General features: G+C 43.7%; 1 protein-coding gene across 1 annotated transcript; it reads right to left on the reverse strand.

Annotated features, from left to right (window-relative positions):
• Positions 1-13,821: 13,821 nt before the first annotated feature.
• Positions 13,822-243,153, reverse strand: LOC126452254 (uncharacterized). Its single transcript, XM_050091045.1, has 5 exons — positions 242,977-243,153; positions 160,580-160,775; positions 137,399-137,617; positions 78,694-78,903; positions 13,822-14,152 (listed from the first exon to the last, which is right to left on the reverse strand). Exons 1-5 carry the CDS (start codon positions 243,061-243,063, stop codon positions 14,079-14,081), a joined length of 786 nt encoding a protein of 261 aa, XP_049947002.1. The 5' UTR covers positions 243,064-243,153; the 3' UTR covers positions 13,822-14,078.
• Positions 243,154-288,358: the final 45,205 nt, after the last annotated feature.

Below are 288,358 nucleotides of genomic sequence, written 5' to 3' on the forward strand. Positions count from 1 at the left end.
AGTGTAACCGAAGCTTAACAGATTCCTTTTTGCTTTCATATGGATGACCTCACACTTTTCATTATTTAGCTTCAATAGCCCATTTTCGCACCCTACAGATATCTTTCCTAAATCGTTTTCCAATTGGTTTTGACCTTCTGATGATTTTATTAGTCGATAAACGACAGCGTCATCTGCAAACAACGTAAGTCGGCTGCTCAGATTGTCTTCTGAATCGTTTATGTAGATAAGGAACAACAGAATGCCTATTAACAGTACGATGGGGAACGCCAGAAATCACTTTTGTTTTACTCGATCAATTTCCGTCGATTACTACGAACTGTGATCTCTCCGACAGGAAATTAGGAATCCTGTCACATAACTGAGACGATATTCCATAAGCACGTCATTTGATTGCAAAACCGCTTATAAGGTACAGTGTCAAAAGCCTTCTGGAAATCTATAAATACGGAATCAATTTTAAATCCTTTGTTAATAGCATTCAACACTTCGTTTGAGTAATGAGCTAGTTGTGTTTCACAAGAACGATTGTTTCTAAATCCGTGTTGACTTTGTGTCGACAGACCGTTCTCTTCGAGTTAATTCATAATGTTGTAACACAATGTATGTTCCAAAATCCTGCTGCATATCGACGTTCACGATATGGACCTGTAATTTAGTGGATTACTCCTATTGCTTTTCTTGAATATTGGAGTGATCTGTCCAACTTCCCAGTCTTTGGGTACGGGTCTTTCGTGGAAAATGTTCAAATGTGTGTCAATTCCTAAGGGACCAAACTGCTGATGTCATCGGTCCCTAGACTTACACACTACTTAAACCACCTTAAACTAACTTATGATACGAAAAACACATACACCCATGGCCGAGGGAGGATTCGAACCTCCGGCGGGAGGGGCCGCGCAATCCGTTACAGGGTGTCTCAAACTGGACGGCTTCTCCGCGCGGCGATCTTTCGTCGAGCGAGCGTTTGCATATGATTGCTAAGTACGGACCTATTGCAACAGAATACTCTGAAAGGAACCTACCTGGTATACAGTCTGGAGCGGAAGGCTTGTTTTTATTAAGTGATTTAAGTTGCTTCGCTACTCCGAGGAGATCTGCTTCTGAGTTACTCATATTGGCAGCTGTTCTTCATTTGAATTGTGGAATATTTACTTCGTCTTCTTTGGTGAAGGCATTTCGGAAGGCTGTATTTAGTAACTCTGCCTTGGATGCACTGTACTCGATAGTATCTGCATTCCTATCGCCCAGAGAAGGCATTGATTGTGTCTTGTCGCAAGCATACTTCACATACGACCAGAATCTCTTTGAATTTTCTGCCAGGTTTCAAGACAAAGTTTGGTTGTGGAAACTGTTATAAGCATCTCCCATTGAAGTCCGCGCTAAATTTCGGCCATCTGTAAACATCGCCAGTCTTAGGAGTTTTGCGTTCGTTTAAAGATGACGTGTTTTTATCGTTGTTTCTGCAACAGTGTTCTTACCTGTTTTGTGGACCATGGGACATAATCTCCGTCGTCTGTTAATTTATTTGGTATAAATCTCTCAGTTGCTGTCGATACTATTTATTTGAATTTAAGCCACATATGGTCTACACTTACACTGATAATTTGGAAGATGTAGAGGTTGTCTTTCTGGAAGGTGTCAAGCGAACCTCCCTTATGCCTGCCTGAAAATTATGGTCAGATGATTGTCATCTTCCTCGAAACCACGATCGAATGCCGGTCGCCCTCACTGTGCCACGTGATCGACTACGAGGGGTACTAATCAGGATCTAGACGTAATCTCAAAAACACGAAATTCCGTAATTCATTTATTTTGTTTAAAATTTCCTGGTAGAGTAAAACTGTGTGCCAAGATGGGGTTCGAACCTCTCACCTTTTCCTTCCGCAGGCAAGTGCGTGTAGTATCAGTGAGCGTGCTGTCCGTGTGTAGAATGGGGAAGACGCGCGATCTGTCTGAGTTTGACAGAGGGCAGATTGCGACGGCCCGGAGGCTCGGCACGAACATTCTGGAAACTTCACGACTTGTCGGGTGTTCGATGAGTGCTGTGGTGTCTTCAACAGGTTGTGAAAGAAAGGTGAAACCACGTCCAGATGTCACGGGGTTTGGGCGGCCTACCCCTCATTACAAATGTCGGATGTCGTAGGTTGGGCAGACTGGTAAAACAGGATATGGTGTAAACTGGCGGAAATAACATCGGACTTAAACGCTGGGCAGAGTAAAAATGTGTCTGGACGTGCAGTGCACCAAACACCACTATCGGTGAGCCTCCGTAGCCGATGACCCATACATATGTTAATGTCAACACCACGACATCGGCAACTCCGACTGAAATGGGCACGTACGTTGGCGCAATCGCAGAGCGCTGCATGGTCTGATGAATCCCGATACCTTCTTCATCATGCCGATGGGAGGGCGCGAATCCTTCATCTGCCAGGGGAACAGCTCCTTGACGCCTGCACTGTAGAATGGAGATAAGCTGGCGGCGGCTCCATTATGCTCTGGGGAACGTTCAAGTAAGCATCCATGGGTCCAGTGGAGCTCGTTAAGGCACCATGACGGCCAAGGAGTATCGTACACTGGTTGCAGATCACGTACACCCGTTCATGATGAAAACATTTCCCGATGAGAGTGGTATTTTTCAACAAGATAATACGCCATATCAGAAGGCCAGGAGTGTGATGGAGTGGTTCGAGGAACACAGTGGCGAGTTCCAGTTGAAGTGCTGTCCCACCAGCTAGCCGGATCTGAAACCGTTCGAACACATAGGGGAATGTGGCGTCACATCTCATCGCTTCACTCCCCGGAGTTTACGGGAATCAGGTGACTTGTGTGTGCAGATGCGGTGCCGATCCTCTCCAGCGGCCTACAAAGGCCTCATTGCTTCCATGCCAGGACGTGTCACCACTTTTATCCACGTCAAAGATGGACATACGGGCTATTAGGTATGTTCTGGCTTATCAGTGTATTTCGGAACAAGGCATAACACGCAGTTCCACATCGTATTGTTTAAACCAGTAACGCAAATGCTTTTGTTTCTTTTTCTTCGTGCATACAATGCATCTCCTTACAGGTCCTCGATGTTCTGCTGACAATTCAACGGTGTTTGGAAAGTGCCCTTCTCGAAGCTGCAATGGATTTTCCTCGTCTGATCGACGACCTCTTCGTCCTTTCCATTCTTGCCGGTATGATTGGTTGGTTGGTTTAAAGGTTAAAGGGACCAAACTGCAGAGGTCATCGGTCCCTTGGTTCATAAACACACAGAGCACAGTGAAACCACCCATTAGTCATTCGAAGCACAAAAGAAATGTTCCAGGGGAAGAAAAGCCCCAAGGTCAATAATAAAGCAACATGGAAAACGGAGCACAGCAACAAAAACAACATAGAGAAGAAAGGCAGAAAGAATTAAAACTGTACAGCACCTCTAAAATGTCACGAACTAGGCTGAGAAGAAATTCGACTACTGGAGTGTTTTTTGCGGTATGAACTTTGTGTAAGGCCGATCAAAAAGTTCCCTTCGAAGGCCGTACGGTCCTGAATCGGCATACCAATTAGACAAAATCGCTGTTAGCATTGAGGCAATTATCCCACCAGACTGAAGACACCCGTTTGGTAAAACACGATGTCCTGCCGCTACGTGAAGAAGGCCGTAAGTGCCTGCTGCACATTCTCTTCCGATAGGCGTGATAATTGCATGGGTACCGTTCTCCAGTGTTACAGACACCATGTTCCTAGAAATGACTAAGCTGTAGTCCGCGATAATCAAAGAACAGGGAGAGGATCACCTCTCCAACAGATAGTCGGCTCTTGAACTCCTTAGGACAACGAGACGATGGATGCCGACACTGCCCAAAACATGTTCTTCATTCTCAGATGGTTGTCTGCCGGTGTACTTCCTTCGACAGCCAAGAAAAGAGTAACAGCGCTCTGGTCCTGTTAGGACGCTTCTGATAGTAACGTCGCCGAAGTTCATATTTCCACTTTTACCGCACGACCGTCGTAATGTCACGAATGATTTCAGTGTTTGGCGAACACATTACGTTGGCCACTGTACTCACACAATCGTTGTGATCCAACACTACATTTTGGTTTAAATTTTTCGGTCTTATTCTGGCAGCCCCCGTTTTCACACCTGATTTCATTTCTGCTGTATGGCATGTCGTCAACATACACTCCTGGAAATTGAAATAAGAACACCGTGAATTCATTGTCCCAGGAAGGGGAAACTTTATTGACACATTCCTGGGGTCAGATACATCATATGATCACACCGACAGAACCTCAGGCACATAGACACAGGCAACAGAGCATGCACAATGTCGGCACTAGTACAGTGTATATCCACCTTTCGAAGCAATGCAGGCTGCTATTCTCCAATGGAGACGATCGTAGAGATGCTGGATGTAGTCCTGTGGAATGGCTTGCCATGCCATTTCCACCTGGCGCCTCAGTTGGACCAGCGTTCGTGCTGGACGTGCAGACCGCGTGAGACGACGCTTCATCCAGTCCCAAACATGCTCAATGGGGGACAGATCCGGAGATCTTGCTGGCCAGGGCAGTTGACTTACACCTTCTAGAGCACGTTGGGTGGCACGGGATACATGCGGACGTGCATTGTCCTGTTGGAACAGCAAGTTCCCTTGCCGGTCTAGGAATGGTAGAACGATGGGTTCGATGACGGTTTGGATGTACCGTGCACTATTCAGTGTCCCCTCGACGATCACCAGTGGTGTACGGCCAGTGTAGGAGATCGCTCCCCACACCATGATGCCGGGTGTTGGCCCTGTGTGCATCGGTCGTATGCAGTCCTGATTGTGGCGCTCACCTGCACGGCGCCAAACACGCATACGACCATCATTGGCACCAAGGCAGAAGCGACTCTCATCGCTGAAGACGACACGTCTCCATTCGTCCCTCCATTCACGCCTGTCGCGACACCACTGGGGGCAGGCTGCACGATGTTGGGGCGTGAGCGGAAGACGGCCTAACGGTGTGCGGGACCGTAGCCCAGCTTCATGGAGACGGTTGCGAATGGTCCTCGCCGATACCCCAGGAGCAACAGTGTCCCTAATTTGCTGGGAAGTGGCGGTGCGGTCCCCTACGGCACTGCGTAGGATCCTACGGTCTTGGCGTGCATCCGTGCGTCGCTGCGGTCCGGTCACAGGTCGACGGGCACGTGCACCTTCCGCCGACCACTGGCGACAACATCGATGTACTGTGGAGACCTCACGCCCCACGTGTTGAGCAATTCGGCGGTACGTCCACCCGGCCTCCCGCATGCCCACTATACGCCCTCGCTCAAAGTCCGTCAACTGCACATACGGTTCACGTCCACGCTGTCGCGGCATGCTACCAGTGTTAAAGACTGCGATGGAGCTCCGTATGCCACGGCAAACTGGCTGACACTGACGGCGGCGGTGCACAAATGCTGCGCAGCTAGCGCCATTCGACGGCCAACACCGCGGTTCCTGGTGTGTCCGCTGTGCCGTGCGTGTGATCATTGCTTGTACAGCCCTCTCGCAGTGTCCGGAGCAAGTATGGTGGGTCTGACACACCGGTGTCAATGTGTTCTTTTTTCCATTTCCAGGAGTGTACATACGTCTCTTCTGTCATGCTACTTCAAGGTCATCATAGCGACTATTGACATAAATTCCGTCCCATCTCTTTGTAGCTACGCTTCAAGTTTCACCTCGACGCCTAGCTGTACCTACTGCTCTTGTTGTTCTTTGATGCAAGCGGTGGAAGAGAGACGGACTTGTGCGCTCATTGTCCACATACAGCCTCTGTTTTATAGGGGGCATTTACTAAGGAAACTACGAAACGTATATATCCGACATTACCACTCTTGGGGTGCTCATCATCAGTAGCAATATACACTATGTGATCAAAAGTATCCGGACATCTAGCTGAAAACGACTTTCAAATTCATGGCGCCCTCTATCGGTAATGCTGGAATTCAGTATGCTCTTGACCAATCTATAACCTTTATTACAGCTTCCACTCTCGCAGGCATATGATCAATCAGGTGCTGGAAGGTGTCTTGGGGAATGGCAGCCCATTCTTCACGGAGTGCTACACTGAGGAGAGGTAGCGATGTCGGTCGGTGAGGCCTGCCGTGAAATCGACGTTCCAAAACATACCAAAGGTGTTCTATAGGATTCAGGTCTGTACTCTGTGCAGGCCGGTCCATTACAAGCATGTTATTGTCGTGTAACCACTCCGTCACAGGCCGTGCGTTATGAACAGGTGCACGATCGTGTTGAAAGATGAAATCTCCATCCCCTAATTGCTCTTCAACAGTGGAAAGAAAGGAGGTGCTTAAAACATCAGGCCTGTGTTGTGATAGTGCCACGCAGAACAACAAGGGGTGCAAGCCCCCTCCATGAAAAACACGGCCACAGCATAACAGCACCGCCTCCGAATTCTACTGTTTGCACTACACACACTGGCAGATGACGTTCACCGGGCATTCGCCATACCCACACCCTGCTATCGGATCGCTACATTGTGTACCATGATTCGTCACTCAACACAATGTTTTTCCACTCTTCAATCGTCCAATATTTACGCTCCTTACACCAAGGAAGGAGTCGTTTGGCATTTACCGGCGTGATGTGTGGCTTGTGAGCATCCGCTGGACCATGAAATGCTAGTTTTTTCACCTCCCGCCTAACTGTCATAGTATTTGCAGTGGATCCTGATGCAGTTTGGAATTCCTGTGTGATGGGCTGGATAGATGTCTACCTATTACACATTACGACCCTCTTCAACTGTCGGCGGGCTCTGTCAGTCAACAGGCAAGGTCGGCCTGTAGGCTTTTGTGCTGTACGTGTCCCTTCACGTTTCACTTCACTATCACATCGGTAACAGTGGACCTAGGGATGTTTAAGAATGTGGAAATCTCGCGTACAGACGTATGACACAAGTGAAACCCAATCACCTGACCACATTCGAAGTCCGTGAGTTCCGCAGAGCGCCCCATTCTGCTCTCTCACGATGTGTAATTACTATTGAGGTCGCTGATGTAGAGTACCTGGCAGCAGGTGGCAGCACAATACACGTAATATGAAAAATTTATGTTTTTGGGGGTGTCCGGATACTTTTGATCACATAGTGTACATTGTTAGCACTGGAAGCACAACGATTGTGCACGGACATTTACGCCAAATTTTGAGACAAAGAGCATGACTGATATTCTGAACAATAGGCCCGGAAACATCTGTGGGCTTGATGTGGCCATTTAAAAAAAGAAATAAAAGAAAAAAAATCGAAATATTTGTATTAGGTTTTTGAATGGAGCTTTATACGCTACAGAGTCAGTGCCCGAAACTTGATTTTACTATTCGCTAATGCTTTAGAATAGATTTTCGCCTTCGAACGTTAATTCCTTTCTAATTGTATCCATAGACGACATTTTACTCGTGCGTGAAATCCAATTTTGTATGCAACAATTGCGTTTTCAGTTCTCTTTACTCAGTTCTGATATGAGAATTTGCATTACTGTATTAACACCTTCCCGAATCATTGCTAACACCATACTAAAATTGTGCAACTGCGTTCAATGCGTGTGTTAACCGTAGCTGCCTCATGATATCACTGCAGAATACCACAAAATGTGGCATGACCTCAATTTACTTGCGGACTCGGCGTTAGCACCGCTTGTGTCTCATCTCCTACCTTTCAAACTTTACAGAACTTCTCCTACTTACCGTGCGTGACCAACACTTCTGGAAGAAAGTTCAAAATGGGTCTAAGCACTGTGGGACTTAACATCTGAGGTCATCTGTCCCCTAGAACGTAGAACTACTTAAACCTAACTAACCTAAGGACATCAGACGCATCCATGCCCGAGGCAGGATTCGGACCTGCGACCGTAGCAACAGCGCGGTTCCGGACTGAAGCGCCTAGAACCGCTCAGCCACCACGGTCGGCCGTTCGGTAAGTCACTGCAGTGTTCTGGTAATGGGTTGACTGTTCGCTGGATAGTGACTGAGTTTGCTCTGTAAACATGGTCACTTCGCTGATAAGAACTCTAATAAAAACTATCAGTTAAAAAAGAAAATGTAGAATGTTCCAAAAATAGTGACATAACTTTGGACGAGTTAATTACGAAGTATGGGACGTGGTGGTGATGAAAAGTGTGTTGTCTGAATGGGTGTGGCATAGAGTTTCAGAAAATCGCCGTCAGATGCCAGTCGATGCTTCTTCTCAGTTTACAGTCTGTCAGAAGTAAGATGCCGTCCGCTCAACGGTAGGCGTTTTGTGTGCTCCGGTTCGCAACGAGTGATTCAGTAATTTCGGTCCAGAGTGCCTTTCGTCGGTGTTTGGCGTGGATCCGTCTGCATCCATAAACATTCGTCGTTTGTAACGTCAATTTGAAGAGACAGGATGCTTGTGCAAAAGTTAGAGTCCAGGTCGACCTCGAACTTCTGACGACTCGGTGGAAGGAATTCGCCAAATGTTTGAGTGGTGTCCACTCGCCGCGCTAGCTGGGAACTCGCAATGCCTCATACGACTGTCTGGCGAGTGTTTAGGCGTCATTTGGTCTATAAACCATACAGATCACAATTGGTGCAAGCTCTTCGGGTTGGTGATAAAAGGAATTGTGTTGACTTAAGCAATGCTGTGCTGGAGTACATACGAGCTGTTACATTCTTACCACTGTTAATTTTCAGTGATGAAGCAACATTTCATGTTGGTGGTAAAGTAAACCGACATAACTTGCGCATATGGGGACTCCAGAAGCCTCGTGACATTACTGAATACGAAAGAGACTCAACGAAACTGAGCGTTTTTTTTTGTGCCATTTCTAGTGAAAAAGCGTACAGTCCCTTCTTTTCTGAGGAAAACATATTGGCTGTAATGAGATTTCTTCAAATGCTCCAGAGCTGGCTTTTTGCACAACTTCAGGAGGACTCCACTGACTTCAATTTCCAACACATGGACCTCCACCAGACTGGAACGACAACGTACGTCAGGTTCTCAATGATATTCTGCCTCAACGCTGGATAGGGTGCACATGACACCTAGACATTGTCGTGCATTGTTGGCCTCCAGGATCACCACACATGACCCCACGAAATTTTGTCTTATGGGGATACGTGAAGGAAAGCGTGTTCCCTTCCCGTCGTCGCATAGAAGGAGGAAGAACAGAAAAACAGCCGCCATAACTTCCGCAAAAGCAGATACATCGTGTAAAGTTTATGAGGAATTTAGCTATCGTCTAGCTGCTGTTCGTACTGTTGCTGGTGGACACATAGAACATTAGTAATAGCGTAGCTAAAACTTTAAGATTTTATGAGTATTTTGCAATTCATCCCATGCTGGTAGTATGTTTTCAGCAATAAATACGGAGGTTTGAAATCCCGTCATCCTTTATGAAACACTCTGTATGTGTTCGCGTTGATTGATTTACCCAGTGCAACAAATATTTCATCTGTGCTAATGAGATACTTTAAAATTAACAGTTGGGAGAAAAACGTACTAGTTTCCGCTTTTTTATAATAATTAAATTCACTTATAAAATTTTATATAATCTGCCGTGTACTGAACAGCAATTTTAGACAAGAAATGAAACCACCATTGTTTTAAGGACGTTAATCGAGATAATAAAGTTTTATAATGGCTGTGTTTGTATATGTTATGGGGGGGGGGGGATAGATGGATGATGGGTAACAGTGTGGACAAGACTGCATGAGTAGGTGAGCTCTACGTTTTTAAGTGCAAGTCCTATTCCACAGAACTGGCGATTTAAATCGAAGTAACGTCAGTATCATTACTTAAATATATGCGTGATAACCGCCGTCGTTACTTAAGAGAAGCATGTCATACATCCTTGAACACAGTTTTCCTTGTCCTATCCTAGACTTTTCGAAACATTCTGGTACGCAATCAAAATTTCCTGTGTATTGATTCCTTTCAGCAATATCGCTGCGACTGCTTCAGTAGCCAACAACTAGAAACTGTAGGCCTGTTAACTCGTAGCATTAACCTTAAAGCTCTGCAGAAACGTTTAATTTCGATTCACAAGTTCCAACACCGGCTGCCCATATTACAGTCTCGCATAATAATTTTACGATCGGTATTTCCCTTACGTAGTCTGTATTTATTCCACAGTTGGCAATCATATTTTAGAACTGCACGTTCGGATACATTTAATCCGTTAAGATCCATTCGGTAGCTTTATGTGGATTCTCGAAATCCCATTGGTTTACTAATATTTTTAATGGGTGCATAATTTCCTCATCAGTAGATGCACAGATAGGTATCTTAAAGTATCTTCATAAAATAATGTCTTCCGCTGCATTATTTCTGTTTAACACTACTTAAATGCAATACGAATTGATTTATCAAACAAATAAACTTGTTCGTTGAATTAAATCAGGCGTATCTTGTTGGTGGACCCTTAATCACTTTGGAATACTTAAAATGAATTACCGTAAATTTATCGTTATATGGATATTCTTATCTACTGCCTACTATAACTCTATAGGAACAGCGTCACTAAACACGGCTTTCACACATAAAATAGTGACCACACAGTTGGATGACTGTTTAGTAACCAGTCCTGAGACAAAAAATATTTGACAAATAATGCGTGTGTATAAGACACATAAATGTGTTTCTTCTTGAAAACTTCTAATGTGCTCTCTATGATTTCCTGAGTAGAGTAAATAATTGTATAAATGTAAATAACTAAAGTGTAACCATGCATAAGGTCTACTACATAATGTGAACGACCATAGTGTCTCATAAACCTCAAGATAGTGTGACAAGGATTTCATCATCTGTTAGCACATAAAAGGCTAGTATTTTGCAAACTTGCCGGTATTTCAAACTTTTTGTCCATGAAAATATCAAAGCAACTATGTTTCCATAGGAGGGATTTAATTATTTAAATTCATTAAATACCTCTTCATAGAAGGTGTGTACAACAGCATATCGCATGTTAACATTTATATATTCCCTAGAATAACTTAACAGTATGTCGTTGTAGCTCTTGTTTCATTAAGTGACATTGCAAGACATTCAAAAAACATTACTGTAAAGAAAACATAACACATTCAGTGTATCAACATGTAAAAACGATGTAATACAAAAATGTCATAACAAAATACTCGTCATATGGAATTTTATTTGAGTTAGAATTCTCATTGGATGTTTTGGACGAGAACATGTTCGCCATTGGCTGCGTATATTTATTGTACATCTCGCGCTATCAAGTGGTTTAGTTGCAACTAAAAATTTTTTTGAAAGAAAGACTGGTCAAATATTTTGTGAAATCAATTTCTTTATATGATCATTCGAAACCATGCACAGGAAATGAGGTGCATCAAATGTTTCTCCAATTTTATTTCTTACTTTATGACAAATAGTTTCACAAAATATTTGGCCGTTTTTTTTTTCAAAAACGTTTTTATTGACGTTTAAATATCACACCAATGTAACTTATTAGTCTTTCCCGGCATAATTAGTCTTGAAAGACTCTTCGGGTTTGCTGACGGATCCTAAAATCAACTCGATTCAGTATTTTGGCGATCCAACTGCTCGCCATCTTTGGAGAATGCAGCTTCTGCTGATGAGTCCCACTGATTTCGTTCTTGAAGAGGTGAACTTATTCATACTTCATTTACGTAGGTAGCAGGAGCTGTTCGTGAAATATTTCATTTTTCCATCAAGTGACTAATGAATTTTTCCTTAATTACCCTGAGTACTTTCAAGTAAATAAACTCCAGTTTTAAAAACTAGAGTTCATGCTGGTCAATTTGATACCCCATTTGTCTATTTCCCACACTTCATCTGGTTACGAAAATTCGGACAGAAACGGATTGTGTAATTTATAGGGAGATTTGTGTTTGCAATGGCCTGACAAACAAGAACTAACCGATGAAATTGTCAATAATGTCTTTCAGAAAATTACTAAGTGGTTCCTTGTAAGCGGACTCTCATTGAATTTTGATAAGACACAGTACATACAGTTCCGTACAGTAAATGGTATGACGCCATTAATAAATATAGACCTTAATCAGAAGCATATTGCTAATGTAGAATATTCAAAATTTTTAGGTGTGTCCATTGATGAGACTATTAAATTGGAAGAAACACATTGATGATCTGCTGAAACGTTTGAGTTCAGCTACTTATGCAATAAGGATCATTGCAAATTTTGGTGATAAACATTTTAGTAAATTAGCTTACTACACCTATTTTCACTCATTGCTCGCATATGGCATCATATTTTGAGGTAATTCATCACTGAGGAATAACCTATTTATTGCACAAAAGCGTGTAATCAGAATAATAGCTGGAGTACACCCAAGATCATCCTGCAGACATATATTTAAGGATGTAGGGATATTCACAGTATTCAAAAGTAATTCAAATTCAAAAGTAATAGCAGTGTGCATAACTACAATACTAGGAGAAAGGATGATCTTCACTATTCAAGATTAAATCTAACTTTGGCACAGAAAGGGGTGAATTATACTGCCACTAAAGTCTTTGGTCACTTACCAAATAGTATCAAAAGTCTGACAGATAACCAACAAGTATTTAAGAAGAAATTAAAAGAATTTCTGAATGACAACTCCTTCTACTCCATACAGGAATTTTTAGATATAAATTAAGAAGAAAAAAAAGTTGTTATATTAACTTAATTATGTTATTAAATTAACTTAATTATGTCATGTATTGGAAAATTTAACTCGTTCCACATCATTACGAAATATCGTATTCATGATCCATGGAACTAGTATTAATCTGATCTAATCTAATCTAATGCTCAAATATTTGATCACTAACAAATATGAAGATAGACATTCTCCAGGAAACATTATACAGGGCTTACATAAAACAATCAGAACCGATAACTGACAAAAATTGCTCAGTTGGTCAGTTAGTCCTATAGATCATTTGAACGAAATCTTTTATCGAAATGATGCGGAACGAGTTAGTTTACACGATATGTACACAAGATTAGTGTTAATATTAATGAACACATTGTTTTTCACTCCTACTTATGCAACTACACTTTTGTTCCCCACAACAACTGTCAACATGGCTAAAAGAAATGAAACAGACGTGAGCTTTTGTGGCTCTTGGCAGGGGTTATTCTTTATTTTCCCTTAAAGGAAGAGCGTGCTATTCGAGGAACGATCTAGCCTAGCGTAGCGTCAGAGTGTCAAGGACTTTTCAACCAAGCACCATGCGGGCTAATTATGGGACATGGACAGTCCTTCAGTTATTCATACCATCTGTATACAGGATCAAAATACGACACCTTATTGCGACAACATTTCATATAACTGGCAGGTAACAGGACACCTTACTAAGTTTACTGGTAAGTAACAGGTGAAAATGATTCTTCAGAAACTGGCTTCGTGGTGAGTCTACACATAATAATATCGTGCACCATTCTGTTCAAAAACAGGAGGCAGCATCGGATTGTTTACAGCAAGGTCAAAGAGTATACAGGAGCCGCACGCAGTCGCCATGCGACAAAAACCTTTTATAGCTTAAACAAATGTATGTACTCTTTTGAGTGAAGCTAGAAGTTACGGGGAAAATGGGGTCAATGACGAAAATGTTGTCGTACATAATGCTTAAACTTTCAGAAGTGTTTTTAACTAAAAACAACGTCTGTAAATTTTACTGAAGTATAACGGTTGCACTTATCATAGATTTTGTCTAACAAGGTTTATTATATTGATAAGCTATGGGGTCTGTAACTAACTAACCAGGTCATAAACAGTATACATAAATACAATGAAACATATAATTACACGGTAAAAGTATTTTAAATCCAAATACAACAAACTTCAATCAGAGAACTACAACCTGAATTTTTTTTTGTCTCATCCAGGCTGTCAAAACAAAGTACAGTATTGCATTAATGTAGACATGTATAAAATTTTTACATTTTAGGACAATGCTTTTTTGGTACCGTTCATTAGTGTACAGGCCAAGTAAATGTGTGTCATTCCCAAGCAGTTGGAAATGAATTAATGACTCTCCACATGAACGTGTCCCGGCTGGCTTGCGTCTTCCTGCTGGTGGTTTCCCACCTGGAGAAGTCGCCCTCAGCTGGCGCCACTCTGGGAGTACACTGGGGACGACACACCGCTGGAGACGTCCTCTGGGTGTCTGGCAACACCTGCGGCAACAGTTGGGCTCACACAGGGTTTGCGTTACTATGTGCTCTTACAAGCTAAAACAGTACTCATTGACTGAACGTGTTGTGTTTCTTATGTAATTGCAATTTTTTACAAGGTGACAATTAGTGAAATAAAATCATCGTAACTTCTGAACCAGGGTGTATACATGGACAAGGAAAAAGAATTCCCGCATTTTCCCAGATTTCCCAGTTGAAAATACTCTTTCTCCCGGGTGAAAAAAACTCTTTCCGTGTTAAGTGACAGTATACTTTTCCTCGGCGCAGTAAAACTTACCAATCCTTAGAATGTCTATGGTTTTCTACACAGACGTAGTATTTGTCGGCACTTTAGAAAACGAAACCCAGGGGAGGGGAGGGGGGGGGGGGGAAACACGTTTTGGAAAGATCTTTGATGTGCAACAACATGTACGCTGCATTTTTTCGTGTTACGGAGGTATAAATTCGAATTCCGCCAAACACTGCATGTTACTTTCCGAAACAATGAAATCGAGATTGCGACGGGGTTTTGTAAGCCAGTCATAGCTCATGTCACGTGATCTCGCCAGCATAGGACACGTGATGTAGTCAACCAATAGCAAGATCACTCTTAAGTAGTGCCAACACACAAAAAAGAAAAGTTAATGGTTTGAATTAATATATATAGTGTTGCTACAAGAAAAACAAAGCTTTCACAAATAATATTGGTCTCGAAGATTAATAAGTTGCAAAAGAAGCTAAGCTTCCACATATAATGCTAATCTTCTTGCACGTGTTACACTTTAAGATACATCACACAAATGTGCCAGTAAAATTTTTAATAACGACGTAAATGTCTGATCTTCTGGGCTCTAAATTCTTCTAGATGGTCGTCCTCAAAGAGTTGATTTTTAAATGAGAGTCAAACGCTCTGTGATTTAAGAAATTCATCGTAAATTCTCGCACATAGTTCGTCTTGCGTAAAAGGAAATTTACTTTGAAAGTAACACTTTTCAAATCACCATTCGCAATATTTTCCCGCGACCTGTTAGAAAGAGGTTCGATTCAGCAGTTGCCAGAGAGCGCCAGATAACAGGCGTCACTGCGCCTGCGCAGCTACGATGATGCAGGAAGCCCGCATACTCGTACGTGCAAAACATTAAAAGATCTTGCATTACGTCATAAAAGAAACGAGACATCAAAGGCTACTTCAAGAACATCGGAATTTCGTGAACAATGCTAAAATGCTTAATTCGGCTTAAAGTGCACATTCGTATGTCCAGATTCGGATGTAAATTTTCTTGAGTACCAGTACTGCATTATCTCATATTTGGTTCTTTATTATGGCATAATGCCATACGAGCTAGAAGATGGAAAACGTGCATTTGAAATGCAGCGAACAGTTGAAACCAGCCAACAATGTGAAATTAAACACTTCGTTTCAAATAAATTGACTGCCCCAGTGCAAAAGATTAATAAAAGCCAAATCTCTTTAGCAAACCGACAAAAATAACTTCATTGTTCTGCCAGGCGATTAATGCTTGACTGTCAGAAAGTTGGAAGTAAAACCTGAAACTAACAACATATTTTAGCCTTCCGTAAATATGCGAACGTATTTTAATTCATTTGGTAGCTCCCAGCCACAGAAATCTGTTTTGTTTTCATTTAATGTGAGAGCAATAAACGAAGAGGAAACAGCAAAATCACTAAACGTAAACACAAGTCACGTGGAGACTACCCACCTCCCCACTACAACTCAGACTGCTCTGTGCATCAGCCCCGGATCTACGATATTTCCGAACCGCAGCAATTAAGATACTGGCGCCCAGCCACTCATCTGTAGCCAGAAGCGGGAGAAGGTGCTACTCATACGCGACAACTGCGCATGCGCAAGAGCCCACCCGCAACTGCTCCAATGAATCTAATGTAAACAGCTACACGTCACGCTCATCGGAGGCAATTTGTTGTTAGGAAGCACTGCATGTTCTTCCTAAAGCCTTTGACACACTTTTGTTGGCAGACGCTTGTATGAGCACTGTGTTTTGTTGTTGTATATGACGCTACTTAAGTTTTATTTCGTTTTTTTTCCCTCTCGTTCATGTTTTGTTGGTGCAGTATTATTCTGCAGAAGCGGGATGCAGTAATATCCTTCGTTAGAGTATTGGTTCTTACCAGTCAAAATCACAAAAATTTAACTGGTAACTAAAACAATGAAAAATTCCCGGAATTCTAAAAAATTCTCGGGTTTCTCCCGGTTTTCTCCCGGACGAAAAAATTCCCGGGTTTTTTCCGGATCTCCCGGATGTCCCGGGTCGTATACACCCTGTGAACGGTTTGCGTTAGGACGTTCAAACTGCACTGTTGGCCTCTGGGCGTGATGGGAATTAGTATACGCGCTATGGTTTGGTTTAGCGAAGAAGCCCACTTTAATTTCAATGGGTTCGTCAATAAGCAAAATTGCCGCATGTGGGGGACCGAGAATCCGCATTTCTCGATCGAGGAGTCTCTTCATCCTCAAAGGGTGACTGTGTGGTGTGCAATATACACTTACGGAATAATCGGTACGATATTCCTTGATGGCAGGTGACTACTCAACAGTACCTGAAGGTTTTGGAAGGTGATTTCATCCCCATTATCTAAGGGAACTCAGATTGTACCAAGTTGTGGTTCATGCAATATGGAGCTTGACCTCATCCAAGCAGGAGACTGTTTGATGCGCTGGAGGAGCGCTTTGAGGACTGCATTATGGCTCTGGGGTATCCAGAGTCCACTGGCATGGGCTTCGATTGGCCGCCATATTATCCGGATCTGAACACATGCGAATCCTTTTTGTTGGGCTATATCAAAGACAAGATGTACAGCAACAACCCCAAAACCATTTCTGAGCTGCAAACAGTCATTCAGGAGGTCATTGACAGCGTCGATGTTCCGACACTTCAGCGGATCATGCTGAATTTCGCTATCCGTCTGCGCCACATCATCGTCAATGATGGGAGGCATATCGAACATGTCATAACATAAATCCAAATACCTATAGTGACGTTTACATGTTGAATAAAGTGTGTGGACGCCGCAGTTTGTAACTATTCTTTTTTCATATAGTTCAATAATTGTCACCCTGTATATTATACACGTGCAAGTGCATTGTTAAAACAATCAATGACTTGAGATGCAAAGCAGCTCAATTTCTGTTGAAACCGTTTTGAGACAAATCACTTTATCACCACTTTTTTTTGTAAAAAGTTCATGAAGACCTAATTTTTAAACCATGGGTAGCGATTACTAACTGGGCATGGGTGTTAAAATATCAGCTAACGCAGCCGAAAATTTATTGTATACTCAAATGTAATGAATGCGGACTTATGCTGTTTTGTAACTGATTTCATGCGGGGTGAGCTTGTTGAAGAATATATACCCTTCACCTTTTCTGTACTTATTCCCATCCCTATTGGTCGTAACATGTGGACTTTAGATTCTACGGAGAAAGGTGAGCAGCGGAGAGCTCCAGTGGCACTTTAATAGGGAAATGTTGTCTACTCCGTAGTACTAGGACGATGCTTATCGATATTTGAGTTAACTAACGCAATTCTTTATCCTAACACTACTTACTGATGGTAGAGCGCTTTTTTCAATCCACGTCTTGTTTCAATTAATTAATGTGAATCTCAAGGTGAATGCGATGTGTGTGTGTGTTGTGACGTCCCCTGGCTTGACGTTCACAAAATCGTTGTAATACATGTGTAAAAGAGATACATTTATCTTGTAACGTACCCTCTCTGTTATTGTTTTTGTTTTTTGTTATTGTTTTTTGTTATTGTAGTTGTAGAGATATGAAATTATTGTAGCGGTTTGCTTAGCCTGCCGTACTTCGGAATTGTTTTCACATTAAATGGAGCCTGAAACTTGCGTAATAAATACTTCGCGTGAAGTGCGATTTGCGGCATAAACAAAAATTAATTGCGGAGACGCAATCCACAGAATATTAACAGAAAAGCATTAGAACAACGCGCACGACTGACTAGACACATTCAGAGGGCACGTACACTCTTTGACATAAAACTCGACCGGCGGCCGGCCGCTGCAGAGGCTAAGTCCGCGCCGATCGCGAAATGGGACAAATAGACTGACCAACTCGCTAATTCTTCAAGTCCCGCTATCTGCACAATCTGGCAACACTGTAGACTGTGGCACTTCCTGGACGTAGTCTTGTCCCATGTTAGATAAAAGCTAGTCTGTATACGCCCGTGGTCTAGCGGTAGCGTGCATTGTGTTTGTCTACGTCTGTGGATCGAGACCGGCTGGCGCAAAAAATTTTTGTAGCCTCTTCTCTCTGAATGCTGAAGACGTGAATGTAATGGTAGCGCAGATTCAATCTGTTTCACTTTCTGACACACCGATAAAAAATTTTTATGCAGTAACCATTTTGCGGCATATTTCTTGCAGAGTGTCCTCCTCTGGACGCCGAATGCGGTAAAGCTCCGGGATCCATTTGCTGGCTACCGGCAGCGGCCGTGGCGACAGCAGCGGCGCTGCACTCCCCCGTTCTGTATCGAAAGCGCCTGCTGCCGCTCGTCGCTTTTGATAATTTAAAACGCTTTATTATTATTAAATGTTGCTCCACAGGAAATTTCTACGATTTCCATTCTCGCTCGAAGGCAACGGAGACAGACGCCCTGATTAGTAGGTGGGTACTGAATTACACTAACCGGCAAAAGCTCAGTATGGCCCGAAATTAATTTTATAGACTGGGACGAAATCAAACCATCTCAACTACATTCGATGAATTTATAAATGCTTCATACCTCGTTTCTTTTCCTTTCAAAGTCAATTATTTGTGCAAATTTTGGCGAATATTCGGATGCTTTCGTCAAGTCTGAGTGAGCGTCTGTGGTGTAAATTGTATTACTGTTTCTGTTTCATTCCTTATGGTAAGTTTATGCGACAAACTGTGTGACTACCTTGCAATGCATGCTCTGTAGCAATGCAGGAACAGTGAACATGTATTTAACGTTGATCGGAAGTGACAGTTAAGGTCATCAGAATTAACCAGAAAAATTTATCGTTTTTGAGGTTTCACAGAACGGAAAGGAATTGCTAACGCCGGTGTCATAAAACGTCTACAGTTAAATGCTATTGCAAAAATTTAGAAGAGAGGAACTATATTAATCAACATGTTCACTTCATAAACAACCTCCTGACATGTTAGACCTATATGACTAACAAAGCTCAAATTCGTATCGTTGACAGTCGGTTTGAATCTTTTCAAAAAATATTTTACAGTGAAGCACCTTGGCATTTGCAAAGCAGACATCCATGATATTAACATAATTCGAATTTGCACGAAGATTTATGTGTAAAGGCATTCTTCACATTTCGTATAAGGAATTTTTACTAGCAGTTTGCAGCTCCATTAATTAAAATGGAAAGTAAAAGGTCGTGTTCAGCGACTTCCACCGAGGTTGGAACTGCTATCTAATATGGCACTAGCACCGCAACACGTAAGAGAACCCCTGCGCTAACGACGCACTGGCGACAACAAGCGGACTACAGTCATTGCGATATTGCTTGAGCCTCAAAACGCAACATTAAACACACAAACAGGTGTTACTTATGTGAAGAACGCCGTTCTTAGAGTCCAGAAATTAAATATGCTTTCTAAGTGTCTCATCTTACAGTGGATTATATCGTATGAGTCTTCGATGTGAAATACGAACGCCAAGTGAATTTAGCGAGGCAATACCGGACTACACCCGGAAGTAAATGCACCATCACTGTGTTGACAAATACTTGCTACGACGCTGCCAATTCTCAGCTCTCTTACGAGGCAGCTCTTTAGCGAAATGCTTGACGTGATTGTCCGCTACGGTTCTCCAGAGGGGAGACGCGCGCGCACGTTTGGTTCCTTTGCGGCGTTCTCCCCTGATAGTTTCTGACGTCGCCTTGTGGGCTATGTATGCATCTGAGGCATTCAATTATCATTAATCCAAAAAGATACATGTTTCAGCGTCTGGCGTGGAAGAAGGCTGTGACGCCGACATTATATCATTTCAACGTAGGGAAGCAAAACGGATGATTCAGTGTTTCTCATTCAGCTATAAAGCACGAGAGATAATTTTCCGTAACGTTCATAATCATCTCAAAATACAAAGGAAGTAAAAATACATCTAAAGCTTATTCGATTTGAATATAATGTAAGATATCAAACGCTTTGCACATCGATGTCGAATGTGTCCACGTACAATCTTTTGCAGCATACATATAGAATGTCATGATTACCACGAGAATGAAGAAATATGTTGGTAGGGATGGAAGCAAGAAGAGATGCAATCAACAAATGTTCGATTTGAGATTTAAGAAGAGGTAAAGCTGGATATTACTTTCGTTAACACGAAAGATGTTGCGCACATATGGATAATGAGGAAGTCTGCGTCTTCATACGTTTCCTCCTTGAAATCTGTGTGCTCTATTACATACTAAGTAGCCTGATTATTGTTCCTGTAATGTTACCCTCTTGTTTGGCCCCTTAAACGATCAAAAGATTCCAAATGATGTCTCTGCATGAAAGTAGTTGTTCGAACCCTTCCTTCGTTGTTTTTTGTGTTTTTTTCTTGGAATTCATGAAGCAGACCGCTGTGCCTCCCTCCCCCCCCCCCCCCCCCCCCACGAGGGTTAGGTCTCAAAACTAAACCGTTTTTCATCCACTGGCATAATTAATTCAGTCAGCATCAGCACAAGACTATCAAACAAAGTCTTCCATTTTCAGTTGCAACACACTAACCAGAAGCTGATCCAAGGGTAATCCACGATCATGGTCCGAAATTAGCAGCTCTCTGCTACTGTGGCAAAGCCCGTACTACACTTTCGATTCCGGAACACCAGTTTATCTGGTAACACTGTGTTAAATCAACAGGAGTAGTTGCAGAGTTGTGCCACCATATCTGTCGTCCCATTGTAAACTTTATATATCTCACTTCTCCTGTAGCGCTGATCACGAGGTGCCGAAGTAAATGACTGTATTCTGCATGACGCAACATTCAGTATTCTCTTCTTTCATACTCTTCATGTGCCTCAATACCTAATAGGGATGTGAAAACTCTTGCGAGTGAGAGAATGGCAATAATAATTGTAACGAGAACAAGCAAATAATGAATGAAGTTTATTGCAATGCAGAACGAGAATGGCTGTGAAAATAAAAACCTATAAAAATAGGTTGATCGTTGAGTTGGCACAATGCAGATATCTTCTTAGCATTTTGCTACTGAATTTAGTTCTGAAAGTTTGCAGAGAAAAAGGAAAATTCGGTACTTCTCGCTAGAGCAATATAATGTGAACCAGAAACTACTCTTTCCTTAGACCACGACTCAGGCAGGTCCCCAAGTAGCTACCAAGGCACTGCTGCATTCTGTTCCCTGACATTGCTCTGATGACGGTTAATGCAGATAGTTCCGATTATGAAACACAAAACGTATTGCAGGGTAGCTCCTAGGACCGTAATATTAAATTTGCGGTGTAGATGGCACATGAGCGTGACGACTATCCAGATTACTCGTCAATATAAAAAGATGATGTTATGGAAATTGAGCATGGTCCCCCGGCACCAATACTGAAAGAGAGTGAATGACCACAGGTGTGCAAAACACTTTCAAAACTTCTGCCAAGAACCAAAAACAGAAGCAATATGAAGAAAGCATTGGACAGATCAGAAAGGCCTCACTGCTATCCACAGCCTGTCAGCCCTAGTGGAGCGGCGGAGCTGCGCTGCCAGACGCCAACCCGAAAGCACATTACACCACTGAAATCTACGAATGAATTGTGTACTTGTACTGATGAGCTTCGGTGAAATTTGTTATACATGAGCCCGCATCTCGTGGTCGTGCGGTAGCGTTCTCGCTTCCCACGCCCGGGTTCCCGGGTTCGATTCCCGGCGGGGTCAGGGATTTTCTCTGCCTCGTGATGGCTGGGTGTTGTGTGATGTCCTTAGGTTAGCTAGGTTTAAGTAGTTCTAAGTTCTAGGGGACTGATGACCATAGATGTTAAGTCCCATAGTGCTCAGAGCCATTTGAACCATTTTGTTATACAAGACTAGAATATCAGGTGTTATTATGGATAATAGTGCAACACTTCGAACTCATACGGTAGATTCACAAAGAAAAATGTAATGTGAGACTGCTGAAGAAGAAAGGAAACAATGGGAAAATGCGCTATTGTGCATTTTCATACGTTTTTATCTTCATAGCTGCCATAATTAATACATCAATAATAACCTCGTTTATTGCTTCAGTAACTGTTACCGTCTTGTTTCACACCTAGATGATGTAAACAATACAAATTCGTGTCGCTGGCAGTTAATTCTAGTCTCTTGAGGCACTTAGTTTTGTTTTGTTGTTCATGTAAATTGGTATTCGGGAAGAATACTACTACCGAAAATCCTGAGAGGTTTCAGAACACACATGATACGGAGGGCTATGAATAGTCTCTTACTTGCCGCGTGGGGTGGCCGCACGGTCTGGGGCTCCGAGTCACAAATTTCGCGGCCGCTTCCGTCGGAGGTTCTAGTCCTCCCCCGGGCATGGATGTGTGTGTTTTCCTTAGAATAAAAAAGAAAAATGGTTCAAATGGCTCTGAGCACTATGCGACTCAACTTCTGAGGTCATCAGTCGCGTAGAACTTAGAACTAATTTAACCTAACTAACCTAAGGACATGACACACATCCATGCCCGAGGCAGGATTCGAACCTGCGAGCGTAGCGGTCGCTCGGTCCCAGACTGTAGCGCCTGGAACCGCACGGCCACTCATGCCGGTCCTTCGAATAAGTTAGTTTAAGTTAGTGTAAGTAGTTTCTACGTCTAGGAACTCATGACCCTAACAATTTGGTCCCTTAGGCATTAGAACTTAAAAAAGAGCAGTAGCGCAATGAATTGATAAGATAAAGCTTTTGCGGAAAAACTGGAACTAATGAAAAAAACATCTGTAGTTATTTAAATTGAGCACTTTACTGCAGCAGTGCCTTGCTCGCACAGCAGTAAATACTGCAAATATTGGTAGCAGCCGGCCGTTGTGGCCGAGCGGTTCTAGACGCTTCAGTTGGGAGCCGCGCTGCTGTTACGGTCGCAGGTTCGATTCCTGCCTCGGGCATGGATGTGTGTGCTGTCCTTACGTTAGTTAGGCTTAAGTAGTTCTAAGTCCAGGGGACTGATGACCTCAGATCTTAAGTCCCATAGTGCTCAGAGCCATAATCGTAGCTGACGTATACAGCTCACAACGTGAAACACGAGAGTATGGCCACCTTTTGCGTGAAGCGACCATTTTGAACTGAAATACGTTTCCTAACTCAAAACCACTCCTCCTGTGGTGTTTACTCTCAATATGTGATCGAGATGACAAGAAAATATTAAATGGCTGTAGGTCTGTATCACCTAATCCCAGGTCGTTCGCGCTCGATTCTGCCAGCCACTTTGACATGGGAAGTGCGTGATGACGGGGTTAGGAATCAGAGAATGAACGTATTGGTGATGTAGTTTGAGGTTCACCCTGGTGTGCTTTCTGTCAGGAAATATCGTCCTCGAAAAGTGGACAGGATGGTTTTCTTATCCTTTGAAATTGTGAGATAGTCGCATCAGCACGTTTCCAGGATAGTACACAGTTGTTCATGGGTTCGAGATTTGTTTCTCGTATATCTTTTTCTTTATTCCTCCCTTACATTCAAGGGAGACGAAAATTTAATAGTCATGGGTGATTGGAATTCGAGATTAGGAAAAGGGAGAGAAGGAAACATAGTAGGTGAATATGGATTGGGGCTAAGAAATGAAAGAGGAAGCCGCCTTGTAGAATTTTGCGCAGAGCATAACTTAATCATAGCTAACACTTGGTTCAAGAATCATGAAAGAAGGTTGTATACATGAAAGAACCCTGGAGATACTAGAAGATATCAGATAGATTATATAATGGTAAGACAGAGATTTAGAAACCAGGTTTTAAATTGTAAGACATTTCCAGGGGCAGATGTGGACTCTGACCACAATCTATTGGTTATGAACTGTAGATTAAAACTGAAGAAACTGCAAAAAGTTGGGAATTTGAGGAGATGGGACCTGGATAAACTGAAAGAACCAGAGGTTGTAGAGAGTTTCAGGAAGAGCATAAAGGAACAATTTACAAGAATGGGGGAAAGAAATACAGTAGAAGAAGAATGGATAGCTTTGAGGGATGAAGTGGTGAAGGCAGCAGGGGATCAAGTAGGTAAAAAGACGAGGGCTAGCAGAAATACTTCGGTGACAGAAGAAATACTGAATTTAATTGATGAAAGGAGAAAATATAAAAATGCAGTAAATGAAGAAGGCAAAAAGGAATACAAACGTCTCAAAAATGAGATTGACAGGAAGTGCAAAATGGCTAAGCAGGCATGGTTAGAGGGCAAATGTAAGGATGTAGAGGCTTACCTCACTAGGGGTAAGATAGATACTGCCTACAGGAAAATTAAAGAGACCTTTGGAGAAAAGAGAACCACTTGTATGAATATCAAGGGCTCAGATGGAAACCCAGTTCTAAGCAAAGAAGGGAAAGCAGAAAGGTGGAAGGAGTATATAGAGGGACTATACAAGGGCGATGTTCTTGAGGACAATATTATGAAAATGGAAGAGGATGTAGATGAAGATGAAATGGGAGATATGATACTGCTTGAAGAATTTGATAGAGCACTGAAGGACCTAAGTCGAAACAAGGCCCCAGGAGCTTAGATTAAGAAAAGGCAAACCTACGTTTCAAGAATTTGTAGACTTGGCGAAAGCTTTTGACAATGTTGACTGGAATAATCTCTTTCAAATTCTGAAGGTGGCAGGGGTAAAATACAGGGAGCGAAAGGCTATTTACAATTTGTACAGAAACCAGATGGCAGTTATAAGAGTCGAGGGACATGAAAGGGAAGCAGCGGTTGGGAAGGGAGTGAGACAGGGTTGTAGCCTGTCCCCGATGTTATTCAATCTGTATATTGAGCAAGCAGTAAAGGAAACAAAAGAAAAATTCGGAGTAGCTATTAAAATCCATGGAGAAGAAATAAAAACTTTGAGGTTCGCCGATGACATTGTAATTCTGTCAGAGACAGCAAAGGACTTGGAAGAGCAGTTGAACGGAATGGACAGTGTCTTGAAGGGAGGATATAAGATGAACATCAACAAAAGCAAAACGACGATAATGGAATGTAGTCGAATTAAGTCGGGCGATGCTGAGGGAATTAGATTAGGAAATAAGACACTTAAAGTAGAAAATGAGTTTTGCTATTTGGGGAGCAAAGTAACTGATGATGGTCAAAGTAGAGAGGATATAAAGTGTAGACTGGCAGCGGCAAGGAAAGCGTTTCTGAAGAAGAGAAATTTGTTAACATCGAGTATAGATTTAAATGTCAGGAAGTCGTTTCTGAAAGTATTTGTATGGAGTGTAGCCATGTATGGAAGTGAAACATGGACGATAAATAGTTTGGACAAGAAGAGAATAGAAGCCTTTGAAATGTGGTGCTACAGAAGAATGCTGAAGATTAGATGGGTACATCACGTAACTAATGAGGAAGTATTGAATAGGATTGGGGAGAAGAGGAGTTTGTGGCACAACTTGACAAGAAGAAGGGATCGGTTGGTAGGACATGTTCTGAGGCATCAAAGGATCACAAACTTAGTATTGGAGGGCAGCGTGGAGGGTAAAAATCGTAGAGGGAGACCAAGAGATGAATACACTAAGCAGATTCAGAAGGATGTAGGCTGCAGTACGTATTGGGAGATGAAGAAGCTTGCACATGATAGAGTAGCATGGAGAGCTGCATGAAACCAGTCTCAGGACTAAAGACCACAACAACAACAACATTCAATTTTGGTATCAGCTGTCAACTGCTCGCATTGCCTTGATTAAAAATTATATGACAAAGAAACAAATTGTTTTCATGTTTAATATTTCGTAGGCGCATGCAAATATATGAATTGGGTTACGATTTACAGATTTTATGATCTTAGTCATAACAGCAAGTTGCATGCACGAATTGTTCTTGATAAATGAGTATTACATAAAGATACGTACTCGTAGTGGTATTTAGTTCTCACTAATATGAAGGGATGACCTATTTCATTAACATTCCTGAAATCAGCTATTTATCTCAACTGTAGGCGTTTACTCCGAGCGCGGGGCCGCGTAGACACGAGGTGTGAACAGGCGACGTCAGCGGCTGCGGTCGCCTTCGGTAAATGCAACACATTGAGTGAACGAGCACGTATAAAGTCCGTAGAGAACAGATTTATTTCTTCTGTCAGTGGAAAGATAGAAAAAAGAATTGTATAGTGAAAGCTAGTTTCGCGTTTTTGTCGTAAATATATACTCTTTTCTATTTATTTTGGTTTTGTTTTTGTTATTGCTCGCGTAATAACGCATATACGAAAAGAGCCGCGAAATACCTTTTAGTAATGCTGTGCCAAGAATTTCTTTAAAATCATTAATTTTCAACAAAACAGAATATATTGGGTTCTTATTGTTCTGTATCTGGCTTTCTATTAAAGGAACATTTTTGGTTACTGTAACTCACTATAAAAAATCAACATATCTTCCCTACTTTATAGTTATTGAAAATGAAAATTACTTTGTTATGAAATACTGATGTTACAGTTCGCAAAGATTGTTCAACATTTTGCAGTGGATTTTTGTTAAGCGTAAAACACCAATAATTACCACGACTAGCACAAGAACATGAGACTATTGTCGGAGAAAAATACGTTTTCACTATAAGGTTTGCCAGACCAGAACTAAGCACAACAAAATTCCTATTATGTTACGAAGGTAAATTATCTCTTTTGTACTGTTAGCAATATATTATCAGCAGCCCGCGTCAACCTGCAAAACACATCATAAAACCTGCTGCTCTGCTCTGCAAGTCCGGAAGCTGAAAGAGATGATTTTATTTCACTATTACCTTCCCGCTTCTTTGCGGTATGATCGATTTCTTTTAATGCAGTTTGAATGCGCCGTGGCAGCGGCTTGTTCGTTCGTAGCGCAGCTCTGCACCACGGATAATATTTAAATAACTGAAAATGTCTTAAAAGGATGGGATAATAATTTAAGCAAGCTACTACAAATAATAATGCAAGGTTTCATTAAATAACTCTATTCAAAACATTCAAATATGTTAACTTATCTACAATACACACCTTTTTTAAAAATGAGTACGTAATGGCGTACATCTATTAACCATGACAAAAGAAGACTACGTTAGCATGTACAACTGCGACACAGGCTATCTTACTCCCGTAACTCCAAGAGGAAGACAAAGAAATTAATGTTCGTTATGTATTATTTATACTATTGATATTTTTCATCTTTGAATGATATTTATCGTCTGTGCGGTTTCAGTACTCGCCGACACAGATATTATCTAAAATAAATAATAAAAAAAATACATAATTCCATACAATAACAGAATACGATGCACAATATTTTCTCTTTACTACAAAATATGTCTTTTGCTAAGGGACGTTACACTAGCAATCGTTTTGAATCAGCGAAGCAGATTAACTTTACAACCATGCAACAGAGTCTAACAGTTCAACAGACTGCTGCACTGTATTGAACAACTTACACCCCACCTCATCATTACCAAGGCATAGGAGGACGGTATATTCTGAAAGAAGGCCTACCTGCGTGTTATAACTGGCACCTTAAACTATATTACCATTCACTCTGTACTCTGAACTCCGTCTGAGCACCCTTCCCTTGTCAATGTAGGTTTTTGTCAACAGCTATCAGCAAAGTATTTTGGAATGTGGAATCCTGCGAATAATTTGTAAACCTGTAGCTTAGACTACACAGCCACTGCAGTTGTCGAATTTTTTCACAGTATGGAAATTAAGTATTCATAGTATCAGTCAGAAGTATTTAATTTCCGTGTTAATGGATGATCATTTTTTTACAGAACCTTAGCCCGATTCACAATAGCAGAGCAATCCAGAACTGGTTCCAAGGTCAGCAGAGAATAAATCTTCTTCCTTTCGTGCCAAAGTCACCAGACCTCAACCCCATTGAAAATATGTGGGCGGAGGTTACGAGGTTGTTACCACCTGGGTCAAGGAATTCAGAAACTCTGTGCAAAAATATAGAGAATACATGGTGGGAGATAAACGATCATCACAATCAGCAATTTAGCCTTATCACTTCCCCGACGCCTTCGAGCAATTGTAAAAAAAAAATAAAGTAAAAGTGTGTGAAATCTTATGGGACTTAACTGGTAAGGTCATCAGTCCCTAAGCTTACACACTACTTAACCTAAATTATCCTAAGGACACACACACACACACCCATGCCCGAGGGAGGACTCGAACCTCCGCCGGGACCAGCCGCACAGTCCATGACTGTAGTGCCTGAGACCGCTCGGCTAATCCCGCGCGGCTCGAGCAATTATAGAAAACGAGGGAGGATGGGTAGGGTACTAACAGAAAAATAAAGGCCAAACAAGCTGCGAGGTCCTAAAGTGTTCCGGAAACCTACTAAAGCTAAATGGTCTCTGTGTATTCTCTCGTTAAATGTGCCACTGCGCGGTAGTTACACATAGCAACTACTAATTAAATTCTTTACTCAAAGAAATAAATAAACAAATGTATGCCCAACGGATAAATATTTGATTTTGAAATGTTAACCCCAAATTTGGTACACTGTTAATCACTCGACTGTGTTTAAAGAAAATGCGTAAGTAACCGGAATTGTAACTGGGCCTGCATGATAACTTCTCCTCCGTTCTGTAAGCTATTTCTTTTCATTATGTCTTACTTTCATCTCTCAAAAAAAATGGCTCTGAGCACTATGGGACTTAACATCTTACGTCATCAGTCCCCAAGAACTTAGAACTACTTAAACCTAACTAACCTAACGACATCACACACATCCATGCCCGAGGCAGGATTCGAACCTGCGACCGTAGCAGTCCCGCGGTTCCGGACTGCAGCGCCTAGAACCGCACGGCCACAGCGGCCGGCTTTCATCTCTCAAAACATAATAACGGTATTACCAGTAACATACAGGATAAAATTGCCTAACCGCTGATCTTGTAACAGCACATATAAAGATATTTCTACTTCCTATGGTCTCTTACGAAGATAACCTTTTTCTCACCCACGGGAAGGAATGAAGGATAGCCCACAATACTTGATTATAACGTCACAGCGACACACAACCACTCTTATTACCATTGGGCAAAGCAATGATGGTATCTCCACGCTGACCAGAACTAGAAAAATTCTAAAACTTCTTCCATCACTGTCTGATCCCAAAAACGTCTCTCATTTATTGACGTGCCTCGACGTTAACTAACTCTCGCTTGGTTGGAAAGTTCGCGCGGTCGCGATTCCGAAATTTACGTTCCCCTCATATTCGTGCACGGTACGTTATTGCAACTGAAAAAAAACCCTCCACAAGTTACCTAGACTGATTTCCTAATTATACCTCGGCACCATCAAATAATATACCATCTAAAACCTCTCCTCCAAAAGATACTTAAATACACACACAGAATTTTTCACAATACTTACAGTTCGTGTATAGCGTGCATAGCATGGCTACACGAATTACTATTATGCTGTTTCCCCTTTATTTAATTCAGGAAAGCGATCTCACTGTATCTTTCAAATCCCTTTGTTCTAAGAATCAGAATCATACGTAAATTTCTACTGACTCATTTCACAAAAGGTGACTTCTGATTTATTCATACTAAATTAGCAACCTTGCCTTAATCCATGAATTTCAGAAACTCGTCAAATAACAAACTGAAACAGACGCAAGCTACAAATGGCTTCTTTGGAAACTAATTCTTTCAGATCAAAATTAAGAGCATTACTTTCTACCATGAATTTCTGTTAGCAGCTCGATTACTTACAGCCACGAGGTAATATTTTCCTGCACTTCCAGATCAGATTTTGAAACAAACTAATCAAAATCATGAATTTAAATTTACCATTACTAAAAATTATTATGGTAAATCAACACATTCCTACTTATAAAATAATGGTTCCTAGCACTCAGTCATCCACCCTTCATCATTTTCGTTTCTTTAAGCAATAGTAGTTCGTCACATGAATCCTATTTGTGTCGTACCTGCTTTACAACTGAATTCTAACGCTTCACTGTTCACCGAATCACTCAAACGAAATATCAAATTCTGTTAACTTTGAAGTTACTTTTCGCGGTCGCAACATAGTATTTTCACATTCGCCTATCATCTAATGTAGTGAGGTGATTTGATTTCGTCCCAGTCTATAAAATTAATTTTGGGCCATACAGATTTCAAGGAGGAAACGTATGAAGACTTCCTCATTATACATATGTGCGGCATATTTTGCCGATTAATGTAATACAGTACCCATCTACTAATCAGGGTGTCTGTCTCCGTTGGCTTCGAGCGAGAACGGAAATCGTAGAAATTTCCTGTGGAGGAGCATTTAATAATAATAAAGCGTTTTAAATTATCAAAAGCGACGAGCGGTAGCAGGCGCTTTCGATAAAGAACGGGGGAGTGCAGCGCCGCTGCTGTCGCCACGGCCGCTGCCAAATGGATCCCGGAGCTTTGCCGCATACGGCGTCCAGAGGAGGACAGTTTGCAAGAAATATGCCGCAAAATGGTTACTGCATAAAATTTTGTTATCGGTGTGTCAGAAAGTGAAACAGATTGGGTCGCGACCCGAGGCCTGGCCACGATGTCTCCTCCCTCCCATCCTGGGGATGTGATGTGGTACAAAGGATGCAGTTGGTGTATTATTGTGATTTTTTAAAATTTTATTTATTCATTTATTTATTTTTAATTTTTTAATTTTTTTAACAGTAAGGAACTGAAAACTAGTAAGTGCACAAGTTGCGTCGAGTTGGGGACGCACATAACTAAAGCCATGATAATAGTTGTAGAAAAAGGCATAAAGAAAGAGAGCAAAGTGCGGGCCGAAGGAAACCATGAAACAAAACTGAAGGGTGGAATCCATACCACCATTAACCAGTGCTACATCTTGCACCGCATGGGAAACAAAAACTGCGAAGAACTTTTCGCACCGGGGACAAAAAGAGGAAATGGGGCAAATACTGCTACAGAGTGTGAGGGTTCACAACGAAACTCTCCATCTGCTGTATCATCCAGGTATGACTTCTCGTAATGATGAATGTAGATCCCACGTTGTACTGTGTAGTGTTCTATCATCGTCTTGTAATTTTAGCTTCTCTTACCCGTGATGTTCCAGCTACGTGGAGGGTCGTGGAACGCACTCCACAAAAAATTGGAAAAATATTGTCGATACTTTGGGTTACGGAGGATCTTGCAATGTCGTTCCTGCAAATAGTTCCAAAAGTCGAAAGTGTCCTTAGTGCCGTCTTGAAACAAATAATGCACTGCATGTCCACGAAGCCACGTCATTGCAGTAGTTTTAGTGCGGTAATGCGTCTCATCCGGGAATAAGATAGTCTTGGGGTCGATATGATTCGGCGTTACCCGAAGGAAGTATGCTGACATTTGCCTCACTAAGTGCCACACAGCCGTAGACTCGCCACAGCTAAGACGGTGTTCATCGTTATCGTGCACGTGGGTGAGTCTACCATGTGGATCGCATGTAGCCTTGATCTGGTCACCTGCTTACCGTTGACAGTGGTATACCACATCGCCGTGACGTCAGTGTCCAGTGTTAGGTGGTGAATTGTCCTCCACACTACTCGCCAGTTGACGTTCGGGTGCTTCCTCTCCACGACGTTATCGGGTCGTCCACGTTGCAGGACCCGATAAACCATCTTTGCCGTCGCCAGTTGAGTCGCTGGTAAGGCAAGTCGAACGTAACTTAGTTCGAGGTAAAAGACACCGATGTAGAAGAGCGAGGAGGGGACGTGGTGTATCGGCACAGGCGGCAACAGGGAGGGCGGTGCTAGTTCTTCTATTAACAAACTGGTCAGACTGTCCGGACGGCGGTGCCATAGTTTGACTAATGTGCTCACAAATAGGGCGACCGCTCTGTCATGAACGTGATAAGGGCCAAGCCCTCCCCGATCCGGAGGAAGGGTGAGAGTCTCATATTTGATCTTGAAAAGCATTCCTGAACTCACGAAGGACCCAAAAGCAGCAAGTATACGGCGAGCTAACATCACCGGTATAGGTAATATCTGGGCGATGTGCGGAATGCGTGACGCTAAATGTGTGTTAACATACTGGGTCCTTTGGACGATGTCCAGGGCTCGTAGGCGGTTGTTGGCAATTCCAGTCCGAACATTTCGTAAAAGCCGTCGAAAGTTGTGAGCAGCGGTCCGTCGTATATCGTCTGTAAAATCAGTGCTAAGACATTTCAAACTATCTCTGAGCTATAAGGGGGTGACACTGTTCTCAGACAATCCGACCCCGATGTTCATCGCCACCGATTTTGCGACGTTGATACGACTACCAGTGACCATGCCATATTTCGCTATCCAATTCAGTGCGCTAGCGGTGTCGTCACCGTTGCGGATGACAATCACCAGGTCGTCAGCGTACGCTTTACATCGGAAAGTGTGGCCTCGTAACGTCATACCCGTTAGTCGTTGGCGCAGGCCACAGAGGAGTGGTTCCATGGCCACAGCGTAAAGTAAAGTGGACAGAGGGCAGTCTTGGCGTATCGATCGAGAAATGGTGAGGGGCTGCGTAGGTCGGCCGTTGACGATCACCTTGGACGTCGCGCCACGGAGTAGTCGCATGACGACAGTGACGAATGGCTGTGGGTACCGCATATGTTGGAGGACCGCTTCCAAATAGTCGTAGTCCATTCGGTCGAAAGCTTGACTTAAATCGATTGCCGCCAGTGCACCCTTCAGACGACATGCCCTCGCCAGTGAGATCAAGTCACGATATTCACTGAGTGCTGTTTGAATATTATTGTCGCCTCCTAATGACGTTTGATCGGGTGAGATGACGTGTCGTAAGGTCAGGCGTATCCGCGCCGCCAACAGTCGAGAAAAGATCTTAAACTCGCAGTTCAATAGCGTTAACGGGCGGTAGTCCTGCATTCGTGAGCCACCGGACGGTTTGTGAATAGGAATAATCATCCCTTCCATAAGGGCCGCAGGGAGCGGCACGTCCGGGGATAATAGTTCGCGACAGATGTCCGTCCATCGGGAGGCTAATAAATATTGAAAAGTCCGGTAAAATTCCAAGGGAGGCCATCAGGACCCGGAGACTTGTTGACAGCTCCTTTTCTAATGGCGTCGGTCACTTCTTCTTCTGTAATTTCGTCCATCAACGCCGCTTCCATTGCCGGGGTGACGGTGCCGTAAATGGTCTGAAAGACGTCCTCCAGTGCTGTCGGATCAGGGGTCTGAGCGGAATAGAGTTGGGAATAATGATTGTAGAACGCTGTGTTTATGTCTTGTTGCGTGGTGAGGCGACGACTGTCCTCCGTGTCGATGAAGCGTATCAGCGCTCGTTGGCGTCGTTTACGTTCACGAAGGACGTGGAACATTGACGGACGTTCGTTCGGTATCCGATCCTGCGTCCTCGAGCGGATGACTACCCCCTCTAGGTGGCGTCGCATATGAGCGAGGTGCACGGTGGACCGCCGCTTGTCGTTCCGGAGACGGCGCCATAGCATCGCAGTCGCGCAGGACCCGGAAGTAAAAGTCGAGTGTATGTCTTCTCCAAGTAGCGTGGTCGCGACCGTAGGTTATCAACGTTCGCCTCAGTGCCGGTTTGGCGCAGTCCAACCACCAGCGGATCGTTGTGGGATATGCACGGAGGCGATTTTCACACGAATACCACGTATCCTCAACGGCTTGGCGGCAATCCGGGTACGACAGGTGAGCGATGTTTAATTTCCACGAGCTGTGGCTTCTCCACGCTTGTTGCCGCCGCAGGGTGACGGCACAAATGTAAGCTGAGTGGTCCGAGAAGGCTGCAGACCACAGTTCCGCATCCTGTGTTCTAGCGGCGAGAGAGCGTGAGAGATAAATCCGATCGATACGACTCGAAGAGTGACTGGTGAAGTGCGTGAATACCGGTCGGTGGCCGTGGAGATGTTCCCAAGTGTCCACCGTCTGCAGGTCTCGAATTAGCGTCTCGAGTTCCGGGCACGGATTATGTCGTGGGAGTTGGTCTCTGGGCGCCAGTACGCAATTGTAGTTACCTCCAAACACCAGATGGTCGTGGCGACCTTGGAAGAGCGGGGCGACGTCTTCCGCAAAGAATCGTGAACGTTCGCGACGTTTGTCCGTCCCGGAAGGTGCGTAGATACTGATAAGGCGGACACCCAGTACTGTGAGTGCCATTCCTCTTGCCCCAGGCAGAAACAGGATATCGTCCGCCACTATCCCTTCCCGTAGAAGTACAGCGACACCGCTGCCTGTAGGGGAAGCTGGAGAGACGCAAGCATCGTAACCGTACATGCCTGGGAAGTCGTCGAAGTACACTTCCTGGAGAAGGGCTATATCGATGGAAGCAGAGTTCAACATATCCTGAAGCAAGGATAACTTAGCGCGCGTCCGTATAGTGTTGATGTTTATAGTTGCAACGCGATAAGTTTGAGGTCTATCCATAGCACCCGTGTTGGCCATCAATACCCTTTTAAGGCTGTCTCGTCACTGTATCTGATGGCGGGAAAGGATCAACATTGGTGGGGTAAATTTCCCCCTGTGTCGTCCGACACGATGGGCAAGGAGTTTTCCTCACAGTCGTCCGCCCAGTCGCCATGAAATACCATCGGCTGTTGGTGGCTGTTAGTGGCTGCTGCGGCACTCGGCGCAGACTCCATCGGCTCTGCTGGCTGGGAATCGGCAGCGGCTGTCTGCTTGTGACCCTGCTGTTCTGTGGGGTCGGAGGGGCTGAAGCCGTCACCACGGCGATCTGTTGAGTTTGAAGTTACAGCGGCCTCTGTACCGCCGGTACCGTCGTCGGAATTTCCACAGTCCATGTCAGATGATCGCTGCAAACACACGTCCGATGGAGCACGCCGCCGCCTCTTGTGTTTTCGCGGGGAACGCTGTTTACGGACGTGTGTTTCAGTATCTGAATGTGGGTGGATTTCTTCAGCTGCTCCGGTGTCTGGAAGAAAAGCCGCTGTCAGCACAACCCGTGGGTCAATGTCCATCCTGGCATCCACGCCTTCTTGCAAGGTCGGTCGATGATTATCTTCAGGTGGGGGCGCCGTTGTAGAGGCCGGATCCTGTACTGCAGAATCCCTCATGGTCTCGCTATCGGGGGCGGCTATCGGACTAATGTGGTCAGCATCAGAAAGGGTTGCTGCAGCATCGGAAAGGGTTGCTGGCCGTGTAACTTCGGTGTAAGTGAGAGGAAGGGTCGTCACCGTAGAAGGAGTCATAGATTCACCTGTCGGGATTTGAGTAAGCCGTCGTCGGAGACAATCCGTCCGGACGTGCCCTTCTTGGCCACAACCAGAGCAAGTGCGTGGCTGACCGTCATACATAATGATCGCCCTACATCCGTCGATGACAAGATATGACGGAACATGTTTGGTCCGTTCAATTTTAATCTGTCGTACCCCGTTAAGAACGGGGTACGCTGTAAAGGTGGTCCATTTTTCGGCCATATGGCTGATCACTCTGCCGTAGGGCTGGAAAGCCGCGGTGACTGCGTCCGGTGGTACTTCCAAAGGGAGTTCGAAGACGCGTATCGTACGGTGGCCAAGCCCCGCGTGATCGATAGAGACCGCCCCAATATGACCATCAGAATATTTTAATTTAAGATCGTTTGCATGTGCGCGCACGATTCTGTTGCACACCTCGTCACTTACTAGCTTGACGTAGACATCACTGCTCGTGACAGAGAGATGGATACAAATTGTCTCGCGGTTTAATTTTAACGTCGTCACGTAGAAAACGTTCCACTTCAAAAGCTCCCGGTCGTGCATGATCGGGTTGAAAACTGATCTTGATGGTGGTTTGTCTGTATGAATGTGCCATGTTGCGTCGGTAGTGATAGACTCTAAACTAGCGACAACGCAGTAGTAAACAACTACGTGCACTCGCGACCGCGCGGACGGGACGTAAACAAGACGTCCTCGCCGCAGCACTGCGGAAAGCAGACTGTCGCTAGACCACGGGCGTATACAGACTAGCTTTTGTCTAACATGGGACAAGACTTCCTCCAGGAAGTGCCACAGTCTACAGTGTTGCCAGATTGTGCAGATAGCGGGACTTAGAGAATTAGCGAGTTGGTCAGTTTATTCGTCCCATGTCGCGATCGGCGCGGACTTAGCCTCTGCAGCGACCGGCCGCCGGTCGAGTTTAATGTCAAAGAGTGTACATTCGCGTACGAGTGGTTGCGATCTGATGAGAAAGATCTATCTTCATTTTTTTTGTGTAAAATGATTACGTCGTAAAACACTTGGAGATTGCGAACGTATAATCAGAGTAGAGGCACGTACTTTCTATCATTCCCTGTGGCCTGGGTAAAAGAATTGCAGTTATTTAAATTTAAGAATATTTCTTTTTTAATCGGACTCCTATTTTTATACGAAAAGGAAGATTGCAGGTTCTGAATGTCTCGGCAAAAACACATCGAAATTAATCTTAGCGGCCACCGAAGGAAAGTAGTGAGCACGATCACGTACCTCTATTGTTGAGCAGCGCCGTCGTAAAGATCGTCGCCTCCATCTAAAATTCGCCTTCTCGAATTAACAGAATAATTTGTACTCCATTGGTATGGGATTTAGGCTCGATCTTGACAGAAATTATAAAACACATGTTTCATCATTTAACACCTTCATTCAACACACACATAGACATGAAACTATGCAGTACGTCTTTACGCCAGCAAATCAGAACAAAAAGGTAGTTAATACTAGCAGTAATAAAAGAATCTCGAAATCAGTCCTTTGTCACTCAATGATAAAAAAGTTTTTTAGAGTATTCCTCTAGTATGACAGTCGAACAAATTTTCTTCTGGTATCTTTGAGATTAAATTACATTTTTTAGTTCTTTTTCAATCTGTATTATAATTATTATTATTATTTCATTTCTGTATGAACGGTTGTCGATTATGTAGACTCTGCAAAAAAAGAAATAATCTTCTATCATTTTTATGTTTGTACAATAATTATGTATCTATATTGTGCAAATAACTTCTGTGGTCGGTGAGTATAGAAATCAAAGCAGACAATGATAATTAAAAAAGATAACAAAGATGCATATTAAATTGTCTATAAATAGTAGAGGTTAAAACAATACTCTCTCTGTCTTCTTGTAGCCGTTAAAGTTGTAACGCTCGATTGAATGCTTGGTTAGCTTTCTTTTGTTCTTGTTCGAGAAAGACGCCATTGGAGGCTGATTAATGAAAAAGGTGTGTACTTTAAATTTATGTTGATTTTTGAATATAGAAATTGTTAAAAATACTTGTAATAATTTATTGCTAGCTTGCTCAGTATTTCATTCCACATTTTTAGCCGTTTTCAGCATATTTAGAATTTTTCATGACGCAGAGCTGTGGCACAGATCGCGGGAGCCGCTTCCGCGGCAAATTCAAATTAAATTGAATGAAAGCCGCTTGCCGGAGACCTCAGAGGTGAATGGTGGATTTTATTATGTCATTTTCAGGTGGACATTGGCAGCTGTTATTACAACATCAGTGCCGTAAACAATTTAAGTAAATCAGAGCAATAAAATTTTACTATCAAAGACTGCTGTGATGAAACCTGTTCTGGCTAATAATACAAAAACCAAATTTAATTTTTGGTTTCATGCTTTCGTGTTAGTCGTGGCAATCAATAGTGTTCATATCTTAAAAAAAAAAAAAAAAAAAAAAAACACTGGAGCTTTTACGTTTAGCGAACGTATCATACTGTAACTTCGGTACGTATAGTAATACTAATTTTCAGTGCATTTCAGATATGAAAGTAGAAAAGGACATGTTGAATTTTATAAATAGTTACAGTAATGATACCGTGTTCCAGATCAGGGTTATATAAAAATAGCTTGCAAATTAAAGATCATACGTGCACAGCATGAAATCTTTTAGGGTTGTGCGAATTCCCACGTAATAGATCAAGATGCACAAAGTTAAAATGTTTTCAACTGCAGAAACAGTGAAAATCGCATTTTATCTGTTGTGGTCACAACAATAAGCAATATACAGGGTGATCAAAAAGTCAGTATAAAACTGAAAAAACCACGGAATAATGTAGATAGAGTGGTAAAAATTGACACACGTGCTTGGAATGACACGGGGGTTTTATTAGAACCAAAAAAAAGTTCACGAAATGTCACAGGTGGCGCGTGAAAGATCTCTTGCGCGCGTCGTTTGGTGATGATCGTGTGCTCAGCCGCCACTTTCGTCATGCTTGGCCTCCCAGGTCTCCTGACCTCAGTCCGTGCGATTATTGGCTATGGGGTTACCTGAAGTCGCAAGTGTATCGTGATCGACCGATATCTCTAAGGATGCTGAATGACAACATCCGACGCCAATGCCTCACCATAACTCAGGACATGCTTTACAGTGCTGTTCACAACATTATTCCTCGACTACAGCTATTGTTGAGGAATGATGATGGACGTATTGAACATTTTCTGTAAAGAACATCATCTTTGCTTTGTCTTACTTTGTTATGCTAACTATTGCTATTCTGATCAGATGAAGCGCCATCTGTCGGACATTTTTTGAACTTTTGTATTTTTTTTTGTTCTAATAAAAGCCCATGTCATTCCAAGAAAATGTGTAAAATTTGTACCTCTATATCTACATTATTCCATGATTTATTCAGTTATCAAATTTATACTGACTTTTTGATCACCCGGTACATTTAATTAAAATATTATGCCATATAAACCGCATGTTAAGTCAAAAGCGCGGTGGGGATTACGCGACAATTGGCGCCCAGAAGCGCGGGACCTGAATGAGTAGTGACCACGAAAATGTACTAACAATTCTGTGTTTTTTCTTTCAGAATAGTTAGTGCATATATGGTTACTGATAAGTGTACATATGGTTTTTGTAACAAATGCTCTTTAATAATGCACGTAAAATTCTTTCATGAAAACTGCACCACTGCGTGCAAATCGATCGAGTAAAACCCGATTCTACAGAGAAACTTTAACAACAACATAGCCCTGGAGCAGCCGATCTCAGAACCATACAAATTAAAAGTAAGACTATAGTGTAGTTGTCCTGTCAGTAGAGTATGAATTTCAATGGAGTCATCTCATGTCACTAGTAGTGTGTGTGTAGTTTAGGGATAGTTGTTCGAGACAGGACAGAGTTAACTGTAGATAGAATTTTTTATTGTGTGGTGTATTGTGTACAGGTTCATATATTTTGTGTGCAACGAGTAAGTCGATAGATATTGTATCTAAGTTCGTAAAACATAAATATGGCGAAACTGCGTAGGCAACGCACAGGCAACATGGACACTGAGGAACATCAACCAACCTGTGCAGTAAACGTAGAGACGAGTGCTTTAGACAGCACAAGCAATCTGTTTGAAAAAATTCCTTGTGAAACTGTGGGGGCAGGGGCATAGGAAGTGGTGCCACCGTCCATCAGTGTCCAAGCAGACGTAGAAAAAGAAGTAGCACAACCACCAGCAGAGCAGGAACCAGATACTGGTACTGGTGGATATTCGATTCAAGCTATGTTAGAGCGCATGCTAAATTATCAGGCGAAGTTAGCGCAACAGCAAGCGGAAAACGACAACCAACTGGAAGCCTTTTTCTGTCAGCAAGCTGAGCGGGACCGCCAGCAGTCGCAAAAGGATGAAAAACAGGTAGTACAGTCCTTAGAATCCGTGCAAATATGAAACAACCCTTTGAGTCAATACCTAATGCAGTACAGGAGTTGACTGCACAGGTAAATAATCCGCAGTTAGCTAATACTACTATTGTAGATGAAATGGGCATTTTAGCTAACCGAATAGAAAAATTAGAACTAGATTCTATACAGCTTGTCCAAAACAAACTGAACGAACAAGGTACTAAAAACGAGACTGAATTCTTAGTTAGAACTGAAAGACAGTGAAGTAGAGAAAAAGATTGATTCAAAGGTGAAAGCAGCTATCGACGATAAGGACTCTGAATCTTTTAGCGCTGTAATAGACAGCCAAGTACAGAGTGATGTTCAGACTATGAAACATATACTAAGTGATGATATTCCACATTAGCAGATGAATATAGCTAAGCGGATATCAGACTTGGAAAAAGCTTTAGCCGATACTAGCAAACGTATAGAAATTGAAAGTGTGTCGCCAGTAACCAATGTTTTTGGTAATGCACAGACGTATGCTCGACGAAATAATGAGGAGTCTTCTTGCGATAGTGGGAAAAGCTGCAGCTCGAGCTCAGAGCAGGCAAACTACACACCAGGCGTGAATGCGTACAATTCCAAAATACACTACTGGCCATTAAAACTGCTACACCACGAAGATGACGTGCTACAGACTCGAAATTTAATCAACAGGAAGAAGATGCTGTGATATGCAAATGATTAGCTTTTCAGAGCATTCACACAAAGTTGGCGCCGGTGCGGACACCCACAACTTGCTGACATGAGGAAAGTTTCCAACCGATTTCTCATGCACAATCAGCAGTTGACAGGCGTTTCCTGCTGAGACGTTGTTGTGATTCCTCGTGTAAGGAGGAGAAACGCGTACCATCACGTTTCCGACTTTGATAGTCGGATTGTAGCCTATAACAGTTGCGGTTTATCGTATCGCGACATTGCTGCTCGCATTGGTCGAGATCCAATGACTGTTAGCAGAATATGGAATCGGCCGCACTGGATCCCAACGGCCTTGTATCACTAGCAGCTTATCCGCATGGCTGTAACGGATCGTGCAGCCACGTCTCGATCCCTGAGTCAACAGATGGGGACGTTTGCAAGACAACGACCATCTGCTCGAACAGTTCGACGACGTTTGCAGCAGCATGGACTATCAGCTCGGAGACCGTGGCTGCCGTTACCCTTGACGCTGCATCACAGACAGGAGGGGCTGGGATGGTGTACTCAACGACGAACATGGGTGCACGAATGGCAAAACGTCATTTTTTCGGATGAATGCAGGTTCTGTTTACAGCATCATGATGGTCGCATCCGTGTTTGGCGACATCGCGGTGAACGCACATTGCAAGGGTGTATTCGTCATCGCCATACTGGTGTATCACCCGGCATGATGGTATTGGGTGCCATTGGTTACACGTCTCGGTCACTTCTTGTTCGCATCCCTTTGAACAGTGGATGTTACATTTCAGATGTGTTACGACCCGTGGCTCTACCCTTCATTCGATCCCTGCGAAACCCTACATTTCAGCAGGATAATGCACGACCGCATGTTTCAGGTCCTGTACGGACCTTTCTGGATACAGAAAATGTTCTGGCCAGCACATTCTCCAGATCTCTCACCAATTGAAAACGTCTGGTCAAAGGTGACCGAGCAACTGGCTCGCCACAATAAGCCAGTCACTACTCTTGATGCAAATGGAAATGTCGTGTGGCTAGGGCCTCCCATCGGGTAGACCGTTCGCCTGGTGCAGGTCTTTCGATTTGACGCCACTTCGGCGACCTGCGCGTCGATGGGGATGAAATGATGATGATTAGGACAACACAACACCCAGTCCCTGAGCGGAGAAATTTTCCGACTCAGCTGGGAATCGAACCCGGGCCCTTAGGATTGACAGTCTGTCACGCTGACCACTCAGCTACCGGGGCGGACACTACTCTTGATGAACTGTAGTATCGTGTTGAAGCTGCATGGGCAGCTGTACCTGTACACATCATCCAAGCTCTGTCTGATTCAATGCCCAAGCATATCGAGACCGTTATTACGGCCAGAGGTGGTTGTTCTGGATACTGATTTCTCAGGATCTATGCACCCAAATTGCGTGAAAATAAAATCACATGTCAGTTCTAGTATAATATATTTGTCCAATGAATACCCGTGTATCACCTTCATTTCTTCTTGATGTAGCAATTTTAATGGCCAGTAGTGTATTAGTCGAGGAAAGTTTAATTAAGAATAGACAATTCCACACTTTCACTACCGAACGAAGTATATCCAGTGGTGTTTATTAAAAGTTTCAGAAACATCTTGCCAAGCGCATGGAATGAAGCGCAGAAAATACAGTATGTCATGTCCTATATTCAGGGTGACGCAGCATTATGGGCTACTGAAGAAGCGGACAGCTACATGACATACGCGCAGTTTGAGAGGGCATTTTTAGCAAAATACTGGTCGCTTTGCATCCAAGAGTGGCTTAGGAAGGAGGTCTATAATCCTGAACCATATTCGGCTCGTCTTGGAAACCTAAGACGATATTTTGAAAAATACATTAACAAGACGCTCTATTGGGACGAGCCTATATCGACAAGAGTCATTATTAGGCTACTTAAATCTCATTTGCCTACCCACATTAAGGAAAAGCTGATACATGTTCCCGAAAATGACATGGAACGTTTCCTGTCATTACTACATTCGACTGACCTAATCCAGGAAGACGTGAAGTCAGCGTATTAACACACAAGAAACAATGGCTCAGGATGCACAAACGGTAGAAATAGTAATGCACCGAACCAAAACCACGGAGAGGGGGGGGGGGGGCGGGGGGGGGGGGGTTTGTAAACGGCATGAATATCAGCCGAGTAGTAGCAACAACCGCAATCAAAACGGTTATGGTCATCCATCAAATAATAAAAAACATAGATTTGACGATCAATATGATTCCGGACCAGCCGGGGCCAAGCACTGGAAAAATGCAAGAGTTCAATGGCACGATAATTGGTTCAAATGGCTCTGAGCACTATGGGACTTAACTTCTGAGGTCGTCAGTCCCCTAGAACTTAGTACTACTTAAACCTAACTAACCTAAGGACATCACACACATCCATGCCCGAGGCAGGATTCGAACCTGCGACCGTAGCGGCCGCGCGGTTCCAGACTGTAGCGCCTAGAAGCGCTCGGCCACCCCGGCCGGTGGCACGATTATTACAATGAAAACAACAGTAACTGGAATCATAATCACCGACCGAACCAAGACCGGCAAAATAATGAGAGGTATGATAACAGGAGACCACCGCAGCAAATCGCGCACCCGTGGCGGCCTGCAAATCAAAATATGCATATTATAGAGGTTACGGACAACAACCGTCCAAACACCTCACACGAAAATAGTTCGACAAACTAGAATCGGCCACGATATGCTCTCCGTCGATGGCCATGGGGTGGAGTGAGGACACCACAAATGATAGTACACCTGGAATCAACATGCTGCGTTACAATGACGGAATCAGTATGGAGCATTTTCCTTGACTTCCGGAAGGCGTTCGACATAGTTCCGCACTGTCGTCTGATAAACAAAGTAAGAGCCTACGGAATATCAGACCAGCTGTGTGGCCGGCCGGAGTGGCCAAGCGGTTCTAGATGCTACAGTCTGGAACCACGCGACCGCTACGGTCGCAGTTTCGAATCCTGCCTCGGGCATGGATGTGTGTGATGTCCTTAGGTTAGTTATGTTTAAGTAGTTCTAAGTTCTCTGGGACTGATGACCTCAGAAGTCAAGTCCCATAGTGCTCAGAGCCATTTGAACCATTTTTTTGGACCAGCTGTGCGGCTGGATTGAAGAGTATTTAGCAAACAGAACACAGCATGTTGTTCTCAATGGAGACGCGTCTACAGACGTTAAAGTAACCTCTGGCGTGCCACCGGGGAGTGTTATGGGACCATTGCTTTTCACAATACTTATAAATGACCTAGCAGATAGTGTCGGAAGTTCCATGTGGCTTTTCGCGGATGATGCTGTAGTATACAGAGAAGTTGCAGCATTATAATATTGCAGCGAAATGCAGGAAGATCTGCAGCGGATAGGCACTTGGTGCAAGGAGTGGCAACTGACCCTTAACATAGACAAATGTAATGTATTGCGAATACATACAAAGAAGGATCCTTTATTGTATGATTATATGATAGCGGAACAAACACTGGTAGCAGTTACTTCTGTAAAATATCTGGGAGTATGCGTACGGAACGATTTGAAGTGGAATGATCATATAAAATTAATTGTTGGTAAGGCGGGTGCCAGGTTGAGATTCATTGGGAGAGTCCTTAGTAAATGTAGTCCATCAACAAAGGAGGTGGCTTACAAAACACTCGTTCGACCTATACTTGGGTATTGTTCATCAGTGTGGGATCCGTACCAGGTCGGGTTGACGTAGGAGATAGAGAAGATCCAAAGAAGAGCGGCGCGTTTCGTCACAGGGTTATTTGGTAACCGTGATAGCGTTACGGAGATGTTTAGCAAACTCAAGTGGCAGACTCTGCAAGAGAGGCGCTCTGCGCTGTGTAGCTTGCTGTCCAGGTTTCGAGAGGGTGCGTTTCTGGATGAGGTATCGAATATGTTGCTTCCGTAGATGTAGAGCATGAACTCCTAACAGAACCGCACGAATGTGCAAAGAATAATAATGAAGGCATACAAGTAATCCTAGAAGCAAAAATCTATGATATTACTGTAAATATAATCATTGACACAGGTGTCTCGGCCGGTGTTATGAGTGCAGAACTGTTTAAAGCACTTGGGAAGAGACGAAGTATACCGATATTCCCAGTGAACAACTGCAGGGCGTCTGGAGAAATAAGTGCACAGAGCCAGTTAATTAAGCACCAGGTGCAGGTAGAAATTTGTAAAGAGGGCGAAGCCATATTGAGCACGTTCCTCGTCGTTAAGGGGTTAAGGGTAGCCTGCATTCAGGGAGTAGATTTTCTCCGTGAGAGGGACGCAGTGATCGACTTCTCCGCAGGAAAGCTAAGCATAATTAATAAAGGCAGAAGAGTTGAGCTGTCAATGATGAGATCGAAAGAGGTACTTGTGCCATGTTGTAACAGGATAAGTATCAGGTGTCAGGTGTAGGAAACCGTGTGTACTGCACTTAGATAATAATTCACCAACAACGGATCTTTACTATCCCCACAAGGAAAGTAATGATTTTGAAATAAATGTAGATGCATTCCGCAATAAAGTTCAGGAATCCGAAACTTTAAGTCTATACAAAAACAACAGCTAACGCAGCTGTTGTCAGAATATACAATGGTATTTTCGAACGAAGGTTACAACTATCATATAGAGATGACGAATCACAAAACTTATTGTCGAGCGTCTTACCCCATTCCATGGTCGAGAAGGGAGGCAGAGGCGAAAGAACGTGAAACTATTTGTACAATACTTTGTAAATAGTAGCCGTAAGGAAATTTCATATTTGTGTCTTAGAATGTAAGTGTGTTTAGTTTTAAGTATGAATTTGTGTATATTCAGTTTTGAAAGTCAAGATAGTTAAGGAATACTTATGGTGTGAGCAAAGACTCAATAGAAAGTGTAATAATGTGCTAAATGAAGATTTGCTTAGAGACAGATTAGTGTCAGTAAAAAATATTTCATGCTCATCAAGCAGTGAACAATTTCTTGTTTAGTAAGTATGAAACAATTTCGTGAGCCATTTTTAATTACTGTGTGTGTAGATAACTGATGATTAATTTGCATATAATACTATAATCGATTTAATTGTGTTGGGTTAAAGTAAGACATGAGAGGGTATTTTTGTAAATGAAAGTAACTTTGAGTCATTGGATGATTATGTACACCAGTGCTACCACCAGCAGTGATATGAGAGCAACACTTGAATAAATTCAATCTGAACCGAACGCATTTTATATGGCGTACGCTTTGTATGTACCAATGCTTCAGTTGAAGCCAGTGTATTTCGTACACGTCTTTGAACACTGACTGCGCGTTATGCGAATTAATTCATTCTACGCGGAAACTACACTGTAGTCTCGTAGGACAGATTATTCATGCAAATTTCTGTCAGCAAATAAAGTATTTATTGAGCAATATGCTCAAATCCAGCTATGTCTATAATGATCAATTACGAGGCAAAGTCATAACACTACTTTGAATTATTTAATGAACAAAATTGTACTTTCCCTAAAAAATAAACTTGAACATTTCCACTGGTGTGGAATTTCATAATCGTACATTGTCGAAAAGGACCAAATTTTAACATTTTTGACAGATAACTCTCGTGTTTTATGCTTCAATTGTGAACACTTGACAAGTGTCGATCTTCGTTCGTGAACCTAGAGATGACCATGACACCGGCGCAGTTTTCCCAGGTTTCCTGAACTCACATAGCCCGAATGGGGGGAGCCAAAAACTGCAATGATCCTGGGACTAGGCATACGGTCAGCTCGCAAAGTGGAGGAGCGACATACACTACACGAGAAAGCACTGAATAGTGTAAACAAACAACCGTGTGACGTAGTGAACAAAATGAGCTTTATGTTCAAAACACAAAGTGATATACTGTGACTGTGTTGACGTCAAGGACAACATATTGACAAACATTTGATAATGTTAGTCATAAGCTGCCAGGGGGCATTGTGACGTCCCCTGGCAAGACATTCACAAAATCGTTGTAATATATGTGAAAAAAAGAAACATTTATCTGTATTATTATTATTATTTAATTTCTGTATGAATGGTTGTCGATTATGTAGACTTTGTAAAAAAAAAAAAAGAAATAATCTTTTTTCACTTTTATGTTTGTGCAATAATTACTTATCTACATTTTGCAAATAACGTCTGTGGTCGGTGAGTGTAGAAATCAAAGCACACAATGATACTTAAAAAAGATAACAAATATGTATATTAAATTGTCTATAAATAGTGGAGATTGAAACATTACTCTCTCTGTATTTAACGGCTGTTAAAGTTGTAAGAGCCTGTAACGCTCGATTGAATGCTTGGTTAGCTTTCTTTTGTTCCTAGTTGGAGAAAGACGACATTGGAGGCTGATGTACTTTCAATTTGTGTTGATTTTTTAATACAGAAATTGTTAAAAGTACTTGTAATAATTTATTGCTAGCTTGTCCAGTATTTCAGTCCACATTTTTAGCCGTTTTCAGCATATTTAGAATTTCTCATGACGCAGAGCTGTGCAGTGATAGCGGGAGCCGCTACCGCGGCAAATTCAAATTAAATTGAATGTGTTGTGTCTAGACAAGACAGCCTAGACACAATGAGAGGAAGCCGAAAGGCACGCGCTAAGTTAAAGCAGGAGGGCGTGAGGTCTGAAACAGGATACGTAATGAATGCTATAAAGAAAAGTACGTAGCTTCTGGAATACTTAACTTTAATCCATCCTTTTGGTACATCTGGAGATTGTGGCGATACAAGTGAAATTCCATAGATACATGCAATGTTACTAATGGCGCCTTGCTAGGTCGTAGCCATTGACTTAGCTGAAGGCTATTCTAACTATTGGCTCGGCTAATGAGCAATGCTTCGTCCATGTAGTCGCTAGCAAAGTCGTCCGTACAACTGGGGCGAGTGCTAGTCCGTATCTCAAGACCTGCCTTGTGGTGGCGCTCGGTCTGCGATCACACAGTGGCGACACGCGGGTCCGACATGTACTAATGGACCGCGGCCGATTTAAAACTACCACCTAGCAAGTGTGGTGTCTGCCGGTGACACCACAGAATGAAAGCAATTTTCCCGCTTCCCACAGACCTCAGAGGTGAATTGTGGATTTTATTATGTCATTTTCAGGTGGACATGGGCAACTGTTATTACAATATCAGTGACATAAACAATTTAAGTAAATCAGAGCAATAAAATTTTACTTGTGTGATATCAAAGACTGCTGTGATGAAACCTGTTCTGGCTGATAATACAAAAACCAAGTTTCATTTGGGGAATGTCTTCGCTTCGTGGCATTCCCTGTGGCACCTCTCCATTCTGGAAGGCACAATGGATCAACACAAGTGTTCATCTATCCTTGGGGACCATTTCGACCACTACATACTGTTTGTTTTTCCAGAGCACGGTGGCATCTACCAACAGGATAACGCAACGTGTCACACAGCTCACAGTTTATTTGCGTGGTTCCAAGGGAATCAGCATATCTCTATCTACTTCCCTGTCCACTAAGCTCCTCCGATTTAAAGCCAATCGAGAATCTGTGGGTCCGCTTGGATCGGACTGTTCTCGCCATGGATCCCCAGCCGAGAAATGGAGAGTAGCTGGCCACGGCACTGGGGTGGACAAGACTGCACATCCCTGTCGGTACCTACCAGAACCTCACTGACTGTCTTTTTGCACGTCCCTTAGCAGTCTACAGTTCAAAAGACGGTTTTCACGCTTCGGCAGGTGGTCACAATGTGACTGGTCATATACGTATAAAACTCCGCCCGAACAGGCCATGAAGACGCAACGGTACCGATCGGCCGCCATGTCATCCTCGCCCACTGGCGGATATGGAGGGGCGTGAGGTCAACACACTGCTCTCCCAACCATTGTCAGTTTGGGTGACTGATCTGCTACCTCTCAATCAAGTAGCTGCTCAGTCTGCCTCACAAGATCTGATAGCACACCGCTTGCCAACAGCACTCAGCAGGCTGGATGGACACCCATCTATGCGCTAGCCTAGCCCAACAGCGCTTAACTTCACTGATCTGACGGGATGGGAAACGGTGTTACCACTGTGACAAGGCTGTTGGTATAAATACTGTGTGATCAAAAGTATCTAGCACCCCGAAAAACATACGTTCCTTATATTAGGTGCATTCTGCTGCCATCAGCTGCCAGCTACGCCATATCAGCAACCTCAATAGTCATTAGACATCGTGAGAGAGCAGAATGGGGCGCTCCACAGAACTCATCGACTTGCAACGTGGTCAGATGATTGGGTGTCACTTGCATCATACACTACTGGCCATAAAAATTGCTACACCACGAAGATGACGTTCTACAGACGAGAAATTTAATTGACAGGAAGAAGATGCTGTGATACGCAAATGATCAGCTTTTCAGAGCATTCACACAAGGTTGGCCCTGGTGGCGACACCTACAACGTGCTGACTTGAGGAAAGTTTCCAACCGATTTCTCATACACAAACAGCAGTTGACCAGCGTTGCCTGGTGAAACGTTGTGTGATGCCTCGTGTGAGGAGGAGAAATGCGTACCATCAAGTTTCCGACTTTGATAAAGGTCGGATTGTAGCCTATCGCGATTGCGGTTTATCGTATCGCGACATTGCTGCTCGCGTTGGTCTAGGTCCAATGACTGTCAGCAGAATATGGAATCAGTGGGTTCAGGAGGGTAATATGGAACGCCTTGCTGGATCCCAACGGCCTCGTAACACTAGCAGTCGAGATGACAGGCATCTTATCCGCATGGCTGTAACGGATCGTGCAGCCACGTCTCGATCCCTGAGTCAACAGATGGGGACGTTAGCAAGACAACAACCATCTGCACGAACAGTTCGACGACGTTTGCAGCAGCATGGCTTATCAGCTAGGAGACTATGACTGCAGTTACCCTTGACGCTGCATCACAGACAGGAGCGCCTGCGACGAACCTGGGTACACAAATGGCAAATGGCCATTTTTTCGGATGTATGCAGGTTCTGCTTACAGCATCATGATGGTCGCATCCGTGTTTGGCCACGCACATTGGAAGCGTGTATTCGTCATCGCCATATTGTCGTATCTCCCGGCGCGATGCTATGGGGTGCTATTGGTTACACGTCGCGGTCACCTCTTGTTCACATTCACGGCACTTTGAACAGTGGACGTTACATTTCAGATGTGTTACGATCCGTGGCTCTACCCTTCATTCGATCCCTGCGAAACCCTACATTTCAGCAGGATAATGTACGACCGCATGTTGCAGATCCTGCACGGGCTTTTCTAGATACAGAAAATGTTCGACTGCTGCCCTGGCCAGCACATTCTCCAGATCTCTCACCAACTGAAAACGTCTGGTCAATGGTAGCCGAGCAACTGGCTCGTCACAATACGCCAGTCACTACTCTTGATGAACTGTGGTATCGTGTTGAAGCTGCGTGGGCAGCTGTACCTGTATACGCCATCCTAGCTCTGTTTGACTCAATGCCCAGGCGTATCAAGGCCGTTATTACGGCCAGAGGTGGTTGTTCTGGGTAGTGATTTCTCAGGATCTATGCACCCAAATTGCATTAAAATGTAATCACATGTCAGTTCTAGTATAATATATTTGTCCAATGAATACCCGTTTATCATCTGCATTTCTTCTTGGTGTAGCAATTTTAATGGCCAGTAGTGTACGTCTGTACATGAGATTTCCACACTCCTAAACATCCCTTGGTCCACTGTTTCCGGTGTGATAGTGAAGAGCAAACGTGAAGGAACACGTACAGCACAAAAGCGTACAGGCCGATCTCGTCCGGTGACTGACAGAGAACGCCGATAGTTGAAGAGTGTCATAATGTGTAATAGGTAGACATCTATCCAGACCATCATACAGGAATCCCTAACTGCATCTGCTTCCACTGCAAGTACTATGACAGTTAGGCGGGAGGGGAGAAAACTTAGATTTCTTGGTCGATTGATTGCTCATAAGTCACCCATCGCGCCAGTATATGGCAAACGTCGCCTCACTTGTTGTAAGGACATTGGACAATTGAACAGTGGAAAAACGTTGTGTAGAGTGACTAATCACGGAACACAATGTGGCGATCCGATGCCTGGGTGTGGTTATTGTGAATGCCTGGCGAACGTCATCTTTCAACACGTGTTGTGCCAACAATAAAATTCGGAGGCGGTGATGTAATGGTGTGGTCGTGTTTTTCATGGAGGGGGCTCGCACCCCTTTTTGTTTTGCGTGGCACTATCACAGCACAGGTCTACATTGATGTTTTAAGCACGTTTATACTTCCCACTGTTGAACAGCAATTTGGGGATGGCGATTTCATCTTTCAACACCATCGAGCACCTGTTCATAATGCACGGCCTGTGGCGGAGTGGTTACATGCCAATAACATCCCTGTAATGGACCGGCCTGCACAGAGTCCTGACCTGAATCCTATAGCACACCTTTGGGATGTTTTGGGACGTCGACTTCGTGCCAGGCCTCACCGACCGACTTCGATACCTCTCTTCGGTGCAGCACTCCGTGGAGAATGGATTGCAATTCCGCAAGAAATCTTCCAGCACCTAATTCAACGTATGCTTGCGAGAGCGGAAGCTGTCATCAAGGCTAAGGATGGGCTAACACCATATTGAATTTCAGCATTACCGATGGAGGCGCCACGAATTTGTAAGTCATTTTCAGCCAGATGTTTGCATACTTTTGATCACATACTGTATATTGCGACAGAAGACGAGCGCCGAAAGAGAGCTAACATCGGATATATACGTTTCGTGGTTTCCTTAGTAAATGCCCCCTATAAAACAGAGGCCGTATGTTGACAATGTGTGCACAAGTCTGTCCCTCTTCCACTGCTTGCATCAAAGAACAACAAATGCAGTAGGTACAGTTAGGCGTCAAGGTGAAACTTGAAGCGCAACTACAAAGAGATGGGACGGAATTTATGTCAACAGATGCTATGATAGCCTTGAGGTAGCATGACAAAAGAGACGTATGTATGTTGGCGACATGCCATACAGCAGGAATGAAATCAGGTGTGAAAAAGGACTACCAAAATAAGACCGAAAAATTTAAACCAAAATGTGGTGTTGGATCACAACGAGTGTATGGGTACAGTGGCCAACGTAATGTGTTCGCTAAACACTGTAATCGTACCAAAAAAACTCTTTTTTCGCTCCTCAGACACGTGCGTCCAAAATGCCCACGTCATTTATAAGAGGCGATCTTAAAGTTTCCATTTGAGAGCATTCCTGCTGCATATGTGTAACATAGGGCGACTCCGATGCAGGTATATAAGCACGGACATGTAGGTATTAGAGTGGCATTCGTGACTTTACGACGTGCGGGCGGTAAACGTGGAAACATGAACTACGGCGACGTTACCACCAGAAGCGTCCAAACAGGTCCAGCGTGCTGTTATCTTCTCTTGGCTGCCAAAGGAATTACACCGGTAGACAACCATCTGAGAACGAAGAACATGGTTTGGGCAGTGTCGGCATCCATCGTCCCGTTGTCCCAAGGAGCTCTGTTGGAGAGGTGATCCTCTCCCTGTTCTTTGATTATCGCGGACCACAGCTTTGTCATTTCTAGAAACATGGCGTCTCTAACACTGGAGAACGGTACCCATGCAATTATGACGCCTGTCGGAAGAGGATGTGCAGCAGCCACTTACGGCCTTCTTCACGTAGCGGCAGGACATCGTGTTTTAGCAAACGGGTGTCTTCAGTCTGGTGGGATAATTGCCTCAATGCTCACAGCGGTTTTGTCTAATTCGTATGCTGATTCAGGACTGTACGGCCTTCGAACGAATCTTTTTGATCGGCCTTACACAAGATTCATACCGCAAAAAACACTCCAGTCGCCGAATTTCTTCTCAGCCTCATTCGTGACATTTTAGAGACACACCGCAAGAATGGAGAGGACGAAGAGGTCGTCGATCAGACCAGGAAAATCCATTGCAGCTTCGAGAAGGGCACTTTCCAAACAGCTTTGAATTGTCACCAGAACATCGAGGATCTGTAAGGAGATGCAATGTATGCACGAAGAAAAAAAACAACAGCATTTGCGTTACTGGTTTAAACAATACGATGTCGAACTGCGTGTTACGCCTTATTTCGAAATACACTGATAAGCCAGAACATTATAACCACCTATCTAATAGCCTGTATGTCCATCTTTTACGTGGATAAAAGTGGCATGGAAGCAATGAGGCCATTGTAGATCGCTGGACGGGGTTGGTGCCGCATCTACACACACAAGTCACCTGATTCCCGTAAACTCCGGGGAGGGAAGCGATGAGATGTGACGCCACATTCGCCGATGTGTTCGAACGGTTTCAGATCCGGCTAGCTGGTGGGACAGCACTTCAACTGGAACTCGCCACTGTGTTCCTCGAACCACTCCATCACACTCCTGGCCTTCTGATATGGCGTATTATCTTGTTGAAAAATGCCACTCTCATCGGGAAATGTTATCATCATGAACGGGTGTACGTGATCTGCAACCAATGTACGGTACTCCTTGGCCGTCATGGTGCCTTACACGAGCTCCACTGGACCCATGGATGCTTACTTGAACGTTCCCCAGAGCATAATGGAGCCGCCGCCAGCTTATCTCCATTCTACAGTGCAGGTGTCAAGCAGCTGTTCCCCTGGCAGATGAAGGATTCGCGCCCTCCCATCGGCATGATGAAGAAGGTATCGGGATTCATCAGACCATGCAGCGCTCTGCGATTGCGCCAACGTACGTGCCCATTTCAGTCGTAGTTGCCGATGTCGTGGTGTTGACATTGGCATATGCATGGGTCATCTTCTGCGGAGGCCCACCGATAGCGGCGTTCGGTGCAGTGCGTGTTCAGACACATTTGTACTCTGCCCAGCGTTAAAGTCCGATGTTAGTTCCGCCAGTTTACCCCTTGTCCTCTTTTACCAGTCTGCCCAACCTACAGCATCCGACATTTGTAATGAGGGGGTGGCCATCCAAATCCCATGACATCTAGACGTGTTTTCACCTCCCTTTCGCAACCTGTTGAAGACATCACAGCACTCTTCGAACACCCGACAAGTCGTGAAGTTTCCAGAATGATCGTGCCGAACCTCCGGGCCGTTACGGTCTGCCCTGCATCAAACTCGGACAGATCGCGCGTCTTCCCCATTCTACACTCGGACAACACGCTCACTGATACTTCATGCACCGCGCGTGTGTCTGACCAGCAGTCACTCCTCGCCAGATGACGCTGCTATCGCCTGGACGGGTTTATACCGATTACAAGTCGGTGATTATAATGTTCTGGATGATCTGTGTATATCACACAAAACGTTTTTCCACCGCTTATTGTTCTGAATGGCACTATCACAGCATAGGCCTACATTGACGTTTTAAGCACCTTCTTCCATCCCACTGTTGATGAGCGATTCGGGGATGGCGACTGCATCTTTCAACATGATCAAGCACCTGTTCATAATGCACGCCCTGTGGCGGAGTGGTTACACGACAATAACATCCCTGTAGTGGACTGACCTGCACAGAATCCCGACCTGAATCCTATAGAACACCTTTGAGATGTTTTGGAGCGTCGACTTCGTGCTAGGCCTCACCGACCGACATCGATACCTCTCCTCAGTGCAGCACTCCGTGAAGAATGGGCTTCCATTCTGCAAGAAACCTTCCAGCACGTGATTGAACGTATACCTGCGAGAGTGGAAGTTGTTATGACGGCTAACGGTGTTCCAACACCATACTGAATTCCAGTATTACCGACGGAGCGCGCCACGAACTTGTACGTACTTTTCAGCCATATCTTCGCATACTTTTGATCACATAGTGTATATAATAGAAAAATTGTTATGCATCTCCTCGGTTCCGAGAGTTCCGGAACCTGTACAGAAAATAAGAATAGAGATCAACATAAGCATCATTTCCGCTCGTTTTATTTCTCATGAAAACCACACATTGCGTGCTGTACTACCATACATCGAGACCTTTAGAGGTGGTCGTCGAGACTGCTGTACACACCGGTAACTCTAATACCCAGCAGCGCGTCCTCTTGCATTGATTCATGCCTGTATTCGTCTTGGCATACTATCAGCAACCTCATCAAAGCACTGTTGGTCCAGACTGCCCCACTCCTCAGCCGGCCGGAGTGGTCGAGCGGTTCTAGGAGCTACAGTCTGGAACCGCGCGACCGCTACGGTCGCAGGTTCGAATCCTGTCTCGGGCATTGATGTTTGTGATGTCTTTATGTTAGTTAGGTCTAAGTAGTTCTAAGTTCTACGGGAGTGATGACCTCAGAGGTTAACTCCCATAGTGTTCAGAGCCATTTTTGAACCACTCCTCAATGGCGATTCGACGTAGATCCCTAAGAGTTGTTAGTGGGTCACATCGTCCATAAACAGCCCTTTTCAATCTATCCCAGGTATGTTCGATAGTGTTCATGTCTGGAGAACATGCTGCCCACTCTAGTCGAGCGATGTCGTTATCCTGAAGGATGTCATTCACAATATGTGCACGATGTGGGCTCGAATTGTCGTCCATGAAGAATGCCTCGCCAATATGCTACCGATAAGGTTGCACTATCGGTCGGAGAATGGCATTCACGCATCGTACAGCCGTTACGGCGGCTTCCATGACCACTAGCGGCGTACGTCGGCCACACATAGTGCCACCCCTGAATAGCAGGGAACCTTCACCTTGTTGCACTCGCTCGACAGTGTGTCTAAGGCGTTCAGCCTGACTGGGTTGCCTCAAAACACGTCTCCGACGATTGTCTGGATGAAGGCATATGCGACACTCATCGTTGAAGAGAACGCTGTGCTAATCCTGAGCAGTCCATTCGGCATGTTGTTGGGCCCATCCGTACCGCGCTGCATGGTGTCGTGGTTGCAAAGGTGGACGTCGCCACGGGCGTCGGGAGTGAAGTTGCGCATCATGCAGCCTATTGCGCATAGTTTGAGTCGTAACACGTCCTCCTGTGCCTGCACGAAAAGCATAATTTCAACATGGTGGCGTCGTTGTCAGGGTTCCTCCGAGCCATAATCCGTAGATAGCGGTCATCGACTGCAGTAGTAGCCCTTGGACGACCTGAGCGAGACATGTCACAGTTCCTGTCTCTCTGTATCTCCTCCATGTCCGAACATCATCGCTTTGGTTCAATCCGAGACGCCTGGACACTTCTCTTTTTGAGAGCCCTTCCTAGCACAAAGTAACAATGCGGACGCGATCGAAACGCGGTATTGACGTCTAGGCATGGCTGAACTACAGACAACACGAGCCGTGTACCTCCTTCCTGGTGGAACGACTGGAACTGATTGGCTGTCGAACCCCCTCCGTGAGATGGGCGCTGCTCATGCATGATTGTTTACATCTTTGGGCGGGTTTAGTGACACTTCTGAGCAGTCAAAGGAACTGTGTTTGTGATACAATATCCACAGCCAACGTCTATCTTCAGGAGTTCAGGAACTGGGGTGATGCAAAATCTTTTTTGATGTGTGTATATCGCGACTTTGGTTCGCTCTAAACGCAAAATATTAGAAAATATATTCTGTTGTATACATCGTACATCGTCTGCTCGAAGTTTATATTTATAATAATATTTATCATTTATTAACTGTCTGTGCAGCACAGTCCGCTATCGCTTTCAAAACTGAACCATGAAATATTTCGATGTACGTCAACTGTATTCGTATTCTCCTTTTCAGTAAGTATGCTTGGTATGTATTTGGTTATATATCTTAACTATCGGACTTCCAATAACATTTCACTACGACGGACCTTACACGGCCGATACTTAGGGGAGTTCGCTGCTTCTCAAGCGGAATGAAGTACGGCAGACACTTTGCTGCTGGCTCCTGTTGATGCTGTCACTTGTGGGTTCCTTTACCTTACACGATATTGCGGTCCATTTTTGCTTTTTCTCCTGGCTGCAACCTACAATCCGCCGGAGGTCCATCATTTTGCTGTGTCGTGTAATCCCCAACCTTGTGCTGATTTAGATCGATGACTGTAGTTTTCTCAGAATTACCAGATTTAAGTGCCTCAGTCTATTATTCTGCACTGCAGACTGTGACCCGTTACGTTTTCCGTCATGGCAAGTGGCCGAACTGTCTATTACCTGACGACTCAAGCTTCAAAATCACTGGTTAGCTGAACAACCTCGACTCTTGCTATTTCACAATTACTACCATTTTGTTTGTTCGATTACACCGACTTTATAACGGAACACTGTGTTCTCTTATACCTTATTTGGTGTAACACTATTAGATGAGCTCGACGCCAGTCTGATTTAGCCAAAAAAAAAAAAAAAAAAATTGTAGTTTTGCCTCTCGGGGTTTCAGTTTTATCTTTACAAGCAAACTGATACCGTAACTTGCTTTTCAACATAGTTTCTACCAATATTAAGACACTTCTCACAGTGAGCGGCAAATTACTGAATCCCGTTCTCAGAATGGGTTGCCAGACATTGTTATCGAGCCCTTTTGACGCCATTGTCTAATACGAAGCACCCACGTTTCGTCTCTAGTGACGATTTGGCATAAATTTTTAAACTGTCGGTAATTCATCGCTCAAGGACTTCCAAAACACTGACCACTCGAATGGTTTTGTGGTCCCCAGTCAGCGTTTTCGCCACCTACTTACTGTGGCCACTACCGCCGTCATTTTAAGTGTTCATAAAGACGGCTTCTTGAAACACGAGGAAACTTATTAGATATGGACGAAACTGTAAAGCGTCTGTTTTCTTGACCTACGTCAACTGCCTGCATCTAACCCTCAGTGACGACAAATGATCCCCCACTTCTCAGTTCATAATGAACACTGGTATTGTTATCATACTAACATTCCGTAGCTGATTGTGTTTTCTCCATAAACTTCACTTACGGACCAATTTTACGTCTTTTGCACACAAGAAATGAATGATGAATCACTGGACGTATTTCACATTAGTAGGGATTTTAAATTTACTGATGTGCTTTAGACAAGAACAAAGAAAAATAATGCGGACAAACGTTTCCGTTATGGCGCGTATGGATGGGAAAGAGGTGCAGATACTCGGCACGCATGCGCAGATTAGTTACTGTATGAAGACTATATTTTTGTACAGAAACCTGGCGGCAGAAGTCGAGGGGCATGAAAGGGAAACAGTGGTTGAGAAGGGAGTGAGACAGGATTGTAGGATATCCCAGATGTTACTGAGTCTGTACATTGAGCAAGCAGTAAGGGAACACAGAGAAAATTGTGGAGTCGGAATTAAAGTTCACGGATAAGAAATAAAAACTTTGAGGTTTGCTGATGACATAGTAATTCTGTCAGATCGTTTGCAGCTGAACGGAATGGACATTGTCTTGAAAGGAGGATATAGGGCGAACATCAATAAAAGTAAACCAAAGATACTGGAATGTAGTCGAATTAAATCAGGTGGTGCTTGATTACGAAACGAGACACTTACAGTAATAGACGAGTATCGTTATTTGAGAAGGAAAATAACTGATGATGGCCAAAGTAGAGAGGATATAAAATTTAGACGTAATGGCAATAAAAACGTTTCTGAAGGAGAGAAATTTAGTGTAGAATATAAATTTAAGTATTATGTAGTCTTTTCTGTTTGTCTGTACAGTAGAATGATGAAGATTGTATGGGTAGATACTGGATGGAGTTTGGGAGCCAGAAATTTGTGGCAGAACTTGACTAGAAGGAGGGATCAGTTGATATGACACATTCTGAGACACCATGGGATCATGAATTCAGTACTGGAGGGAAGTGTGGGGGGTAAAAACCTTTGAGAGAGACAAAGAGATGAATACAGTAAACATGTTCAGAAGGATGGGGTTGCAGTAGTTATTCGGAGATGAAGAGGCTTGCACAGCAGTAGTATGCAGGTGAAGTAACCACTGACCGCTATTGGCCCCGCGTTGCTGCCATTTCTTCGACAGGAAGATGATGTGAATTTTCAGCACGACAATGCACGTACACATGGTAGCTGCGACGCAACGTTCTCTTCGTGGTGTACCTCAACTGCCATAGCCAGCAAGATTGCATATCTCTCGTCAGTTAAACACATGTGGGACATGATGAAGCAAGAACCTCCTCGTTCTCCAGAGTCTGCACGAATCTCTACCATATTGCAAATAAAGGCGCAAGATGCTTGGAACAATTTATCACAGGGCGCCATTTGGCACCTTTATGATCATTTGCATGCAAATTCAAATTTACACGCCTGTCTTGTCGTCAGAGGGACAGACATTGTTTGCCGATGAGGCTGTTTGGTCACCCTTTACCGTTAGATGTGCGTTTAGTTTAGTCTGAATTTCTTATCATATACTCCTAACCGATTGACTACCTATTATATCACTTGTGAATAAAATGAAATTGTCCTTGAGGATGTTGCATTTTTTTGGGGGGCAGTGTAAGTTGCCCAACTCTTCTTCGAACGTACGCTCTTGGAATTTCGACGGTAAAGATGTCTGTGATACGCAACGCCTCTGTTATAGCGTCTGGAACTGGAGTTTGTCGATCGTCTGAGTAACACACTTGCGCATATTGAACAGGGCCGGAAACTCTGGATCTTGACTCTTCTTCTATTGATCCAACCTGATAAGGGTCCCAGACAGATGAGAAATACTCAGAAATCGGTCTTACAAGAGTGCTGTACGCCACTTCTTTCGCGAATGAATTACATTTCTTCAGGATAGGTTTCCAACGAATCTCAGTTCGGAATCTGTTGCTCCCACAACTAATTTTATTTGCTCATTCCACTTCGGATTGCTCCGGGGACGATTGCTCCTAGGCATTTTACGGTCGTTACAGTTTCCAGTGATTTTTCGCATAATTAAATACTAGACATTTTTTTTCCTATTCATGCGCAATGTGTTACATTTATTTACTTTCGGGTTCAACTGCCAGTAATTGCAAAAATGATTCAAATGGCGCTAAGCACTATGGGACTGAACATCTGCCGCGCGGGATTAGCCGAGCGGTCTTGGGCGCTGCAGTCATGGACTGTGCGGCTGATACCGGCGGAGGTTCGAGACATGGGTGTGTGTATTTGTCCTTAGGATAATTTAGGTTTAGTAGTGTGTAAGCTTAGGGACAGATGACCTTAGCAGTTAAGTCCCATAAGATTACTTAAAAAAAAAAAAAAAAGAAACTAAACATCTGAGGTCATCGGTCCCCTAGACTTAGAACTACTTAAACCTAAATAACATAAGGACATCACACACATCCATGCCCGAGGCAGGATTTGAACTTGTGACCGTAGCAGACGCGTGGTTCTGGACTGAAACGCCTAGAACCGCTCAGCCACCGCGGCCGGCCGGTAATTGCAACAGTGGTCAATGTTCTGCACGTCTTCCTGCATCTCGCTGAAGTCTTGTGGCGTTGAAACCTTCCTATAGAAAATGGCATCGTCCGCAAAAAGCTCTTACGGCTTCGAACTTTAGGTCCTGTGTGGGTTGTAATTATCGTGTGGCTGCGGAACGTGCTAGGTATACTACTGCGTTAATGCAGAACCGATTTAAGTTGGGAAAAAAATTAGTTCAACCTGTGGCCACCCCACGCAAATTTGGCGCTGTACACTGTTTGAATCACGGTATCATATCCACGCTCTCATTTGACAAGGCGTAACGTGAGGGATAGTATGGCTATCGAGCTATCGAGAAGAGAGACCGAGCGCTGTTAGTGAAATTTTTGTATGTCTAAGCTTTGGACTGGAGGTCTTGGGGACCAGGGCTGTTCACTATTTTAAGAAAATGAGACGCCCACAGCCGTCCTTATGGTCATACTTGCTATGTAGCTACCAGTTCCAGGTAGTCTGCGTAAACAAATTATGTTGGCTACTGATGCAGCGTATATGTGCAACGAGATAACTCTTTCGGCATCAGCCAAGGCCCGAAGCTGATAGCTACACAAGAAATAAGATCATAAGGACGGCTGTAAGCGTTTCATTTTCTTACAAGACGTTAGTGAAGTTGTTTTATGTGAACGGCAGCAGTTACAGTGTTGGATTGAGAGAGTATCGCCAGCTGAAATATCTGACGTCATTGAATGGTCTGAAGAAGATGACAATGAAATTCGAAAACTCAGGTGAGCTTGGTGTGGCAGCTGGAAGAGGGAGGCCTTCTATTCCGGTGGGAGTTACTGACGAAGTTGTTGTTGCTGGAACTGACAATGCAGCAAGTGCCCCGTGTGGTGCTAGTGTTCGTGCAGTGCCAAGAGAATTGTCCCTCCCGTGGTCGACAGTACGGGACGTTTTGCGGCCAGTGTTACATTGGTACTAGAAAAAGAGCCAGACGGTGCAGCAACAAACCTCATGATCCGCAGAAACGTTCTGAACTCCCTGCTCGGTTTCTGGCACGGATGAAATGTGGCTGGGCAGTATTCTGTGGAGTGACGAAGCACAGTTTACACTACAGAGTGCAGTGACTGCAAAGAACTGCCGAATTTGGGGTACTGTTAAACCGCGTGTTGTGCAGAGGGAGCCACTGCACTCGCCGTATGTGACTGTGTTTGGTGTGGATTCAGAAACAGCTTTATTCACGGTCCCAGAGGGCTTGTGAAGTGTAGCCTGACGTTTGTACGTTGGCGGATCCTCCTTGTACAGCATGTAATTCCTGCCCACAGTACGGAAGTTGTGCGGTCTATTTTATACAGGCTCCAGTATCGGTGTCTTTGTGGAAACCACCGTCTTCGCGCAAGGTGGGGCAACACCTTAGGTCTCTCGCCCACTGAAAGATCTGCTAAAAGTAACCTTCTACGAACGTGTTATTTCCAGAGGTTTTCCAGATCCGTGGCTAGCAAGATCACTTGATCTGTAGCCATGTGACTTTAGGGATATCTTCTGAACGAGTTTACCAGGGTCACGTCCAGTCTCTACCTGTTCAGAAGGCCAGGGTACAGAAATACGCTGCTCGCATTCTAACGAAATTACCGCGAGCAACTGTTGATCACGTCGTTTTACGGATGCCGCACCTCGCCGACGTCTCAGGTGCTCGTACTGAACAAATTGCGAAATTGGGTAAGCGGCAGTTAATAATAAAATAAGCATCATGCCTTTTTCATTTGTGTCAGCTTTTCCGCCTGTGCACCGTTTCTTTTCCATTACACATGGAAACATTTCTATACGTCTTTCTTTCATCCACCACGCCAGATTCGCACCTGGTCGCCAAAATCGGAACTTCTTTTTTTTCCATCGTGTAAATCGGTTCCGCATTAGTGCATTGGCACATGTCTATCCGATGACATATGCGGTTGGATAGAAAGTTTTCTAAAATACACAGAGCAGTATGTCGTCCTGAATGCGGTGACTTCAACAGAAACAAGCGTAACTTCAGGTGTGCTCCAGGGCAGCGTAATAGGTCCGCCGCTTTTTACGATTTACATAAACGATCTGGTTGATGGTATTCACAGCGGCATTACACCGTTCGCCTATGATTCTATAGTCTATAGGAAAGTAGTATCACACGAAAGTTGTGAACAAATCAATGAGGATTTGTAGAAAATTAATCTCTCAATATTAGTAAGTGTAACCTACTGCGTATAACAAGGTGAAAATCCCCATTAATGTACGAGTACAAAATAAATGCCCAGTCTTTGGATGCAGTAACGTCCATCAAGTATCTGGGTGTGACTATTGGAAATCATATCAAATGGAATGATCAGATTACACAAGTAACGGGCAAGGCGAACTCTAGATTGCGGTTAATTGGTAGAATCCTGAAGCGATGCAGTCCTTCAGCAAAGGAAATTGCTTACAATACGTTAGTTCGTCCAGTTATAGAGCATTGTTCGTCTGTATGGGACCCTTACCAGTTGGGTCTCATTCAAGAGATTGAGAAGGTTCGAAGAAGAGGAGCAAGATTCGTGACTGGTACATTTAGCTATCGCGAGAGCGTTACAGATTTCATAGAAAGTTTGAAGTGGGATACAGTTGCAGATAGGCTACGCGCTAAACGGAAGGGGCTGCTCACTAAATTCCGAAATCCGATCTTCGCCGAGGATGTAGAGCATATATTATTACCACCAACTTTCAAATCCCGCAATGACCACCATTCAAAAGTAATGGAAATTAGAGCTCGTATTGAGGCGTTCAGACAGTCGTTTTTCCCTCGTGCGATCCGCGAGTGGAAGAGAAGTGGGGAAATACGACTTCGGCGCGAATTGTGCCCTCCACCACACACCGCTTGGTGGCTAGCGGAGTATACATGTAGACGTAGATGTACCAACATACGCTAATTAGAGATGACTCTATAACCACCCGGTATATTTGTAAAACGGGTGTTCTCCCAAGAGCTGCCAGGCGAATCTCCTCTGATTTTCGGCAGACATTTGCAGTTTCATTTTCCGCACTGTGTAGCCAGAGTCCCCCTCAAACTATACTACTCATCACGTGTTCCATGCGACTCACAGTGTCGACGAACAGCGTTGGTCTATACCCCATTACAAAACTTTTAAAAGCAGGACTCTATGTGCCCATTCGATAGAGCGGTTCCAAATTACTCTAGTGCGCTATTTGTTTTATCGATGTGTGTTAGTAGGGACAGTAGAACACGAAGAATAACCAGTACTCCAGTAGTGACTGAGTAGCGCTGCTGCATGGGGGTAGCTGTCACTGTTGGCATAATGGTTACTCTTCGTGTTCTACTGTCCCTGCTAACACATATCGATAAAACAAATATCGCGCTAGACTAATTTGGGACAGCCCTGTAGGATGGGAACTTAAAGTTCCGCATTAAAAATTAATTTTCTTGTAACGGTATATATAAGAAATTTACTTTCCGTCGACACTGGTCGTCGCAAGGAAGACGTGTTGAGCTGTAACTGTTTGTGCTGACTCCGGCTACACACTGCAAAAAATGAAACTGCAAATACCTGCCGAAACGCCAGAGGAAATGCACCTGGAGACTCTTAGGGGGGACACTCCGTATACTGTAAACAGTAATGGACTTGTAACAGTATGCTGTGGTATTCTCGAAATTACCTACACAGTTGTCAACTTCGGCCCATTAAGAATGACGTGTTGCAATCTATCTGCTAAGGAATACTCAATCCAATCACAAATCTAGTCCAGTAAACACATGAGTAACCTCGTATTTTGCCTACTGGCGCATCACAGCTGTACTTGAAACGAGTTAACAGCTCGGTTTGATATGCAGCTCAGCCCTATAACTACATCTTCCTTTCTTTGTTTTTAGTAGGATGCTGTTTAGAGAGCACTTACTTCTCAGAAAACATGAGGCATCATTTCATGATGCAGTTATTATGTAGACATATATTTCTTGATTTCCGAAAACCATTTGACTCTGCACTTACATTTACTGTCAAAAGTACAATCATACGGGCTGTCAAGCGAAATTTGTCACTGGATTGAAAACTTTTTGGTAGGGAGTATGCAGCATGTTATCTTGGGTGGAGAGTCATCGTCACATGTAGAAGCAATATGGGGTATTCCCCAGGGAAGTGCGTTGGCACCCTTGCTGTTCATGTTGTATATTGATGACCTTGCAGGCAATATTAATAGTAACATTAGGCTTTTTACAGATGCTGCAGGTATCTACACTCCTGGAAATTGAAATAAGAACACCGTGAATTCATTGTCCCAAGAAGGGGAAACTTTATTGACACATTCCTGGGGTCAGATACATCACATGATCACACTGACAGAACCACAGGCACATAGACACAGGCAACAGAGCATGCACAATGTCGGCACTAGTACAGTGTATATCCACCTTTCACAGCAATGCAGGCTGCTATTCTCTCATGGAGACGATCGTAGAGATGCTGGATGTAGTCCTGTGGAACAGCTTGCCATGCCATTTCCACCTGGCGCCTCAGTTGGACTAGCGTTCGTGCTGGACGTGGAGACCGCGTGAGACGACGCTTCATCCAGTCCCAAACATGCTCAATGGGGGACAGATCCGGAGATCTTGCTGGCCAGGGTAGTTGTACACCTTCTAGAGCACGTTGGGTGGCACGGGATACATGCGGACGTGCATTGTCCTGTTGGAACAGCAAGTTCCCTTGCCGGTCTAGGAATGGTAGAACGATGGGTTCGATGACGGTTTGGATGTACCGTGCACTATTCAGTGTCCCCTCGACGATCACCAGTGGTGTACGGCCAGTGTAGGAGATCGCTCCCCACACCATGATGCCGGGTGTTGGCCCTGTGTGCCTCGGTCGTATGCAGTCCTGATTGTGGCGCTCACCTGCACGGCGCCAAACACGCATACGACCATCATTGGCACCAAGGCAGAAGCGACTCTCATCGCTGAAGACGACACGTCTTCATTCGTCCCTCCATTCACACCTGTCGCGACACCACTGGAGGCGGGCTGCACGATGTTGGGGCGTGAGCGGAAGACGGCCTAACGGTGTGCGGGACCGTAGCCCAGCTTCATGGAGACGGTTGCGAATGGTCCTCGCCGATACCCCAGGAGCAACAGTGTCCCTAATTTGCTGGGAAGTGGCGGTGCGGTCCCCTACGGCACTGCGTAGGATCCTACGGTCTTGGCGTGCATCCGTGCGTCGCTGCGGTCCGGTCCTAGGTCGACGGGCACGTGCAGCTTCCGCCGACCACTGGCGACAACATCGATGTACTGTGGAGACCTCACGCCCCACGTGTTGAGCAATTCGTCGGTACGTCCACCCGGCCTCCCGCATGCCCACTATACGCCCTCGCTCAAAGTCCGTCAACTGCACATACGGTTCACGTCCACGCTGTCGCGGCATGCTACCAGTGTTAAAGACTGCGATGGAGCTCCGTATGCCACGGCAAACTGGCTGACACTGACGGCGGCGGTGCACAAATGCTGCGCAGCTAGCGCCATTCGACGGCCAACACCGCGGTTCCTGGTGTGTCCGCTGTGCGTGCGTGTGATCATTGCTTGTACAGCCCTCTCGCAGTGTCCGGAGCAAGTATGGTGGGTCTGACACACCGGTGTCAATGTGTTCTTTTTTCCATTTCCAGGAGTGTATAATGAAAAAGATGCATAAATATTGTCATATATTGATAAGATTTCCAAGTTGTGCAAAGATTGACAACTTGCTCTAAATGTTCAGAAATCTAAAATTGTGCACTTCACAAAGCGAAAGAAACGTAGTATCCGATGACTACAATATCAATGAGTCACTGTTGGAATCGGCCAACTTATACAAATACCTGGGTGAAACACTTCATAGGGATATGAGATGGAACGACCACATAGAGCAAATTGTGGGTAAAGCAGGTGGTAGACTTCGTTTTATTACTGGGGAAGTGCAATCATTCTACAAAGGAGATTGCTTAGAAATCACTTGTGCGATCCATTCTACAATATTGCTCAAGTGTGTGGGACCCACACAGGGGATACTAAACGTATACAGAGAAGGGCTGCGCGAATGGTCACAGGCTTGTTTGATCCGTGGGAAACTGTTACAGAGATGCTGAAGAAACTGAACTGGCAGACTCTTGAACCTAGAGACAAATTATCCCAAGAACGTCTACTAATAAAGTTTCAAGAACCAGGTTTAAGCTGTGGCCGAGCGGTTCTAGGCGCGTCAGTCTGGAACCGCGCTGCTGCTGCGGTCGCAGGTTCGAATCCTGGGTCGGGTATGGATGTGTGTGATGTGCTTAGGTTGGTTAGGTTTCAGCAGTTCTAAGTCTAGGGGACTAATGACCTCAGAAGTTAAGTCCCATAGTGCTCAGAGCCATTTGAACCTTTTGAACCGGGTTTAAGTGATGACTCTACGAATACTCTACAGCCCCCTACGTATCGCTAACACAGGGATCCCGAGCACATGCTTAGAATAATTGCAGTATGCTCAGAGGCATTGGAAGAATCGTTCTTGTCTTGCTCCATACGTGAATGGAACGGGAAGACACCCTCATAACTGGTACAACGGGACGTACCCTCTGCTATGCAATTCACAGTCGTTTGCAATGTGTAGATGTACTCGTAGATGTAGATGTAATGACATACCCTCTCAAGAGGATATATGGTGAGCATTATAATGGTCGTTCAGGAAACGAAAATGGTCTGCACACTCATCAAACTTGACACTTCTGTATTTTTATCTGTGGCGAAAAGTAAGAGAAGAGGTCTGTTAGGAGATACCGACGATCTCCGAAGGATTGAATTTCCTTATGACCCGGGTCTGTGCTGCCGTTAACTCCAGATGAAATTCAACGTGCATCATTTTTGCTACAGATAATAAACACACGATCCGTACAAGAGTTACGTGCTTTGCTTACATTTGGCACATTAGGGCAAACGTATGTGGAACTTCTTCTCCTGGCAGCCGGGCGGCGCTGTTATCTTGACACTATTTTATCAAGTTCCACACATATGTTGATGAAGTTTTCTTAGAAGCTTCTTTCAAATACCACAGAAAAAAATATATAGTTCCATTAAAGAAACAACAACAACCAAAGTCGATGTCATAAAAAGTTACTGTGAACGTCAGGAAATTTGTCATATTCCCAGCTCAAATTTCGTAAAAACACGACATCGATATATTTATGTATGGGGTGGTGCGTCTTTGTTACCACACACTGTATAACGGTAAGAAAGAGTTTTAGAAACCACATTTTAAACTTTAGGATATTTACAGGTCAGATGTGATCTCTCATCACTATTTATTATTTATTAACTGTAGACTGAAACGGAGAAACTGCATAAAGATAGGAAATAAAAATGTCATTATCCACAGTTGGGCTGAAATGGGGGAAAGGAGTACAGCAGAACACGTACAGGTAGCTTTGACAGATGAAAGAGTGAAGGCAGTAGAGGATCACATTGGTAAAAACGCAGACCTAATATAAATCCTCAGGATATCATATAAAATACTGAAATTAATTGATGAAAGACGAAAATATAAAAATGCAGCAAATGAAACACGCAAAAAGTAACGCAGACGTCAAAAAGATAAATGTGATAGAAAATGCAAAATAGCTAAGGAAAAAAGGTTACATGGCAAATGAAAAGCTGCAGAAACATGCGTAACTAGAAGAAAGATAAATGGCACCTATGTTGTTGTTCCTGTCTTCAGTGCAAAGGCTGGTTTTGCAGCTCTCCATGCTACTCTATCCTCTGCGATCCTCTTCATCTCCGAGTAACTACTGCAACCTACATCCACCTGAATCTCCTTATTGTACTAATCTCTTGGTCTCCATCTTCTGTTTTTAGCTCCGGACTTCCCTCCACACTAAACTGGTGATTTCATGATGTCTCAGAATGTGTCCTATCAACAGAGCCCTTCTTATAGTCAAGTCGTACCACAAATTTGTTTTCTCCCCAAATTCTGTTCAGTACTTCCTCATTAGTTACGTGATATACCCATCTAATCTTCAGCATTTTCTGTAGCACCACCATGGCGCCTGTAGGTAAATTACGAGGCTTTTGGAGAACATAGATGCAGCTGTATGAATATCAAGAGCTCAGGTGGCAAGCCAGTACTAAGAAAAGAAGAGGAAGGTGTAACGAAGATATAGAGGGTGTATATAAGGGAAACAAACTTTAGGACAGTTTTATAGAAAGAGAAGAGAGAGTAGGCGAAGAAGAGATGGGAGAGATTATACTGCGAGAAGAATTTGACAGAGCAGTGAAAAACCTAACTCGAAACAAGGTGCCTGGCGTACATCCGAAGTGGGCGACATTCTCTCGGAATTATTGAGATCCTCGTGGAAATCAGTCACGACGGAACTGTTACACCTGGTATGCTGCAAAATGCATGAGACAGGCGAAATACCCTCCGACTTCAAGACGAATGTACGAATTCGAATTTCAAAGAAGTGAGGTACCTACAGGCGTGAATACTACTGAACCATCGGTTTCGTAAGTGGTGGTTGCAAAATACTGACAATAATAATTCACAGAAGAATAGAAAATTTGGTAAAGTTCAGCAACATGCGTGGCAATACTAACGCCACGACTTATTTTAGACTACGTGCTGAAGGAAGGCAACCCTATGTTTACAGCATTTGTAAATTTAGGAAAAAACTTTTGACACTGTTGAGTGGAATAAGATCTTAGAAATTCTGAAGGTAGTAAAAGATTATTTGAAACTTGTACAGAAACCAGACTGCAGTTATAAGAGTAAAAGGACACGAAACGAAAGCAGTAGTTGAGAAGGAAGTGAGACAAGATTGTAGCATATTCTCACTGTTATTCAGTCTGTACATTAAGCAAGCGATAACGGAAACAAAAGAAAATTTTGAAGTAAGAATTAAAGTTCAGGAATAAGAAATAAAAGTATTGATGTTTACCGCTGACATTGTAGTTCTGTCAGAGACAGCAAAGAACTAGGAAAGGCAGTTGAACGGAATGGGCAGTGTCTTGAAAAGAGTATATAAGATGAACATCAACAAACGCAAAACAAGAATAATGAAATGTATTCGAATTAAATCAGGTGATGCTGAGGGAATTAAATTAGGGAATGAGACCCTGAAAGTAGTAGATGAATTTTGCTATCTGGGCAGCAAAATAGCTGATGGTGGCTGAAGTAGAGAGGATATACAGTGGAGAGAGGCTATAGCAAGAAAAGCACTTGCGAAGTAGAAGAATTTGTTAACAGCTTAAGCCACTTTACTTTAAGTGTTGGAAATTCTTTTCTAAAGGTATTTATCTGGAGTTTAGCCTTCCGTGGAAGTGAAACATGTGGATACTCTTTCAGACAAGAAGAGAATATAGATAGATCGATATTCAGCGATCACAGGCCCTGCAGACCACGCGCTGCTTCGACAAACTGCCTCCATTCCTTCCCGTTTTGTGCCCGGTTCTTCCAGGTGTCTTCAGTTCCCAGGGCTGCTAGGTCCTTCGCCAGGTCGTCCATCCAGCGCTACCTTGGTAGTCCAATGGGGCGTTTGGTGTTTGGTTTCCCCGCTAGTGCCATCTTCGCCTGTCTTCCATCTGGCATACGGGCTACATGGCCCACCCATTGTATTCTTTTGCTCTTTATCTTCTGTAGGATAGTTGGTTGTCGCATCAGAAGGTAGATTTCCTCGTTTTTCCTCCTCCTCCATTCTCCGTTATCTAAAACTGGTCCCCTTATCTTCCTCATTACTCTTCTTTCAAATATTAATAATTTTTCCCTTTCTCGCTTAGTCATGCACCGTGTTTCTGAACCGTACATTACTGCTGGGCGTATCATTGTGTTGTAGATTTTCATCTTAGTGTTCACTCCGATCGATTTGGAGCCAAGCGTCTCTCTGAGGGAATGCATGCGTTTCGTTCCCACTTCTATTCTTTCCTTGATGTCCATTTTTATGTTGTTGTCCGTAGTAAACCAAGATCCCAAGTATTTGAACTGGTCTACTCTCTTGAACCTCTTGCCATCTATCTCAAGAAATTCTACCTGATCTTGTCCTCTTCCTAATTGCATGAACTCTGTTTTGTCTCGATTCACTTTGACTCCTACCTTCTGTGCATTATCGTCCATTTTCTGGTACATTTCTTTCAACTCGTGCTTTGATTCACTTAATAGCACTATGTCATCTGCATATACGAGACAATTGAAGTTACCGTCCATCTCTACTCCAGTCCACTCCTGTTGCCTACACTCTTTTATTATTTAAGGACAAGGATTTACAAAACTAACGTAATCGTGAGTGACGCAGCTCAGTCGGAATTAAGGTAGGAAAGCGCAAACGCATGCAGTGGCTGCACCTTGGCTTAGCTCCACTTAAAGCAGAACCTTTTCCTGTCCATATTAAAATCCTGGTAGTGTTTGTGGCAACACACAATTACACTTTGATAATTACTTTTTTATGTTCAACAATCGCAGAATTAGAAGACGTAGTGCGCCATCTTGTAAATTTCCGACGCGCAACAAATAAAAATCGCGAGATATTTTTGTTAATTCAACTGCGAGAGAATTTAAAGATTTAGATTAACAGTAAAGTACAGATAAAAATAATATCTTCACAATGGAATCGAAGAACTTTAACTTGACAAATGTTCATGGACACGTCACCGATTCTGACAATAGTGACGTAAATGATGACGCAATTAGTTTTTCAGCACAACATAATGTAGAAGTAAATACAATTCAATTGCACTCCACAGGGATTAACAATAACGAACCACTTGCAAATGAAACCTTGTGCACAGTCGATGAAGCATCGATTACCAGATCAGATGAAAATATTTCGCGTGAAGTCAGTGAACCTAGCCCGGTTTCGATTCAATCAGACCGTGGCAGAGAAACAATGGCAACAAATAATGGCATAAATACAAACACACAAGCTTCGTCAGTTACGCTTGAGGCATTATATAGTCTGATGTCAAATGTGAGCGAGAAACTGGCGAATCTAGAAATAATGACAAACACAAAATTGTCAAACATGGAAATTGGGTTCCAACAGCAGTTTTCAAGTGTAAACACGCAATTTGAAAACATACACAGACATTTCGATCAACGCTTAAATAAACTCACCAATGAAATCGATCAAAAGATCGAAGACAAAGTCATCAAAACCGTCAATAGTGTATACAATGTATTGGCAAATGACTTAGAAAAGAAATTGTCAGATCTTACAACCAAACAGGAACAAGAACTGTCAGAAATAGTAGAAACACACAATCAAACACAAACCGTACAAAAAGAAATACATGAAACCGTACAGGCTATTCAATTAAATTTAACAAGAGTACAGTCCGCATGTGAAGAAATACCTGACCAAGTTAATAAAGTTAACGAAGAAGTCGGTTTTCTGAAACAGGAGACTCGACGTATCAACGCGGACATTATCAAAATAAATGAAACTTTAGAAAACGGTAATGTAAATGAATCAATAACTGACCGGGAAACAAAACTTTTTGAAAAATTAGGTAATGAAATCAAAGTAGCCGAGGACAGAATACGTAAGGAAATTGCTGGTAGACTAAACGTTTCAAATGACTTGCCTACGTCAAGCAACAAGCAGCGCGACACTGATTCGCCCGTGCCAGATTACGATGTCAATAACGCAGAACATCACGCGCCCTGTCCGGCGTATGTGCACGCACCGGCACAGGCAAACAATGGCTATTCGCCAAACGCGGTGCTGCCACAGGCAGTAGGTGTGTCGCCTTGCATCTCGACGATTCTAGTCGATGAGAGCCTGTTGAAACATAGACAGTTTCCAGTTTTCTCCACAGAATCCAGAAAAACTCATCCAGTCGTATTTGTAAGAGCATTTAAAAATGTCTTAACAAGAAACTGGACTGAGGCACAGAAGATTAGATATGTAGTAGGCTTCACACAAGGCGACGCACTTTTGTGGGCCACAGACATGGCTGAACAGTGCGTCACCTACGAACAATTTGAACGGGCTTTCTTGGAGAAATATTGGTCTGCTGGGGTCCAAGAAAGACTGCGCCGTGAAGTATTCAACCCACAACCGTTCAACCTCAAAAACGGCGGGTTGAGAAAGTATTTCGAAAAGTACTTGAATAAGACGCGCTATTGGAACAATCCAATACCGCACGTAGACGTTCTCAAAATTCTGAAAAACAGACTACCCGCGAATTTACGCGAAAAATTGGTAACCATACCGGAAAACGACCTTGACTACTTTCTTTCCGTGCTTGACTCTATTGATCTAATATACGAAGAGCCGAGCACAACTAATCGGAATGAATATTCCGGAACCAATCAAAACAACGGTAACGGATATCATTTTAATGGCAGTGGACAAAACCCACACAGTTGGCATCCGTATGCGACAAGGCCAAATAATGGAACCTGGAATTACGGGAATCGGAGGAATTCGGCGCCACAGAGACGTGAAGACCGAAGGTATAGTACAGATTACGGTCCACGCCGGTATGGAAATGATAGAAATCACGTGAATGATTGGTCAGGCCCGCGTGATGAAAGGCGGCACACAAATGAAAATTACAATAGTTACAGTAATAGGAATGACAGACCAAGGAGGAATAGCGACGGCCGGTCGCAAGAAAACGTTGCACGCAGCGGTCCGGAAACTAATTGGTGACAGAATAACCACTCAGTACACTTTGTAGAGGTAACGGACAGTACTGAAGCAACGCCGTTGTCTCCCCCGGTAAACAACAATCGGTCGTAATGAGCCCCCACCGGCCGACCGATTTGACAACAGGGGGCACAAACAAGCACACATTACATCTTAGACAATTATTTTTAAGATATGATCAGGATGCGACCGTAGAAGATGATCTATGTGAAGAAGAGATGAAAGCACCGGACAAGGTAAGTGACCTCGTGCAGGCTGTAATAACAACAAAAAGATAGGAAACGTTACAGAATTTAACATTGGACAGGAAGTACTATTACGTACCCACCCAAAATCCTCTAAAATTAAGGCATTAAACAAAAAGTGGCAGTTGTTGTATGATGGCCCTTTCATTATAATAGACAAACCTCACCCAGGATGTTATCTGTTAGGTAACACACGAACGGGCAAGGTGAAAGGGTTATACCCCCACAAGGACATCAAGGAATTTTTTCATTAAAGGTTATATGTTATTTTAGTAAAATTGAAATTGTACAACCTTGGATCACATAGTAAAATTGCTGTCATTAACCCAAGAAACTTGCGAACAACTGGGGGCATATGCCAGCTGAACAACGCATAGTTAACCAAACCTAATGAAACATGTGTTACTGTGAGTCTTAACACTATAAAATAAACCATACGGTACTTTTGTAGTCTAACTCAGTTATTTAAGAGAGGGAACAAAGACAAATTAGCGCGAAGGTCAGAGTTTGTTCGCTTGAGACGAGCAACAAGCCACACGTCGAAGTTGCAATCCAACGCTCAGCTCATGAGCACGCGATAGCTGCATGTCAAGACGAGGTCATTGGCCGCGCTGTAGGCAGCGAGCCGGGGAGAAATCTTGCCCCTTCCCTGTCTGATCAGCTGAGCGTATACAAAGCGCGAAGGCGCATGCGCGGTCGAGTCCAGGTGTCACGTGACTATTACACGATGGTGGCTATCACGAATAATGTTCACCAACAATGCAGAGTTTTCCCCGCACCTACAGTCCAGTCGTGGTACGTAAGCGCGCATGCGCGGAAAGTTTAAAAGTTTTGAGACCACTCTTACTATGAGACACAGAGACGAAAGTCATTCAAAAACAAGAAAGGAAAGGGTACACAAGTCTTGTAAATAGTAACTTAGAAAATTTAATTATAAGCTGGTATTACGTAATAAAAGTGAACATACAAGTACATACTGGTCATGGACGGTATTGTAATATTATATTATACTGAGTAAAATCTTAGCTTGTACGGAAGGAGAAAGAAAATAGAAAAATAAATAAATAAATAAATAATGCAGATATATAACCGGAAGAAAGGCTATGTACACGAGAACAGCACACAATTACATTTAGGGAAAAAGCAGCAAAGAGGAAATCAAAGAGATAACGCATACATTTACATTACACAGTAGCTAGCGATTTTCAGAATGAACAACAAGGTAAAAGCGGGAATTTTTGTGACTAAGGAAAAGAGTGACACAAGCTTTAAAATAGGGTAATAATAAACAGACCTATGCAGCGTGAGTAATGAACTGAATCGCTCTCAAAACAAATACCTAGGGTTTATAGAGGGAGAAACACATTAACGTTAGGAAACACCTGAAGCACTCAGCAAACAGCTTTGTAGAATATATAAGCTATACACGAGGGTACATGTACGAAAGCTAAAGTGTAAAGGAGGAAAATAGGGAATGTTGCACATTAATGGACTGTAAGGCAGTTATGTATGTAAGAAGAAATATTTAGTTGTAAGTATTATTAGTATAAGGGACGATGCTCAGCACACCCTGAATTATTTTGGAATATTGAAGGAATGGTGCAGGGTACCGAAAAAGGGCCCCACCAGCAATTGTATATTATAGTGGTAGATATTTTTTTGTGTATAAACGTATGTATGAATGAGTGAAAGGCGAAAGAAGCCCTGTACATGTACGGAACTTAAACAACGTAGAAGTGTATAAGGAAAATTAAACTCTAAGAGAACCTCGTATAAAGAGGTATACCTAACGTCAAGAAACAACTTAATTAAAACTGTAAGACTCTACGAGTGTACGAGAAAAGGTGAAAAACCTGACACAAAGTGCAATATTAGCAATGCTTCACTCATGTATGCAAAAGGAAGGTATGAATTACTTTACCCACTTGAAACATGAAAGGAAAAAATCATGTCAAAATTATATGTTTCACACATATTACAATTTACAGTCACAAAGAATGAAAATGATCTCGCCGCTATACGAGAAACAGGTAAGTAGTGTGATCGACGACCTGTAAGCAAAGGAATCGCCTATAAAATAAACTATGAAAAAAAAAAGTCATAAAGAATTTCATGCTGCACTGAAGCTATGAAAGTCTGATTGTTCGTGTACATAGATTTTTATGACAACCGATGCATTAAAATGTCTGTCTTTTTTCTCCCATGATAACACAAGACGCCTATAAGCGCACTTTAATTGAAAATGATACACGCACACAAGGGCGCGCCGCTATTGTGAAACACTGTACATATTAATAGTAGCTACACCCTGAACTTCAAAATTTTATGTTTATATGTCCATGTTAAGGTAGGAAGTTTTATTAGGGTTAATGATTTACAAGCACACCAGAATGTGCTTACGCCCAAAACACTGTACATATTAGGGTTATGCTGCATATAAATGATTATTTCGTGCATTTTCAGATTTTATACGCGAAAAACCGTAGCATACACGTAGTCGTTGCCACTACCCTAAGTAGAAGGTAGAAAATTCACTTCCCAAGCTTCAGTGGAGCGGCTACAGCTGTATTCTCTGCATGCTGATGCATGTCGTTGCGTGTGAAGAATACGTAATGGAGGTAAACCTTAACTTATACTCGAGTTCAAGAAGGAAAACAAAGGACTTGTTCCTTCTAACAGATTAATGGAAAAAGGCGAGTGTGTGTGTGTCAGTAAAATCCAAGACGAAGAAGCCACTATGAGTGGTCAAAAATTTTTTCAATTTTAGTGGATAGTTTTTTCCTGCAGTTAATGTAAACAATGTATTGTATGTATTATATGTTATTCCATTGTATGTGATGTATTTTGTATTTCATGCCAAGTCCCGTGACTTACAAATTATGTGCATTGACCAGAAGTATTGAGGGGAATGAATCTCAGTACAATAGGTAAAAGGGGTTAATGCGAAGAAAAAAAAGTGTAGTGAAAAGGAAGTTTCGATCGCAATACTCGCGGTTAAAGTGGTGTGTGTAGAAATTAAAATTGTGCAAAGTAGTGCTACGTTGCAAATGTCAGCGACCCTAAACAAGTGACATCGAAAATTGAAGCTTGTATCGTCAAACGACCCATGGCGTCACAGTAGGAAAGGACAATGCCAAACAAGTTTGACATGGTACGCTTCTTACCAGGAGCTGCATCGACGGGATCGTCCTCCGCCTCGCACATAGTGTGGTGTGTTCTTCGGGGCACATATTCCAATGTACCTCGTCGTATCCAGTCTAAGTACTGGAAGGAACTACAAAAAGCACACGCATACTGAGGTTCGGAAGTCTCGACGGTACCCGCACGTCGGTGTATATTCAGTGCACTGTCGCGCGCATTCAACCAACGTCGCCCGCTAACGGACGACCAAACAATCAGGCGCGCGTATCACCCGCCCATATTCAACACGGGCTAGCGAACAAAGCTCGTCGCCCCAGAATAAATACAGAAGGCAATACAAGGACTTAATTTTCACCTCTGATGAGGAAGGAAACATTTGTATGTAACGTTGTATTCATTGTATATTTTATTGTACAAACTTTACTACATGATGTCATTTTCTCAGTATTAACCAGAACTTTGTATATTAGGATTAAGGTTTGTAAATATTAGCATAAGTATACCAAAAAACTGACACACACTCAGAAATACCAAAGAATTCACAGTGCCATGAAAATGAGACAATAAAAATGAAGTTTGTAAATAAAAGACCCCCAAACCTATCAATTGCAAGGTCGACTACTGTATCCTGTCAATCAAATAAAATTTTCTAGTGACAGTATACAGTAGGGGGGCAGTTGTAATGACACATCCCTATGCAGAGACATACGATATCTTAAAAGCTGCGCCAAAGATAAATTGAGAGGCATGTATATTATAATCTTTGTAAAGTTCTCATTGGATTCTCTTTTGTTTGATACTCCAAGGAGCTAAGGGACACTTTCGATTGTTGCCTTGTGGAGGATGGACGTGATTTTTGGACTGTGCGGAAAGGCAGCCATATGGTTGGTAATTATGGTTTGTGCGACGAGCACAGCAAGTCTTATTGTGTTGTGAATAAAAAAAATAGTGAAAAGTATCGAAGTGTTACGAAAATTATTTATAGCGACGTAGCATAGTATTCCTTGGTTTCCACCGTCTTCGTGAAGTGAACCGATGCCGACTCATGATGGTACACACGGTCAACAAAGAGAAGAACATCGATGGCGACTAATGAATTAATATTGTGGCAGAAGGACTAATTCTACGTCTAAGGTGAGAACTCTGATTAAATCAACAATGACGTGGAATTTAAAATATAAAATGTTTTTTATTTATTTCGCCACACCGTCCATCTCTACTCCAGTCCACTCCTGTTGCCTACACTCTTTTATTATTTTCTCTAAGGTGACATTCAACAGAACACGTGAGAGAACATCCCCTTGTCTGAGGCTGTCTCAATCTCGAATGTTTCAGATGTGGCTCCGCAGAAACGTACTGCTGCCTTTGACCCTGCCATACAAGCTTGCACCATTCTCACTAGATTCTCATGGATTCTGAAGTCCCGCATTGCATTGTATAGGCTATTCCTATGGATGCTGTCGTATGTACGTTGAAGATTGACGAACACGCTGTAGATATCTTTATCATATTCCCAATGTTTTTCAAATAATTGTCTTAGTGTGAAAATTTGATCTATTGTCGAAGGGTTTGGTCGAAAGCCAGCTTGGTACTCCTGTATATTGTTCTCTATGAATGGTTGCAATTTTCTGAGGATAATGATGGATAGCACCTTATACGTTCCATTCAACAAGCTGATTCCTCTGTAGTTACGGCATTCTATTTTGCTTCCCTTCTTGTATATTGGGCATATTATAGCTATTTTCCATTCTTCTGGCAGTGTCTCCTTCTCCCATATCAACTGGATCAGTTTATATATCTCTGAGTGTAAGCTCTCACCTCCCTCGTTGATTAATTCTGATGTTATTCCGTCCTCCCCTGGGGCTTTGTTGTTTCTGAGTCCTTTGATTGCGATTTTCACGTCTTCTTCACTAACTTCCCATTCTTCTTCATCTTTCCTTCCCTCCGTAGTGTTTGCAGGTAATATCCCATCTTGGTCTGGGCGATTCAACAGTTTTGAGAAGTATCCTTTCCATCTTTCCACAATTCCTTCCTTGTCATTTATCAAGTTGCCGTTCTTATCTCTAATGAAAAAAGTTGGGCCCTGATATCCACGTTTCTGATTTTTTATGTACTGGAAGAATTGCCTTGAGTTCTTGTTTTGGCTCTGTGCCTCAACTTGTTCTAGCAAACTGGTTAGATATATTCTCTTCTCTGTTCTTAGGATTCGCTTTGTCTTCCTTCTGATGTTGATAAAATGTTCCTTTTTCTGCTCATTCTCCCTGTCAGATAGCCACTTCTCTCTCATCTCCCTTCTCTTTTCTGTAGCCGAAGAGAATATAAACTTTTGAAATAATTTGCTACAGTAGAATCGCGTAGGGGAAAAAAGGAATTATTGCATAAGTTGACTAAAAGAATAGAATCGTTGGTAGGATTCTTGCTGAAGTAACAAGGTATTATCAATTTTTAATGGAAGGAGAGGTGGGGACTAAAAAGTGTAGAGGTGGACAAATGCTTGACTGTAGAAGGCAAGTTGAAATAGAAGGGGCTTCATTCATTATGCAAAGATGAAGAGGTTTGGAAAGTATAGACTATTATGGAGAACTGCGATCAAACCAGTCTTCGGACTGAAGACCACAACAATACATAACCGTTTGACATAGCTAGCAGCATAAGGAGTTTTTAGAAAGTCATATCGCAGCGAGAGCGTCCTTTGTATGGAGTCAGACTGTTGTTGTGGCGTGCTAGGGTTCAGTGGTGGATATGTTGGTTTAGTGTCCTGTGAAGTTTCTGACAATAGCCTCCAATTATAAAATTCCGACCTTGGCAGCTCAGTCCAGATCGTCAGCTACTTACCTTCTTCGAGGCGCGTCGATCTCGCTTCGCGTCCGCTGTCGCTCGAGTCGACGTCGTCATCGTAGTCGCCGCTGCCGCCAGCAGGGGAGGAGAAGAGTCCCGGGACCTGCAGCTTCACCTCCACCTGGCCAGTCGCCGGGTTGCGCCGTACCAGCACCCAGTTGAAGACGCGCACCGACCAGTTCTTGCCCCCCTGCACGTCTATGTCACCTGCGCGAGGAGGATGCAAGCGTGTACACTAGAGGCACCGGCTGTCTTATTTTGGGAAGCTGGTGGCTTCTACGTGAATAGGTCAGTAGCTTGAAAGCAGAGCTATTATTGAGTTACACTTCACCCTAAGAGAAATGGAGTTTCTACACTGAAGCGCCAAAGTAACTCGGATAGGCATGCATATCCAAATACAGAGATATGTAAACAGGTAGAATACGGAGCTGAGGTCGCCAACGCCTGTATAAAAAAACAAGTGTCTGGTGCGGTTGTTACATCGGTTACTGTTGATTCAATGGCAGGCTATCAAGATCTAACTGAGTTTGAACGTGGTATTATAGTCGGTGCACGAGCGATGGGACACAGCATCTCCAAGGTTGCGATGAAGTGGGGGTTTCCCATACGACCACGAGTGCACCGTGAATATCAAGAGTCTGGTAAAAGATCAAATCTCCGGTATTGCTGCGGCTTGTAACGGAACTGAAATGATGGTGGGCTGACAGTAATTTGGAGCCCGCACGTCGGAAACGGGCGCGCTGGTGTGAGACTGCCAGGGAGTGCACCCTGATGCCATCTATTGGCGAAACTGGGAATTAGCGCTGGCTCTCAGGCAATGCACTACGCTCTCGGAGTCAAATGTATTCTTTTTCTTGGTAATTATAAGTTATTACTGTATGATTTAATGTTATAAGGTGCTAGCAGTAAATTATTATGACTGGTATGAACTCCAGGGTAATAAATATAAATATTCTTAAATACTAAATGATTTCGGTGAAAAGGTGGTAGGGGAACGCCCCCACTCTTGGTGATACGAGCGTAGCTAGAGGTAGCTGGAGACACAGGGACGGAACAATGGAATGGCCTGGGGAGTGTTGACGTGAGCGGACGTGCATAACTGTGCTCACGCAAAAGTGACTGTGCAACAGCGAAAAGGAGAATATCGTCGCCGTTTGTGGAGTGGAACGCGACGAATGGTTGTCGAAGCCGTCTCTATGCCACTGGGGCTGATTGTAAGAGTTCCTGCGCCCAGATTTTATGGCGGACGTACAGTCGCTTATACGAGTGCTACAGCTCGTAGTTCCAGCCGCCATTAAGGGCATGAGGCGTGAAGAGCTGCGTTAGCCACCTGCATCTCACCACCAGCACCGACACGTCTACCCAAGGCAAGACTGCTTGCAATTGTTAAGTCGAACTTTGTATACATGTAAAAGGAGAATACCAGTTATCTTTTATTCAAGTGCAGAGGACAGAATATAGTAATGAGTAAAATTACGAGGCGTGTTGTTCATTGTAAAGTGTAGTAACCTGAAACATAGTGTAGTGAAATCAGACTGAGGCCACCATCGCCTCTTTCATTTACAATTCTTTTGGTTGTAGAATAATTTAGCGTATAAGAATGTTGAAAAGAGCAATGGCCACACCAGAATGAGTCGCCTATTTTTAGTTACTTAAATCTTTCTGAGTAACCTTTCAAGTAAAGTCACTTAACTTAATATCCAAAATCATTAAATAAGTTGAAGGATAGAATTTTGTTAACCTAAGTTGCATAAATTGTCTTGGTGGTAATTACCAAACCAACTCACAGAAATTGAGAGAGTATTTGCTTTGTAGAATCACCTAGAATGATCAGAAATAGTAATATTCAGAATTAAGTTTAAATTCAACTCAAACCGTTTCACTTTGAAACGAGCCAAAAAATTGATTTATTCTTTTGCTCCTTCAGAGCTGGCGACCGTAGTTATAAGTATTCTCAGGAGGATTCGACGGTAAGTCTGCTGCTCTCGTCGTGCTGATAGGATTATCCACAGCTGCTAGCAGTGGTGATTGGATACACAAGCTCACTACCAAGTTAAGTGGGTCAGGTAGGCAGTGTTACCGTGTGAACTGTAGGGCACTGTAGGCCGTGGATCGAACCCGTTCAATCATCACAGCTCTTTGAGAAATAGTCCGGTTAGGAGTGTACTAATCCAATAGGTAAATACTGGCGAGTAACGGTCAAAAATGTATACGCAAGTGAATTTAGCAAGGTCTATGTAGCACCTAGTTAATGTGGTGTAATGGCGAGGGTAGGAGTGGAGTAAAAGTGAGCTGAGCTTGTGGCAGCTGTGCTGTCTTCAAAGATTAATAACGCCAGAATTCACTACTAACTCTTACCATTAGGGCTGAGCTATATACGGTTAAAATACGTAGCAGTAAGCGCAAAGGCGTGACAGCTACAAGTCCGTATTGACTTTATACATACGGAAGTAGGAAGCGGGTCATTCTGTCAGTGGAGGGGTTAAAATAACGGAGTCACTTGAGAACATACCCCATTTACTGATGGAAAGATTCGGCGGTTCGGTCGCATGTGGCGACCGTGACAGGACTTACCATGTTTGTAGAATAATGGCTGCAATAAAAGTGTTTTATATAAACTGGTAGTTTCAAGAAAATTTTAAATTTAAAATTCTGTTGTAGACATATATACCACAATTGGTAAGTTCAAGACGACAACCTGCAAAGCAGCAAAAGAAAGTCCAATAGTAGGATTTAAACAAGTAATACTTGGTTTAATAAACATTTCTATTAGGCACGAAATACAGCAGCATAAGATGGAGTCGAATAGCAACAAGCAAGACGAAAACATTACAAGGTCAGACCCAGAATTAGGGACCATAGATACTGTTGTAGGGTTGGAAAATCCTATAGATGAATCCACACCCACAAAACAGGAGGAACGGGAAGTAAAACCAAAGGTAGTGAAAAGTGAACCCAATGTATCCGTGGATGCAAGTCACAAGGGAGAGGATATGGAATTAACAAGTTTGTTAAATAGTATGATGGCGCAAATTCGAGAAGGGAATGCTAGTTTGAAAGCAGAAATGGCTAGTCACATATCCCAACTGGATGAAAACCTATCTGGTAAAATAAAAGCCAATTTAGATATTTTGAATACGCAAAGCCAACGTATCACAGAGGTAAACAAATCAGTAAATAGCATTAGGGCTGAAATAACAAATGTTCAGAGAAAAGTCACAGAAATAGAGAAAAGATTTGATACCGAAATTCAGAGGATAGAGAAATCAGTGGAACCTTTGGTTAGTGAAAAATTAGAACCGATAATTGAAAGTAAATTACAGGTGATAGTACCAGTTGTAAAGAAAGAGATTGTTAAAGAAACGGCAGCTGATATTGAAACACTGCGCAATACCATGTTGAGTTTTGATGCATGTGTGCAGGAACAGGAAAATACACTGCGTAATGAGATAAAATTGTTAAGTCAGCAAGTTCAGAATCAGACGTTTCTTAACTGTAGTGGTATCCCATTGGTAATGCAAAAATCGGAAATACTGAGTAGGGAGGAAAAATACGATCCTCAAAAGAAACAAGGTGGATGGCATCCAATGGATTTTATAAAAAATTGTGAACGTGTCTTACCAACAGACATGTCGGATAAAGAAAAAATTAATTTAGTAATAGACGCTTTAGCAGGTCATGCTAAACGTTGGGGATTGAATTTGGATATCGACAATTTGAAGTTTACAGACTTCAAAGAAAAGTTCCTTGAGGAATTCTGGGGCACACAACAGAGGGATAGGTTGTGGAGAGAATTCGTTGTCGCCAGAATGCCAGAACATGGGCGTGGGCTCATGAAAGAATACTGTGAAGGATGGTTCAAGCGTTTGGAGTATCTTAAAGATCGTAGATCAGAATCGGAGATAGTGTGGGAGTTGTGGAAAAAGCTACCTGACGATTCAAAGCGTTATGTAGGAGGCACTCATCGAACATTCGATGAATTTTTAGAAAAAAATCGAGAATGAAGATAGGTGGCGTGAAACTAGAGAGTTTCGAGGTTTCAGAAATCAGAATGGAATAGTAAAAGGTGGTAGGAATGAACCGCAAATTAACATGATGAGAGGAAGAGGTCGAGGAGGTAACTCTCAGCGAGGGAGAGGACACTATCAGGGAAACGGGATGCATTATCAAAATCAGGAAAACTAAATACCGCGCAGGTCAAGGGCCTAACGCGCGCGGAAAGAAAGAAATGGCCCACATATAGGGAAGATCGGAGTATTCAGTACTATAGCAGGATAGTGCGTCGTTCGCCTGAAGAGCAGTTACATAAACGAAACTTTGCGAAGTATAATGCAGGGATACAAACAGAGGAGAGAGAGCAGGGAGGAATTATTAAGGGAAATGAAGTAGGAAAAGAATATCGGTCGGATGTGAAGGCTCACGTGAATGAAATAAGTACAATTCGAGGTCAGAGTGACGAATTGATGAAGGAAGAGTCAGAGAAGGCGTTGGTTGTCGGTAGGGATGGCAACTGTGCAGAGAGGCAGGGGCAAGGTAGGAGTGATGTGACTTATGGTAAAAGGTTCGTACGAATAGTCGACGAATCGCATCGAGAAGTAACTAAAGAGGAAAGGGTGGATAAGAAAAAGGGGCATAGTGCAGAGACGCATGCCGATTCAGAAATTACCTCGTATGCAGAATATGTACATCAACTCAAAAGCCAGCCAGCACAATTAGAGAGATCTTCCACTCAAGTGATTAGTTTGGACCCGAATATGACGGTGTCAGAGAGCCATACCGATTATGATGTGTACCTAGTGACAGCAAGAGTACATGACTGTGATGAAGATTCTTTTAGAGAAATTAGAGAAAGTGTATCTAACCAAGAGAAAGAGTGTTGTGATCCCTGTAGAACTGAATCAAATGAGTTGAGTGAGACTGGAATTCCATTAGTAGGGGAAAATAATGAAAGTAAGAGTGGCGAATGCACTATCCAACAAAGGGAAAGTAGAGAAATGGATTATAATTTGCAAGAATTATTTGAATCCGAAGAAAGTCATATTTCTAAGGAGGAGGAATTATCGTCACAATCATCAGAAAGCATCCAGGGAGAAAAAGAAGTAGAGGAAGTTTCCGATTCTGCAACCGAGAGTTCAGGCATGACAGATTCGAATGAGAACGAGATGGCATTAAAGAGCCTAGACGAAGGACTATTGGAAAAAGTGGTGAAAGAATTTAGGATGAAAAGGAGAAAGAAACCTCCAGATGGAATGGTCAGTATAAAAACCGGAAAAATAATATGGCAAGACTTGGCGGTGGAAAAGGATTTATTATGGGAAGATAAAGAAAGTATGAAAGAGGACAATAGGATGCAAACAATCCTACCCATTAATATATGTGGATACGATTTATATGTATTGTTGGATACGGGTGCTCAAATAAGTGCTATTTCGCACGCATTTTTTGAGATGATCAAAGAGCAACGAGGAGTAGTCATGATGCCAGTAACAGGTGTTAAAGTGATAGGGGCGACAGGGAAATGTAGTAAACCTGTTAAACATCAAGTGATGATGGAATTTAAGATAAAAAACAAGCTATTTTCGAATGCATTTTTAGTAGTTCCAGAGCTCAGTGCCGAGATCATTTTAGGCATTGACTGGTTAATAAAACAGAAAGTAATTATAGATTGTGACAAAGGGATAATAGTTTGTAAAGTTGATAGTGCGATCTTAGAAATACCATTTGAATCATCTAGAGTAATGGAAGAGAACCAGCTGAGATGGGTAGAATTTAGAGATGATCATGATTCAGGAATAGGTCAAAAATTCGATTGGTGTCTGGTGAGGCAGATAGTTGAAGATGGAAATAAGGAGACACTCCTTCGAAATGTAGTGGATAAAACGGAAGGACTATCTGATGCACAAAGGGAGGATCTATGGCAAATTCTGAAAGAAAATCAGGAGGTATTTTCAGACAAACCGGGACGAGTGATAAATTATGAGTACTGCATGGAGGTAGAGGAGCATGAACCTTTCTTTAAACCACCATATAATGTACCCTTGTCTAAGAAAGAAGCAGTTCAAAAAGAAAGAGATAAAATGGTTTCATGTGGGGTCATTGAACGGAGTTCTAGCCCATATAATAACCCACTAGTGATAGTAGGTAAGAAGGATGGAAGTGTACGAATAGTGATAGATGCTCGTACTCTGAATAAGGTAGTGAAGAGGGAGTTGGATCGTCCAGAGAACATAGATAATTTATTGCAGAAGTTTAATGGTGTAAAGTACATGACTAGTTTAGACCTAACTGCAGGATACTGGCAAATCCCATTAAGTGAGGAGTCTAGGAAGTACACGGCATTTTTATTCAACGGCAAATGCTACCATTTCACAGTGGTACCATTTGGCCTAAATACTTCCGTTTCAGTGTTCATTCGGGCTTTAGACAAAATTTTAGGGAGTGAACTTAGTTCGCTAATCACGGTTTATGTAGATGATCTGTTAATTGCTACAAGGACATGGGCAGAGCACATAGAGTTATGTGACAGGGTGTTCAAAGCTTTAATTAAAGGAGGAATGATCCTGAACCTGAAAAAATGCGAGTTTGTGAAGAAAGAAATAAAGTTTTTAGGTCACATAGTAACACCAGAGGGAATTGAAAAGGATCCCGATAAAGTCAAAGCAATAAGAAATTGTCCGGCTCCCAAGAATAAAAAACAACTAAAGTCATTTATAGGACTTTGTTCCTTTTATCGTAAGTATGTGGATGATCAGGTGTTCAATAGCCCACATCTGAACAACCTACTTAAGAAGAACAGTGTGTATATGTGGACTGAGGAATGTGAAACAGCATTCAACCGGCTAAAAGACAATTTGGCTAAAAACATAAAGTTATGGCACCCTGACCTGTGTGAACCATTCCACATGGCAACAGATAGTTCAGATTATGGATTGGGGGTATCCATATTTCAGGAGGTAATGATAGATGGGGAAAAAACTCATAGACAAATAGCATTTGCGAGTAGAACAATGTCTAAGTACGAAAGAAACTATACGGTTTCAGAGAAGGAGGCTTTAGCTATAGTATGGGGTTTTAGGAAATTTCAACTTTTCTTATGGGGGCATAAGACTGTGGTCCATACAGACCACAAAGCTTTAATATTTTTGAAGGACTGCAGATTGTTACATAACAGGTTGACCAGATGGGCGCTGTTTTTACAACAATTTGATATAGAGATCAAGTATGTTAAAGGGAAAGAACATGCGGTACCGGATGCTTTGTCGAGATTACCAGAAGGATGTGAGACACTAGAAAGTGTAAAGAATAGTGAAGATGTTTTTGAGGTGAATTACTTCAAAAAAGCGGAAGGAAGAGAAAAAATTAGGGAAATATGTCGGAATATGCGAAGATATCAAAGTGATGATGATGCACTCAAGTCGGTAAAGGTCAAGTTTGACAATCCGGACGCAACTAACATAAGGGCTTCATATAAAATACATAAAGGTGTACTGTATCTTCAAAGATTAAATAATCCAGGGAAGTGGAGAGTATGTTGGCCGGAACAACACACTGAAGTGCTGATAGATTATGTTCACTTGGCATATGGCCATTGTGGTGCACGGAAGTGTACCGATAAGTTAGATGAATGCATTACCTTTAACAACATGGCACGAAGGGTAGCACAGAGGATAAGATCTTGTGACCTATGCCAAAAGGCGAAAGTAACAAATGCAACTAATCAAGGGCCCATGCAATCAATAAAACCTGATGAAGTATTAGAAATAGTAGCAGTAGATATCTTTGGACCATTACCGAAAACCTTGGGGGGTTTTGTGTCCATATTTGTAGCAGTTGAACTTTTCTCAAAGTATATAAAGCTATATCCCTTGAGAAAAGCTACTGCCAGAGCTGTGTATGATAAAATGGTGTGTGATTATTTTGTGAAAGTAGGGAAGCCAAAAAGAATACTATCAGATAATGGTGTTCAGTTTTGCTCAAAAATGTGGAAGGATGGGATAACTGAGAAACATGTAGAGGTGGTACATATCTCAGCTTATCACCCATCAAGCAATCCGGCAGAAAGATATATGCGTGAGATAGGTCGGTTATTTAGGACGTACTGCCATAGTAACCACAAGAAGTGGGGCGTGTATGTGAGTGAATTCGAAGAAATCATGAATTCATTAACAAACGAGAGCACTGGATTTACTCCAGAAGAAATCCTGAAAAAGACGAGAAGTAAAAGTCTAGTAGAAGACCTACTAGAATTTCCAGATAGAGTTGAATTAGATTATGATAGTAAAAAGAACTTAGTAAAAGACAAGATGAGAAAGCAAGCAGATGCGAGAACTCGTCGTCATGACGAAAAAGTAAGGAATCCTAAATTCTAAATAGGTGATCTCGTTCTTGTAAAAACACATGAAAAGTCAAGTGAAATTAATAACGAGATCAGCAAATTTAAATATATATATAATGGACCATTTAAAATAGTGTCCATACCCAATGTGAACGCTTATTATTTAGAGTACCCATTAACAGGCCAACACCTGGGAGTAAGAAACATAGTGGATCTCAAAAAGTATGAACCACGAATTCTACCAGATTGAAAATAAATATATAAATAAATATTAAAGTAAACCAATATGTAAGTAGTTTTGTTTCTTTTGTTCTATGTGAAAGGTAAATGTTCACTAAAATATGTTGCAGTATTCTAATGAAACTTCTAGTTTAAGTAGAGACTAAACAGACTGGGAAAGACTGAGCTTCTAAGAAAGCCTTAATAGATGTGTAAATAAGTGTTGTGGAAGAGGTAGAAAAGTGAGGAGGTAAAGTGAAAAGGACGGGCTATAAAGTAATAGGCGCTTAACGTGTGTTTTACTTGCCTGAGATAAAAGAAGTGTATTTAAAAATTTTGTAAAAAAGATGTTTAAAGTGTACTGTGTTTAGATGTAAGAAAATTGTAAAGAATATATGTAAATCATTTATGTAATGTTTAGCAGGAAAGATAGAAAGAATTGGTGTTTAATTTTAAATAAGTAATATAAGTACCGAGGTGTATCAGTAAGAAAGGGAAAACCCTTGGTAAAAAGCTTAACGAAAATTTCAGATTCATTATAGGAGAGACTTCTTATTGAATTATCACTGTTAGATACTTCAATAAGAAGTGGGGCATGTGTAACGGAACTGAAATGATGGTGGGCTGACAGTAATTTGGAGCCCGCGCGTCGGAAACGGGCGCGCTGGTGTGAGACTGCCAGGGAGTGCACCCTGATGCCATCTATTGGCGAAACTGGGAATTAGCGCTGGCTCTCAGGCAATGCACTACGCTCTCGGAGTCAAATGTATTCTTTTTCTTGGTAATTATAAGTTATTACTGTATGATTTAATGTTATAAGGTGCTAGCAGTAAATTATTATGACTGGTATGAACTCCAGGGTAATAAATATAAATATTCTTAAATACTAAATGATTTCGGTGAAAAGGTGGTAGGGGAACGCCCCCACTCTTGGTGATACGAGCGTAGCTAGAGGTAGCTGGAGACACAGGGACGGAACAATGGAATGGCCTGGGGAGTGTTGACGTGAGCGGACGTGCATAACTGTGCTCACGCAAAAGTGACTGTGCAACAGCGAAAAGGAGAATATCGTCGCCGTTTGTGGAGTGGAACGCGACGAATGGTTGTCGAAGCCGTCTCTATGCCACTGGGGCTGATTGTAAGAGTTCCTGCGCCCAGATTTTATGGCGGACGTACAGTAGCTTATACGAGTGCTACAGCTCGTAGTTCCAGCCGCCATTAAGGGCATGAGGCGTGAAGAGCTGCGTTAGCCACCTGCATCTCACCACCAGCACCGACACATCTACCCAAGGCAAGACTGCTTGCAATTGTTAAGTCGAACTTTGTATACATGTAAAAGGAGAATACCAGTTATCTTTTATTCAAGTGCAGAGGACAGAATATAGTAATGAGTAAAATTACGAGGCGTGTTGTTCATTGTAAAGTGTAGTAACCTGAAACAAAGTGTAGTGAAATCAGACTGAGGCCACCATCGCCTCTTTCATTTACAATTCTTTTGGTTGTAGAATAATTTAGCGTATAAGAATGTTGAAAAGAGCAATGGCCACACCAGAATGAGTCGCCTATTTTTAGTTACTTAAATCTTTCTGAGTAACCTTTCAAGTAAAGTCACTTAACTTAATATCCAAAATCATTAAATAAGTTGAAGGATAGAATTTTGTTAACCTAAGTTGCATAAATTGTCTTGGTGGTAATTACCAAACCAACTCACAGAAATTGAGAGAGTATTTGCTTTGTAGAATCACCTAGAATGATCAGAAATAGTAATATTCAGAATTAAGTTTAAATTCAACTCAAACCGTTTCACTTTGAAACGAGCCAAAAAATTGATTTATTCTTTTGCTCCTTCAGAGCTGGCGACCGTAGTTATAAGTATTCTCAGGAGGATTCGACGGTAAGTCTGCTGCTCTCGTCGTGCTGATAGGATTATCCACAGCTGCTAGCAGTGGTGATTGGATACACAAGCTCACTACCAAGTTAAGTGGGTCAGGTAGGCAGTGTTACCGTGTGAACTGTAGGGCACTGTAGGCCGTGGATCGAACCCGTTCAATCATCACAGCTCTTTGAGAAATAGTCCGGTTAGGAGTGTACTAATCCAATAGGTAAATACTGGCGAGTAACGGTCAAAAATGTATACGCAAGTGAATTTAGCAAGGTCTATGTAGCACCTAGTTAATGTGGTGTAATGGCGAGGGTAGGAGTGGAGTAAAAGTGAGCTGAGCTTGTGGCAGCTGTGCTGTCTTCAAAGATTAATAACACCAGAATTCACTACTAACTCTTACCATTAGGGCTGAGCTATATACGGTTAAAATACGTAGCAGTAAGCGCAAAGGCGTGACAGCTACAAGTCCGTATTGACTTTATACATACGGAAGTAGGAAGCGGGTCATTCTGTCAGTGGAGGGGTTAAAATAACGGAGTCACTTGAGAACATACCCCATTTACTGATGGAAAGATTCGGCGGTTCGGTCGCAGGCTGGAAAAAGATCCTGCAAGAACGGGACCAACGACTACTGAATAGAATCGTTCAACATGACAGAAATGCAACCATTCCGCAAATTACCGCAAATTTCAATACTGGGGCTGAAGAATACTCAGTATTGTAGAACACTCAGTATTATGTCGTTTATTGAAACCGCAATACACTTCTCGAACAATCACTATATACACAAAAACAAATAACTTGTAGACAACCATTCATCAAGAGCGTTGGTGAGGTCTGTCAGAGCTGGTCCTAGCTCGGTGATGAACTGGCTGTACTGCTGCTGCACCTGCCTTATAAAGCCGGCGGAAGCCGGCGGAGTACTCCAATTTTCCCTGTATCTGTGAGGCGACCTCTGCAGAAAAAGGTTCGCATTAGTCTCTAGCAAGTTCTGTTTGTTTTGAAGAATTGTTTTCCTCTTAGTTCCGCCTGCAAGTGCTTGTGTATGTTATATTGTACACAGGGGTGTCTTGAGTGTAATCTGCCTGGCAGGGGCCGTCTGTGGCAGACGTAACAGGGGCACAAAAATGTGTCAGCGTGCGAACCATTCAATGAAACATCATCGATACGGGCTTTCAGATGTTTCAAATGACTCTAAGCACTATGGGACTTAACATCTGAGGTCATTAGTCCCCTAGACTTAGAACTACTTAAACGTAACTAACCTAAAGACATCACACACATCCATGCCCGAGGCACGAGTCGAACCTGCGGCCATATCAGCAGTGCGGCTCTGGACTGAAGCGCCCAGATCCGCTGGGCCACAGCGGTCGACTGGGCTTTCAGAGCCGAAGGCTCACTCGTGTAACCTTGATGTACGACACAAAGCTTTATGCGTCGCCTGGGCCTGTCAGCAGGCCTGGATTGCCTCACTCTTTCGGACGCTCCAGGTTGCAGCCAGTTGGCAGCACAGACATTGGACTGTTGTTGACCGGAAACATGTTGCCTGGACGAATGAGTCTCGTTTCAAATTGTATCAAACTGATGCACTTGCAAGGGGATGGAGACAACTTCATTAATCCATGGACCCTGTATGTCAGCAGGCTTCTGTTCAAGCTGGTGGAGGCTTTATAATTATCTGGGGCGTGTGAAGTTGGAGCTATATGGGACCCCTGATGCATCTGAATATGACTCTGACAGGTGACACGTATGTAAGCATCATGTCTGATCACCTGCATCTATTCATTTCCATTGTGCATTCCAATGGACATGGGCAATTTCCATCAGGACAATGCGACCCTCCCCCCCCCCTCCCCCCTCGTCCAGAATTGGTACAGCGTGGCTTCAGGAACACTCTTATGCGTTTAAATACTTCCACTGGCCACCAAACTCCCTAAACATGAACATTATTGAGAATATCTGGAATGGCTTGCAATGCGCCGTTCAGAAGAGATCTCTACCCCATCGTAATCTTACGGATTTATGGACAGCCCCGCAGGATTCAGTGTGTCAGTTCCCTGCAGCACTACTTCCGACATTAGTCAAGTCCATGCCACGTCGTGTTGCGGCAATTCTGCGAGCTCGCGGGTGCCCTACACGATATTAGGCAGTTGTCCAGTTTCTTTGGCTCTTCAATGTACATTATATATTACATAGTATTAGTTTCTTCTAAGTTACAAGAGATCGTCGAAGTGAGTCGCAATGCAAGCATTCACAAGTCGCATCGTGCATTGCCTCATTCTTTTGGACGCTCTAGGTTGCAGCCAGTTAGCAGCACAGACAACAATAAAGACACACAGTTCTAGTACTTTAGAAAATAAACAATTTTTTTCAGCCTTCAGTTGCAAGGTAATTTTTTACTCGTTTACCTAGGTTTCGATTCCATTAATGGAATCTTCTTCAGAACAAAAATTAAATTATTTTAAGAGCCAAACACTGGCCATGTCACAGATTAAAAATTAAAACAATAAAGACGCATAATCAAAAGATTATGTCTGTCAAGATTAAAACCATTAAGGCGAACGTAGACGGAGCACATGTGGTCCTTAATTCTGGCCAGCGTAGTTCCGTCTACGTTCGCCTTAATGGTTTTAATCTTGACAGACATAATCTTATGATTATGCGTCTTTATTGTTTTAATTTTTAATCTGTGACATGGCCAGTGTTTGGCTCTTAAAATAATTTAATTTTTGTTCTGAAGAAGATTCCATTAACGGAATCGAAACCTAGGTAAACGAGTAAAAAATTACCTTGCAACTGAAGGCTGAAAAAAATTGTTTATTTTCTATACATATACGGTTGCTGACGCGCTGCATGATGTTAAAGATTTCTAGTACTTTCACATCAGAACTGGTTCAGCACACACAACACTGTTCGCATCCCTCACATGTAAAATTCGAGGGGGTGTACGTCCAGTGACCGAGGGGTTATGAACAAGGAACTCTTCCTGGGGAAGATGTTGATGAGGGGTTGATGAAGGATGTTCCGAAGTGGGCTTGTGGTCTATCGTGCATCATCAATGTTACCTGTGAATTTCTAAAGGTACATTCTCCACCAAAGGAGGCAGAGTGTTCAGGTGGAATACCATATACACCTGCCCTTTATGCCTGCGTGTCATTGTGACCATTGATCATGTGCTAATGTGCTACAGCACACTGTAAATATAGCACTAAAATTATGCCATTTATCTCCGAATGCGAGCTCGAAACTGCACTGTAATTACGCTATTTTTCTTTGAATGCATGCTGGTATGCAAACAAACTGGACGAAAGCATGTTTTCTAGCGCTCTCTCCACTATAACTGGAAACTGCTGTGTCGAGAGTTGAAATGATTTTAGCCACACTATGGTCCACAATCTGTATATTGAGCAAGCAGTAAAGGAAACAAAAGAAAAATTCGGAGTAAGTATTAAAGTCCATGGAGAAGAAATAAAAACTTTGAGGTTCGCCGATGACATTGCAATTCTGCCAGAGACAGCAAAGGACTTGGAAGAGCAGTTGAACGCAATGGCAGTTGAACGCAATTGACAGTGTCTTGAAAGGAGGATATAAGATGAACATCAACAAAAGCAAAACTAGGATAATGGAATGTAGTCGACTTAACTTCGGTGATGCTGAGGGAATTAGATTAGGAAATGAGACATTATAGTAGTAAAGGAGTTGTGCTATTTGGGGAGCAAAATAACTGATGATGGTCGAAGTAGAGAGGATATAAAATGTAGACTGGCAATGGCAAGGAAAGCGTTTCTGAAGAAGAGAAATTTGTTAATATCGAGTATGGATTTAAGTGTCAGGAAGTCGTTTCTGAAAGTATTTGTATGGAGTGTAGCCATGTATGGAAGTGAAACATGGACGATAAATATTTTGGAGAAGAAGAGAATAGAAGCTTTCAAAATGTGGTGCTACAGAAGAATGCTGAACATTAGATGGATAATTCTTGAGTTTCTCCCGGCGTATTTGATAGTCAAATTATCCACGGGTGTGCTGCCGGTCTACAGTGTCCAACGGGCACAATATTTCGGCGATCATACATGTCGCCATCATCAGGTGAACTGACGGACTGAGCTCCTGTGAACGTGCCGGCACGGAGACCCGTACGCTATGGCTGCTCAGAGGGAACTGGGTTCGGTCGCGGCGGCGGCCGATTTAAATACCCTCCGCCCGCGGCGCGCTCCCTCCGCCGTCCGCGCCCCGCGCCATGGTCGCGCGGTGAAACAGATTGCGACGGCGTCTGAGATGACGTAGGAGTGATGGCTCTGTCCGCCGTGGTCGTCACAACTATACGTTTGCTCGATTTACTCTTGATTAACCCGATCGCTGGTTCCCAAGCCTTGCTAAGATTATAGCCACAGTCACGGTTTATGAGGTCGTCATTGGTGCGAATTTCGATGGCCTCTCTAACAACGCTGTCCCAGTATCTCGACGTCTGTACCAGAATCCTCGTGCGGTCATATTCCATGGCGTGATTTTCCAACAAACAATGTTCAGCGACCGCCGACTTCCTCGGATACATCAGACGAGTGTGCCTCTGGTGTTCACGGCATTGATCCTCGACGGTACGCATCGTCTGACCAATATACTACTTGCCACATTGACACGGAATCTGGTACACGCCGGCCTTCCTCAAACCGAGGTCATCTTTGGCGCTCCCCACTAGTGCACGAGTTTTATTTGGAGGACAAAACACAGTTCCGACCCGGTGTTTCTTCAGAATGCGAGCGATTTTCCCCGAGAGTGCGCCTGTGTATGGAATAAATGCAGTGCCTACCTCCTCCCTCGTGACTTCATCCATCTCAAGGGGTTGTGCTGCAGTGGTTGGGCGGAGAGCACGTTGAATCTGCCACTCTGAGTACCCATTTTTTTGAAATACAGTTCTCAGATGTTCCAATTCCTGGGGTAGACTCTCTGCGTCAGAGATAGTGCGCGCCCTATGTACTAGAGTTTTAAGTACCCCATTCCTCTGTGAAGGGTGGTGGCAGCTGTCTGCATGCAAATACAGATCAGTGTGCGTAGTCTTCCGATACACCCCATGACCTAGGGTGCCGTCAGCCCTTCTCTTGACCAAGACGTCAAGGAAAGGTAATTTACCCTCCGTTTCAGTCTCCATAGTGAATTTGATGTTGGGGTGTATGGAGTTTAGATGTGTAAGGAAGTCACGGAGTTTATCCATACCATGTGGCCAGATGACGAACGTGTCGTCCACGTAACGGAAAAAGCAAGTAGGTTTCCATACGGATGACGACAGGGCTTCCTCCTCGAAGTTCTCCATGTACAAATTCGCTACCACCGGTGAGAGTGGGCTACCCATGGCGACTCCCTCCGTTTGTTCATAGTATTCTCCATTAAAAAGAAAATACGTGGAAGTCAAGACATGCCTAAAAAGTTCAGTGGTCTTCTCGTCAAACTTCTGACTAATCAATTCCAGTGACTCTCGCAGGGGTACCCTCGTAAACAAGGAAACGACGTCAAAACTCACCATGATATCTGACTCATCCAACCTGAAGCTGTCAAGGCGTTTAACAAAATCCACGGAATTCCGGATGTGGTGAGAGCATTTACCCACATAAGGACTTAATATTCCCGTCAGGTATTTGGCCAACAAATATGTAGGTGCCCTGATGTTGCTGACAATGGGGCGTAATGGTATCCCCTCTTTGTGAACCCTCGGGAGTCCATATAGTCTCGGCGGTACCGGACCTTGGGGTAACAATTTCTTAGCGTCACCCTCCGGTAAATCTGCGTCCTTGAGAAGCGCCCTCGTCTTGTTCTCTACCTTCTTAGTAGGGTCAACGCTGATCTTCCGGTAGGAATCGTCATTTAGCAGGCTCTGCATCTTATCAGTGTAGTCCTTATGGGAGACAACAACTGTAGCATTGCCTTTGTCAGCCGGTAAGACAACAATTTCAGAGCGCTCCCTCAGATCACGAATGGCCGCCCTCTCTTTACTGCTGATATTTGACTTCATCGGCTTGGATTTCGTCAACGCACGACAAGTTTCACGACGTATTTCCTCGGCTGATTCTGGCGGAAGTCGAGCTGCAAGGGAGGAGGTAGGCACTGCATTTATTCCATACACAGGCGCACTCTCGGGGAAAGTCGCTCGCATTCTGAAGAAACACCGGGTCGGAACTGTGTTTTGTCCTCCAAATAAAACTCGTGCACTAGTGGGGAGCGCCAAAGATGACCTCGGTTTGAGGAAGGCCGGCGTGTACCAGATTCCGTGTCAATGTGGCAAGTCGTATATTGGTCAGACGATGCGTACCGTCGAGGATCGATGCCGTGAACACCAGAGGCACACTCGTCTGATGTATCCGAGGAAGTCGGCGGTCGCTGAACATTGTTTGTTGGAAAATCACGCCATGGAATATGACCGCACGAGGATTCTGGTACAGACGTCGAGATATTGGGACAGCGTTGTTAGAGAGGCCATCGAAATTCGCACCAATGACGACCTCATAAACCGTGACTGTGGCTATAATCTTAGCAAGGCTTGGGAACCAGCGATCGGGTTAATCAAGAGTAAATCGAGCAAACGTATAGTTGTGACGACCACGGCGGACAGAGCCATCACTCCTACGTCATCTCAGACGCCGTCGCAATCTGTTTCACCGCGCGACCATGGCGCGGGGCGCGGACGGCGGAGGGAGCGCGCCGCGGGCGGAGGGTATTTAAATCGGCCGCCGCCGCCACCGAACCCAGTTCCCTCCGAGCAGCCATAGCGTACGGGTCTCCGTTCCGGCACGTTCACGGGAGCTCAGTCCGTCAGTTCACCTGATGATGGCGACATGTATGATCGCCGAAATATTGTGCCCGTTAGACACTGTAGACCGGCAGCACACCCGTGGATATTTTGACTATTAGATGGGTAGATCACATAACTAATGAGGAAGTGTGAATAGGATTGGGGAGAAGAGAAGTTTCTGGCACAACTTGACTAGAAGAAGGGATCGGTTGGTAGGACATGTTCTGAGGCATCAGGGGATCACCAATTTAGTACTGGAGGGTAGCGTGGAGGGTAAAAATCGTAGAGGGAGACCAAGAGATTAATACACTAAGCAGATTCAGAAGGATGTTGGCTGCAGTACATACTTTAAGATGAAGCTGCTTGCACAGAATAGAGTAGCATGGAGAGCTGCATCAAACCATTCTCAGGACTGAAGACCACAACAACAACAACATGGTCCACTCAAGGAAGAGTAGCTGCCTGTGTGCAACTGTTCATGCATTGAAGTGACATCATTTCTGCAGGCAGTAACTGTGCTATAATCCTCGCAGCAGCACAAAAATAACTTGAAGTCTAGCAATATCCCAACCATACCGTCCGAGCTCCTACCAAGCGAACAATGGAAAGTCAGAACTGAAAGGCCAATCGGAAAGCGCCGTATCCGACCCATGTGCATATTTATATTACGAATGCCGTTTTTGGCGCATTGAAGACTTATCGCAAACACGTCTTCTTTGGAACCATTTCCTAGGATAAATGTCGGTTAATGATGCGTCATCAGTAGAAACCTTCAGGATCTCCAAACATAAATAATAATATATTCAGATGTGTGTTTTCGGCACAGCCATGTCGTTAGAGATGTCGACTTACGGGATTGAAGTAAGTATTTGAATCTTTTTGTACGCAAATATTTTTTTCCTTCTTCACGTTTGTATTAAATTCCATGATCAAGAATGACTTTCGTATTTTTCCTTGTCACAAATATTTCATCGTTCTATCGAAATCGTGAATTCCGAGTGTGGTTAAGCATGAGAACTGAGAAGAATCTGCTAACCAACGTTGATCATTTCAACTCCAAAGTTATAAATAAATTATGCTGTAGAAAACCGCTACATATTGACCCTTTTTCATCGTTGGGTGAGACTTACTTAATATATTTTTTGTGAATTTTTTCTGTTGATTTTTGCAATATTGTAGCACATTAGCAACGAGCCGCCACTGCATTGTGACAAAAAGAAAAAAAAGAAACAAATGGTCCAGTCCAAGTAGGTGGTCACCAACGATTCCCATCAAACGCTGTTGCCGCAACGTTGCTGACACGACGATTCAACCATTTTCTGTACTTCATAAATAACGATTATGTAAGTTTATGACGACGCCATTACCAAAGATCGTTCCACCAGTGAAAATTATTAACGACACAAATCCCATATTGCAGGTGTTCTGTGCAAGAAACTCCGCTGCCAGTAATCGCTGTAAACGTTGTAGGCCATAGAAATAGCATCAGTCTCCATGCAGAACACACGACACTTATTTTTCGGCCTACTCTGTACTAGAGAGCCATGTGCTTTGAGTTTATGATGACATTGGTGTCAGTGCAGTGTAGAAACGGGAGTGGATAACGGATCACTGTGCTTTGGCTTGGTTGAAACCACATCACCTGTAAATTTTGTAGATTTCTGTAAGAGCTTATAGGACCAAACTGCTTAGGTCATCGGTCCCTAAGCTTACACACTATTTAATCTAACTTAAACTAACTTACGCTATAGTCAACACACACACACACACACACACACCCGCAGACCTCGCAGACTTCGAACGAGGTCATGTGATTGGGTGTCACTGGTGTCATACGTCAGTACGCGAGATTTCCACACTCCTAAACATCTCTAGATCCACTGTTTCAGATGTGATAGTGAAGTGGAAACGTGAAGGGACACGTACAGCACAAAAGCGTACAAGTCGACCTCGTCTGTTGACTGACAGAGACCACCGACAGTTGGAGAGGGTCGTAATGTGTAATAGGCAGACATCTATCCAGTCCATCACACAGGAATTCCAAACTGCACCAGGATCCACTGCAAATACTATGACATTTAGGCGGGAGGTGAAAAAACTAGGATTTCATGATCCAGCGGATGCTCACAAGCCACACATCACGCCGGTAAATGCCAAACGACGCCTTCCTTGGTGTAAGGAGCGTAAATATTGGACGATTGAAGAGTGGAAAAACATTGTGTTGAGTGACGAATCATGGTACACAACGTAGCGATCCGATAGCAGGGTGTGTGTATGGCGAATGCCCGGTGAACGTCATTGCCAGCGTGTATGTGTAATGCCAACAGTAAAATTCTGAGGCGGTGGTGTTATAGTGTGGTCGTGTTTTTTATGGAGGGGGCTTGCACTCCTTGTAGCTTTGCGTGGCACTATCACAGCACAGGTCTACATTGACGTTTTAAGCACGTTCTTGCTTGCCGCTGTTGAAGAGCAATTCGGGGATGGCGATTGCATCTTTCAGCACGATCGAGCACCTGTTCATAATGCACGGCGTGTGATGGAGTGGTTACACGTCGCCGGTCGGGGTGGCTGAGCGGTTCTAGGCGCTACAGTCTGGAACCGCGCGACCGCTACGGTCGCAGGTTCGAATCCTACCTAGGGCGTAGATGTGTGTGATGTCCTTAGGTTAGTTAGGTTTAAAGTAGTTCTAAGTTCTAGGGGACTGATGACCTCAGAAGTTAAGTCGCATAGTGCTCAGAGCCATATTTTTGGTTACGCGTCAATAATATCTCTGTAATGGATTGGCCTGAACAGAGCCCTGACCTGTGATCCTATAGAACACCTTTGGGCTGTTTTGGAACGCCGACTTCGTGCCAGACCTCACCGGCCGACATCTATACCTGTCCTCAGTGCAACACTCCGTGAAGAATGGGCTGCCGTTCCCCAAAAAACCTTCCAGCACCTGATGGAACTTATGCCTGCGGGAGTGGAAGCTGTCATCAAGCATAAGGATGGGTCAAATGGTTCAAATGGCTCTGAGCACTATGGGACTTAACATCTGTGGTCATCATTCCCCTAGAACTTAGAACTACTTAAACCTAACTAACCTAAGGACATCACACACATCCATGCCCGAGGCAGGATTCGAAACTGCGACCGTAGCAGTCGCGCGGTTCCGGACTGAGCGCCTAGAACCGCGAGACCACCCCGGCCGGCTACCGATGGAAGAAGCAACGAATTGGTAAGTCATTTTCATCTAGGTGTCCGGATACTTTTGATTACATAGTGTACATGCAAAAACCAGGTTGTCTGGAAAGTTTACGAAGAGCGCCATTTGTATAGTTTAAACATGTACGAATCTGTTCAAGCTTTTCACTCAGGTAGGTAAACGGATAAAGTAAAAACAAGATTTTTATCGAATGCTCTTTATCCGTTCTCGAGATAGGATGGTTTATAGTCGAGCTAAATGCAGCATGTAAACTTCATTTTTACGTGAACTGAAAGCGCGAAAATGTTTGAAAGTGATTCAAACAAATAAAAAATGTATTCTTACGAAAAAATTGAAAGTTTACTTTAAAAATTTACCTTCATTCGGATTTTACATGCAAAATACATGTTTTTTGTGACTGATTTTGCGCTCGCCACTTCATCGTTTTGAACTTGTGGGAATCTGTTCAAATTTTGTAAGAAGGTAGACAAACACGTCTAATTTATCGTCGTCCTGCTGTTTTATGGAAGCTTTATCAATTGCCACGACATAAGCAACATGGTTCGAAAGACAATGAAAAATCTATCCCGGATTAGCCGTCGCCCGAATCAACAAAAATTTAAATCGGTTGCCAGGGTATGGCGGTCGAATGTCGAAATTACGGTACAGTTAGAGTTCGGAACCAGAAGGAAAAATACTCCTTTCATTGCACAAAAAAGGCGAATGTGTCTTGGGCAGAGTTAGGGATGTGAAAGAAGGGGACTAGCTTTTCGACTTATATGGCAGCTTCAAAAATATTCAAACCAAAACCATCTTGACATACTCGCAATTTTTTGCGCGTTAACCCAACAGGTCCAGCACAGTGAGCTCTCTTAGCTGTAAGATGTTGGCACACTTGCAAGTTGAAGTTTGTAGTCTAAGTCCCTCATACTGTGTCCAGAATCCAGAAGATTCGCCAGCCATAGTAAACAATATATAATATCTAATGCCTGAAGAACACACATGTAAGAGCTTAAAAAGTTTTTCTGGGGGTGGGGGGGGGGGGGGGGCGAGGGGGAGAGGGGAAATTCCTGGGAGTGAATTTTGGTGAAGTGCAAAGTGCTTTTACGACCTTATTTGTGAAAATATGTGTTATATTTACGTGTGCATCGCAACACCTAATCATGGTGCTGAGAATAAAAGGGCTTACCACACGAAAACACAAGTAAAAATAAATATAGACGCGAAATATCGCGACAAATTAAATTACGTTTATATGATAGGTTAACTCCCAACAAAATTTCTTATCAATATCGTTTGGTCGCAGATGACAAGCTACCTGTCATAAATAATACACAAGTGGTCCTGAAAAATCATACTCACCAAGTGTAAAGGTATTAACAAAAAGAAACGAATTATTGTTTAAACTAAATATCCACATAATTTTGTAATCATTAGTAAAAATTTTCACATTGCAGATTGAATAAAGCGGAAACCCACTGATGATAGCACAGTGGTGCTAAAACATGTTTGGGAACTTAAAAAAAACGGCGTTTTGAGTAACTGGAGGAATTAGATCCTACAATATTAACTGCAAACACGGTAAACACAAGGAGCAGCAAATCCAAATGAGATGAGTTCTGCTGTTTGAGAAGCAAAATAACTGATTATGGTAGAAGCGGGGAGGATATAAAATGTAGACTGGCAATGGCAAGAAAAGCATTTCCGAAGAAGAGAAATTTGTTAACATCGAGTACAGATTTAATTGTCAGGAAGTCCCTTCTGAAAGTATTTGTATCGAGTATAGACGTGTATGGGAGTGATACATGGACGATAAACAGTCTAGACAAGAAGAGAACAGAAGCTTTTGAAATGTGGTGCTACAGAAGAATGCTGAAGATTAGATGGGTAGATGACGTAACTAATGAGGAGGTACTGAACAGAACTGGGAAGAAGAGAAGTTTGTGGTACAACCTGACTAGAAGAAGGGATCGGTTGGTAGGACATGTTCTGAGGCATCAGGGTATCACCAATTCAGTACTGGACGGAAGCATGGAGCGTAAAAATCGCAGGGGGAGACCAAGAGATGAGTACACTAAGCAGATTCAGAGGAATGTAGGTTGCAGTAGTTACTCGGAGATGGAGATGCTTGCACAGGATAGAGTAGCATGGAGAGCTGCATCAAACCAGTCTTTGGACTGAAGACCACAACAATAACAAAAAGAAAACTTTTTAGGATTCTCCGTCAAGTCGGTGAGCAGTATTTTACTTTCGTGCGTCGGCCCCTGGAGGCAGCGCCTGTATCCCGCGCCTGCTGGATGGTTTTCTTCGCCGGCCCGTCTCTCAAGGCCAATCACTGTGGCGGGCGAAGTGCGTGCGTGACTGAAGCCAGCCAGGCGTGAGGCGTTTGGCGCTCGCGTTATCTCTGCCGGCTGCCGCGACCCTGACAGATGTATCTACAAGCGTATCAGCATCTGGAAGTTTCCAGTCTCACGTAAACCATCACACTCCGATCCGCGTATTTTACACAAAAGTGAGACCTGGCGAATTTCTGAACTGGTGCCTTTACTGCACCGGGTAACGCAGCGGAATCGATTCTACACATTACATCTACACGTACACTCCGCAAGAAAGCTTATGGTGTGTAGTGGAGGGTACTTGCCGTCACACTATTGACACATTCGCAAATTGCTGTTCCAGTCGCGAGACGTGCGGCGGGAAGAATGACTGACAGTAATCTTTCGTGTTCGCTCTACTTCCTCTAAATTTTCTCGTTGTGGTTATTTCCCGAGACGTATGTGAGAGTAAATGATACCTACTTTCTCGTCAGTAAACATCTACAAGATGAACAATGCCTCACTGTCAGCATATGCCACTGGAGACTGATGAGCGTCTCGGCAATCGTTTCTCGCAGTTAGTAAGGACCCGCAATGAGTCTTAGCTATCTCCTCCATTACCCCTTTCATCGTTAGGATGAAAAGTATTTAAACCGACAAACTCTCGGAGGTTGTAGAGGACATCAAAACAAATATTTTTCCGTAATGTCATTTTTTCCTATGAGGATTATTTAAACCGGTGGAGCCCGTATTACGATCTTAAGTTGTTAGAGGGCGTATTTCGCTCTTCAGTTGTAGGCAACTGCTGCCCACCAGTGTAGTAGTGCATTGTCTCTGTTTACTAATGAAGCGATACACCTGGAGTGAGTACACTGATATGGTTGGTGCGTAATACGTAGTGCACCACAACGGACGAGCTGACAGCACGTTTATCAACAACAATATCCTAATCGCCGTATCTCGCATCATACTACCTTTGCTGCTGTGTACCAACGTCTGCGTGAGACCGGGTCATTAAGCAGATTACCTGGACAGGGACGCCGTCGCACGGTAAGAACGCTGCAATTTCAGGAAGCTGTCTTACAGCAAGTGGAGCGGGATCCTTCATTCAGTACTCGTGCAATTGCACGTAACATGGAGACGAATCAGTCGAATGTAAGAACAGTCATTCGTGAGCAATTGTTATGTCCATTTAACTTACAGCGTGTCCACAACCTGGAACCAATTGATTATCCACCCAGAGCACAGTTTTCACAGTCACACTTCCATCCTCTGTGTTGTTTACCGATGAAACAACGTTCGGGCGTGATCGAGTCTTCAACATGCACAATTCTCATGTTTGGAGTGAGGATAACCCACATGCCACAGTTACTAGCTCTCATCAAGTGCGGTTCTTCGTTAATGTGTGGGTCGGTGTTGTTGGGAACTGTTTGATTGAGCCGTATCTGCTACCTAGGCCATTAAATGGCAGGCACTATTACAATTTTCTCGCCCGAGCATTGCCAGAATTGCTGGAAGACGTCCCGCTCCCTACAAGACGAAGAATGTGGTTCCAACGTGACGGGGCGCCGGCACATTTCAGTCGTCGTGTGCGCCGATTCCTGGACCGACGGTTCCCAGAAACATGGATTGGCAGAGGTGGTCCTGTACCATGGCCTGCTCGATCCCCAGATATGTCCCCTCTGGACATTTTTGTGTGGGGAGAGATGCGCAACCTTGTTTACGCAACCCCTCTTGCATCATAAGAGGATCTGGTTGCCCGGGTAGTAGCAGCATCAGGAACAATTCAGGATACTCCTGGGGTTTTTGCTCGTGTCAGACAGAACATGATCCGACGGTGTAATCTTTGTTTACGTGTCAATGGAGGCATTTTTGAAACTCTACTGTAATTGAAGTTGGGTTGTGTTAAGGTGTTGTCTCTTGGTCATAAAAAAATGGAAAAGTGTTTGTTGGCTTAATTAATTTGCCGCCAGAGAACTCTTCCTCTACCGGTTTAAATATTCCTCATAGGAAAAAATGACATTAGAGAAAATATTTGTTTTGATGTCCCCTACAACCTCCCAGAGTTTGTCGGTTTGAATACTTTTCACCCTGTATATCCGGGCACGGTCGTCGTACTTCCAGTGACAACAGGGACGGTGGCATGGGGGGGGGGCTATAGCTCCCCCCCCCCCACCCCACTCCGCAGTGGAGTGTCATATTACACTCGATAAAATTACTTCAGAAATGGGAGCATGTATTACTTCAACAGATTCAATCAGTTCTTTGTAATTATGTAGCAATATAATTGCAATGTATTTCAAACACATTTAACCAAAAGAATAAGAGCGACAAATACACTCATACTCATAAATTAAGGATAATTGCAGAATGTGGTGCCACAGAACGTGGCACTACACAAAACTGGCGCTAATAGCATAGGCACATAGGGAACACACACGACACAGATCTGTATGTCCACGGTATTGGTGATAAGTTGAGAAAACAAATGTGCTAAAAAACGCCACTGTTTCCTGTGCATGTACCCCGACATCAATATGGGATATACAAGTACACAGGCCGTACAACCGTGTTGACATATTCTGGATCAGGTGGTCGAGCAGCTGCTGCGGTATAACCTCCCATTCTTGCACCAGTGCTTGTCGGAGCTCCTGAAGTCTCGTAGAGGTTTGAAGACGTGCAGCGATACGTCGACCGGGAGCATCCCAGACGTGCTCGATCGGACTTAGGTCTGGAGAACAGCCACGCCACTCCATTCGACTGATATCTTCTGTTTTAAGTTACTCCTTCACGATGGCAGCTCGGTGGGGCCGTGCGTTATCATCCATCAGGAGAAAGGTGGGACCCACTGCACCCCTGAAAACGCGAACATACTGGTGCAAAATGACGTCCCGATACACCTGACCTGGTGCAGTTCCTCTGTCAAAGGCATGCAGGGGTGTACGTGCACCAATCATAATCCCACCCCACACCATCAAACCACGACCTCCATACACGTCCCTTTAAAGGACATTAAAGGGTTGGTATCTGGTTCCTACCGAGAATCACTGTTCAGACTATACCTGGACTTGTCCGTGACCACTGTTCCAATGACAGTGTACTGTGTTCTTGACTCCAGGCTTTACGGGCTCTCCTGTGACCAGGGGACAGTGAAATGCACATTGGAGGTCTCCGGGCGAATAAACCATGTCTGTTCAGTCGTCTGTAGACTGTGTGTCTGGAGACAACTGTTCCAGTGGTTGTGGTAAGGTCCCGAGCAAGGCTACCTGCAGTACTCCGAGGTCGTCTGCGGGCACTGATGGTGAGAAATAGGTCTTATTGTGGTGTCGTACACTGTGGACATCCCGTACTGTAGCGCCTGGGCACGTTTCCTGTCTGCTGGAATCGTTGCCATAACCTTGAGATCACACTTTGTGGCACAGGGAGGGCCCGTGCTACGACCTGCTGTGTTCGACCAGCCTCCGGTCGCCTTCGCCCTAGTATTCTACCCCTCATAACGTCATCAATGTGTGTTCTTTGAGCGATTTTCAACACACAGTCACCATTAGCACGTCTAAAACCGTCTGCATACTTACTCTCTGCACCGTACTCTGACATGCACCAACACACATTTGTGTACGTGGACTGCTGCCAGCGCCATCGTGCGACAACCGCTAGTCAAATGCACCACATGGTCATACCCCTAGGTGATTTAAACCCGCAAACCGCACAACAGAGCGTTGTTTCTCCATGTATCAGCATTATCCTTAATTTATGAGCATAAGTGCAGCTTGCTATCTAAACCAATAAATATAATTTAACTTAAAATGGGCGTCTTATTATTTTTAATATAAATTGGATGTCCATTAATGTACCGTTCACAGAGTCAAAGAAAACAAAGTTGATGATAATATGTCCAACAAGATGGTTGGAAAGACACGATACCCTTATTACGTTCAAGGAGCTATTTGTCCGAGTCGTGACGTTGCTTGACGAATTTTCAAGTAGTCGTGAAACCAATGCAGAAACAGCTAGTAAACCTTGTATGTTTAGTTCTGATATCCAAAGAGGAGACTTCGCAGTAGCTTTAGCAACTACAGCATATTACTTCTCTTTAATAGTAAGCGAACAGATCCAAAGTCCTAAAATGGGTTTAACAACTGCCTTAAATCATGTCAATGATCTGCTTGAGGTGATCAACAATCTAAGGAGGGATACGGAAATAGAATACGGAAGTATTTTTGAAGACGCTATTAAACTGGCAGGAGATATTGGAAGTGTAATAGCAATGCTAAGAACTATTCCAACACAAACCAAGACAGACAACGTTCCTGCTTCAAACGCCGAAAAATACTTCATACAAACAGTATTTTTACCTGTTGTGAACAGTTTCATTGCCGATCTAGAAGCAAGATTCCCCAAGATTTTCGCCCCATATTATCACTTGAAGGTCGTATTCATGCATACTGTTTAAAATACAGTGAGGATGAAGTGATCCAGGCATCCGAGAAATAGGAGCAGCTTTTAATGAAAGTAGAATTGCAACTATGGAAAAAAGTGGGTTGATGAAAGTAAGAGACTTGAAACAGCAACTGAAACTTTAAAGAACTGTGAGAAGCAGTTTTTTTCCAAATGTATAAGTTTTACTTCAAATATTTGGGACTATTCCTGTCACTACAAGCACCCCTGAATGAAGCTTCTCTACTTTGAGACGAATAAAGACTTATTTGCGTAATATAATGGGATAGGTGAGACTAAATAAATTGGCTCTTGCAAATATCCATAAAGAAAAAGATAGCGACATTGAAAATATCATTGACATATTCAGAAAAAAAACAGAGACGAATGAGCATGACAGACTGGTCAGAAGACGGAAATACCCAGCGAATTTTGTTTCAGATTTTTTTTATATTCATGTGAAGTTCCAGTTTTTACATTCATGTCATCTGCTGTACCCAGAAAATTAATTAATTAATTTATTTATTTATTGTTCCGTGGGACCAAATTAAGGAGAAGTCTCCATGGTCATGGAATGAGTCAATACATGAAATTATAACACGATACTAGAAACAGATAAAATGAAATATAAGAAAAACATAATCAGGTGACAAGTCGTAAGTTTAAATGAAGAAAATCAACAATGTAACACTGGAATTTGCTTAATTTTTTAGCTCTTCCAGGAGCTCCTCGACAGAATAGAAGGAGTGAGCCATGAGGAAACTCTTCAGTTTAGACTTAAAAGAGTTTGGGCTACTGCTAAGATTTTTGAGTTCTTGTGGTAGCTTATTGAAAATGGATGCAGCAGAATACTGCACTCCTTTCTGCACAAGAGTCAAGGAAGTGCATTCTACATGCATATTTGATTTCTGCCTAGTATTAACTGAGTGAGAGCTGCTAACTCTTGGGAATAGGCTAATATTGCTAACAACAAACGACATTAAAGAAAATATATACTGTGAGGGCAATGTCAGAATTCCCAGATTTTTGAATAAGGGTCGACAAGAGGTTCTCGAACTTACACCAAATATAGCTCGAACAGCCCGTTTTTGAGCCAAAAATACCCTTTTTGAATCAGAAGAATTACCCCAAAAAATAATACCATACGTCATAAGCGTATGAAAATATGCGAAGTAGACTACTTTTCGTCTTGATGTGTCACTTATTTCAGATACTGTTCTAATGGTAAATAAAGCAGCATTTAGCTTCTGAACGAGATCCTGTACATGGGCTTTCCACAACAGCTTACTATCTATCCGAACGCCTAGGAACTTGAACTGTTCTGTCTCGCTTATAATATGAATATTCTGTCTGAACAAAATATCGGTTCTTGTTGAATTGTGAGTTAGAAACTGTAAAAACTGAGTCTTACTGTGATTTAGCATCAAATTATTTTCCACAAGCTACGAACTCATTTCATGAACTACATTATTTGTTACTGTTTCAATATTACACACAAGATCCTTCACTATCAAGCTGGTGTCATCAGCAAACAGAAATATCTTTGAATCACCTGTAATACTAGAAGGCATATCATTTATATAAATAAGAAACAGCAGTGGCCCCAGCACCAACCCTTGGGGAACGCCCCACTTAACAGTGCCCCATTGGGACTGAACATCACTACCACTCTCAATATTGCGGAGAATTACCCTCTGCTTTCTGTTCTTAAAGTAAGAGGCGAACCAATTGAAAGCTACTCCCCTTACTCCATAATGGTCCAACTTCTGCAGTAATATTTTGTGGTCAACACAGTCAAAAGCCTTCGTTAAATCAAAGAAAACACCTAGCGTTCGCAGCCTTTTATTTAATTCGTCCAAAACCTCACAGAGAAAAGAGAATATAGCATTTTCAGTTGTTAAACCATTTCTAAAACCAAACTGAATATTTGACAGCAAATTATGTGAATTTAAATGCCCCAGTAACCTTGTATATACATCCTTCTCGATAACTTTAGCAAACACCGATGGCATAGATATGGGTCTAAAATTATCAACATTATCAGTGTCTTCCTTTTTATAAAGTGGCTTCACTACCGAGTACTTTAATCGGTCAGGAAACCGACCACTCCTAAAGGAAAAGTTACAGATATGGCTGAGAACTGGGCTAACATACATAGAACAATACTTCAGTATTCTGCTAGATACCCCGTCATATCCATGAGAGTTCTTGGTCTTCAGTGATTTAATTATTAACTCAATCTCCCTCTTGTCAGTATCATGGAGGAGTATTTCAGGTAACAGTCTCGGAACACTTTTTTCTAAGAGCGCTATATGATTCCCTGTTGGGACTAGGTTTCTATTTAGTTCACCTGCTATATTCAGAAAGTGATTAAATACTGTACATATATGCGACTTATCAGTAACACGGACATTACCACTACGCACTGATTCTATATCCTCGACCTGACTCTGCAGACCAGCAACTTCCTTTACGACTGACCATATGGTTTTAATTTTATCCTGAGACTTAGCTATTCTACCTGCATACCACATACTTTTTGCCTTCCTAATAACATTTTTAAGCACCTTACAATACTGTTTATAATGGGCTGCTGCATATAGATTTTGACTGTTTCTAACGTTTTGATATAATTGCCACTTTGTTCTACAAGATATTCTTATCCCTCTAGTCAGCCACACAGGCTGCCTGTTTATGCTAGTACCCTGTTTTAAACGTTCTAACGGAAAGCAACTTTCAAAGAGCATGAGAAAAGTCTTGAGAAAAACATTATATTTATCGTCTACTGTATCAGCGCTATAAACCTCTTGCCACTCTTGTTCCTTTATAAGGTTTACAAAGGTCTCTACAGCAACTGGATCAGCTTTCCTGAACAGCTGATGACTATATTTAACACATGTTGCAGCACAAAAATCTTTTAAAGTTAAAATTTGTGCATCATGATCTGAAAGGCCATTCACCTTTTTGCTAACAGAATGCCCTTCTAGTAATGAGGAATGAACAAAAATGTTGTCTATGGTTGTTCTACTGTTCCCTCGCACTCTCGTTGGAAAGAATACGGTTTGCATAAGATTATATGAATTAAAGAGGTCTACCAGCATCCTCTTCCTTGCACAATCACTTATACAATTAATATTGAAGTCACCACATATTACTAACTTTTTGTATTTCCTATAAAGTGAACCAAGAACCTCCTCTAGCTTTAGCAAAAATGTTGTGAAATCGGAGTCTGGGGATCAATAAATAACAACAGTTAGAAGTTTAGCTCCGTTAAATTTAACCACACATGCACAACATTCAAACACATTTTCAGTGCAGTACTTCGAAACATCAATTGACTCAAATGGGATGCCGTTTTTCACATACATGGCTACTCCCCCACACCGCAAAGAGCTCCTCGAAAAGCTGCCAGCCAACCTGTATCCTGGTAAAGGAAGCCTCTGAATTATCTCCTTATTTAAGAAGTGTTCAGATATACTAATAATTTCAGAGTCAACATCTATAAGCAGTTCACTAACTTTATCTCTAATACCTTGTATATTTTGATGAAATATACTAATTCCCTTATTACTCGGATACCTAAGCTTTGTCAAAAGTGATTCCCTTGTTAGAGAGACTTCCCTTAAGCAGGAATACCTATCAGCTGACTTCAATCTAAAAAAGGTGCAGCTCTAACACCCACTACTGCAGGAATTTTCCCATGAGTGATCCCACCAACTCCACCTATGCTGTCACCTATAAGCTTTGCCAACCTCCCCTTCCCGTACCTGTTGAGGTGCAGCCCATGTCTAGTGAAACCCGTCCTGCTGATAGACTCCGCCGACACCACTGAAATGTGACCCATGCTTTCTGTCATCAGCGCACCCCCAAGTCTCATGTTATTACGCCTGACGGCTGTATTAAGATGAGGCCGATCGTGACGCTGAAACAGTTCCACGAAATGCATATTCGTGTTGCCAGTCTGAGTGGCTATCTTTTCCAGGTCCCCCCTATGTTATACTCCCCATCCCTATCAATACTATTACCAGCCCCACCCACAATCGCTACCTGATCCTCTTTAGTAAAATCCCTACATAACCCCCCTATGTTAACAGTCACCTGAGCCAACCCTGCATTAGGCTTCACAATGAAAACTTATTTCTTGTAAATTGACCTTTTTTGTGGTTTATGTAATTTATAAAATCTCCAATGTTAAAATAAGTTTCTTTTTTTTACCTTGAACTCCAAAACAGTTACCAAAAGCTACTTTAAGCAACACCAAATTTTACCAATTCGTCGGTGGAGGAGCCCAACTCTTCTTTTGCTATGCGATATTCCGTTCCCCCAAAACCCGTCCCCCCTCGATTAGCTCCCCCCCCCCCCCTCTTGACAGACTTCTAGAATCGCCCCTGAGTGACAACGACGCATATGTGCGACTGGATCTGAGCGTCCCAAGTGTGCTAACGTCGGATATACGCAGACGGTGGACAAAAATTTGGAGACGCCGCGACAAATGCATGCAAGTTAGATGCAGACGCTAGCCAAGCGTGCAGGTTGCCCTGTTGTATTCGACCACGAGCGGCACTTGTGCAATAATGCCCTCAGTAAGTTGAGTCAGCTGTGGTCAGTACAGTGCTCCGCGTAGTTGGAAGAAAATTATGTCGGAATGGAACTGAAACATTATAATTTTCTCTTTGTCACGAGGTTTCTATTTGATTCACTATGCGTTTCGAAATCCTTGGGTAACAGAAGAAATACTGAATTTAATTGATGAAAGGAGAAAATATAAAAATGCAGTAAATGAAGCAGGCAAAAAGGAATACAAACATCTCAAAGATGAGATCGACAGGAAGTGCAAAATGGCTAGGCAGGGATGGCTAGAGGACAAATGTAAGGATGTAGAGGCTTATCTCACTAGGGGTAAGACAGATACTGCCTACAGGAAAATTAAAGAGATCTTTGGAGAAAGAAGAACCACTTGCATGAATATCAAGAGCTCAGATGGAAACCCAGTTCTAAGCAAAGAAGGGAAAGCAGAAAGGTGGAAGGAGTACACAGAGGGTTTATACAAGTGCGATGTACTTGAGGACAATATTATGGAAATGGAAGAGGATGTAGATGAAGATGAAATGGGAGATATGATACTGCGTGAAGAGTTTGACAGAGCACTGAAAGACCTGAGTCGAAACAAAGCTCCGGGAGTAGACAAAATTCCATTAGAACTACTGACAGCCTTGGGAGAGCCAGTCCTGACAAAACTCTACCATCTGGTGAGCAAGATATATGAGACAGGAGAAGTAGCCTCAGACTTCAAGAAGAACATAATAATTCCAATCCCAAAGAAAGCAGGTGTTGACAGATGTGAAAATTACCGAACTATCAGTTTAATAAGTCACGGCTGCAAAATACTAACGCGAATTCTTTACAGACGAATGGAAAAACCAGTAGAAGGCGACCTCGGGGAAGATCAGTTTGGATTCCGTAGAAATATTGGAACACGTGAGGCAATACTGACCCTACGACTTATCTTAGAAAACAGATTAAGGAAAGGCAAACCTACTTTTCTAGCATTTGTAGACTTAGAGAAAGCTTTTGACAATGTTGACTGGAATACTCTCTTTCAAATTCTGAAGGTGGCGGGGTTAAAATACAGGAAGCGAAAAGCTATTTTCAATTTGTACAGAAACCAGATGGCAGTTGTAAGAGTCGAGGGACATCAAAGGGAAGCAGTGGTTGCGAAGGGAGTGAGACAGGGTTGTAGCCTTTCCCCGATGTTATTCAATCTCTATATTGAGCAAGTAATAAAGGAAATAAAAGAAAAATTCGGAGTAGGTATTAAAATCCATGGAGAAGAAGTAAAAACTTTGAGGTTCGCCGATGAAATTGTAATTCTGTCAGAGACAGCAAAGGACTTGGAAGAGCAGTTGAACGGAATGGATAGTGTCTTGAAAGGAGGATATAAGATGAACATCAACAAATGCAAAACGAGGATAATGGAATGTAGTCGAATTAAGTCGGGTGATGCTGAGGGAATTAGATTAGGAAATGAGACACTTAAAGTAGAAAAGGTGTTTTGCTATTTGGGGAGCAAAGTAACTGATGATGTTCGAAGTAGAGAGGATGTAAAATGTAGACTGGCAATGGGAAGGAAAGCATTTCTGAAGAAGCGAAATTTGTTAACATCGGGTGTAGTTTTAAGTGTCAGGAAGTCGTTTCTGAAAGTATTTGTATGGAGTGTAGTCATGTATGGAAGTGAAACATGGACGATAAACAGTTTGGACAAGAAGAGAATAGAAGCTTTTGAAATGTGGTGCTACAGAAGAATGCTGAAGATTAGATGATCACATAACTAATGAGGAGGTATTGAATAGAATTGGGGAGAAGTTTGTGGCACAACTTGACAAGAAGAACGGACCGGTTGGTAGGACACGTTCTGAGGCATCAAGGGATCATCAGTTTAGTATTGGAGGTCAGCGTGGAGGGTAAAAATCGTAGAGGGAGACCAAGAGATGAATACACTAAGCAGATGCAGAAGGATGTAGGTTGCAGCAGGTACTGGGAGATGAAGAAGCTTGCACAGGATGGAATAGCGTGGAGAGCTGCATCAAACCAGTCTCAGGACTGAAGACCACAATAACAACATGCGTTTCGATGGATAAAACATTATTATCAGTTGAACGTGTGAAACTTGCTAATGCGGCCGCGGTGGTCTCGCGGTTCTAGGCGCGCAGTCCGGAACCGTGCGACCGCTACGGTCGCAGGTTCGAATCCTGCCTCGGGCACGGATGTGTGTGATGTCCTTAGGTTAGTTAGGTTTAAGTAGTTCTAAGTTCTAGGGGACTGATGACCACAGCAGTTGAGTCCCATAGTGCTAAGAGCCATTTGAACCAAACTTGCTAATGCATCTTAAATAAGCATTATTTTGGAAAAACTGATAACAGAATGTAAGGATGGAGGGTCTTTATTATGGGTCGTTTCATAATGTCTTAGTCAAGTTACCTTTATTTTCCGAATCATTAGCACCAAATGCATTCGGTGCATTTACTAAATGTATGGTGCAAAAATTGGCAATTGACCGTAAATAACGAAAAGTGTGAGGTCATCCTCATGAGTGCTAACAGGAATCGGTTAAACTTCGGTTACACGATAAATTAGTCAAATCTAAAGGCCATAAATTCAACTAAATACCAAGGAATTGAAATTACTAAGAGCTTAAATGGAAGGAACACATAGAAAATATTATGGGGAAGGCTAGCCAAAAACTGTGCTTTATTGGCAAGACACTTAGAAAATGTAACGGACCTACTAACATTAAGGAGACTGCCTACACTACGCTTGTCCATCCTGTTTTGGACTACTGCTGTGCGGTGTGGGATCCTTACCATATAGGATTGACGGTGTACATCGAGATAGTTCAAAGAAGGGAAGCACGTTTTTTGTTATCGCGAACTAGGGAAGAGAGTCTCACTGAAATGATACAGGATTTGGGGTGGACATAATTAAAACAAAGGCGTTTTTCGTTATTTGTGAATCTTCTCACGAAACTTCAATCACCGACTTTGTCCTCCGAATGCAAAAATATTTTGTTGACGCCGACCTGCACAGGGAGAAATGACCATCACAATAAAATAAGGGAAATCAGAGCTCGCACGGTAAGATATAGGTGTTCGTTCTTTCCCCGCGCTGTACGAGATTGGAATAATACAGAATTATTGTGAAGATGGTTCGATAAACCTTCTGCCAGACAGTGGTTTGCAGAGTATCCATGTAGATGTAGATTTCGGGGCAAAGAATGAGCAGCTGGTTGTGTCCTTATCAGCCACAGTTTAACACATTTTCTGCAACTGTATTTCGTAGCTGGTTTGCACGCACAGGGTGGTTATGATTAAACTTTCGCTACTTGAGATGGATCCAATGAAAAACAAATGATTGTAGGTCAATGAATCTTTGTGAAAATATTTGTCAGAATAAACCATTGAAAGAAACTCATTTTTATTTCGACATGAAACGGTGCCGTTTGTTAATTGCGTAGCATGTTTAAGTTCCGGGTTACAAACGTAACTTGGTATGACGTCTGTCTGCATCCACGACAGCCTGGAAGCGCGCTAGAGATAATATTACGCAACTGTTCGCAGCATTTTTTGAACGGTGGACCGTGTAATGTTCTGCTGTCTAGTCGTGAGGCGTTCACCTGAAGATGCAAGATTCCGTCCAGCATTCTCAGCCATGGCAACAGCAACTTCTTCAACAATTTATGGCGCAGTTGGCCAGGAGAAGTTCCCAAATCGATGGCTAATTCGAACTTCCGAATCATGTTCTTCAACGCAGATGCGGAAAGAGGACCTCTCCGTATTCCTATAATGTATCGATACCCGCGAAGAGCAGCAGCAACATTGCTGTTGTTTTCACAAAACAGTTGTACCAGTGAAGCGCTGCTCGCCTTGTCCAGAGCCATGTTGACTGTCGCTTGGATGCCGTACCACTACCGCTGTCTATCGGCAAGTCATGACACTAACACTACTAGCAACGTAAATCCTGCAGCGCACAGACTGAACATCATTCCTATGAAGTTGGATACCCGAACGGTACACAGTTTCCCTCTACATTGGCTCAAGTAGCCACGGGGTGTATCACAAAGAATCATCCGATTTAAAAGAACTCATAACTATTATGTGAACTGAGATATGTGCGTGAACAACGTACTGTCGGAAATAGCAAACTCTCGAATTTTACACGGTTCTCGCTAGGTGGCAACAGTGTGTGCTCACTCCAGTTCTATTACAAATGGTGTCGGGACAACAGAAAGAGTTTTGTGTTCTACATTTTGCGCAGTGCGGGTCAATAATAACTGTTTAGCGTAACTTTCGTGCTAGGTGTGGTGTGGATCCTCCTACGAGTATCGAGCATTAGACAATGGCGTGAACAATTCCGAGAAACAGGTGGTTTGTGTAAAGGCAAATCTCTGGGCTGTCCCCGAGTGTCTGACACAGATGTCGAATGCATCCGCCATAGTTTCACAAGGGATCCGCAGAAATCCGTTCGCCGCGCAGCTCGTCAGCTCAACATGCCCCCGATCTCCGTCTGGCGTGTGTTGTGTCGACGTTTACACAGGAAACCATACAAAATTCAACTACTGCAAGCTCTCCGTGAACGTGACAAACAACAACGTGTGAAATTCTGTAACTTCGCTCTTGGAAAGACAGAGGATGACAGTTTTCTTCCACACTTAGTGTTTAGTGACGAGGCAACGTTCTATTTAAATGGAAAGGTGAACCGTCATGATGTCAGAATATGGGGTGTGGAACAACCACATGAAGTTCTACAACATGAGAGGGAATCTCCAAAATTTAATATGCTTTGTGCAGTTTCATGGGAAAAGGTGTATGGTCCGTTTTTCTTTGCCAAGAACACCGTTACAGGAAGCACATATCTCGATATGCCTGAGAACTTTCTTCTCCCACAGTTCGAGACTGATTCCAACGACTGCATTTATCAGCACACTGGCGCTTGGAAGTGCGGAAACTTTTAAATCGAAGGATTACTGAACTTTGGATCGGTCGCACTGGACAAAATGATTCACCCTTACATTACTGGACCCGACTGTATGTGATTATTTCTTGTGGGGTTTATAAAAGACTCTGTTTATGTGCCTCCGTTACCAACAACAATGAATGAACTGAGACATCGCGTAACAGCAGCTGTGGAAACCGTAACTCAAGACATGCTTGCTGCAGTGTGGGAACAATTTGAATACTGCATTGACATATGCTGTGCACCTCAAGGCGGTCATATTGAAGACCTATCAAAAGGTATGAAAAAACTTTTTTAAGTTTTCTGTTCATCAAATAGTAAAATTCGTTGTATTCGTTTATTAGTTTCAGAAATATGGGCGTGCCAAATCGGATAATTCTTTTTGATACACCATGTATACTAAGTGCCAGTGTTTCCTCTGTGGAAAAGAAAGTTGAGGGTCTGCTAGATAAGGACCAATTCGGCTTCAGGAAAGGTAAAGACGCCATAGAGACAGCTATGACGTTGCGGTTGATAATGGAAGCAAGACTAAAGAAAAATCAAACGTTTAAAGGATTTGTCGACCTAGCGTTACACAATGTCAAATGATGCCAGATGTTCGAAATTTTGAGAAAAATAGGAGTAAGCATTACAGAAAAAAATTGTAAATTTGTGGTAAGATCTGCTTAGGTCATCGGTCCCTAAGCTTACACACTACTTAATCTAACTTAAACTAACTTATGCTATGGACAACACACACACACAGACACCCATGCCCGAGGGAGGAGTCGAACCTCCGACAGGGGGAACCGCGCAGACCATGACAAGACGTTCAAGACCGCGTGGCTACCCCGCGCGGCAAGCTATAGCGAAATACAGGTAATATACAATATAGACTATGTCATCAAAAGTATCTAGACACCTGGCTGAAAATGACTTACAAGTTCGTGGCGCCCTCCATCCATAATGCTGGAATTCAATATGGTGTTGGCCCACCCTTAGCCTCGATGACAGCTTCCACTCTCGCAGGCATACGTTCAATCAGGTGCTGGAAGGTTTCTTGGGCAATGGCAGCCCATTCTTCACGGAGTGCTGCACTGAGGAGAGGTATCGATATCGGTAGGTGAGGCCTGGCACAAAGTCGGCGTTCCAAGACATCCTAAAGGTGTTCCATACGATTCAGGTCAGGTCTCTGTGCAGAACAGTCGATTACAGTGATGTTATCATCGTGTAATCGCTCCACCACAGGCCATGTATTAAGAACAGGTGCTCGATCGTGTTGAAAGATGCGAACGCCATCCCCGAATTTCTCTTCAACAGTGGGAAGCGATAAGGTGCTTAAAACATCAATGTAGGCCTGTGCTGTGATAGTGCCACGCAAAACAACATGGGTTGCAAGCTCCCTATACGAAAAACACTACCACGCCATAACACCACCGTCTCTGAATTTTACTGTTGGCACAACACACGCTGGCAGATAACGTTCACCGGGCATTCGTCATACCCACACCCTGCTATCAGATCGCCACATTGTGTACCGTGAATCATCACTCCACACAAAGTTTTTCCACTGTTCAATTGTCCTATGTTTACGCTCCTTTCACCAAGCGAGGCGTCTTTTGGCATTTACCGGTGTTATGTGTGGCTTATGAGCAGCTGCTCGACCATGAAATCCAAGTTTTCTCACCTCCCGCCTAACTGTCATAGTGCTTGCAGTGCATCCTGATGCAGTTTGGAATTCCTGTGTCATAGTCTAGATAGATGTCTGCCTATTACACATTACGACCCTCTTCAATTGTCGGCGGTCTCTGTCAGTCAACAGACGAGGTCGGTCTGTACGCTTTTGTGCTGTACGTGTCCCTTCACGCTTCCACTTCACTATCACATCGGAAGCAGTGGACCTAGGGATCTTTAGGAGCGTAGAAATCTCGTTTACAGACGTATGATACAAGTGACACCCACTCACCTGACCACGTTCGAGGTCCGTGAGTTCCGCGGGGCGCCCCATTCTGTTCTCTCACGATGTCTAATGACTACTGAGGTCACTGATATGGAGTACCTGGCAGTAGATGGCAGCACAATGCACCTAATACGAAAAACGTATGTTTTTTTGGGGTGTCCGGATACTTTTGGTCACATATTGTATTCAAGATCAGAGAGGGAAAAAGAAGACCAAGAACGATGTGCTCAGATTAAAAAGGGTGTAAGACAGGGATGTGGTCTTCCGCCCCTACTGTTCAGTCTATTCACCGAAGAAGCAATATGGGAAATAAAAGGAAGTTTCAAAAAAATTGTTCAAATGGCTCTGAGCACTATGGGACTCAACTGCTGAGGTCATTAGTCCACTAGAACTTAGAACTAGTTAAACCTAACTAACCTAAGGACATCACAAACATCCACGCCCGAGGCAGGATTCGAACCTGCGACCGTAGTGATCTTGCGGTTCCAGACTGCAGCGCCTTTAACCGCACGGCCACTTCGGCCTGCCGGAAGTTTCAAAAGGGGAATAAAACTTCATGGTGAAAGGATATCTATGTGAAGAATAGCTCATGATATTGCTTTCCTCAGTGAAGGTGAAGAAGAATAACACGAAATGTTGAATGGAATATACTGTCTGATGAGTACAGGAATGGATTGAGAGTAAATCGAAGAAAGCCGAAAATAGTGAGAAGTAGCAAAACTGAGAACAGCGAGAAAGTTATCACATTTCGTGATCAGGAAGTAGAAGACATTAAAGTATTCTTCTATCCAGGCAGCGAAATAGCTGATGAGGGACGGAGCAAGGAGGACATAAAAAGCAGATTAGCGCAGGCAAAGAAGACATTCCTGGCTGAGAGAAGTCCACTAGCATCAAACATATACTTTAATTTGAGGAAGAAATTTCTGAGAATGACTGTTTGGAGCACAGCATTGTATGGTAGTGAGACATGGACTGTGGGAAAACCAGAGCAGAAGTGAATAGAAGAATTTCAGATGTGGTGCTACTGAAGTATGTTGAGAATTTAAGTGCACTGATAAGGTAGGGATTGAGGAGGTTCTCGACAGAACTGGTGAGGAAAGAAATATAGGGAAAACACGGAGAAGAAGAAGGGACAGGATGATAGGACATGTATTACGACATCGGGGAAGAATGTCGATGGCATTACAGGGAGCTGTAGAGAGTAAAAACTGTAGGGGAAGACAGAAATTGGATTACTCCCAGCAAATGGTGAGGGGACATAGCGTACAAGCGCCATTCTGAGAAGAAAATATTGGCACAGGAGAGGAATTCGCGGCGAGCCGCATGAAACGGGTCAGAAGACTGGGAACTCAAAAATAAATAAATAAACATAAAATAAAATATATAAAAATTGCATTCCATAGGTGGATCAGCACTCTATTAAACAGGTGGACGTAATGTTATGGCTCCTCTATAAATAAACAAAGGCAAAATACAGACCTATTACACATCACTTTGCGTCACCGCAACTGAATACAAAGAACTCCCTTTTTCTATATTTCAGGAGAACGTTTTCTTTTCCATGTTAATTGATTTTTCCGTCTTCTTTTGGTACAACATTTTCATTTTTAGCATGAGAAGCAGTTTTTTTTCCTTGTCATTTGAGATTCCTTGCATCCTAGGAGCACAAAAATGTATATAACGTAATTTCGTTCACGGCATATTTTCGTTAAAAAAACGACTTAAAAGGCAATTTGACAATTCTGTAAGAACGTCTGCGGCAGTTACCTTTATTCAGATTATATCTGAATGTAGATTCAATGTATCAGGTGAAATATTGTCAAACAAACGTTAAAATAATTTGACTCTGCTAGGCTTACAGTTGACGGCAGCCTACCAAAGATAAATCTCGATAGTCTGGATTCAGTCGTGAAGGACAGGAACAGCTAATGCAAGAGTATTGGTGACTGCAACGTGATGTAAGGGAAAAGTGTAAACGCTTAAAGGCGAAATACTTCGTTGAAAGTGGAATTATAACACAATTTCTATGTTAGTACTGAATATTTCCATGTATTTTGTACAAAATCAGTTAACATTTACGTACAATGGTTGGGAAGTCAGATATTTCATACAAACTGGAAGTGCCAAATAATAAAATTACGCTTATAACTAGAATGGAATCTTCGACTTTTATTATTTTAATTCAACACTTTATGCTCTTTACTCACTGGTTAGCAAAAAAATGGTTCGAATGGCTCTGAGCACTATGGGACTTAACTTCTGAAGCCATCAGTCCCTAGAACTTAGAACTACTTAAACCTAACTAACCTAAGGACATCACACACATCCATACCCGAGGCAAGATTCGAACCTGCGACCGTAGTGGATGCGCGGTTCCAGACTGTAGCGCCTAGAACCGCTCGGCCACCCCGGCCGGCTCCCTGATCAGCACTGTTACAACGTCTAGAATGATGATACTTGCATAAATGTTATTACAGTGTTCCCAGATAGCCAGCGACGTTCATGTTCTGCCGAAATTATGCACTGGGAGGAATTTTGTTAGAGAGGGGGAGGGGGATATTAGTGTTTAACGTCCCGTCGACAACGAGGTCATTAGAGACGGAGCGCAAGCTCGTGTTAGGGAAGGATGGGGAAGGAAATCGGCCGTGCCCTTTCAAAGGAACCATCCCGGCATTTGCCTGAAGCGATTTAGGGAAATCACGGAAAACCTAAATCAGGATGGCCGGAGACGGGATTGAACCGTCGTCCTCCCGAATGCGAGTCCAGTGTGCTAACCACTGCGCCACCTCGCTCGGTTGTTAGAGACATTTTACTGTTGTCGGCATGCTTTAAAGTCCGAGTGCGCCAAGTTTTCTTGATCCTATGGATGGAAAGAAACCGCTGATGACTTTTCTTCTATAAAACTTCGCATATGATTTGTCCAACACGAGTTGTAGTTTAAACAAGTGTACGCTCCGACACAGCGCGTATCCTTAAGCTCTAACGACAGCAGAACTAGCGTCGAACTAATGTATCAGCTGTTTTATTGTTATGATTCACTGAGACACACCAAAACATTTTGCTAACTGAATGTTCAATCCGTGTCGTTCACGTTTCAAATCTCATTACATAGTCGCTCTCTATGCCACCCCAGTCCTGTCCATGTTGTTTGTATGCACTGTGAAAACTTGCGAACTTGCTTCGTGTTCTGCGGTGAAACACACGCGCGGAAAACCGATAAGATACATTGGTGACAAAAATACTGCGTCTTACTTTTCCTAGAAGTTTTGAGATAAAAACGCGTCGCTATCGTTTTACGAATCTCTTGTACGTTGGAATTATACGGTCCATTGTTCAGCTGTTAGGCTAAGTTCGTATAGCCTGTATAATCCTCACATGATATTTGGCCCCTTTATAGCCACCGGAGTGAAATACATCGACGCTGCGGGTATAACGCGATGCTGAGACGGCGTGTGAACCGCTAAGCTATTGCACAGATACAACCTAATAATCGTACCGGCCTTTACTCCACAGGGCGTGGTTTATGCTCCGCGGATAAGAGACTGAGGTGGCGACAAACGCGGAAGAGTAAATAGCGCAGTGATGAATTCTTCTCGAGAAATCAGCCGAGTAATATGTTCGTTTCGCGGCAACGTTTCGACAGCTTTCTTATTTGTCATTCTCTGGCAAAGTGTTTCAGTCCTGTCAGACATTGCGCCAGAGATGACGGGTAACTGACTTGTCGGAACGTCACTCCGAAGCAGACGAATTGCTCGACTGACTTCCCGAGAAGAATTCGATAGTGAAGTCCTATGATGAACATCATACAACGTAAAATTATTCAATGAAAAAGTAAAATGGTTTTGTTGCATCACTGAAGAATAAACAGCGTCATGCTTCTTTCTTCAGGCCGAACGGCGAGTCTGATTAGCGCCGAAGAGTTTCTGTTGGACCAGTGCAACTAAATTGATGTTTACAAATTTTGAAAATATGTACCTGTCTTTCCAGTAATTCTTCGGGAGTGCAGACAACAAGACAGCTGCACTAATATTTCACAGAGGTGCTGATGATAATGAGACAGAGAAATGACATTAGCAGTGAACGCGAGAAGGCGCGTGCAGTGTTTTTCCCTGTCAGATATAAGGCTGCTTCACGACTTGCCGATGTTAACGTTGTTGATATTTCTTCTGAAGGCCTTATCTTCTGTCAATCTCGGACGTCACTTTCCGATAATCACTGTCACCTTAAAGTCACGGAGGCCTGCGAAAATGCAAGAAGGCCATTTCTCGCTAACAGCTGCTCGATTTCGCAAGAGAAACAGTTTGTTTTCTGCGTTTGTAGCACTGTTGACTGCCGAAGATATTCGTCCTCTGCCCTAGCCCATTACCATCGATCGCTGTCGTCATGTGAGTTTAAATCGTCACCTACTGCACCGCCGTAATAACACACATAATCATCAAAGATACTATCTCTGTACTTCTTAGTAACCACAGTCTTAAGTACAACACAGTAAAAAAATACCGAGCTGTCTGAGTACCAACTGAAGACACACTGCCCTATAACGGTGCTTGCTTGTACAAAGACATCCTTTTCACGGATGTTTGGTGACTGACGACATTGCGAGTTTACTTTTTGTATCTTCTAGTTGTTCGGGGGCTCATTGTGTAACTAACAGGCAACAAAACCTAAGGTAATGTTAATACATAAAACTGCAACCAGTCCTTTTTTCAGTATTTATTATTCGATGAGCCGGTTTTCGAGCCTTTTCAGGTTCTTCTTCAGACAGATGGAAGCAGACACATGGGACACTAACGAGAAAAGCCGCGCATACTGTCGCAAGCCAGCACCCAGCATAATGCTAGGAATAATGATGTAACATCCAGAATACCATCTGAAGATGAACCTGAAAAGGTTCGAAACCGGGTTCATGCAATAATAAATAATATTCAGAAAAGTGACTGGTTGCAGTTTTATGTATTTACATTCAATTAACAGTCACGGGTTCTAAAATGTCCATAATGATTGAAGCCCAACTTGGTTTGGGATTTTTTTCTGTCACCTGTAAATTCTTTTAGCTCTGGCAATTAGTTACATGTATTAGAAATTGCAACCTATACCATGGTCCGTAGCTCATGTTCAAAAAGTTCATTTAGTGAGGCTTTAATCCAAAAATAGGCTCAGTACAAGGCAGTCTTTGCATAATTGGGAAATGCCGGAACCCTACTACCTTAGGCGCAAGCAGAATATCACTGGATAATGGTCTCCAACGAAAGAATGGTGTGATGTCGTCAGTCATACGACCGCACCGCCGCCTGAGAAATCGATCCGCCGGACGCGATTCCCTCGATAAACGGAACAGAAGAACGGCTGTGTTAGCCAAAGGTACACTGCCAGTCGCAGTACTTATGCTCGCCGCGAGGCGCCGCTGGGCCCTTTCATGTGCAGCCGGAGAGTAGTGCAGTTGAGCCAGTCTACAGGTCGTAGCCGCGCTCAGTGGTCAGCCAGCGCCGATGATAGTCATCGTCTGCAGCTAAGTCATTGCTACCGTCAAGTCTTTGCAGTCATTACCAAGTTAGTCTTCAAATTCACCGGATTCGACATTCAAGATTACGAAAGATTCAGTCGTCACTGCAAGGTTGTGACTTGTAAATTATGTCATTCTACAGACGCTTAGTCTAGTCGCGTCAACCAACTGATCATGGACTACAGCAAAGTTAAGTAATAAATACACTACTGGCCATTAAAATTGCTACACCACGAAGATGGCGTGCTGCAGACGCGAAATTTAAGCGGCAGGAATAAGATGCTGAGATATGCAAATGATTAGCTTTTCACAGCATTCACACAAGATTGGCACCGGTGGCGACACCTACAACGTGTTGACATGAGGAAAGTTTCCAACCGATTTCTCATACACAAACAGCAGTTGACCGGCGTTGCCTGGTGAAACGATGTTGTGATGCCTCGTATAAGGAGGAGAAATGCGTACCATCACGTTTCCGACTCTGATAAAGGTCGGATTGTAGCCTATCACGATTGCGGTTTATCGTATCGCGACATTGCTGCTCGCGTTGGTCGAGATCCAATGACTGTTAGCAGAATATGAAATCGGTGGGTTCAGGAGGGTAATACGGAACGCCGTGTGTAGTGTAACGACGTAAGTTTTGTATAAATGATTTTTTTTGGACATATGACCAAGTGCAGACTTCGTCACCTACGTCAGTTACAACTCACTTCAAAATTATTTAAATTCTTTTTAAAATTGTCTCTTAATGGTTCTTGATCGAAACTGTAATTAAAACATCATCATTTGATAGTATGCGCAGAATTACGTCACTCAGTCCAATTGGTTTGCGCAAACTGTTTTCAATTTGTTTCTTCTCGGAAATTATATTAATGCAAGTTATCTGCTTTAATAAATATTAGAACCACATTGAATAAACTTTCAGAACTCAGACTCGCGATGAACGTTGTCAAAATTAATAATCTTGTCAAATAAATTTAATTCATTAACATAATTCTTCATAAATAAATTCTCGGAACACGTAGTTAAACTTTAGTAGCATCCACTAGTTTATTATCTTCGTACATATAGACGTGAACCTGAGCCTTGACGAGATAGGACTGAACATTTACAACATGATTAAACTCTCTATGACGTCATTGTTGTAGAAACATTACAAATTCTTATTTTTTCAGTTTTTAGAAGCACGACGCAACAACTCGGTTTCAGGATCTTCTGTTACTCTTTGGCTGTCGACCCGCGACGTATAGTGGCCAGCAATTTTCTCTCTGGTCCCGGCAGTGAAGATGCTGTCTCCGTTCGTTGCGCCGCCCTCCCCGTACATGAAACATAAAAATAAATACAAAACTTTAGATATTTCACAACAATTACAAATATTATAAAATACATAAACAAAACACTAAATTAAACTTATATTCACCTGCAAACTGGGCTGAACTGGTGGATGGGTGACGCTTCAATTTCGCGTCCCACTACAGTGCTGGATCCCAACGGCCTCGTATCACTAACACTCGAGATGACAGGCATCTTATCTGCATGGCTGCAACGGATCGTGCAGCCACGTCTCGATCCCTGAGTCAACAGATGGGGACGTTTGCAAGACAACAACCAGCTATACGAACAGTTCGACGACGTTTGCAGCAGCATGGAGTATCAGCTCGGTGACCGTGGCTGCGGTTACCCTTGACGTTGCATCACAGACAGGAGCGCCTGCGATGGTGTACTCAACGACGAACCTGGGTGCACGAATGGCAAAACTTCATTTGTTCGGATGAATCCAGGTTCTGTTTACAGCATCGTGATGGTCGCATCCGTGTTTGGCGACATCGCGGTGGACGCACATTGGAAGCGTGTATTCGTCATCGCAATAGTGGCGTATCACCCGGCGTGATGGTATGGGGTGCCATTGGTTACACGTCTCGGTCACCTCTTGTTCGCATTGACGGCACTTTGAACAGTGGACGTTACATTTCAGATGTGTTACGACCCATGGCTCTACCCTTCCTTCGATGCCTGCGAAACCCTACATTTCAGCAGGATAATGCACGACCGCATGTTTCAGGTCCTTTTTGGATACAGAAAATGTTCGACTGCTGCCCTGGCCAGCACATTCTCCAGATCTCTCACCAACTGAAAACGTCTGGTCAATGGTGGCCGAGCAACTGGCTCGTCACAATACACCAGTCACTACTCTTGATGAACTGTGGTATCGTGTTGAAGCTGCATGGGTAGCAGTACCTGTACACGCCATCCAGGCTCTGTTTGACACAATGCCCAGGCGTATCAAGGCCGTTATTACAGCCAGATGTGGTTGTCCGGGGTGCTGATTTCTCAGGATCTATGCAACCAAATTGCGTGGAAATGTAATCACATGTCAGTTCCACTATAATATATTTGTCGAATGAATACCCGTTTTTCATCTGCGTTTGTTCTTGGTGTAGCTATTTTAATGGCCAATAGTGTACTTTCTTATTTTGTACTCCTGCTAATTAGTTGTGTTTTCCTGTTGTAGCTACCAAGCAATCTTGGCATAGTAGAACCCATGTTTCACCTCCTTGGCTACCTCATATTTGCCACCTCATGTTGATAGACTTGATAATGGTGGAAGATCGAGAGCCATCAAATGGGGATTGAACCTCATCACTGGGAAGCCAGAAGGCAGGTTAACCGACGAGCAGGAAGCAAAGCAATATTTTTTTGTGGAAGCAGCTTGGTGTTATTGAAGATTCCAATCCACCATATTATTCCCCACCCTTGTGGCTATTTTTCAAAATAATCTGCGTTCAACGTGATGACTTTACGCCATCTTACTGGGAGGGCCTGGTTGCCCACATGATACCACTCTACTGGTCGACGTCGGAGCCAACGTGTTGATGTATCAATAACCTCCCCATCATCCACTGCTTCCGGCCGAGTTCATCCTTCATTGGGAGAAACAGGCGGAAGCCAGAAGATGAGAGAGCTGGGCTGTAGGGTGGAAAGGAAGAACAGTCCAGGGCAGTTTAGTGAGCACCTCTCGGGTGTGCAGACCTGTCTAAGGACGTGCGTTGTTATGGAGAAGGAGAAGAGTGTGTGTGTGTGTGTGTGTGTGTGTGTGTGTTGTGAGAATTCCTAAGGAACCAAACTGCTGAGGTCATCGGTCCCTATACTTACACACTACTTAAACTGACTTATGCTAAGAACAACACACACACCCATGCCCAAGGGAGGACTCGAACCTCCAGAGGTAGGGGCCATGCAATCCGTGGCATGGCGCCCCAGACCGCGCGGCCACTCCACGCGGCGAAGTGTGTTTGATTGCGATCCGTAGATCACCTACAATGAGACTGCCCAGCTGTGTGTGTCTAGCCAGCAGATGGGAAATCAGGCAGGTTTGCGCGATGCCAGAAGCCTCGCCCAACGACTCACCGTGCTTTTGTTCACTGCCAGGTCTACGTAGACATTCTGCAAGTATGTACAGCACCTCCGTTACAGACGCCATTTTGAAGAGTATGTGTAGTGTAGCCCCATCACCTATCGGAACTTCATGAAACTATAGGGTCTGAAGTGAGAGTATTCCACGATATCCCACAATAAATTCCGCCTTTTTCGACCGGAACAAAAAAATGGTTCAAATGGCTCTGAGCACTATGGGACTTAACTTCTGAGGTCATCAGTCCCCTAGAACTTAGAACTACTTAAACCTAATTAAACTAAGGACATCACACACGTCCATCCCCGAGGCAGGATTCGAACCTGCGACCGTAGCGGTCGCGCGGTTCCAGACTGTAGCGCCTAGAACCGCTCGGCCACCTCGGCCGGATCGATCGGAACAGCCGGAGAAAAAAAAGGGAAGCACTCCCTATTTACGCCCCTCGCACTTGCTCAGATATAAGAGGCTGCGTAATGCCGGACACAACAAAGTTAGCCGGATCATTATGTGCTACAAAGTCTATGAGACGTCTGGAGTTGTTTATGGAACCATAAAGGCTTCGTGAACTCTAAGGCTACTTCCAAGCACCGAATGGATATGGATCAGTAGCTACAAAGTGTTACATTCCTATTAAAGCGAATATTTATCGTTTTCAGACCACAGATAAACCGGAAAATTCACCTGGAAAAGTGCAAGGAAAAGTGGCCGGATGGAAGGGAGCCGAGTGAACAACGCTACTCGTCCCTATGGATGTGTATGAGACAATCAGTCAAGAGGTTGACAAGATCAAGAGAGTGTGTTGTGGTACAGGAGGTGGAAAGGAACAGAGTCAGACGGGGTTAGGTTGGTGCTGGCTGCCCGATGGTGGTCTGCTGAGTGACGAGTAGGACGAGAGATACTGAGGCATCACTGGGTAGGGGAAACCTGGGCTAGCTGTTACTATTTTTTCAATACTGTTTGTACAGCAATGTTTTAGAGCTATGTTAATGCAAAATACCTCTTAATGTAGCAACACGATTATAGATTCACTGCATTTTTTTCCCTTACCTATTAGGAATATCAGTGACTTGACATTATTTCTGGTCATGCGCAATATACCATGTTGTTACTATGGCTGCAGTAAGTCGTTACAAAACTATACCATTAATAAAAATGGTATAGTTTTGTATTATGCATTGTTGTTTTTCTCTTGCATGTAATTTGTTGTCAATATTATGGAAAACCCTGTATTCTTTTTACAATGACTGTTAATCTGCCAGTACCGCTTTTGCCACTTTGCTGTATGTTTCTTCGGGCGTTGTGCCTCCGTTTCCCTTCTTTTTGTAATTTTCCATGTTGTGTTTACAAGGAAAATAGATCATTAGAAACTGCAACCGACACGGAGCAGGTTGTTACACCGTAACATCCAGCCCCAACGAAATTGTGCTGCGCGGGATAACCGCTCGGTCTGAGGCCTCTTGTCACGGTCCGCGCGGCTTCCCCTGTCGGAGGTTCGAGTCCCTCATCGGGCATGAGTGTGTGTGTCGTCCTTAGCGTAAGTTAGTTTAAGTTAGATTAAACAGCGTGTAAGCTTAGGAAACGAAGATCTCATCGGTTTTGTCTCATAAGCCCTTACCACAAATTTTTCCAACGAAATTGTGACGAATTGCCCCGTGCACTGCCGCTTCATATTCCGTTACAGATAAGCATCAATTTTCAATTGAACAGAAATTTTAAACGTTTTTTCACTCACCTTAAATTAAGACTTCCACGTGATACAGGACTTGCACTCATTTACAGAAAGGCTGTTTTACTACTAAATAAGAACTCTGAGAAGATGAAAATCAGAAACAGACTGAGAAACAATGTTTCACCTCATGGGCTCTCTGTTACTGACAGTCCACCCGGGAATGATTGGCAGACCTCTGCACCAGGTGCCACCGTCTACTGGAAGGAAGGTGCGCTGCTACCAGCAGTGCATTCAAAATTCGCATGTAGCATGCTTCCCTACGTAACAACTAGTTCTGGTCACATCTACGCTACACGATGGAAGAGGCTGGAAGTTCTACCTGGAGTGGTGGAAAGGGGAGAGATGCAATCCGCATCACTCAAGGCGCGTGTTGAGCCGGATTCGTTGTAGTTAGTTTCCGAGTGGGTGGAAGCAACTCTGTTCAGTAGATGAGAAGAGGATCAGAACTTTTCTCTTACTATAATTAGTTTCCAGGAGAATATATGCGTTACTAAGGCTATTACTGAGACTGTGAAGTTTTAGCGGACTACTTAAATTAAGATACGAAGGCAGGAATTTCTGGGCATTAAAGTAACAGTGTAACTTTCATTTTAAATTTAATATATATATATATATATATATATATATATATATATATATATATATATATATATATTGACGTATCATTGTAAGTATCTAGTTTTCCTTTCTTTAAAGTATTTCAGGTATTTAAGATAATTCCCGTTTACTGTTCCATCTCAGCTGCATATTTTTAATTTACATATGTGTTTCGATAACTCTGTATCATCTTCAGATCTATATAGTTGCGACAGTAACCCGTCTTGCCTACTAAGAACCATATATCTGTACTCTGATATGTGATTCTGAGTAGACAAGATGGGTTGCTGACGCAACTACTCAGATCTGAAGATGACCCAGAGTGATCGAAACATGTAATCTCATTAAAAATATGCAACTGAGGAGGAAAAATAAATAGTATTTGAGTTACTTCATGTTGTCACCGTATTCCAGTGTTCTCTGTAATATTTGTGTGTGCCAGATATAAGTGAACGGAAAAGTGTTCATTTGATTTGATTTACTCTTGTGCATTTTCCGGCGTTGATATCCCTATCGTTCACCTATCCCTTGAACGGTTGCTGGCTCTTCGGGAAACGGGCAGTCAGCGAGGCCTGATGAGTCGCAGATAGTGAATTACCCTTGTCTCACCGCCGGCCGAAGTCGCCGCGCGGTTCTAGGCGCTGCAGTCTGGAACCGCGAGACCGCTACGGTCGCAGGTTCGAATCCTGCCTTGGGCATGGATGTGTGTGATGTCCTTAGGTTAGTTAGGTTTAACTAGTTCTAAGTTCTAGGGGACTAACGACCTCAGAAGTTGAGTCCCATAGTGCTCAGAGCCATTTGAACCATTTGAACCTTGTCTCAACGGCTCAACAATTTGTTTACAGTTATCGGTGTTGGTAGGGTTGGTATCGAAGGCAGCTGAAAGCGATCAATTTTATTTAAGTAGCTAAGTAAAGGGGTGATGTGTCACAACGATAAGCTGTAGACTCCACTATAACTCGGTGTATGCGTCAGTTCAGATATTGTACATCGATAAGGGAATACCGCCATATATAGGACCGTGCCTAATACAGCATCATCGTATAGCGCTGCTTAGTGCATCCAGTGAACAGTGAACTTCCGATAGAACCGTAATTGGATTCCGGTCGGATCGAATGGAAGACACAGTCATTTGTCAAGGGCACAAGAAGTTGGCGGAACTGGTTAACTTGCGAGTAAAACGGAAATTCCTACAATGCTGTCATAGGAGGCGATGAAGGAATTGGATGAGGGAGTCAGTTGAGAAATGGTGGAGGACGTGTATTGACATTGCGTTTTGTAATATACACTATCTGATCAACAGTATCTGGACGCCCCTATATATTTGCAGAGCTGACCACTAAACGCCATGAGACACCATTATAAAAGCAGAAGGAGAGTATTGCGTTCTTAGTACAGAAGCCTAAATCGCCTAGGGGACCAGCACGATACGTCAACATGTTCGGCCAAAGACCTGGCTGCTCTCTGTACTAAAAAATGAAAAAAAATGAATGAAAGAATCAACGATTAGCTTGAACAGGTGTCAAATGACGTCCGTCAAAAACAAATGCAACGAATAAAATAGGAAAAAAGAGGATAGCTTCTTTGATTAGTAACCGAAACGACCTCGGTCCTGCTTTCGAATCCCACCACCGCCTAAATTTTGAATCAAACTTATCAGCAATGGCGGCCGAAAACATCCGGCATAAGAAGTCACCCTCGCTCTGCCAACGAACTTGTCGAAGAGGGCAGGGGTGCGGACGGCGGTTCAGGGCACTCTCTCGTCCTTGTGGTTGGAAACTAGCCCTACAAGACGGAATAATCAGCAATGATCAACGGGGGTGAAGATGCAGAAGTCAGCGGAAACCACTGCATTAAAGACACATAAAGTGTATCCACAGGACATGTGGTCTGTCATTGAAAAAGTGTCATGATGATCTCTCCATTGGCAAAAGGTTCCGGACTAGTCCCCGGATCTCCAGGAGTAGATGGGCACACGGGAGGTGACTATGAGAAAGAAAAATAGAATAACCAACGAAAGGATAATGTTCTACGAGCCGGGGCGTGGAATGTAAGAAGTTTGAACATGGTAGGGAAGCTAAAAAATTGTGAAAAGGTAAGTGCTGAGGCTCAGTCTAGATATAGTGGGGGTCAGTGAAGTGAAATCGAAAGAAGACAAGGATTTCTGGTCAGTAATATCAACAGCAGCAGAAAATGGTATAAAGGGAGTAGGATTCGTTATGAATAGGAAGGTAGTGTACAGAGCGTGTTACTGTGAACAGTTCAGTGATAGGCTTGTTCTTATCAGAATCGACAGTAAACCAACACCGACAACGATAGTTCAGGTATACAAGCCGACTTCGCAAGCAGAAGATGAAAAACTAGAAAAGGTATATGAGGATATAGAACGGGTAATTCATTACGCAAAGGGAGACGAAAATCTAGCATTCATGGGGAATTGGAATGCGGTTGTTGGAGAAGGAGTACAAAAAGGTTATGGTAGAATATAGGTTTCGTACTAGGAATGAGAGAGGAGAAAGACTAATTGAGTTCTGCAATAAATTTCAGGTGGTAATAGCGTTACTTCGTTCAAGAATCACAAGAGGAGTTATACCTGGAAAAGGCCGGGAGGTTCAGCAAGATTTCAGTTAGATTACATCATGGTCAGGCAGAGATTCCGAAGAATAACTCCTAACGACGATGGCGGGGATGGTCATCGAAAGCTCGAGGATTTGATTCGAATTGACGCGGCTTGAAAACCGAAAACGTTTTATTCATGTTCGCCATCGCGAAAGACTCCGAGGACACACAGATTCAGAAATAAGATGTTGGATTATAAGGCGTGCCCAGGGCACATATAGACTCAGATCACAATTTGCTAATGATGGCCAGCCGGTGTGGCCGAGCGGTTCTAGGCGCTTCTGTCTGGAACCGCGTGTCCGCTACGGTCGCAGGTTCGAATGCTGCCTCGGGCATGGATGTGTGTGATGTCCTTCGGTTAGTTAGGTTTAAGTAGTTCTAAGTTCTAGGGGACTGATGACCACAGATGTTAAGTCCCATAGTGCTCAGAGCCATTTGAACCATTTTTTTGTGCTAATGATGAAGATTAGGCTGAAGTCTAACAGACTAGTCAGGAAGAATCAACGCAAAGAAAGTGCGATACGGAAGTATTAAGGAATGGAGAGATACTCTTGAAGTTCTCTGAGCCTATGGATACTGCGATATTAAATAATTCAGTAGCAAATTCAGTTGAAGAGGAATGAACTTTTTTAAAAAGGGCAATCACGGAAGTTGAAGAGAAAAACGCAGGTACAACAAAGGTAACTGCGGAGAAACCATGGGTAAGACAAGAAATACTTCAGTTGGTCGACTAAAGAAGGAAATACTAGAATATACGAAGATAGTAACTGTTCTCGAAAGAACAGATACCATTGTTGACCGTGCAGCTACTCTAGAAGTAAATTAATTGAAATTCTCAGCTGCCGACAGGTGTTGTTGATATACCTCGATGGGGACAGCTGAAAATGTGTGCCTCGACCGGAACTCGAACCCAGGATCTCCTGCTTACATGGCAGACGCTCTATCCATCTGAGCCACCGAGGACACAGATGAATAGCGTGACTTCAGGGACTTATCCCTTGCACGCTTCTCGTGCGACCCACATTCCCAACTGTCCACAATCTACATAGGTAATGTTCCTAATAGATATTTGCCCATCGACTCATTACTCGCGCGGTCAACAATGATATCTGTTCTTTCGAGAACAGTTACTATCTTCATATATAGTTAAAAGTGGTTCAAATGGCTCTGAGCACTATGGGACTTAACGTCTAAGGTCATTAGCCCCCTAGAACTTAGAACTACTTAAACCTAACTAACCTAAAGACATCACACACATCCATGCCCGAGGCAGGATTCGAACCTGCGACCGTAGCAGTCGCGCGGTTCCAGACTGAAGCACCTAGAACCGTTCGGCCACCGCGGCCGGCTATATAGTTAAAGACCTTCGTCTGTGCGAATTCGCACAGGTTGCGCAAACTCTTGCGGGATTCATACCTCAGTGCGCGCGAGTAATGAGTGGATGGGCAAACATCTATTAGGAACATTACGTATGTAGATTGTGGACAGTTGGGAATGTGGGACAATAAGTTGGGAATGTGGGTCTCACGAGAGGCGTGCCAGAGATAAGTCCCTGCAGACGCGCTGTTCATCTGTGTCCACGGTGGCTCGGATGGATAGAGCGTCTGCCATGTAAGCAGGAGATCCTGGGTTCGAGTCCCAGTGGGGGCACACATTTTCAGCTGTCCCCATCGAGGTATTTCAGCAACACCTGTCGGCAGCTGAGAGTTTCAATTAATTATCATTTAAATTCTAGAATGTTCAGGGCAATTCAGGAATATAGAAATATATATCACTCAGGAACGACATAAATACGAAGTGCAGGGCGAAACGGCTACATAAAAAAGTGGAAGAAATCGAAAAAGAAAGACTTGTCGGAAGGACAGTCTCAGCATATAGATAAGTAAAAACAAACTTTGGTGAAATTAAAAGCAAGGTCGGTAAAATTAAGAGTATAATGGGAATTCCACTCTTATATACAGAGAAGAGAGCACCCGCCACGTTAGCCGAGAGCGCCAATGCGCTGCTTCGTGGACTCGGGTAGGCGCGCTGGCCCCAGATCGAATCCTCCCGGCGGCTTAACGATGGCGGCTGGTGTGCCGGACAGCCTGGATGTGGTTTTTAGGCGGTTTTCCACATCCCACTAGGTGAATACTGGGCTGGTCCCCAGGTCCCACCTCAGTTACATGGCTCGCAGACGTCTGACCACATTCGCACTATTCCATGGATTACACTAGACACAGACAGTTGGGGTACACTCATTCTGTCCCAGGGGGGGGGGGGGGGGTACAGAGTAGCGGCAGGAAGGGCATCTGGTCACCCCTTCAATTAACCTTGTCAAATCCGGTTAACCATGCCAACACTGCGTCGTTGTGGGAAAAAGCACAAGCAAAAAAAAGAAAAGAAAGAAAGATGCAGCGAAGAGAGCGGACAGCTGGAAAGAGTACACTGAAGGCCATTGTGCGGCAAATGACTTGCATGATGACGTTACAGAAGATGAAACAGGAATGGACAGGGAGGTTGAGAAGGGATCCAATATTAGAATCAGAGTTTAGAAGAGCTTTGGAGGACTTAGAGAGGAAATAAGGCAGAAGGGATCGATAACATTCCATCGGAATATCTAAAATCGTTGGGGATGTGGTAACAAAAGGATAATTCACGCTGCTGTGTAAACTGTATGAAACTAGCGATATACCCTGAGACTTCATCATCCACACAATTCCGTATACTGCAAGGGCAGACAAATGCGAGAATTATCCCACAATCAGTTTAACAGCCCATACACTGAAGTTGCTGACAAGAATAATATGCAGAAGAATGAAAAAAAAAACTGAGGATATGTTGGATGACGATCAGTTTGGCTTTAGGAAAGGGAAAGGAAGTTCTGACATTGTGATTGGCACAGGAGGCAAGAGTCAAAAAATCAAGAAACGTTCATAGGAATTGTCTATCTGGTGTAAGTGTTCTACAATGTAATATGGTGCAAGAAGTTCGAAATCCTGAGAAAAATAGGGGTAAGCTATAAGGGAGAGAATGGTAATATACAGTACTTTACTTATTTCCACTTTAAAAGAAGACGTTCTCGCTTACACTTGATGCTGCAGTTTTACTGCATGAGCAGTGGAAAAGTAGTACGTAATAAAATTTTTGCCTTTCGTCAATTTGTGGGGTATCAGCGAGAAAAAGTTTCGTAAAGGTTTGAAATTGTGCATAAAGTTTGTTGGAAACTGCTCTCATTCTCAGATACTGGATGAATATAGCCTGGGTATCTGCACCCCAGAACACAGCTGTACAGTAGATACCCGCAATACCTGTCTCAGTGTGTTAAGCCTCCAACATAAGATTATGTCATTTAATGAGTACACAATGACCGCATCATAACTTTTAACCTAAGATCACATTACTTAACGAGTAGGCTACGACTGCATCTTAAGTTTTTAATTTCGGTCAATAATAGTTACATTAGATATTGAAAACCAAGTTTTTGTTGCCATTGGAAGCTGTTAGTCAAGCTGCAACTGGGACTGAGTGAACGGGTGATTGTTTTAGCCGTTCAGTATATAGAGTCCAATTTCGTGAGGAAACCTTAAAGTCATTCTTTCGTCTCCCTGAACTTTAATCACCTTTTCAAATTTTTGCTTACTCAACGCACAAGTTCAATAACTTTCACACTCTCTTTTCAATTACTGCCTCCCTTTAATGTCCTTAGACTCATAAAACAGCAGTCTGATATAGTATCACAGAAGAACAGCTTGTGGTTGAAATCACTAGCAAAGTGATCGTTTTGAATGTGAAAGATTTAAATGTGTGATTAGGGCAATAACACACCACCTTTAGTCAAAATTTCCACGGGTGTGCTGCCGGTCTATAGTGTCCAACGGGCACAATATTTCGGCGATCATACATGTCGCCATCATCAGGTGAACTAACGGACTGAGCTCCTGTGAACGTGCCGGCACGGAGATCCGTACGCTATGGCTGCTCAGAGGGAACTGGGTTCGGTTGCAGCGGCGGCCGATTTAAATACCCTCCGCCCGTGGCGCGCTCCCTCCGCCGTCCGCGTCCCGCGCCACGGTCGCGCGGTGGAACAGATTGCGACGGCGTCTGAGATGACGTCGGAGTGATGGCTCTGTCCGCCGTGATCGTCACAACTATACGTTTGCTCGATTTACTCTTGATTAACCCGATCGCTGGTTCCCAAGCCTTGCTAAGATTATAGCCACAGTCACAGTTTATGAGGTCGTCATTGGTGCGAATTTCGATGGCCTCTCTAACAACGCTGTCCCAGTATCTCGACGTCTGTACCAGAATCCTCGTGCGGTCATATTCCATGGCGTGATTTTGTCGGAAAATCACGGCGGACAGAGCCATCACTCCGACGTCATCTCAGACGCCGTCGCAATCTGTTCCACCGCGCGACCGTGGCGCGGGGCGCGGACGGCGGAGGGAGCGCGCCGCGGCGGAGGGTATTTAAATCGGCCGCCGCCGCGACCGAACCCAGTTCCCTCTGAGCAGCCATAGCGTACGGATCTCCGTGCCGGCACGTTCACAGGAGCTCAGTCCGTCAGTTCACCTGATGATGGCGACATGTATGACCGCCGAAATATTGTGCCCGTTGGACACTATAGACCGGCAGCACACCCGTGGATATTTTGACTATCAAATACGCCGGGAGAAACTCAAGAATCACACCACCTTTGGTTAGATACCCTTCGCTGAGTGATGCACTGGGAGACACAGAAGGCGAATCCAGGGTGGGGGGGGGGGGGGTAGAGGGGGGTTGGGACCGCAGGCTTCCCTCTCCCAGAACTACACCAGATAATTAAGAAAAAACTTCGTTTACTCTGGAGAGTTTGGAGACGGCACAGTGACACAATATTTCTGTGAGCTCAGACGCCCCCCACCTTTTCCCCGATACTAAACTCCTGGATTCGACTCTCGGCAGGCATACAGCATGAAATGATGAGAAAATCTACAGGGTGTGCGCCTCGACCCTGTCATCGCCGATCGCCGACCGGCTGAAAAGTTACAGGCACTGTCGACGTCCCCTTCTGAACAAACCAATGAACTCGCCCAGCGTTTTGGACGTAAATTGGTCAGTGCACATCGGCCACCGTATCCTGTGCAGGCTACATAACGAGAACTCTTGCGCTACACTCGTTTCAATCTTGTCGACTCGTCCTCTCTTACTGGAGCACCCAGGGGTGTAAGGCTAATCGTGATTTGTTATTAGTGTGCAAGATGGACACGCGATCTTGCTGCCGTAATTTAGCACTGGCAAGGCGAAATGGCCGACTGTTGGGATCAGATGGCTTTTAACGAAGGTGTGTTTTGTAAGACGAAAATTCATTGATGCAAGGTACAGAACCCCAAATGTGTTCCATTAAAGGAAGAGTAATATGTCGCACAACTTTCACACTACAGTCGACGCTTCAGATGGAAAGCTTAAAGTTTTCATCAATGCAAACAAAACGGTTGTATTCTTGTTTATTCCACCTCCAGTAATGGGAAACCTATGTGCTGCGTCAAATAAAAACTTGGGACAGAGAAACGTCACTGTTATATCCCTGCGATAAAAAAGCGCACTATTTTGTATTCATTTGGCCATGGCGACTTGCGTTTATGGGCTAACAGCTAGTCGTGTATCTTATCATTCATTTCTGTAATTTATTTTAATATTTGATCGCCATTTAGATACTGCACTTCTTCCTAGTGTCATGTTGTCTGGTGCTATAGTAACAGACTCAGTGAAGGCTCGAAAGTGTGTGTATTTTGACATAATTGTTAGACACTCTCTGAATAGATGGTAGCGTCTAAAGATCGTGGCAAATTATCGCTACCACAGATGTTAGCGATGTATCGCTCCAATCCGCAACGAGAAGTGGGCGAGGCTGACGAAGACACACACATACACACACACACACACACTCTCTCTCTCTCTCTCTCTCTCTCTCTCTCTCAGCACAGCAATGCCATCGTACAGGGGTCTATATAGAGCCGAACATGGACGTACTCTACCCCAGTTCTTGACCTCAGTTGACGCAGGCAACATAATCGATTAGAACGAAAGAGTTATTCATGTAAGAAATGGAAATGTACTTTAGTAAATGTTGAACATTGTACTTCAAGAGAAGAGTCTGCAATTGTATGCAGCAAGGGATGCTTTAATAATCAGTGACAATCGTAAATACTGAATCACTTCTATGGCAAACGTGGTCTGAGGGGGAGGGGGGGGGGGGTGATTGTCTAGCTACGCACCTAGACTCCAACTGGGCGTGGCCCTCCTGTGGCGAGCCAGGGTTCGGTTGGCCACCTCACCAGTCCCCAGGGAGTTGTTGACCACCTCGCCATTTCCCAGGGGTTTGCTGCCCGCCTCGCCAGGTAGGTTGTGCTCTCGCCTGGCTGCCTCCTCGCTGCTGGAGTCGTCAAGGAAGCCCAGGCCCAGGTCCATCCAGGAGTAGTAGTCCTCGTCAGAGCCTGCAACACACACCGTGGGCAGGTGTCACGACAGTTCGTGGGGAAGTGGTTGCTAGTGGGGCAGCCATCACTGCTGGCATTGTGTGAATCCACATCCTATAATAAAATGAAACAGTCATCTCCCATCACTCCTTACAGCAACAATAAAACGCCTATCCAGTAAGAGAGCTACGCAGTCACTTCCAGTTTTGATTACAAAAAGATCTCTCCGCAGAAGATGTTGTTTTCATATCACAATGCAGAATGGTCAAAATAAACCTGGCAATGATAATATTGACCCTCGCCAATGAACATCACAGAAGATGTTGGAACTGGCCTCTGTTGGCATACATGCAGCGCTGTGCTCGATTTTTCAAACCGTGAGACGCGTGTACCAGCTCTGCCTGCGGCATCGCAGCAACAGCGTTTCCAGTGTTCTGTTCTGGGCATTACATTGTGTGAGGATTATTTGGGTATGCCTGACCCTTCAATTTACCCCACAGGTCAAAATCAAAGAGAGAGAGATCAGGCGATTCAGACAGCTAGGAGATTGCACTGCCTCTGTTGATGGTCTTCTCCTCACTGGATGCTTCACGCTCTTGTGACAAGGTTACCAAGTCTGCGCATATGCTGATGCTCCATCTTGCTGAAAATACTCTTACAGTCGTTCATCTACTGGGAGCTGATCCATATACTGATCATAAACATTTTCTGAACATGTCCGTGAGCATTAACAGTTTGGCGCAAGAATCGCGTTATAATGCCAACACACATTGCATACCAAACACCAATATGACTGTAACTGTTCTTCGAAGTAGTGATGGAGGTCTTCTGATGCAGTGGCGCATCTTCTGTGAGTTCACATACACTGCCAGGTTGAACTAGGCCTCATCACAAGAAATGGAAAACTGAGGATCCGAAAGTCTTCATTGCACTTCACTCGGAAACTATTAGCACGAAAGTTTGTCTGCACGCTTTAACTCGTGCACATCAGTAAATTCTTAAGGATACAGATCCAGGTTGTTTTTGTTAATGTTTCGAAAAAATGTTTGAAATGCCTCTAAGCACTATGGGACTTAACATCTGAGGTCATCAGTCCCCTAGAACTTAGAACTACTTAAACCTAACTAACCTAAGAACATCACACACATCCATGCTCGAGGCAGGATTCGAACCTGCGACCGTAGCGGGCGCGCGGTTCCAGACTGAAGCGCCTAGAACCGCTCGGCCACACCGGCGGGCAATGTTTCGACATGACGATCTTTTAACTCAAACTAGCGTAGATAAACGGCGTAGAGATTTCGTCTGACTCTATGTTCCAGAATTTCCTTCACTCGAACATTCTGATGTTCAAACTCTTTTCGGACAGTTAGTGTTTTTATTCGCTGCACAGCCTGTTTATCGCTATTCTGCTGCCAAGTTTTGCATTGCAGACTTTGCTGAAAGTTTGACCACACTTCCAGGCTGAAATTTTTGCGTGAACAGTTTCACGCAGGTTCTCTACGAATTGTGCTTAATGTAAAACTCGACGATGAACACTCGCCGCTTTATCGTCAACACCATTTTATGTTGAATTCAGTTGGTCACTGAACGCGTCTGCTATCACGAACTCAAGCGTAATGACACAGTGAATTACTGTCCGCCCCCGGTAGCTGAGTAGTCAGCGCGACAGAATGTCAATCCTAAGGGTCCGGGTTCGTTTCCCTGCTGGGTCGGAGATTTTCTCCGCTCAGTAACTGGGTGTTGTGTTGTCCTAGTCATCATCATCATTTCATCCCCATCGACGCGCAAGTTGCCGAATTGGCGTCAGATCGAAAGACTTGCACCCTGCGAACGGTATACCCGACGAGAGGCCCCCCTCACACGACATTGATTTAGTAAATTACTCGGAACTCAGCATGCAGCGGACCCGCATGCGCAGACAAGTGACACCAACCGAATAGTGCATAATAGTGCATCTAAATCATGGTTCACAGCGTTTTATGCGCTGTGCAGTTTTCTACATGAGTTTTCCACATAAGTCTCAGAAATATTTTGCAGACCAGTTTCATTTCTATACCCTGAATAAAATGTCAATAACGAAATATTTCCATGGTGGTATGTTCAGTCTTTGCAACTAGATGAAAGGCACTTTGTTTTTTGTCAAACGTGTTTCGATTATTTTATTTATGAAGCATCTTCAGTGGCTTGTAATACATGTTGGTTTTATAGATACACTGAAGAGCCGAAGAAACTGGTACACCTGCCTAATATCGTGTCGGGCCCCCACGAGTATACAGAAGCGCCGCAACACGACGTGCCATGGACTCGACTAATGTCTGAAATAATGCTGGAGCGAACTGACACCATGCTGCATACTGCAGGACCGTCCACAAATCCGCAACAGTACGAGGAGTGGAGATCTCTTCTCAACAGCAGGTTGCAAGGCATCCCAAGTATGCTCAATAATGTTCATGCCTGGGGAGTTTGGTGGCCAGCAGAAGTGTTTAAACGGAAGGGTTGCACTTCTGTCACATTGAACGATTCCCTTCTGCTTCGTTGGTCCCGTTCTTGCAGGATCCTTTTCCAGTCGCAGCGATGTCGGAGATTTGATATTTTATCGGATTCCTGAGATTCACGTGAAATGGTCTTATGGGAAAATCCCCACTTCATCGTTACCTCGGAGATGCTGTGTCCCACTGCTCGTCCGCCGACTATAACACTACGTACACTACGTTCAAAGCCACTTAAATCTCGATAACTTGCCATTGTAGCGGCAGTAACTGATCTAACTACTGCGCCGGACACTTGCCCTGTTTAGATGTGCCAGCAGGAGTGGCCGTGCAGTTCTAGGCGCTTCAGTCTGGAACCGCACGACCGCTACGGTCGCAGGTTCGAATCCTGCCTCGGGCATGGATGTGTGTGATGTCCTTAGGTTAGTTAGGTTTAAGTAGTTCTAAGTTCTAGGGGACTGATGACCTCAGAAGTTAAGTCGCATAGTGCTCAGAGCCATTTGAACCATTTGAACCTATTTAGGTGTTGCCGACCGCAGCGCCGTATTCTGCCTGTTTACATATCTCTGTATTTGATTACGCATTCCTATAACAGATTCTTTCGCGCTTCAGTGTATATAATCAAGGTAGTAGTTACAATTATGTACTATGTTACGTTTTCTCATGTTGTTCTCGTTTTCTTCAACTTAGAAACAACTGCTACAGCACAAGTTTCGCTCGGTTAAATCATCACTCGGTGTTACATAGGATATCCATTGTTGTTAATATATGTGTGTGATCTGGAGATGCGTTTACTCACTCCCCATACAACAGATGGCCGATTTCCGGCGTTTTTCCACCCATATTTATTACAACATTTTGCTTTGACCTTTCACTGTGTGTTGAATGTGTGGGATGTTTGCAGTTTGTAATGTTGCCAAGTGTCACTGTGTGTTTATCTTACGGGTTTTGCTTGTGTTGTGTGCGTGGTTTGATATTTTGATATTTGTTTTGTGTGTGTGTGTGTGTGTGTGTGTGTGTGTGTGTGTGTGTGTGTGTGTGTGTGTGGGTGGGTGGGTGGGTGTGTGTGTGCGTGCGTGCGTTTATGTATGAGTGAGTAAGAGAGGGAGAGAGAGAGAGAGAGAGAGAGAGATAGAGAGAGAGAGAGAGAGAGAGAGAGAGAGAGAGAGAGATCTTAACTAGCTTTGATTCCATTGGGAACCGTTGTGCACAGCGACCATAGACTATAAGGAAGCAGAGGCAATCAGTCGCAATTCCAACAGGTTTTATTATTCTTACAAACCTAGATTTCGGCTATAAACAGCCATCTTCAGTGCATTTTCGTTCTATTTCAACAGACTGGCGGCAGTTCATGTCACCATCTGTTCTTACAGGTTTATAGGCAGAACGAAATTGCCTTCTGCCTATACACCATCTGTTCTTACAGGTTTATAGGCAGAACGAAATTGCCTTCTGCCTATACACCTGTAAGAACAGATGGTGTGTTGATGACTGAATATCTCACCTCTTCGTGTGCCACACTAAGACAGAGGGAAGATAATATAAGTCACTTCTCCTTTCAGTATTATATTTATAAATGTTACTGTTGTTTGAATCTACAGTTGATTGTTGACAACAACAGTCTTCACAAGGAAGTTAATTTAGCGTCAGCCTGTTGTCAGTTTGCTTATATATTTAAAGAGCGATCTACAAGAAGTTTTACAGTGGACACCAAATATTTTTATCACGAACTGTTGTGCAATATTTGCTTTCTGAATGAAATTCTGCCCCTTAGTATAATTTCATAAGACATTATTATAACATAGGTAAAGTAAGTAAACTTTTATGTCTAATATGAAAGTTGCTGAGCTTACACATTTATAAAGATCTATAGTATGTGATCTACAGTTTACTTTCTTATCATAATTAACTCTAAGAATTTAATAGATACTGTTCCATTTGTTGATCACACGTCTTGTATTATTTTTAATGGTGTGGTCAGTACAGAATTGCTTCATTGTGTTTTAGCGAAGTTCGATATCAGTGCAATCGTACAGAAACAGTTAACAATTTTCTAGGGAATTTTATTTACATTTTCAAATGTTGAAGAGTCTCCACTGAGCTTGGTTACAGTGGTTGCATTACCCTCGAACAGAACTAGTTCAGCTTCTCAGATATACAGTGGCAAATTATTCACATGCAACAAGGGCGAACCCTGTATCGACTCCTGTGGTACACGTGTAATAAAATATTTCCCAGTCTGAGGATGATGTTGCGTTATGCACATTCGCAGGTTTCTTGATGTGACATTCCTATAGACAGACTTGATGCAAGCCTGTTATTAGCAACAGCTCTGATACCATAATATTTGAACTTCTCTAGGAGAATAATGTGAATTGTATGTTCAATGCTTTCAGAATATATTAGATAGTATAGAGAGCGACTAAAAAAATAAACGTAGCTTATAACTAGAGTAAAATACAATCATTTAAATGGGCAGCACTTTGCTATATGTTTACATTAGAAAGTATTATTTCCGACAGAATGACAGTTTGCTGTGGGAGAATGTGACTGACTTAATTGTTAATCCTCTTTCATCTTACCGACCACATGATAACCGCATTGTGCAAAGCCTGGACTGTATGGAGGATGTTGCCATACCTCCCACTTTGTTGGGCCGACTGCGGTGTTGCGTTATCGTGCAACAAAATCACATCGGCGATCAGATTTCCCCGCCGCTTTTTCTGAATTGCCATACGCTACCGGTGCAACGTTTGCCAATATGAAGCAGAATTGATTGTCGTGTCTTTCAGCATAAATTCCAAGTGCACCACATCCTCCATGTCAAAGAACACTGTCATCACCACTTTTCCTGCTCAACGTTGGACCTTCTTTCCTTGTGGTGATGTGGTGTTCACCCATTCCATCGATGTTCTCTTTGTTTCAGGGGTGAAATGGTAGACCCACGTTTCATTCCCTGTGCTGAAACTCTTTGTCCTCCACAGAATACCGTTCCAAAAATGCCAGTGACGAATAGAAACGTTGTCTCTTGTGAACATTGGTGAGCATTTGTGGGACCCATCTGGCACGCAGTTTATGGTATCTGGGGTGCTTGTGAACAATAGAGAACACTCTGCCATACCAAATGTTCAGCGTGCTGGCAACTTCCTGTGGTGTTATGCTGCGATCCTCACTAATGATCACATCCACATGGTCAACATTTGCAACGGTACTGGACGTTGCGGACTTTCCATGGCGACATTCGTGAGTGAGTCTCTCGTCTGCCGTCTGCCATCTGCCGTCTAATTTCCTACACCACTTTACAATACCTGAGCGAGATACTGCATCCTCATCATATACAGCACTGATATCACAGTGAATAACAGTGCACTTGAGTCGTTTAGCCCACAGAAATCTGATCGTTGCATGCTGATGTGTCGCTCACATCGACACAGGGAAAACAGTGATCTAAGTTTATAACACTTTATTGAGCAAGGAAAGAAACGTCTGCTTCGACGATAATAACAAAGTCACAATTACAGTGTCTCACAGGTTATGAAGACTTGACAGTATGGTGATTCCAGAGTCTGACAAAGTAACACTATTAGGATCTTCATAGGCAAGTACCCATTCTGAGTCCGATGAAGCCATCCTGAATAAAACCAGCATAGGAACAAAAAAGTCTGTTGTGGATACAGTCTGACTGCATAAAGGGAAATGAATGCTGAATACAGCGGCATCAGTCCCTACGCTAGATATTGAGAGCATCTGAAGACAGTGGGGTGAGTAGCAACTGCCCGGAGTCTAAGAGAGGCTCTTGAAGCCAGAAGAACTGACATGTGCAGTTCTGGACCCTTCCTTTATAGCGGCCAGCGGCGGAATACTGACGGCACTATTTTCCGGTCACGTGTGTGGCGGACGCGAATGGGTCCCTTGGAAATGGCGGCCTCTGCCAGCGTCAGTACCTCCGCCTGGAGCCCTATTCTGTATCTTTCGGCCGCTCTGCCGATCGGATCGGTAGGCGAGCGCACCGAGCGGCATTATTTTCGAAGGAGAGCCCCTGCGTTATTCTGTAATCATTTCAGAAGCGATGTCACACGGTTCTAGCAAACCGAGGCGCTGTTGTCAGTTCTCCTCGCACCAACCAATCAAAAGCAAGTAGCCACAGATACGCGCATGTGCACTTCAATGCACATAGCGGCGCGAACGCGAAGCAGCTAGCACCTGACACAGCCATGCTATTATTCGCACTACCGAAAAGTGTGCTTAGAGTACGTAGTAGTGCTCAAATTTTGCTGACCACGTGTTTCCATGCACACTTAAGAACGATAGGGTACTAGACTGTGTTCTGTAAATTGTCACGCCATATGTCATTTTATTCTCATTCACATTGACATCTTTTTTCGATTTATATGTTTCAGAATATGAGTTATGAGTGGTGCGTAGTACCACATTCTGCAAACAAAAAAAATGGTTTAAATGGCTCTGAGAACTATGCGACTTAACTTCTGAGGTCATCAGTCGCCTAGAACTTAGAACCAATTAAACCTAACTAACCTAAGGACATCACACACATCCATGCCCGAGGCAGGATTCGAACCTGAGACCGTAGCAGTCGCTCGGCTCCAGACTGTAGCGCGTAGAAGCGCACGGCCACTCTGGCCGGCTTCTGCAAACACACCCAAAAAATTATTTAAGGGAGTGTCAAAGAATAAGAATATATATAGAACGTGGTTGTAACTCGCTCCTAGAGATCCAAATAATGGAAGTAGCCTGCTTCATAATACGTAATAAATTGCAATACATCAACAACTTGCATCTTAAAATCAAAATTTAAAAATCGCCTTTTCGAGAGCGAGTGGAGAGTTCGTCGTAGTTCAAAACATGTTCGGAATAAAGTTCCTGAATTTACTGCCCTCCAGGAAGCGTGTGGCGCGCAAATTATTCTCGGGACTGAGACCTGGCTGAACCCTGAGATAGGAAGTTCTGAAATATTTAGTGAGGGTTGGGACGTGTATCGGAAAGACAGATGAGACACTGTAAGAGGCGGTATCTTCATTGCAGTTGACAAAAATATTGTGTCTACTGAGGTCGAAGTAGAGTGTGATTGTGAAGTTCTCTGGACTCGTCTAACAGGGCAATCGGAAATAAAGTTAATTGTGGGTTGTTATTATCGGCCACCAGGTTCCACCGTGACAATTCTAAAATCATTCAAAGGGAGTCTACATTCTGTATCGCAGAAGTACCCAGATCATGCTATGTTAGTCCGAGGCTACTTCAACCTACCTAGTATAGACTGGGATGTCTATGGATTCATTACAGGTGGTACAGACAAGCCGACGTGTGAATTACTTTTGAACACATTATCCGAAAACTGTCTTGAGCAGCTAAATCGACAGCAAGCGCGTAATGGAAATATTTTAGATCTGGTAGCCACGAACAGACCAGACCTCATCGACGGTGTCAGTGTTGGGACAGGGATTAGTGATCATGATGTTGTCATTACGGCTATGGTTACGAAAGTTACAAAGTCGGTCAAGAAGGCTAGGAGAGTATTCTTACTCGAAAGAGCAGATAACCAGTTGTTAGCATCCAACTTAGTAAATGAATCGACTTCATTTACTTCCGGTACGAAGGACGTGGAAGAATTATGGGCAAATTTTAAACACATTGTAAATCACGCATTGGACAAGTATGTGCCGAAAAAGTGGGTTACGGACGGAAAAGACCCACCGTGGTTTAACAGCGCAATTCGGAGAATGCTCAGGAAGCAAAGGCAGTTGCACTCGCAGTACAAGAAAGATCGGGAGAATGAGGACAGGCAAAAGTTAGTAGAGATTCGTGCTGCTGTAAAAAGAGCGATGCGCGAAGCATTAAACCACTACCACCGTCATACCTTAGCAAAAGATCTTGCTGAAAACCCAAGGAAATTCTGGTCTTACGTAAAATCGGTAAGCGGGTCGAAGGCTTCCATCCAGTCACTCACTGATCAGTCTGGCCTGGAAACGGAAGACAGCAAATTTTAAATTTAGCATTTGAGAAATCTTTCACGCAGGAGGATCGTGTAAACATACCGCCGTTTGAGTCTCGTACAGATTCCCGTATGGAGGACATAGTGATAGACATCCCTGGGGTTGTGAAGCAGCTGAATGGGTTGAAAATAAATAAATCGCCAGGTCCTGATGGGATTCCAATTCGGTTTTACAGAGAGTACTCTACTGCATTAGCTCCTTACTTAGCCTGCATTTATCGCGAATCTCTTGCTCAACGTAAAGTCCCGAGCGACTGGAAAAAAGCGCAGGTGACGCCTGTATATAAGAAGGGTAGAAGGACGGATCCTCAAAATTACAGACCAATATCCTTAACATCGTTTTGTTGCAGGATTTAAGAACATATTCTCAGTTCGAATATAATGAATATCCTTGAGACAGAGAAGTTGCTGTCCATGCATCAGCACGGCTTTAAGAAGCATCGCTCCTGCGAAACGCAACTCGCCCTTTTTTCACATGATATCTTGCGAACCATGGATGAAGGGTATCAGACGGATGCCATATTCCTTGACTTCCGGAAAGCGTTTGACTCGGTGCCCCACTTCAGACTCCTAACTAAGGTACGAGCATAGGGGATTGATTCCAAAATATGTGAGTGGCTCGAAGACTTCTTAAGTAATAGAACCCAGTACGTTGTCCTCGATGCTGAGTGTTCATCGGAGGTGAGGGTATCATCTGGAGTGCCCCAGGGAATTGTGGTAGGTCCGCTGTTGTTTTGTATCTACATAAATGATCTTTTGGATAGGGTGGATAGCAATGTGCGGCTGTTTGCTGATGATGCTGTGGTGTACGGGAAGGTGTCGTCGTTGAGTGACTGTAGGAGGATACAAGATGACTTGGACAGGATTTGTGATTGGTTTACAGAATGGCAGCTAACTCAAAATATAGATAAATGTAAATTAATGCAGATGAATAGAAAAAAGAATCCTGTAATGTTTGAGTACTCCATTAGTAGTGTAGCGCTTGACACAATCACGTCGATTAAATACTTGGGCGTAACATTGCAGAGCGATATGAAGTGGGACAAGCATGTAATGGCAGTTGTGGAGAAGGCGGATAATCGTCTTCGGTTCATTGGTAGAATTTTGGGAAGATATGGTTCATCTGTAAAGGAGACCGCTTATAAAATACTAATACGACCTATTCTTGAGTACTGCTCGAGCGTTTGGGATCCCTATCAGGTCTGATTGGGGGAGGACATAGAAGCAATTCAGAGGCGGGCTGTTAGATTTGTTACTGGTAGGTCTGATCAACACGCGAGTGTTACGGAAATGTTTCAGGAACTGGGGTGGGAGTCTCTAGAGGAAAGGAGGCAGAACGCAGAATCGCTACTGAGGAAATTTAGAGAACCAGCATTTGAGGCTGACTGCAGTACAATTTTACTGCTTGGGAGTGGAACAGGGAGAGAAGATGCTAGTTGTTGTACGAGGTACCCTCTGCCACGCACCGTATGATGGATTGCGGAGTATGTATGTAGATGTAGATGTAGATGCATCTGATGAATCAAAACGCTTCATAAGTGGTAGTACAGTATAAAAATATTATGGCAGGGATCTTTCATTTCTGTCTACTGTTGTTAAGGATTCAGTCACAGATGAATTAGTTGAGACAGTAAAAAATATAAATGTCACTGTCAGTTGTTTCATGCATGGCAATTTCATCATAGCAATTTCATCTTTCATTTTTTAAAGATATGGAAGTAGCGAAATCGAATATACTCATTGCTCAGAAAGCGCACTTTTACTTGTAAATAACGATAAATATTGCAGAAAATACTTAACTTTCACGAGTAACAAAGTCTCGGAATGTGTTACAAATGCGAGGAGGAAAAAAGAAGATTTATACCCAGACAGATGCGAACCTGTGACATTATTGCACGACAGTCTGTTGCCTTAGCCACTTGACCAAAACAACAGCTATGGAGTAAACGTTCTGTTCTTGCTGATTTTCATGGAGAGGTACACTGATTGACTTTGTTGCTGAACAATGGGGGTGTAAGCCGTAAATGCATGAAATTTTGAAAGGTACACAAAATCCCTTTCCATTGTTACTTAAAAGTTGTAAACGCGTTTCGATAGTTAATAAGTAAACCATTTGCGGCAAAAAGTACGGAAAGTCGCTAGTAATTGCAGCTAACACTCACGTTATATACGTAAGCAGAGCTGACATCTTGAAATTTAATGGCCGGTCGATATGGCCGAGTGGTTCTCGGCGCTTCAGTCTGGAACCGCGCGACCGCTTCGGTCCATATGTTAGTTAGGTTTAAGTAGTTCTAAGTTCTAGGGGACTGATGACCTCAAAAAAAAGTCCCATAGTGCTCAGAGCCATTTTTTGAAATTTAATGATTTTTGAACTCTTAATTACATAAAATTAACATGTATTTTGTGGGAATATTGACTGAAAATGTTTTTAGATGTTATAATCATTCACTGTAAAAACAATACAAACCGTATTTCTAACAAAGGAAAACAGTCTATTCCCCTGAGATGCATCCAGGTGGTTCTTCAATAAAATGCTGTCACTCAATCCGAAACTAAAACCACTCAGTATTTCTAAAATAACAAATTCTAACTGTAAACAAATCACACAGAACCGAACAAGTGATCATACCGGAACCTAACCATCTCTCGAGTACAGTAGCTGGAAAATCGGCAGGCAGACCGACCGGTAACAGGTCTCAAAAAGCTTACAGAATAGCAACTTTGGCTAAAGAATTGATAACGACGTCACTACGGAGGCTAACCTACCGCACCGATCGATATGAACGATACAGAATAGGGCCCTTGTGTCCATCCTTTACTGTGACAGGGCGAGTTCGCGACGTTGAGGCGTGCAGGGGCCGTTTAGACCGCACGCGTGTTCGAATTGCCCGAAGGGCTGCCCATCGCGTTTGCGAAAACCTCCGTTATAGCACACGCACCTCCAATTTGGACTGAACATCCAGCTGACGCGCCGTTGAACCTAGAGTGCTCTGCACACACAACACGACGAGATACCACAGTATCCGTCCTATCGAACGTGCCAGCGGTTACTGCCGCATTCTACACATTGACCACGGTCACAAAACACAGTGTGTTCTCGCAGCAAGCTAATGTAACTTACTTTTTGATTCACTCTCGTATCTTGCCAGTTCTGTGTTTGTACTAATAAATAAATAGTATGAGCAAAGCGATGAAAGCAAATGACAATCACAAAAGCATCTCTACAAGGAACCTTGCGGTGTGTGGCGGAGGGTACATTTTGTACCACTGTCTCTTACCCCCCTTCCTGCTTCAGTCCAAGTGGTTCGCTGGAAAAACGATTGTTGGTAAGTCTCTGTGTGAGCTAGAACTCTCTAATTTTAGCTTCGTGGTCTTTTTGTGAGATATACGTAGGAGAAAGGAATGTATTGGCTGACTCTTCTAGAAACGTACGCTCTCGGAATTTTAACAGTAAACCATATCGTGATGCAGAATGCCTCTCTTGTTCCGTCTGCCAGAGGAGCTCGCTGAGGGTTTGCGTGACGCTTACGCGCTTACTAAGTGAACCCGTAACGAAATTCACTGCTCTTCTTTAGATGATCTCTGTTTCCTCCATTAATCCTATCTGATACGAATCCCAAACTGACTAGAAATATTCAAGTATTAGTCGAAGGAAGATTTTCTATGCTACCAAGCTACCAACTTCCTGAGCCAATTACTCTACCTCAGGATTCTTCCAGCGATTCTCAGTCTGATATCAGCTTAGCTGCGGTTACTTTTATGTGGTCGTTCCACTTCAATTCGATCTGTATGCAAACTCCTATGTAGATATCTGATGGGTACGACTGCTTCCCACAATTGTTCTGTAATGATGTAATTATAGAAGAATTGATTTTTCTGCCATTTATGTGCAATAAATTACATTTGTTAATGTCAAGGGCCAATTATCAATCCCTGCACCAGGTTTTCGTGGATTTCGGTTCAATTTTCTAGCGTTGGTACTTCCCTCCATACAGCAACATCATTCGTGTACAGCGACTTCAAGCATGATTCTACGACGATTATTATGAAAGTTACTATTGTTTTATTTATTGTACATTATAAAAATTAACAACAACTAAGCCAATGGAGCAATCTGATCATATGATGCATACTGACGACGTCAGTAAACTCCGTAACAAGCTACGTTCCAAATCAGACATGTATATGGAGAGTTACAGACGAACATATTAAGAGATGATAAGCAGATGTGCGAAAACCCTTAATCCTCCTCAGTTACACGTAACATGAAGGCAGCACGAGTTTCTCAGATCCTTACCTAACATTCCTACTGGATGAGTAGCCACAATTTATTATTTCGTGCCGCGCGGGATAGCCGAGCGGCTGGTCCCGGCGGAGGTTCGAGTCCTCCCTTGGGCATGGGTCTGTGTGTTTGTCCTTAGGGTAATTTAGGTTAAGTAGTGTGTAAGCTTAGGGACTGTAGTTTCATGAAGTTCCGATAAGTGGCGGCGCTATACGTAGGCTTTAAAATGGTGTGTGCAACGGAGGTGTGTTCCAGGCAGACAACTGTAATTGAGTTCCTTTTGGCGGAAATCCAGAGCATCGCAGATACTCATAGGCACTTGCAGAATGTCTACTGAGACCTGACAGTGAACAAAAGCACTGTGAGTCGTTGGGCGAGGCGTCTGTCATCATGGAAACGAGGTCGTGCAAACCTGTCAGATCTCCCGTGTGCCGGCTGGCTGCACGCAGCTGTGGCTCGTGCAGTACTGGAACGTGCGGACAGTCTCATTCGAGGAGGTCGGCGTATCACAATGAAACACCTAGCTGCTAAACTGGACGTCTCTGCTGATAGTGCTGACACTCATCCACCATAAAAATACGGCATTTCAGTCTTTGATCGCTATTTTTTATTTTCAATGACCGGTTTCAGGCTAGCTGCCCATCTTCAGATCATATATTTCAGTTACAAAGTAACCTCTTAGTACAGAAATATTGGTTCGCAATCATAACTGAACTGTCTTTTTAGTTGTGACAGCGAACCGATAGTTCTGTACCGTCTGGTTACTCTGTAACTGCAATATATAATCCGAAGATGGGCAGCTAGCCTGAAACCGGCCATTGAAAATAAAAAAATACCGATCAAAGACTGAAATTCCATATTTTTATTCAAAGAACGATCGCGGCAATCCCAATAGGACAAACATAGACTCATCCACCAGTTGGGGTACTCAAATGTGGGATCAAATGGTTCAAATGGCTCTGAGCACTACGGGACTTAACATCTGAGGTCGTCAGTCGCCTAGAACTTAGAACTACTTCAACCTAACTAACCTAAGGACATCACACACATCGAAGCCGGAGGCAGGATTCGAGCCTGCGACCTTAGCTGTCACGCGGCCCTAGACGGAAGCGCCTAGAACCGATCGGTCACAGAGGCCGGCTCCAGATGGGTTCCTCGACGCCTAACAGAAGACCATAAAGAGCAAAGACTGTGCGGAACTGCTTGGGCGTTATGAGGCTGATTTGCCGAACATCGTCACAGCGGATGGAACATGGGTTCATCACTTCGAACCGGAAGCAAAATGGCAATGCATGGAGTGGTGCCAGACCACCTCTCCTCCGAAGAAAAAGATCTAAGTCGCACCCTCAGTCGGTAAAACCACGGCGATGGTGTTCTGGGACTCTGAACAGGTTATTCTGTTTGAAGTCCTCCATCATCAACCAGCGGAGCTCTAATGTATATTGTGCTACCGTCAGAAAATTGCGTGTTCGTCGGCAAAAAATGCAAACAACCTCTCCTTCTACATGACAACGAAAAGCCTCACACAAGTCTGCGGAACCCTAGAGGAGCTCACAAAACTTCACTGGACTGTTCTTCCTCATCCACCGTACAGCACAGATCGCTCACCTTCCGACTTTGGCCCAATGAAGGATGCACTCCACAGGAAGCAGTACTTGGGTGGCTGGGAGGTTGTTGATACAACACGACGTTGGCTCCGACGTCGTTCAGTAGAGTGGTGCAGTGGGGGCATACAGACCCTCCCAGTAAGGTGGCGTAAGGCCGTCGCATTGAACGTAGATTATGTTGAAGAATAGGTTTTTGTAGCAAAAAAGTGGGGAATAATACGGTGTGTTACAGTCCTGAATGAAACCATCGTGCTTCCAGAAAAATAAATGTGTTGCATTACTTACTGAACGCTCTTCCGATACAATGTTTCGTAAGTTTTGTTAAGTTGCAAAACCGGATGTGGGCTTGCAGTCATGGACATTGTTAATACCCTTTGACTTTTCAATGTGATAGAGTCCGCAGCTGCGACAGATTTCACTGGTCACCGAAATTCGTTCGCACTGCTTTTCTATACGTTGTGCCACACTAGATTTGTTTCTATTTTTGATCCTGGAATATTTTGGTGTGATGTTGTCTCGTATACACTGTTTGTTAAACTTGATGGCTGGCCGGTGTGGCCGAGCGGTTCTAGGCGCTACAGTCTGGAACCGCGCGACCACTACGGTCGCAGGTTCGAATCCTGCTGCGGGCATGGATGTGTGTTATGTCCTTAGGTTAGTTAGGCTTAAGTAATTCTAAGTTCTAGGGGACTGATGACCTCAGATGTTAAGTCCCATAGTGCTCAGAACCATTTGAACCATTTTTGATTAAACTTGATTGCCTCTGTGGCGTTCAATATCTTCACTTTAATCCGTTGATACAGTAGTACTTTATCCTGTGCCTGGCTGAGCAGTGATTCCATGATTTTCAGTGCGATAGGGTCCGCAGTTGCGATGAGTTTTTTGAAAGATTTCTTGATACCTTCAGCTGTCATTCTCCTTATTTCGTGTACGAGAAAATGGAATACTCTTATCACTCGATACATCTAACATGTCCACACAATTAATCACTTCCTGCAATTATTTCTCATTCCAGAACAAATTTTATCTCCAAAAACATGGGGTAGCAATGGGCTCATGTCTAGTAGGTACATTAGACTTTATAAGAAAAATTATACAACAGTTACAGAACCACTAACAATCTACAACGATTACTGAGACACATACCGCGTAAATCAGAACCGTTTTCGCTATCAGCAATCTACAGATTTAACTGTGAAAAATGCCCAAAATTTTATATTGGACAAACCAGGGATAAAAGTTAGCACACGATTTAAAGAACACACGACAATAAGCGACAATAACCCATCCACATTTGCCACACACTTAAAAGACACTAACCACAAAATACCTAGTATAGATGGATCACTTCAAATATTACATAGGTTACAGAAAGGAAAAATCATGGATGGGATGGAAGACATTGAAATTTACATCCATCTCAAAGATCAGTCAGACAGAGTTTTAAATGAGCAAAAATACGTGCAAAAAGGGAAATTCCTAGACAACTTTCTATCAGTTCTACGGTGAAGCGTTACAGAAACATAGAATGTAAAATTATAGCTACAATCATTAATAAATATGACTATAATGCGAAACATCACGCAACCATAAAGCAGTTTTTGCTCGACTCTCGCAGTTCTCAGTACCGTTTCATTAGAGTACTGTGACAGATTTCATATATAAGATCTTTGTACCAGCTATTCAAAAATGACGTGCTCCCACAGTAACAGAACAAATATTTACAGGTTATTTTAAAGAATTACATACAGTCATACTTACACCAATGATGAACGATAATTAAATATAACTGAGAACAAAAGCATATGCAGGTAAAGTAACAAATTTCTCTAAAATAATTATCTTCCTTGTGTTAAGTAGGTTAAAACATGGGCCTTATATGTAAGAGCTTTCCAATAACTGCTCGAAAGTTACGTGCTCCTAAAATAGCGTGAACCTCTCAGATTGTTTTATGAGCATAACGTGATGTTATAGGAGCAACGATGTTCATGACAAATCTACTACTAAAAAGTCACCCATAAAGTTAGTTATAATGCGCCTAGTATATGTACAGGTATTACTTGCTCCTAAATCAATATTACAAGTGTCACTAATGTATACAATGTATAATGCTTCCGTTTTAGACAATTGGAAATGGCCTAAGACTGAAATTGTACAATCGTGCATGAAATAAAGATAATGGCAGCTGAAGGCATCAAGAAATCTTTCAAAAAGAAAAGAAAAGAAAAACGTTGAGTACTGTGTTGAGATTTTAACTTGCGGTTACGAAATGACCACAATAATTTGCTCTGTTTTACGACCATATATCCGTAAATTTGAATTTTAATTATTTATAGACTTAACTTGGATTAAGTAGTGTGCAATGAAACAGAAAGCAAAATACTATATAGTCTGAACAACCACAGCATCGAAACTGCGTCTTTGAAAATAGAAAACCGCTTCAGCTGTATGACAATCTCTCTTACTGGACTCACGACCGGATTCGTGGCATTATAGCCACATCTTCAGGTGATCACCTAGATAAAAACACATAGCCATTGTACTTACTCTACAGTATAAGTCCCCAGTAGCTGTAATATCACGTACTCACATATCTCAGGTCGTAAGATGAAGAACACTGGGATTATATGGAAGACTCACCGCTCTTCATCAATTTAAAGTAAAAACTACACCGCTAAAGAGGCGGTATGTCAAAACAATTTTATGACTCGCAACTAGTTCTAAAGATAAACTGTGGAAGCGAGTCATAGGTCAAATACTGGATTCACATACCCTAATCTCACAAACTAAGAAGCAAAAAATGAAAACCAACGTTCGGATTTCAAGGTATGCTCAATGTCTGGTTTGGTATTGCTGCATCCAATCAAGAGAACTGCTTTCAAACGTTCATCAGTTAGTCTCGTTCGATGTGCTGACTTAACGTACTAAATTTGTGAAAATGTTTGTGCACAGCCATAAGTTGTTCTAAAACACTGGTGCCCTACAAGCGGGAAACTTCGTAGCTAAGCTGCGGTAAAATACACGTTTCCCCTCTCTGTGCTCTTTTTTCTACAAGTCATTTGCTTGCAAATCAGTTACCTGCAACTGTAGTTCACCTAGTTCACCTGGCACGTCATCAAGGTTCTGGAACAGAAGAATGTCGCTCTCATTTCTGTCTAGATCTGAAATCTGTCCAAAAAATGATTCCTATAAATGCAAATAATTTGTTTAGTACCGGTAAGTAAAGGTTGGTATCCTCGGTGATTGTAACAAAAAACTCTTTGAAACTGCGAAAACGAGAATAATTTTCTCCTTCCAGCTGTGCTACAAACAATGACAGCTATCTTCGAAATCCGTTGATTCTGTAGAGATCACAGACGAGGCTATTCTTTCCCTGAAATTTCAAGTTCAGTTCATTCACGTGGGTTGCGATGTCGATTAAAATTGACAACTTTGACGGCCGCTTATGATCTGATAGCAATGGGTCATCTGTATCTTTGTCAGTGAGAAAAACATCTGTGTCATCGTTTCGGAGCTCGTAAATAAAACAGGACTTTGCTGCAAGTGAGCCACATCCCTCCCGTGTATAAGGCAAGTCACAGAATTCAGGATCAATTTCTTCAAGAAAAGCGTCGAACTGACGGTGATTGATCGCATGTCCCCGAAAGAATTTCGCAGCGGGAAAAGACTGATTTCAGTAGACAAGAAATATCTAAACCTTTTCCATAGAGTACCTGCCTATGTATCATGCAGTGTACGAACATATCGCCTGGAATTCGAAACTCTTTCAAATGAGTCCTGCTCATTGAACATAGTAAATGTAAGGCACATAGCAGCAGACATCTCCACACGTACTGAGGTCTCCTATCATTCTAAATATAATAAATTTAAATTGTATCGCAACGTCTTGTGTTCCTTATATTTTACCAAGCAAATTCAAGTACCTCGTCGTAGTTTGGCGACCCCTGGTCTAGAGAGCGCGCGCGGCAAGAGGTGTGAACGCGAAGCGGCCGGAAAATTGAATGAACAACATTTTTCCCAGGCAGATTAGTGCACCTATGTGTGTACTAACCTAAGGATAAAAAGTAAAAGTACATTAACATAATTAAATAAAGGGGCACAAGCGCACTAGTAAGATCCGAAGGTGCGTTACGTAACAATCCTTGTGTAGTACACAAGGACTTGTGACAGCCGAAACACGCTAAAAAAGATAATAAAAAAGGAACAGAATGATGAGGGAAGGAGTAGCGGAGAGGAAGGGTGGGGAGAGGAAGAGAGTTCTAAAATTACTGTGCTAGTTAACTCCATTGAGGCAATCGAAACTCGCCAGTATATTACGATGTCTTAACTCACTTTGCCCATTAAGGGTAAATATAATAGATATGTGTCTTCATCTAGATAATCACCTGAAGATATGGTTGTGATGCCACGAAACGGGTCGTGAGTCCAATAAAAAGGAACGCCATACAGCTAAAGCGGCATTCTACTTTCCGAGTCACAAAGCATTTAAGGGCGATTGGTAGGACGCACAGTGTCTTTTGCTAGTCAGTGGTCTTTTGTCTTTGGTCGGTGTTGGTGTGAAGTTATACAGGGTGACAGTTACTGAACTATATCAAATAAAATCGACATAACTTCTGGACGGCTTACGTTAGGACGTTCAAACTGCACTGTTGGCCGTGGGGCATGGCGGGAATTAGTATGGTTTGGTTTAGCGACGAAGCCCACTTTTCGTCAAAAGGCAAAACTGGCGCATTCAGGGGACTGAGAATCCACATTTCGCGATCGAGAGGTCTCTTCACCCTCAACGGGTGACTGTGTCGCGTGCAGTGTCCAGTTACGGAATAATCGGTGCGATATTAATCGGTGGCATTCCCATTATCCAAAGTGATCCTAATTTTGACAAGATGTGGGTTCATACACGACGGAGCTCGATCCCATCGAAGCAGGAGAGTGTTTGACGTCCTGGAGGAGCACTTTGGGACCGCATTCTGGCTCTGGGGTACCCAGAGGCCACTGGCATGGGCCTCGATTGGCCGACACATTCTCCGGATCTGAACGCATGCGATTCCTTTTTGTGGGGCTATGTTAAAGACGAACCGTACAGAAACAACCCCAAAACCACTGCTGAGCTGGGAGCAGCCATTCAGTTCACCGACAGCATCAATGTTCCGACACTTCAGCGGGTCATGCAGAATTTCGCTATTCGTCTGCGCCACATCATCGCCAGTGTCAGGCATACCGAACATGCCATAACCTAAAACAGAATATCTGTAGTGACGTTTACGTGTTGAGTAAAATGTGTGTCCGCCGTAGTTTATAAATAATTTACTTTTTTTCATGTAGTTCAATACTTTTGTCATCATGTTAAACGTCTGCGTAGTCGAGCAGCCGCGCGGAGTAAATACTTGAACAGTTCCAACGATTTGGAATTACGGTAACTTTTCGCTGAAGTTAGGCATTTGACTGTGTTTTCGGTCATTGATTTTGTGCGAGTATAGGAACATTAATTTTGTTTACGTGATTTAAAGCAGCGTTGAACTGCAGTTATTTGCTGCAGTAGCTTTATCTGTTCGTATGGAACGGTCTTGTTGAATATTTCCGCAGTCACTATTGTTCAAATGGCTCTGAGCACTATGGGACTTAACATCGGAGGTCATCAGTCCCCTAGAACTTAGAACTACTTAAACCTAACTAACCTAAGGACATCACAAACATCCATGCCCGAGGCAGGATTCGAACCTACGACCGTAGCGGTCGCGCGGTTCCAGACTGAAGCGTTTGGAACCGCTCGGCCATCCCAGCTGGCACAGTCACTATTCAGGTAATGAACTATGGTTTATGTCGTAATTGATAATGGTAAATCCGTCTCGTAAACTGACATACGGCTGGGAGAGCGGTGTGCTGACCACGTGCCCCTCCATATCCGCATCCAGTGACGCCTGTGGCCTGAGGATGACATAGCGGCCGGTCGGTGACATTGGGCCTCCATGGCCTGTTCGGGCGTAGTTTTTTAGATAGTGGTAAAGTGCACCTTCAGGATACGTTTGTTTGTGTAGCCACCTTCCGCAGCAACTGTTAACATCTGTTATTATAGGGTATCTGTCTTAAGCTGACTGCAATGTAATTAAAATGAATTACAGCAGACTTGTTTCGCTTTTATTTACAAAGCATCTTCTGTGGTATTCTATAATTGGATACACACGTTTGTACATTTATGTTTTTATTCTTTTGCGTTAAAAACAGTATTTTCTTTATGAAGTTGGTCTGCAAGCTATTTACGCTGTTTCTTTACATTGCTTCAAAAAAAAAAGTGTTCAAATGTGTGTGAAATCTTATGGGACTTAACTGCTAAGGTCATCAGTCCCTAAACTTACACACTACTTAACATAAATTATCCTAAGGACAAACACACACATCCATCCCCAAGGGAGGACTCGAACCTCCGCAGAGACCAGCCGCGCAGTCCATGACTACAGCGCCTTAGACCGCTTTTTTTATCTCATTTTATTCTATATTGTTTGTTGAATTTGTTCGTGGCGGACGTCCGATGACACTCGTTCAGGTTGTTCGTTGATCCGTTCACTCAGTTTTTCATTACAGAGGGTAGCTAAACCCTCTGACCGAACACGCTGAGCTACTGTGCCCGCTCCGCTCGGCTAATCCCGCGCGGCCATAGTTTGCAGCTTCCCCTCTTGCTAGCAGTGGGTGGTGCCGACAGGCTTCATTTCTCATCTGCAGGTTTTGGCATTTCGCGTTATTTCCTGCACTGCACTATTTATAATTGACTTTTGTTGTGTACATAGTTCCGCGTAGTCAGCGCGTACACAACTTCTTCCCCCACTAAGCACAACAGCGCAGGCGCAGCGCTTGTCCGTCTCCACACTATGGGATGGCGCTGCCTTAGAGACGGACCAAATTCTACTTCCGCTGATCCGCGTATTAATATGTAACGCAGCCAATGAGATTGCTGCTAATGTAGAACCTTTTCTCCTCGCGGAATACACTCACGCAGTGATACCTGAATGCGCGAGGTATTATAACGAGTGTACAGACCTCTGATTGGTCAGTCTGCATTTGTCGGCACCAGTCTGTACTAGTCTACATTTGTCTGTACCAGTCTATAGCCAAGTTTCAGCCTGCGCCTAATAAGATAACCATATTCCTGTACATAGCCGCCGGCCGCGGTGGTCTCGCGGTTCTAGGCGCGCAGTCCGGCACCGTGCGACTGCTACGGTCGCAGGTTCGAATCCTGCCTCGGGCATGGATGTGTGTGATGTCCTTAGGTTAGTTAGGTTTAAGTAGTTCTAAGTTCTAGGGGACTGATGACCACAGCAGTTGAGTCCCATAGTGCTCAGAGCCATTTTTTTGTACATAGCCATGAAGATAAATGTATAGACACTTTTGTCAAGTATCAGAGATATGTGAGAATAAGATTAATGTACCAAGACCAAAGGAACTTCAGATTGTCAATTGTAAATAGCATCCAGAATCAAGTTAAGTAATTTTATGTTTGTTATTATTTTAATAAATGTGTGTGAAAATTAATCAAGTTCTGTTTAAAGTTGGTCACCGTCAATCTGCTACTCTAAGCGTGCAAGTGGCATTTCTATCATCTGACTTAATGGCAGAAGATAAACACGCCACAATAAGACCACGAGACATATTGCTGACACTCGCCTACTTCGTTAGAGCAACAAGTCAAATAATCTGATGGTGTTCGTTCCGAAGGTCTTACAGTACACACACCACAACTTTCTTAACTGTTTTTCGTTCATCACTGCCACAGTGTTTATGCCTATTCGTTTGTTTTCGTTCACGTTGTGAGAGTTGCCAACCTATGAAACTACTTTTTTTTTTTTTAATACCAGTTGCGGATGTTTTATAAGCACTTATTTGGTTTTAAATACAAGTAACTGGTTTCGCCAGCGTCATTGAAACTACAATATTTATTCAGTCAATTTCTTTATTTATGTATACTATTCGCCACCTTGTCTATTGTTGTGGACTGGCAAGACAGCCAATCCACAGTGACGGGTAAGCGAAAGGCACGCGCTTAAACTCACGCAGGCTGGCGTGAGGTCTGACACAGGATATGTAATGAATGCTATAAAGAAAAGTACGTAGCTGCTGGAATACGTAACTTTAATCCACAATTGGTGAACATTGGTCTTGTTACTGTACATGCTTCATTAGATACATAGCAAAGGATAAATGGCACCTTGCTAGGTCGTAGCAATTGATTTAGCTGAAGGCTATGCTAACTATCTTCTCGGCAATTGAGAGCGTAATTCTCAGTGAACCTTTCCTAGCAAAGTCGGCTGTACAACTGGGGCGAGTGCTAGTAAGTCTCTCTAGACCTGCCGTGTGGCGGCGCTCGGTCTGCAATTACTGACAGTGGCGACACGCGGGTCCGTCGTATACTAGCGGACCGCGGCCGATTTAAAAGGCAATCACCTAGCAAGTGTGGTGTCTGGCGGTGACACCACATCTATTTATTTCAAACAGTTAAGGAGTAATTCTGTATTAAATGTATGGGCTTTGAAGCGACACGACAGATCTTTCAGACATCACAACGAGTCAAGAGGTCTACAGAGTCCCATACGGGATGCTTACCAGCACGTTCGCCGCTGGAGCCGACTACGCCATCGTCGTCATCATTGTCGTCATCGTCAGCTTCTTCGTCGCTGTACCCCAGCAGGAGATTGGACAGCATGCCGAGCGGGTTCCAGCCGCCGCCGCTAGAGGCGCTGCTGCCACTGGCACAGTCCGCCCGCACTGAGGAACCAGGAGGTGCCTTCACCGCCTGCACCTGTCAACAAGGGGACAACGTGATTGTGGCGTCAACGCATTGAAGTTCAACCACACAAACGCTCAGGGAGCCACTTCAACGCGTTACTAGCGATTCTCAGTCTGGGTCGCCCTGTGTCGCATGTACTCTGCTCGCCATTAAAATTACAGCTGCTGGAGGGATAGGAAATATTGAAGTTTCTCTTGCTGCCTGCATAAAGTATCGTAGGAACAGTACACGATTAAAACTGTAGGCGATTTTTGGGGGTGTAGAGGGCGCGAAATGTAGTGCACAGAGCTACCATCCCTTGCAACAACAAGAGGTCTAATAATCGATAATGATTCCGGTTTCATCATCGACTGGCAGTAATAATTGACCATGATCTTAACATCGATGTTAGTCAAGTGATATACAGGGTGTTACAAAATGGGACGGCCAAACTTTCAGTAAACATTCCTCACACACAAAGAAAGAAAATATGTTATGTGGACATGTGTCCGGAAACGCTTACTTTCCATGTTAGAGCTCATTTTATTACTTCTCTTCAAATCACGTTAATCATGGAATGGAAACACACATCAACACAACGTACCAGCGTGACTTCAAACACTTTGTTACAGGAAATGTTCAAAATGTCCTCCGTTAGCGAGGATACATGCATCCACCCTCCGTCGCATGGAATCCCTGATGCGCTGATGCAGCCCTGGAGGTTGGCGTATTGTATCACAGCCGTCCACAATACGAGCACGAAGAGTCTCTACATTTGGTACCGGGGTTGCGTAGACAAGAACTTTCAAATGCCCCCATAAATGAAAGTCAAGAGGGTTGAGGTCAGGAGAGCGTGGAGGCCATGGAATTGTTCCGCCTCTACCAATCCATCGGTCACCGAATCTGTTGTTGAGAAGCGTACGAACACTTCGACTGAAATGTGCAGGAGCTCCATCGTGCATGAACCACATGTTGTGTCGTACTTGTAAAGGCACATGTTCTAGCAGCACAGGTAGGGTATCCCGTATGAAATCATGATAACGTGCTCCATTGAGCGTAGGTGGAAGAACAAACTAAAATCAACTCTAACATGGAAATTAAGCGTTTCTGGACACATGTCCACATAACTTCTTTCTTTATTTGTGTGTGAGGAATGTTTCCTGAAAGTTTGGCCGTACCTTTTTGTAACACCCTGTATACAGGAGAATAAGGGAAAAGGATCATATAGGTACATCTACTGTCATACTTATTAATCATTAAATACAGCAGTACCTAGCATTTAACATCCCCAAACTTTTTATCTACTGAGTGCAAAAACAGCATTTTCGATAGTTCTCCCTCGCATTGTTGACAGAGAGCATATCCGACCTTTCAAGACAGCCTCTCAAAAGTCGCTATACAGCTCAGACACGTAATATTTTTGTAGCTCTGGATAGCAAGTACTGATGATGTAATTGATTACTTTTAATGGATATAGTTCCCATCGAGGCACCCCCATGCTGATCACTTTCTCTGCTATGTTATTGTCTTCGTTTCGTAAGGGACCGTAGCATTTAAGAACATTGCTTGTTACGCAATTCAAGTTACCTTCATGTAAAAATAACGTTTAATAACACCAAAGATTTGAATGTAATCTTTCACTTCAAGCCCCCCACCCCAGATCATTTTCAGATGCATCACGCAATAGATTAAGAAATATATGACGTAAGGATAAACATTGTGTTTGTCTCCATAAGACGATACAGTGCTGCTTATTTCCATTGCGGTATGTTAAAGAAGTTGTTTTGCTCATTTTCAGGGCAGGAATTCCTGCTACTTTAGCTAACCAAAGTGGTGTACGGCACTGTGGCCGTGCGGTTCTTGGCGCTTCAGTCTGGAACCGCGGGAGCGCTACGGTCTCAGATTCGAATCCTGCCTCGCGCATGGATGTGTGTGATGTCCTTAAGTTAGTTAGGTTTAAGTAATTCTAAGTTCTAGGGGACTGATGACCTCAGAAGTTGAGTCCCATAGTGCTCAGAGCCATTTGAACGGCACTATCATCAGTGTGTGTATGAAAAGAAAAATGGGAATCAGTGAGTAAGGGTATTACTGTCACATTTTTCCTTATTTTCAGCCAGAAGAACAGATTAAGATCACTAGTTTACCACCAGATCACTCCACACTACAGCCAGCACCTTATAAGGTAATAACTGTAGTGTGACGCTAGGCTCGTTCCTTTTCCAGGTTGCGAATTATTATTCGCTTGCGCCATTTTATATTGTTGATGCAGCAAATCTAATTCGGCTCTCCTGTTTTCCTGTAATGTGTCAACTTGTTACCCATCTCACAGACTGTTGTTTCAACAGTTGCATGCTAATTCTTGATGGTTTTGATTGAGTTTCAGCGTGCTATAGCATCTCGAAAGCGTATGTTCTTGAATCTAGGATAGAGAAGCATTGATTTGACTAGTATAAATTAACACCTTCATTTGGCAATATGCGCTTTTTCATTTCACTTATGAATCAACGAGGTTTTAGAAAGCATCGCACGTGCGAAACTCAGCTTGCCCTTTTCTCACATGATATATTGAGAACTACGGATGAAGGGCAACAGGCAGATTTCATATTTCTAGATTTCTGAAAAATATTTGACACGCTGCCCCATTTCAGGATGTTGACGAAAGTACGAGCATACGGAATAAGTTCACAGATATGTGAGTGGCTCGAAGGCTTCTTAAGGAATAGAATCCAGTATGTTAGCCTCGTCGACGAGTGTTCATCAGAGACAAGGGTATCGTCAGGAGTGGCCCAGGGAAGTGTGAACGCGACCGCTGTTGTTTTCTAAGTAAGTAAATGATTTAGCGAACGGGGTGGGCAGCAATCTGCGGCTGTCTGCTGGCGATGGCGTGATGTACGATAAGGTTTCGAAGTTGAGTGAGTGTAGGAAGATACAAAACGACTCAGACAAAATTTGTAGTTTGTGTGACGAATGGCAGCTAGTCCTAAATGTGGAAAAATGGACGTTAATGCGGATAAGTAGAAAGATGAAACCACTATGTCTGGATGCAATATTACTAGAGTCCTGCTTGACATAGTCACGTCGTTTAAATATCTGGGCGTGACGCTGCAAGGCATGTGGGAACTGTGGTAGGGAAAGCGAATGGTAGACTTCGGTTAAATGGGAGAATTTTGGAAATAGGTGCTTCACTTGTAGAGGAGACCGCATATAGGACGGCGGTGCAACCTGTTGTTGAATACTGTTCGAGTGTTTGGGATCCGTACCAGATCAGATAGAAGGAAGACATCGAAGCAATTCAGAGGTGGGCTGCTAGATTTGTTACCAGTAGGTTCTGATAACACGCAAATGTTGCGGAGATGTTTCGGGAACACAAATGGAAATCCCTGGAGGGAAGGTGACGTTCTTTTCACGGAACGCTATTGAGAAAATGTAGAGAACCGGCATTAGAAGCTGACTGCCGAACAATTCTACTGCCACCAACATACATTGCGCGTGAGGGTACGAGAAATTAGTGCTCATTGTTGTTGTTGTGGTCTTCGGTCCAGAGACTGGTTTGATGCAGCTCTCCATGCTACTCTATCCTGCGCAAGCCTGTTCATCTCCGAATAACTACTGCAACTTACATCCTTCTCAATCTGCTTACTGTATTCATCTCTTGGTCTCCCTCTACGATTTTTACCCTGCACTCTTCCCTCCAATACTAAATGTGTGATCCCCTACTGCCGCAGAACGTGTCCTATCGACAGATCCCTTCTTCTAGTCTAGTTGTGCCACAAATTCCTCTTCTTCCCAGTTCTGTTCAGTACCTCCTCGCTAGTTACGTGATCTGACCATGGGGGGTGCGGCGTATTGTTCAGACGGAGGGATATAAATAGTCTTTTTTCCTTCGCTCTGTTTTCGAGTGGAACGGGAAAGGAGATGCCAAGTAGTGGTACATGGTACCCCCGTACGGTGGCTTGCGGCGTATCTACGTAGATGTAGACTTGTCCGTTTTGGTTGCAAGCCAAATATTTTAAAATTCAACGTACTAGTTATTGTGAGTACTTTACTGCTTGCAACGCCCTTTTCTCCGTAAATTTCAAGAGCAACCACCTCTCCTTTTTTTTTTGTAAGCAGAGTAACTACAGACAGAAAGAGTCAGCACGTCCAGATATCCCATACGAGACACATGCACGGATAGACGCACGCCTTACACAAAGCTGCTTCTGGAATCAGGGCAGACGCGACGGTCCCGCGTCGAACCCGCCGTAGCGTGTGACGTACACGGATGAGCGACAACACTATGACGACCTGTTTAATACCGTGTCGCTCCACTACTGAAACAAATTACTGCAGCGGTTCTGCATAGCATGGATTCGCCAAGTCCGTAGTAGGTTCTGCATCTACAGCTACGTAGACACTCCGCAAACCACCGTACGATGCGTGGCGGCGAGTGCCCTGCACCACTACTTGTCATATCCTTTCCTGTACCACTCGCAAAACGAGGGAAAAACGACCGTCTGTATATCTCCGTATAAGCCCTAATTTCTCGTATCTTATTTACGTGGTGCTTACGCGCTATGTACATTGGCTGCAGTAGAATCGATCGGCAGCCAGCTTCCAATGCTCGTTCTCTAAATTTTCTCAATAGCGTTTCTAGAAAAGAGCATCGTCTTCCCTCGTGGGTTTCACATTTGAGTTCCCGAAGCATCTTCGTAACACTTAAGTATTGTTCGAACCTACCGGTAACAAATCTGGCAGCTCGCCTCTGAATTGCTTCGGCGTCTTCTTTCAATCAAACCAGGTACGGATCCCAAACACTCCAGTAGTACTCAAGAATAGGTCGCACAAGCATCCTATAAACGGTTTCCTTTACAGGTGAACCACTCTTTCCAAAAATTCTCACAGTAAACCGAAGTCTACCACTCACCTTCCCTACCGCAGTTCTCACACGCTCGTTTCACTTCATATCTCTTTCCAGAGTTACGCCCAGTTACTTAAACGACTTGACTGTGTCAAGCAGGACACTAGTAATACTGTATCCGAACATTACAGGTCAGATCCTCGTAATCATCCGCATTAACTTACATTTTTCCACATTTAGGGATCGCTGCCATCTGTCACACCAACTGGAAATTTTGGCTAAGTCGTCTTGTATCTTCCTACAGTCACTCAACTTGGACACCTTACTGAACACCACAGCATCATCAGCAGACAACTGCAGATTGCTACCCACCCCGTCCGCCAAATCATTTATGCATACAGAGGACAACAGCGCTCCTGTCACACTTCCCTGGGGCACTCCTGACGATAAGAGATGAGCAACGCCGCCGAGGATAACATCTTTGGTTCTGATATTTAACAAGTCTTCGAGCCACTCACATATCTGTGAACTTATTCCATATGCTCGTACCTTCGTTAGCAGCCTGCAATGGGGCCCCGTGTCAAATGCTTTTCAGAAATCTAGAGATATGGAATCTGCCTGTTGTCCTTCATCCTTAGTTCTCAGTATATCATGTGAGAAAAGCACAAGCTGAGTTTTGCTCTAGCGATGCTTTTTAAAACCATGCTGACTCGTTGACATAAACTTCTTAGTCTCAAGAAATTTTGTTATATGCCAACTAAGAATATCTTCATGGATTCTGCAGCAAACAGAAGTTAGGGATATTGGTCTGTAATTTTGTGGGTCATATACACTAGAGTCACCTTCGCTTTTTTCCTGTTGCTTGGGTCATTGTACTGGGCGAGAGATTCGCGGTAAATGCACGATACGTAAGGGGACAATGCCGTAGAGACTCTTTCTGAAATCGAACTGGGGTTCCTCCCGGATCTGGCGATTTATTTCCTTCCAAATCTTTCAGTTGTTTCCCTCAGCCGTACGTTTTCTCAGGTATGTGGCACAGGACTGCTACGCTCATACCATGCAATTCCCGTAGATTAAGCGCCAAGTAGTTATTTAGTTACATGTTGCAAAGCTCATCTGAACCATTCTTTTATCGAAATGAAGTCGAAATTGGTACTGTTAATATTAATGAACACATGGTTTTTTAGTCCTGCTTATGAAACTATACGAAAAAACATTTTGTTTTGTTTTTTACTTTACTGGCTGCGTGTTTTTAAGCAGAAATTGATCAACAGAACAGAAGGACTTGTCCAGGAGAACGATTTGAAGTTAGAGTTAAAACTTGCTTTGCTACCTGTCAGATATTTTACGTTACTAGACAAATGATCAAAAAATATTGTTGTTGCATATTGAACGTCTGTCTGAGTCACCTAAGGCTTCAATAATGGGTAATAAAAGCCATTTTTTCTCTGTAGTTTTCTAGGTACGGGCATCATGCTTACGACGGTACTGGACACTATGCACTGAAGATTGAATAGTTTGGCTGAGCCACCCCCCCCCCCCCCCCCCAATGCTATGCCACGAAAATATACATATATTTGTTATACTCAACACTCAGCTTAACTGAGCGGCCCAGACATGTGGCTGGTCTCAATGTTTGGCTACGTTTCTCGTCATAGGGTGCCAGCACACACCTGTCGTAAATTCAATGTTCAAGCTGAAATAAAAATATTTTAAAAAATGCAGCAGGTATTGCGGTGAAATTTAAAAAATATTGAGTCATTCATGTTGATTTATAACTTGAATAAGTAATTTATTTTTATTTTTCCACGAATAGTCTTCAATATATTGAGTAAACACTTAAAATGCAGTCTGAGGGGCTTTTTCGTAAGGGCGGCCATTAATAACTAATGCTAGAACACTTCACTATAAAATTCATATGTCGCTATCACGGCACTCGACAGTCTGTTCACAGTTCACAAAATACACTGTTGTCAACTTGATCGTTTTCGAACGTCGCTACATAGATACTTGTCCCCAATGGTGGCTACCAGCCCAATAGTACCCCCAGATGCGTGGCACGTCCGGCTCTTAGCGCCGCTCAGACTCCACTGCCCTCAAAGATGGCCGTCCTATGCACCCTCGAAACGACTGCCTAACTCAAAACCATATTTGACAAAAAAATTACAAATATTCTAAAACTAAACACAAAAACACGTATGATACATTGAAAAATATGGAAATTTTCCGGACAATAATAATCTAAAGTCCAATTTTTTTTTTTGTATCTGCCACCATTTTTCACAAATAATGTTCTTGTGGCGTGGTTTTGGTTTTCCTGGATTTTTGATATTAAACACAAATAAACAAATAAAAATACATACTTACTCACCTACCTCCTTAAACATTAGAATGCTACAGTATTTTCGTCTCTTTAAATTTATTTATTACAACAACACAGTTTCTCTCAGTCGAATCCCATATTCCGATCTCTCATTCAAAAATGGAATAGATTCTACTACATTGGCTATATTGCTCGATGCAGCTCTACTAGACGTATGGTTCAAATGGCTCTGAGCACTATGGAACTTAACAGCTGTGGTCATCAGTCCCCTAGAAATAAGAACTACTTAAACCTAACTAACCTAAGGACATCACACACATCCATGCCCGAGGCAGGATTCGAACCTGCGACCGTAGCAGTCGCGCGGTTTCGGACTGAGCGCCTAGAACCGCTAGGCCACCACGGCCGGCCTACTAGACGTATCCGTAGCCATTTTGTTTATATTAATCGGCCAAAGAATTGCCGAAATATTAGCTTTTGAACTTTCATAAATTTAAAATTTTGAGAGAAGAATAACTTTTAAATTATTATATATTTTTGTGGCGCGTCTAGAAAATTTAACTTTACATAATTTTCTGTCCATGAGTGCCAACTCACACTCCGTGTCACTTTTTAGTTTTGTTTTTATCAATTTTTCTCTGGCGTATAAATTCCTCTAAGCGCGAAAATACAGCCATATGCGCCCCTGCCAAGCTTCTGCTCGGGTTTTTCCAAGGCCACGTAAACGATAGCCGATCGCCACGGCCCCGTAGCAGCCGTCAGCCACGTGCTCTGAGGCAGAAACTTCCGCTCTAATCTCCCACGACAGCTTGTACGCTCACAGGGCTCTGCTCAAAATGTGATGTATTATTTTTGACAAATTTCACTAGGGTATATACAGGGTGGCCAGAAACAGGCTGAAAAGCTTGTAAGGGTGTTGTACATTGTGTTGAGAAATAATTGTTAAGAAAAAAATTCGAACCGTTACGTCGTTTCCGGGTTAGTTAGCATTGGAGTTAGCCAGTAAGGCCGTTCGTTGCACGTGCAAATTCTAGCGGCCCGCCAGACGGTGTCACCGAACGTTTTGTTCTTGTTTGGTTTCCTAAAACCGAGCAAGAGAGCGATACAAAAACTGGACATTGAACGGTAGTAAGGATCGAACGCGAGCCAAAGGCTGAGCAGTCTCGTGCGCGATCATCTGCAGTATGAGAACAACTAACACGAATTGTATTTGGCGGGCCGCTTGAATGTGCGTCTGAGTGACTAACTTTAATCCTAATTAACTCGGAAACGGCGCAATGTATCTTAATTTTTTCTTAACAATTATTTCTCAGCACTACCTACTCTGCGATACTCTGACAAGCTTTTCAGACTGTTTATGACCATTCTGTGAATATGACCATTCTGTGTGTATTGTGATGGTGCAGTTAAAATGCCCATTCGCTTAAACAGGTACGTACATGACGACCGCAGACGAACACCACATAATTTATTATTCTTACTGATAGCTTTTTTAGTCAATACATTCCTTCTAAGTGACGAGTTACCCCAAAAAATTATTCCTTAAGACATTATCGAGTGGAAATACGCAGAAAATGTCAGGTGGTCGATTCGTTTGTTTCCAAAATTAGCAGTTATACGAAGAGCAAAAGTAGCCGAACTTAATTGTTTCAGAATCTCATTAATATGCTTCTTACAATTCATATTTCCATCAATACATATACGTAAAAGTGTGGAGCATTCTATTCTATCTCCTGACACCTACTCATGTACTATGTCAATTGTTGGTATGACAGTATTTGCTGTACAGAACTGAATATAGTGTGTTTTTTTTTTCAAAATTTAGTGAGAGTCTATTTTCAGAGAAATGCTTCATAATTATCTCTTCTGCTGCTTTGGCTGTAATCGGATTTGTTATAACACTAGTATCGTCTGACAACTAACAGTTTTGGTTACTGAATGTTAAGTGGAAGGTCATTCACATGTATAAGGAATAGGAGTGCTCCAAAAATTGAACCTTGTGGGACCTCGCTTTGAGATTTCTCCCCTGTCACTAAGACTTTTTACCTTTCCGACATTGTTTCAATCATTTAGCACAATCCTTTGGATTCTGTTCGTTAAGTACGATTGAAACTAGCACAAAGAAATGCCTTGGAAAGATAACAACAAATTCCAATTGGCGATATTTTATTGTTTAATACTTGTATTATTTGATGAGTGAATGTATAAATATCATTTTCAGTAGAGCAACCCTTCTCGAATCCAAACTATGATGTGCTAAGTACATTGTTTCCATTTAAGTGCGAGACTACGCTTGAATACGTTACTTTTTCGAACATTTTGGGAAAAAAGATGTCAGTAAGGAAATAGAGGTGTAACTCTTTAAGTCCGTTTGCCACCTTATGCATGTTTTAAACGGTCTGTGATGCACTGCATATATCATTACTGATTAAGTTGGAACAATTGTTTCAGAATCTGTTTGAAACTGCATCAACACGCCATGTGTTTTTCGTCTATTAGAATTTTTTAATAATTCTATTAAATTCATTGAAGGAACTTGTGCTACAACCAGCTGGTAAAGTTTTATAGAATGACATTTTTAATATATTTTCTTCCTTTTTCAAACAAATCATTTAATACTATTTTTTGCTACTACATTTAGAAACTACTCGCAACTTTTGAATTATCACTGACTACATTTATATTTAGTGTAATTGTTATGATATCTTGTACACCGACTTCTTGTTCTGTCTCCTGTTTGACAGAACCCCATATAGTTGTAATCTTGTTATCTTCATTACTTATATCTGTCAGGACTTGCATACTTCTGCACATTTATGATGAGTTCCCTCACAATACTATACAACTAGTATGAAAGTAACGTCGAGTCTTAACCGGCTCTGCCCTTTACATGAATTTCCCTCTTCTTCTCACATAATATTTTAATTCCCTTAGTTATCCAAGAGTAACTTTTTTTACGGATCTTTTGGATAATTGTTTTTAAACCAACGTCGGCCGGTGTGGCCGTGCGGTTCTAGGCGCTACAGTTTGGAACCGCGTGACCGCTACGGTCGCAGGTTCGAATCCTGTCTCGAGCATGGATGTGTGTGATGTCCTTAGGTTAGTTAGGTTTAAGCAGTTCTAAGTTCTAGGGGACTGATGACCTCAGAAGTTAAGTCCCATAGTGCTCAGAGCCATTTGAACCATTTTTTTGTAAGCCAACTTGACACAAATTAACTATGAAATAAATTGAATTTGACATTAGCTTCTCTTCCTATATACACCTCATCCCACACCACCCCTTTTAGATTCCTCATACTGTTCCACTGTATCCTGTTCTCATTAATAAGCCTCACTCTGCATGTACATGCTTCAGGATTGTAACGAGCCATATTGTTTATTTCCATTAATTGTGCATCATGATCAAATAATCCATTAACAACTGGGTACACATTAAGTGTTTCAGCCCAACCACTGTCTATAAAATGTGATCAACCAGCGGCCTACTACCTTGGTGAATACAAGTTGGTTTTTGGGCACGGAGCTGCTGCACATGTGTTTCGTCGGGTTCAGATCAGGTGAAACTGGTAGGGAAGATATCAACGTGGGTTCCCTGTCATGGTGCTCAAACGACTGTTGTGAACTGTTGTCCTGTTGGAAGATGGTATCTCCTTAGGAGAGGACATCAGTGGATCAGGTGGACAGCGATAATGTCACGTGGCCCACAGCTGTCACGGTGCCTTGAATTACTACCTCAGGTCACATAGAAGGGTACGTTAGCGTTCCCGATACCACAGTACCTGCCCCACCCCCCACCGGCCTGCGTCCGTGCAGTGGTGCTTGTCACGAGCAGACTTTCGCCTGTATGACGGCCTGATTGGAAAGATTATGGAGTCAGTGTAAAAAGGAAATTGACTCATCCACCAAGGCGACGTGTTTCCCTTAATCCAGTCTCGATGATCCTTCGCTCACTGCAACAGTAATTGACAATGTCGTAGGGTAAACATAGGTTCACATCAGGGTCATTTGCTTTGGAGGCCCATGTTCAACACTGTGCGTTGAATAGTGCGCTCCAAAGCAATTGTGCCTGGGCCACCATCGTACGATGCCGTCCGATCTGCCATAGATCGCCTCTTATCCCACTTGAGAGAGCAACCAAGCCTCCGACCCGCATTTCCTGCTATGGGAAGGGGATGCCGAACACCTTGGCGCTTGCTTGTGGTTTCCCCATGCTTCAACCACTTTCCATGTCCGATAGAATAGACACCACTTATATATATAATGTGTATGGTTGATTTGGGGGAAGGGACAAAACAGCGAGGTCATCGGACCCATCGGTTTAGGGAAGGGTGGGGAAGGAAGTCGGCCGTGGCCTTTCAAAGGAACCATCCCGGCATTTTCCTGAAGCGATTTAGGGAAATCTCGGAAAACCTGAATCACGATGGCCGGACGCGGGTTTGAACCGTCGCCTTCTCGAAAGCGTGCATCCGCAGTGCAAAAGTGCGGATGCACTAATACAGCCCGAACTCCTACAGGAATCAGTAATTTGCGAGAAGGAGGTGTTAATGGGCGTGGGACCCTGAATTGCAGCGTGCGGCAAGTTGGAAAACTGAGTCGGTCAGGGACCGTGTCCGGATGGCCGAAACGGTTAAAGTAACTGACAATAAAGTTCAGTTTGAGAAAAGTCTAAAGGATTTATTAGTAGCCAACTCTTCCTACCCTATTTGCTGAATTTATTTGTAGTACCGACTGATGTGTGAATGTTATTAATAATACCGCACAATGTGAATATTGCGTGCAATCTGACTTCTGTGGAAATTCTGGGCAGTAACGCGATCACTGTAAATCAGTGCTGTAAAAGGTTTTTTATTTCATTTGTTTTACTTTATTTTGATTTGTTCCTGCATGACTACAGTAGCCTAAGAATTGTCATCTACACCTAAGTGTACTGAACATTTAATATTTGGTGACGAGTTTTATATACTTTTAAATTAAATACGCCTAACATTTTTTTGAGCGATTCGACATTCAAAAGCTAGGTATAACAAATATCTCTTCTTATTTTGTAAATATTTATTTTTTATTGATAATTAATTGAAACCCTCAGCTGCCGACAGGTTTTATTGATATACCTCGATGGGGACAGCTGAATATGTGTGCCCCGACCGGGACTCGAACCCAGGATCTCCAGCTTACATGGCAGACACTCTATCCATCTGAGCCACCGAGTACACAGATGAATAGCGCGACTGCAGGGACTTATCCCTTGCACGCCTCTCGTACTGTGCACACTCTACATACGTAATGTACCTAATAGGTATTTGCCTATCCACTCATTACTCGCGCACACTAAAGTGACGATTCCTGTAAGAGTTCGGGCAACCTGTGCGCATTCGCACAGACGAAGGTCAATGGCTGGGTAGCCTTTAACTATATATATGAAGATAGTAACTGTTCTCGAAAGGACAGATACCATTGATGACCGTACAGCTTCTCTAGAGTAAATGATAAGCAGGAGATACCGGGTTCGAGTCCAGGCTGGGGCACACATTTTCAGCTGTCCCCATCGAGGTATATCAACAACACCTGTCAGCAGCTGAGGGTTTCAGTTACTTATCATTTATTCTAGAGAAGCTGCACGGTCATCAGTGGTATCTGTTCTTTTGAGAACAGCTACTATCTTCATATATATTGTTTATTGTTTTCTGACTTGTTACACATCCCAGAGAATCACCCCGCTATGTATTAATTGCAACGAAAATTACATCTAATCTAGTCCCGGTCCAGCACAAATTTTTAACTTTCGCTATTGCATTACGCAGAGTCCTATGCTGGAACTCACGAGTTCTCTTTCTTCCCCCCCCCCCCCCCCTACACTGAAGAGCCAAACAAACTGGTACACCTGCCTAATATCGTGAAGGGCCCCTTGCAACAATGCATGACTGACGCAACACGACATGGCATGGACTGGACTAATGTCTGAAGTAGTGTTGCAGGGAACTGAAACCATAAAGCCTGCAGGGCTGTCCATAAATCTGTAAGAGTGCGAGGGGATGGAGATCTCTTCTGAACAGTGCATTGCAAGGCATCCCAGGTATGCTCAATAATGTTCATGTCTGGGGAGTTTGGTGGCCAGCGGAAGTGTTTAAACTCAGAAGAGTGTTCCTGGAGCCACTCTGTAGCAACTCAGGACGTGTGGGGCGTCGCATTGTACTGCTAGAATTGTCCAAGTCCATCGGAATACGCAATGGACATGAATGGATGCAGGTAATCAGACAGGATGCTTACGTACGTGTCACCTGTAAGAGTCGCACCTAGACTTATAAGGGGCACCATACAACTCCAAATCCACACGTCCCACACGTTTACAGGGCCTCCACCAGCTTGAACAGTCCCCTGCTGACACGCAGGATCCATACACGTTCACCCGCTCGATACAGTTTGAAAAGAGATTCGTCCGACCAGGCAACATATTTCCCGTCATCAAATGGTTCAAATGCGTCTAAGCACTACCGGACTTAACATCTGAGGTCATCAGTCCCCTAGAAGTAGAACTACTTAAACCTAACTAACCTAAGGACATCACACATATCCGTGCCCGAGGCAGGATTCGAACCTGCGACCTTAGCAGCAGTGTGGTGCCGGACTGAAGCGCCTAGAACCGCTCGGCCACAACGTTCGGCTTCCAGCCATCAACAGTCCAATATCGGTGTTGATGGGCCCAGGCGAGGCGTAAAGCTTTGTGTCGTGCAGTCATCAAGGGTACACGGGTGGGCCTTCGGCTCCGAAAGCCCATGTCGATGATGTTTCGTTGAATGTTTCGCACGCTGACATTTGTTAAAGGCCCAGCATCCAAGTCTACAGCAATTTGCGGAAGGGTTGCATTTATGTCACGTTGAACGATTCTCTTCAGTAGTTGTTGGTTCCGTTCATGCAGGATCTTTTTCCGGCCGCAGCGATGTCGGAGATTTGATGTTTTACCGGATTCGTGACATTCACTGTACACTCGCGAAATGGTCGTACCGGAAATCCCCAATTCATCGCTACCTCGGGGATGCTGTGTCCCACCGCTCGTGTGCCGTCTATAACATCACGTTCAAACTCACTTAAGTCCTGATAACCTGCCATTGTAGCAGCAGTAACCGATGTAACAACTGCGTCAAACACTTGTTGTTTTATACAGGCGTTGCCGACCGCACCACCGTATCCTGCCTGTTCACATATCTCTGTATTTGAACACGCATGCCTATACCAGTTTCTTTGGCGCTTCAGTGTACATTTCATATAGTAAATACTTACCATAAGATTCTGGCGACAGTAGTACGCGAACAGTCGACCAGGTTTTTCCGGGATCTTCGTTCTCATGCCCCCGGCCGTATCAGTCAGCCCTGCGTGAGGGAGGCGTATGTCAATGGATTTCCACAATTGCGGCCAGTATCGTCTGTAGAATGTTTTTTATCAGTCCTTGCTTCACTCGTATACTTCCCCTACCGTGCCACGTGGCTCCATAAACACCAAGCGGCATTCGCTGTCGCGATGGTGAATGGTCATAGCGTTTTGCCTCCTCATCTGATGGTGCCGCATGCTATTTATTCCATGAGCTCTTCAGGTATACGCACCATTACCGGCCAAAAAGAACCATCTGTAGGTAAAGTTTTCTTATAGGGTTCCTACCCATTCAGCATAAATGGTCACAGATCGCATTAGCAGGGCAAATATTTGAATACCGCAAAGAACCTACGAGCACCTTCTGCTACGGCAGGACTATACAAAATCGATTTCACACGAGCTCTAGTGTATATAGAAACTACTAAAAGAAGCATCCTTAAAAAACACAAGGACAATATTGTCGGCAGAGCAGCACGGATAAATAGGCAGTAGTAGATTGTACAATATGCCCAGGGAACACGAAACGCCATTCTTCGATACCATAGTTGCTTCAAATTCCAATTTTTATTATGCTATGATAGGCAATAGACATTTAAAAAGAATACCGCAGAAAAACAACTTTAACAGGAGAAAAGAACTGATATCAAACAACTTGTGGTGGGCCTTACTGCTAGATCAGCCAAATAATGCGAACTCTTTCTCGCTGTACAAGTTGCATAACATTCGTCATCGCGACTTAGCGATCTCTGTCAATAGTCGGATGACGTCACAACACTGCTGAATAAACAGTTCGATAGTTCCAGCCTCCTAACCACGTTTCAAAATTACTAACTACGTCCTTACAGCCCCTGCAAATGTCTGCTGTAGTTGAAGATGAAACGTTACACGTAGAAGCATCAGTCAGGCCATAGCCTAATGACCATAAAAACAGAATCACGGACGATGTAAGTATCGCCAGCGAAAGCTTGCGTAGTGCACATGGTGTCACTTATACCTGATAAAAATCAGTTCTTTGTTGTGATGGGAATTACGATCTATTGAAAGGTGGCTACACTGAGTCACAGCGCCAGAGATTGCGCCAAAGAGTTTTATTCCGCCACCTCCACTGGCAGTGCTTGTTCAGAAGTTGCTGTGGGAAGTCGTAGTTGAGAAGTTGCCGTAGTCAGTGCTTGTTGAGAGGATGTCAATAACAGTACTAGTTGTGAGCATGTCGTGTGCAGTTGTTCTGATGGGCTAGACAGCCGATGCTGTTCGAATGGGGATGTTGTAATGATCAGAGTGTACTTTTCGTCAATATACAGGGTTATTACAAATGACTGAAGCGATTTCACAGCTCTACAATAACTTTATTATTTGAGATATTTTCACAATGCTTTGCACACACATACAAAAACTCAAAAAGTTTTTTTAGGCATTCACAAATGTTCGATATGTGCCCCTTTAGTGATTCGGCAGACATCAAGCTGATAATCAAGTTCCTCCCACACTCGGCGTAGCATGTCCCCATCAATAAGTTCGAAAGCATCGTTGAGGCGAGCTCGCAGTTCTGGCACGTTTCTTAGTAGAGGAGGTTTAAACACTGAATCTTTCACATAACCCCACAGAAAGAAATTGCATGGGGTTAAGTCGGCAGAGCGTGGAGGCCATGACATGAATTGCTGATCATGATCTCCACCACGACCGATCCATCGGTTTTCCAATCTCCTGTTTAAGAAATGCCGAACATCATGATGGAAGTGCGGTGGAGCACCATCCTGTTGAAAGATGAAGTCGGCGCTGTCGGTCTCCAGTTGTGGCATGAGCCAATTTTCCAGCATGTCCAGATACATGTGTCCGGTAACGTTTTTTTCACAGAAGAAAAAGGGGCTGTAAACTTTAAACTGTGAGATTGCACAAAACACGTTAACTTTTGGTGAATTGCGAATTTGCTGAACAAATCCGTGAGGATTCTCTACCGCCCAGATTCGCACATTGTGTCTGTTCACTTCACCATTAAAAAGAAATGTTGCTTCATCACTGAAAACAAGTTTCGCACTGAACGCATCCTCTTCCATGAGCTGTTGCAACCGCGCCGAAAATTCAAAGCGTTTGACTTTGTCATCGGGTGTCAGGGCTTGTAGCAATTGTAAACGGTAAGGCTTCTGCTTTAGCCTTTTCCGTAAGATTTTCCAAACCGTCGGCTGTGGTACGTTTAGCTCCCTGCTTGCTTCATTCGTCGACTTCCGCGGGCAACACGTGAAACTTTCCCGCACGCGTTCAACTGTTTCTTCGCTCACTGCAGGCTGACCCATTGATTTCCCCTTACAGAGGCATCCAGAAGCTTTAAACTGCGCACACCATCACCGAATGGAGTTAGCAGTTGGTGGATCTTTGTTGAACTTCGTCCAGAAGTGTCGTTGCACTGTTATGACTGACTGATGTGAGTGCATTTCAAGCACGACATACGCTTTCTCGGCTCCTGTCGCCATTTTGTCTCACTGCGCTCTCGAGCGCTCTGGCGGCAGAAACCTGAAGTGCGGCTTCAGCCGAACAAAACTTTATGAGTTTTTCTACGTATCTGTAGCGTCTTGTGACCATATGTCAATGAATGGAGCTACAGTGAATTTATGAAATCGCTTCAATCATTTGTAATAGCCCTGTATATGAAGGTAAAAAAACATTTTTTATTGTTTTTTTAAATTTCCTAACTAACAATGCCTCTTGGTCACAGGGCCGGCCGGAGTGGCTGTGCGGTTCTAGGCGCTACAGTCTGGAACCGCGTGACCACTACGGTCGCAGGTTCGAATCCTGCCTCGGGCATGGATGTGTGTGATGTCCTTAGGTTAGTTAGGTTTAAGTAGTTCTAAGTTCTAGGGGACTGATGACCACAGCAGTTAAGTCCCATAGTGCTCAGAGCCATTTTGGTCATAGGTTCAGTCAACAAAGCATCTGGCTTGTGTTCATGTATTAGACTGTAATTCGGGTATCTATGTGCAATTATAGTATTTCAGTTTTTTTAATTACTTCAGTGTAAATGGTATTTAAAATATCTTGTCTTATTGAGGAAGAACCGTGCCAGATGTGTACGTTGAATCACACTTCCACACACAGAACAGTTACACTTGTGCTTTGTTGTTTCGTAGCTTTTATAGTTGCTGGGGACTTAATTAATTAACTTTGTTAACGGAAATTTCCTTTCATTCTTTGTTGTTATTCTATGCAGTCAGATTGCATACTAATATTAGTCAGGGCCAACCGGTTACGAGACTGCGTAACCGAACAGACAGCTACTAAAATTAAAATTATTTGCATTTTATTTAATTAAGCCCCCATGCACTATGCTTCTGGATAACACAATTCGAATTGTTGAGTTACTTGAAGAGACTTCATTTTAAATGAAAGATGAATTGAAAATGAAATTATTCATTATTCTTTTGACAGGTTTCGGCCTCGCGGGAAACCAACTGTTCGCGGTCGTGGAGACTTCGTGCGAAGTCGCCTTTTCGAGAAAGTGAACATCCACGATGTTATGTAGAGAAATTGCAACACGCCACTCGCAGAAGTTACATGCCCAGAGTTCGGAGTTCTCCCACCCACATCTGTAGTATTTCCTCACTATTAGATGATGATGATGTTTGGTTTGTGGGGCACCCAACTGCGCAGTCATCAGCGCCCGTACAAAGTCCCAATTTCTACACAGTCCAATTTTTACTCAATCAAATCTAGCCACTGTCACGAATGATGATGATGATGATGATGATAAATGATGAGGATAACACAAACGCGCAGTCCCCGAGCAGAGAAAATCCTCAACCTGGCTGGGAATCGAATCCAGGACATCGTGATCCAGAGACAACAATGCTAGCCACTAGACCACGAGTTGCGGGCTCCTCACTAATTGGAATCCTATACTGTTGCGGAGCTAACTGAACCTGAGAAGCTGTAACGAGATGCGTGAAAGGGAGGTGGATGGGAAATGCGCTATGAACTGCCGAGCCCTGTTTTTGTATGTACCCACGTTGGCTGATTCTGCCGAATCGCCAGCTTCCTCCCGGCTGAGAAGATCGCTATCACACACCCACACACAAAGCAAGCGTCAGTGAAACACTTCCGCTGGCCGCTGATGCCAACAACTCATTTCCTGCACCCTGCCGCGGAAGCGAGCTTTTGTAAACGCAGTCACCTATTTGTACGATTGCGACACAGGTTACCATGTTGTACGTTTCCACTATTTTTCTTTCTACTGAACACGAGAAAGATATCTTTGGTATCCTGAAATCCATTCAGACTGATGAAAAGTATTTTACAGGTTAAAACCTGACTGTTCTCTAGTAACTTCAACTTAAAGTTCAAACTAAACTACTGAAAAAATTATTAATTGATATTTAGCCATTTCCTCAGGCCAGGTCCCTATGATAATGCAGTATGACTCAAAAGCGCAACGTTATCTTTATTCATTTTCTTCAGAAGGAAACAGATTGGATACTACTGGCAAAGGAGGTCTGCAAGAGTAATAGACTCCTAATGTAAAGAGGTTCGCCTTATTCGTGTGTAATACATATGTACACTGAAGAGACAAAGAAACTGGTACACCTGCCTAATATTATGTAGGACTCACGCGAACACTCAGAAGTGCCGCAGCACTATGGCATGGACTCGGCTAATGTCTGAAGAAGTGCTGGAGGGAAATAAAACCGTGAATCCTGCAGGGCTGTCCATAAATCCGTAAGAGTACGAGGTGTGGAGACCTGATCTGAATAGCACGTTGCAAAGTATCCCAGATACGCTCAATAATGTTCATTTCTGGGGAGCTTGGTGGCCAGCGAAAGTGTTTAAACTCAGTGTTCCTGGAGCCACTCTGTAGCAATTCTGGACGTGTGCAGTGTCGCATTGTCCTGCTGGAGCTGCCCAAGTCCGTCGTAATGCGCAATGGACATGAAGTGATGCAGGTGATCACACAGGATGCTTACGTACGTGTCAGCTGTCTGACTCGTATCTAGACCATCAGGGTTTCCCATACCGCTCCAACTGCACACTCCCTACACCATTACAGAGCCTCCACCAGCTTGAACAGTCCCCCACTGACATGCAGGGTCCATGGATTCATGGCCGACCGAAGTGGCCGTGCGGTTAAAGGCGCTGCAGTCCGGAACCGCAAGACCGCTACGGTCGCAGGTTCGAATCCTGCCTCGGGCGTGGATGTTTGTGATGTCCTTAGGTTAGTTAGGTTTAACTAGTTCTAAGTTCTAGGGGACTAATGACCTCAGCAGTTGAGTCCCATAGTGCTCAGAGCCATTTGAACCATGGATTCATGAGGTTGTCTCCATACCCGTACACGTCTTTCCGCTCGATACAACTTGAAACGAGACTCGTCCGACCAGGAAACATGTTTCTACTCATCAACAGTGCAATGTCGGTGTTGACGGCGAGGCGTAAAGCTTTGTATTGCGCAGTCATCAAGGGTAAACGAGTGGGCCTTCGACTCCGAAAGCCCGTATCGATGACGTTTCGTTGAATGATTCGCACTCTGACATTTGTTGATGGCTCAGCACTGAAATTGGCAGCAATTTGTGGAAGGGTTGCACTTCTGTCGCGTTGAAAGATTCTCTTCAGTCGTCGTTGGTCCCGTTGTAGCAGGATCTTTTCCCGGCCGCAGTAATGTCAGAGATTTGATGTTTTACCGGATTCCTGATATTCACTATACAATAGTGAAATGGTCGTATGGGAGAATGGCCACTTCATCGCTACCTCGGAGATGTTGTGCCCCATCGTTCGTGCGCCGCCTATAACACTATGTTCGAACTCACTTAAATCTTGATAACCTGCCATTGTAGCAACAGTAGCAACTGCGTCAGACACTTGTCTTATATAGGCGTTGCAGACTTGCCTGTTTACATATCTCTGCATTTTAATACGCATGCCTACACCAGTTTCTTTGGCGCTTCAGTTTGTATGCCATTTGTGAGCTTTGAATTAGCTTTGAAATCGGAGATTACGCCTTCAGAAATATTAGCCTGTGAGTTCTAGGGATTTTGGAAGAACATCTGATCTCAAAAATAGAGCTGCCGATGGAGTTACATTCATCAGCAAATTGAGATATAATTACCTACCAGAAAGACGAAGTTCTGCATAAAACTTGAGAACAATATCCGACGCTTTGAAGAAAGTGGATTTGTTGCTTAAACAGAATCGTTAAATATGACAGAGTCATCATATGATCATTGCTGGTCGACCAGATGATAATCCACATGATTCCAAAATCCAACAACGGGAGTTTCAAAACAGTAAGCAGACGAATGCGGATACTGCTGCAAAATCAAATTAATGTTCGCATGACTACAAGCAATCTCAAGCATTTGACAAAAGGACCTAGTAAAAAAGATTTTAAAATTTTTTAGTTTGTACACTGCTGTTATGGTCACTGGAGAAAAATGATATCCAGCAACTCAACTTTATTTATGCTTTTAGAGTAAACTAATCTTTAGTATATCGGCAAAAGGTTTCAAAAGTCATGAGTGATGGCTATAGTTTCCAAAGAATAAACTGATAAAAATGTTAAAAGAAAACGAATTGAAATTGACATACCAAAACAGATAAGGGGCGACATATGCATGGTATGGCGTGAAGTAGAAGTAGCCAATTTCATGTGACGTACGCCCACACCAAATGCAGAGAACAATAATGAAGAAAATGTTGGACAAATAGCGATAAAGCGTTTGCCTAGAAACCGTAGGGCGCGGGGTAAAATGTCTGTCGGAGACGGATTTTTCAGTCTTCGATTTAATCTAGCCTTCATGTCTCGACGATGTGGGGAGCCACCAGAAACAGCACGTTGCTCAAACTCCACATTAAAGCCAATTTACCCAAGATTCATTTTAGTAGCGGTGTGTATGGAGTACATGAAATGATTACATTTACATATCAGTAGCATAAGCAGTTCTGAGGTGCCAGATACTGACCCTTTCTGAACCACGCATATTAGAACAGGCGGCATTGACTCTGGGATCCAGACGATCGTACACATGGCGAATACTGTCCCGGGATACGTTATGCCATGCCTCCTTGACCTCTTCCCTTAGTTCTGTAAGAGTGTAACTAACCTGTATGTACGGGTTATTACGTTATTATTGGGAATGGAAATGCTTATTGCTTGCGAAATTAACGTGAGAAGATTAGGGTCGCCACCGATTCTAACCATAGAGCTAATCAAAGGTTTGGCCGAGTCGGAAAATAAATTAATTTGATCACAGACCAAAAATTCATGACAGTGCATACATTGTGATGTCGCTCATAGGGGATGCGATGTAATTAATAGTATTGCCCGTGCGCTGTTGACGAGAATCAAACATTTAAAATAAAATAGAAAATGCATGAACACTGTGCATAAGATCAGCTCCCAGAAACACACCTGAAAATAAGGTTAGGGTGTGTTAAACGGATTAGCCTAGTGAATACATCGCGGATAGTACTTATGTAGACAAGGTAAGATTAGCGGAAAACAGGGAAGGGTAATAGACAGAATGAAACGAGCGGAAAATTTTAAAAATGCCATGGCATCTGAAGCAGTTATTTTCGTGAAAATATCGCTCTTATAAACTGTACTTAAATTAAATAACCTTAGTGAAAGTAGTTGTCGGCAGCAAAGAACTACGATTGCGGTTTCCCCTCGGCTATAACGGGTATGATGAGTGGGTCCTACACGACTGGATGCACCCACACTCTCCATATCATAAGCAATGAAACTCACATCCGTGCATGTACGAGCCTGAGATTGCCAAGGGAACTTCCGTTGCCTGTAACGAGTGAATCCGCACACTCATGTTATCCAGGAAGGCCATTCACACCCACTTCTGATCGACAGATTTATATTTTTCTGCGGTTTCCCTTAACTCAGCAAGGCGAATGCTGGGAAGGCTCCTCAGAAAAGGAAGCCCCGATATCCGTACTCCATCCTCAACCTATCCAGGCTTGAATCCGTCTCTCATAAACTAATTGTCGATGGAAACTTCACTCCTAATCATCCTTATTTTATCCATCATAATAGCGGTTAAGCTCCATGACTGCTGATTAAATTACTGGAAGATATTAACCAATCAGCCTCTTTATTTATTGCAATGAAAGTATGTTTCCTTGAAGCTGTATTTTTATTTTATTTTGATGTTTATCTCATGTATGTAAAATCTGTTTCGATGACAATATTTTTTCACCTTCAGGTACCTTAGGCGTGCTTCATGAATCGAATGTCGTAAGTGCTGCACCCATCGTACACCGAAAAAGAATACAGCTGCCACATAATTTGATAATTCGTGCCAAACACCTTCTACTCTCTGCATCGGAACGAAACTGGAGGAGAAAGTATAGCTCGTGTCTTTGATTGGTAGCTCAATTATCTACACTTAACACCAACTTTAAATGGGTATAAAATACACCAGTCCGCTAGAGAAAATCGTTAGAAAGTGCTGAGTGATGAATATGGGATAAGGTTTTACAAGATAGGAGGATGTAATGACACGTCTTCAAAACTGATCTGTAGATACATATGCACAGTTGGGAGGTACTTTTTTCTGGTTCATGTATATGTTCGAGTGATTTTCTTTCTTCTTTCTGTTCACGGCAGTAACACTGGTTGGTTTCCGATTCGAACACGGCATTTGTCGTATCATTCCGTCTGTAATTTTGTGCTCCGTGGATTAGCGCTCGAGTTTTAAGTATCGTTGTACTTCGGTCTCGTGTATTTCTACATTCTACTAAAAATGTGCAATTATTCAAACCCTTTCAAATTCACAGCCATTTGTGTTTCTAAGATACACATTCGTAGCTCTAGACGGGTAATAATACCCTCTTCAAGACAACACTTGGTTCACACGGAGCGGATATATCGTCTCTCTGATTTGACCCGCAATCCGTAAAGTCGAAAATCGATGGTTTACGGAAACCGGTCGCCACCGGTGTCGGAGAATATTCTGGTACACGCGTTCGTCCTCCATCCTTAAAACGAAAGAAAAATCTGTTTTTCAGCCGCGTTATTGAATGAAATTATTTCGACAGAAAGTTATGGACATTTGAGTGTGATTAACTCCCTATGTGTACAGCGACAACTATACTTCGCGTATTGGATTATGGTATGTGGTGGAGGTTACTTTATATACCACTCCTATTTCTCGTAGCGAGACTGAGAACCCTACCTCCAAAATCCACCAAAAATCAACGAAATATATACCTGTAAAAAAAAGCAGATGAAAATACACTTGACGCCTTCCTGAGAGACAATCTCCACTTCTTTCAAATTAATAATGTAAGTATAGACCAGAAGTGGCTTGAATTGAAAGAAATAGTGTCGACAGCAATTGAAAGATTAATACCAAATAAATTAACAGACGACGGAGCTGATCCCCCATGGTACACAAAACGTGTCAAAACACTGTCGCAGAAACAACGAAAAAGCAGGTCAAATTCAAACGAATGCAAAATCCCCAAAATTGTCCATCTTTTACAGAATCTCGAAGTTTAGTACGGATTTCAGTGCGAGATTCTTTTAATACTTTCCACAACGAAACTTTGTCTCAAAATCTGGTAGAAAATGCAGAGAGATTCTGTTCTGTGTGAAGTATGCTAGCGGCAAAACGCAATCAATGCCTTCTTTGGTGGGTATCGATGCAAATACTATCAATAACAGGGCTGCTAAAGCAGAGTTACTGAACACAGCCTTCCGAAATTCCTTCACAAGAGAAGACTAAGTAAATATTCCAGAATTTGAATGAAAAAGACCTGCCAACATCAGCAGCTTAGAAGTAGATATCCTGGGAGTAGTTAAGCAACTTAAAATCACTTAACAAAGGCAAGCCTTCCGGTCCAGACTGTATACCAGTTAGGTTCCTTTCAGCGTATGCTGATGCAATAGCTCCATACTTAACAGTCATATACAACCGCTCGCTCGATGAAAGATCCGTACCTAAAGACTGAAGAGTTGCTCAGGTCAAAGAAAGGCACTAGGAGTAATACACTAAATTACAGGCCCATATCGTTAACATCGATATGCAGCAGGATTTTGGAACATACATTGCGTTCGAACATTATAAATTACTTCGAAGAAAACAGTCTATTGACACACAATCAACGCGGATTTAGAAAATATCGTACTTTTGAAACAAAACTTACTCTCTGCTCACACGAAGTGTCGAGTGCTAATGACAAGGAACTTAAAATTGATTATTTCTAGATTTGCAGAAGACTTTTGACACTGCTTGCTGGTAGTGAAATTGCGTGCTTATGGAATATCGTCTCAGTTATGTGACTGGATTCGTGATTTCCTGTCAGTGAGGTCACAGTTCATAACAATTGACGGAAAGTTATCGAATAAAACGGAAGTGATTTCTGGCGTTCCGCAAGGTAATGTTAAAGGCCCTCTGCTATTCCTATAAACGATTTAGGAAACAATCTGAGCAGCCGTCTTAGGTTGTTTGCAGATGATGCTGTCGTTTATCATCTAGTAAAGTCATCAGAAGGCCAAAACTAACTGCAGAACGATTTAGATAAGACATCTGTAAGGTGCGAAAATTGGTAACTGACACTAAAATGTAAACTTTCACGGCCGGAAATATCATGTCCATTATAATTATCCCCACTAACAACGTTCTCAGAACTGTGTCGCGGTTAATAAACAAGTCATCCATTGAAGAGAGTGTGCAGAAAGTCTCTGCAGTTCGGTTGCGCTACCACCGAGGCTTTATGGATTGCCCAAAATTCATAAAGAAAATGTTCCGTTAAGACCGATACTAAGTGCCATTGGTTCGCCCACCTACTCGTTAGCCAAGTTTTTGACTACGCTGTTAAAACCACATGTGGGCCGTTCGGACTCGTATATAAAGAATTCGACACATTTCATCAGCAGATTGAATGGCATAGTGGTCCAGCCGGAGGACATATCGGTCAGCTTCGATGTGGTATCGCTGTTTACCATGGTTCCACTTAATGATGTATTGGAAGAGCTGGATCGAATTTTTCCTGCCGATATTTTAGAGCTGTTTAAGTGTTGTTTGACGACCACATACTTCAAGTGGAATGAACAGTTTTATGAGCAAACGGATGGCGTGGCTATGGGAAGCCCCCTAAGTCCCGTAATTGCAAACTTCTTTATGGAGAAATTCGAAGAACAGGCCTTAGGTACTGCCAGCAAGAAACCAAATGTATGGTTCCGATACGTGGATGACACGTTTGTGTTGTGGAGACATGGTAGGGAGGAACTAAGCCGGTTCCATGAACATCTGAACAGTATAAACTCAAGAATTCAGTTTACTATGGAGGAGGAGGTAGACAGCAAACTACATTTCCTCGATGTGCTTGTGTTTAGAAACGAAAATGGTGTATCGCAAACCCACGCACACGGACCGTTATTTGCACCGGGATTCGAACCACCACCCACAACAGAAGCGGGGTGTTATCAAGACGTTAGCGGACAGAGCTAGAAATATTTGTGAACCTGAGTTGCTCGACGCTGAGATGGAACATCTCCACAATGCACTAACGAAGAACGGATATTCGTCCGCCGAAATAAAACGTGCGTTGAGGCAGCCACGCAGAAATCATACTGACGTACAGGCTACTGCAAAATCTAAGGTTTTCCTGCCGTTTGTTAAAAATGTAACGGAAAGAATAGGGAGGATCTTGACGAAGCGGAATATTACCGCAATTTACAAGCCCACCAGGAAGATACAGGAATACCTTAGGCCTGCCAAGGACGCTCGCAAACCATTGGAAAAATTTGGAGTGTATAGGATCCCATGCAGCTGTGGTGATGTTTATGTGGGTACCACCAAAAGAACTGTTTCTAAACGTTTGGAAGAGCACAAGGGAAATTGTAGAAGAGGAGAAACGGAACGATCAGCTGTTGCGGAGCATGCTTTCCAGCCAGGGAACTACAATATTCGTTTCGAGGAGACGCAAGTACTAGCGGCCACGAGCGGATACTACGAAAGGCTCTACAGGGAGGCAATCGAAATCGCTAAACACCCAAATAATTTCAACCGAAAGGAGGAGGGCGTCAAATTAAACGGTATATGGATGCCGGCGTTAAAGAAGATGTGTACCACTCGTCCACTACTGGGTGATGGCAACGGCGATCGACGGCGACGGACAGCGGCCAATTGCACTGACGTTTTCAAAACACGTGACGTCACGCCGCGGCGCGGGGGCGCGCGGAAACGGAATTTAGCGGCAGTCAGCGAGCCAGTGTGTGTGTTGGACCTCCCATCAAGCTACGGACCTCCTTGAAGATGTCTCCCGCAGTCGGAGACGAACGTTGGGAATCACCTCAGAATTCATCAACCGACCACGGCATAACAGCCCGGATAATTATAATGGACTTGGTGACTGACAGTAAATAATGACAAGTGTGAGGTCATCCATGAGTGCTAAAAGAAATCAGTTAAACTTTGGTTACGCAATTAATCAGTCAAATCTAAATGTCGTAAATTCGACTAAATATAGGAATTACAATTACAAACAACTTTCATTGGAAAGAACACGTAGAAAATGATGTGGGGAAAGCTAAGCAAAGACAGCCTTTTTATTGGCAGACCACTTGGAAGATGCAGCAGATCGACAAAAGAGACTGCCTGCACTACGCTTGTCCGTCCTCTTTTAGAATACTGCTGCACGGTGTAGGATCCTTGCCAGATAGGATTAACGGAGTACATCGAGAAAGTTGAAAGAAAGGCAGCACGTTTTGTACTATAGAGAAATACGAGATGTGATACAGGATTTGGCGTGGAAATCATTACAACAAAGGCGTTTCTCGTTGCGGCAGTATCTTCTAAAGACATTTCAATCACCAACTTTCTCCTCTGAATGCGAAAACACTTTGTTGACGCCGACCTTCATAGGAGGAAACGATCATCATAATAAAGTAAGAGAAATCACAGATCTCAGAAAGATTTAGATGTTCTTTTTTTTTCACGCCCTGTTCGAGATTGGAATAACAGAATTATTGTGAAGCTAGTTCGATGAACTGCCAGGCAGTTGAGTGTAACTTGCGGAATAGCCATGTAGATGTAGACGTGGATCTGACCCTCCCACTTCTTCCCTGAATTCATGAGTTACCGCCGTGCGGGATTAACCGAGCGGACTGAGGCGCTGCACTCATGGACTGTGCAGCTGGTTTCGGCGGAGGTTCGAGTCCTCCCTCGGGCATGGGTGTGTGTCCTTGGATAATTTAGGTTAAGTAGTGTGTAAGCTTAGGGACTGATGACCTTAGCAGTTAAGTCCCATAAGATTTCACACACATTTTTCATGAGTTACCAGTTTCTCCACGTTTGGAGAGAACTCATTTGCCGTTGCTCCACCACAGCACAATTTTTAGACCCACTAAGATATGGCTTCAGTACAAAAGCCGAATCCGGTCGTGGACGAAAATAAAGAGATTTTTAGCCACTGGGGCTGGTACTCATTGATTCAGTTCATGAATGATGTGTGGAAAGAAGTGCTGTCGCTAAGCCTCCTACGACGTCTAATTTGACTAATCTCCACGTCATAACTGCTGTATCGTCGCTGCTTTGGTCGGCCGCTCTCACCTCCGAAGATGCGACACTTAAACTGGCCGCCGCGAGTCGTAGCCAGTGAGGCCGTGTTACGTCACGACGTTGTGTTACGTCACGACGTTGCGCTACACACCCCGACAGGGGACGCCGAATTCGCTGCCCGCAAATGTGGCTGACTGGGCAGTGCGTCTATTTAAGCCGCCACACTGACAGCATCGTCACACCGCCTTCCTAGCCCTATATCCTACCCTTCAACGGTTCCAACGTACCCTCCAAGACCCAGGCGATCATCATAGGCCGCACCACCCACTCTATCCATCTCCATGATTTCTACCTCAACATTTATGGCCGTCCTATTCACCTCACTCCTACCCTCAAATACCTTGGCCTCACTTGGACTCCCCATCTCCTTACCATCCAACACAAAGCTCACAACAGACTCCACCTCCTGAAACTCCTGTCAGGCCGAACGTGTGGTCTGCGTCCTTCCACCATCCTTCACACCTACAAATCCTTGATCCGCCCCATCCTCTGTTATGCCAGCATTGCCTGGATTTCCACCCCTCCCAGGTTCTATAAATCCCTCCAAATCCTCAAACGCCATGCACTCCACCTCACCTTCCACATCCACCTTCCGTTCCCCACGTGCATCCTCTACGACCTCATCTCCTTCCCCCACCTTCTCCTTTTTTTCCATCCTCTCAGACCTTTCCCTCAGCAGGTCCCACCTGGCAGTTTTATTCTTCATCGTGTGTGCTTCAAGTGGGTTGAAAGCATGTTGTTCTGGAGTGATTTTAATACTGTGGCCAAGTTTTAACCTGTGTGTGTGACTTCAGTGTCTTTTTTGTGTTCTACTAATCGCCAAATGTGTTTTTTAACTGTATGTCGACTTTTTTAACTGACCCCCCCCCCACCATGAAAGAATCCATGCCAGTGTATTTTTACCTCCATTATCTCCCCTTACTCTGTTTTATGTCCCCCTTTCTTATCGCCTTATATGTAACATTTTATTCTTGTTTTAGTTGTCATGTCACTCGGCTGAAGAGCGGCGGATTGCGCCACTGACAGCCCTCCCCTGCCCATATGGGGCAATGGACTGAAATCACAATAAAGAAAAAAAAAAAGTGCACTGTCCCTCCACACCATCCACCTCCTTACCCAATGCAACTTCCAGCATCTGCCCCTCCTGGATAATGAGCTTCACCCTGATACCTAACCCTCCTACCGACTCTAACCCCACCTTCCCCCTACCCCCTCCTCAAGGCTCCCCCTCCACTCCTCTTCTCTCTCCCTGAGCGGTTTTTCCTTTCTCCTGCGCCCCCTCTCTTTCCGGTGCACCCCTTCTGCGTCTCTGTGCTCCCTCCTTACTTGCCTTCTCTCTCCGTTGCCCACCCCGCCCATCTCCTGCCCCTTGGTGCGGCCCCCGACCCCGTTGCTTTTCCTCCCTCTGGGCCCTCCTGTCCCCTCTTTTCCCTCCTCTCAGGCCTCCCCTCCCTCGGCAAATCCCTCCCAGTAGGTTTTACTCTTTGTCGTGTGTGCAGTGGTTTTTAAGCGTCGTTGTTCTGGTGTGTTTTAATACTGTGGCCAACCTTTAACTTGTGCATGTAACTTCAGAGTTTTTTACTTGCTCCACAAATCGCCAACTGTGTTGTTTGACTTTATGTGCTCTTTCTTTTAACTGCCCCACATGAACGTCTCCATGGGCATGTATATTTTAATGTCCACTTTCTCCCCTTATTATGTTCCTATGTCCCCCTTTGTCGCTTTTTATATGTATTGTTCTCATCTTTTTATTAAATCTCTCACTCGCCTGAAGAGCGGCGGATTGTGCTACTGCCAGCCCTCCCCTGCCCATATGGGTCAGGGAAATGAAATCACAGCAAAAAAAGCACCGTCTCACACCTTCTTCAGAGTCTCACCAGACTCCTTTCCAAGCACACTGGGTGTACAGACGTCAGTGTAGTGGAATCTTATGAACTTAGCGAGATGCCAGTGAGATGTTACGGACCTATCTCAAAGCTAGTGTAACTACGACTGCTACCGAAAATCGTAAATCCAGTACTACTGGAATGGTGTGTGTGTGTGTGTGTGTGTGTGTGTGTGTGTGTGTGTGTGAGAGAGAGAGAGAGAGAGAGAGACAGACAGAAACATAGAAAGAGAGAGAGGGAGACAACTGGATGCAAAGTTCACTGAACAGTATGTGAACTTTTTCGAAGATGATTTCATCCTGTTATCCAAAGTGACCCTCATGTGGTTCATGCAAGACGGAGGTCGACCCCCATCGAAGTAAGAGAGTCTTTGATGTCCTGGACGAGCACTTCGGGGGTCGCATTCTGGCTCTGGGTACCCAGAGGCCACTGGCATGGGTCTCAATTGGCTGCTATATTCTCTGGGTCTGAACACATGTGACTCCTTTTTGTGGGACTACATTAAAGACAAGGTGTATAGCAATAACCCCAAAACCATCGCTGAACTCAAAATAATCATGCAGAATTCCGCTATTCGTCTATGCCACATAATCGCCAATGATGGCAGGCATATTGAACATGTCATAACTTATATCCGAAAATCTGTCGTGACGCTTACATGTTGAATATAGCGTGTGCTCGCTGTGTTTTGTAACTAATTTACGTTGTTTTTCCATACAGTTCTATAATTGCCAACCTGTAAATAAAGCTCAGTTGCCGCATGAGTGAAAGATGATCACTTGAGATCGGCTCGACTGGTTTGGCTCTTTGTGTGTGGTCAGTACATCAGCGCACCTGATGATGGCAACGTGGTCGATTGCCGAAATATTGTGTCCTATGCACACTCATACCAGGCTGTTCACCCGAGATTTATTTCGTCATAAAATACGCCTGGAGAAATTGAAGAATCACATCACGTACCTCTATGGGGAGGAGATGTATCGCAGCATGAAAAGGATCGTCTACTGTTTTTCTTATGAAGTGCCGAGAAGAACGCGTGGTACCGAATTTTGCTAAGGTCAAGCATCACATAGACTCAGCGGCGGCCAGAAGAATCAAGAAACAAGCCGGCCTAGCTTTGGTACGAGAGAGAGTTCGCTTCACGTGGTGGTGCTTGGACACTACCAACAAAGAACTCCAACAGTTACATCTACAACTGCCCAACCGGTTCAACGCCTGGACGTGGGATTGCGTTGATGGTGTCACATGGGCCACAGCGGACTCAATGAAGAGGAAGTCAGCCGAACGACAGGCATCCAAGTTTGAACGTATATCGGAGAAACAACCTTCTGATGGCAGCGGAAAGACCATCATCAATCTCAATAACAAGGAACTGGATGATGACGATATTTCGGTTCTTAAGAAAGGCTTGAATTTCGCTCCGACTCCTAAAGATGTACCCATTGCTGACATCATTAGCACAGTGGAACAAACAGCTGCTCGACTTCCACCTGAAACTGCTGAAGAAGTTCGTCGCGAAACCTGCAGAGCTCTAACCAAAACAAAGCTGATGAAACCGAACATTTCCTTCAGGGAGAGGGCCGCAATACGGGAGCTAAGAGAAGATCCAGACATAGCAATATTACCTGCAGATAAGGGCAACGCAACAGTGATCCTATCCCGACAGGATTATGCTGAGAAGACGCGGGGCCTACTTGGTGACAATGCATACCGCAAGACTGACACCGATCTTACCAAGAGGGTCGAGAGGAAGACTCTGGCGCTTCTCAAGGATTCCGGCTTCTCTGACGAGATTACCAAGAAGCTACGTCCGAGGGCTGCTGTCCCTCCTAGAATTTACGGACTGCCGAAGGTGCACAAGGAATCGATTCCGTTACGTCCCATTGTCAGCAATATTGATGCCCCAACGTACCTTCTCGACAAGCACCTCAAACAACTCCTTAGCCCTTACGTTGGGAGATGTACACACTACATCCGTAACTCCGTGGATTTCCTGCGACACATCGACAACCTTACGCTTAAGGAATCTCACATACTGGTGAGCTTCGACGTGGTATCTCTATTCACTAAAGATTTACAAGAATCCTTGGAACACATCAGCCAGAAATTTGACGAAGAGACCACCAACCTTTTCAGACATGTTCTGACATCAAATTACTTCTTATTTGCTGGTGAATACTACGAACAGACAGAAGGAGTAGCCATGGGGAGTCCACTCTCACCCGTTGTCGCAAATATGTACATGGAACATTTTGTGGAGGAAGCTCTTGAATCAGCACATCTAAAACCCATCTGTTTCTTTAGATATGTGGATGATACCATCGTTATATGACCATATGGAAGAGATAAACTGGCAGACTTTCTCACACATCTCAACTCCAGACACGAGAATATTAAGTTCACCATGGAGATCGAAACGGATGGGATGCTGCCTTTCCTAGATGTTTTGATTAGAAGACGAGCTGACGGCACTTTGGGCCACAGCGTGTATAGGAAGAAGACGCACGCCGATTTGTACCTACATGCGGATAGCTGCCACCACCCGGCAGAAAAGAATGGCGTGCTAAAAACTCTTGTACACAGAGCTCACACCGTCTCCGACAGGGACAGTCTCCAATAAGAATTGGACCATCTGAAGACCGTGTTTCTGAGGAACAGTTACAAGGAAGGGCAAATTTGGAAGGCTCTACATCCCACACCTGCAGCACCGGCGGAAACTGAGGATGAATCTCAGGAGGCGGCGGCCTTGGCTATTATTCCGTTTTGTGGGGCCTTATCCGGAAAAACTGGACGCATTTTACGTAAACACCAAGTGAAAACCATCTTCCGCCCTCCAAGCAAAACCAAGAGCCTTCTTGGTAGTGTCAAGGACAACCTTGGTCTACGTAAATTAAGGGTTTATCAGATACCTTGCCAATGCGGGAGTGTATACATAGGTCAGACCATTCGTACCATTGAGGACCGATGCCGAGAACATCGACGGCACACTAGACTGCAACAGCCCAGCAAGTCGGATATCGCTGAACATTGCCTGTCGGAACTCCACAGCATGGATTATGACCAAACCAAAGTCTGACACAGACTTCCAAATTCTGGGACTGTGTCATCAAAGAAGCCATAGAGATTAGAGTAAGGGAGCCACAACTAAATCGTGACAGCGGTTACATCCTTAGCAAGGCGTGGAAACCCGCGATCAACCAGATTAAAAAGGATACTTCCCAGAGTGTACCGACGGGGTAGGGAAACATAACGAGAGCGGTGTCGGCAGACCCTTCTGAACGAGAAGACCTAGGACGCAGCGCCCAGACGGCGGGAGAACGGACGCTGTACCTGGACCGCGCCCGGGGCGCGGACCGCACCGACTCATAGGAAGCGCCTGAGGGAGGAGCGGGATTGTCCTATACAGGGTGTTACAAAAAGGTACGGTCAAACTTTCAGGAAACATTCCTCAAACACAAAGAAAGAAAATATGTTATGTAGACATGTGTCCGGAAACGCTTACTTTCCATGATAGAGCTCATTTTATTACTTCTCTTCAAATCAACATTAATCATGGAATGGAAACACACAGCAACAGAACGTACCAGCGTGACTTCAAACACTTTGTTACAGGAAATGTTCAAAATGTCCTCCGTTAGCGAGGATACATCCATCCACCCTCCGTCGCATGTAATTCCTGATGCGCTGATGCAGCCCTGGAGAATGGCGTATTGTATCACAGCCGTCCACAATACGAGCACGAAGAGTCTCTTGCGTAGACAAGAGCTTTCAAATGCTAGCATAAATGGAAGTCGAGAGGGTTGAGGTCAGGAGAGCGTGGAGGCCATGGAATTGATCCGCCTCTACCAATCCATCGGTCACCGAATCTGTTGTTGAGAAGCGTACGAACACTTCGACTGAAATGTGCAGGAGCTCCATCGTGCATGAACCACATGTTGTGTCGTACTTGTAAAGGCACATGTTCTAGCTGCACAGGTCGAGTATCCCGTATGAAATCATGGCGGTGAATCGAGGAAGTACAGTACATACTGACGAAATTAAAATGAGCTCTAACATGGAAATTAAGCGTTTCCGGACGCATGTCCACATAACATCTTTCCTTTATTTGTGTGTGAGGAATGTTTCCTGAAATTTTGGCCGTACCTTTTTGTAACACCCTGTATATACCTGGCGCCGGACCACCGCCGTTCAGTACATCAGCGCACCTGATGATGGCAGCGTGGTCGATTGTCGAAATATTGTGTCCTATGCACACTCATACCAGGCTGTTCACCCGAGATTTATTTCGTCATAAAATGCGCCTGGAGAAATTGAAGAATCACAATTTACCGAAGGATTGCACTTACGTCACGTCGAACGATTCTCTTCAGTCATCGTTGGTCCTGTTCTTGCAGGATCTTTTTCCGGCCGGAGCGATGTCGATTCCTGATATTCACGGTACACTCGTAAAACGGTCGTACGGGAAAATTCGCACTTCATCTCTACCTCGGAGATGCTGTGTCCCATCGCTCGTACGCAGACTATAACACCACGTTCAAACTCACTTAAATCTTGATAACCTGCCATTGTAGTAGCAGTGATCGATCTAACAACTGCGCCAGATACTTGTTGTCTTATATAGGCGTTTCCGATCGCAGCGCCATGTCCTGCCTGATTACATATCTCTGTATTTGAATACACATGCCTATACCAGTTTCTTCGGCGCATCAATGTATAAACATTGTCCAATCACGTTAGAGCGATCAGTGCTCAAAAGCCTGATTAATCATCTTCTTACAGCGGTGATCGCTGCCGGACTTGCAGAAAGAGTCAGTGAGGTAATGGAAGTGAAGACAGGGATGTGGAGTCACGTCGACTCCATTGAAGTGATCGTCTGAGCTAGGTTTCTCAGTTGAGGATTCATGGAGCAAACAGTCAGATCGATGTGTTCCCACAGATTCTTGATTGGGTTTAAATCCGGTGAGTTTGGTGGCTAGGGGAGTACGGGAAACTCATCCAAGTGCTCTTCGACCGACCGATAGCTGTGTGACACGTTGCATTGTCCTGCTGGTAGATGCCATCGTGCCGAGAAAAAAACAAATTGCATGCAGAGGTGGACATGGTGGTAAAGGATAGACGCTCACATGTGTTTATCCAGTATGCGTTTCATAATGACTATGTCGCCCAGTGAATGCCACGAAAACATTCCCCAGACCATAACCTTCCCTCCTCCGTCCTGGTGCCTTCCGTTGCACAGTGTTTGCTTTCAGACGTTTCCCGCCACAGACGCCAACAACCATCTTTCCAATGGAGCATAAGACATGATTCATCGCGAAAGGTCACCTGTCGCCACCCTCTAAACGTCCAGTTGCGGTATTCACGAGTAAATTCCAGCTTTCTTCGCCGATGTACAGCGCCAGAGTCTCATACGCAGCAACGTTCGCTAAACATTCGTTGACGAGACACTGTTGGTAGGCCCTTTCTTAATGTGGACAGTCCGTTGCTCAGCGGTTGCAGGTGTGTTTGCCCGTACACGTATCCGCAGCCATTGTTCACCCCTGTCATCTCTGGCTCTTGGTGCTCCACAGTTGCCTGGGCACCAGTTTCAGATAGCTGCATTTTGCCATGCTCGGAATAAGTTAACTACGGTGGCATGCGGATAGTGTACATACGTAGCCGTTCCGGGAATGCTTCCAATCCATGGCCCGAAAGCCAATTATCATACTCTTTTCGACGTCAGATACAGTACATCGACCCGTTTCCAAATTACGACAACGACTGACAATGATCACGTCCTTAGGGACGTCAGATTAATCGCTGCGTTTCCGTATTACGACGACTGCACTCTTTGCGCACGTCCCACTGACACGCTTCATACACTGAAGCGCCAGAGAAACTGGTATAGGCATGCGTATTCAAATACAGAAATGTGTAAACAGGCTGAATACGCCGCTGCGGTCGACAACGCTTATACAAGACAGGTGTCTGGCGCAGTTGTTAGATCGGTTACTGCTGCTGCAATGGCAGGTTATCAAGATTTAAGTGACTTTCAAGCTGGTGGTTATATTCGGCGCACGAGCGATGGGACACACCGAGGTAGCGATGAAGCGGGAATCTTTCCGTACGACCATTTCACGAGGGCACCGTGAACATCAGGAATCCGATAAAAGTTCAAATCTCCAGCATCGGTGCGGCCGGAAAAAGATCCTGCAAGAACGGGACCAACGGCGACTGAAAAGAATCGTTCAGCGTGACAGAAGTGTAACCTTTCCTCAAAGGCAAAGGTCCCGAGTTCGAGCCTCGGTCGGGCACGCAGTTTTAATCTGCCAGGAAGTTTCATATCAGCGCACACTCCGCTGCAGAGTGAAAATCTCATTCTGGAAACATCCCTCAGGCTGTGGCTAATCCATGTCTCCGCAGTATCCTTTCTTTCAGGAGTGCTAGTTCTGCAAGGTTCGCAGGAGAGCTTCTGTAAAGTTTGGAAGGTAGGAGACGAGATACTGGCAGAAGTAAAGCTGTGAGTACCGGGCGTGAGTCGTGCTTCGGTAGCTCAGATGGTAGAGCACTTGCCCGCGAAAGGCAGAGGTCCCGAGTTCGAGTCTCAGTCGGGCACGCAGTTTTAATCTGCCAGGAAGTTTTCTCAAATTGTTGCAGATTTCAGTGCTGGCCCATAACCAAGTGTCAGTGTACGAACTATTCAACGAAACATTATCGATATGGGCTTTCGGAACCGAAGACTCACTCGTGTACCTTTATGACTGCACGACACAAAGCTTCGCCTGGGCCTATCGACACCGACATTGGACCGTTGGTGACTGGAGACATGTTGCCTGGTCGGACGAGTCTCGTTTCAAATTCTATCGAGCGGATGGACATGTACGGACATGGAGACAACCTCATGAATCCATGATCCCTGCAGGTCAGCAGGGGGCCGTTCAAGCTGGTGGAGGGTCTGTAATGGTGTGGGGTGTGTGCAGTTGGAGTGATAGGGGACCCCTAATACGTCTAAATACGGCTCTGATAGATTACACGTACATAAGGATCTGTCTGATCAGCTGCATCCATTTATGTTCATTGTGCATTCCGACGGACTTGGGCAACACCAGCAGGACAGTGCGACACGTCACACCTTCAGAATTGCTACAGAGTGGCTCCAGGAACACTCTTCTGAGTTTAAACACTTTCGCTGGCCACCAAACTCCCCAGACAGCGACATTATTGAGCATATCTGGGATGCCTTGCAACGTGCTGTTCAGAAGAAATCTCCGCCCCTCTCATACTCTTACGGATTTATGGATAGCCCTGCAAGATTCATGGTGTCAGTTCCCTGCAACATTACTTGAGACATTAGTCGAGTCCGTGTCACGTGTTACGGCACTTCTGCGTCCTCGCGGGGGCTCTACACGATATTAGGCAGGTGTAGCAGTTTCTTTCGCTTTTGAGTGTATATCCTCTTTTGCTATTGTTGGTTCCTTCCGTCTGTGGGTGGTTATTCCACGTTGACGCCGAACATAACCGTTGGTCACGTGAATGTGATTGAACCGTGCATGTTGCAGACAGCAGCAAACCTATAACATTTCCTTGGGATCCTTCCAAAGTTACTTTTACTTCCACTAAGTTGAGCAGTATCTGCAAACGAAGTCCTGAATTCAGCCACAAATCTGGTGCGATAACCAGGAGGCGCGTATTTCCTTTTCTTCACTAAGCAGCACTGTGGAGCGGCATCCAAACTTTCCCAGAACTCAAGGAACACGGCATCAATGCAACGCTTTTGTCTGGATTTTATGGACGAACTACACATGAACTCATTTTAAACGCCGCTTCACATCCAGAATGTAACCGCGATCTCTATTTCCTGCGTTTCTGCAATGGTACAAATCAGATTCGTGAGAACCCTATTCGAAGCCAGGTGTCTTGAATGCAATTAAAAAGGATTGGCGGCCGGACAGTGGGATTAATGTTGTTGTAGTTTTTGTTGTTGTTGTTGTGGTTCAAAAATGGTTCAAATGGCGCTGAGCACTATGGGACTTAACATCTGAGGTCATCAGTCCCCTAGAATTTAGAACTACTTAAACCTAACTAACCTAAGGACATCACACACATCCATGGCAGGATTCGAAACTGCGACCGTAGCGGTCGCGCGGTTCCAGACTGTAGCGCCCAGAACCGCTCGGCGTTGTTGTGGTCTTCAGTCCTATGGCTAGTTTGATGGAGGTCTCCATGCTACTCTATCCTGTGCAAGCCCCCTCATCTCCAAATGTTCCCCTCCACCCGCCCCCCCCCCCCCCACACACACACACACACTTCCCTCCTGCACTAAATCGGTGATTCCTTTATGTCTCGGAATGTGTCCTATCAACCGAGCCCTTCTTTAATCAAGCTGTACGTCATATTTCTTTTCTCCCACATTTCCCTCAGTACCTCCTTATTACTTACATGATCTAACCATCTTACCTTCAGCATTCTTCTGTAGGACCACATTTCAAAACCTTCTATCCTCTTTTTGTCTAAAATGTTTATCGTTTATGTTTCCCTTCCATACATGGATACACTCCAGACAAATACCTTCGCCAAAGACTTGCTAACACTCAAACTCATATTCGATGTTAACAAATTTTTCTTCTTCAGAAACGCTTTTGTCACAACTGGCAGTCTGCATTTTATATCCTCTTTACTTTGGCAATGGTCAGTTATTTTCTCGCGTAAATAGCAAAACAATCTACCTGTTTTCCTCTTTTAGTGTGTTATTTCTTAATCTAATTTCTCCGCCATTGCTTTATTTAACTGGACTACATTCCATTGGCTTTGATTTAACTTCGCTGATATTCATCCTATATCCTTTTTTCGAGACACGGTTCATTCCATTCAACTGCTCGTCAAAGTCCTTTGCTGTCTCTGACACAATTATAGTGTCATCGGCAAACCTCAAAGATATCATTTCTTCTCCCTGAACTTTAATCCTTACTCCAAGTTTTTTCTTTGGTCTCCTTTACTGTTCACCCAGTGTACAGATTGAATAACATCGGGGATAGATTAGAATCCCATCTCACTTACTTCTCAACCACTGCTTCCCAATCACGCCCTACGATTCTTATAACTGCCGTCTGGTTTGTGAACGAGCTGCATACAATGTAAGAAAATGAAACTTCAACAGCCGTCCTTATGAGATCACTTATTGTATGGCTACCAATTTCGGTGCTTCAGTGCACCATCTTCAGGTCTTAGCTGATACCGGGAGAGTTCAAATGGTTCAAATGGCTCTGAGCACTATGCGACTTAACTTCTGAGGTCATCAGTCGCCTAGAACTTAGAACTAATTAAACCTAACTAACCTAAGGACATCGCACACATCCATGCCCGAGGCAGGATTGGAACCTGCGACCGTAGCGGTCGCTCAATTCCAGACTGTAGCGCCTAGAACCGCACGGCCACTCCGGCCGGCCTCGAGAGAGTTAACACCAGCCATATACACGATGTATCAGAAGCCAATCTGCAACTAGTTTACACAGATTGCGTGTAAACACGGTGTTGTCGTTCCAACCATCAACTATCAACTCCAGTTGGAGAGACAACGTTGCTGTTACAGGTAAACTGCGTAAATCATTTACAGATGTTGGCATCTGGTACATCGTGTATACGGATGATGTTAACCCTCTTGGTATCAGCTAAAGCCTGAAGGTACTGCATTGAAGCACTGAAACTGGTAGCTACACAACAAATGACAACATAAGGATGGCTGTAGGTGTCTCATTTTCTTACGTAAAGTGAATGGTAAAAGTACCTCAGACCTCCTGTCACAGAGCTGCACATACAAAAAGTTGCATGTAACCTTTAGGTCCGTACAGTTTACTCCTGTGACGTTCAGTATTTCAAAGAGTGTAGTACAGTCAACATCGTCAAAAAAAATGGTTCAAATGGCTCTGAGCACTATGGGACTTAACATCTGTGGTCATCAGTCCCCTAGAACTTAGAACTACTTAAACCTAACTAACCTAAGGACATCACACACATCCATGGCCGAGGCAGGATTCGAACCTGCAACCGTAGCAGCCGCGCGGTTCCGGATTGAGCGCCTAGAACCGCTAGAGTCAACATCGTCAAAAGCTTTCTAGAAGCCTAGAAAAACTCTAAAGGTAGGACTGCATCGCGCTTTCATACTCTTCTCTGGAATCCAAAGTGATCTCCGTCGAGGTCGGCTTCTACCAGTTTCTCCAATCTTCTGTAAATAATTCGTGTGAGTAATTATAAACCGGTAGCGTCTTCATCCTTGTTCTAGTCCTCCAATGTCGCGTTGGTAGGGTCCGAAAAAACCCCGCTACCAGACATTGCTGCCCCTCGTCCTCCCAGAACTTCCAGGCGCTCTCGCAGGCACTATTTCCTCGGCGTCAGCCGCCCACGCCGCATTGTTCGCATTTGAATTCCGGCGCATCAGCGCGCAATCCACGCGTCAACCGCCACGCTCTCTCAGTGGAAATAAAACTTACGTGATCACAGCTGCTTAGCTCTATAGCCCTAATATACCGAAGCAATTAGCAATATCACCGTATATACTGCGTCCGGTGCATCGGAGTGATGGTTCTCGTACATATCTGTGATGATGGAGTAACTCCAGCCACAAAATAAAAACTCTTTCAACCACTAGGACGGCAGAAGGCGGTCCTCTGACTAGTATAATCTAATACTGTCTTTTCCTCTCTGTGTGCTACAGAGAGGAAACGTGAACCCCCAGCCACAAGGACGGAATTCAGATAACGTCTCTACGTGAGTATAGACAGAAGAAGTGCTCTCAATCACTGAACAATGCATACTCAACGACGACTCCCTATCCGGAGGCAAAGTCCAGAATCGTATAAGTTCGCAAGAGTACAGAGCCTAACCGTTCTGACTATAAAATCTCCTGAGAGCAAAGCTAGCAAGTCTGTTTGTAGCAACAAAACTGATACTGAGCGACCATCAGACACGGGCCCTCAAAACGGAAGACTCTTTCTCCCCACTGCTGGCTTCCCAGCAAAGCTCGGCTCCCCACACTTGTAACTGAAGAAGGCGCATCACGTTCTCGAAAGCACGGAATATTCTCCCTCTCTAAAGATTCTTCCAAACGCCGACCAGCCATATTTTAGTCTTTTGTCGCCCAGCGCGGAAAGTTTGCAAGGAAATACCTATCCTCGTTAATTAGAAATTCATACAATGGTACGCTTCTCAGAGGAAGTCACGCAGGCTGGGTTATTTCCGAGGTATCGCTTCCTTGTTCCTCTCTGCTGCGTCCAAGATTTTCAGAGTTTCTGAAGTATTATCCAGTTATCCTTCCGGCCTCGCTACAAACCGGCCGGCCGCCGCCATATTGTGCTTCAGCGCTCAGGTGCCCCGACCGTCCGTCTTGGCTACTTCTTGTGTCAAGCGGGACCAATACTCCTGTGCGGGCTATTCCACCCAGGCCGTGAGTTACGCCTTCCACTGTTGTTCAAACCTCTAGTAGTAGAGGCAATCATTCATTACGCCGTTTTGAGAATAAAGATACTCCATCACGTTTCATGCAATAAGTGTTAACAACTATTTACAAGGTGTACGTGACAATATCAGTCTTCTATATATATACAGGTGAGTCATCTAACGTTACCGCTGGATATATTTCGTAAACCACATCAAATACTGACGAACCGATTCCACAGACCGAACGTGAGGAGAGGGGCTAGTGTAACTGTTTAATACAAACCATACAAAAATGCACGCAAGTATGTTTTTTAACACAAAACTGCCTTTTTTTTAATGGAACCACGTTAGTTTTGTTAGCACATACGAACATACAAACAAATACGTAATCAGTGCCGTTTGTTGCATTGTAAAATGTTAATTACATCCGGAGATATTGTAACCTAAAGTTGACGCTTGAAACCTCCGACGTTCAGTTGCGTGTTGTAACAAACACGGGCCACGGTCGGCGAGCAGCATCTGCAGGGACATGTTTACGATGTCGACCGTGTTTACGAGTGTGGCTGTAGTGCACTGTTGTGGTTTGGTCTAGCTGTCGCAGTGTCCGCATGTAGCGCTTGCTGCTATTGTTATTCTGCATTCGTCTCCGCACGCAGACCAACTGTAGTACACCAAGTTACCAGACGTCTGTGATAGTGTAGTGTTGTAGGAACTGTGACAATGGTGTATTCGAACTCTGAAAAGGCGGAGATGATACTCATCTATGGCGAGTGTCGACGAAATGCAGCTGAAGCCTGCAGGGCGTATGCAGAACGGTACCCGGACAGAGAGCATCCAACGTGCCGCACATTGTAAAACATCTACCGCCAACTGTATGCAACAGGTATGGTCGTAGCACGCAAACGGGTCCGTAACAGGCCCGTCACAGGAGAAGAGGGTGCAGTTGGTGTGATAGCTGCTGTTGCCATGAACCCACACATGAGTACACGGGACATTGCGAGAGCCGGTGGACTGAGTCAAAGTAGTGTCATGCGCATACTGCATCGTCACCGCTTTCACCCGTTTCATGTGTCGCTACATCAGCAATTACATGGTGATGACTTTAATCATCGAGTGCAATTCTGTCAATGGGCATTAACAGAGAATGCGTTGCAGTTCTACCTGTTTACCGATGAAGCGGGTTTCACAAACCACGGGGCAGTGAATCTACGGAACATGCATTACTGGTCCGTGGACAATCCTCGCTTGCTCAGACAGGTAGAGCGACAGCGACCGTCGACTGTAAATGTATGGTGCGGAATCATTGGCGACCACCTCATTGGTCCTCACTTCATTGCACGGGCCCAAACAGCTGGAACATGCATCGCGTTTCTACAGAATGATCCGCCAAAGTTGCTCGAAAATGTCCCACTGGAAACACGTCGACGTATGTGGTGTCAGCATGATGGTGCACCTGCACATTCCGCAATTAACACTAGGCTGACCCTTGACAGGATGTTCGACGGGCGTTTCATAGGACGTGGAGGACGCATAAATTGGCCAGCCCGTTCTCCTGATCTTACACCTCTGGACTTTTTTCTGTGGGATACGTTAAAGGAGAATGTGTACTGTGATGTGCCTACAACCCCAGAGGATATGAAACAACGTATTGTGGCAGCCTACGGCGACATTACACCAGATGTACTGCGGCGTGTACGACATTCATTACGCCAGAGATTGCAATTGTGTGCAGCAAATGATGGCCACCACATTGAACATCTATTGGCCTGACATGTGGGGCGGGACGAGGTGGGTTACAATAGATTTTTGTTTATAACGGATTTGAGGGTGAAATACTATTAATGAAGGTGGATTTGATAGTAATTTAATTTATTTAATTTAACTGATATTGGCTCTGAGGTACACTCTACTCCACTCCGTAATTAAAAACGGAAACCACGTGTGTACGTGTACCTCACCCCTCATGGTAATGTACATGTGCGTCAGTGAAAAAGACCAATAAAAAGGTGTTAGCATGTCGACGTAATGTGCTGTTCCAGTCTCTTCTGTACCTAAGGTCCATCACCGTTCCCTTTGGATCCCTACATAATTCGGTGCTCTCCGATACACACGATCGAACAGCGGAGGAGTGGTACCCAAGCGTCAACTTTAGGTTACAATATCTCCGGATGTAATTAACATTTTACAATGCAACAAACGGCACTGATTACGTATTTGTTTATATGCTCAGATGTGCTAACAAAACTAACGTGGTTCCATTTAGGAAAACGTAGTTTTGTGTTAAAAAACATACTTCCGTGCATTTTTTTATTGTTTGTATTAACCAATTACACTAGCCCCTCTCCTCACATTCGGTCTGTGGAATCGATTCGTCAGTATTTGATGTGGTTTACGAAATATATCCAGTGGTAATGTTAGGTGACTCACCCTGTATATAAGGATCAAAGAAAAAAACTACAAAGAACGAAACTCGTCTAGCTTGAAGGGGAAAACCGGATGGCGCTGCCATAGGTCAAACGGATATCAACTGCGTTTTTTAAAATAGGAGCCCCCATTTCTTATTACATATTTGTGTAGTACGTAAAGAAATGTGAATTAGTTGGACCACTTTTTTCGCTTTGTGGTAGATGGCGCTGTAATAGTCACAAACGAATAAGTACGTGGTATCACGTAACATTCCGCCAGTGCGGACGGTATTTGTTTCGTGATACATTACCCGCGTTAAATGGACCGTTTACCAATTGCGGAAAAGGTCGCGTGTGCTATGTATGCTGCTCGGTATCCTGGACGACATCATCCAAGTGTCCGGACCGTTCGCCGGATAGTTACGTTATTTAAGGAAACAGGAAGTGTTCAGCCACATGTGAAACGTCAACCACGACCTGCAACAAATAATAATGCCCAAGTAGGTGTTTTAGCTGCTGTCGCGGCTAATCCGCACATCAATAGCAGACAAATTGCGCGAGAATCGGGAATCTCAAAAAGTCTGTGCTGAGAATGCTACATCAACATCGATTGCACCGGTAACATATTTCTATGCACCAGGAATTTCATGGCGACGACTTTGAACGCCGTGCACAGTTCTGCCACTGGGCACAAGAGAAATTACGGGACGATGACAGATTTTTTGCAAGCGTTCTGTTTAGCGACGAAGCGTCATTCACCAACAGCGGTAACGTAAACCGGCATAATATGCACTATTGGGCAACGGAAAATCCACGATGGGTGCGACAAGTGGAACATCAGCGACCTTGGCGGGTTAATGTATGGTGCGGCGTTGTGGGAGGAAGGGTAATTGGCCCCTATTTTATCGATGGCAATCTAAATGGTGCAATGTATGCTGATTGCCTACGTGTTCTATCGATGTTACTAGAAGGTGTTTCACTGCATGACAGAATGGCGATGTACTTCCAACATGATGGATGTCCGGCACACAGCTCGCGTGCGGTTGAAGCGGTATTGAATAGCATATTTCATGACAGGTGGATTGGTCGTCGAAGCACCATAGCATGGCCCTTACGTTCACCGGATCTGACGTCCCCGGATTTGTTTCTGTGGGGAAGGTTGAAGGATATTTGCTATCGTGATCCACGGACAACGTCTGACAACATGCGTCTGCGCATTGTCAATGCATGTGCGAACATTACGGAAGGCGAACTACTCGCTGTTGAGAGGAATGTCGTTACACGTATTGCCAAATGCCGTGAGGTTGACGGACATCTTTTTGAGCATTTGTTGCATTAACGTGGTATTTACAGGTAATGACGGTATAAGAGCATGCGTTCTCAGAAATGATAAGTTCACAAAGGTACATGTATCACATTGAAACAACTGAAATGAAATGTTCAAGCGTACCTACGTTCTGTATTTTAATTTAAAAACCTACCTGTTACCAACTGTTCGTCTAAAATTGTGAGCCATATGCTTGTGACTATTACAGCGCCATGTATCACAAAGCGAAAAAAGTGGTCCAACTAAAACATTCATATTTCTTTACATACTACACGAATATGTAATAAAAAATTGGGGTTCCTATTCAAAAAAACGCAGTTGATATCCGTTAGACCTATGGCAGCGCCATCTAGCGGGCCAACCATAGCTCTATCTGGTTTCCCCCTATAAGCTAGACAAGTTTCGTTGTTTGTAGTTTTTTCGTTTGACGCTCATTTCGTGAGATATCTGGCCCGGTCACAATCAATGGACCACCCTGTGTATATAATCACGGCATAGTATGTAGATGAGTGCTTGTAAGGTGCGAAATTATAGCCACCTTACAACGTAACCTACCATTCCCATCTCAGCGATGTGGAGATTCTACAGAAACGACAGGTCGTTCGGGTTCCACGTTAAATTGTAGATCCCCTGTGCCAGGTTCGATACCTGCCGTAGGTTAGGGCACGCAAGTGGGCCTAGAGGCGACCAACAGAAAGAATTCAACGAGGTCACTGAGCCGCACGAAATTATTTTTATATTTATCGTTCAGTAATATTGAATAAATTACTATATTTTTACTGTACTGAGAGAGTTATGATTAAAAAAGGTATCATTATACAGAATTTTCAATGTGTTCAATACAGTGCATGACTTGCTTAAGACACAAAGAAGGGCTAGTTCTCAGAACGGAGTAAATAAATATACAGGGAGAAAAAAAATGCCACACTTGGCGGTCGGCATGAGATTCCTGATCCCAATTCAAGTCAAAAGTGTATATAGCAAAACCTAGTCCCGCCAACAAGTGTAACAGAAACGTGATTTGGAAAACGAGCCTCTGGCAATGCTGTAACTGCGTGCATCTTGGCCAAGAACAGCTGGCATGTGAACTCTGCACGGTGCCAGAGCTGTCCAATTAGCTCAGCGAGATCCTAATAGCCCGTATGACTCGTCATCAGATACCTACTCAAATGCTCCTCTTTCCGGACGCGGGATACTTCCCGCAAGCAAAGACGAACTCTGTGAGGTGGATTTGTGGACACGCAGAACACTACTTGTTTGCTGACGGCGAGAAATGTGTCCTTGACTTTTGGCAGTTCCTTAATGAACGCCACTGTGCAGATGTCTGCAATCCAAAATACAGACAGTTTTCTTCAATTTCCTCTGCAGTGTCTTCCTTAACTCACCCCTGCCATGAAGAGTTGATCCCCGCCTCTTCCACACCGATATATTCAGTAGTAATAGAAATGTTCTTAGTCTGACGTCTTGCTACGCCCTCCTCCTCGCGTGACGCCCGTTCCCTGATATTCTCAGTGGTACTAATGCCAAAACTGAATTAATAAATAAATAAAATAAAAAAGAACGAAAAGAAAAATAAGTAAATAAACGATGTACATCGTACTTGTACTCCACCTTCCCTACACTTTCCTTGGTCTCTGGAGAGTGGGAACGGCACATAGTGGCTAGGCCTCGGGTTGCAACCCCTGCCCTCTTTGACCCCACATCTCCCTCTGGGCGCCGGGAGGTTTCCTTAAAAAAAAAAAAAATGTGGACCAGACAATGCCCTGGCGAACGGATAAGCAGACTCACCAATGTAAGAGCTCCGTTCATGCCCAACATTTTTTTTTTCAGTTATAGCATCAAAATGCATCCAATTTACACCTCCACAATGTGGCATCTTGTGTATTTCTTTCGGTCACTGTTTCTTTATTTACACCTTAAGACATAGCATGAGCGTCCTACAAACGTAAAGGTCCACTTTGTTTCGTACGTGACAAAAATAAAGCCAATGTAAAATAATAGTGAATACAGTAACATGGTCTCTAGCAATTGATGTACAAAAAACACAATACGAAGGCTACACTAGATTGCACATAGTGCTATGCACAATAATTCCATCCTCTACGTCTGACGTGTAAGGTTAGTTTCACAGAGACGGTTCGCACACGTACGACCGACGTTCACTTTAGAGAAGACGTTCAAACCGACCAACTTGCATTTGCAAACACTCCGCCACTCGCTGGATCATACTTTGCTAGACCCTACGCAAAACAGTACCATTACCAAAGCGGTACGCACGCCAGCTACTACGTCGTGTATATCCATGGGTGGAGTACTATAAACGCCGCGCGGGATAGCCGCGCTGTCTGAGGCGTCTTGTCACATTCTGCGCGGCTCCCTCACCGTCGGAGGTTCGAGTCCTCCCTCAGGCATGGGTGTGTGTGTTGTCTATAGCGTAAGTTAGTTTAAGTTAGATTAAGTAGTATGTAAGCTTAGGGACCGAAGACCTAAGCAGTTTGGTCCCATAAGATCTAAAAAAAAAAGTGCCATGAACTTGTTTCTTTAGGTGTCCTCACAAATAAAATTCTAATCGGTTAAAGTCCGGGGAACGTGGAGGCCAGAACATTGGACTACCACGACCAACCTATTTCCCTTAAAACGTTTCTTTTAAATAGTCATGCACATTCACACCAAAGTGTGGTGATACATGATAATGGTGAAACCACAGCTGTCGCCGAACACCAAGTGGAACGTTTTCTAATGCGTCAGAGAAAGTATTGCAAAGAAACGTAGGATGCAGGGGAGTATTCAACTTGGCGGGCAATAGGTAAGGGCCCAAAAGCACTCCTCATTCGATTCCAGCCCACAGGTTTATGCCAAAGCGCGCCTGAAATCCACGATCACTGTTGACATGTGGGTTGTGTTCCGACCAATAACGGCTGTTGCGGAGGCCGAAAATACCTTCTCGAGTGAAGCTAGACTCGCCAGTCCATATCTCGTTATTCACATAATGTTCGTTATCTTCCACTTGGGGCAAAAGCCATTCACAAAACAGTACCCGTAGAATGCGGCCTTCTGGCCGCTGCTTTAAGTTAAGCTGTAACGGTATGGATGCAGTTCTTCATCGTGCAACACTTCAACATCCAGTCTTTGAGATTTACGAACCGTCTTGCAATATTACAGATACTTACCCGAGGTGACTGGTGAACAGTTTCAAGAATCGCGTCCTCCGTTTGTGGAGAACATCTAGCCCTTGGACGGCATCTGTCCATTACTTCTACATCTACATAAATATTCCGCAATCCACCTTACGGCGCGTGGCGGAGAGGACACCATACCACTACCAGTCATTTATCACTCGCAAACAGAACGAGGGAAAAAGACTGTCTATGTGCCTCCGTATGAGCCCTAATTTCACGTATCTTCGTGGTCTCTCTACATCTACGCCTACATCTACATAGATACTACACAAGCCTCTGTACGGGACGTGACGGAGGGTACCCTGTACCACTACTGGTCATTTACTTTCCCGTTCCACTCGCAAATAGACCGAAGGGAAAAGAACCATATATATGCCTCCTTACGTGCCCTAATTTCTCGTATCGTATCTACGTGGAACTTACGTGCAATGTACGTTGGCGGCAGTAGAATCGTTCGGCAGTCAGCTTCAAATCCCATTTCTCTAAATTTTCTCGATAGTGTTTCTCGAAAAGAACGTCGCCTTCTCTCCAGAGATTTGAGTACCCGAAGTACCTCCGTAACACTTGTTGTTCGAACCTATCGGTTACAAATCTAGCAGACCGCCTCTGAATTGCTTCGATGTCTTCTTGCAGTCCGACCTGGTACCGATCCCAAACCCTCTAGCAATACTCAACAACAGGTCGCACCAGCGTCCTACAAGCGGTCACCTTTACAGGTGAACCACTCTTTCCTGAAAATCTCCCAATAAACCGAAGTCGACCATTCGCCTCCCCTACCATAGTTCCCACATCCTCGTTCCACCTCACATCGCTTTGCAACGCTACGCCCAGATATTTAAACGACTTGACTGTGTCAAGCAGGAGACTAGTAATACTGTATCGGAATATTACAGGTTTGATCTTTCTACTCATCTGCATTATTTACATTTTTCCACATTTAGAGGTGGCAGCCATTCATCACATCAACTGGAAATTTTGTCTAAGCTCGAAAAAACTAGTTCCAGTTTTGGCCATCAGATGGAAACCTGGCGCTGTGAAAGCAACAAAGACGTATAACTATATTCACATATCCAGTGGATTAGGAACAGGACGTCGGCAGCAAAGGTCAAATAAGTGAGGAAGGCATAATGCTGATTTTACGAGAGCCTTTTAGTAAGTAATACAACATATTTCTTTTCTCGGTCAATTTCAGTTCCAAAAATGCGGAATTTTTTGTGGGACATCATGGAATATTCCCGCTTTGCAACATCACGCCCAGATCTTAATAGACGTGACTGTGTCAAGCAGGACTTTACAAATGCTGTATTACAGGTTTGTTTTCCTACTCATCCGCATTAACTTACATTTTTCTACATTTAGGGCTAGCTGCCATACAACAGACCAACTGGAAACTTTGTCTAAACCATCTAATATCCTGTTACAGACACTCAACTATGACACCTTACCGTACATCATGGCCACCCTGTCCGCGAAATCATTTATGTATATAGAGAATAACAGAGGTCCTGTCACACTTCCCTGGGGCACTCCTGACGGTACCCTTGTCTCTGATTGATACTCGCCGTCGAGAACAACATACTGGGCTCCGTAAGTTAAGAAGCCTTCGAGTCATTCACATATGTAGGAACCTATTCCGTATACTCGTACCTTCATCAACAGCAGCCTCCAATAGGGCACTGTGTCAAATGTGTTCCTGAAATTAGGAATATGGAATCTGCCTGTTGTCCTTTATCCACAGTTTTCAGTGTATCATGTGAGAAAAGGTGAAGCTGAGTTCCGCATGAGCGATGCTTTTTAAATCTGTGCTGATTTGTGGACATAAGTTTCTCAAAAATGGTTCAAATGACTCTAATCACTATGGGACTTAACATCTGAGGTCATCGGTCCCCTAGACTTAGAACTACTTAAACCTAACTAACCTAAGGGCATCACACACATCCATGCCCGAGGCAGGATTTGAACCTGCAACCGTAGCAGTCGCGTGGTTCCAGACTGAAGCGCCTAATACCGCTCGACCACAGCGGCCGGCATAAGCTTCTCAGTCTCAAGGAAGTTTATTATATTCGAGCTAAGGATATTTTCAAGGATTCTGCAGCAAACCGAAGTTACGGATATTGGTCCATAACTTTGAGCTTCCGTTCCTTTGGCCTTCTTATGCAAAGGCGTCACATGCGCTTATTTCCAGCCGCTTGGGACTCTGTGCTGGGTGAGAGATTCACGATAATTGCAAGCTAGGTAAGGGGCCAGTGCCGTAGAGTAGTCTCTGAGAAAGCGAACTGGGATTCCATCCAGACCTGGCGACTTAGTTGCTTTCTACTCCTACAGTTGTTTCTGTACGCCAGGGATGTTTATTACGATGTCTGCATGGGAGTCTGTTTGATGGTCAAACGATGGTATGTTTGTGCGATTGTCCTGCGTGAATGATTTCTTAAACGCGAAATTTAAATTTTCAGCTTTCACTTTGCTATCTTTAACTGCCACACCATACGGGTCAACGAGTGGCTGAATGGAAGCCTTAGACCCACTTAGCGATTTTACATAGGACTTGATTTACGGACAAAGATTTTACCCGAAGGCGTTGCTCCAGGTGGCAAAAAACGTTTTTATCAGGCTGTAGCCTTTAAAGGTGCTGTGCAGCAGCAGCAGCTTGGTTATCGATTGGACGCAGCACCAAAATCATATCGTGCGCCTATTCTATCTGGAAGTTTCCCTACATGAACGTGACAGGAACAGTTATGTTTGTGCAGGGCGCGATAAGCAGACACACGCATGCAGTTTTACCGAGCGAGGTGGCGCAGTGGTTAGCATGCTCGAGTCGCATTCAGGAGGACGACGGTTCAAACTCGCGTCCGGCCATCCTGATTTAGGTTCTCCCTGATTTCCCTAAATCGCTTCAGGCAAATGCCGGCATCGTTCCTTTGAAAGGACACGGCCGATTTCCTTCAATTTCCTTCCCTAATCCGATGGTACCGATGACGTCGATGTTTGGTCCCCTACCCCGAACCAACCAACCAACCAATCATGCAGTTTAATGGATCCCACTTTGATGTGATAGGCTACTGTTATGTGACAAAATGGTGTGCTGCTTATAAATGACAAGAAATAGGGAACAGACGTTTCAAAAATTTGTAAAAGGAGAGTAACCTCACAAGGATTCTGACCATGGCTCCATGACGGATGTTGGATTCATGTCCCAGCAGTCTACTCTGTGAGCTACGATGACTGGTGCACTAGTCGGGTGTGTGTGGGGGGGGGGGGGGAGAAGTGATACACGTTCCTCTCAATGTGGTTCAAATGTCTCTGAGCACTATGGGACTTAACATCTGAGGTCATCAGTCCCCTAGAACTTAGAACTACTTAAACCTAACTAACCTAAGGACATCACATACATCCATGCCCGAGGCAGGATTCGAACCTGCGACCGTAGTAGTCGCGCGGTTCCCGACTGAAGCGCCTAGAACCGCTTGGCCGCCACGGCCGGCCACGTTCCTCTGTAGATTCCGATGCGCTATACGATGAGACACTATTGCCAGCTCCTTGTTTTCATACATATGTTTTGAAACTGCACCCGATCTAATTTTGCTAGATAAACTTCTGTCTTGAATCTGGATGAGGAGTCGAATGCCGATCTCCTAGTTCGGCATTTTTCCTTCACCCTGTATAAATACGCACTGTGTAGTAACTTCGATAGTAGTAGATAAGATTTTCCGTTTTATAAACGGTTGACTTAATTGTGGAATTAGTTTGTTTTTTAATTTTTAGCACACAGCCAGACTTTAATTATGGCTGTAAATATGGAGAGCCTTGATTGCGTTTCGACGGGAGAGAACTGTTTTGCTGTATTTACGCTCTCTGGTGCTGTTGACATGGCTCTTTGTGTGCGCAGCGCTGAAGGCCCCGCGTGCTGTTATTGCCAGAGAGCAGTACAATAGCCAGCCCAGCACGGTGCCTGCGTGCTCTGTTCGCAGAGTTCAATGCCGAGCCAGCGACGACACCTGCTGCTGTTCGAAAGTGCTTCGTGTCGACCAGAAAGGTGCGGAGCGCAGCTGTCGTAGTTGAGTACTGGCAGATAAATGGTTCAAATGGCTCTGAGCACAATGGTACTTTTAAGGTTCAAAAGTGGTTCAAATGGCTCTGAGCACTATGGGACTTAACATCTATGGTCATCAGTCCCCTAGAACTTAGAACTACTTAAACCTAACTAACCTAAGGACATCACACACATCCATGGCCGAGGCAGGATTCGAACCTGCGGCCGTAGCGGTCGCGCGGTTCCAGACTGTAGCGTCTAGAACCGCTCGACCACCCCGGCCGGTGTATTGGCAGATTTTTTTTCTTTTTCTTTGAGCACCAGTACTATTGCCATGTCTGCATCATCCACCACCTGCTTTTGCGATTCGTATTCAGTTTGCGAGCTGGTTCTATACATCCGCCTGCAAAGCTCAGTGGCTCGCATCTCTGACTGACCTGGGTTCGATTCCCGGTACTGCCAGGGATTTTTCCTTGGTGGGAGGACGGGAACGGAATGCGCCCAATCTCGTAATGCCAGCTGAGTGAGAAGCAGCGGCTCCAGGGTCTGGGGAGCCGACAGCGGTCGAGAGAGCGAAGTACTGACCCCCAGCATAAAGCTATGTAATAAAGGGAACTATGGCCATCCTATTCCTCTGCGTTTGCCACCGTCCGCACTTCACGATTGGCTGAACCACGCCACGTGACATTAGCAGCCATTGTGGGCCCAAGCGCTACGTGTGAAGCAAAGGAAGTGTTGTGTATTTTCGAAGTTTTAAGTACAATAACGCCTCAATGCTGTGCTTTTGGCTGTTCGTTTCGAGGTGAAAATGGAGAAAAACTGTACAGAATTCCTTCTGAAGGGAGAGATGCAACAAGAAGGAGAATATTTCTGATACTGATGAATAATCAGCAGAGCCAACTGACAGCCCATTCGGTTAATTTTATTCATTTCTGGCTTTTTGTCTTTGTCTCCTTTTTACAGTTCTGTTATTTAGTTTCCAGTCCATTCAAACAACAAAAAAAGGTCAGAAGAGCTAATAGGATTGTTTAGTGGTAATTTAATTACAGAACAGAAATCTTAGGGGTACAAATGCAACAGTCAGCACATAAAACGAAAGCCGGCCGGAGTGGCCGAGCGGTTAAAGGCGCTACAGTCTGGAACCGCACGACCGCTACGGTCGCAGGTTCGAATCCCGCCTCGGGCATGGAAGTGTGTGATGTCCTTAGGTTTGTTAGGTTTAAGTAGTTCTAAGTCCTAGGGGACTTATGACCACAGCAGTTGAGTCCCATAGTGCTCAGAGCCATTTGAACCATTTTTTTGAACATAAAACGAAAAATAATAAGTGGTACGGTACAAAGTTATCATGACTGGTAAAAAATTTGACCTAATTGATTGTACAGTACGGTTTAAACTTACATTTAGGATGCTCACAGTAATAAATTGTACTTTGTTCCACGCAATGTAATGTACAAAAAGAAAAAAAATTGCAGTATGCAAGCACGGCCATTAACGTTGCCAGGAAGCTACTATTACTGTTGCAACCTGCACGCTAACCTACTTTATATTAATACAAATACAGTTGTTACTGTTTCCTACAGCCTACTTTTGATCGTAGGTCTAGTTTGATTCGAATACATTTTAAAAATATCTTATTCTCTTGTACTTTAGTAATCATTCTCCTAATGTCACATAACAATTTGCAGACAAAACTTTGTGGGATAGATCTGCCAAAAAGATAAAGCATGCGTAATCATATAGGCACGTTTATCCGTTCTATACCACGCGTATGTATTTGAATCCAATGCTTTATTTCGTATAACAATAGAGACATTGGGTGAATTTTCGTAGCACCGAGTAGCAGGGACAAGAAGTAAGTCGATATAGCGCTTTAAATTAGCGATGGATTTTTCCTTGCACTTGCAAAGTAATATTGGTTCCCTTTTGTCCTGCTGACTACTGGATAGGACCAGTTTAACGCTAATTACGAAAACAGGTGTCCAAAGTCGATACCGCAACAAGAACTGCGAAAATACTGTTTCATGCTCCCCAAAACAAATGCTTTTCGACTGATTTAGTTCAAATTTGTTGAGATTTTTTGTTGCTAAACATCCGACATGTTCCGTTTGAAGCCACTGATCAGTTTCAGCAGTGAATTAGACTGCTGAGTGAACTTTTTTTAATATACACGGCTAAATATGCTGCAGAAGTCAATGTATCACCAGCGGCGCAGTGGGCCCAAAATGGCGGCCACTGGGAAGTTGGCCGCACTTTCCCTATACAGAGCTTTACCCCAGTCCCTCCATACCGCGCCAGAATGACATCATTGGCAGAGGATGACATGGCGGTCGGTCGATACCCATTGCTGAGCCAGGGCCAGAAGACGAAGCTTTAGGTACTATTTAGCTTTACGAGCCTGTTGCAGACAACGCTCCTGCATACCTAGGTCTACAAATGTACTCCAAAAGTCACTGTACAGCGAGTGCTGGAGTCCATTTCGTACAGATAATACCGATTTTCTGCCCCTTTCGCGAAACGAGTCAGGAAAACTTACTACTCTCGCATATCTCACTCTCACGGTCCCTATGTGACCTAAATGACGTTGCCAACAGAATTGACAGTTTTCTTGGATTATCGGTACTCTACATTTACCCAGAGAGTTCGCGAGAAAACGCCACCTTTCCTCCAAACATACCAGTTTCAAATGATCACACCGCCATTTGCTGTATTGTTGTTTATGTAATTACGACCGAGGTTTCGGCATTTTATATCATTTACAAGTGGTTGAGTTTATGTTATTAACATATATTGCTGGACATCAAGCTCAAAATTCGCCATAAAATTAGGAAAAAATTTCGCTCCCCACGAAATGCCAAATGTAAATCATCATCTTGTAGAAAGATCAGTAAAAAATAATCAGAGCAAGCCGTATTTAAGATTGAAATCAGTAAATAATAGCGAGAGAAGGTCATATTTAATATTCAAAAAATTTTTTCTTAGTTTTATGGCCAATTTTGAGCTTAATGTCCTGCAATTTACGTTAATGACATAAACTGAAACACTTGAAAATAGCATGAAAGGCTGACACCTGGGTCGTAATTAAATGAACAACAATACAGTCAAATGACAGTGTGTTCTTTTGAAAATTTTGTATGACTATTGCTCAGCAGCATCAAAAACTGACTGTATACCGATTTTAGTGCTCCGAACACCTCTGTTGCGATCTTTGAATTTGTTTCACAAACTATCTGTCAAAAGCATCAAGACACAGATACCTAACACGGAACTGACGACTAGATGTCACTAGATGCTGAGTCGCCTGTATAGAAGGGGGAGGGGGGGGTGGGGGTGGGGGGGGGGGAATATTGTGGTGTCGGCTGAGAAGCAGTAACAGCGAAGCAGGTGGTTTAAGATATTTCAGTGACTTCGAACATGGAGTACTCGTTATATGTCTCCTGAGTAAGAATTACATCAGAGACATCTCAACTCTTCTAAAGCTGCCGAATTCGAGTGTTGCTGATAGGACTGTGAAGTGGAAAGGCGAAGAAACAGCCATAGCTAACCGAGATCAGGCATACTTCACGTTAGGACTGTTGACATTTTTAAATATATCGAGAACCCAATATATTGATAATTTAATGTATCGTTAGCATCTCTCCATAAGTCGAGAGAAATTATCGACATTTCGAAGTGAATGATATGGTCGTTCCGGCCTATAACAATATGGGCTTTACACTGTAAATACACTGCTGGTTTTAGACCTGTATATTTAAGTATCGATCTATTATTAGACATTGTGTACATCAACAAACTAGTGTCTTGCCTATCCCCCTTACAGCAAGAACTGAAAGGAAACCGATGCACGTTCACGCTCAGCGAAAACCGCTTCGGATGTAAGTGGCACAATAAAAGGTGTGCGATGGACCGTCGTTCGGTTTCATCACATATCGGATTCGTCTGGAACACTTCATGTCGACTTTCCTGTTTTTCTTTTTTTGTTTTTTTTTTTCTGAACGCCAGCGACCTAGCAGTTGTAGTGTCAAAACTGCATGGTCAAGTTAAACTTTGCAATCTCTAGAATGAGATGTTCAATCTGCAGCGGAGTGTGCGCTGATATGAAACTTCCTGGAAAATTAAAACTGTGTGCCGGACCGAGACTCGAGTTCGAGTCTCGGTCAGGCACACAGTTTTAATTTGCCATGAAGTTTCGTTGCAATCTCTGTTGGTAGCGCCGAGCGACGATTACGTCAGTATTTCCCCTCACACGTCTCCGCCCACTGCGAAGACCAACCTTGTCATTTAGATTTTTGTTCATTATTTTCAGCAACTGTTTTAGAAGAATGCCGATGTGAAGAAATAGCACACTATTTGCGTTAAAAGTTGTTTTTTAACGCAACTGGTGCGCTACTTCTTCACTTCGGAAATCTTATTATTCCATTCACACCGTCACCCCCCCCCCCCCCCCCCCGTGCAATGGGAATTCTTTTGTCGCACATACACTTGCTTCACACAGTCAAAGAGAAAGAGTGGACTTGTTGAAAGCTCAAAAAGTAGTAAGACTCCTTCACACAGTGAAAGTCAATTTACGTTCTACTACAGTTTCAAAGGAACAACTTCCGATACGTACCGAAAATTGTAGAAAAAAATATAAAATAAAAATATCGGCTTTTGATGAGAACGAAGTCTTTCGCGCAGGCATTGATATGTAAAACATTCTCGGTTTTACTGCCGCGTCAGTTTGGGATAAAATCTCGAGCTTTTTACGATAGCCTCCATCGTCATCGTCGAGAGCAACTGACTCAGTTATCCCGAATTAACGCGGCAGAAAAACCGAGAATGTTTTACAAATCGGCATTCGATACTGCTATTTTGATATCGATATATCGTGAGAGAAAGTACTGCAGGGTCTATACGTGGACAAGGAAAAAAATTCCCGGACTTTTCCCGGATCTCCTGGTTAAAAATACACTTTCTCCCGGGTGAAAATACTCTTTTTCAGTGTTAAGTGACAGTATACTTTTTGGATTTCACAGAACTTTAGAAAACGAAACTCATAGGAAAAAAAACACGTTATGGAAAATTCTTTGATGTGCAGCAACATGTACGCTGCAAATTTTCATATTACGAAAGTATAAATTCGCATTCCACCAAACACCGCATGTTACTTTCCGAAGTATTGAAATCGAGATTGAGAAGCGCTTTTGTAAGCCAGTCACAGCTCATGTCACTTGATCTCGCCAGCTGATGACAGCGGATATTCAGAGCATAGAACACGTGATGTAGTCAGCCGATAGCAACATCATTGTTAAGTAGTGCGAACACTCAAATAGGAAAAGTTAATATACATAGTGCTGTTACAAGAAAAGGAAAGCTTTAGGATATAGTATTGGTCTCTATGATTTGTAAGCTGCAAGACAAGCTAAGCTTTCACATATAATGTTGATCTTTTTTGCGCGTTTTACACTTTAAGATACATCACACAAATGTGCCAGTAAAATGTTTAATACCGTCATAAATCTCTGATCTTCTGGGCTCGAAATTCTTCCAAATCTATTGTCATTAAACAGTTGATTTTTAAATGAGAGTCAAACGCTCTGTGATTTAAGAAATTCATCGTACATTCTCGCACATAGTTCATCTTTCGTAAAATGAAATGTACTCTGAAAATAACGCTTTTCAAACCATAATTCGCAATATTTTCCCGCGATCTGTTAGAAATATATTTGTTCCAGCAGTTGCTAGAGAGCGGCGGAAATAAAGGTGGAAATAAAATCTTAAACTAATAACACATTTAGCCTTCCGTTATTACTTGAATGTATTTTAATTCACTTGATAGCTCCCAGCCACAGAAATCACTTTGTTTTCATTTGACGTGAGAGCAGTAAACGAAGAGCAAATAGCAAAATCACTAAACGTAAACAAGGATCATGTGGAGACTAGCCCCCCCCCCTCCCCCCCTCCTTCCCACTACAACTCAGACACTCAGACTCGTCTGCGCATCAGCTCCGGATCTACGATATTTCAAACCGGGGCAATAGTAGACCCTGCCAGAATCACCCGTTTAGTTATTCAGCGATTATTCTCCGCTTAGACTTTATTACACGTTCGTACAACGCGTTTTCCGCTCTACTCCCATAATATAACTTTGTGACAAGGTTCTCTTCCTTAAGGATATGAATTTGCCTCCCCCCCCCCCCCTCGAAAATTTTTACGCAGCCAACAGCGACATTTCTGTAGCCAGAAGCGGGAGAAGGTACTACTCATACGCGACTCAACTGCGCGTGCTGATGAGCCCGCTCGTAACTGCTGAAATGGATCTAATGTAAACAGTTGTGACGTCACGCACGTCGGAGGTAATTTGTTGTTACGAAGCATTACACAGTCTTTCACACATTTTGCTGTTGGCAGACACTTGTATGAGCTCTGTGTTTTTTTATATGGCACATTTCCTTTGCAATTTAAGTTTCATTCTCTCGTTCATGTAATATTGTTGCAGTATTTTTCTGCAGTGGCGGGATACAGTAATATCCTTTGTTAGAGTATCGGCTCTTACTATTCAAAATTACAAAAAATTAACTGGAAACTAAAACAACGAAAAATTCCCGGAATTCTAAAAAATTCCCGGGGTTTTCCTGGTTTTCTCCTGGATGAAAAAATACCCGGGTCTTTCCCGGATCTCCCTGTTGTCCCGGGTCGTATACACCCTGTACTGGTAAAAGTCGATATATCGATATTTTATCAACAGCCCTGCATCAAGTACTGACGGACAGGAACCATCGACTATTGCAGGGGGTTGTTGTAAAAAAATCGCATGATATCAGTATAAGCAATCTCTCGTGAGTTGCAAAGTGCTACCAGCACTCACGATAGCACAGTGAATGTGGATAGAAACTCAAGAAGAATGTGGTGCAATGGTCGAGGAGCTCCTCTCAAGCCACATATTTCTTTAGTCAAGTAGCACTTGAGGTGGCGGAAACAGCGATGTCACTGGACACTGGATGACTGAAAACAAGTGATTCTCGGTGACGACTCAAGCTCTGGCAACGCGATGCAAGAACAGTAAAACAGGGAATGCAGCCGGTACTCCAGTAGCGGCTGAGTAGCGCTGACGCATGGTGGTAGCAGGCAGAGCGTGCCAGCACTATGCTGTCACTGCTGCAGTACCTGCTGCTCTCCCTGTTTTACTGTCGCTGTTAAAACAAAGGTAACACTAGACTAATCTGGGACCGATCCATCGAATGGGCACGTAAAATGTCGCCTTAAAAATCATTCGATTAGGAACAGGAAGCAAATTATTTTTTTCCATCGAAACTGGGGGTCGCGTGTAAAACGTAATGAGTAGTGTTTCTTTGGGCTGACCACAGTTACACGCCGTAATACGAAATCATGAATACCTACCGAAACACCGCAGAAAACTCTCAGCAGTGGCACCATGTCTAGGCGCTATAGTCTGGAACCGCGCGACCGCTACGGTCGCAGGTTCGAATCCTGCCTCGGGCGTGTGATGTCCTTAGGTTACTTAGGTTTAAGCAGTTCTATGTTCTAGGGGACTGATGACCTTAAAGTTAAGTCCCATAGTGCTCAGAGCCATCTGAACCTTTTTTTTTTGGCACCGTGTATGAGGCGTGTTTTTTTAAGTAATTGAAATTAAAATATCTCAATAATTTTATTTTTACATGAAAGCCTGTATCTTAATCTACTTTCCTACATAATTTCCTTCAATATTGAGGCACTTTTCATAACGTTGTGCCAGTTTTTGAATACCATCCTCATAGAAGTTTGCCGCCTGACTTGTTAACCACTGCATCACCACTATTTTGATTTCGTCATCGTCTTGAAGACGCTGACCGCCCAGGTGTTTCTTCAAGTGCAGGAACAGTTGGTAGTCACTGGGCGCAAGATCGGGGCTGTACGGAGGATGATCTAGAGTTTCCCATCGAAAAGATGTGATGAGATCTTTGGTCTAATTCGACACATGCGGACGGGCATTGTCTTGCACCGAAACGGTGCCCTGGCGCAACTTCCATGGACTGTTGCTTTGATTCTGGTGTGACGTAAGCAACCCATGTTTCATCGCCCGTAACAATTTGGCTTAAGTAATCAACACCGTTTTGTGGTACCGCTCAAGGAAAGTCAATGCCCTGTCTAAACGTTTGGTTTTGTGCACATCCGTCAACATTTTCGGTACCCAACGTGCGCACAATTTTCGGTAATTCGAGTGCTCGGTCACAATGCCATACAAAACACTACGAGAAACACTAGGAAAGTCATCCCGCAAGGAGGAAATCGTAAAGCGTCTTTTTTCCTCACCTTATTGTCCACTTCCTGCACCAATCTTTCATTAACTCCGTTGTTCATCGTTCACATTTGTGCGGCCATCTTTAAATGCTCTCACTCACTTTCTTACCATTCCATCACTCATAATGTTTTCTCCGTAAACTGCACCGATTTCACGATGAATATCGATCGCTTTTAGGCCTTTGGCACTAAGAAGTCTTATAATAGCCTGTACTTCACAGTTGGCGGGACTCACGATTATCGGAGGCATCTTAAACACTCAGTACACAACGTAAACAAGGAAGAATCAGACTGTAATGGCGTCAGTGCGTAGATTAAGGTGCAGGCTTTCATGTAAAAATAAGATTATTGAGATATCTTAGCACGTCTTTTTTTTATTTTAAAAAAGGCACTGACTTAAAAAACACGCCTCGTATAATCTCCTGACTGCCAACGACCAAAGTTAGCGCAGGAATAGCAGGGGTGGAGTACGGAGATAAATACCGGAAAAACACGCTTTAAGGTCGTAGAAGAGCAAAGGGTTGACTTCCAAATGGTGAAGGGAATTATTAAAAATACAACGCGGATAAGTTACACTGGCAATAGATGGAATGGGTACTCAAGGTGTACAGAATGAAATCAGGAAAGTAAATGTCGTAACTATGAAACTACATCCAGTGTTATGGAATGAGAGAATCTGAAATGCTCCAGAGAAGACACTGTGAAAGAGTTTTGTGAAAAGGAACTGTTACGTGGATTAGATTAGATTAGATTCAGTTTTTGTTCTATAGAACACAGAGAAGATTACTGCTATCCGCTGCCTGGGAACAAGCATTTCGCACGCGTCGAAGCTGACTGCTCGGTCGCGAGCTACTGTCGTGAGTGTCTGTGCACAGTAGTTGACGGTTGGTTAAACTACGACTGCGTGACATGTATTTGACGTTCATGCTTCATCACAGACCATGTAGATCGGAGGTGCAAACCAGAATAGGCAGCGATACGGACAGGGCTGACGACAGAATTCACTGCTGACGCAGGAAAACGTTTTTCGGAGCACACCGTTCAACGTATAATATTAAACGAGGGTAACAGGCGACCCCTAACTGTTCACATGTCGATCCAACGATATCGATAGTTAACGACTGCAGAGGACTCGGGATTGTCGAGACTACACTCATGCTCATAAATTAAGGATAACTGTAGAATGTGGTGCCACACAACGTGGCACTACACAAAACTGGCGCTAATAGCATAGGCACATAGGGAACACACACGACATAGATCTGTAAGTTCACGGTATTGGTGATAAGTTGAGAAAACCGCCCCGAAACACATGTGCTACAAAACGCCACTGTTTCCTGTGCATGTACCCCGTCATCAATATGGTATATGATCACCATGCACACGTACACAGGCCGCACAAAGGGTTGGCATAGCTGGAAGAGGTGGTCGAGCAGCTTCTGGGTTACAGCCTCCCATTCTTGCACCAGTGCCTGTCGGAGCTCCTGAAGTGTCGTAGGGGTTTGAAGACGTGCAGCGATACGTCGACCTAGAGCATCCCAGACGTGCTCGATGGGGTTTAGATCTGGAGAACAGGCAGGCCACTCCATTCGCTTAATATCTTCTGTTTCAAGGTACTCCTCCACGATGGCAGGTCGGTGGGGCCGTGCATTATCATCCATCAGAAGGAAGGTGGGACCCACTGCACGCCTGAAAAGGCGGACGTACTGGTGCAAATTGACGTTCCGATACAACTGACCTGTTACAGTTCCTCGGTCAAAGACATGCAGGGCTGTACGTCCCTTTCAAGGACATTAAGGGGTTGGTATCTGGTTCCTGGTACACACCAGATGAAAACCTGGCGAGAATCACTGTTCAGACTATACCTGGACTCATCCGTGAACATAACCTGGGACCACCGTTATAATTGCCATGTATCGTGAACTTGACACCAGGCTTTACGGGCTCTCCTGTAGCCAGGGGTCAGTGGAATGCACCTTGCAGGTCTCTGGGCGAATAAACCATGTCTGTTCAGTCGTCTCTAGACTGTGTGTCTGGAGACAACTGTTCCAGTGGCTGCGGTAAGATCGCGAGCAAGGCTACCTGCAGCACTCCGTGGCCGTCTGCGGGCACTGATGGTGAGATATCGGTCTTCTTTTGGTGTTGTGCACTGTGGACGTCCTGCACTGTAGTGCCTGGACACGTTTCCTGTCTGCTGGAATCGTTGCCATTATCTTGAGATCACACTTTGTGGCACACGGAGGGCTCGTGCTACGACCTGCTGTGCTTGACCAGCCTCCAGTCGCCCTAGTATTCTACCCCTCATAACATCAATATGTGTACTTTGAGCCATTTTCAACGCACAGTCACCATTAGCACGTCTGAAAACGTCTGCACACTTACTCGCTGCACCGTACTCTGATGTGCACCAACACAACTCTGCGTATGTGGACTGCTGCCAGCGCCACCGTGCTACGACCGCAGGTCAAATGCACCCAGAGGCGATTTAAACCCGTAAACCTCCCACCAGAGCGTTCTTTCACCATGTATCAGCATTGTCCTCATGTGCATGAGTGTAGATTATATATCAAGCAAATTTGTCACCTGATAACATGAATCACATAACTTATTACATTAGGTCTATGGTAGCGTCTGGTTACGCTGTCATCCAGACGTACGTCTGCTTGAAACGTGCACCGCACCACGAGCATTGGCCAGTGGGCGGAATATTATGCTACAGCGGACATTCAGATCGGCTTCTACGAGAACTATGGTAGCAACTGAGGGCACGCTGGCAGCTGAGGACTAAGTGATCATTACTGAACACCACTTACATCCCTACATGCAATGGAATTTTCCAGCAAGATAGCTACCCTCATCACGAGGCCAGAATCGTGCTACAGTGGTTCGAGAAGTGTGATAGTGAACTCACGTTGATGTTTTGCCCAGAATTCTCTCCTGATCTGAACACGATGGAACACATCTACAGGGTGTTTCAAAAATGACCGGTATATTTGAAACGGCAATAAAAACTAAACGAGCAGCGATAGAAATACACCGTTTGTTGCAATATGCTTGGGACAACAGTACATTTTCAGGCAGACAAACTTTCGAAATTACAGTAGTTACAATTTTCAACAACAGATGGCGCTGCGGTCTGGGAAACTCTATAGTACGATATTTTCCACATATCCACCATGCGTAGCAATAATATGGCGTAGTCTCTGAATGAAATTACCCGAAACCTTTGACAACGTGTCTGGCGGAATGGCTTCACATGCAGATGAGATGTACTGCTTCAGCTGTTCAATTGTTTCTGGATTCTGGCGGTACACCTGGTCTTTCAAGCGTCCCCACAGAAAGAAGTCACAGGGGTCCATGTCTGGCGAATAGGGAGGCCAATCCACGCCGCCTCCTGTATGTTTCGGATAGCCCAAAGCAATCACACGATCATCGAAATATTCATTCAGGAAATTAAAGACGTCGGCCGTGCGATGTGGCCGGGCACCATCTTGTATAAACCACGAGGTGTTCGCAGTGTCGTCTAAGGCAGTTTGTACCGCCACAAATTCACGAAGAATGTCCAGATAGCGTGATGCAGTAATCGTTTCGGATCTGAAAAATGGGCCAATGATTCCTTTGGAAGAAATGGCGGCCCAGACCAGTACTTTTTGAGGATGCAGGGACGATGGGACTGCAACATGGGGCTTTTCGGTTCCCCATATGCGCCAGTTCTGTTTATTGACGAAGCCGTCCAGGTAAAAATAAGCTTCGTCAGTAAACCAAATGCTGCCCACATGCATATCGCCGTCATCAATCCTGTGCGCTATATCGTTAGCGAATGTCTCTCGTGCAGCAATGGTAGCGGCGCTGAGGGGTTGCCGCGTTTGAATTTTGTATGGATAGAGGTGTAAACTCTGGTGCATGAGACGATACGTGGACGTTGGCGTCATTTGGACCGCAGCTGCAACACGGCGAACGGAAACCCGAGGCCGCTGTTGGATCACCTGCTGCACTAGCTGCGCGTTGCCCTCTGTGGTTGCCGTACGCGGTCGCCCTACCTTTCCAGCACGTTCATCCGTCACATTCCCAGTCCGTTGAAATTTTTCAAACAGATCCTTTATTGTATCGCTTTTCGGTCCTTTGGTTACATTAAACCTCCGTTGAAAACTTCGTCTTGTTGCAACAACACTGTGTTCTAGGCGGTGGAATTCCAACACCAGAAAAATCCTCTGTTCTAAGGAATAAACCATGTTGTCTACAGCACACTTGCACGTTGTGAACAGCACACGCTTACAGCAGAAAGACGACGTACAGAATGGCGCACCCACAGACTGCGTTGTCTTCTACATCTTTCACATCACTTGCAGCGCCATCTGTTGTTGAAAATTGTAACTACTGTAATTTCGAAAGTTTGTCCGCCTGAAAATGTACTGTTGTCCCAAGCATATTGCAACAAACGGTGTATTTCTATCGCTGCTCGTTTAGTTTTTATTGCCGTTTCAAATATACCGGTCATTTTTGAAACACCCTATATGACGCCATCAGACGCACAGCGCCCACAAACCATTGGCCCTTAATTCACAGGAATTACGTGACCTGTGCGTAGACACTTCATGTCACACGCAACCGGAAATTTACCAACGGCTCGTCGGATCCACAATCGCTGCTGTACTGCGCTCCAGAGGTGGACTAACACGCTGTCACCATAATCTTTTGGTTCATCCACAGAGAATACGCTCTACGATCCCGGAACAGGTGAACGTCAGAAATTTTTCTCTGTGGTTCTGATCATGTCTTGTCGAATACTTTTGTAGACAGGAGTGACCTGTACTCCTCTATAATCACAAGAGACCATTCTCTCTACAAGAAAGTTTCGATAAATGTGGCCAAGAAAGGAATAAATCCACAGTTTAAAATCCAACAGGAATTCCGTCAGAGCCTGATCTCTTTTCCGCTATGATTAGTCGTAAATAGAGACGAGTTTATATGCGTTTGCATATTGCGTATTCGGCTCCTTTTCACCAGTTATTGCATATTTTAACTAAGAACTAGTGATGATGCATATTTTCGCTATGTGTTTACAATATTTAAACACTTTTAGACGAGAGGTCGCTAGCTCGATCTAGTTTTGATGTCTCACAGATTCTCCGCGATCTAGGACTGCGTGCAATCGCTAACCGAGAGACCACTGCCTAGTGAAATCATTACAGAAGAGGAACAAGAAACAGCAGACAGAGTCAATGCTCCTGCGCCCGCGCCCTCGGTTAATCCCTTCCACTGTCATACCGTACGCGTCGGCAACAATTAAATTAAATACGCAAGCTTTTAGTCGCACCTCCATTGTTTCAGTGTAACTTTCTGTTTACTTGTACACAGTTGAATGTGTTTACGACGTGTAGTGCGTAATGCGTTCTATGCCAAGTCGCACGAAAAAAGAAACGTCGTTCCGTGGATAGCTAACCATCCTGGAACATTTACATATGAAGGAATCGTTTAATATTCTCGAGTTTGCGAGAAAAACGTTTCGTGGAAAAAAAAGTTTCTAGTAGACCAGCACGTCAAGACAAAACTTTATATCGCAGCAATACGGAAGAAAGGACCACGACAACTTCTGACAACAGCAAAAAGATGGTTCAAATTGCTCTGAGCACTATGGGACTCAACTGCTGAGGTCATTAGTCCCCTAGAACTTAGAACTAGTTAAACCTAACTAACCTAAGGACATCACAAACATCCATGCCCGAGGCAGGATTCGAACATGCGACCGTAGCGGTCTTGCGGTTGCGGACTGCAGCGCCTTTAACCGCACGGCGACAACAGTAAGTTGCAGTGTCAGAGGTTTGCCCAAAGCTAACCAAAAACGTCGGTTTAACATGGCTCTATGCGAAGCATTCATTGCAAGCAATATTCCTCTTCACAAACTTACAAATCCTATACTCAAAGGGTTTTTAAGCAAATATTGCTTAAATCAAAATATACCGCATGAATCAACATTGCGTAAAAATTATATACCGACAATTTACGTAAATGTTCTCGAAGAAATACGTAATGAACTCAAGGACAGCAATATCTGGATTTCAGTTGATGAAACTACAGACACTTGTGACCGTTACATTCCAAATTTTATAGTTGGTGCTTTAAAAAAAGAGCCTTCTTCTTCCTATTTAGCGATCTGCAAAGAACTAGAAAAAGCGAATCATTCTACGATCGCCAGATTTGTGAATGAGGGTATTAGAAAAATATTTCCAGAATCTTCTACCGCTGAAAGGGTGTTTGTGATTATTTCAAATGCTGCTCCCTATATGGCCAAAGCATGAAAAGTACTCCGAGTATTTTATCCCAATTTAATTCATGTGCTTTGCTTGTGGAGTACCTCGTCTTGCTGAAGAAGTACGTTCCACGTTTGTAAATGTAAATAAACTGATTTCATTCACAAACAAAGTGTTTCCAAAGGCTCCTGCTCGCATCAAGACCTACAAAGAAAAACTACCTAATGTGCCTTTACCTCCCGAACCAGTGGTAACTCGTTGGAGTACATGGGTCGAAGCTGTGTTGTTTTACAATGAACATTTCGAGGTCATTAGAGGGGTAGTAAACGATTTCGATACTTCAGAGGCTTTTTCCCATATACCTGCAAGTATCAAAAAGCTTGAAACTAAAGGTTTGGCGTTGAATGAATCTATTCAGTTAATGAATAAAATTATTCTAGTGAACTCCTCATTGCCGGAGGTATTCCCAAGAAAACTTAAAGAAAAGTTTGAAAACATTTTAAACAATAACCCAGGCTTTGAACCCTTGTGCCAAATTGATACTTTTATTAATGGGACGGGTGAAATTTTACCAGAAACAATAAGTGCCAACATTGCACCCAAATTCAAATACTGCCCAGTTACCTCAGCTGTTGTAGAACGGTCCTTTTCTGCTTATAAAAATGTTTTGAGTTATCGAAAACACAATCATGCATACTACCGAACATTTGGAACAGTATTTGGTCGTTTATGTCTACAATAGTAGAAAAATGTAAAATCAGTTGTAAATCATGCTTTGGTCCAATATTATTAATTAGAAGTTAATGCTGTTAAAAAAAAATTCGTGACTGTATGTTGTTTTTTAAATAAAATATTACGGCGTTTTCGAGCGTGCCCCCCTGCGTGCGATATATCTCAAAATTGCTCCTGTAGATATCGACTGTTTCGCTGTGACTCACTCGTATAGCATCGCTTGTTACCGACAGCAATAGCAAAGAAGGAAAAATTCTTGAAACACGGTATGCGTCCCCATTTTGCAAAATTTTAGAAAATAATCCCAGAAAGGCCCTCTTCCTAACCTCTACCAGAAAGTATTCATAAAATATCAGCGTTATAAATGTACCGATTTTTCGCGTAGCCGGCGTTCTTCTTCTTAATTAATATGCACAGGTTCGACTTAGAGATATAATGCACGCAGCAACTACAACGTTTTTTTTATATTATTTGATCTTGCATATTTCTACACTTTTCATGCATTTTCAAGCATTTTTCATGCATATTTGCATGCATATTTTAAGGTTTTTATGATGCATATAATCCGGTCTCTAGTGATAGCTGCTTTTCAATAGGGACAATGCTATTTCAGTATCTTATTCGCGAGAGTGTGCGACGATCGAGGAGTGGCATGGTAGTACCCTCACGAAGAGAGAGTGCAGATCTTGTCGTAGATATAAGTATGTTCTGACACTCGACGACTGCCCAAGAACCTCAAATCGACTCGGTCTTGTCGAGAGCGCTAGACTATGCCCGTATCCTGGGAGGTAATGCGCCAGTGCAGTTCATAACAGCGTTAAGGAGACATGGCAGCGCCTGCTGACCAGCTACCCGCCAAACAAACACAGCCACGCTAATTCGCCAGCAATATTGACTCACGGGTGGCTCGCTAAAACCTCCGAGGCAAGACGGTCCCAAAGAGAAATTAAAATACGCTATCGCTCAAAAGTTCTTGAACATCAGTGATTTCGAGGAAAAAAACGAAAATTGGAACCAGGAACGTTAGAAATACTCATAAGTCAGTACTGAAATAACCTTTTCTTGAAACTAAATACATGCATTCAAATTTTACTCTCCTGAAAGTAGCTGTCTTTGGCTCTAATAATTGCTCTGCGTTCGCGAGGCATTCTTGCTATCAGCTTCATCAGGATATCCTCGGTGATATGCCGACATTCCTCTTGTAGTCTGGTCCAGAGGTGATGAACAATGGTAATAGGCCTTGATTTTACTGTTCTAGCCAAGTGACCGCAAAGCAGTTCAGTGTATTATAGTCGGGGCATTCGGATGGTCAGATAATATTTTTTCAGTTCCTTCTTTTTCTCTAAATTCGTCAAATACGCTTTACATAGTTTTGAAGTGTGTTTAGGGTCGTTTTCTTGCTGTTGGACGAATTCCTTGCCGATCAAACGTCTTCCACATGGCTTTGCATCCAATGGTTACCCTCTTTCCTGATTGTTCCGCTTATTTGCACGAGATCACCAATCTTACCGCATCCAAAACATCCCCAGACCATGAAGGAACCGCGTCCATGCTTTAATGAGGAGATAAACAGTGATGTAACATTAGTTCATCTGGCAACAGGTGAATAAACTTGCTTCGCTTTCTGCCAAAGACCTCACATTTGGATTTGTCAATGAAAATTAACTTCTTTCGGTGATTTACTTTCATGTTGTGTACCTCAGTGTAGCCTCTTATTCCTAATAATAGCCGTCAGTAAAGGTTTCTTAGCAGCCACAGGCCCGTTAAGATTCACTGCACGAAGACGTCTTTTTACAGAACTTAACACTCACCGGCTTTCCCCTATTATGGTTGAGTTCTGCTGCTAAAATTGGCGCTGTTTTGAAGCGATCGCGTTTACTTGTGACTACTATATATTTGCCTTCAGTTTTTCATGTGACTTTTGCCCTACACTTTAGAGATCGGTCAATACTCTCACCAGTATCCGCATGCCTCTGCAGGGTATAATAGACACATCCCAAGGAAATATGTTCTTGACGTGCTGTTTGTAGCTTAGTAAAACCAACTGCTCATAAAGATACAACTACAGAACGTTTTTGTTTTGAAAGCCCCTTTCTTCGTCCCATTATCGATGTTTACACTGGAACAAACCCTGGAGCTCATTCTTTGATATCTCTTGTATAACATGACACTTTCTTATCTCTAACCGTGTTTCCAGATTTGTTGACGTCCTATGAACGCCATCTAGCGAGGAAAGATTACTTTATGCCACCACAATACAAAATTATCGACGAACACCGTAACAGCAGAAAGTTATGTTTTGAATAATTTCATTTTTAAAAATGTGGGACACTACTCTTAAACGTTACGTTGAGCATGACACTGAGGAAGCAATATAGCTAATTCTTATTTGAATCTGATAACTAGCTTTTTTATCCCAGTTTCAGGGCGTTCGAAAGCTTTTGAGCGATAGAGTATGCCTTTCAGCAATATACGAGTACAATGAAGCGCCAAAGAAACTGGTACATCTGCCTAATATCGTGTAGGGCCCCCGCGAGCATGCAGAAGTGCCGCAGAACGACGTGGCATGGACTCGACTAACGTCTGAAATAGTGCTGGGGGGAACTGACATGATGAATCCGTAAGAGTACGAGACGGTGGAGATCTCTTCTGAACAGCACGTTGCAAGGCATCCCAGATACGCTCAATGATGTTCATGTCTGGGGAATATGGCGGCCAGCGGAAGTGTTTAAACTCAAAAGAGTGTACCTGGAGCCACTTTGTAACAATTCTAGACTTGTGGGGTGTCGCATTGTCCTTCGGAATGGACAATGGACGTGAATGGGTGCAGGTAATCAGTCAGGATGCTTACGTACGTGTGACCTGTCAGAATCGTATGTAGAGGTATCAGGGGTCCCATATCACCAAAATTGCACACGCCCCACACCATTACAGTGCCTCCACCAGCTTAAACAGTCCCCTGATGACATGGAGTGTTCATGGATTCATGAGGTTGTCTCCGCTCGATACAATTTGAAACTAGACTCGTCCGAGCAGCCAACGTGTTTCCAGACATCAACAGTCCAGTGTCGGTGTTGACGGGCCCAGGCGAGGCGTAAAGCTTTGTGTCGTGCAGTCATCGAGGGTACACGAGTGGGCCTTCAGTTCCGAAAGCCCATATCGCTGATATTTCGTTGATTACGTCACACGCTGACACTTGTTGATGGTCCAGAATTGAAATCTGCAGCATGTTGCGGAAGGGTTACACTTCTGTCACATTGAACGATTCTCTTCAGGCGTCGTTGGTCCCGTTCTTGCAGGATCCTTTACCGGTCGCACCGATGTCGGTGATTTGATGTTTTACCAGATTCCTGATATTCACGGTACACTCGTGAAATGGTCGTACGGGAAATTCCCCACTTCATCGCTACCTCGGTGACGCTGTGTCCAATCGCTCGTGCGCCGACTATAACACCACGTTCAAACTCACTTAAATCTTGATAACCTGCCATTCTAGCAGCAGTAACCGATGTAACAACTGCGCCAGACACTTGTTTTATACAGGCGTTGCCGACCGCAGCGCCGTATTCAGCTTGTTTACATATCTCTGTATTTGAATACGAGTGCTTATACCAGTTGCTTTGGCGCTTGAGTGTATTACAAAATTCAGATTTTCAGAAATAATTTCGAATATTTTCTAAATGAATTTAAAATATATCCAACTCTATGTTCCATCTCTGACGGGCCAGTTCAGTGTGGACCGACCGCCGTGTCACCCTATGAAAAAGGGTAATTTGGATCCGTGATGTAGAGTAACGGAGCCAGCACACCGTTCTCCCGACCGCTGTCAGGCGCCACTGCCAAAGGAAACATTCCTGACAGTACCGAGAATCGAACTCGAATCATCTCCATGGCAATATATATACCGACTTGCCCTCCGAAATGTCGATAGGCACATTTTCTCTGGTGTTTCTGCACATATATTCACTATCGCTTCTTATATGTAGCGGTAGTCAGCACAAAGAAATACTGCTCATCACGTATTTCATGACACACCCAGCGTCTGTTTGTTTCCCGTAGCAAACAAAATTATTTTTCAACCAGGATTTCACGTGCCCATTCGATAGAGCGGTCCCAGGATAGTCTAGTGTGATATTGGTTTTATCTATATGTATTAACAGATACACAAAAATGCGAAGCGAAGCCAGTACTCCTGACATTACAATTCTGTTAGGGAAAGCAATGGACTTGGAAGAGCAGTTGAATGGAATGGACAGCGTCTTGGAAGGAGGATATAAGATGAACATCAACTAAAGCAAAACGAGGATAATGGAATGTAGTCGAATTAAATGAGATGACTCTGAGGGAATTAGATTAGGAAATGAGACACTTAAAGTAACTCATGAGTTTTGCTGCTTGGGAAGTAAAGTAGGAAGGATATAAAATGTAGACTGGCAATTGCAAAAAAGTGTTTCTGAAGAATAGAAATTTGTTAACATTGAATATAGATTTAAGTGTCAGGAAGTACTTTCTGAAAGCATTTCTGTGGAGTGAAGCCGTGTATGGAAGTGAAACATGGACGATAAGCAGCTTAGAAAAGAAAAGAACAGAAACTTTTGAGATACGGTGCTACAGAAGAATGCTGAAGATTAGATGTGCAGATCATGTAACTAATGAGGAGGTACTGAATAGAATTGGGGAAAAGAGAAATTTGGGGTAGAACCCGACTAGAAGAAGGGATCGGTTGGTAAGACACATTCTGAGGCAACAAGGGATCACCAGTTAAGTATTGCAGGGAAGCGTGGGGGGTAAAAGTCGTAGATGGAGACAAAGAGATGAATACAGCAAGCAGATACAGACGGATGAAGGTTGCAGTAGTTACTCGAAGATGAAGAGGCTTTCGCAGGACAGAGTAGCATGGAGAGCTGCATCAAAGCAGTCTCTGGACTGAAGATCACAACAACAACAGCCAGTACTCCAACAGTGATAGTACCGTCCTGGCCGTGCAGCAGCGCTTCTCAATCGCTGCTGGAATACTGGCCATTCTTTGTACACTGGCGTCAAAAATTAAAGCAACAAACGGAAGTTTTGCAAGTTTGCGTTTATTTTGCCACGAAACAATATAGCTATTGAGAGTAAAGTAGAAACGATGTAAAGAATGCAGAACGTAATCAACCGTAACATGCATAACGGTAGACAAAAATGCTCTTAGCTTTTTTTTTCAATTTAACGGATTTCCACACACATTGCGACAACTGGTTAATGCTGTCAGTATGGAGTGTGACCACCTCTGGCAGCAGTACAGGTCTGACAACGACGGAAGATGCAGTGAATGATGTCATCAGTCCCCCGTTGAGGCAATAACGCCCATTCTTACTGCAGAGCTGCTCACATGTCTTGGAGAGTGGTTGGTGGATGCTGACGTGATGCAACCCGTCCCCTAGTGCATCCCTGACATGATCTATGGTACTCAAACAGCGAGAGCGAGCAGGCCACTCCACGCGCTATATCTTCCGTTTTCAAGAAAACATCTAACACCCATGCTGCATGAGGTTTAGCATTGTCGTCCAGCAACGCGAAGTCTGGGCGCACAGCAACTCGCAACAACCGCTCATGAGGTCCGAAGATCTCGTCACGATACGTGGCAGCAGTTACGGTTTGCCGGTTCACCCGTGCAATTTCTTGAAGAGGTGTTCTGGTGGCCAACATAATCCCTACCGACACCATTACGGATCCTCCTCGATCTCGGTCTCTTTCCATATGCTTGGGTCCAGAAATCGTGTTCCACGCTCCCTTCAGGTGCGAATCCATCTATAATCACTCTCCATACGAAATCGCGACTCATCTGTGAAATGAACATTAGATCAATATTCGACCGTCTAGCTAGCATGTTGACGACTGCACTCTAGACATTCCCTTTTGTGAAGACGCGTCAGAGGTAGACATACAGCATGTCTCCGATAGTATAGGCCAACCTGCGAAGCCTTCTGTTGACCGTTTGCCTCGATACAGCACGTCCAGTGGATTCTGTGAGATCAAATGCCAGATGCCGTGCGGTACCGTTATGCCCTTACAGCCACATAACGGTTATCTCTTTCTGATGTTACACGTAGTCGTCCCCGCCCTGGGCTTCAGGATACAGCTTCGGTCTCTATACACCGTTGCCACATCCGAAAAACAACAGAACGATTCACACTAGGCCATCGGGCAACATCAGTTTGCGACTCTCCTGCTTCCGTTCTTCCTACGGCCCTCCACAGCAGAGAGTCTGGCAGGAGTCTTCTCTGTGCCACACCGTACCGTCTGTGTACACAGCGGATGTGGATGTAGGACTACCAGGCAAACACTACCCCGTTTTATAGGTGCCCTGACGTCATTGTTGACGCGGTTGTCCGTTGACCGGAATGCCACCTTCCTTGCAGAACACTAAGGACATCTTTTGACAGTTTGTATGATTACATCTTGAACTAGATAAAGGATGGGGAAATAGCGGTTTGTTGCTTTAATTTTAGACACCAGTGTATTTTACTGCCTCTGTTAATATCAATCGATAAAACCAGTATCACCCTAGACTAACCTGGGGCCGCGCTATGGAATGGATACGTAAAGTTCTGTTTTAAAATTCATTTGCTTCGTAACGGAAAACAAACCGACGCTTACCCTAGACACTAGGCGTCGCATGGAATTCGTGATGAGCAACATTTTTCTGCAAAAATGAAATTTCAAATATATACCGAAACAGGACAGAAAATGCGGCTGACGATTCTTAGGAGACACGCCCGATATATATTTTAAGCTTACATTAATTATTTACGGAAGAACATAAAAACTGGTACACGCAGATCTTGGGGAAGATCACTTTCAGTTTCAGAGAAAGTTGGAACATGTGAGGCAATTCAGACCCAACGATTTACTTTAGATGATAGGCTAAAGAAAGATAAAAATAAGATTTTTAGCATCTGTACTTTTAGAGACAGATTTTGAGAAGGTTGAATGCACTTCAGCTTCGAAAATGTGAAGGTGTCAGGAATTAGGTACAAGAAGCGAAAAGTCATTGACAACTTATACAGAAGTCAGACTGCAGTTATGAGTCGAAGGACATGAAAGGGAAGCAGTAACCGAGTAGGGAGTAAGACAAGGCTGTAGCCTATCTTCGAAGTTATTTCATCTGTACATTGAGCAATCTGTGAAGGAAACCATGGAGAAATTAACTTATGATTTAAAGTTCATGGAGAAGAAATAAGGTTTGAACGATAACATCGTAATACTATCGGAGACGGCACAATGCTTGCTAGAGCAGTTTCAATTTTTTTTTTCAAGCAGAAGGATCTACCTTACCGTTTTATCAGTAAACTACAGAGGTATTCGTAATAAAGTTCCCAGATTTACTGCCCTCCCTTGTGCGAAACTCAGCTTGCCCTTTTCTCATATGATCTACTGAGAACTATGGATGAAGGGCAACAGGCAGATTCCGTATTACTAGATTTCCGAAAAGCATTCGACACGGAGCCCCATTGCAGGCTGTTAAAGAAGATGCGAGCATATGGAATAAGTTCACAGATACAGGGTGACAATTATTGAACTATATGAAGAAACCGTAAATTAGTTACAAACTACGGCGTGCACACACTTTATTCAACTTGTAAACGTCACTACTGATATTCGGACATACACTCCTGGAAATGGAAAAAAGAACACATTGACACCGGTGTGTCAGACCCACCATACTTGCTCCGGACACTGCGAGAGGGCTGTACAAGCAATGATCACACGCACGGCACAGCGGACACACCAGGAACCGCGGTGTTGGCCGTCGAATGGCGCTAGCTGCGCAGCATTTGTGCACCGCCGCCGTCAGTGTCAGCCAGTTTGCCCTGGCATACAGAGCTCCATCGCAGTCTTTAACACTGGTAGCATGCCGCGACAGCGTGGACGTGAACCGTATGTGCAGTTGACGGACTTTGAGCGAGGGCGTATAGTGGGCATGCGGGAGGCCGGGTGGACGTACCGCCGAATTGCTCAACACGTGGGGCGTGAGGTCTCCACAGTACATCGATGTTGTCGCCAGTGGTCGGCGGAAGGTGCACGTGCCCGTCGACCTGGGACCGGACCGCAGCGACGCACGGATGCACGCCAAGACCGTAGGATCCTACGCAGTGCCGTAGGGGATTGCACCGCCACTTCCCAGCAAATTAGGGACACTGTTGCTCCTGGGGTATCGGCGAGGACCACTCGCAACCGTCTCCATGAAGCTGGGCTACGGTCCCGCACACCGTTAGGCCGTCTTCCGCTCACGCCCCAACATCGTGCAGTCCGCCTCCAGTGGTGTCGCGACAGGCGTGAATGGAGGGACGAATGGAGACGTGTCGTCTTCAGCGATGAGAGTCGCTTCTGCCTTGGCGCCAATGATGGTCGTATGCGTGTTTGGCGCCGTGCAGGTGAGCGCCACAATCAGGACTGCATACGACCGAGGCACACAGGGCCAACACCCGGCATCATGGTGTGGGGAGCGATATCCTACACTGGCCGTACACCACTGGTGATCGTCGAGGGGACACTGAATAGTGCACGGTACATCCAAACCGTCATCGAACCCATCGTTCTACCATTCCTAGACCGGCAAGGGAAGTTGCTGTTCCAACAGGACAATGCACGTCCGCATGTATCCCGTGCCACCCAACGTGCTCTAGAAGGTGTAAGTCAACTACCCTGGCCAGCAAGATTTCCGGATCTGTCCCCCATTGAGCATGTTTGGGACTGGATGAAGCGTCGTCTCACGCGGTCTGCACGTCCAGCACGAACGCTGGTCCAACTGAGGCGCCAGGTGGAAATGGCATGGCAAGCCGTTCCGCAGGACTACATCCAGCATCTCTACGATCGTCTCCATGGGAGAATAGCAGCCTGCATTGCTGCGAAAGGTGGATATACACTGTACTAGTGCCGACATTGTGCATGTTCTGTTGCCTGTGTCTATGTGCCTGTGGTTCTGTCAGTGTGATCATGTGATGTATCTGACCCCAGGAATGTGTCAATAAAGTTTCCCCTTCCTGGGACAATGAATTCACGGTGTTCTTATTTCAATTTCCAGGAGTGTAGGTTATGACATGTTCGATATGGCTGCCATCCCTGGAGATGATGTGGCGCAGACGAATAGCGAAATTCTGCATGACCCGCTGAAGTGTCGGAACATCCACGCTGTCGATGACCTCCTGAATGGCTGTTTTCAGCTCAGCAATGGTTTTTGGATTATTGACGTACATCTTGTCTTTAATGTAGCCCAACAAAATGAAGTCGCATGAGTTCAGATCCAGAGAATATGGCTGCCAATCGAGACCAATGTCAGTCGCCTCTGGGAACCAAAATGTTGTAGAATTTTGGAACACGTATTATGTTCGAGTATAATGACTTTTCTGGAGACTAGAAATCTACTCTGTGGGAATCATCATGGGTTTCGAAAAAGACGATCGTGAGAAACCCAGCTCGCGCTATTTGTCCACGAGACTCAGAGGGTCATAGACACGGGTTTCAGGTATATGCCGTGTTTCTTGACTTCCGCAAGGCGTTCGATACAGTTCCCCACAGTCGTTTAATGAACAAAGTAAGAGCATATGGACTATCAGACCAATTGTGTGATTGGATTTAAGAGGTCCTAGATAACAGAACGCAGCATGTCATTCTCAATGGAGAGAAGTCTTCCGAAGTAAGAGTGATTTCATGTGTGCCGCAGGGGAGTATCGTAGGACCGTTGCTATTCACAATATATATAAATGACCTTGTGGATAACATCGGAAGTTCACTGAGGCTTTTTGCGTATGATGCTGTGGTGTATCGAGAGGTTGTAACAATGGAAAATTGTGCTGAAATGCAGGATGATCTGCAACGAATTGACGCATGGTGCAGGGAATGGCAATTGAATTTCAATGTAGACAAGTGTAATGTGCTGCGAATACATAGAAAGAAAGATCCTTTATCATTTGGCTACAATATAGCATGTCAGCAACTGGAAGCAGTAAATTCCATAAATTATCTGGGAGTAGGCATTAGGAGTGATTTAAAATGGAATGACCATATAAAATTAATCGTCGGTAAACCAAATACCAGACTGACATTCATTGGAAGAATCCTAAGAAAATGCAGTCCGAAAACAAAGGAAGTAGGTTACAGTACACTTATTCGCCCACTGCTTGAATACTGCTCACCGGTGTGGGATCCGTACCAGATAGGGCTGATAGAAGAGATAGAGAACATCCAACGGAGAGCAGCGCGCTTCGTTACAGGATCATTTAGTAATCGCGAAAGCGTTACGAAGATGATAGATAAACTCCAGTGGAAGACTCTGCAAGAGAGACGCTCAGTAGCTCGTTACGGGCCTTTGTTGAAGTTTCGAGAACATACCTTCACCGAGGAGTCAAGCAGTATATTGCTCCCTCCTACGTATATCTCGCGAAGAGACCATGAGGATAAAATCAGAGAGGTTAGAGCCCACACAGAGGCATACCGACAATCCCTCTTTCCACGAACAATACGAGACTCGAATAGAAGGGATAACCGATAGAGGTACTCAAGGTACCCTCCGCCACACACCGTCAGGTGGCTTGCGGAGTATGGATGTAGATGTAGATGTAAATGGGGGTCAGCTCCGTCTTGCATGAACCACATCTTGTGCAAATCGGGGTCGCTTTGGATAATGGGAATGAAATCATCTTCCAAAACCTTCACGTACCGTGGCATCGAGGAATATCGCACCGATTATTCCGTGACTGGACGTTGCACACCACGCTGTCACCCATTGAGGGTGAAGACACTTCTCGATCGCGAAATGCGGATTCTCAGTCCCCCAGATGCGGCAATTTTGCTTATTGACGAACCCATCCAAATAAAAGTGTGCTTCGTCGCTAAAAAGTAATAGAACCCAGTATGTTGTCCTCCACGGCGAGTGTTCATCAGAGACAAGGGTACCGTGAGGAGTGCCCCAGGGAACTGTGATAGGACCGCCGTTGTTCTGTATATAGATTTCGCGGACAGGATGGGCAGCAATCTGAGTTGAGTAATTGTAGTAAGACATAAGACGACATTTCCAGTTGGTCTGACGAATGGCAGCTAGCCCTAAATGTGGAAAAATGTAAGTTAATGTGGATGAGTAGGAAGAACAAACCTGTAATGTTCGGGTACAGTATTACTAGTGTCCTGCTTGACACAGTCAAGGTGTTTAAGTAACTGGGCGTAACGTTGCAAAGCGATGTAAGGTGGAACGAGCATGTGAAAACTGTGGTAGGGAAGGCGAGTGGTAGACTTCGGTTTATTGGGAGAATTTTAGGAAAGAGTGGTGCACCTCTAGAGGAGACAGCATATAGGACGGTGGCGTTCCGCAAGGTAGTGTCATATGCCCTCTGCTGTTCTTGATTTACATAAATGATCTAGGTGATAATCTGAGCAGCTCCCTTAGATTGTTTGTAGATGACGCTGTAATTTACCGCCTAGTAAAATCATCAGACGATCAATTCCAATCACAAAATGATCTACAGATCTATGGTGCGAATAGTGGCAATTGGCACTAAACAAAGAGAAGTGCGAGGTCATCCAGATGGGTACTAAAAGGAATCCGATAAATTTTGGGTGTACGATAAATCGAACAAACCTAAAGGCTGTCAATTCGACTAAATACCTAGGAGGTTGTTTGTGGGAACAGACCAAACTGCGAGGTCATCGGTCTCGTCGGATCAGGGAAGGAAGGGGAAGGAAGACGGCCTCGCCCTTTCAGAGGAACCATCCCGGCATTTGCCTGGACCGATTTAGGGAAATCACGGTAAACCTAATTCAGGATGGCCGGATGCAGGATTGAACCGTCGTCCTCCCTAATGCGAGTCCAGTGTGCTAACCACTGCGCCACCTCGCTCGTAAATACCTAGGAATTACAATTTCGAGCAATTTAAATGGGAAAGACCACATAGATAATATTATGGGGAAGGCGAAACAAAGACTGCGCTTTGTTGGCAGAATACTTAGAAGATGCGACAAACCCACTAAACAGTCAGCCTACATTACACTTGTCTGTCCTCTGCTCTGGGATCCTTACCAGGTGGGATTGACGGAGGACATCGAAAAAGTGCAAAGAAGGGCAGCTCGTTTCGTGTTATCGCGCAATAGGGGTGAGAGTGTCACTGATATGATACGCGAGTTCGGGTGGCAGCCACTGAAACAAAGGCGGTTTTCTTTGCGGTGAGATCTATTTACGAAATTTCAAACACCAACTTTCTCTTCCCAATGCGTAAATATTTTGTTCACACCCACCTACGTAGGGAGAAATGATCATCATAATAAAATAAGAGAAATCAGAGCTCGAAAGGAAACATTTAAGAGTTCCTTTTTCCCACGCGCCATTCGAGAGTGGAATGGTAGAGAAGTAGTATGAAAATGGTTCGATGAACCCTCTGCCAGGCACTTAAGTGTGAATTGCAGAGTAACCATGTAGATGTAGACGTAGATGTAGACGCTATTGTACAGGTTGGCAGCCAGTCAAGAAATACACACACCCAACAAAATTTTGCATCACCCCGGTTCGAAGAAGTCCTGAAGATAGACGGTGACTGTGGATCTTGTATCACAGACAGAGCCCCTTTGACTGTTCCGAGATGTCACTAAACCCGCCTAAAGATGTAAACAACCCTGCATGATCAGCGCCTATTAGACGAAGGGGGTCCGACAGGCGATCAGTTCCAGTCATTCCACAAGGAAGGAGGTAAAGGGCTCGTGTTGTCTGTAGTTCAGCCATGCCTAGACAGACAATACAGCGGTTCAATAGCGTCCGCATTGTTACTTTGTGCCAGGAAGGGCTCTCAACAAGGGAAGTGTCCAGGCGTCTCGGAGTGAACCAAAGCGATGTTGTTCGGACATGGAGGAGATACAGAGAGACAATGACATGCCTTGCTCAGGCTGCTCAAGGGCTACTACTGCAGTGGATGACCGTTACCTACGGATTATGGCTCGGAGGAACCCTGACAGCAATGCCACCGACTTGAATAATGCTTCTCGTACAGCCACTGGACGTCGTGTTACGACTCAAACTGTGCGCAACAGGCTGCATGATGCGCAACTTCACTCCCGACGTCCATGTCAAGGTCCATCTTTGCAAACACTACATCATGCACCGCGTTACAGATGGGCCCAGCAACGTGCCGAATAGACCGCTCAGGTTTGGCATCACGTTCTCTTCAACGATGAATGTCGCATATGCCTTCAACCAGGTAATCGTCGGATACGTGTTTGGAGGCAACCCGGTCAGGCTGAACGTCTTAGACACACTGTCCGGCGAGTGCAACAAGGTGGAGGTTCACTGCTGTTTTGGGGTGCCAATATGTGGGGCCGACGTAGGCCGCTGGTGGTCATGGAAGGCTCCGTAATGGCTGTACGACACGGGAATGCCATCCATCCTCCGACCGATAGAGCAACCATATCGGCAGCGTATTGGCGAGGCATTCGTCTTCATGGATGACAATTCGCGCCCCCATCGTGCACATCTTGAGAATGACTTCCTTTAGGATAACGACATCGTTCGACTACAGTGGCCAGCATGTTCTCCAGACATGAACCCTATCGAACATGCCTGAGATAGACTGAAAAGGCCTGTTTATGGACGACGTGACCCACTAACCACTCTGAGCGATCTACGCCGAATCGCCGTAGAGGAGTGGAACAATCTGTACCAACAGAGCCTTGATGCTTGAGTACAGGCATGCATCAGTGCAAGAGGACGTACTACTGGCTATTAGAGGTACCGGTGTGTATAGCAATCTGGACCACCACCTCTGAAGGTCTCGCTGTATGGTGGTACAACATGCAATGTGTGGTTTTCATGAGCAATAAAAAGGTCGGAAATGTTGTTTGATCTCTATTCAAATTTTCTGTACAGGTTCCGGAACTCTCGGAACCGAGGTGATGCAGACCATTTTTTGATGTGTGTATTTTAGGGAATTGGTTTAAAAAATTTATTTCAAAGGCCTAGTCAAATCTTTGCAAGTTTTCTCCCTGAGGAACTTCCGCTGTGCCTATGTGACACAAGCTGCCTTCTTTTCAGAACCGATGCATTTATGTCCAGTTAAAGCTGCTGACCAAGAAAAGGCTTGAATCCGATGCTGAATCCAACAACCTTGTTTCATCTCACTGCCCATGTACACTATTGAGAAAATTTAGAGAGCCGACATTTGAAGCTGACTGCAGAACGATTCTAATGCTCCAACATACATATCGCTTAAGGAGCACGAAGATAAGACGAGAAACTGGGGCTCATAGGGAGGCATACAGATAGTAGTTTGCCAGTCGCTCTATTTCCGAGTGGAACAGGGAAGGAAATGACAAGTAGTTGTATGGGGTACCCTCCGTCACGGAGTATCTACGTAGATGTAGATGTTATTATAAGTAATGGAACATGGAACTAACCAACTGCTCTTCAAAGGATTATGGACAGCACTGATTCAGATACCCGTGGCGACAAAAATCACAACTTTATTCGACGGCTGTAGGGTACCCCTAGAAGTTCGAGTTCCCTTGTGGCAACAAGTAGCTTAACGCTGCACGTTCTATTTGCGAGAATTTCTTCGAGAGCGTTTTCGAGTCGAGAGAGTGGGGGCCCTGTGGTGTGGTGTGGTATGGTGTGAGACACGCGTGTTTTTTACCTGTGGAGTGACCGCGGCGGCGAATGCGGCGGCGGCTGCCAGCAGGAGCCCGGTAATAGCTGCGAGGAACAGCCAGCAGCCGGCCATGTCGACGTCTGCGTCTTCTATGCTGCACTCTGCCGGCGCGGCGCCGCTCTGTGGCTAGGTCGCGTGCCGCCGCCTGCTGCTCTACGCGTGTCTATGTGCCAGCTACCTGCCTGTCTCGGCGCTCTCATTCACATCCCCTCCCCAACTCTCTCTGTGTCACTTGTGCGTCACGAATTTCCGGTGTGCGGCTCGCGTGTGGTACAGCACGCTGCATTATCCACCGCAGCGTCCGGTGTCAACCACGGCAACATCATCACCATCTTTTGACAGCTCCAGTTTCTCTGACACAGCTAACCAATGGAACGCACGACGTTAGTACTTCAGCCAATGTAATCAGGGGTGATTACTCTGACTGGGGAGAAATCACGTACACGGTTGCACAAGGCTCGATGTTACGTCCGCGTTGTTCCTCATAAATGTAAACTATCTTCCATCTAATAAAATACAAGCAATATGAGTTCTTTTTTCAGAAGATACTAGTATTGCAAGTAATCCAAGCATTCATTCAGCGACAGGACAAAAGGTAAATTGGCGATTTATCTGGGAATATATATGCAACCAGTCGCTTTTTAACGATTTATTCGACCATGGACATGTTTACGAGCCCACTGCAGACTCATCATCATATGTAGGTGTTACAGAATCATTATTCTGTGGACCGAGTATAGGAAGATCCAGTGCTGATGCAGCTGCCAGAAAGGACGGAAATTTTGTAGTTTACGAATTCCAAAGATTTTAATGTTTTCGTTCTTTACAGTGCACTACCTTTTGGTATCCATATCAGATCTATTCCTGTAATGTACATAGCTTAATAATGCACATTATAGGAAGAGATCTGATATGATTACTACAAGGCAGTGCACTGCAAGTACCTAAAACATTAAAATCTTTGAGGGTCGTAAACGTTTCGTCACTGATTACTAAATTTCCATCATTTCCACCAGCATCATCAGCACAGCTACACTTGGTCCACAGCATAATGATCATGTAACACCTCCATCTGATGATGAGCCTGCAGTGGCTCGAAAACATGTCCATGGTCGAATAAATCGTAAAACAGCGACTGGCTGCATATTTATTTCCAGATAAAACGCCAATTCAAATCAGAGTCATAGTTCGTCACCCAGAGTAAATATACTGAAAATTATCCATAATGTTGTTCACAGTATTAGTGATTGGTTTTCTGCAAATGGTCTCTCACTGTTTCAAAGACAGACAAAATGCTTGGCTGTAGACATCTAGAGGTACTACATCAGTTATAACTGCAACGCATGCTGAGGGAATAAAAACTACATGGAATTTTCAGAATTGTCAGGTGTCCATACTCGTGAGAATTTAAGTGCGAAACGGCACATTTAGGAACTCCTAAAACAAGTTAGTTCATCAACATTTGCACTTAGAATCACTGCAATTCTTGAAGAGAGACAGATCAGTACGCTGATATATTGTCCTGTAGAAGAAGGTGTAATTAGATGAATGACAAAACTAACTTTACTTAACGAAGGTTTATTCAGCACTTGCACATACAAGAGCTCGGAGCGAACTGTCTCCGGCCAGAACACATACGGTATATATACAGTTACATAAAATTCCAGTACACTGATTCTTGACATTTGTGGATACTTCTAGAATGTACTCGAACCGAATATGTTGTTGTTGTTGTTGTGGTCTTCAGTCCTGAGACTGGTTTGATGCAGCTCTCCATGCTACTCTATCCTGTGCAAGCTTCTTCATCTCCTAGTACCTACTGAAACCTACATCCTTCTGAATCTGTTTAGTGTATTCATCTCTTGGTCTCCTTCTACTATTTTTACCCTCCACGCTGCCCTCCAATGCTAAATTTGTGATCCCTTGATTCCTCAGAACATGTCCTACCAACCGGTCCCTTCTTCTTGTCAAGTTGTGCCACAAACTCCTCTTCTCCCCAATTCTATTCAATACCTCCTCATTTGTTATGTGATCTTCCCATCTAATCTTCAGCATTCTTCTGTATCACCACATTTCGAAAGCTTCTATTCTCTTCTTGTCCAAACTATTTATCGTCCATGTTTCACTTCCATACATGGCTACACTCCATACAAATACTTTCAGAAGCGACTTCCGGACACTTGCATCTGTACTCGATGTTAACAAATTTCTCTTCTTCAGAAACGCTTTCTTTGCCATTGCCAGTCTACATTTTATATCCTCTCTACTTCGACCATCATCAGTTATTTTGCTCCCCAAATAGCAAAACTCCTTTACTACTTTAAGTGTCTCATTTCCTAATCTAATTCCCTCAGCATCACCCGACTTAATTCGACTACATTCCATTATCCTCGTTTTGCTTTTGTTGATGTTCATCTTATATCCTCCTTTCAAGACACTGTCCATTCCGTTCAACTGCTCTTCCAAGTCCTTTGCTGTCTCTGACATAATTACAATGTCATCGGCGAACCTCAAAGTTTTTATTTCTTCTCCACGGATTTTAATACCTACTCCGAATTTTCCTTTTTTTCCCTTTACTGCTTGCTCAATATACAGATTGAATAACATCGGGGAGAGGCTACAACCCTGTCTCACTCCCTTCCCAACCACTGCTTCCCTTTCATGTCCCTCGACTCTTATAACAGCCACCTGATTTCTTTACAAATTGTAAATAGCCTTTCGCTCCCTGTATTTTACCTCTGCCACCTTCAGAATTTGAAAGAGAGTATTCCAGTCAACATTGTCAAAAGCTTTTTCTAAGTCTCAAAATGCTAGGAACATAGGTTTGCTTTTCCTTAATCTAGCTTCTAAGATAAGTCGTAGGGTCAGTAATGCCTCACGTGTTCCAACATTTCTACGGAATCCAAACTGATCTTCCCCGAGGTCGGCTTCTACCAGTTTTTCGATTCGTCTGTAAAGAATTCGCGTTAGTATTTTGCATCCGTGAATTATTAAACTGATTTTTCGGTAATTTTCACATCTGTCGACACCTGCTTTCTTTGGGATTGGAATTATTATGTTCTTCTTGAAGTCTGAGGGTATTTCTCCTGTCTCATACATCTTGCTCACCAGATGGTAGAGGTTTGTCAGGACTGGCTCTCCCAAGGCCGTCAGTAGTTCTAATGGAATGTTGTCTACTCCTGGGGCCTTGTTTAGACTCAGGTCTTTCAGTGTTCTGTCAAACTCTTCACGCAGTATCGTATCTCCCATTTCGTCTTCACCTACATCCTCTTCCATTTCCATAACATTGTCGTCAAGTACATCGCCCTTGTATAAACCCTCTATTTACTCCTTCCACCTTTCTGCTCTCCCTTCTTTGCTTAGAACTGGGTTTCCATTTGAGCTCTTGATATTCATTCAAGTGGCTCTCTTTTCTCCAAAGGTCTCTTTAATTTTGCTTTAGGCAGTACCTATCTTACCCCTAGTGAGATAAACCTCTACATCCTTACATCTCTCCTCTAGCCATCCCTACTTAGCCATTTTGCACTTCCTGTCGATCTCATTTTTGAGACGTTTGTATTCCTTTTTGCCTGCTTCATTTACTGCATTTTTATATTTTCTCCTTTCATCAATTAAATTCAATATTTCTTCTGTTACCCAAGGATTTCAACTAGCCCTCGTCTTTTTACCTACTTGATCCTCTGCTGCCTTCATTATTTCATCGCTCAAAGCTACCCATTCTGCTTCTACTGTATTTATTTCCCCCATTCCTGTCAATTGTTCCCTAATGCTCTCCCTGAAACTCTGTACAACCCCTGGTTCTGTCAGTTTATCCAGGTACCATCTCCTTAAATTCCCACCTTTTTGCAGAAAAGAATATAGAAATTAAAATTGTATAGTTCATATGAGTTTTGAACTCACGACCCTCCATGCAACAGTTTAGTATCATAACCACTACACTATTTTTTTTCTTAATCTTATTTTCTTCGTTTTAGTCCGTTGCATCTGCTCAGGGTGGACGTCGTGTCAGTTCGTCGTTGATCCATTAACTCAGTGGGTTTTTTTTTTTTTTTTTTTTTTTTTTTTTACAGAGGGCAGCTAATCCTCTGACCGAACACGCTGAGCCACCGTGCCGGTATAAATGATACACAACATCCAGTCCCCTGCCGGGAATCGAACCCGGGCCCCCAGCGTGGTAGTCGGTTACGCTACCGCTACGCTACGGAGGCGGACTACCACGGTGCTACTCAGCTTCTTCTGCGACAATATTTTGCATCTTTTTAGCAATAATGACACGTGGAATAGCGTTCTGTGGTGATACATCTTTAACAAGGGAAGTCTTCATTGGTCAGAGACGTACTGTGAGAATAATAAGTGGTGCTAACTCAAGATCATCTTGTAGACATCTGTTGAAAAAGTTAAGCATTTTCACTGCTGCTTCACAGTATGTTTCCTTCATAAGCCACGCGGGGAAGCCGTGCGGTCTAGGGCGCCTTGTCACGGTTCGCGCGCCTCCCCGTCGGAGGTTCAAATCCTCTCTGAGGCATGTGTGTGTGTGTGTTGTCCTTAGCTTAAGTTAGTTTAAGTAGTGTGTAAGCCTAGGGACCGATGACCTCAGCACTATAGTCACATAGGAACTTTCCATAAATTTCAAATTCCTTCATGATGTTTCTAGCAAATAACCCACTATATTTCAAAAGGAACAGTGACATACATAATTACAAAAGCAGAAAAAATTACGTGCTTTATTCTACATGAGAACTGTCTTTAGCAAAAATCGATTACACAATGCCGCTACCAAAAATTTTGATTGTCTTCTTAATAATATAAAATGTGTGACTGGCAGTAAAGTTAAACTTGATAACAAATTGAAAACGTTTCTCATTGACAATTTATAGTTTTGTAATGTGTAATAAGAGGTGGGTAGGAATGACTAATTCACATCTATACTTTAAAAAACAAAAAATCCACTTGTAAATGGTCAGTGTGTAGCCATATTTACATATGAATCTGTATAAATGAATATAAAATGGCTCGCCACGCGGGATTAGCCGAGCGGTCACGTGGCGCTGCAGTCATGAACTGTGCGGCTGGTCCCGGCGGAGGTTCGTGTCCTCTCTCGGGCATGGGTGTGTGTGTTTGTCCTTAGGATAATTTAGGTTAAGTAGTATGTAAGCTTAGGGACTGACGCCCTTAACAGTTAAGTCCCATAAGATTTCACACACATTTGAACATTTTGTAAAATGACTCGTTTTACATCATTACGATTCGTCCTACATATGATCCATAAAACATGAGTGCAGTACTTATTAAACATAATTATAACTTGTTTAGACATGTTCATCCAGTGGAATCAAAGATGTGTTAAAACCTCATTAAAGAACAAGGGCGGCATGACGTTTATAGTGCTGCTAACATAGACGATGAATACACTTAGGTGACAAAAGGCATGGAACAGCGATATCCGCACATCAACAGATGGCGGTAGTATCGCCTACAGAAGGTGTAAGAGGACAGTGCATTGGCGGAGCTGTCTTTTGTCCTCGGGTGAGTCATGTGAAACGGTTTCCCTCGTGAGTATGTCCGCACACCGGGAATTAACAAACATTAAACGCAGAACTGTGGTTGGAGCTAGACGCACGCGACATTCCGTTTCGAAATTCGTTAGGGAATTCAGTATTCCGCGATCGGCAGTGTCAAGATTGTGACAAGAATACGCCTCATACCTGTCATAGCGGACAACGCAGTTGCCGACGGCCTTCACTTAACAACTGAGAGCAGCGGTGTTTGGTTAGAGTTGTCACTACTAACAGACAAGCAACACTGTATCAAATAGTCACAGAAATCTACGTGGGGCGCACGGCGAACGTATTCGATAGGACAGTGCGGCGAGATTTGGCGTTAGTGGGCTATGGCAGTAGAGGACCGATGCGAGTGGCTTTGCTATTTGCACAACATCGCATGCAGCTCGTGTTCTGAAATCGTTACCATATCGATTGGACCCTAGAGGGCTGGAAAACCGTGGCCTGATCAGGTGAGTCCCGATTTCAGTTGGTAAGACACGATGGCAGACCGCACGAAACCATGGACGAGTTTGACAAGAAAGCACAGTGCAAGTTGGTGTTGGCTGTGTTCACACGGGATGGACTGGATCCTCTGGTCCAACTGAACTGATCGTTAACTGGAACTGTTTATGTCCGGCTACTTGGAGACCGTTTGCAGCCGTTCATGGACTTCGTACTCCCAAACAAAGATGGAATTTTTATGGACGGCAATGTGCCCTGTCACTGGGCCACAATTGCTCGCGATTGGTTTGAAGAACATGTTGTACAGTTCGATCGAATGTTTTGGCCAACCAGATCGCCCAACATGAATACCATCGCACATGTGTTGGACGGCCACCCGGGGTGACCGAGCGGTTCTAGGCGCTTCAGTCCGGAACCGCGCGACTGCTACGGTCGCAGCTTCAAATCCTGCCTCGGGCATGGATGTGTGTGATGTTCTTAGGTTAGTTAGGTTTAAGTAGTTCTAAGTTCTAAGGGACTGATGAGCGAGGATGTTAAGTCCCATAGTGCTCAGATCCATTTGAACCATTTGTGTGGGACGCAATCGAGAGGTCAGTTCGTGCACAAAGTTCTGCGCCTGCAACGGTTTCCCATTTATGGACGGGTATAGAGGCAGCATGGATCAGTGCTTCTTCAGGGGACTTCCAACGAGTTGTTCAGTCCATGCCACGTCGGTTTGCTGCACTACGCTTGACAGAAGAAGATCTGACACGATATTAGGAGGTATCCCATGACTAAGACCATCACACACATCCATGCCCGAGGCAGGATTCGAACCTGCGACCGTAGCAGTCGCGCGGTTCCGGACTGAAGCGCCTAGAACCGCTCGGTCACCACGATCGGCCGTCCCACAGATGTGCGATGGTATTCATGTTGGGCGATGTGGTTGACCAAAACATTCGATCGAACTGTCCAACATGTTCTTCAAACCAATCGCGAGCAATTGTGGCCCAGTGACAGGGCACATTGCCGTCCATAAAAATTCCATCTTTGTTTGGAAGTACGAAGTCCATGAATGACTGCAAATGGTCACCTCAATGCACAATACTTTCCCTCAATTAAAACAAGATAACAAACCTAACAGGTAACCTGTATGGATTACTAATGAGATAAGGACATCATGTAGAATAAAATGGGATTTATATCAAAATGTTATAAGTAGATACAATAGTGCAGTAGTATTCCATTACAAACAGCACTGTAAGGTTCGTAAAATGATCGTTAGGAAGGCAAAAACAACGTAGTATGCGAGTACAACGGCTAATTCTCAGGATAAAATGAAAACCGTATAATCAGTAGTGAAACATATGTTTGGCCAGCTGCAGAAGATCGAGGATTTAATGTCAATATATGGTAAAAAATTTTCTTTATTGATTCGAACCTGCGACCGTAGCAGTCGCGCGGTTCCGGACTGAAGCGCCTAGAACCGCTCGGTCACCGCGGCCGGCCGTCCAACAGATGTGCGATGGTATTCATGTTGGGCGATGTGGTTGACCAAAACATTCGATCGAACTGTCCAACATGTTCTTCAAACCAATCGCGAGCAATCGTGGCCCAGTGACAGGGCACATTGCCGTCCATAAAAATTCCATCTTTGTTTGGGAGTACGAAGTCCATGAATGACTGCAAATGGTCACCTCAACGCACAATACTTTCCCTCAATTAAAACAAGATAACAAACCTAACAGGTAACCTGTATGGATTACTAATGAGATAAGGACATCATGTAGAATAAAGTGGGATTTATATCAAAATGGTATAAGTAGATACAATAGTGCAGTAGTATTCCATTACAAACAGTACTGTAAGGTTCGTAAAATGATCGTTAGGAAGGCAAAAACAATGTGGTATGCGAGTACAACGGCTAATTCTCAGGATAAAATGAAAACCGTATAATCAGTAGTGAAACATATGTTTGGCCAGCTGCAGAAGATCGAGGATTTAATGTCAATATATGGTAAAAATATTTTCTTTATTGAAAATCAAATATATGTACTGTGTTTAACAACAGCTTTCTGAAAACTGACTACGTGTGAGATGAGTTGGAAAGACATACCGCAGCAACGACCGTTCATTAGTTGTCAAACGCGCTGGTGGAATAATGGAACGCCTTACAACAAGAATTCCTAACCAACCTTGTGCCCAGCATTGGAGCACCTTTCAGAGCACAAACTGCCATATGTCGTGATCACACTCTCTATTAAGAACCACCTTTTTTAATGTCCACGAAACCATCATAAACCGCTGTGACTGTAGTGTAATTATTGTCTTTGTATGAAAGTGTCATATGTGCTCGTCTCATCCCGTGTCTCTTTCAGTTACCTTCCTTACTATACTGCAGCACTTTTTTGTATGTACGATCGAAGTTTCATCGAGTTATGTTACTTTCGTCTTAAGTTTTGCACACCAGCGCACGTAAGAAACACTAGTCGTTCCAGCAATGACTCTTAGGCACCCCCCACTTAACTGCACTCTAGTCATTTTCATTATTGTGGAGAACGTCCATTTGCTGTCTATTCGCCGAATATCCTCTTGTTCCAAGGCCTTCTCAGACCGCACTGTTCGACGCGGTTGCGCATTGTCATCCATTAAAATGGCGTCAGGACCGAATGCAACCCTGAAAAGAAGCGCATGGAGAAGGAGTACAGCTTCACGACAATGTTGACCGGCGAGTGGTACCGTGTTCAAAGATTTGGAGGTCAGTTCGCACATGCAACACTATGCCCTCCCCTCCCCTACATAACACGTGGACCACCAAAAAGATCGCGTTCGACAATGCTGGATGAACCCTCATAAGCCGAGAGGTGGGAACAAATAATGCACCCAAGAACTAAAGCCCAATCATTGACGACGAAGAGGATTAAAACAAATTTTTTTTTACAGTTATAGGAAGGAGCGCTATCAAAACAAAATTTTTTTTACAGTGATAGGAGGGAGCGCTATGAACAGGATACTAAAACAGGTGAGTATGGGGATGGAGTATGTTTCTTTGAATAACTCGAAAACCAAGGAATCCAACGAAAACATGGCCCAGTACAAAACTAAACTACATTAAATCTCCTACGTTAAAGATCCTACTCATTTTTATTTAGATCTAATAATTTTTTCGAGGAGACAGAGACAATATAGAAAATCTCTCGCGACGTGCATGCTCTGTATCTTGCTTGGTTTTTACGCTATTTTGAGGTAGTATCCCGACTTGATAGATCACAAGTACCAAGTATAGAAGTATGAAACCGGAATTTCGCTATATATGGTGGTAGCCGTCAGTGTAGAGCCGCCGGCCGGTGTGGCCGAGCGGTTCTAGGCGCTTCAGTCTGGAACCGCACGACCGCTACGGTCGCAGGTTCAAATCCTGCCTCGCCATGGATGTGTGTGATGTCCTTAGGTTAGTTAGGTTTAAGTAGTTCTAAGTTCTAAGGGACTGATGACCTACGACGTAAAGTCCCCTAGAGCTCAGAGCCATTTGAACCTTTTTTTTCCAGTGTAAAGCCCGTGAGACCGCGTCTGCAGCGCCATCTGCTTCCTGTAACGGCTGACGACGAATATCAACAAGCAGTAACCCAAGTTCCACACATCGGTATCTGTTTCAAACCCGTAAACATGTCGAGTATTGTGCCTACGAACTACGATTTGCGAACAGCACTGGTTTTCTGTTATCATTTGAGAAAAATTGCTGCAGAATCGCATCGAATGCTTGTCGAAGCTTTTGGCGAACATGCTCTTGGGAAAATACAGTGTTTCAAGTCGTTCAAAGAATTCAAAAGCGGTGATTTTGACGTGAGAAACGACGAACGCGTGAAACCACGGAAAAAGTTTGAAGACAACGAACTGCAGGGCTTATTGCATGAAGATGATACCGAAACTCAACGAGAACTCGCGCAACAATAGAATGTGACGCAGAAAGCCTTTTTTCTTCGGTTGAAAACTATGGGATAGGTACAGAAAGTGGAAAAATGGCTTCTGCACTAACTGAATGAAAGACAGCAAGCAAATCGAAAGACCACTTGTGAGATGCTGCTCGCCAGATACAAAAGAAAGTTGAAGAGTAACAGGTGACAAAAAATGAATATATTTTGAGAATCCTAAGCGTTGTAAATCATGGGTGAATCCATCCACTGCAAGACCAAGTCGCTTTGGAAAGAATAGAATGCTTGTGTTCGGTAGGCTCAGAAGGGTGTCATCTATTATGAGCTGCTAAAACCTGGTAAAACGGTAACACTGATCGCTGCCAACAGCAAACGATCGATTTAAATCGAACATTACGTGAAAAACGACCGGAATATGGAAAAAGGCAACACAAAGTCACATTGCTCCATGATAACGCACCATCACACACAACAAAACGGGTCATAGAAACGATAGAGGCGTTCAGTTGGAAAATACTAGGGCATGCGGCTTATTCTCCAAACTTGGTTCCCTCAGATTATCATCTGTTGGCATCACTGGTAGACGCTCTCGGTGAACAACGCTTCCATTCGTATGAAAATATACGAAAATGGCTCGCTCACTGTTTCACTTCAAAAGACGAACTGTTTTTTTGGCGTGGCTTTCATTGCTTGCCGGAGAGGTGGGAGAAATGTATAAATAGCAATGGAGATTATTTTAAATAAAATATTATTTATCAGTTTCAAACAACAGATGTATAATTATTGGAACCAAATTTCGGTTTCATACTTCTACACCTCGTATCCTGTAAACTGAAACTACTTATGATCGTTACTACTACAACATGTAAGTTTTGTACCTATAGGCAGCACGATATTAAAGAATATCTGATGATGGCAGCGTCCGAAACACGTAATACTGGAATAACTAAGTCAGCTTGCTTCCAGTCAATGATTTGTTGCTCACCGACTTGTTTAGCATTTGGAGCCTCAGAACTTTTTGAACATGGTCACATGCCTTCTTCGTGACTTTATGTCGCAGCTGTGCTATTTAAGAATGGTTTGGACTAGTGTTCTATACGCGGTCGGCTTTACAGGTGAACCACACTTTCCTAAAACTCTGTCTATGAACAGAAATGGATCATTCGTCTTTCCTACTACCGTGCTAACATGGTCGTTCCATGTCGCTTTGCAGCGTTACGCCTAGACATTTCTTCGGAGTGACTGTGCCAATCAGTGCATTACTGATGCTGTATTCGATCAATACGGAATTGTTTTTCCTACTCAGATGCATGAACTTTCATTTTTCTACATTCAGGGCAGAGTTTCGCGAACTTTTCCACTGACGGATCATTTTGAGAATCCCAATACTCACTAGGGGAGAGGCTCACATATGGGTCACCGATGTTGATGAATTTTTGCAATGAAGTTTTATACTGAAGACAAAGAGGCACATGTTTCACTTTTTGCTAGACACTCAACGCTGATGACGGAAAATCGGATTTTCAGTGCTATACATCGAAAGTTCGTGTAAAAACAGACATTTTTTATCAATACAATATGGGTTTCAAAGTTAGTAATATTCGAGTTACTAAGGTTTTTGTGTTTTCGTGCTGTAACTTGGGTACACGTTATTGTAGGTATCTCGCAGAGAGATGATGGAGGTCAAGTGGTCAAGGTATTAGACTACTGAACTGTTAGCCCGCGTTCGATATTTTATCGTGCCTTTTTTTTCTTCATTCGATATTTTTCCGGTGTATCTGCTAAGATTCCGATAACTAGAATATCTTTCTTTCTTTTTTAAGTGAAACATCGGGAGGTGATTAATAATTAGATAATTATGTACAGTATAATCTATGTACAGCTGTTTTCATCATGGTACCTGACGCTCTACGATAGGAATTTCGTGGATGATGATGCTCAAGCGAGCCAGTCGTCTATGCCTGTCTTTCAGTATATGCTTTTATATGCTTGGTGCGCATGCAAATTGTTACCTGATAGATCTGTTTTTAGCAACATGAATCACGCGTGTTTTCTGCGAACAGTGTACCGGGAAAAACGTCATGCAGCGAGATTTCGTTCGAGTATTGTGCATAGTGTGAGAAATATTTATGTTTTGCCTGCTTCTATGATAAGTTTCAAATCACTGATGGCGAGAACGCTGAAGAATAGACGATAAGTTAGGATTACGCAGTAATATACTTCACGTGTTAGTTTTGTACTGTGCATTACAATGAAAATAGCTGCCAAATGCTTTTATACAAGTCTGATGATGGCGATGTCTGAACCGCATAATACAGGAATAATACGGTTAGGTTGCATTCAGTCAATGACTTTTTCCTCAGTAGCATGATCAGCATTTTGCAGACTGCGTATATCATTGTTGAGTGCTACTCGAGTGATTAGTATCCCCACCAGGTCGAATTAAAGGAAGACACCAAAGTAATTCAGAGACGGGCTGCTAGATGTTTTACCAGTAGGTTCGAAAAACACGCGAGTATGAGGCGCATTCAAGTTCTAAGGCCTCCGAATTTTTTTCTCCGGACTGGAAAGAGATAGAAACATGCGCATTGTTCTAAAATGAGACCGCGTTCATTGTCAATACATCCCAGAGATGGCAGCACCGTATGGCAGATGGAATTTTACCGCCAGCGGCGAGAATGAGAACTGTTTTAAATACTTAAAATGGGGACGTTTTCCTTACTTGAACAGCGTGCAATCATTCGTTTTCTGAATTTGCGTGGTGTGAAACCAATTGAAATTCATCGACAGTTGAAGGAGACACGTGGTGATGGAGTTATGGATGTGTCGAAAGTGCGTTCGTGGGTGCGACAGTTTAATGAAGGCAGAACATCGTGTGACGACAAACCGAAACAACCTCGGGCTTGCACAAGCCGGTCTGACGACACGATCGAGAAAGTGGAGAGAATTGTTTTGGGGGATCGCCGAATGACTGTTGAACAGATCGCCTCCAGAGTTGGCATTTCTGTGGGTCCTGTGCACACAATCCTGCATGACGACCTGAAAATGCGAAAAGTGTCATCCAGGTGGGTGCCACGAATGCTGACGGACGACCACATGGCTGCCCGTGTGGCATGTTGCCAAGCAATGTTGACGCACAACGACAGCATGAATGGGACTTTCTTTTCGTCAGTTGTGACAATGGATGAGATGTGGATGCCATTTTTCAATCCAGAAACAAAGCGCCAGTCAGCTCAATGGAAGCACACACATTCACCGCCACCAAAAAAATTTCGGATAACTGCCAGTGCTGAAAAAATGATGGTGTCCATGTTCTGGGACAGCGAGGGCGTAATCCTTACCCATTGCGTTCCAAAGGGCACTACGGTAACAGGTGCATCCTACGAAAATGTTTTGAAGAACAAATTCCTTCCTGCACTGCAACAAAAACGTCCAGGAAGGGCTGTGCGTGTCCTGTTTCACCAAGACAATGCACCCACACATCGAGCTAACGTTACGCAACAGTTTCTTCATGATAACAACTTTGAAGTGATTCCTCATGCTCCCTAATCACCTGACCTGGCTCCTAGTGACTTTTGGCTTTTTCCAACAATGAAAGATACTCTCCGTGGCCGCACATTCACCAGCCGTGCTGCTATTGCCTCAGTGGTTTTCCAGTGGTCAAAACAGACTCCTAAAGAAGCCTTCGCCGCTGCCATGGAATAATGGCGTCAGCGTTGTGAAAAATGTGTACGTCTGCACGGCGATTACGTCGAGAAGTAACGCCAGTTTCATCGATTTCGGGTGAGTAGTTAATTAGAAGAAAAATCGGAGGCCTTAGAACTTGAATGCACCTCGTATTACGGAGAGAACTCAAGTGAGAATCCTTGGAGAGAAGGGGATGTCCTTTTGGAGGAACTCTATTGAGAAAATTTAGAGAATCGGCATCTGAAACTGATTGCTGAACGATTCTAGTGACGCCAATGTACAATGCGCGTAAGGGCCACGAAGATAAGACCCGAGAAATTTATGCTCGTACTCAGGCATATAGACAGTCATTATTCTGCGCTCTGTTTGCACGTAGAACAGGAGTGGAAATGATTAGTAGTGGGACAGGGTAACCGCCGCCACGCACCATACGGTGGGTTGCGGAGATTATATGTGTGTAGCAGTGGATGAAGAAAATTAAAGAAAAGAGAAAAGCGGTGTCCTCCAATTTTTTGTGTCATGCTGAGAAGAGAGTGCGATTTGTAGAATGACCTCCAGAGAATTGATAAGTTGTGCAGGCTCTGGCAGTTGACCCTAACGTAAGTAAATGTAATAAATCACGCATACATAGGAAAAGGAAACCACTACTGTACACCTACACTATTGATGACAAACATCTGCAGATAGTATCTACCGTAAAATAGCTAGGATTAACTGAGCGACCTTAAGTGGAAAGACCACATAAAACAAATAGTGGGAAAAGCAAATACCAGACTCAGATTCATCGGAAGAAACTTAAGGAAATGTAACTCATTTATCAAGGAAGTGGCTTATAAGGCGCTCGTTCGACCGATTCTTGAGTATTGTTTACCTATCTGGGATACCTATCAGATAGGATTGATAGAAGAGATAGAGAAGATCCAACGAAGAGCGGCACGTTTCTTCACGGGTTCGTTTAACTGGCGAGAGAGCATTACGGAGATACTAAACAAACTTCACTGGCAGAAGTTGCAAGAGGGGCGTTGGGGATCACGGACACATTTACTATTGGAATTTCGAGAGAGCACTTTCCAGAAAGAGTCGGATAACATATTTACTTCCCCCTACATACGTCTCGCATAATGAGCATGAGGAGGAAAGTCGAGAAATTAGAGACGACGCCGAGGCTTAGGTACAAGCACTTTTGCTACGAGCTATTCAAGAGTGGAATAGAGGGGGAGGTCTCAATTAGTGGTACAAAAAGTACCCTCCGCCACACACTATTAGGTGCCTTGCGAAGTATGATGTAGATGTAGATGAAATTATATATCATTACTCACTGACAAACCCGGCATTGCCCGGGTATTTATTTATCCCAATCTCCTTTTAGTCCAGATCCTCCTCCCTCTTTCCACCTCCTTTTGCCCACTTTCTCTGTCCACCTCCTATTGCACTCTCTCTCTCTGTCCATCTCCTTCATCCCCCTCGCTGCATCCATCTACACCTCCGCCCTCTCTCTACCCATCCCTTCTCTCTTTATCTACCTCTCCTCCCCCTCTCTCTGTACATGTTCTCCTCCCCCTGTCTCTGTTAGTCTGCTCCAATCTGTGCATCTGTTACTTCGCCTCCGTCCATTCCTCCTATCCTCTCTAATTCCATTTCCTCCTCCCCCTCTCTTTGTCAAACCCTTCCTCCCCCATCTCTCCACCTTTCTCTTCCTCTGCCTCTCTCTTTCCTTTCTCTGTCCATCTCCTCCTCTTTCCTTTCTCTGCCCATCTCTTCTCGACTCTCTCTGTCCATTTCTCCTTCCTCTGTCTCTGCCCATCTACTCCTCCTGTCTGTGCCTAACTCCTCCCTTCCCCTCACTGTCTGTCCATCTACTCCTCATCCTCCTCCTCCTATCTGTGCCGATCTCCCCCTTCCCCTTCGTTGTCTGTCCACCTTCTCGTCCTCCCTTCTCTCTCCATGTTATCACACTCACCACAATAGAAGATTGGTGTTTCTTACCACTACAATATTTCTTTGCAGATTGTAATTAATACGTGTACCAAATTTGAATGAAATCACAAGCTGCGACATCGTCGCGAAAAAACACAGTGACCCGTATATGTAATAAGTTTCCTTTAATTTACGTCTATGGTCACAATCTTTTCTGTTTAAAGCCGGCCGATGTGGCCGAGCGGTTCTAGGCGCTTCAGTCTGGAACCGCGCGACCGCTACGGTCGCAGGTTCGAAACCTGCCTCGGGCATGGATGTGTGTGATGTCCTTAGGTTAGTTAGGTTTAAGTAGTTCTAAGTTCTAGGGGACTGATGACCTCAGATGTTGATTTCCATAGTGCTCAGAGCCATTTGAACCAATTTCTTTTTCTGTTTTTATTGATTTTTCAATTTCCCCCGAAGGGGGCAGGTTGGCAGCAGCTTAGTACGCTGCTCTACAGCCTACAGGCTTGTTTTTAAAAACGGAAGAAGAAAAGAAACAAGAAACAGGCGATAAAACGGTGACTTAAAGTGTAAAATGGCGGAAAAATGCGGAAAGTTAAAACAGAAAGCAAAGGGCTTGGCAATGTTAATAAAATACACAGGAATCAGACAAATAACATAGTAGACACATAATTAAAAAAACATGGCGACGGTCTGGTTTCTGTTCGCAAGAGATAAAAAATCACACCCAGTGACAGTATGATGGCCGTTCGCAACACTTCCCAAAAGACACACAACACGGAACACGCACTGTAAAACACTGCACGAAAATGGCGACACAAAGATGACACTCCCGAGCCAAGGGCAGATGGGGGGGGGGAGACCTGGAGGAGGGGGAAAACGAAGGAGGGAGGAGAGGAAAAAACGAAAAGGGGGGGACCAACGAGGGAGAGGACTCGTAAGGGGGGAGAGGGCAGGGCAGATGCGAGAGGGAATGATAAAAGGCAGAGGAGGGAAATGCAAAAGGACTCGGGGGAGAGAAGGGGGCAGAGAGAGGGGAGGTGGGGAAAAAAGAGGATGGAAGGGGGGAGAGGGAAAAGGATAGAGGAAAGGAGGAGGAGTGAGGATCAGAGTTGATAGGAGGGATAAATGGAGGGAGAGAGGGCATCATCCGGGAGGGGTAGTTGATGGAAGCCACCTTGGGAAAGGAGATGAAGGGTGTAGACATGGAGGGTAGGGGGGACACAACAGTGAAGACGTGGCAAGGGGTGGGGATGGAGATGAGAGGAGCAACCAGGGGGTGAGGGGGATCAAGGCAGCAGGAGGTGTAGAGGATGTGGATATGTTCGAGGGATAGGAGCAGATGGGGGAAAGGAATGAGGTCATAGAGGATCCGCGTGGGGGACGGGAGGCTATACGGAAGGTGAGGTGGAGTGCATGACGCTCAAGGATCTGGAGGGACTTATAGAATTTGGGGGGGGGGGGGGGCAGATATCCAGGCAGGACTGGCAGAACAGAGGATGGGATGGATTAAGGATTTGTAGTTGTGGAGGATGGTAGAGGGGTGCATCCCCCATGTCCGGCCAGAGAGGAGTTTTAGGAGTTGGAGGCGGCTGTGGGCTTTGGATTGGATGGAGCGGAGATGAGGGATCCAGGTGAAGTGACGGTCAATGGTGAGTCCAAGGTAGGTGAGGGTGACATAACAGAGGATGGGACGGATTAAAGATTTGTAGGTGTGGAGGATGTTAGAGGGGTGCATCCCCCATGTCTGGCCAGAGAGGAGTTTGAGGAGTTGGAGGCAGTTGTGGGCTTTGGATTGGATGGAGCGGAGATGAGGGATCCAGGTGAGATGACGGTCAATGGTGAGTCCAAGGTAGGTAAGGGTGGAAGTGAGGCAGACAGGACGGGCGCAGACAGTAATGGAGAAATCCAGGAGCTGGAAGGAGCGAGTGGTATGACCTACAATGATTGCCTGGGTCTTGGAAGGATTGATTTTCAGGAGCCACTGGTTACACCATGCAACAAAAAGGTCAAGGTGACTCTGGAGAAGGCGTTGGGACCGTTGGAGGGTAGGAGCGAGGGCGAGGAATGCGGTGTCATCAGCATATTGCAAGAGGTGTACCTTGAGGGGGGGGGGGTGTTGGGGCATATCTGCTGTGTACAGGAGGTAGAGGAGAGGGGAGAGGACAGAGCCCTGGGGCACACCTGCAGAGGGGTAGAAGGTGTGGGAATTGACATTATGAATGGTAACATAGGAGGGGCGGTGGGAGAGGAAGGAGGCCATCAGACAGATGTAGTTGATAGGAAGGGCGTAGGTTTGGAGTTTAGCAGGAGACCGGAATGCCAGACACGGTTGTAGGCCTTTTTGAGGTCGAGGGAGATACGCCCGTGAACGGCTCCGTGTATTTTAAAAGTGTTTTTTTTTTTCATTATTGTATTTCAATTCCCCATCGGGGCGGGCTGGCAGCAGCATATGCGCTGCTCTTCAGCTGAAAGACATAGAACAAAACAATAGAAGACATTTAAAAACAGCAAAGGAGAGAATAAGGTGAACATAGATATAAAAAAGGGGGAACAACATGGAAGGCAATAGACAAAAAAATGGGGTCAGTAAAATGGAGATAAAAAACTGTTTAAAAGTAGCACACACAAAAAGCCACACACTGCAATGATTAAAAGAACACAAGGCACAGTATAAAGGTATCGACGGATGGCATAGCACATAACATAACACTGACAGCGAACCTCAATGCAGTACACAATTAAAATCACACCTCTTGACGCACAGGAGAAACAGCACTAGACAACACTGATGTGGCACACTGATGATGATCAATACAGAGGATCTGCCAGGCGCTAGGAGATGAGGGGGACCTGAAGAAGGGAGGGAGGGGAAGGGATGGAGGAGATGAGCGGGGGGCGCGCTGAAGAAGGCCAGGTAGGGAGGGATGGGGGAAGGAAAGAGGCAAGTATGGGGTGCAGGGTCTCAGGGGAGGGGGGGGATGGAGGAAAATCCGCTCTGGGAGAAGGAGGGAAGAGGAAAAAGGGGGCCCTGGGGAGGGGGGGGAACAAGGCCAGGTTATAGTTGGAAGGAAGGGTAGATGTCACGGCGAAGTTCGTCATCCGGGAGGGGGAGGCGTTGGAAATTGCCCTGATGAAGGAGATGGAGGGTGTGGAGGTGGAGAGAGGGAGGGATACAGCGATAGAGGCGCGGCAACGGGCGGGGGGTGGAGAGGAAGGAGGAAACCAGAGGGTGGGGTAGATCAAGCCTGCGAACAATGTAAAGGATGCGGAGATGTTGGAGGAACAGGAGGAGGTGGGGGAAGGGGATCAGTTCATACAGTTTTAAAAGTGTCTGTCTCCGTCTATATGTCCACCCTGTTTATTCTATAATTGTGTTCATTTGTATCTTTCGTTTTCTCTGTGGCCAAAGAGCGGCGTACTATGCCGCTGATGGCCTACCTGTAACAGGTATAAAAATAACAAGAAAAAAAATGATATTGCACCGGGTAATATCAAACAACATAAAACAAATCGCTAAAGAGCCACATAGTCAGCGCCCTTTGTTTAGCGCTAACGCCAGAATTCCGCACAGGCGGGAAGTGGTTGGAGGAACGTGACCGGCAGAGGGCCCTTCGTACCCTGCGGTTCTCCATTGCAAGAAAAGAATGATAACATTCCGTAACGGTGGATGATCTACATTATCTGATTAGTGCAGTCTATGAAATGAATAAAGAAGGAACAAGAACCCACTAGAGTCATGCGTAAAATGTATGAAAACGAAGTAAATATGTGATACACTCAATACTAGGTGAACTTGCGAACACACTATATACAACAAAGGCGTGCAGTGATTAGAGTAAAACATTGTCACATAAAGCAAAGTAGGCATTGGGCACAAAATCATTTTGCCAGTTAAGCAGTTTATTTGGCTCTCTATTTTTTGCTTTGTAATTTTCAAGCTCCTCTAACAAATTAAGAGCATACAATTCTCAGTGCTCCCTACGGAATGACCAGTATCAGACAAATGCTGTCCTAAAGCCGTTTTGTTTCGTGGCTGTGAGTGTTCTTTAAACCTTTATTTAAAGAGCGGTCTGTTTGACCTATATAATATTTGTCGCAGTTACTGCAGTCAATCCTGTATACTCCAGAGCTATCAAATTTATCATAGTTCCCTTTCAATTTATGTTTTATTCGAAGTTTTACGGTGTTATTGACCTGAAAGCCACATCTGACATCAGACTTTTTAAAACATTTTTCTATTTGCAGGGACATTTTACCGTTACATTTCATAGGAATAGTTTTTATTCTATCTTTTCCGGTTCTCTTTTGTGTGTGGGTGTGTGTGTTAAACGTTTCTTTAGCCTATTGTAGGGGCGCGAGACGTCGTTTGTAGAAAAGCCGTTAGCTAATGCGATCTGCTTTAAAATGCTAAGTTCTTTACGTATTTCGTTTTCGTCTAAAGGTAGGCGAAGGAGCCGGTGAACCATGGAAGTGAAGAAAGCTTTTTTGTATCAGGGAGGATGGCATGAACTGGCATTGATGATACTGTCTGTACAAGTTGTTTTCGTAAAAATCGAAAACTTATGTTTGTTATTAACTTCCTTAACAGTGAGATCAAAGCAGTTAATGGCGCCATCTTCTTCTATTTCAGTGGTAAAAGTTATTTTAGGCTGCATACTACCTATTGCTTGGGTGAAAGTGTTGATCTCACTGGTGTCACCTATCAGTAATAAAATGTCATCGACATACCGTTTGTAATAAATCGTCTTATCTTTTAGTTGTGGATACTTGACAAAAAATTTACATTCTAAATCATTGATAAAAATGTGTGCTAAAGTGCCAGCTAGGCTATTACCCACCCCAAGCCCGTCCTTTTGATAACAAATTTTGTAATCAAAGGTAAAAAAAATTGTAAGCTAAAACAAAATCTAAGAGTTCAACTAGTTCTGTACACTCTGCAGTACTAGTCTTGTTGTGGGAGAGGAGATTGCGTCTAATAATGTCAATATTTTCTTTAATTGGGACATTACTGTAAAGATTTTTTATATCCAAGGATGCTAATGTCGCATTATTTGGTATATGTATATCCTTAATTACATTCGCTAGCTCAGCACTGTTTTTGACCCCAAAATAATTATTGAACTTGTAAACCGATTTAAGTTTATTATTAAGGAACTTATTTAATCTATAGCATGGTGATGCCATATTATTAACAATCGGACGAACCGGATTTCCATCTTTGTGGATATTAACTTGAGATCTGAGCTGGGGAAGTTTGACATTCATCATTTTGAGCGATTTCTTTTCATAATCGTTAAGAAGAAACTGGGAGCTGTCAATCTTTCACCGCAAATTAGTCTGAAACTTATCAGTTGGGTCTTTGTGAATTTCTATAATAACGTTTTCTGCAAAAAATTCTTCTGTTTTCTTAATGTAATCATCTTCATATACAGGGTGTTACCAAACATACGGCCAAACTTTCAGGAAACATTCCTCACACACAAATAAAGAAAAGATGTTATGTGGACATGTGTCCGGAAACGCTTAATTTCCATGTTAGAGCTCATTTTAGTTCCGTCAGTATGTACTGTACATCCTCGATTCACCGCCAGTTGGCCCAATTGAAGGAAGGTAATGTTGACTTCGGTGCATGTGTTGACATGCGACTCATTGCTCTACAGTACTAGCATCAAGCACATCAGTACGTAGCATCAACAGGCTAGTGTTCATCACGAACGTGGTTTTGCAGTCAGTGCAATGTTTACAAATGCGGAGCTGGCAGATGCCCATTTGATGTGTGGATTAGCACGGGGCAATAGCCGTGGCGCGGTACGTTTGTATCGAGACAGATTTCCAGAACGAAGGTGTCCCGACAGGAAGACGTTCGAAGCAATTGATCGGCGTCTTAGGGAGCACGGAACATTCCAGCCTATGACTCGCGACTGGGGAAGACCTAGAACGACGAGAACACCTGCAATGGACGAGGCAATTCTTCGTGCAGTTGACGATAACCCTAATGTCAGCGTCAGAGAAATTGCTGCTGTACAAGGTAACGTTGACCACGTCACTGTATGGAGAGTGCTACGGGAGAACCAGTTGTTTCCGTACCATGTACAGTGTGTGGAGGCACTATCAGCAGCTGATTGGCCTCCACGGGTACACTTCTGCGAATGGTTCGTCCAACAATGTGTCAATCCTCATTTCAGTGCAAATGTTCTCTTTACGGATGAGGCTTCATTCCAACGTGATCAAATTGTAAATTTTCACAATCAACATGTGTGGGCTGACGAGAATCCGCACGCAATTATGCAATCACGTCATCAACACAGATTTTCTGTGAACGTTTTGGCAGGCATTGTTGGTGATGTCTGGATTGGGCCCCATGTTCTTCCACCTACGCTCAATGGAGCACGTTATCATGATTTCATACGGGATACTCTACCTGTGCTGCTAGAACATGTGCCTTTACAAGTACGACACAACATGTGGTTCATGCACGATGGAGCACCTGCACATTTCAGTAGAAGTGTTCGTACGCCTCTCAACAACAGATTCGGTGACCGATGGATTGGTGGTAGAGGCGGAACAATTCCATGGCCTCCACGCTCTCCTGACCTCAACCCTCTTGACTTTCATTTATGGGGGCATTTGAAAGCTCTTGTCTACGCAACCCCGTTACCAAATGTAGAGACTCTTCGTGCTCGTATTGTGAACGGCTGTGATACAATACGCCATTCTCCAGGGCTGCATCAGCGCATCAGGGATTCCATGCGACGGAGGGTAGATGCATGTATCCTCGCTAACGGAAGACATTTTGAACATTTCCTGTAACAAAGTGTTTGAAGTCACGCTGGTACGTTCTGTTGCTGTGTGTTTCCATTCCATGATTAATGTGATTTGAAGAGAAGTAATAAAATGAGCTCTAACATGTCCACATAACATATTTTCTTTCTTTGTGTGTGAGGAACGTTTCCTGAAAGTTTGGCCGTACTTTTTTGTAACACCCTGTATAAGAACTGCCGTGTTCCCCTTGTCAGCACGAATGACCATTGCTTTCTCCTTGTCTTACTTGGTATGAAGACCTTTTAAAATACAGATCTCGTGATTAACCATATTATTAGAACTATTTTGCACAGATACTACTTTTCAATATGCTCTATGTATTGTTCTTAAGCTGTATACAGTTTGCGAGTGTATTTATGTTTTTCTCGTTTTTGCTGCAGATCTGATGATGATAATTAAAAACCGAAACCGGTAATCTGTAAAACAGAAAAGATTGTGACCATAGACGTAAATTAAAGGAAACTTATTGAATGCAATCGTTCCAACGGTTTAGAAAGAGCCTTGTACCCGTTGCTTTATTCGCATATGCACATTTCAAATATATTTCATACTTATTTAACAGTACTTGCACACATATTTCACCTGTATAACTGCCGGCTGAAGTGCCCATGCGGTTCTAGGCGCTGCAGTTTGGAACCGCGAGACCGCTACGGTCGCAGGTTCGAATCCTACCTCGGGCATGGATGTGTGTGATGTCCTTAGGTTAGTTAGGTTTAACTGGTTATAAGTTCTAGGCGACTAATGACCTCAGAAGTTGAGTCCCATAGTGCTCAGAGCCATTTGAACCATTTTGAACCTGTATAACTAGCGAATTTCGCCCTGCAGTTTCATTTTCACACATATTAATGTTTCTGACACCGAATCTCCTGAACTATTTCTCTGCAGTGACATAATTTTGCAGATGCATACACTGGTATATGTGCATAATATGTACGAAACGTGTTGTGAACAGTGTTAGCAGTAAAGAGATAATAAATTAAAACGTCATCCCTGATGCGGCGGTTTCTCACGCATCTCAGTGTTTATGACGTCATTTTTCCTGAACTATTTGTCGTACGATGGTGTATTTTTCTAGCTACATCCAGCGGCATGTGTAGATGCTGTCCGGGAAAGTGTTGCGAACACAATCAGTAGCAAAGAAGTAATAAATTAAAACGTCATGTATGATGCGGCAGTTTCTCACACATCTTAGTGTTTATGACGTCACATCTCGTGAACTGTGTCTCCTACAGTGATATATTCTTGTAGGTACATTCAGCGGCATATGTGGATAGTGTCTGGAAGATGTGTCGCGGGTAGAGGTAGTTAGAAAAGAAGTAATAAATTAAAACGTCATGCAAGATGCGGCAATTTTTTTCTCGCATTCAGTGTTTGTGACGTCATATCTCCTGAACTAAGTGTCGTCCAAAGATGTAATTTTGCTGGTGCATTCAGAGTTATATGACGATATTGTCTGCAAAACGTGTGTCGAATACATTGAGTAATAAAGAAGTAATAAATTCAAATGTCATGCTTTATGTAACAGCGAAATAGTAGTAAGCGGCAACTTTTTTCCTTTCATAATTTTGTGGGGGTCGTTACCGAAAAAAAAATGTAAAGGGTTTGAAATTATATATAAAGTTTGTTGCTACCCTCTGCTCTATTTCTCAGATACTGAATACCTAAAATACGAGTATTTTCACGTCGTGGGCTGCACTACTTTTTTAAGCTCGCCCCCACCCTTTTGACACGTGGGTGTTTACTTAACGCTACAGAGAGTCTTTTCAGACAGTAAATGATATGTGTACCAAGTTTGCTTGAAATAGGTCCAGTGGTTTAAGAGTAGTTGTGGAACATACATACATATAAACACATATATATTTTTATAATTTGTATGGATTTGCTCTGTACAGGAGTAACTTTGGGGCAGGTTACTTTTCTGTTGTGTATTGCGGCACATTTGCCTTTGCCACCGCTGGCGGAGCATGTCCGATTTGACTGTGTGGCGAGACAGGCCAGCTGGACTTGATGAGTTCGTGATCGCCTCCTTTACCAGCGACAGGAGGTTCGGCGGAGCAAGCTGCGAGTGGGAATCCACCGGCGAAAGCGGACACAGCCTGGAGGCAGCCTAACAGCGCCGTGTGGCGACGTAGCGGACAGCATCCAGGCTTTAGTATAATATCATTATACTACGCGGGCTATCCACAAAGTACATTACGTTTTGGAATTAAAAATAAATAAAGAATTGTAATTTTTTTTATTATATACAGATGAAAGCCATACTTAAATACTACTTTTCTACATAGTTGCCATTAAAAATTAAGGCACTTATCGTAGCGATGGACGAGCTTGGAAATTCATTCGTCGTAAAATTCGGCCGCCTGCGCCTTCTTTTAAGTGGAAGTTGTTTCCTCATCCGCCGTACAGTCCCGACCTGGCATAGAGCGACTTCCACTTATTCCCAGCAATGAAGAAGTGGTTGGCTATGCAGCGTTTTGATGACGACGCACAGCTTCAAGAAGAGGTAACCACGTGGTTGAAGGCGCAGGCGGCCGAATTTTACGACGAAGGAATTTCCAAGCTCGGCTATCGCTACGATAAGTGCCTTAATTTACATGGCAACTATGTAGAAAAGTAGTATTGAAGTGTGGCTTTCATCTGTATATAATAAAAAAATTCCAATATTTTATTTATTTTTAATTTCAAAACGTAATGTACTTTGTGGATAGCCCTCGTATAAGAAAGAAGGGTAGACTGACATGATGCGGCGTTCCGCCTGTACGGCCGGCAACCCATCTGGCACAACAACGTCGCGGGTTGCCTACATGCCACGCAAGTGCTCTGCGCCAGAAGACAGTTTTGCAATAGTTCAACTAGGCGGCCCTGCAGGCCGGTGAGGACCTATTTGCATCCGCGACTCACGTGACCTAAAATAATTCGTGCTATATCCTGCTACCCGACGGTGTTTAAGCCCGCACACCGCCGTGCAGAGCAAGTTCATTTTGAACCAGCGCTCCACCACGATGCCGCTGCCAACTGCCGACCAGCTGCCTCCTCCACCTCGCCTCTGCATCTCCGTCGACGGTCCCGTCTGCGTGGTTGGACGTCGTAATCTGGTTCACAGACTTTGGTAGAAATCGACCGTATTCGATACCATATTTCAGTGCCTGTGTTATTCCGAATTGCGATACAGAATTCCTTTGGATATGCATGGGTGTCCAAAGGAGCAGACACTGTGACAAGTACAGCCGTTATGAAACACATTTAATGTATGGACAGTCATCAGCTGTAGAATGGAACAATGACGCTGAAAATTTGTGCCTGACCAGGATTCGAGCCTAGATTTCCCACCTATCGCGAGTGGTCACCTTACCATTTTGTTATCCAAGCACGACCCTTGGCCAACCCCAGCTTCCGTGTGATGTCAACCATGTGCCTAAAATCTGCACGCGTACTTCTACTATGTATGAGGCGTATTCTGAAAGTAAGGTCCGATCGGTCGCGAAATGGAAACCATGGGGAAAATACGATAAAGCTTTGCCTAGGTGTTTTGGGCAGTGTCTCTAGTATGGCCGTTGATCGGGTTACGTCAGTCTTTTCAGTTCTGAGCGCACAGTGACTCCATAAAGATGCTTAGAAAACAGTGTCTCCCGTCCACTATGAGTGCCAGTGAGAGATTTCGCCTGATTTTATGCAGCCCACACTACATAACTGTCATGCATTTCCTTCTTCATGACAGTTCTCGGCCGCACTCTGCAGGGGCACTGAGGACGCCTCTGCAGCGTTTTCGATGGGAAGTGTTTGATCGCCCTCCATGCAGCCCGGACTTTGCTCTCTCTGATTTTCATCTACGCTGATATGAACCGCTGGCTATGAAGTTAACGTTTTGGCACAGACAACGAACTTCAGATGAGCGTAGAGAAACGGCGAAAAGTGCAGGCGGCTGCCTTTTATAACAAAGGTATTGGACCGGCCGGGGTGGCCAAGCGGTTCTAGGCGCTACAGTCTTTAACCGCGCGACCGCTACGGTCGCAGGTTCGAATCCTGCCTCGGGCATGGATGTGTGTGAAGTCCTTAGGTTAGTTAGCTTTAAGTGCTTGTAAGTTCTAGGGGACTGATGACCTCAGCAGTTACGTCCCATAGTGCTCAGAGCCATTTGAAGGAATTGGAAAGTTGGTACAACGCTACGACAAATGTCTCAGACGGAGCGGTGACTATGTAGAGAAGGTGTACCTAACTATTGCAAATAAAACACTTGATTTCACTGTGGTTGACATTTCGCGACCGATCGGACCTTGCTTTCAGAATACGCCTCGTATATTCCCGTGAATGGCAGACATTTTACTTGAAAGTCGCTTGCCCGGTGTCGACGGATAAATACGATAAAGCTGACGGTTCTCCATATTCGCAATTGCCCATACATTTAATGTATTTCATAACGGCTGTAGTCGCCGCAGTACCTGTTCCTTAGGACATGCATTCATCTCCAAAGGAACTTTGCATCGTAATTCGGTTAACACAGGCACTGCAATATCGTATTTCTCAGCCAACACGGGCAAGAGACTTGCAAATAAAATGTCACACCTGTACGGGAATATAGATAATGAATGTACGAGTACAGGTTGTAGACACATGGTTGGCGTCATACGGAAGATTCGGTCTGGCCGTGAGTCGTGCGTGGATAGCCCTCCCGATAAGTGGGAAATCCGGATTCGAGTCCCGATCTGGCACAAACTTTCATTCTACAACTGATGGCTGTCCATATTCTCATTTGCGAATACATTTAATGTGTTGGCTGTATTCTGTTTTTCCGAGGATCTACATCACCGTGCACATATTAAAAGTAAATCTTGTGGAACTTGATTTCCGCGTGCACCACTGGGAGTTGTAAATATTAACTTCTGGAAAACTCGACCAAGTATGAGACTTTGAGTTGTTGAACAAAAAGCCTTCAGCCTGTAAATTTTTTTCAGTGTTAATGTGTTTGTTTCGTCGGAGCAAAGGAGGACACTATTTTTTCTCAATAAGCTGTATTTAGCGTAAATTAGTGACTTTAGTTCCGCCTAAGGCCGATTCTTTGAAGACAAACACCCAGGAGAACCGAAGTGTCTCAGACCGATTTGATTGGTAAACGCTCTAGCCAAAGTGTGGGAAAAGCTTCCATGCCATCGCCTTAGCGAGCACAGATAGTTAGTATGCATGAGCCCCTTGCAGTACGGTTTCAGGAAAGAAAAATCCACCGAGGATGCGATGAATCACGTAATGGTCATCGTGAACACTTCAGACAAGTATGTTATAGGCGTAATGATTGATATAGCTGGGGCGTCTGATAACTTATGGCGACCTGCCCTGTTCTGTGAAACAGATGGGCTGCCCCAGGTTGCTCTACAACAGCCTACGAGATTACTGCACAGCCACGCAGGTGCAATCAGAATTTCCCCAAAAATAAAATTATGGGAAACATCACCAAACGCTGCCGTCAGGATTCTGTTTACCGTCCAGAGTTCTGGGATTTTGGCATAGAGCTATTACTGAACCGGCTTCAGAATATAACAAACACTGCAGATTGCGTCGCCTACGCAGACGCTCTGCTGATTATAATATCTGCTAACATAAGGCCTAATAAGAGGAAAACAGTAGGGTAGTTCTTGAAAGACTAAGCAACTGATGCGTAGAAGCCTTGTGGGAAGAAAGGAAGTATAGAGGTACTTTTGGTACAAACATCGACGAAAAGCGAAAAAGCAGCTATCTGTATGCACTGTAAATGTTCACTGCACATTTTTGACATCTTAGAAAATACCATTTTTGACTTTGTTATGATGATTTGAATATGGCTCACGGCCCGAAACTAGTCATCGAATGAATAAAATTAAAAAAATGGCAATTTGGACTGGTTTTCCGTTCTATAGAAAAGCAAAACGTTAATACACGTGTAGAAATTGTCCGTCAAAGGCATTAAAATCCTGATCAAAACAGCAACAATTGGCCAAAGAAGTTTTCATCCGTCACTAAGTGCAGTAAGAACGTACCGCAGTACAATCTTAATCGCTGTTGTGGGCTACGGGTCGAGCGTTTGGGCCCATAGAGCCAGAAAGGTAAGGACAGCAAAGGCTATATGGCGAGCACAGAGGAGAGTACTCTTGCGCCTGACGGGCGCGTATAGAACAACACCGACTAAGGCGGTGCTGGTCACATTGTGTTTGCTACTTGTAGACCTGACAGTAAGAAAGGGAAGTGTACAATAGTGGGTCGGAAATGGCGAGTATCATAAGGTAAAGGAGATACTGGGCAGAAGAGCCACATAGATAAAGAAAATAAAGGCGTGCATTCATAGAAAATGGCACGAAATCTGGGACAGGGCAGAAACAGGTAGGAGAACTTATCAGTTCCGTCCTAACATAAAAGAAAGTTGAAGAATGTCATACTTCCGGCCAAGGAAGCTAGATACTACCTCTCGGAACATATCCGCATCCGACATACTTACTGAAAATACGTACAACAAAGCGCCATCGACACTTGTGAATGTGGAGCAATTTGCACACCAGATCACAACGTCTGGGAATGTGCCATTAAACGAGATGTTACAGACCAGGACAGGAACGTCTTTAGTAATACAACGGTCTATAACATAATAAGGAACAAAGAACTGTGGCATAACATAATCTCGCTCACAGCTGAAATATCAGCTAATGAGCTACAAATCTACATGACTGAGAGACAACCAAGAAGAGGGCACATATCATGACCATGTCACAACATCCACGTACGACAATCTTCCGGAACCAGTTGGGAGAGGAGCCTCGGGAAGCAAGAGCAGGGATTTCCTGAAACCCTGACAGCCATCTCCCAACCCCCGCATTCTGGTGGCACACCGACAGAGGCGCTGTGAAACCTGAATTGCACCTCTGCACGCCAGAGGCCAACCATCCAGACAAATGAGAAATCTCACTCGGTTCTGGTACAGAGCACAAAAGTGTAGTGTAGTATTGTGTAGCGCTCATATAGTATGGTGTTGTATAGTAGTGTAGTCCAATATTATGAAGTACAAAATCTGTGATCCAGCAACGCAGCATATTACTGTAGACTAGTAGCACGTGCCTTCTGGATTCGGAATGAACATAATATCTGTGTGCCGGATGGCTAGATGGTAGTAAGTAGACTTTCTCCTTTTTTAAAACTTATTATCTTTTTTATTTTTTGTAGATATTTAATGTAGGTTTTTCTCTTAAACACCATGGTGCTTAGTGATACTAACATCTTTGAAGTTGCGTTAAAAAGTTCTGTGCTATACTCATGTTAATTACAGACCAATATCCATAACTCCTATTTGCTACAGAATCCTCGAACATATTCTCAGTTCGAATATAATAAACTTCCTTGGGACTGAGAAGCTTATGTGCACGAATCAGCATGGTTTTAAAAAGCATCGTTCATGCGAAACTCAGCTTGCCCTTTTTTCACAAGGTTATCGTCAGGAGTGCCCCAGGGAAGTGTGATAGGTCCGCTGTTGCTCTCTGTATACATAAATGATTTGGCTGACAGGGTGAGCAGCAATCTGCGGTTGTTTGCTAACGTTGCCGTGTTGTACGGTAACGTTGTAACACCTTACCTCTATTGCTCTACTGATTTATTTTGCCTTTTGTTTTATTTAATGTTATATCGTTGAGTTTCTGTAAATGTTGTTGGATTGAATCCATACCATGAGAGTGTTTATTCTTTTCTCTGTTATAAACTTTGATGTTTTTTAAGAATGTGGGAAGTTTGACCTATGTCATATGTACGATATGAGCAAATGATATGTTTGTCTTTCGCACTTAATGTCTTTGGTTATCTTTGAGATTGAATAATTTTGTTTAAATAATTTTTTGTAGAAATACCAATATGTGCAAATGTTCTGTTTTAATTAATATGTTTGGTTACTATTATGTAAACCGCTGACCTTCACTTAGGGTTCTTAGTTATGTCATATATAAAAGGTGTTGTGGTTCCCCTCGGGAACGGAAGCATGCAGCGCGCGCTAATTGTGGTTGGCCTAGGTAGAAAAGGTGGAACAAAGAGTCAGTCGGGGATGAGCTACCAAACTATCAACTGCTCATGTAAAAGTTGTGTATTGTGCTGGTTCCGAGAGAGGCTTTTCCTGACGCTTTCCAATGCCTCGGATGGATGGATAAAGAGCTGGAACTATTCTGGAATTGGTATATACCATCGCCACCAAGAAATGACAGAGTCCAGCAATTCTACCTGCAAATCCACCTACCAACATGCAATCGCCACCACATTGCGCAATCACTGTAATGTAACACTATAGTAATGTACAGTGGAGGATCAGCTCATAGGATGTTATAGTGTACCCAAATATAACGTAAAATTTGACTGAACTCTTGTACCTACAGTGATTTATTCTCAGTCACATATCCACTTAGGGTCCGTCCCACGCTAAAGTGTTTACCGAGTGTCCTTTATTGAGGGCATATTAAAATTAATATGGCATTAGAGTGTGCTACAATTAATATTGTTTGCCGAAAGGATCTTACAAATATTTCAAATTTGTGTTTCACTATAGTAAAAGTTTGAACTGCAACTGTTGAGAGTTATATGTTCATGCTCGCTAAGTACTTGTTTCTCTAGTGTATTGAAAGTGTGTTTAGTTTGCTCTGCTACAGTGGTCAAGATTAAGCCCCCCCCCCCCCTCCATTGAAAAAAGTTCAAATGGACAAAGTTACTAAGTTAAAGAAAGTTTTAATTACTCTTGCTATTCAAGTCAAATTCTATACAATATTGGGCTCCTCTTGTGTATTAAAAGTGCATATTAGTGGCGTAACAGGACCAACAGTTTGTCTATTGTGCTCATGCTAGGTAACGATTAATAGAAAGACCACTATTTATGAAAACAATAATTTCTTTATTCAAAAGACAGTGAGAAGTAACCTGTTAGTGAATTCCATTTAACTTTCATTCTAAATAGAAAAGTATTTAGCTGAGAGAGACTTAACCTGTGACTAGTTCATAATTTTTCAGTGAATTACATTTACAATTTCATGTCAGCTGGGAAAATGTTTGAGAAGTAGTACTGAACCTATGCCCAATTTATGAGTCTACAGTGAATATTTATAGTAATGTTACAAAGACCATTCCGTTTGAATAATCCCTGAAGGTAATAGTGTGTAGTGTTATAACGTTATATTTATGCAAATAGTTTGTTCTGATGTGGTAGTCCCACCTTAACGTGAACATACTGTATTCAGGTGCCAGAGTTCATTGCACTCGAGTGTGGCAAAGTACAGGTTGTGTTTGTCCGTTAAAGTTACTCATACTTATTTTCTTGAACAAGAATGTCAATCATTCTCTTGCCTAATTAGGCTGGCGACCGTTTTCCTTATTCTTTGAACAGTGTAGATAGGTAAAATATCGTTTGTTACTGTTTAAATATTTACGTAATTCTGACTTTCACTTCCGATAAGCCACCTCCGTTAGGTATAACAACACGGCCAACATAACAAAATTGCCGGCCGCGGTGGTCTAGCGGTTCTAGGCGCGCAGTCCGGAACCGCGCTACTGCTACGGTCGCAGGTTCGAATCCTGCCTCAGGCATGGATGTGTGTGATGTCCTTAGGTTAGTTAGGTTTAAGTAGTTCTAAGTTCTAGGGGACTGATGACCACAGTAGTTAAGTCCCATAGTGCTCAGAGCCATTTGAACCATTTGAACCATAACAAAATTCCTCTCAGAGGGTAACACTACACTGTTGCTTTATACCATAATTACTTTAACAAGATAGTTTTCATTTCACGACCTACCTCCAACTTTAAGGTTATGGTATAGCAGTAGCAGACGATAGTGTTATAAGGTGACGAAGTTTAGTGATTGTAGGAAGATACAAGACATCTTAGACAAAATTTCTAGTTGGTGTGATGAATGGCAGCTAGCTCTAAATGTGGAAAAATGTTAGTTAATGCAGATGAGTAGGAAGATCACACCTCTAATGTTCGGATACAGTATTGCTGGTGTCCTGCTTAACACAGTCAAGTCATTTGAATATCAGGGTGTGACGTTCTGAAGCTGTACGAAATGGAACGAGCGTGTGAGAACTGTGGTAGGAAAGGCAATGGTCGACTTCGGTTTATTGGGAGAATTTTAGGGAAGAGTGGTTCACCTGTGAAGGAGACGGCATGCAGGACGCTGGTGCGACCTATTCTTGAATACTGCTCAAGTGTTTGCGATCCGTACCAGCTTGTATTATAAGGAAGACATTGAATCAGTTCAGAGGCAGGCTGCTAGATTTGTTACCGGTAGGTTAGACCAACACGTAAGTGTTACGGAGATACTACGGGAACTCAAATGGGAATCCCTGGAGGGAAGGCGACGTTCTTTTCGAGAAACGCCGTTGAGAAAATTTAGAGAACCGGCATTTGTAGTTGACTACCAAACGATTCTACTGCGGCTAACATACAATGCGCGTGACGACCACGAAGATAAGATACTAGAAATTAGGGCTCGTATAGAGGCACACAGACAGTCGTTTTTCCGTCGCTCTATTTGCGAGTGGAACAGAAAAGGAAATGACAAGTCGTGTACAGGGTGTCCTCCGCCACGCACCGTACGGTGCCTTGGGGAGCATCTTTGTAGATGCAAACGTAGACGTAATTCAGCTGCAACATGCAATACTCAGTCTGTTGTTGTACCTAAATAACAGACTAAAAGGAAATTGCGTTTATGAATTACCTCTATTTATTTATAGCGCAGAGGCACCACAGCAGTGGGGTCGCAGACCATCAGTAGTGTAGCAATGCTGACTTTGATTGTCTTTGATCTTTGCATTGGGATTGCCTACATTCAGGTGCAGGGACAGCGATGTTATCAATGACACCATCCTTATCAGTGACCTCATCATCCTTATGGCCACTCTCTCTCCCCCTCCCCTTCCCTATTCTTATCAAGAGCCAATTATTACGCAATATTAAAAATCCAAGATGATGACAATAGCCCAGTTGTGTTAGTGGGAAATTAAAAACCATATTCGCAAATTACTAGTTCCAAATCAAATGTGTTCAAATGTGAGTGAATTCCTAAGGGACCAAACTGCTGAGGTCATCGGTCCTTAGACTTACACCCTACTTAAAGTAACTTATGCTAAGAATAACACGCACATCCATGCCTGAGGAGTGCCACATCATTATGATTGATCTTGAAAGATGATCCATGGAACATGGAAGTAACTTAAGATTTTTTATTGTTCTGGGACGAGGTATGATTTTCCTGAATGTTAATGTTACTGTACTAAGGGTCAAGTCTTTTAGAGAACTGAGTGCAAACACCTAGTTTGTTTTGTCTTACACACACACACTCGTATTTGCATGGTTCATACTGCTAACAATATTTAATTAAAGCTGGTTCACGTCCATGCTCGTTCAACCATCTCCACACGCCCACCGAAAATCTGTGCCACAATTTTAATGCAACGCCTTTCAACCTGTAATCAGAGATAGTCATCAACATGGCGGCGACAGCCAGAGAGGCTCCTCGATTTGAAGAAGGACGCCGGGCGTGCAGGGAGGTGGGAGTTGGTTAGGACCAGTCAGTTAGTGGCAACCTAACAGGTCTCGAAAGTTCCCTCAGAACTCGCTTCTAAGACAGACGCAGCTTTCTGTAGTAACAGCCATTTAGGGTAGTAATAGAAATAGTTCTTACGGGCCCTACACACGCACCAACGGACCGACAAATTGGACGCGTGTAGGCGCTTTGGCCAACCAAATGTCCAACTTTTTTGTCAGGAGGACCTTGCGTACGACCACTCGACAGCAGACCCCACCCGCAGCGCTTCGTCCGACAAATTGTGTCATGTGTAGCCAACAGCACGACAGAAGTTCGTCTTTTGTCACTGCGACAGGGATAAAACCCTGATCTAATATACAATGACAGAGTACGAGATGGACCAATCTTTAATGACAGATTTTTCACGAATCCATAATGGTTTCACGTGGCGCACAGAGAAAGTAAAAGATATACAATTTATGAATAAATGTTGTCGAGCTTCTATATTTCCATTTTTAGGTTTTGTTTCCGAAGCTTTGCGGAAATTAAATCTGAAAACCGAAATACAGACCGATTGGATCTTAAATTTCATTTACGACTAGCTTATCGCCCTCTGTTTCGCTCGCATAGACTGTATGGCCTGTATAGATTCTTTTGTTTTTATTTAATCGAATTTTTATGTTCTTTACAAATTGCAACACCTTCTAAACATCACTAATTAAGGCCATATAAGCACGGTCTTTGCTGAAGGTACTTCTGACCAAAAAGCGGTAATGGTAGCTGGAGGAGAGTCCCTTTGTTGTGCCTATCTGCGACTCAGCATCTCTGCTATATGGTGAGTAGTAACTTTCCTTCTCATAATATTGTTACATTCAAACGTGGATTTTCCATTGTTTGATTTAACATTTACAAGACCGTCGTTTGATTTACTTATTTTGCTTCACCATGATGTATCTCCTTAGGCGTCTATAAATAATGTTGCAGGCTTCAGGAATCATTTTAGATAATAGTTGTGAAGATACAACTGCACTGAATTTGAGGTACATACTCTTAATTTCTGCCAGTGGCTAGAAACCTTTATGTAGCTAATAGCCTCTCCTCACAGCTTACATCCTCTCTCATGACTGTATTCTTTTCGGTTAAAATGGATTGATGATGTTCAGCGGCTCCGACATACATGTTACATAATAACGAAAATCATAGGCTGCCAAGCCCTTAAGTGACAGAGCGTGGGTGTATTTCACGTGAGTTTAAAGCCTGCTCAAATCCCAATACCAGAAGTGACGTCAAAGTGACGTGTACGTGTCCAGCAGCACATTTCCTGTGAGCTGAGTGTGGCTGCAGTCTAATAAATAGAGTCATGAGTGACTCTCTATGCTGCGGAAGTTGTTACCGTTAGCGTGACTAGCGCTCCAAGCGGTGAGGAAGCAGAGAGTCATGTTCATCGTAAGGATAATGTTTGTTTTTAATTGTTTTCCCCTTAATTAACGCAATAGTTGTTATATTTTTGTGTTAGTAAGTTACATGTAATATCATGAAATACATCTTAAAAAAAGCCGAATCACACTGATTCAGTGGCATAAGCAACAACTCATTCATGAAGAAATACTTTCGAATATGTTTATATTTACAGCTTATGCCGCTGGAAGCAAGAGAATATAAACATTTCTAGGATGAGAAGCATATATTTTTGTTGCTGTCTGTTATTATCATAGGCACTTTCCTTGACATTTAAAATTTTTTTTTTATAGATTTCAATGATTCGTCTTTTCTTATACTTCGCTATACTTTCTAATACACAAATATTTTTGTAAATGTGAACACTTTTCCTCCAAAAGCGAATATGTTGCAGATTCTTGCCGTTTGTGTCTCAGATTTAGCAACAATTGCGGAACTGGTTTCTCCTGTCTTGAGAAACAGTTTTATTGCTTTTTACGAGTTCTTATCACGTCTGTGTGGTTTTCCATTAGGCTACAGTTGCGGTGACTTATTTGATACGTTAAATAATGTAGGTATTACATTCCACATAGTTTCCTACGTTCCACATTCACTGATTAAGCTGAATGTGTAACGAACAATACTCTACTTTGCTGGGCACGTATACGACGTGTTTCCATAACGGGTCAGGTCCTCCTGTGTTTTCTAGCTTTTTTTTTCGTTATTAAAGGAAAAGACGTCCAGAATGAGATTTTCACTCTGCAGTGGAGTGTGCGCTGTTATGAAACTCCCTGGCAGATTAAAACTGTGTGCCGGACCGAGGACTCCAACTCAGGACCTTTGCCTTTCGCGGGCAAGTGCTCTACCATCTGAGCTACCCAAGCACGACTCACGCCCCGTCCTCACAGCTTTACTCCTGCCAGTACCTCGTCTCCTACCTTCCAAATCAGCGCACACTCTGCTGCAGAGAGAAAATCTCATTCTGGAAACATCCCCAAGGCTGTGGCTAAGGCATGTCTTCGCAATATCCTTTTTTTCAGGAGTGCTAGTTCTGCAAGGTTCGCAGGAGAGCTTCTGTAAAGTTAGGTAGGTAGGAGACAAGGTACTGGCAGAAATAAAGCTGTGAGGACGAGCCGTGAGTCGTGCTTGGGTAGCTCAGATAGTAGAGCACTCGCGAAAGGCAAAGGTCCCAAGTTCGAGTCTCGGTCAGGCACACAGTTTTAATCTGCCAGTAAGTTTCGAAAAAGACATCATTCAGCAAATATCTGTACGTTAAAAGAGAATCGTACATAAACTGTCCTGTAAAGCACCGTTTCGTTTCTCTCAGGAACCTTCGGAAATCACAGAAACAACAGCTAAATATTTTATTCTCAGTAATTAAGTCGAACCGGGGACGTAAGAAAGACGATAAAATGCGTCAAAGATGCTTGCACCAGGCGTGAACGGAGTAAATAAGCATAAGCTTTTTTTCAAAAGAAAAAGCATAATAAATTTACGTTAAAGTAAAGGAATATGAACGTATATCTATAATACTGATTAAAACTGAAAATACGAGGATGGTTTGAAAATTTCACGGAAGCACCACGAGAGGTGAGCGCTAGCGCAACGAGTTGTTCACGTGATTTTCATTGGGCTGTTGTCCGTAAACATGTGCCACGTCACTGCTCTTGGAAGAGAGCTGTGGCGATGGCGTGGCTCTGTTGATTTGCGAAGATGGAAAAAATTGAGATTCGAGCAGTGATTAAGTACTTCATAAAGAAAGATATGAAAGCAAAGGACATTCATGCCGATTTCCAGAATACACTGGCGGAGGGGGACTGTTACATCATATTCAACTCTTGTCAAGTTGACAAACGAATTTAAATTTAGTCGGGAGAGCTTAGATAATGATCCGCGCAGTGGTCAGCCAAGATGTGTCGCTACTCCAGAAATCATTGCAAAAATGCACAAAATGGCCATGTAGGATCGCCGATTGAAAGTGCGTGAAATTGCTCACGCTTGATAGATTATCGTCTGAAAGAGTATATCACATTTTAACTGAAGATCTGGAAATGAAAAAAATATCTGCAAGATGTGTGCGACGACTCTTGATGCTGGATCAAAAACGCATGAGAATGGACATATCGGAACAATTTTTGGCCTGTTTCAGGAGAAACGAACAAGACTTTTTGCGCTGGTTTGTCACCACAGATTAAACTTGCACTATTATACCCCAAGGACAAAACAACAGGTAAAGCAGTGGAAACATGCTGATTCTCCGCCACCAAAGGAAGCAAAGACAATTCCTTCGTGTGGCTGGTCCCGGCGGAGGTTCGAGTCCTCCCTCGGGGCATGGGTGTGTGTGTTTGTCCTTAGGGTAATTTAGGTAAAGTAGTGTGTAAGCTTAGGGACTGATGACCTTAGCAGTTAAGTCCCATAAAATTTCACACACATTTGAAAATTTTTTTGAACAATTCCTTCGGCGAGAAAGGTCATGGCATCAGTGTTCTGGGATGTGAAGGGGATGGAGATGAAAATGAGCGTATGGCATCGTTGGCCGGGAGGCCCCATTCGGGGAACTTCGACCGCCAAGTGCAAGTCTTATTTCAGGGCAACTTGCGCGCCGGTGATGAAGATGAAATGATGACGAGGACGACACAACACCCAGTCCACGAGCGGAGAAAATCTCCGACCCGGCCGGGAATCTAACCCGAGCCCACTTGCATGGGATTCAAGCACGTTACCACTCAGCTCAGCAGGCGAAGGGGATTCTGTACGTAGATTATCTCTCCATTGGGCAAACAATTACTGGAGAATACTATGCTAACCACCTGGACAAATTGCTACAAAAGATACGCGAAAAAAGGCCAGGTTTAACAAGGAGAAAGTCATCTTCCATCAAGACAATGCGCGCCCGCACACGTGTGCCGTCGCCACGGCAAAATTACACGAACTAAGATATGAATTGTTGCCACACACGCCTTATTCACCTGATACGGCTCCGTCAGACTTCCATCTCTTTCCAAAACTGAAAATTTTTCTTGGTGGACGAAGATTTACTTCAAACGAAGAATTGATAGCAGGAGTTGACATCTATTTCGCAGGCCTGGAGGAAACTCATTTTCGAAATGGGATCAAGGCACTGGAACATCGTTGGATCAAGTGCATTAATCTACAAGGAAGCTACATTGAAAAATAAAAAAAAGTTTCAGTGAGGTAATTGTAGTGTCTAGACAAGACAACCTAGACACAATGAGAGGAAGCCGAAAGGCACGCGCTATGCTAAAGCTGGATGGCGGGAGGTCTGAAACAGGATACGTAATAAATGCTATAAAGAAAAGTACGTAGCTTCTGGAATACTTAACTTTAATCCATCCTTTTGGTGCATCTGGAGATTGTGGCGATACAAGTGAGACTCTTTAGATACATGCAATGTTACTAATGGCGCCTTGCTAGGTCGCAGCCACTGACTTAGCTGAAGGCTATTCTAACTATCTGCTCGGCAAAGGAGCGAGGCTCGTCAGTGTAGTCGCTAGCAAAATCGTCCGTACAACTGGGGCGAGTGCTATTCCGTATCTCGAGACCTGCCTTGTGGTGGCGCTCAGTCTGCGATCCCTGACAGTGGCGACACGCGGGTCCGACATGTACTAATGGACCGCGGCCGATTTAAAGCTACCACCTAGCAAGTGTGGTGTCTGGCGGTGACACCACAGTAAGTACTTTCCTCCTATTCCGTTCCGAGAACTTTTCAAACCACCTTGATATACGAAAGACCTGAGCTTTCTCGTTGAGTACTTTGATAGTAAATGTATTTACACGGCTGGTGTATCACTGTTATGATATTTTTAATGATAAATAAAAACGGTTTACCCAGAATCACGCTGTTTGATCTCTAAGCTATATAGTAGATTTTATCAAGTAACCTATATGACAGATCGTGTGCCTATTTCACATTTCATTAATCATATTTTATTGACGGATGTGAAAATTACCGAACTATCAGTTTAATAAGTCACAGCTGCAAAATACTAACGCGAATTCTTTACAGACGAATGGAAAAACTGGTAGAAGCTGGCCTCGGGGAAGATCAGTTTGGATTCCGTAGAAATGTTGGAACACGTGAGGCAATACTGACCCTACGACTTATCTTAGAAGCTAGATTAAGGAAAGGCTAACCTACGTTTCTAGCATTTGTAGACTTAGAGAAAGCTTTTGACAATGTTGACTGGAATACTCTCTTTCAAATTCTGAAGGTGGCAGGGGTAATATACAGGGAGCGGAAGGCTATTTACAATTTGTACAGAAACCAGATGGCAATTATAAGAGTCGAGGAACATGAAAGGGAAGCAGTGGTTGGGAAAGGAGTGAGACAGGGTTGTAGCCTCTCCCCGATGCTATTCAATCTGTATATTGAGCAAGCAGTAAAGGAAACAAAAGAAAAGTTCGGAGTAGGTATTAAAATCCATGGAGAAGAAATAAAAACTTTGAGGTTTGCCAATGACATAGTAATTCTATCAGAGATAGCAAAGAATATGGAAGAACAGTTGAACGGAATGGACAGTATCGTGAAAGAAGGGTATAAGATGAACATCAACAAAAGCAAAACGAGGATAATGGAATGTAGTCGAATGAAGTCGGATGATGCTGAGGGAATTAGATTAGGAAATGAGACACTTAAAGTAGTAAAGGAGTTTTGCTATTTGGGGAGCAAAATAACTGATGATGGTCGAAGTATAGAGGATATAAAATGTAGACTGGCAATGGCAAGGAAAGCGTTTCGTTTCTGAAGAAGAGAAATTTGTTAACATCGAGTATTGATTTAAGTGTCAGGAAGTCGTTTCTGAAAGTATTTGTATGGAGTGTAGCCATGTATGGAAGTGAAACATGGACGATAAATAGTTTAGACAAGAAGAGAATAGAAGCTTTCGAAATGTGGTACTACAGAAGAATGCTGAATATTAGATGGGTAGATCACATAACTAACGAGGAGGTATTGAATAGAATTGGGGAGAAGAGGAGTTTGTGGCACAACTTGACTAGAAGAAGGGATCGGTTGGTAGGACATGTTCTGAGGAATCAAGGGATCACCAATTTGGTACTAGAGGGCAGCGTGGAGGATAAAAATTGTAGAGGGAGACCAAGAGATGAATACACTAAGCAGATTCAGAAGGATGTAGGCTGCAGTAGGTACTGGGAGATGAAGAAACTTGCACAGGATAGAGTAGCATGGACAGCTGCATCAAACCAGTCTCAGGACTGAAGACCACAACAACAGCATTGACATTATCTTCCTTATATATTAGTTACGTTAATTAAATTCTTCAAGTGCTTCGCATACGTTACTGCAGGCACCAGAATCTACCTCTTACATAGCAGCTACTGAAATGTAGAACAATCACTAACGTAAATGCCTCAGGTTGCTAATAATCAATAGTGTTAAAGCTTGTCTTTATTCAGGTTACATCGGTCGTCAGTAATTACTGCTCTTCAGAAGTTATCAGAAGCCAGCAAACAGAGTCAACTCACATATGTTCAATGCGAAGCCTTAACTCCATTCCAGTGCACAGTGCACTATCTCCACACATTTCACATTTCCGTACATTTCCCAACACTTCAGCGGAAAAAAGACACTAAAAATGACACATTTTGGAGAAATCGTTAACGCAGTTTGTCACTAAGACTGTGCATCTCCGTAATATACAAGTGTAAATACGGAGTCCACCAAATACGGCATGGTAGCTTCACGCAAGGACAAATACAATGTAATTGTTGGTCCCACAAACTACTACAAAAGGCGACGATGAAGAAACATATTAGCGTACTGCTCGATGAGAACTCGCTATTCTTGACATCCTTACTCGAAGTCTCTGACCACACGACCGGTCACGGTGAACAGACGTAACAACTAGCATTGTTATTAACCTCGCGGTGTCTCGAAGGCTTTTACTGTCAATCATTACAAGAATTCGTACAAAGGTTGACGTATTCGTGATAAATCTTCAGTGCGCCATTCTCTCGAAACAGCATGCTGCAAGTTATAATACAAGAAAGCAAAACGCCACGAAACCAATATGGCGAATGCCGCATGGAGCGTCACGTTGGTTTGACGTCACTTCCCGTTGCGGCTACTAATAGGAGGGAAGAGTGGGGGAGCCGCGAAAGCTTTAGCGTTTGCTTGAATATCTTTCTTTGCATTAGCCACTTCTTTGAACAATGCTTCCTTTTGAATTTTTGTTTTGTTTTTGTTTGCCTTGTTACCTCTAAAACAGCCAAGGCAAACCGCAATTTTGTTTCTGTGTAAAACCAAGCGGGATGGCGTAGAACACAATTTCAGTGAGTGAAAGATAAACACATCACAACAACAGGGCGGCGCTGTAGTATCTGAACGCAGTTGGTAGGGAGGTGTGTAGCTGCCACGAAATTGGTCTGTCGGTCGGTTTCCAATAAATTGGTGCATGTGTATAGCCCCTTTCCCTGGTAGTCTGCTGTTTTCTTGCTGTAACCTAGTTTTTCTGTAGGATCCAGCTAGGACACTCAGCTTCACTTCTGTCAGTGTCTTGGAGCAGTCAACATGTAGAGTCTGCATAGTCGGCATCCATCTCGTGGTAGTCGCCATGTTGGGGAAGGTCTGGCTCCCAGGCCGCACGTACTCATGGGGATAGTATGAGTTTTTCAAAATCGCATATATCGTTTACTATTCGCGGGGTGCAAATAATCCATGTGGTCCACGCCATCGGAAGACAACCGTTGGCTGCCGTCTGCATCAACACGGCGAGATACGACGGGCTGTACACTAGATAACTGAGTCCATCACGTTTCACTGTTCTTTCTCATTGCTAGTTTTTCTCTCTCTCGTTTGTCTCAATCCTTTAGACGCTGCCTTAATACCACTTTTGGTCCAATGCTTGAGCAGAGTGAAAACAAAGAGTCCCTATAAATTACATGATGGATTTTTGTCCTAATTCTCATAGCCAAAAAAGGAGTGGGAAATGAAGACATGGGGTGTCAGATGGACCAGCGAGAGGTCTGCCTCTGCAAGAAATGGCTTATTTGCTCGAAAGTGACGATGGTATTTATGTTGTTGTTGTTGTTGTTGTTGTTGTTGTCTTCAGTCCTGAGACTGGTTTGATGCAGCTCTCCATGCTACTCTATCCTGTGCAAGCTTCTTCATCTCACAGTACTTACTGCAACCTACATCCTTCTGAATCTGCTTAGTGTATTCATCTCTTGGTCTCCCTCTACGATTTTTACCCTCCACGCTGCCCTCCAATGCTAAATTTGTGATCTCTTGATGCCTCAGAACATGTCCTGTCAACCGGTCCCTTCTTCTTGTCAAGTTGTGCCACAAACTCCCCTTCTCCCCAATTCTATTCAATACCTCCTCATTAGTTATGTGATCTACCCATCTAATATTCAGCATTCTTCTGTAGCACCACATTTCGAAAGCTTCTATTCTCTTCTTGTCTAAAGTATTTATCGTCCATGTTTCACTTCCATACATGGCTACACTCCATACAAATACTTTCAGAAACGACTTCCTGACACTTAAATCAATACTCGATGTTAACAAATTTCTCTTCTTCAGAAACGCTTTCCTTGCCATTGCCAGTCTACATTTTATATCCTCTATACTTCGACCATCATCAGTTATTTTGCTCCCCGAATAGCAAACTCCTTTACTACTTTAAGTGCCTCATTTCCTAATCTAATTCCCTCAGCATCACCCAACTTAATTAGACTACATTCCATTATCCTTGTTTTGCTTTTGTTGATGTTCATCTTATATCCTCCTTTCAAGACACTGTCCATTCCGTTCAACTGCTCTTCCAAGTCCTTTGCTGTCTCTGACAGAATTACAATGTCATCGGCGAACCTCAAAGTTTTTATTTCTTCTCCATGAATTTTAATACCTACTCCGAATTTTTCTTTTGTTTCCTTCACTGCTTGCTCAATATACAGATTGAATAACATCGGGGACAGGCTACAACCCTGTCTCACTCCCTTCCCAACCGCTGCTTCCCTTTCATGTCCCTCGACTCTTATAACTGCCATCTGGTTTCTGTACAAATTGTAAATAGCCTTTCGCTCCCTGTAGTTTACCCCTGCCACCTTCAGAATTTGAAAAAAAGTATTCCAGTCAACATTGTCAAAAGCTTTCTCTAAATCTACAAATGCTAGAAATGTAGGTTTGCCATGGTATTTATACAAATTTAATTAGTGATTCAAGATAACATTTTTATCCTGATTTCCATTGCCAAACAAATGGTCGGAAATGGGCTAATGGGTGTAAAACTGATCAGCCTGAGGTCTAGTTTTGCAAAAGAGGATTTAATTGGTTTGGAGTACCAGAGGAATTTGAAAAATTATTTGTGATTTGAAGGAAATTCACGCCCGGGTTCCCGGGTTCGATTGCCGGTGGGGTCAGGGATTTTCTCTGCCTCGTGATGACTGGGTGTTGTGTGCTGTCTTTAGGTTCGTTAGGTTTAAGTAGTTCTACGTTCTAGGGGACTGATGACCGTAGATGTTAAGTCCCATAGTGCTCAGAGCCATTAGAACCATTTTTTTAAGGAAATTTTCGTACTCACAGAAACTGGGGAAAGACACAAATGGGGGTATCAAATTGTCCAGTCGGAGGTCTAGTTTTGCAAAACTAATGTTAATTGCTTGAAAGTAAGCAAGGTTATTAAGAAAAGTCTACTAGACAAATATCGTCTGGTACTCTTTAAAATTCAGGGTTAAACATTGAAATTCAAATTCTCAGTAGACACCTCACATACACTCTCTTGATCTGTGTACTCTTAATAACAACAGAATAATTATCAGTATCTTTATATATTACATTTCATGCTTTCTGAACAAAGCGTAAAAACAAAAAAATTAATAAAAAGCGTGATGAAATGTTTTATGAAATAATTGGTCTAAAAGTAAGAAATAAAATATGTTACAGAAACATTTGGCACACTTTGAATGTTGCTCGAAATCATGAACAGCAGATTAGGTGCTGACTGAGAATGTAAACTTCAATGTTTAACTTAGAATCTTAGAATTTTGGAAATTACTAGAGGATATTTGTCTGATGGATTATATAGACCATGTGATCTGTCGTTATGTGACCTTCACGTGTGTCACCTGTGCTTGAAGATGTAAAAAAGTTCCAAGCATTTCAGTTTTCTGTCTTAAAAATTTTCAGCAGAGCATCCTCCAAATATGAGGAAAAAGAGTAGATGTGGCGCAAGACCTAATGTCTCACTTACAAGTGCTGTCAACATAATTGTTCTTGCTCACTCACTTTTCCCAAAATAAAAGTTTATAAAAATGGAAAAGTAAATCAGAGGCCAGTTCGAATCAAACTATGGATTCTGTTTAGCGCTCCTTCTAACTACTGTGCGAACTTTACCAACTTCTACGGTTCTTTGTTTATGTTTATAGATATTTAAATACTCGACTTTGCCAAGCAATGACAACCACATTTTTGCTTCAGTATTCGAATTTCTGTAAATGATTTCATGCAACATTCAAACCCGTGTTAAATTTTACTCTAATCTGTTTCTTTTTATTTTGTCTTTTTCTTTTTTCTTTTTTTGTTACCATTCAGACAAATCATTTCACAAACATTTCGCCGTTTTTCCTAATTTTTTTGTGTCTTTTACTTCGATAGATGGTTGATCACACATGAAGCTGATACTGGCTGGGGTAATAGCAGGAAATTTAAGGGGGGGAGGCACTGCCATGAATGGTAAAATACCAGTGGTTACAGGTGTTGGAGCAGCACCTTTTTTAGGATAGGTAAGACAGAAAGATGTCAAGTTCTACGAGAGGTCAGGATTGAAACAAATCTTCAGTTTAGGAAAGAAATTAAACAGCACAATTCTAGCGCATTGGATCACCAATCACAGCTATCAATTATAAATTTTCACCAATCACCAGAAATTTTATCTCCACCAAGTTGTATCTCAGTCCTAGGTAATTCCATTGATGAATTAAAGTCACCCAACCCAGTTGACATAATCTGCCTCTCTGAACACCATGTGACCACTGGTATAGGAACTAGGCCTAAGCACAATGAGAAACTCAGACAGGAAAGTACTGCAAATGTT

The sequence above is a fragment of the Schistocerca serialis genome, unplaced genomic scaffold, assembly GCF_023864345.2.
Source record: "Schistocerca serialis cubense isolate TAMUIC-IGC-003099 unplaced genomic scaffold, iqSchSeri2.2 HiC_scaffold_843, whole genome shotgun sequence".
Taxonomy (NCBI): domain Eukaryota; kingdom Metazoa; phylum Arthropoda; class Insecta; order Orthoptera; family Acrididae; genus Schistocerca; species Schistocerca serialis.

Bases quoted from the DNA above. Each gene is read 5' to 3' on its own strand.
- LOC126452254 (XM_050091045.1), bottom strand. From the start codon at position 243,063: ATGGCCGGCTGCTGGCTGTTCCTCGCAGCTATTACCGGGCTCCTGCTG. The intron at 78,904-137,398 runs GTGCGTAGCTAG...CTCCTCGCGCAG, and splicing joins CACGCCCAGTTGGAGTCTAG to GTGACATAGACGTGCAGGGG. The intron at 14,153-78,693 runs GTAAGTAGCTGA...CTGTTGCCGCAG, and splicing joins ATCGACGCGCCTCGAAGAAG to GTGTTGCCAGACACCCAGAG.